General features: G+C 39.6%; 9 protein-coding genes and 1 long non-coding RNA gene across 27 annotated transcripts; 7 read left to right on the forward strand and 3 right to left on the reverse strand.

Moving 5' to 3' along the window:
• Positions 1–25,953: 25,953 nt before the first annotated feature.
• Positions 25,954–27,730, forward strand: LOC119725087 (slit homolog 2 protein-like). The gene is made up of 2 exons (XM_038196448.1): positions 25,954–27,081; positions 27,533–27,730. The coding sequence occupies exons 1-2, from the start codon at positions 25,954–25,956 to the stop codon at positions 27,728–27,730; spliced, it is 1,326 nt and encodes a 441-aa protein (XP_038052376.1).
• A 13,941-nt stretch (positions 27,731–41,671) lies between these two features.
• LOC119724477 (monocarboxylate transporter 12-B-like) lies at positions 41,672–49,141 on the forward strand. Its single transcript, XM_038195539.1, has 4 exons — positions 41,672–41,946; positions 45,635–45,778; positions 47,005–47,844; positions 48,226–49,141. The coding sequence occupies exons 1-4, from the start codon at positions 41,748–41,750 to the stop codon at positions 48,453–48,455; spliced, it is 1,413 nt and encodes a 470-aa protein (XP_038051467.1). The 5' UTR covers positions 41,672–41,747; the 3' UTR covers positions 48,456–49,141.
• Positions 49,142–50,257: 1,116 nt separating this feature from the next.
• On the reverse strand, positions 50,258–105,164 carry LOC119724478 (pumilio homolog 2-like). 9 transcript variants are annotated; one of them, XM_038195543.1, is made up of 23 exons: positions 105,044–105,161; positions 104,027–104,057; positions 101,333–101,616; positions 83,290–83,361; positions 78,853–78,976; positions 77,777–77,976; positions 77,217–77,368; positions 76,725–77,001; positions 76,211–76,351; positions 75,224–75,347; positions 74,690–74,776; positions 70,562–70,701; positions 69,933–70,077; positions 69,304–69,438; positions 67,420–67,647; positions 65,469–65,663; positions 64,389–64,484; positions 63,121–63,392; positions 62,475–62,684; positions 60,517–60,807; positions 59,459–59,553; positions 57,944–58,027; positions 50,258–57,704 (listed from the first exon to the last, which is right to left on the reverse strand). In XM_038195543.1, exons 3-23 carry the CDS (start codon positions 101,606–101,608, stop codon positions 57,458–57,460), a joined length of 3,591 nt encoding a protein of 1,196 aa, XP_038051471.1. In that variant the 5' UTR covers positions 101,609–101,616; positions 104,027–104,057; positions 105,044–105,161; the 3' UTR covers positions 50,258–57,457. The 9 variants fall into 9 exon arrangements, with proteins under 9 accessions (XP_038051471.1, XP_038051470.1, XP_038051472.1 ...); XM_038195542.1 differs by lacking the exon at positions 104,027–104,057 and having other exon boundaries at positions 105,044–105,164; XM_038195544.1 differs by lacking the exon at positions 104,027–104,057 and having other exon boundaries at positions 104,976–105,161.
• A 1,518-nt stretch (positions 105,165–106,682) lies between these two features.
• Positions 106,683–123,530, forward strand: LOC119724480 (epidermal retinol dehydrogenase 2-like). 2 transcript variants are annotated; one of them, XM_038195549.1, is made up of 7 exons: positions 106,683–106,976; positions 114,851–115,009; positions 115,765–115,970; positions 117,536–117,646; positions 119,075–119,319; positions 120,718–120,846; positions 122,278–123,530. In XM_038195549.1, the coding sequence occupies exons 1-7, from the start codon at positions 106,832–106,834 to the stop codon at positions 122,369–122,371; spliced, it is 1,089 nt and encodes a 362-aa protein (XP_038051477.1). In that variant the 5' UTR covers positions 106,683–106,831; the 3' UTR covers positions 122,372–123,530. The 2 variants fall into 2 exon arrangements, with proteins under 2 accessions (XP_038051477.1, XP_038051478.1); XM_038195550.1 differs by lacking the exon at positions 106,683–106,976 and adding an exon at positions 109,329–109,460.
• Positions 123,531–123,606: 76 nt separating this feature from the next.
• LOC119724481 (estradiol 17-beta-dehydrogenase 11-like) lies at positions 123,607–129,732 on the forward strand. The gene is made up of 4 exons (XM_038195551.1): positions 123,607–125,865; positions 126,719–126,966; positions 127,880–127,996; positions 128,228–129,732. The coding sequence occupies exons 1-4, from the start codon at positions 125,398–125,400 to the stop codon at positions 128,364–128,366; spliced, it is 972 nt and encodes a 323-aa protein (XP_038051479.1). The 5' UTR covers positions 123,607–125,397; the 3' UTR covers positions 128,367–129,732.
• Positions 129,733–130,547: 815 nt separating this feature from the next.
• LOC119724482 (epidermal retinol dehydrogenase 2-like) lies at positions 130,548–137,039 on the forward strand. Its single transcript, XM_038195553.1, has 4 exons — positions 130,548–131,055; positions 133,057–133,301; positions 134,055–134,171; positions 136,533–137,039. The coding sequence occupies exons 1-4, from the start codon at positions 130,585–130,587 to the stop codon at positions 136,633–136,635; spliced, it is 936 nt and encodes a 311-aa protein (XP_038051481.1). The 5' UTR covers positions 130,548–130,584; the 3' UTR covers positions 136,636–137,039.
• Positions 137,040–140,897: 3,858 nt separating this feature from the next.
• On the reverse strand, positions 140,898–154,588 carry LOC119724483 (YTH domain-containing family protein 3-like). The gene is made up of 5 exons (XM_038195554.1): positions 154,324–154,588; positions 154,061–154,085; positions 151,361–151,443; positions 146,212–147,999; positions 140,898–144,537 (listed from the first exon to the last, which is right to left on the reverse strand). Exons 1-5 carry the CDS (start codon positions 154,342–154,344, stop codon positions 144,499–144,501), a joined length of 1,956 nt encoding a protein of 651 aa, XP_038051482.1. The 5' UTR covers positions 154,345–154,588; the 3' UTR covers positions 140,898–144,498.
• A 12,561-nt stretch (positions 154,589–167,149) lies between these two features.
• On the forward strand, positions 167,150–248,345 carry LOC119724484 (protein scribble homolog). 9 transcript variants are annotated; one of them, XM_038195555.1, is made up of 39 exons: positions 167,151–167,526; positions 170,669–170,786; positions 184,001–184,079; positions 190,415–190,504; positions 196,992–197,187; positions 197,766–197,910; positions 199,382–199,454; positions 200,319–200,448; positions 200,944–201,126; positions 202,105–202,207; positions 202,526–202,656; positions 203,898–203,993; positions 204,448–204,738; positions 206,877–207,095; positions 207,520–207,621; positions 208,349–208,438; positions 208,991–209,068; positions 209,409–209,576; positions 211,737–211,832; positions 213,415–213,507; positions 214,244–214,324; positions 214,911–215,037; positions 220,533–220,714; positions 222,388–222,564; positions 222,795–222,911; positions 224,787–224,849; positions 225,408–225,656; positions 226,709–226,765; positions 227,482–227,496; positions 228,816–228,959; positions 230,464–230,628; positions 231,758–231,892; positions 234,551–234,817; positions 237,334–237,436; positions 238,608–238,788; positions 239,942–240,133; positions 243,634–243,728; positions 244,043–244,141; positions 245,063–248,345. In XM_038195555.1, the coding sequence occupies exons 1-39, from the start codon at positions 167,365–167,367 to the stop codon at positions 245,065–245,067; spliced, it is 5,097 nt and encodes a 1,698-aa protein (XP_038051483.1). In that variant the 5' UTR covers positions 167,151–167,364; the 3' UTR covers positions 245,068–248,345. The 9 variants fall into 9 exon arrangements, with proteins under 9 accessions (XP_038051486.1, XP_038051483.1, XP_038051485.1 ...); XM_038195558.1 differs by lacking the exon at positions 211,737–211,832 and having other exon boundaries at positions 167,150–167,526; XM_038195560.1 differs by lacking the exon at positions 239,942–240,133 and having other exon boundaries at positions 167,153–167,526.
• A 1,479-nt stretch (positions 248,346–249,824) lies between these two features.
• LOC119724486 (E3 ubiquitin-protein ligase UHRF1-like) lies at positions 249,825–262,249 on the reverse strand. Its single transcript, XM_038195564.1, has 9 exons — positions 262,042–262,249; positions 257,214–257,319; positions 256,581–256,748; positions 256,103–256,214; positions 254,198–254,374; positions 253,416–253,499; positions 252,174–252,281; positions 251,169–251,365; positions 249,825–250,593 (listed from the first exon to the last, which is right to left on the reverse strand). The coding sequence occupies exons 2-9, from the start codon at positions 257,304–257,306 to the stop codon at positions 250,498–250,500; spliced, it is 1,035 nt and encodes a 344-aa protein (XP_038051492.1). The 5' UTR covers positions 257,307–257,319; positions 262,042–262,249; the 3' UTR covers positions 249,825–250,497.
• LOC119724487 lies at positions 259,003–260,731 on the forward strand. The gene is made up of 2 exons (XR_005270646.1): positions 259,003–259,225; positions 259,709–260,731. It is a non-coding gene; the product is annotated as an uncharacterized LOC119724487 (long non-coding RNA).
• Positions 262,250–268,772: the final 6,523 nt, after the last annotated feature.

The following is a 268,772-nucleotide window of genomic DNA, read 5'->3' on the forward strand; positions in this document are numbered from 1 at the left end:
TCATCTCTAGAGGATAAAATAACAATTTGAAAGTGCTAGAAAACCTGAGGGTTTTTTGGGGGTGGGGATGTTTTGGGTTTTTTTTTTTACCAAAAAGGTAATTTTTTTTGGAAAAAAAGTTGTCAAGTGTTTTCTTTGTTTACTTTATTTATTTGTTTAAATTTTAATAGTGAATACATGTACTTTTATTAAATATTTAAAAGAAAAAGTCTTCAGGGAGGCGTATTTTAATAAATAGGGAGGGGGCATAGCCTACCCAGTACCCCGGGACTACCATACAGTCATGCACCCCTAAACTATAAGCATAGTCCATTCCCAGGCCACTTCACGGTTGAGTTTTATCACCCAACACGAAATTATTATCTCGTTATTCACCTACACAAGTCAAGCATCAGTTTGCGCTTAGGACATCTTTTGAAGCATTGGGGGCGCTGTTCAAAAAATGTATACATTTATGCATGTATGCACAGAGTAACATGTCAGGCCCAATTTTGACAGTTTATGTTTAAGAATAAAAATTAATAGTGCAATAAATCGTCTTCCTTTCTTGCGTAGAGGGAGGCAAGTGACCCCCTTAGCGCCCCTAACTCTGCTGATGTGATGCGGGTAGCCAACGATCCAGATCCCCTCGCCACGCCCATCCCACTGGCTTATAGATCAATGCAACAACCATAAGCATGCAAATATGACGTGAGCCACCCTGCAATAGATATCCCGTGCGTTTGTGCTGAGCTGCCGCTACAGATGGACAAACCCACCTCTCATCTCTGGACCGTGCAATAACCATCCATCCCTGTGTGATGCACGATAACCACTCATGTCTTCAACAAATCCAAACTGTAACCGCCACTCCCACGACACTCAGATGGAACCCGAATAGATGTTCCCATCCAATTACGCCAGATATATCGGACAGAATGTTCACTCAAATTCGCATAAAAACCGAGGCAAGCGATTTCACAGCCGGTTCACTTTAGCGACAGTTCAAAATCCTTCAGGGTATCTTAGTCGTTCATGCATAAGAATTAGGCAGAAAATTACGAAACTTGTGCATTAATTTCGTGAGCTTTGGATTTCAGTCCCTCTCGGGAATTCAATTCGGTGCATATACTTTTACAAAAAAAATATAATTTCGAGAAAGTTTCATAAAGAATTGTACAGCTATGAAAAGGATAATGTATGCGTAAACGAACTTAAAAATGCAAAGTGTCAAAGTGATAGAAGGAATAACTGTTTGACCTTTGCCGTTAAAATACTGCGTAAAAAGACAGATTTGTCTGTGCAGACAAATATGACCGGTTGGTTATGTATGATTACTTTGTGGAAATGTGACATAAATAAAACGGTAAAACTTTCTTTAAATGAAACTGATATTCTCATCGCCAATACGATTGAGGTTTGACAAAATGCAAATGCCAGATTTGACAAATGCCACATTAAGTTGACTCCTAATTTGTTGCATTATTATTAAAAATGATTTTATTTACTTCGACATTTCTGTCGCGGGTTGTGGAAAAGGTTATTGTAACACATTAATACAGTAATATAAACTATAATGTGCCTATCAATTGTTTCCCCCACCCCTCCCCCCCCCCTGGACTGCCCCACCCAAGACGTGGGGATTGTCACTTTTGAAGGGACAAAATCCCCATCTCTCGGGCAAAATGTAAGTGACAGTCGCCGACCATGCCCCGACATACATACGTGGGGCGCACTAGTGATTGCCTTTCCATGTAGTACGCCAATGGTAACAATGTAATTTGAGTGACCAAAATCCTCACCCTGGGGCATGAAAAACGTGACCAAATCCCGACATCGGACCTGGGGCAGCACGGGGGGGGGGGGGGGGGGGGGAGGGGGAAACATTTGATAGGCGCATAACTAAAATCGGGTGGTGCAATAAAAACAATATTGGGGTAGAATATAGTAAAAATGAATTAAAACATACTTGTAAAGAATAATTAGCACAAAAGAATTTAAAAAAAAATTAAACTTAAAAATTAAACAGCAAATAAAATAAAAATGTGTAAATCAAACGCTACAAAATAAAATTAGTTAAAATATAAACTATAAAGTAGTGAACAATGAGCATTGGCGTCGGTAGGATTTTTTCCAGGGGAGGGGGGGGGGAGGCGAAGCAAATTTTCCCCAAAATTCCTTAACTTTTTCATTATATATTATTCTCAATTTATCTTTTTTCCGAGTGTGAGCAGGGGAGCATTTGCCCTACCCCCCCCCCCATCAAATTAACAGCAATATTGCTTCTTACCTCTTTTTCCTTATTTTTTTTTCCTTTTTCATTTTTTTTTCGTTTTCGGGGGGGGGGGCATGTGCCCCCTTGCCCCCCCCCCCCACCCTCGCCACGCCCATGACAATGAGAACGGGTACACAAAAAAGTTTTAATACACAAGATAAAACAGTTTTTAAAACAGTTTTTGTGTCAAATTCTGTATCAAATTTGCTTATCATAGGTGTGAAATCGAAAACTAACAAAGAAATAGAATTATGACAACATGCTTTACAATGAAACGAAATCGAATTGCGATTTAAAGCGTATGCCTACCAGAATGTCATTGAAACCTCACTAAATGAACACTATAGTGGACCAGCCAAAGTGGAATATTACACTTTGGACGGCATTTTTTGGCAGGTCACCATGTCAGATCAATCGGTAAACAAAAACGGGGAAAAACGAGCTGGCTGTCCGTAAACTGGGCTTAAATTAGGCAAAGGGTCTCCTAACGTGGCAGGCTTGAATAAGTTCAAGGATATCCCCCCCCCCAAAAAAAAAAAATTGCTTGCCAAAATTATGTCAATGTCTAAATGCTTTCTTTCCATTAAATTTCTTTCAAATTCTTTTGGGAATTTCCTTGAACTTTTTCAAGTCTTCCACGTTAGGCAACCCTTCACTAATTAGGCCAATTAACAGACACCTCGCCTCGTTTCCCCCTGTTTTTTGATTGCTGGGCTCGTTGTTCACATGAGTTTCTATAAGGTTTTAATAGGGTAATTGTGCCAGTAAGCAACTTGGTGCATTTGAAGTTCATCAATACTGAGGTTTGGCAAGACAACTTGAAGATATCTGGAGACAAGGTAAATGCGCGCAACTTTTGGGTATAATAGTAGACGTTTGTATCGTTACTATGTCCTCATACACTGTTAAAAATGCCCGTAAGTAATACGGACTCCGTAAAGTGAAATATTCCGTATTTTCGTCGTAATAAAATGAATCTTTCCGTAAATGCAAATATTAACTATGCTAATTAGCGCGATTACAATCAACCACATCTGCCCAAACACCGTTATTAAAGTACATCTAAGTACATATTGTTATTTCACTCACAACAGTGTACACAATGTCCAAACTCATGTTAAGGGTCTGTTTATTTTACGGAATGAAGAAACTTTCCGGAAATTTTGTTGCAGGAAAGAAAATAGCGTTCCGTTTTCCTGCAGCAAAATTTCCGGAAAAGTTTTTTTCATTCCGTAAAATAAACAGACCCTTAACATGAGTTTGGACATGTGTACACTTTTGTGGGTGAAATAACAATATGCACTTAAATGTAAAATATTATGTGTAGGTGTTTGGGCCGATGTGGTTGATTGTAATCACGCTAATTAGCATACTTAATATTGGCATTTACGGAAAGTCCGTATAATTACGCCAAAAATACGGAATATTTCATTTTACGGAGTCCGTAAATTTACAGGCATTTTTAACAGTGTATAGTTATTCAGTCACTTATATGCTTTAGTATGTGTAAGTAGAATTACCAAAATAAAATGTAAAAAAAAATAAAAAATATATATATATATCATACAGCCAAATTGGGGGGGGGGGGGATATTACACGGCAGGTATTAACGATTTATAGGTACATGTATATTAAGGGTCAAAATTAACGATGGCATCCACCCACATCTTGTTTGTTATGGTTCAAAGAATTGATCTAGCATGGACGCCAGCTATTACCAAAAAATGCCCTGAAATTATTTCCTAGAGAACTTTTCCACATTTGGTTGGCCTACTATCTGATTGAATGAACGAGTTGCGAAACAGGACAGGAAAACCTATTAAAAATGGCACCCCCCCCCTAGAATTGTGACGTTCTAGCATGCAGTTAGTTTGAAATTGGCTGACACTGCGCAATGCGTTTGACATGTCACGACACTCATGGCGCTTCGAAGAAAGAGTGAAATGGTTCTCATTTTTTCGAGAGCCCGACATCAAGCTTGCGTCCGTGTTACCTTCTTCTGTCGTCTACATGAGTCAACATTAAAATCATGTTAGGTCATTTGTTTTAATATTACGAATTACGGATTTTTCAGCTCCCGAGATCGGGCTGGTAGCAAATTATTTTTCTCTCAAACAACATCCGGATTACATGGTTGCTGAGCGCCCTCTACGATACTTTTATGATACGTAGGCAGGTATTACCGGCACCATGAATTTCCAGGATTTGTCGAGCAGTTCGATAGCTCAGTTGGATAGAATTGTGATTTTGTACCGCGAGGGGCCCTCGCGGTATGGGTTGGAATCACCATTTTACCCGAATTTGTTTTGCTTTTCTAATCTGAGGCTTTGGAGGATTTTTTAAAAAGGGAAATAAAGTCCGAATTTCATTACGTTCCAATTCAATTCTTTTTTTTCTAATTATATATATTTTCTCACGTTTTTTAAGAAAAATAAAGTTCAAAACAAAATAGCGTACACCCCATGCGGCCGATGTCGTTTGGGGAAAAAAAAATTCGCGGGCGGGTAGCGGGGACAAAATTACAAACGTGTGGGGGCGCCCTATAAGCGCACCCATAGTGGTGCACCCTGTATTCGGACACGGTATTCGGACACGAAAGTGCTCGAACGAAATGTCCTCATTCGATTTTACTGCACGAAGCTACCTGGTTATATTTATTTAAAAAAATCTATTAAAGTAAAACTTACATCGAGCTTAAAAGAGACAATTTTGCACGACAAAACAAAGTTTCGTGCAAGAGCTGGAAACATGGGCGTCGCCAGGATTTTTCCTAGAGGAGGGCAAAACTTTTTTCCCCAAAAGTACTGTTTTATTTATCAGTTTATAGTCCAGACAAAATACTTCATTTTTTGAGTGAACCTCAAACAAATTGCAACAGAACTTTTTTCACCACAGTGCATTTCTATAAGGTCCCTAAAATGACATACTAAAAGTCCAAAAAAATCCAAGTGGTGGAAATATGCCTAATTTGCATAAATCCAAAATGGCCGAAAATTTTAGGACTTTCACATTGATTTGGTCATATTTCTTATACTCGATAGCTTTTTCAGGTACTTAAAACGACAATTGTAGTCCGTTTACATTGATTTCATAATTTTTCTAGTCCTACGTAACTTTCAAGATCCCCATGTTTCCCAAATTTGCCATATGCCGTATAATAATTTGCATAAATGCAATATATTAATTTGTATAAATTAAAGTTAAAATTATGGCTGTCATGTGTGGACATGTCACAATTGAATTTTTTTGATAATCCAAGTTCAGTTATTTATACATAAATATCACACCACAGTGCATTCCTATAAGGCCCCTAAAAAAAGTTCAAAAAATCCAAGTGGTGGAAATATGCCTCATTTGCATAAATTCAAAATGGCCACTTAAACCATGATTTTCATATTGATTTTGCCATAACTCTCGTCCTACATTGCTTTTTGGGGTACTTTAAACAACAATTTGTCCTTTTCATCATTATGTTAGTCATCATTTCATCATTGAAATGATTTCATCATTATGTTAGTCCTGGGTACCTTTGCCGTATAATAATCTTCCCATACAAACGGACAAACCGCCAGCACCACCATCACTACTTGAGGTCATCAGATGTGGGTGTAAGAAGCGTTCTTTCGTTTTGGACGGTTAGTCATGACGGTTCGTGACAGCTCGTCATGACAGTCGTCCGGGCAAATCACATTCCTCGCTAAAACGAAGGGGCGTGATCAATGGATCTTGGCCAATCAACTGGCTCCTCTGTACGGTAAACTTTGTTGTTCGGGAATAAAGACTTTAGATTACTATTCAAATAATTATGGAACACACACACACACACCTACCCGCTAGAGACTGCCACGTCGAATGCCATGGGCGTCGCCAGGATTTTTTTCTAGAGGGGGGTAATGCACATTTCGCCCCCCCCCCAAAAAAAACCCCCAAAAACCCCAAATACCTGTACTTTTGCCAGCATATTCTCAATTTATCTTTTTTCGAGGGTAGGCATGAGGGCATCTACGCATCACTTTTTTGATGATAAAAAGTAGTAATTAAATAGTAAAGTCTGTCAGGAGCAAATGTGGCCCATTGGGCCATGGGCAGCACCGGCATTTATCTCCGGTTTCAGAGAATATTTCTATTCCCCCTGGATGGGATGCTAGTCCATCGCAGGTTACTCCACAGCTAATGCCGGCACCCATTTATACTCCTGGTTGGAGAGAGGCAAGTGTGGATGAAGTCTGCCCTAGGACACAACATATGACCAGCAGCTGGATTCGAACCCCTGACCCTCTCTGATCGTGAGTCACAAACCCTAACCACACTACGGCGAAAAAAAGGAGTTTGATCACCGCTTGCTCAATTGGAAGTTGGTTGCTGCCTCGGCGAATAATATGGAAGACATAATCTAACTTTTGAAGCGCATTTCTGGTGCTGCACATGGCTACCCGAAAATAAAAACGTCAAACTTCAATTTGGAGATTGACGGATCCTCTAAAGTCCTTGGAGTTATTGTAACACATGCCTGTCATCTAAAAATACACAAATTTATGGCTGTTTTGTCTTTGCACAGACGTAATAAAATTATATTCTGAATTATCGAAAGAACGGTTTGTGGCTAGACTGTACGAATCTTAATTTTCTGCATAAGCAATAAAATATGCTTATTTTCTTAAAAAAAAAAATATTTTGTGGCTTTTTGGTTTTTGCAGGGCATAATAAAAGTTTGCTCTGTTATTTTTTGGTCCCATTTTAATAGTTTATAAAATTAGGCAGCTGCTGAACGGCAGAGGGAATTGCAACCGCCCCCTCTAAATCTGATACTGTAGAAGGAGGCTTGTTGGAAATGAGAGGCTGCAATTATTGTCCATTTGTCTTTTGTTCTTCCCCGTTTCTACTCATGAATATTAAGTTGTGAAGACAATTTTTTTAAAGCCAGCCATCCAGTCAAAGTAATAGAAGCAGAAAAAAAGCTGCCTAATATGGGAGACGTGATCCACTTTTTTTTGGTTCACATTATGACTACTCAAAAACATAAGCAGTGTCGGTAGACTTCAATTTGGAATTTGACAGAGCCTCTGAGTCCCTGGAATTTATGTAACATATGCTTATCATCTAAAAATACATGATTTTATTGTGGCTTTCTTGTTTTTGCAGGGCGTAATAAAAAAAGTTGGCTCTGAACCAACGAAAGAATGGTTCGCGGCTACATTGTACGTTCTGTTGAAACTAAACTGGTGAGGTACCATTGCAATCAGTTATGGCGAAAAAAAGAGAAGTGTATGAAATAAAATAGTTCTTGTTATTTCGCCGTGGGGTTGTGGTGCGTGTGCCCTTGGGCAAAGCACTTAATTTGCCACTCATTTTGCCCACCAAGGATTTTTTTTGTAGCGGGGGCAAAGCAAATTAATTGTCCCCCAAAATCCTTGTATTCTCTCTAGCATATTCTCAATTGATCATTTTGTTTTTGGGTGGGCGGGGGACATTTGCCCACCCCACCCCCAGTGACACCCCTGCAGACGCCCATTTTGTTAAATGTGTATTAAACCAATAGCAAATATGACTTAAACTAGGCAGGAGGCACATGTCGTGCAATGTTTAGAATTCTGAAAGAAAAGAATTGAGAAAAAAACCTCTTCCATGCAGGCACAGATGAAGTCGCACAGAAAAATGAAGGATTATGGGGTATATTGCAAAAGTGACATTTTAGTGTTTGAATCCACATGTACATAGTACTATATAAACACATGCACTGGGTTCAAAACTACATGTAGTGATGAAAGTTGCCAATTTATTCTCGCAATAAACAAATGAGATGCTGAAGATTATAGTCTGCCACATAAGTGTTCATTCTAAGATACAATGATGTACGTGTAGATGATAACAATCAGACTAACATTGCATGCAAGCCAATATGGATGATAGGCCGCCAATATGAATCTTTGTGATATTTCTGTATTCATAACTGAACTTGGATTATCAGGAAAAGTACAATTGTTTTCTCCCTTCACAGTAATCATATATGATAAGAAGTTAAGCTACGCTTTCATTTCATTTACTATTCCGTATTTTGTATTTTGAGTTGCATATTCGAAACTGATATTGTTTAGTGATTTAGCGAGAACCACTTAAATAATTTATTGCGACTTTAACTTTGATTGTGTTTTTATTTAATTGACTTGCTACTTGTTCCTTTTTAGTTGTTAAGAATTAGTATTTAACTTTGTCATTCTGTTCTTGGATGAAGATTACTCAATATGTATCTTGCGCCTCTTAAATCAGACTCAATAAAAGTGCAAAACCTGATGAATAGTTACCCCCGCAACCCATTTTTCATGGCCTAAGTCCCAACATGGGTCCTAATTGTGCTGTAACTTCAACTTTACTTTACTTTATTTGAATTTATGCAAATTATTATACGGCATTTGGCAAAGTTGCGAAACACAGGGATCTCGGAAGGTACCCAGGACTAGAATAATGATGAAATCAACGTAAAAGGACAAATTGTTGTTTAAAGTACCCCAAAAAGTAATGTAGGACGAGAGTTATGGCCAAATCAGTATGAAAATCCTATAATTAGTGGCCATTTTGAATTTATGCAAATTAGCCATATTTCCACCACTTCGATTTTTTTTTTTTACTTTTTTTCGGGACCATATAAAGATGCTCTGTGGTGTGATACATAACTGAACTGGAAGTTATTAGAACAAATTCAATTGTGGCATGTCCACACATGACAGCCTTAATTTTAATTTTATTTATATGCAAATTAATATACGGCATTTATGCAAATTATTATACGGCATTTGGCAAAGTTGGGAAACATAGGGATCTAGAAGGGTACCCAGGACTAGAATAATGATGAAATCAATGTAAAAGGACAAATTGTTGTTTAAAGTACCCCAAAAAGCAATGTAGGACGAGAGTTATGGCCAAATCAATATGAAAATCATATAATTAGTGGCTATTTTGAATTTATGCAAATTAAGCATATTTCCACCACTTGGATTTTATGTACTTTTTTTTTCGGGACCATATAGAGATGCTCTGTGGTGTGATATTTATGTATACATACATGTAACTTAACTAGAAGTTATTAGGGAAAATTCAATTGTGATGTCAACACATGACAGCCATAATTTTAACTTTAATTTATGCAAATTAATATACGGCATTTATGCAAATTATTATACCGCATTTGGCAAATTTGGGAAACATAGGGATCTTGAAATTTACCTAGGACTAGAATAATGATGAAATCAATGTAAAAGGACTAAAATTGTTGTTTAAAGTTCCTCAAGAAGCTAATAGTATGAGAAATATGACCAAATCATTGTGAAAGTCCTAAAATATGCGGCAATTTTGGATTTATGCAAATTAGGCATATTTCCACCACTTGGATTTCTTTGGACTTTTAGTATGTCATTTTAGGGACCTTTAAGAAATGCACTGTGGTAAAATAAATTCTGTTGCAATTTGTTTGAGGTCAAACCTTATATTGCCTGGACTATTATAGGGGGCAGGGACAATAGTGAAAAAAATACAGTATATAGAACAGGATTTTTGATCATGATGGGAGTTCACTCCAAAGTGGGTGAGCGTTGAATATCATCTCCAATTAACCATAGAAATGCCACCTGGTTGTTTGCACCGGGGCCGCCCGATAGTCCGAAGGTCCGGTAGTCCGAAGGTTCTTTAGTCCGAGGGTTCGATAGTCCGAATGCACAAAATTTCCATAAGAGGGGGTTCGTAAGTCCGAAAATGAAATAAGGTTCGTTAATCCAAACATTTGATGCAATAGTCCAAAGGTGCATTAATCCGAAGGTTCATTAGCCCAAAGGTTCGTTTGTCCGAAGGTTCGTTAGTCCGAATTTAGAATTTATGTTAATTAGTCCGAAGGTTTAATAGTCCGAAACGAAAATAAGGTTCAATAGTCCGAAGGTTCATTATTCCGAATTGAGAACAAGGTTCGATAGTCCGAAAAGTCTATAAGGTCCGATAGTCCGAATCGACAATAAGGTCCGATAGTCCGAATCGTCAATAAAGTCCGATAGTCCGAATCAATAGAAAGGTCTGATAGTCCGAAGTGTCAGACTGACGAACCGTATTGCCCATTCGGACTATCGAACCTTATCATCTATTCGGACTATCGAACCTTATTGTCGATTCGGACCAGTGTTGGAGCAAAGGCTTTGACCCTCAAGGCCAAGGCCAAGGCCAAGGCTTTGACCCTCAAGGCCAAGGCTAAGGCCAAGGCTTTGACCATCAAGCCTCGAGGCCAAGGCCAAGGCTTAACCCTCAAGGCCAAGGCCAAGGCCAAGGCCCTGTTTTATGAAATGACCACTGATATAGAACTAATTATAGTCACATGAGTGACACGTCATCACGCAAGGGCGGATCCAGAACACAATTTGGGGGGGGGGCAAAGAAATGTTGGTCCCCCCCAAAAAAAAGTGGGTAAAAAATTACGGCTTGTGCTTCGGGGCCCGCTTAAGGGCCTCGAAAAAAAATTTGGATTCGAGATATGCTCTGTGGTGCGATTTGAGGCAATTTCTGACCATTTTTACCGATGTTTTTTTGAGGAAAAGATGGTGGTGTACTCATTGCCTGCCTTTATTACGACGTCACATTAAAAAAAACGGTTTCGTTTTTTTTGGGGGGGGGGGCATGGCCCCTTTTGGCCCACTGGATCCGCCCTTATCATCACGAATTGCTCGTTACGAAGAACAACATTTCTTTAACTGCAATCAACATGCTCGCATAGGCCTACACCGTTTTATGACTGCACTGTATGTATTAAAGTATAAGTTCAGGTCTTCAATATGGTTTAACTAGACAAAATAATGATTTACTTCTGTATTGACACACAATTCTCCCAAGTGTATCAAAAGGGGGATCCAAGAATCTGATTTGGGAATTTTTTTATTTGCTGGCCCAACATGGTCAGAAATATCAGCATTACCTAAAACAGATACATGCAAATCTTTAGCACTTATCAGGGAGACATATACAACCAATCAGATCTATTCCATAGTTATATGCGACTTGAGCGTCTTTTTTAGACGGATTTTGGCGCTATATAAATGTTCTCTTATTATTATTATTTGCAATTAAAGTGATCATCTCATTAGCCCCACAAGTGTACGGAATATTTTTGCAGCAAATCTACTACAATGGTAACAAAATGTGATGCTACAAAAGTGAAAGTGTGCCCAACACACAAATCTATAGGGTGCTTCTCTCCTCCATGGTAATACGATTAAAATGGTAACAGCAAAATTTCGAACAGATTTATCTGGAAAATGCAAAAATCTATGGGCCTTGAAGAGCCTTGACTCAAAATTGCAAGGCCCTGAACCCTCAAGGCCAAGGCCAAGGCCAAGGCTTTTGCCCTCAAGCCTCGAGGCCAAGGCCAAGGCCCTAAAATCCAGCCTTAAGGCAGCCTTAAGGCCAAGGCCCAGCATCAAGGCACTACATCACTGATTCGGACTATCGAACCCTATCGTCAGGCGCGGTTCTAGAACCAATATTTTTTTTTGGGGGGGGGGGGGGCTAGCACGGTGGATCCAGAATTTTTTGCAGGGAGGCGTGCTGAAATGTAGACCGGTAATTTTTCCCTGACTTTTAGGCCTCCGAAAATCAATGGGGGGGGGGGGGGGGGGGGGCGCTCATGCCACATTTTCAATGGGGAGCGCCAATAAAATCCTAAAATCATTCACACTATATTAACTAATGTACCCTTGTCACGGCTATTTCTTCTTTAGGGGGAGACCGTTCGCATGTATATCACTATCCTTCTTTTTGCTAATGCAATTTTTTTTTTACGGAATTTATTTTGGGGGGCTAGACAAAAAAAATTGGGGGGGGGGAGGGCTACAGCCCCCCCCCCCCTAGCTCCCCTGTAGAACCGCGCCTGCCTATCGTCTATTCGGACTTTCGAACCTTATCATCTATTCGGACTATCGAACCTTCGGATTAATTTACCATATTCTATTTTCGGACTAATGGGCCCTTCGGACTATCGAACCTGCGGACTATCGAACCTTCGGCCTATTGAATCTGCGGACTAACAAACCTTCGGACTAATGACCCTTCGGACTATCGGGCTGTAACCGTTTGCGGTTTGCACGGTGCACCCACGTCAGCATTTGCATGGTATATCGTTTTGTAGCTTAAAAGTAGGGTAGACTATTTGCAGCTATCCAAAAAGTAACCGACCAAAATGTTTGTGAAAATACTTGACTCGGCAACTTTGGAATTCAAATCGAGAGCCAGAATATTTTGTATTTGTTTTGTTTTCTCTAAATATACAGCATTCACACAGTTAAATCTTCACCAGGTTAGTCATTAAGCATCCGTCTTTAGATTTGAGCACTTCTGTTGGTTCAAACGAAAAAATTCACATATTACAAATGGCCAACTGTACCTTTAAGAAGGTTAAGTTGATTACCAATTATACTGATTAACAAACCCTCCTAGTGTAACGGATAGCCGATAGCCGTCGTAGTCTAATGTGCCATGCATCGTTCAATAATATGTCTTGCATCTGTCAGTGTCATTATGCCAGAAAATAAAACAGAAAATAAGACAAATAGACAGTACCCTCTATTCCGTGATGGAAGTCTTGTACTAACCACGCCAATCAATTCATATCTGTTTACCGACATACGTGTACCCACATTGTTGTTTATGAGATTCTGGTGCAAAAACACACCCTAAAAAGGCCCGCGGGCTAGATAAGAGTCTGGTTTACCAGTCGGGCTGGCCAGTGAAAAGAAAGCTAAGGCCAAAAAAAAAGTCTCCGGTTTCTGGTATGGAGCTTGTCCAAAAAGTGGTGCGGCGACGCAGCTTTTTTTTTTTTTTTACCTGACTTTTTTGCTTCAAATGTCGACTGATGACTGCAAATGGTGCCCGACTAAACTTAGTGCAAATATATGGGAGTTCAGAGAGGCTACATTAAGCTTATTCTCGATCATAACCCCATCTAAAAACACGTTAAAATTGTGCAGCAGCAGAATTCCAGTTAAACCAGTGATTTTGGCGGTTTTGAGACATCATCTTTCATTGAAAAAAAAACTTTTTTATTTTGCCGACGCGCATGGCTACGGCGACGCGCGCGCATACCAGAAACCGAAGACTTTTTTTTTTTGGCCTTAAAGGGCGAACCCTGTGGGTTTTTTTTTAGGTTACAACCCGATAATCCGATGGTTCGATAGCCCGAAGGTTCTTTAGTCCGAAGGGTAATTAGTCCGAAGGTTCGATAGTCCGAAGGGCCCATTAGTACGAAAATAGAATAAGGCTAATTAATCCAAAGGTTTGATAGTCCGAATATACGGTAGGGTTCGATAGTTCGAATAGACAATAAGGTTCGATAGTCCGAATTGAGAATTAGGTTCGATAGTCCGAATGGGCAATACGGTTCGTCAGTCTGACACTTCGGACTATCGGACCTTTCTATTGATTCGGACTATCGGACCTTATTGACGATTCGGACTCTAGGACCTTATAGTCTTTTCGGACTATATCAAACCTTGTTGTCAATTAGGAATAATGAACCTTCGAAAAACTGAACCATATTTTCGTTTCGGACTATTGAACCTTCGGACTAGTTAACCTTATTCTAAATTCGGACTACGAACCTTCGGACAAATGAGCCTTCGGACTAATGATCCTTCGGATTAATAAACATTCGGACTATTGCATCAAATGTGCGGATTAACGAACCTTATTTCATTTTCGGACGAACAAACCCCTCTTTGGAAATTTATTTTGTGCATTCGGACTATCGAACCTTCGGACTAAAGAACCTTCGGACTATCGGATCTTCGGACTATCGGGCGGCCCCCGTTTTATATAAAGACAATTGGTTAATTTAGTATAATGACGTTTTTACCCCCCTTGTGTGCCAAGCCTTTCTGGTCACTTCAACCAGGTTTCGGAATAATAATGGCCTCAATAATGAAAGAAACGTAGGACACACGACATGCAATGACTTTTCCAGTTATGGACAACAAACTCAAATTTCACAGCGGAAATTGACATAGATCTGTGTGAGGGACACGCATGGTTGGATTTGATGGGCGACACTAATTTCTGTACATCTGTGGTGACGTTTACCGTCAGGTTTAGCATCCGATGATGTCATTTGGTTGTCTTTTGAGCAAGTGTGTTTTGAGTTCGTATTACACGAGCGGTTTGGTAAAGTATAAAAACTTCGTGCTATCATTGAGAGAATATTATTGTCTCTGACATCAAACAGAAAGCATCACCTTACTGTAGCGTTGTTTAATAAAAGGACAGAAAAGTACACCGAAGATAGGTAAGTACATGTATATCTACCACACCCTTTCAATTCCATAGTTGATGTATAGGCCTACGTGTACATGACATAGGCCTAGAACCGGGTAGTTCTTTTCTTGACAGTTGGATTTCTGGATGATAAGGTAGCGTTTCTAAAGTAATCTTGGATCCTTTTTGCTAAGTCGTGTTTAGAAACGATAGACAAATGATACCTTTGTCCCATGCAATAAAAGTTCGATGACTTTAGGTACGTAAATCAAAGCAATGTGTTCTATTGGAAGGGTGAGTTTCCGTTCAAATAAAATATTCGCGGAATTGTCGTTTTGACATTGTAGTCGGTTCGTACGTACTTGAAACTAAAAGACTGGGCTAAGTTTCAACATAATCGGTATATATGGAATTGATTTAGACGAGTTTGAGGATTTTTTCCAGATCAGGAGTATGAAAGATCTTATACATGTATATAGCATCGAATTGCTCGCATTGTATACGAAAGGTACAAATCATCCAAATTTTGTGTTGATTGTTTTACTAACCATATTTCGAAGGTTATAATAATGCCGTACACTATAGTCTTACAGAAGAAATGTTCAAAACCCAATTTGTGTGCATCTGATGCAGCAGAATTGCAGTGATATAGACGCATGGGAGTCGCGAGGGGGGGGGGGGAGGGGCCTAAATAATTTGCTAAATCGAGCTTAATGTTATCGTAAATCTCATAAAACACAACGATAGAAGAATTGTGCTTACAAAGTTAACTTGCACTTTAAATAGGGGCATGATTTGTTTTGTCCGTATAAAGTCACAGTGAAAGAAGTACCCTAATAGTTATTTTCTGATTTTGTTACGGTTTCCTTTTTGTTGTTGCAAAAAGGGGCATAAATCCGGGAGGGTATATATCCCCCTTTTTACCACTGGGGGATATCCATTTCATAATTCCCCCATTTTTAGTCATGAGAAACCAAAATACGGATTTTTAGGTATTTTCGAACTTCCCTACAACCAAAATGTATTCAATAGCACTGAGAATGGAGAAAAAAGTACAAACGCTGAAAATGCGACCTTTTTGATGTAAACGCGAGTATACTTAAAGATGTAAATCTGTATCATGAACAGCGCCCCCTGGTGTAACGTGTTGTCAACCTCCCCCTCCCCCTTCCGCTTTTTGAATTCCGAATTTTGAAATATTTCCACGGCAGGGCAATTGTTTGGATTTTGGTCATCCTCATCCCGCCCACTCGCCGTAACAGTTTTACGCCACTGCATCAAAATAATATGTGTATGGCGATGATTCTTTATTTTGGGATGACTCAAGACATTTGTCATATCTTGTCACTCATCACAGTTACTGAGTTTGTTGATTACTCACCATTTATGTCAACTCCAAACCAAATCCCTTTATGACCTGGCTTGCTTCGTTGTAGGGAAATGGTCCGTTTCAAGAGAGGAAGTGTGTAACTTGAATTGCTTCCGCAATCCGGTGTTACGCTAGATATTATGATTCACGCTATAAATATAGCAGCTTTCTTGGGGAACAGGTGTAATATTGTATTGACCAGAACAGCAATTAGATATCACCCGGCAATATCCCTGCTATTGCCTGAGATTCCAAACGCTAATTCCAAACACTTTTAGAAATTTGATTTCTTTTATGAGCTTCCATCTGAAATTATAAGGTAATGGCGTACAGCTGGCTCCACCGTAAAAAAAAATGAGGTTGCAGAAAACTATCTTTCATTTTAAAATGTGCCCTATAATTTTTGTGCAGTGTATTACTCAGCACTAGGTAGATCGTAGTGAAACCAAAGCTTCCATTGGGGTTGAGAACTTGAATCCGGGAGCCCTCGCCTTCAACTCAACAAGTTTTTGCAGTTAGGATCGATATTCGAATTTGGCTCTATCTCGCAACCCGTTCCTCTATGGCAACCTTTGAAAGAACAGTAATTTTTGTCATTTGCAGATCCACAGATATATCTTTTGGAGGACTTTGAATTACCCACTACACACGATGAAGATGTTACTGGTCACTCTTCTGGTAATCGGTTTGATTGCTAGTACTGTGATGACTAGTGAAGCAGCTAGTCTGCAAGGTAAATATAAGACGCAGATTTGAATAAGCGTAACATTAGGGAATACATCACATTCATCTATTCTGAAATAATGTAAAAGTTTTACTCTGATGAAACACTTATACCCGTCGGGTATACAACTTGTTTTAGAAATTAGGTTAGAAAATTATAATACAAGAAACATGTGGTAGACTGTGTGACGTAAGGAATTCTTTACAAAAAAATACTTTTGATGTTTTTACACCTGCAGCTTTGGAAAGATATGTAATTTAAGCGCAAACCATGTATCTAGTATGACATCCTATGCCTGAGATATACAGTGAGGGTATCTGCTGGTTATATCACGTTGGTTTTTGAAGCTTTGTTTATTTAGTGACTTTTAACCAGAACATTTTACAAAATATGTTGGCATGTACTAAAGGACGATATTTATGACACTATGATCGTTGTTAAAGTTGGTATATACGTATTGTGTCAAAATTTCGAATTTCTTTTCCGAACGAAATTTAAAGGAATAAACAAATAGATTTACTTGTATTTTTTTGCCGGCCTTTAAACAGTTTTAAAAGGTGTTTTTAAATGGCGCGCTCGAGTTCAGAAATTGCGCACACTATATTCAGAACGAATTAGGAGCGTTCCGCTCTTAATTCAAAAGTTGAAATTAAGTAATTGATTTACTTGCCGTTGGCTATTTTTTAAGTGCGATGTCTCATTGGAAAGCTCAAAGCTAATGTAATTCTAGAAAATTATCAATTCAAAATGAAAAACCATTTCCGAAGGTACCACACCCAATAAGGACGTATACACCATGTTCATATAGTTTGCACTGGAGTTTCAAAAACGGCATTTGGATTCGCTGTACGCTTATAGTAGGATGATAGGAAATCACCCAATTAATTAAGAAATTACTTCTTACGAATAAAGGTCAGTGGTAACTAGCCTATAAGTCACATATATATAAAAAAAAACCTCAATATATATTTTTGTTTGACTAAGGACTGACTGATGCACAACGTGATGCTGGTGAACAACGTGCAGTTCGTGAAGAACGTGCAGGTATAGTATTCTAGATACTCTTATTGATTGGTTTATTATTATGTCTTTTTTTCGCCGCCAGCAGCGGAATTGTAAAGAACATTTACAATGTTTAATCATTAAAAACAAAAACTTTACTTTACAAGAGCAGCGAAAGACTAAATTCTAATTTCTATTATAATGTATACAAGTTTCAAAATTTCACATTGCGATTGCGACTCATGGTACCGAACATTCGTTACATTAACATGTCAGCTATCTGTGGCTGATATAGAGTAGGGATGGGAGTTGGGGGTGCTAATCACGTGGCAAAACCATCTCAGAATATACTAAAAAAAAGCTTGTGGACTCGTTTTGAAAAAAAAACTTTTCGATGGATGGGAGAGTCGATTACAAGACAAGCATCCGAAATGTATGGGTAAAGAATACTTTTCAATGCAGTCGATGTGCCAAAGTATAATCATTTCCCATTTTTATCTATCACAGCTTTCAGATGTTGTCCCAATATGTACTGTTCAATCTGCCCTAAAGGCACCTGTTGTCCATAAAAAGCGTGCAATTGAGGTAAGTATAGCACCTTTAGGCCAAAAAAAAATATTCGGTCTCTGGTCAGACCAAAGTTCCGGAATTGACGCGGCCACGCGGCTTTTTTTTCTTTTTTTTGTGTGCCTTTTTTTTTTTCTTCAAGCTTGGATTGTACAGACAAGGTGGGTACTATTTTGCTTTTTTGGTGTCCTCAAGTACATTGGTGTCCTCCATAATTTGCCTTGGTGCTTTCGATCATTTGCCTTGGTGCAATTTCCTATTCCTTGGTGCTCTTTGGTAAAAAAAATTTGAGGAGGTGCGGAAATAGAGGGCGCTGTTGGAGCTATCGCGGAACATTTTGGAAAAAAAAAGATCGACGCGCATGATTAAAATCGACGCGCGCGCTGACCAGAGACCGACTTATTTATTTTTTTTGGCCTTAAGTCTATTCACATCGCTCTATCTCAAGTCTCAGACTTCCTACTAAAATCAATTGGCCTATACATGTCAATTTCCCCAGTGTCAAGCTAAACAACTCATAAACTGTTCCTTCGATTGAACTATTTTGCCGTAGATGTTCTTCGTCATAAATGCTCATCTGTTATTTTAGCTTCTATATTAATCTGTTACATGTACTACGTTTCATTTCATGTTATTTCATTAATCCGTGCTTTTTTTATACGGAATATTTAATTCGTTGTTACGGATTTTAAAATTCCGTTCCGTTCCATTCCATTCTTATTTTGGAATCCACTGGTCTGCCATGTGTCATGTATCATCATTTACCGACAATGAAACCTTAGGCAGACATTCCCATCGACTTCTGCACAAAGAGAAACAACTAAAAACCATCCCATATGCATAGCCCCATTTAAAATTCTCCCAAACTTTTCAATTATACTATTCTCGACCTAAGAAATAAGTTAAAGCATATTGCGACTGTAACGTTCGTTCTAGAAATGATAGTTAAAGCATGACGGGGACTCTTAAATGGCTCCCTTATGCCTGTGTCTCCCTGTTGAAATAATAAAGATGAGCTACAATTTAAAGCCGTATATCAGATGTCAAATTTTTATTATTAATTCATTCTTTTAAGGATTATTTTATCCGAAGTGACGAATTTGTAATATAAATACGAATTGTTATTCCGGTACGGATAGAAGCATGTACTTGCATTGATTAAAATGGTCTTTGTACCCACTGTAATAAATGATAATTGTATTTTGTCTCTTTATAGGTTTACAACTGAGAGCAGCTTCTTCGAGAAGTAGGCCCTACGACCTGCGTAGAGTGCAATCAACTAATCAATAAGTAGATAATAGACGATAATAATAATTATCATACACGAGCCAGTTAGCAGTAATAACCTATAAACCCCATCAACATTCAAACATCTCCCACATCTTGTTTAAAATTAACCCAATCAAACTCCATTTATGGCACATTTATGATGACATTTTTAGGATTTTCTCTCAGATTGGACCTAAATATTTACATGAAGCTGTGGTTTCAGATATATTATCAGTGAATTCATGTTCTCGCAATAATGATACCATTCATTATGCTCTGCCTTTTTGGGATTTGTGTGATAGGCACATTTTCAAGGAAATTCATAATAGTTGAAAATTGTATCTGTTTCCCCTTTTGTCAGATACATAAAATGATCCGTCAGTATCATGCAACATGGTTCACATTGTTCATTCGTTTGTGTTTATTCTTGTACGCAGTTGTGCAATTTATGTGTGCATGAATGCCAAGATATCATTGTTTCCCATAAAGACTAAGACAACAGTCAAATTGCATAAATCCACCTAATTATGAACACCTGTTGCTTTCAGTAGAGGAAATTTTGGAAAAGGATTCTTGCCGGATTAAAAGAGGGCGCTAACTATAATATAGAACGTACAAATTAGAGAACTGTTTATAACCATAATACTCCCATGCAACTATGTCCCTTGTCTAACGAACAAAATCCCGGAAAATTACCTACTTGAACTCAAGTCTTGATGACTACGCAAAAAACCGTCAACATGGAGTTTAACGGAGCCCTGAATGTCCTTGAATTTTATTATATATGCACATCTAAAAATAAATGTTTTATGTTTATATTGTCTTTTCATAGACATAATAAAATTCCGCTCTGAAATAACGACAGTTGTGTTTTCATTTGTATGCAGTGAGATACGAAAGGAAAACTTGTGAGGAACTATTTCAATCAGAAATGGACTTGAATATCAGTGTTGAATATTTGAGTTATTTAGTTAAACAAAATAGCTTTCCGAGGTGACCCATAATGGTCTATATTCGCGCCGCTCCCAAACTCATCTGGCATTTTAGCACATTTAGATTGTAACCTGAATTCCATAACAACATTAGGATAACATACCGTGAACTGGTGTACCTACTGAACTCAAAGATGGCTTTACATGTATTTCATAAACATGTTTAATTTTAAAAATATCAGTTTAGGAAATTTTCGGATGAAAGCTCGCATGATCAGATTCAGATCTAAATCTGAATCAGATCTGAGCTGAGATCAAATATCAGTGAGTTTATGTTGGCGCAAAAGCGATACCACAATGCTCTGCTTTTCTGTGGTTTGTTTGATATACAGTTGAGGAAAATTCGTTGTAATAGTTGGGAAAAAATATACGTGTCTTTTTTTCTTAGCTGTCAGTTCGCTCGTACCCACCGCCCTGCAAACAGGGCGCTGGGCAGGGCTGATGAGCTTCACAGAGTCTTGTGAAGGAAGTGACAGATGACCTATATAAAGCATCTGGCATGCAGCTGTTCAAAACCGCAGTTAGACAATGCGCGCAAATGCTATCCGAAAACTTCCCATAGAAATGCACACATTCCATGCCGGATGTGATTTCTTTTTCATTGCGGACTATATGGACGTCGCATAATGCATTCATTGACCCTACGTGACTCGAAACGGAGCCTGAACAGGTGCCGGGAATCGCAAATTTACAACAACGATAAGTGTCACAGATTTTCCTACATTATAACGCATTTCAACGAAAACAAAAGCATTTATGAATTGGAATAAAAGAAAAATGAATCAGTCTTAACGGCCGTTTCAGGGTCGTGGTCGTGATGAATTGCAGGTCACAGGTCACGCAAAATCTATCCAATCAGAGCGTGAATTCATCAACCCTTCCCAGCGTTCTGTTTGCTTGGCGGGGGTACGAGCGACATCTGTCAGTTACATGAAATGAACCGTCGTATCCTGTGACCAGGTTGCTTTGATGTGTCTTCGTTTTGTGTTTAGTCTTTGAACGAAGCTGTGCCTTTTCATGCATGGATGCCCAAATTTTGCTTAGAGACTAAGTCAATGCTGGTTACTGGCAAAGCTGACCTTCATGTCTGGAAGAAATCGCTCGAAAACTTTCCAAAATGCATGTATTATCACCCTTTTTTTCAAAATGTCCGTCAAAATGCTTGTGACCGCAGGGGCGCCAGTGGCGTCGCCAAGGGGGGGGGGGGGGGACGTGTTCCCCCCCTGGAAAACCGAGTGCCCCCCCCCCCCCCCCATCTGAGATTTGGGTTGGTAAAAAAAATTCTGCGAGTTGTTAAAATCATTACCTCAAAAATAGCAATTTCTGGAGATATCTTTAGATCGAATTTAGCATCAAATGTGGCACCATTTTGCATCTAGCCCATCCTCCGTATGCGAAAATTTTCCAAAGGGGAGGGGGGCACCCCCTCCCCTTAGACCCCTCCCCCAGGATGGCGATCCGTATCCACCTAAGTGCCCCCCCCCCCCCATCAAATGCTGGTGCCCCCCCCCCCCCCCCAGACTGAAAAGTCTGGTGACGCCACTGAGGGGCGATATACCTTGCGCATACGCACTATTATCATTTATGCCCTAATTGGATACTTGCCAAACCCCCAGGCTGATGGCCTATTATATCATCTAAGACTATTCCGAATTTCAGCTTAATCTATTATTGCAAACGCTAGTCTACCAAGTAGAAAATTTCGACGAGAATTGTCCGCATACACAACCGACGTGCATTGTTCAGCAAAGCGCCGTAGGCGCTACGGTTAACCGATTCTGGCCAAGCGATTGCAGATTGTAGTCTCGGAATCGACCAATAGAAGCCGACAAAAAAGGTTATATTTATCAATTAATAACTCGCGAAGGAGGCTTTTCTCCAAATTTATACTGCGTACCATAGTGAATAGGATCCTTATTAATATTTGTGAGTCTTGAAAAGATTGACAGATATTGCAAACGCTAGTCTGCCAACTTTCAATGATGCACGTAGCCAGGCCTATTTTTCCAATTTCAACAAAAGTAATGAACACATCACAACGACTTTTAGCACATACTTGGATCATTATGAGGAAAGTAAACCCTGAAAGTTGCATGAAGATACGGTCTTCCAAACGGGAGAAATTAAGTTTCAAAGATTTCGCCCGCCAACGTGAACATGTCTGTGTACATGTATTTCATTCAAAATGAAGTGTTACGCAACCTTTAGAAATCGCCCTTCGCAACCACATGACTGCTTAAATGTGACAAGTTAGGCCTTTGCAAAGGGACCATTTTTTATCGTGAGGGGGTACAATATTGCTTTTGATGGCCAGTTCAGTGACCATTTTATTTGCATGAGGACCACTAATGTTTTCCATCTTGAGAGTTTTTATGATGCAAGCGGGGCACTAATTGGGCTTTCGAGGGGCACTTTTCCATCTCGATAAATTATCGCAAGAGGAACACTATAATCTATATTGTTTTCTATGGCCAATTTTCCCATCTCGAGAGGGGCATAAGTTTATTATTGCGAGAGGGCGCTTGTGCTTTCGAGGGACAGTTTTCCATCTCGAGAAGGTTCACAATCTTGTTAATGCGCGAGGAGTATTTGTGTTTTTGAGGGGCACTTTTGCATTACAAGAGAGGAGACCATTTTTAAGCGCGATCATAATGCTTTCATGTGTGCCACTTTATTTTGTTGGCCTGGAAAAATGGGGGGGGGGGGAGAGCCTCCTATAAATGGTACAGCACTCATGGAGCGCCGTAGACTAGCTAGAAATCAAGTTGGTAAGTGGCCGGGTTTTGTTCTCCCGGCGGCAATTTTTTCCTTAGGTTAGTAAAGTCATTAACCTTTATACGCATGCGTAAAACATATCACGTGATTGAAAATGTGATATGGTTACTCACAGCAGCAAGCGCGGCATCTCTGTGGTCTGAAATACACTACTTTATATACTGCTGGACGTTGCTGGTTCGAATCTCGAACATTTTCCATTCTTATTATATTTTTTTTTCCAAAAAGGTCAATTTTCTTTCCGAACGTTTTTGAGATCCATTTTCTGAACGCTTTCTAAATCACAAGTCAATACTACCTCACTCACCCTTACAAGTTATTGTCCAATCGTTTATCGGAGAGCACTGTGCTTTTCATTACGGCAGGCAGAGCATACTGCCACAAACGTCGACGTTCCATCGCTTTATCTCAGCATCAAACGAGACAGCTTTCACACGGTGTCGCGTGGTGTCAACTGTATAGCTATTGGTGACTTCATCATGCGAACATTACAAATCATATATTTAAAAACCCTTTTATTTGTTAGACCGTCGTTACCAGGAAAAGAAAGGAAATGTGTGTGTTTCTATAGGGAAAAGATGCATCTTGGATTCTTGGCAACATATTCATGCAAATATCTTTAAAAAAGGCAGGGGATGGGAGTTGGTGTGGGGGAGGGGGTTGGGGAGAAGGGGGGGGGGTGGAGGGTGACTTAACTTCCAGCTACTGTGGAGCCACACGTACGTCAGCATTAAAGGGAATGTACAAAATTTGCTTTTGCTGCAATTTTCAGAAATAAATGGATTTGGAGGATTAGTATGTTTTAGCAAATATTGTTCAAATGACTTGTTTCACGTTTTGGGCTTGTAGATGTTGGAAAAACCAAGAAAACCATTCATGTTCTTGTAGTCTGGTTCCCAGACCCCACTTAAGATGAAACAGAGAATTTATAGACTTTGGGGAATTTTAAGGTCAGAAAATCAGTCTAGCAGGCTTGAACCCCTTCACAGGTGTGTAATCAATTGCAAAGAAAACACAGAATAACTAATTATGAAAAATTAGGAGCAGTTTTGAAAAAAAGCCAGTTTTCTCCAACGCTGGTCGGCCGACCAGCGTTGGAAAAATACCACTTTGCTTGAAAATGTCAGCACACCGGGAGCCACGATTTACAATCCAGCAAGGTATTTTGTGATAATTTGATCATTTCGTATTGTAATGTTTGCAAATGTTGTATCTTCCCTTTAAGGTCATGTATACAGAAACATAGGGTACCGATAGTGTGTGTATAATTTTTAAACTTTTATTTCCTCCATTTCCTGATTTAAGCTTTTATTATGCTTTTCATACTCACAATATTATGAACTTATAATAACAGTGTCATTTATTTCCACGTCCTTCAAGCCCTTTGGTATGATTGAATATCACTTTCTATTTCTATTTAAAGTTTGCAGAAAAGTTTTCAGTTTCAATTGGGCAGAGTTGACAAACTTAAAGCGATTGAAATGAGATAGAACACTGAACCATCAAGCACTACAATCACCAACGATCCCTCCACCGATAGCTAGTCTCTGTTTGCAACACCAACACAACAATATACGAAAATATCAAACTTATTAAGTGCAGGGTTACCCACTTAACCAAAAAACGTGCCTAATTCTTAGGTTTTGGATATCAGATTAAAACTGACATTTTTTCTTTCAAATACTGAAGAATAAACATTGTGAAAACAGCACATTGGGTTGTTGAGAAAGTGCCAATTATGTAGAAGTTATTTTCATCCTTTCCAATGGTGCTTCAAACAGTGAAACATGTTACTGTAAGCCCACTGTGCAGTTGTCTTTCATTTGTGCAATTTCTTCAACATTTTGAAATATTTATGATGCTGAAAAAGGTTCAAAATAGGACTAAAAAGGAAATATACCCGCTCATGTGGAAAATAAAAGGTATTTCCATCAAATTCATTTGTAATCTTGTCATATCATGTGCCGTGTTGTTTTTAGGATTAGGACACAATGCGCTACATGCATTTCATGCACAAATAGGTAAAAATGTAAATACCATTGGAATGGACCAAAAAAGAGTTGTGTTACATTATTATCATTTTCTCAGCAACCCAATGTGCTGTTTTCATGACTTTTTTCAGTGTTTGAAAGAAAAATCTCTTAGCTTTAATCTGATATCCAAAACGTAAAGATTCGCAGATCACGTTTTTGAAAAAAAGACAAGTGTTTCAGGGTTGCATTTTTTTGGGTCGCCCTGTATAAATATAGAGACTTGTACATTGTATTTTTAAAAAAGCTTTCGAAACAGCACCAGATGTCTCTTCATTCTTCTTTAAATAAACCATGCTTCCTCTATGAAACATATCAGTATGTTGCCTATTGTTTAGAATGTTTGAAAGCCGTAGTCTAAAATGAAACAGAAAAATCATGACACATGGGGAAATTACCTCCAAGTATTGCACGACGTGATGCGCAAATGGCAGAAACCAATACGACCGTCACACGGCCTGTATAAATACGGTAATGAAAGTGAAACGGCACAAAGATTTAGATAAGCCTGTAAATAAATTATTTATAAATGAAACATATAAAAGCTCGGAAAATCAGTTTCCCTGCGAGGACACAAACAGATAAGACATTGTTTTCAGGTTATCAAAAACCAGCCGTCCAGAAGGGTGTGTAACCTAGTGTCTGATATCTCTCTTTGAAATCATTGAGTTTGGAGATAAACTAATCACGAACTGATCATGGTTAGAAGGCATTTCATTTGGATAGCGGTCTTTCTTGTCTGTAGCCTGCCAGCTAAGGGAACGCCAGAGTGCACGAGTCAATGCCAAAACAGATCCAAAGTTGTAGAATGTGTAGGCCGCAATTTAACGCGGGTTCCATCTTCCAACAAGTGTCAACGTGTGTTCTCCCTGATCTTGGATAACAACTGGATAGATTTGAAGACGGGTGATTTTGCCAGCTTCTGTGGATTAGACGCCGTCCTTTCCCTCAATAGAAACAGGATCAAGATAATATCTCCATACGCCTTTCGAAACCTTTCTAAGCTAGAAAAGCTATACCTTAATGAGAATAAACTTACGAATCTATCTAGATATGCATTTGAAGGACTTACCAGCTTAAAAAGACTGAGTTTGAGCGAAAACAAACTAGCAGTGATTGAGCGTGGAATTTTTGAAAATCTCATTGGCGCTGAAATTTTTCTACTGAATGACAACGTCATACAAAACATAGAAGTTGGTTCATTTACAGCCTTAAGAAATCTCAAGCAACTGGAGCTAAGAAGCAACCGCATCGAGATACTGTTAAACCATACTTTCAGTGGTTTAAGTGGACTACAAGAACTTGACTTGAGCAACAATATTGTCCGTTTTATGGAGTTTAATGCGTTTAGAGATCTGACCAGCTTGAACAGGTTGAATTTATCCCGCAATAGAATCGTTTCCGTATCGGCCGTTTACGACCTCCGTCTGACAGTATTGGACCTGTCTTTCAATAAAGTCACCAACTTAAATAAGGACTTGAACAGGAGGCTGACGTCCCAGCACCAATTTGCAATCAATGTATCGAACAACTCGCTAATTTGTGATTGTGACATCGAACCGTTGTACGATTGGTACAGGAATCAGTCATCGCCAGAGGGTGGTATTGCTCAATGCGCTGCACCGCCATTCCTCCATGGCACACCTTTGACGGAGATCAGCATGCAGGACGTATGCTCGACAAATATGGACGCAACCTCCCAAACATTATGGACCACAGCTGCAGCAAACTCAAACGACGCCATGGCTCGTCCTGGTTTGGACGAGAAAACCGAGTCTAGCTGGACCTTGCCTGTCATGTGCGTCGTGCTCGGACTGCTTGGTTTGGTACTGACACTTGTCATTACCAGTATATCTTACCGAAAATGTAAACGCTTTGCCCCGACCGTCGTTCGTCAAATGGTACCCGTGGAAACAGCGGATGCAACGACTGACCCGTCACCCATCATAAGCCAGCAAACAACATCACATACAACTCCACCTGAAACGACACCCCCAATACCGCCTTCAAGACCGCCATTGCTTTCAGGAGTACCTGCACTACCTCCGAGATTGAATAGAAGTCTCCCTGAATTACCACCTGAAGGGCATCATTGGAGGTCGCCTAACGCCCCGTGTCTCAACCATCATCAGACCGCATCACGGCACCATTCATTCAGACAACGCCTATCATCCCATCTGTGTGCCCGAGATTACATCACAAGTGTGAAAGGAACCAATAATCCAATATCATCGCCTGTTGATATTCACATTATAACAACTCCGTGTTCACCTTCAGCTGCAGGTCCTTCTTCATCAGGACTACATCGTGTTCCCAGTCTGTCGAACCATACCGCGCGCCACAATTACTCCAACGAGAGAGTTGGGGTTATGGATCACCTTCATGGATGTCAATTGCGATCAGCTACCACCCTTTTCCCCAGCCCTGTGTCCTGTTCATGTACATACATCAGCATACATGGAACGGATAGCGTAACACAAACGCTCCGACCTCTAAGAAAGCCGCGTGACCAGGCCTCCCCGAAAGGGCCGACCCAATGCGACATCATGATGACCGAATTGGCTCCGGACACGCCCGAATATGGGTTGAAATTGGGCAGGAATGGAAAAGTTCAAATTGTATCTATAGAGGAGATCGTTCAGGACAGGGGATCGGACGATTCTTGGGGTGGGTCCACGGTCACTAGTCCTCGACCCCAATCAGCCTTGTATACTGCAGTGTAGTTCATGTGCAATGTGGCAAGCAACGTACGAAAACTCACGAAATATAATGCATGTGCCCATTTACAAAGTACGATTTCAACAAAATTTGGTCTTCCGCGCTCCCATGTAAACTCTTTCAAAGAAAAAGAAAACTTTTGTTAGATTTAACTCATCTTTCAAACGCGCTGCAAGCTCGCGTACACAAAGTAAAGTCAGCTGCTTGCATAATGATTGTACATGTTACATGAAAGTGTCCTCCTTTTTGGAGGTAGGCCTATGTCCCATTTATAGGCATCCAAGGTCCAATAATATATATATTTTTTATATCAGGAATTCATTTTGAAAGGATGTTCATTGTGTCTTATAAGTTGAGCACATCCGATTATGGAAGATACTTTTTTGGCTGGGAATCCGAGTACTTGGATGTCTTTTTCTCTGGAAATGCAAGTTTGTCCCTGAAGAGATAATAATGAGACAATAGTGTACTGCATCCAGTGCGGGATTTTATGGCTGAAATGTTTATCACACCTGTCTTAAAAAAAAATCAATGGTTGTTATAGAAGCTTAATGGGTTGCAAGTAAACTGGCATCCGGTTCAGCAGGGACGTATCCTATATACGACCGGGCGACCGGGGCGTCCGACCGGGGCGCCCTACCCTGGCTAGGTATGATAGCGAGAAAACTAAGGTTTTTACACATCTGAGAAGTAAAAGCATAGAATGAGGGATCATAGGCCTAAAGTGGAAGGCAAGGTAGAGGCCAAAAGAAGGAGGTGACAACCAATGTTTATCCTAGCCTGGACTAATGATCAGAAGGGATTGCGCGAGAAGGCCGCTGAGTTGGGAGGTTTCGCAAGCGAACGGATACGCTTACACTTACGTTTAGCTATCCGTATCCGTTTTTTACTTACGTGTAGCGAGCGAGATATTCGTGTCGTCTGCACGTATGACGTCATACGCCACTCACTATCCGCTAAACGTGCAGACGACACGCATATCTTGCTCGCTACACGTAAGTAAAAAACGGATACGGTTAGCTAAGTGTAAGTGTAAGCGTATCCGTTCGCTTGCGAAACCTCCCTATGACTGCACACGGAGAGTGCTACATGTATTGTTAAATGTGTAGATTATTTTTACGAATGTACTCTGCACTGTTGATTATTTTAGAATCTATTACTAGATTAGTTCACGAAATGTACAGTTTTTGTTGTGCATAAGCCAGTTCGGTATTCCAAAATTAATAGTCTGGTGCACAGCAAGATTCGACGATTTTTTTTTCGGCCCGCGGCAGATAAATGCACACAAGGCTATAGGGGACGTGGTAATCAAATCTGCAATTCTGTGCGCAATTTTTTCGTGCAATCGGAAAGAGATGAAACTTTCGTTCGCACAAAAGTTTTGACACACAAGACATCTAAAAACAGTTCGCTGTCCAAAGTTTTTTTTTTGCAAAATGTTATACTTCAGAATCCGATGATCTCTTCAATTTTGCTGGTACCCCGCTATGCTTTTGCACGCATGCGATGACATTTTTATCCCGAAAGAAAAATCGGCAAATCTTGATGTGCACATGCGCTGTTGGAATACCCAACTTAGATATACATACAGGGTGAGTAAAAAAAAACCCGAAACCCAAATGTTGGGAGCATTGTTTTAGGGAAGTTATGCATGTAGCATTTTGAAAATCCAGGATATAAAAGCCCAATTCATACGTTTTTTTAAGTACAAGAATCATTCAAATCACTCATGTACTTTTCAAGTTACAGAATTTTAAACACAACCACCGTTTTAAGGTTCTGTCCACGGATCACAAAAAAAGGTGTGCGTCTTTCACCAAAACGAAAACAATTCACACACATCCCTATAAGATTTGTTTTCGTTTTGCTGAAAGAACACTGAACTTTGTTGTGATCCGTGGACAGAATCTTAAAACGGTGGTTGTGTTTAAAATTCCGTAACTTCAAAAGTACATGAGTGATTTGAATGATTCTTGTACTAAAAGAAAGCTTATAAATTGAGCTTTTTATATCCTAGATTTTGAAAATACTACATGCAGAACTCCAATAAAACAATAGTCCCGACATTTGTTTTTTTTTTTTTTTTTTTCGCGCACCCTGTATATCGCAAATATACATCTCGCAAATATTGCATTTAGCCATTTTCAGATAGGCCTTTTGTGTACACAGTATACGAGGGCGCTATCTGTCTGGAGTGGGTGGTTTCTGTTGCAACTACCCAAATGTACCCAACACCCTCTTATTGTGCCCGCATTGCCCCCTTCCTCGCCCCAAAAGCTAGTTATCATCAGCAGTTCTACGTTCGCAAACAATAGGGTTGTGCACCTGGGGAGCAAGAAACAAAAAGGAAGGTCACCTTGGTCTCCAGAATAAAAATCTCGCACATTTTTGTTGGTAAAGGAATATGAAATACATGTACTTACTTGACAGGCTATAGGCAGTCCGCATAAAAATCGATTTGATTTAAGTGATGGCCTCATGAAGCTGGTTGTTGACATGTCAACATTCAGATTTTTTTCTTCGAACTTCCATCGTGTTGTTGTTTCGGGGAGGTAGTCACGGCCCTATACTCCATGCAACGCACGGCTGATGGCTTCAATGCGTGATGACGGTTGGTTCAATGTACATATACGTATTACTCGAACATGCGAATTATTTCAACCACTTTCCGTGCAAAAATGAGAACGTTTGTAACTATTTCTCTGTTAATCTGTAGTAAATAATAAAACCTACAAAAGAAAGAATAACCAGCAAAACACTACGAATATTTTTTTTTGCGTTCAAAGTGTTCACGTTTGGTCCCAGAATTGACGAGATAACAACAACTAATGCTTTAACGAGGCTAGGCCAGAATGTTCAACAGAAGTCCTTTATGTACTTTGAAACCGTCTTTTCAAGAACAAACAGATACGTTATCTCGTGTTCATGTTTAGAAATAGGTGTATCTCAAACAGAATCTGCAGATTTGTAAGTTATATGAATTTGAGAACTGCTTTTGAGGACATGCAGAGCTTCCGTGTTGGTCTATCAGTGGCAAAGAACAACAATTACAATTTATTATTGATACTTGTCAAATCCAAAGAAACGTTTTCTCTGGATCAGAAGAGTCGGCTAATTAACATTTCCTATATTTGGGGAATTATTTACCCCGAAGATGATCGTTAATATTAATTGGAAATATTCACACTTTTTTCACAATCTTTCACACTAAGATTGAGACAGAACGATCCAAAGAGTGAATCCCGTTTGGTGACGTATCTGGCAATCTGTCATGTGAACTAAAGGTTATTATAATTATCGGTGTGAAAGGTAATTCTGTCCCCATGGGTAAATCTGCCCCCGGACAGATTTACCGGGGGACAGATTTACAGGTAAATCTGTCCCCCTCTAGGTTATTCTGTTCCCCCGCCCAACGGAAAATATGTGTAACCCCCCCCCCCCCGCCCCAGTGTTGTAGTACTCGTACTCAGTATTCGTATATACTTTTTTTCAAAGGGAAAATACAACATTTGCTTTTGCCGCAATTTTCAGAAATGGATGGTTTGGGGGGTTAGTATTTTATAGCAGATATTATTTCACTTACTTTTGTGTTCGTAGATGCTGGAAAAAGCAAGAAAAAACAATCATGTTTCTGTAGTCTGGTTCCCTGACTACACTTAAGATGAAAGGGAGCAATTTAAAAGACGTCGGGGAATTGTAAGGTCAGAGAACCAGTCTAGCTGGCTTGCAGCCGTTCACGGACTTGTAACCGATTGCAAACAAAATGTTGACTGAATAAATTTGGTAATTGGGGGCAGTAGTTGAACAAAAAGTCAGGTGTTTCCAACACTGATCGGCCGACCAGCGTTGGAAATTGATACAGAAACACCACCTTTCTTGAAAATAACAGCATACCGGGCGCCATGATTTTACAGGATGCTTTAAACTGCCATTCACTAAAGGGCCTGTCACATTATATGCGCTCTCATAGGAGACCTTACGGCGACCAATTTTTTTCATAAATTGAACAATCGCAGCGAGGACGCAAGAAAATGACAACTTTCTGTCTCAAAGAAGCTCATACTGTGCTCTTCCCGCGCTTACGACGCGTTCAACTCGCTCTCTATGCGCCCCTGTCAAGCCCAATTACTTGGGCGAGTCGCTGCCGCTCCGCTGTCACTGCGCCCACACTACGCTCTGCTCGCTGTTGATACGTCCTAGTAGCTCGCGTCGCGCTCTCTATTCGACCAATATACGCTCATATGACGTCACTTGCGCTGTATTAATACCACGACAAAACGGTCAATACCCATTCCAGTTTCAAAAATATTATACAAGTTCATCGTGTTCAAGTTACTTTCTCATAGAGACTACATCGACTGCCTTGCGCCTATAAGCTGCCTCAATGCCACTTCAATGTCGCACGATTCACGCTCGCACAGCGCCCAAGTTGCGTCATTACGGCGCCCTGGCCAGAGCGCAGAGGTGTTGCGATTGTTTTGAGCATGTTCAAAGACCTTTGCGCTCATCGGAGACCATTAAGACTCTCTTGCGCCCATCTGGCGACCTATGTAGTTGTCGTTGCGATCTAGTTGTTGTTGCGCCCCAGCTAGTTTTTTTCAAGGACGCAGTGAGAGCGCATGTAAGATCGCAGACAGTGTGACAGGGCCTTAACAGTCCAGTAAGGTATTTCATAATAATTTGGTAGTTTTGATTTTGATTTCGCAAATGTTGTATAATCCCTTTAAAGAGTACTCGTACACGTACTAAATGTGATGTTTTTAATGTGATACCTCACGGTAATTTATGCAGATTTTCACCGTGCGTTTTAGATAATGAATTCCGGCAGTAAAACTGTATGGACATAAAGAAGCAACAAAATAAACGTTGACTATCTTTCAGCTTGAGCACGCATTTTGTTAATGTGATACCTCACGGTAGTTTATGCAGATTTTCACCGTGCGTTTAAGATAAAGAATTCCGGCAGTAAAACTTTATGGACATATAAAGAAGCAACCAAATAAACGTTGAATATCTTTCAGCTTGAGCACGCAATACAACAGGTACGTCGAAATATTTGCATCGAAAACATTGTTAGTTGGTACTTCGAAATTTTTAGCCAGTAAATCTCATCTCTAGTCTAAAACCAACTTAGTCAAAATATTGACTGGTTTTCCTAGTTGAAAATTGACAAGGAATTTAGTTAAACATGCAAAGTTTCATACTATGACTAGAAAAGGTAGTGGGATTGGACTCCAATTTTAGTTATTGGCATAACTATTGCTCAATACTGACTGGAAAAAATCTAGTCAGATTGACTGATTTTGAGTTGCACCCAGCTGACCCTGAATGGCTGGTCAAATTTAACTGGTTTCTAGTCAAATATGACTAATGTTTTTTTTTTTTTTTTTTTTTTTAGAGTAAACTGAAGCCTATCAATGTAGTAATGCTTTGGAAACTAAAGTATCTCCTTTATAATCTGTGATGATTTGGGTGTAAAATTTGGTATGATGTGCAATTAACGCGAGGAATATTTTGTGCCAAATATATGTCTATGCGTAATTTCTACTTTAACGATAAGGTGGGTCTATAAACAATTTTGTAGACTGAGAAATATGGCTTTGTGAGAAACATGGCGCAGACAAATCGTATCCATAGCAACAAAGTTGCCGCCCACCAGTTCCCCTATTGATTCACGCGTTCATAACCGCCTTATATTTTTGCTCGGATTATTTTCTCAAAAGTTTTCTAAGCAGTGGCTAAAAAGGAAAAGGCGGAAAGGCAGTTTTGGTTGCGTGGCAAAGCGATTACGCCATAATTAGCAAGTGTAGTTGTTTAGATATCACGTTATTGAGATACATCAAATCACGCATGATCTTAGTAGCATTAGCATTGTTGACACTTATTAGAGGGCGCTGTATGTGTTTCAATGCATATCAATAAAAAAAAATACCAAGCAGTGAACACAGAGTTATCCCAAGTTTTCTCTCTCATATTATTGTGGACGTCATAATGCACAATGACAGATTGAGATAGCCATTCAGAAAATATTATATGTATATCAGTAATAGAACTCACCCATTCTAGCAGACCCGTGAAATCCAATAGTTTCATTTACTGTCGTGGCTGTTAATAAAACAAGCTGATTTACCCGATCATAGATCGGGCAGGGCGTAGTGTTGGGGATGAACATGTGGGGAGTTAAATGTAAATGGGGGATATAGTTGGGGAGACATGCAGTTATGGAAAAGCATTTTCTGTGGTGTGATCTGAGGCAATTTCTGACCACTAAAACCAATTTGAGCAAAAGATCATCTTTTAAACATCATTTTCTAGCTTGGGGTAATTGAATCAGCTACACGGTATTCTGAGCAATAGAATCATTATAGTAGGCTACAATTTTTATTCGGGGAAGAAAAAGTGTGGGGGGGGGGGGGAGAGACCAAACAATGTCTTCGCTTTAAAATGTGAGGGGGGGGTCCCCTGTTCCCCACCGATTTACGCACATGATAATTATGTACCATGACAACTGTCTGTAATGTTCCCGTTGGTCTGTTAAATTGACATTTTGTGAGGCAGTTGCATGGCCGGGTAAACGTAGTGAAAAGGTTACCGTAGTACACAGGCGAAGGCTGATTGCACAGTTTTGACAATAAATCATAATGCAATCAAACGTGAAGTTGTCATTTGCAATGAAAATGTTGAGTGTTACCATAATTAAATTACAAATGGTCTGAATCATGGAGGAAGGTCATAATTAAGTTTCAGTATTGGACTCTTCGACAAACGTAAACTTGAACTTCTTACAATTTGCGAGACCGTCTGCGAGGAAAAAGTCGATTCAACTTTTATACAAGTTTTACTCGGCCTCCGAGAAATGTTCGCTCCTGAAAGGATCCGAGACCGCGGTCTCCGGCGTAGCTTTGACCAAGGCTATCAGCTTGTTCCCATATGAGCTTGTTCCCGCTACCGCACACCGCGCGCGCAGCAACACAATGTTGCACTGTACTATATACCGTTAGCCCCAACGACCCTTGCGTGTGCTTTGTGTGCATGTACGTACGCCCCACACTCAATCCCGCAATCAGCCGTACAGTAAATCGAGTCAGAAGACCAAAGGCTATCCAACCTCGTCCCCAGTGCTTGCTTTATTTCCAACCGCGTTTCCAATAGTAAACCCTGGATAGGAAACTTTCTTCCTGTATCCTGATTGGATACCGCAATTGGCTAGTAATGGATTTTTATCGTGTACTTGGTGCTATATATTCACAACGTGCAGTACGTGTTTTCGCGATCATTCGTCCACGCCTTCTCGAAAATACTAATTTCCTTTCCAATTTGCTCATATTAATATGAAATATGATACTGCATGTTGTCTTGATAAGATCGTAACAGTTTGATTTCAAAAATCGTGTTTTCCTAACTCACGCCGTGCTCGCGCTGCTACGAATTGACTCTGTTTTTACCCCAGACACCGCATACGAAAACAAACGCTAATGTGTAACGCATATCCAGGCACCAGACTGTTCCTCATTTGCATACGTGTGCAAAAATCTTGCACATGCAAATGATCCAATACCAGGGTGAGAGAGCAGGTAGTGGTGGGCGCGTACTGCTCAACACCCTGGGGACGAGGTTGGCCTTGACGCAACCGTGTATGCTGAATATGATAATTAGTACGCGCTATGGTAAATAGTCTTCTCTGATTGGATAACGGCTGACAAAAAAATAAATATTTATTAAATTGCATCATACGACCAAAGGTTTATAAACCAGACGGCCTGTGGTAACAATAATTATTGTAAAACACCCCCTTAAAATCTTAAATAATAGAAGAATAATATTTATAAAGTTACACATAGTTTGGGTCGAAAATGAAATGAAAAAGGATGAAAAATTAGACCTTCAAAAAACGGCAAACGGTACAAAACCGCACGCCGGCAAAAACGATGTCACCATGCACAGAGGCCACGTTGGGGCCGTCCACTGTAGGCACCGGCCCGGCTGGCGCCATGCAATGAGACACGCTGCGCTGTCACGTTCAGCAGCCAAAAAGCGCTCACACTGGTGAGTATATCTACCGCTGACTTTGGGGGGGGGGGGGTATTTCTCCTAAGCTGTCAAGGGGATATGGGAAAAAATATCTCTCCTTTCAGGCAGGGTAAGCCTTAAGGATTTTTTTTGTATAGCAAAACTGCTATGCAAATTTTGATTTGCATAGCACCAATTTTGCATAGCAGTTTTGCTATACAAAAAAAAATCCTTAAGGCTTACCAGCAAACTTATTCTGAAAGACTGATTTTAACTTGTATGAACAACTTATAAGTTATATGTCGTATGTACGACTAATATATTGACAGGGTACGACATATTTCAACAGGGAACGACTAATATCATCGACAGGGTACGACATATATGTCCACAGGGCAGTGTTGGAGCAAAGGCTTTGACCCTCAAGGCCAAGGCCAAGGCTTTGACCCCCAAGGCCAAGGCTTTGACCCTCAAGCCTCGAGGCCAAGGCCAAGGCTTAACCCTCAAGGCCAAGGCCAAGGCCAAGGCCCTGTTTTATGAAATGACCACTGATATAGAACTAATTACATGTATAGTCAAATGAGTGACACATCATCACGCAAGGGCGGATCCAGAACACAATTGGGGGGGGGGGGGCAAAGAAATTTTGGTCCCCCCCCAAAAAAGTAGGTCAAAAAATTACGGCTTGGGTTTCAGGGCCCACTTAAGGGCCCCGAAAAAATTTTTGGATTCGAGATGCTCTGTGGTGCGATTTGAGGCAATTTCTGACCATTTTAACCGATGTTTTTTGAGGAAAAGATGGTGGTGTACTCATTGCCTGCCTTTATTACGACGTCACATAAAAAAAATTGGTTTTTTCAGGTCTTCAATATGGTTTAGCTAAACAAAATAATGATTTACTTCTATATTGACACACACTTCTCCCAAGTGTAACAAAAGGGGGATCCAAGAATCTGATTTGGGTTTTTTTTATTTGCTGGCCCAACATGGTCAGAAATATCAGCATTATCTAAAACAGATACATGCAAATCTTTAGCACTTATCAGGGAGACATATACAACCAATCAGATCTATTCCATAGTTATATGCAATTAAAGTGATCATCTCATTAGCCCCATAAGTGTACGGAATATTTTTGCAGCAAATATACTACAATGGTAACAAAATGTGATGCTACAAAAGTGGAAGTGTGCCCAACACACAAATCTATAGGGTGCTTCCCTCCTCCATGGTAATACGATTAAAATGGTAACAGCAAAATTTCGAACAGATTTATCTGGAAAATGCAAAAATCTATGGGCCTTGAAGAGCCTTGACTCAAAATTGCAAGGCCCTGAACCCTCAAGGCCAAGGCCAAGGCCAAGGCTTTTGCCCTCAAGCCTCGAGGCCAAGGCCAAGGCCTTAAACTCCAGCCTTAAGGCAGCCTTAAGGCCAAGGCCCAGCATCAAGGCACTACATCACTGCCACAGGGTATGACATATCAAACATATGACATAATGTCGACAGGTGTACGACATATATATGTCGTGCATAAGTCGAGTCGACAGGGTACGATATATGTCGCATATGACAAAGTCGTGTATATAAGTACGACTTAATATCTCGTGTGTACAAAATATGAATTGTAACTCGTATGTTCGACTTGTTTGTCGATTATGTCGTACATACAACATATCTTGTGAGAACGACTTGTGCGATTTACATCTACGACTTACATGTCGTACGTATGTCGTAGGTACGACATACGATTCATACGTACGCGTTAAAATACATGTGTCGTACGTATGAGATGTATGTTGCACATGGTACGAATTCAGGGAGAGTTTTTTTCACCATGTACCTGACAGTTTCGTCTATTTCCATCCCAAAGTCAATAGCTCGTTTCTTGCAGTTAATTCATACGGGTGCTTATAGATACGAGTTAACCTGCATTCGATTAAATGGGTACGATTTGACCTGGGTCCGAGTTGACCTGTTCCCTACATTCGCTGTCAGAATAGCACGGGCAGGTAGCGGCGTGATAATGTACGCTGTTGCACCGACAAAACGTCGGCGGACTGTCTTGAACTGTCCAATTCGCAATACATTGGAAATAATATCATTTTGAACAATTGTTCACTCATATAGCGGCATATTTCATTTGTTTGTAATAAAACTGGAGAAATGGTTTAAAATGGGATTGAAATACCTGGACATACCATGGTTTGAGTGAACATACATGTGCGTGGTGTATACAGTAATTTGCGGGTCTGAATATGTATGTCGCGGGTCAAAGATTACGGGCTTTGATTGGAAATCGTGTAATATATGCGCATCAGAAATGTTCGGCCGATTTCGGTCGAAACTATAAAGAAACACATAAGAATTCGCCACGGTTGCGTCAAGGCTATCTGCCGCCTCGACTTACTGTACGGCTGTTTGCGGAAGTGTGTGTGGGGCGTACGTACATGCACACAAAGCACACGCAAGGGTCGTTGAGGCTAACGGTATAGTACAACTAGTGATTGTGTCGCGGCGCGCGCGGTGTGCGGTAGCGGGAACAAGCTCGTATGGGAACAAGTGATAGCCTTGGTCAAGGCTATCTCCGGCGACGCCAAAATGGCTAGAAAAATACGGAGAATTTCTTCCGCCAAATCAAGCACTTCATGTCGTCCTAATTATTCCGTACGGACCGGCGATCCGTTTTGTCGATTTTTTTGTGACTGTGTTCATGGTTCAAGATCGCGCCGGATATTTGAAGCAATGCATCGATCCTTCGTTGATCCCAAACAGGCCCCCGAAATTATAACGCGACACTGTATTGTACTGTGACGTGGCGGGCCGGGCAGCGAACTCACAACGCTCAGCCTTGGTGGAAGCAGCTAGTGGAAGTGTAGTGAATACACGTAATGACTATGTTTATAAGTGTTGCATAATAAACCAGTCAGGCGTGACCGGTGGCGGGGCAGCATTGTGCAGCCCTGCCGCACGGCAGTCCGTGTCGAGCAATACCAGAGTGAGCGTCAATTCGTTGTCTGTTTCCTCCAGGACCAGCGGTCCAGAAGTTTTGCGATGACATTTTGACCAGCGTTAGACTAGAGACGTTCGCACGTTGCTATTAGTGCGCAGGCGTAAGGTACGTCACAAATCAACCACTAGTCGACTAATGGTCCTTGCCCGAACTTGGCCCTAGACTCGCAGAAAAGCCAGCACAGGGGGCGGCCAGGAAGTCAACGTGAAAGCGCACACGACGGCGAATTCCTGCGCAAAACGCAGTCACGAAAAATGGACGAAACGGATCGCCGGTCCGTACCGGAAAATTAGGACCACCCGAAGTGTCCGACCCGGCGGAAGACACCCTCCGCATTTTTCCACGGACGTGGAGCGATTTTGGCGCCGCGGGAGCCCGCGGTCTCGGATCCTTTCAGGAGCAAACATCGTCTCGGAGGCGAGTAAACTTCTCTCTTATATATATAGACAAGCTGATTTACCCGATCATAGATCGGGTAGGGCGTAGTGTTGGGGATGAAAATGTGGGGAGTAAAATGTAAATGGGGGATATAGTTGGGAGACATGCAGTTATAGTAAAGCAATTTCTGTGGTGTGATCTGAGGCAATTTCTGACCACTAAAACCAATTTGAGCAGAAGATCATCTGTTAAAGTTTTTGAGTTTGGAGTAACTGAATCAGCTACATGTATTCTGAGCATAGAATCAGTCGCATTTGTGAGGCAGTCGCATTTGGAAAACGTAGTGAAAAGGTTACTGTAGTACACAGGCGAAGGCTGATTGTACAGTTTTGACAATAAATCATAATGCAATAAAACGTAAAGGTGTCATTTGAAATGAAAATGTTGAGTGTTACCATAAAATTACAAACGGTCTGAATCATGGCGGAAGGTCATAATTAAGTTTCAGTATTGGACTCTTCAACAAACGTAAAGTTGAACTTCTTACAATTTGTGAGACCGTCTGCGAGGAAAAAGTCGATTCAACTTTTATTCAAGTTGGTTCAACCATCTATAAGAGCAAGTTTTACTCGGCCTCCGAGAAATGTTTGCTCCTGAAAGAATCCGAGACCGCGGCTTCACGTCCGTGGAAAAATGTGGAGGGTGTCTTCCACCGGGTCGGACACTTTTTTGTCGATTTGTTTGTGACTGCGTTTAAGATCGCGGTATTTGAAGCAATGCATCGATCCTTCGTTGATCCCCAAACAGGCCCCTGAAATTATAACGCGACACTGAATTATACGTGGCGGGCAGCGAACTCACAACGGTCAGCCTTGGTGGATGCATGGAGCTGTAAACACATGATGGAAGCAACAGAACACTATGGGTGCATACCTGCAAATAAACTCCCATAGACACTAGTGCTAAATGCCCATACTTCTTTTTCAAAAAACAACTTCTTTTTAAAAATTCTTTTAAAAATACTCAAAACTCTCACAGGTATTCAAGCTGCACATAAAAATGATGATCAATGTGTCATCTTTCATTTTCTTTTCAATTTATGGTGGGTTGACCATTGACTTTTCGAGATATTTTCACGCAAAGAAGACGACCTTTATTTTCCCCAAAGCGGAAAAGTAGCCATCTTGAAAAACGATCCCTCCACAACATGGCAAAATAGCGCCACTTTCGAGCCCAATAGCATCCAAAATGCTCAGAAATGGAAGCCCCAAGTCCGGGCCAGAGGTTCATTACCATATCTCTTCAATTCCCCAATTTTACGGCGCTCAGAACTCTCTAATATAGAATATTTGGAGGTAATAACTTTTATTCATGAGCTTGGCGGATCGATTTACCGGTGTGCACCCCTATATCACGTCACATGCTTGCGCTGCAAACAGCGAGCACCGTAGACCCAACCTCGTTTCCAGGGTGTTATGTGTAGCAGGCTGCAGTACGCGTTGCCGTCGACGGTTTTACGCATAGCTCGGAAGTACTACGCAGTGTAGACTTTCGATTGGTCAGACCGCGCAAAGCATACTAATGTGTGGTCCTTCTGAGTATTCGTTGCACTCGGCGCAGGGGCGGCAAGCGAAGCATATGAAATAATAGGGACACTTGATGGCCACGCACCATGGAGAAAAATATTTTGCCAAGGTCACCCCCATGCTTCCGTTTGGTGAACTCTTTTGCAAAACTACGGAAGCTTGAATTGCCTTCCGCGATACTGCGTTACTGTGATAATTTATCGCAGAAATCCGGAATTCAAAGACAAATCGGTAACGAGGAAGGAATTATCTTTGAATTCTGGATTTCTGTGATAAATTATCACGGTAACGCGGTATCGAGGAATACGTATCTCTGAATTCAGGATTTATGTGATAAATTATCACGGTAACGCGGTATCGAGGAAGGATTTCTACGTCGAGGCCGCTGACCTCGCACAGTCTAGACACGCAGAAAAAGCCAGCACAGGGGGCGGCCAGGTAGTCAACGTGAAAGCGCACATGACGGCAAATTCCTGCGCAAAACGCAGTCACGAAAAATCGACGAAACGGATCGCCGGTCCGTACCGGAAAATCAGGACGACCCGAAGTGTCCGACCCGGCGGAAGACACCCTCCGCATTTTTCCACGGACGTGGAGCGATTTTGGCGCCGCGGGAGCCCGCGGTCTCGGATCCTTTCAGGAGCAAACATTGTCTCGGAGGCGAGTAAACTTCTCTCTTATATATATAGATTACATTATTTCCCACTTGTTGGCTTCTTATATACCTTGCATATCAAATGTACAGTTCGCCGCTTGCCATCTTGAGGAGCGAAGTGACATAATAGCAGAGATGGCGACATCTCCGAGTCACCGGGAAGGAGGTTGGGGCTGGGCGGTCGTACTAGCCTGCTTTGTGACGGAATTTATCGCTTTCGGCAACCTGAAGGCTCTGGCGATTCTGATCACTTCTATGAAGGAGGATTTCGGTACGGAGTTGTGGGTCGTCGGCTCCATAGTCTCGCTTCATTATGCAGTACAGTATATCATGTGTAAGGCAGCATGTTCTTTACCTTATGCGTTTATGTGGAGTCGGAGGGCAATGGTTTTGTATCGCTTGGCAGGAGTAAACCATTTGTGCAATCATTATTACTAAACTATCAAAGAAAGCCTCCGAGTGACCCGCAACGCGCACCTGTTTGATTTGTTTGTTTGTTGGGTTGTATTGGGGTTGTTGGGTTGTTTGTTTGTTTGTTTGTTTTTGTATCTTTTTTAAAATTTACTTCGGGGAAACACGCGTTTTCTTATTGTTGTATTGTTTGGTGTCTTTTGTATGACAAGTACGTTAGGACATAGACAGGCAAAACATGTCAAGACTTTTTGCTTCAAAATAAAAGGCTCCATCATGATAGGCGTAATGGGGATCATTAGGTATAGCTTTGCCTTAGGGCCCTGTCACACTTCTGCGTATCCTAATTCCTTATGAGTTGCGCATTGACATTTTTTTCATACGCAGTCGTAAGCACAATACGCACCTCATATGCATCTCTATCGTTTTGTGTAGGTTTTATGTACGCAGATATACGCATGGTACGGCCCAGTACGCAGGATAGTTTTGGGCATGCACAAAACTACGCTGCGTACCCTGTCATGTTACGCAGGTCATAAGTTATGATACGCAGCGCATCGGTCCCGCATCGGTCGAGTGCGTTACGAGTACGCTATGTGTTCGTGACGCACCCCGTCAGCATAAGGAGCCGCCTCTATTTGACGTATACATAGCGTACTTGCAGCGCAGATGCATCGCACGCTGAACGGCGAGCGGCGGAAATGCGGCGGGAATACGCTAAGAAGTGTGTCAAGCATACGGTCGGCATAAGTCGGGTGCGTCCGGAATACGCTCGGCATGCGCACTGAATACTGACCTATTCGCAGCCCGAAAAATAATGTTGTGCACTGCAACCGCAACTCATACGCATCTCATACGCAATGGATGCGCTGAATTCGTTACTTGTACGCGAGATGTGCGTCGCACATAAGTCAAAGTGATCAAACATTTCGACGTTAATTGAGCGTACGGCTGTGTATTGAAAAAAATTTGATAAGGAACTCATAAGGAATTAGGATACGCAAAGGTGTGACAGGGGCTTAACGGGAGCTATGACCCATACGATATAGGATTGACTATAATGTTCATGGACCACTGACACAGTAAGGTTTCATGCGGTCAGCAATTGTTCAAGAGTGTATAGAACAAGTAAATTGAACCGCTAACTTGACCATAATGACATTTTGATTCTACTAGGCCTACAGTAAAAATGTATTTATTATAATCACGTCGTGTGCCTGGCAGATGGACGTATTATTATATGGGCGCTTATACGCCCTATTACGCGCGAACGCTATAATCACCAACAACTTTTAAGCCAAAAGGGCTTATGCAGAAAACTCCCTCTTTTTCAATGAAATTTAATGAGGAATAGACTGGTCGAAAATGGAAAAGACAGAGATTGGTGATGGACAGTTCGGCAACTCTCTGGCACTGGAGGTCATACAGAAATTCCCTCTCTGCAACGAAATGGCATCGCTTTCTCAACTGCTCAAGAGAAAGCCGAGATATTGGCTCAAACCTTTGTAATCTCAACTCTGCAGATGATCCACCACCTGTTATCCAGGACCGTACTGCTGAACACCTCAGCCATGTCACTTTCAGGCCACGAGACATAAAAAGAAAGTTGAAAAAGCTGGATCAGAACAAAGCATCAGGCCCTGATGGTATCTCTGCCAAGGTTTTGAGGAACTGCGCTTTAAAACTTGCAGCTCCACTCGCCAAACTTTTCCGATTCAGCTTCAGCAGAGGCTATTTCCCCTCCCAGTGGAAAGTTGCATCAGTTGTTCCTGTGCACAAGAAAATAGTCGATCTTGCCCATTAAAACTATCGGCTGATCTCTCTACTATCTACCATCAGCAAGGTAAAGGAGAGCATCATAAATGATCAACTACAGAAACATCTTTTTCAAAACAACCTCATATCAGACAACCAATTTGCATTCAGAAGGCTCCACTCTGCCTCTGATCTCCTCACCTATATGTCTCATCGGTGGTGCACCATCTTAAATGAGAGAGGTGAAGCTCGAGTGGTCGCCCTGGACATCAGAATGTGCCTTTGACAGAGTATGGCATCAAGGTCTGTTTCAAAAACTAGATTCATTCTGAATCACTGGCCAACTGCTTACCTGGAGTTATTTATCTATTCAGACATCTTGAGGTAGTGGTTGCTGGACAGAAGTCAACCTGCTATGAGGTCAATGCTGATGTTCCCCAAGGCAGTATTCTTGGTCCTTCTCTGTTCCTGATCTACATCGAAGTTCTACGTGATGTGATCCGCTATTCAGAAATTCTTGCCTATGCTGATGACATCACAATATTCACATTAATAAAACACTCACCTTCTGAAGTAAGATCAAGCATGAGGCTAGCAGCTGCTGAACAACTTCAGGAAGACTTGGAACGAATTAGCAACTGAGGACAGACTTGGAAAATTGAATTTGAACCATCCAAGAGTCAGTGTCTCACTGTGTCCAACATGAAGGACATCCAAAATCATCCGCCTATAATGTTCCAAGGCCAAGTTGTCAGTAATGAACCGGAGATGAAACTTCTTGGGGTTACTTTCTCTCGCAAACTAGAATGGAAGACACATCTAAAGATTGTCACTCGCACTGCTGGTCAGCGTACTTCAATGTTGCGGAGACTGGGTCCAGTCTTCAGCAAGGCAGGTCTTGTTACCATCTACAAGACTTATATCAGAAGCAAGATGGAGTACGCACCTCTAGCCTGGATGGAGCTAGCACAGTCCACCTCTCGGCTCTTGATAAATCCAAAGAAGAGCATGCCGCCTAATATGATTACGCCAGCAAGAGCAACTGAGGCATAATCTTAGCAGCTTATCCCATAGAAGAAATGTTGCAGCAGTCTCCTGTTTATATAGGATGCAGTGCAGCAAGTGCCCAACCTTGCTGAAACCCATGGTCCCACCTGTAAGGCCACCTGCTGCTCGACAAACCAGTCAATCCATGCTACTCAACAAACATGCTCTTCAGTCCCCGGTCCCCCAGGGTATGACTGCAGCAAGAACTCTGCGAAGTTTTGATAGAGCTTTCCTTCCTGCAGCAGTGAAGATCTGGAACAGTCTACCGTCATCAGTTCTTTCAGACATACATTACCAGGGCTTGCAGTCCTTCAAAATAATGTAGAGTAAATAAGTACATTGAGTAAAGAATCAGTTTAGGGCAAATGTGACTGCAGTGTGATGCTAATAGACATGTCTCTCTTCACTGTCTAGTGAGTGAGGCATAGTCCAATAACTATTGTTTCTCTTCTTATTTCTTGTTTTTTTATTGTGGGATGGTCTGTTGAAACAAGCACTTTAGCTATCCCCATGGGATATTATGCTTGTTTTCAACTGGTGCTCCTTAATGTGAGCAGGTCATAAAAAAAAACAAATCCCAGTCAACGTTTAATCTGACACTCTTCTGGGACAGATCGACAACTTCTCTATAGATCATCATTCCGGGCCATTTGTATAATATAATATAGGCCTACCTGGAAACTTTGGCAAAGCTTAATTTTGATTTAGAAAAAAAATGTAATTTTTACCTTGAAAAGTATAGAAATAGGTTTTTGATGCCAGCTGTTTGTAAAATATAATTAATTAGATCAAATGTTCTTTCCTTTCAGCACCCCTTGCGGCTGCTCTGGCACGCAAACTTGGCATCCGCTCCTTGATTCTTGTTGGCGGTACACTCTATGGAGTTGGTCTGGTGGTGTCTGCTTTAACGCCCAGTGTCGCCATCTTTGCTATATCACTGGCCGTTGTTTCTGGTAAGACTGGCACAACGTTTGAAAAGAAATTTAGACGATATAAGTCAGGTACGGAGAATGGAAATCTTACAAGTTCTCCGCAGAGTACATGTATTTTATATGGATTACAACACCCCGCCCTCAGCGACAAAGTACTGAGCGACTTTCCTGGTAGGCCATGATACTTTCTCAAGGCACACGTGAACCAGCGTGGTTTGAGCCCCATTTTAGACTGGAATGAACTGGTAAATCTCTGGCTCAGCCCGAAACTTGAGACCGGGCGGACTTCATACCACACGTGCATGATAGGCAGCGCCCTCAATGTATCTGAAATCCTGGTTGCTATGTGCGCGTGCCCCAACGATGCCGCCTTTCCCGTAGTCTGATTGGCCTACTTTTTCATTACGCTGGCACGTCACGCCGTCGCGTCGAACGCGGAGCCCTACGGTTGCAGGCCAGTAAATCGGTCCGAAATCGGTTTGCATGCCCTCAAATTCTTCGCTATTTGAACATATTGTGGGCCGTGAACTTGAGGGTTTGTAAAAAAATATGGATGGAAGCCGTGCACAGGACTGTGAGCTTGTAGCTCTGTGCAATTTGGATGAAATTGGAGCCCTAAAAGCGCTCTATTTTTTAATGGAGTGTAGGCGTCGTTTTTCAAAATGGCGATGGGCTTCAGACCATTTCAAGGGGTGATCATCTTCTGATGGAAATTTCTCCTAAAAGTCATGTTAACCCCCCCCCAAAAAAATTGAAAATCATGAAATAAAAGATAATGAAATTAGCTTTAATGTGATGTGTGTCTGGAATACCTTGGAGGGTTGTGAGTATTTTTCCTGAATTGTTGAAGTGGGGACATTTATCATTGGGGTCTATGGTTGATTATTTACTGGTCTGTAACCTCTATACGTACGTGAGCGTAAAGATGTTAAAATTGTTAACTCACCTTTGCTCAGACTATCCCAGGTCGAGAAAAAAAAGTACATCTTGAACGCATGTAACGTGAATATAGGCCTATTCAACATTTAATGAAAGTGGCCCCGTGTCAGATAGTGCATCAAGGGATGAAGTTGCCTTGAGGCGTGCTGTGGTGGTCTGTCACCGAGAAAGTGTTTCAATCTCCTCAGCTTGTAATTCTACACAAGCACCGTCTTATCGTTTGGGAACAAACACCAATCCTTAACCGGATCGCAGACGGAACGATACCTTGTATTTAACAAGAATCTTTTGTTTCTTAACTCCAACAGGAACAGGGATAGCCTGTACATTGGATCTCATCCATGCCGAAGTAACTTTCTACTTTCAGGAGAAGTACGCCCTTGCAGTCTTCATTTCGAGTTCTGGTTCTCCAGTCGGTATGATGCTGTACGGACCAATAACCCAAGTTCTCATGGATACGTACGGTTGGCGAGGAGCAATGCTTCTCTTAGGTGGGTTTAGTTTCCATCTTGTTTTAGGAGGGATGTTGGTACGAAGGCCGACAGCTTCGTATCAAGAAGTCCCCGACCACGAGGAGCACCACACAATTGATGGTAAAAACTCTCCTGGTATATCTACAGATGAAGCCAAACCAACTAAGAGAGTTGTCTCCAACCCCTTGAATTCAGTTTTCTCGGCACTATGTCTCGAGGTATTCTTCAGTGCTGACTTCATGATTCTGGCCGCTAAAAGAATGCTGTATAGTATTGCATTCGGCGGATCGGTCATCTACATCGTGCCTAATGGTCTGGCGCTTGGTCTGACAACCAGCGAGGTGGCATTCCTGACTACCGCTTGGGGGGTTGGGGACCTGGCTGGAATGCTTCTCTCTGCTTGGACTTTCCACATCAAGGTGCTATCGGTTCAAAATGTTGAGGTCCTTGCAGTGATTGTTTCTGTCCTGGGATTACTTTTGCAGCCCTTCGTCGCCTCATTCGTTGGTCAAACTGTGCTCGTGTTGATAGTAGGAGTCGGTATGGGTTGTACAGTGCAAGGGATACTTGTCATGACGAGGTGGCTACCTTTTGGTGACGACAAATTTGTCATTGTGTTTGGCTGGCAGACATTTCTGAGTGGGGCAGCTGCTTCCATTGGAGATACTCTATCAGGTAAATCATTTCAATCATTTCAGTATAATCCATCGATGCAATGAATTCCCCTTTATGAGACTTTGATAAATGTTAAGCAACTCGTCACAGCGTTGAAATCAACGGTTCAATGGTTCCACGGGACTTATATGCTGTACATAGACAACTTATACCCGGTATACCCAAGGCCAGACGAATTACGTGACGTCTTGACTCTAAGTAAAGACCAAGTTGTTTCGTGCGACGTCATCTATGAAATCATCTGTAAAGTCAAATTGGAGTGCATTCATATCTTAGCAGTTACCACAAGTACGAGGACCCTCGAATTAATACAAGAATGATTGAAAGATTGGATGTGGTGTTAAGAAATGACATTTTCGGTTTTGTCTGATTCCTTGTTAGGTTGGCTTTCTGATGCGACTGGGAGTTTCCACGCAACATTCTTCCTATATAGTGCTACCATGGCAGCGATATTACTGTGTCTGCTTCAGGATGTCATTCGCATCATTTCTCCTCCCGAATCCTCCAAGCAACGTGGGCTTATGGTTCTAATGCCTTCACTCTTTAAGAGGGACTCAAGTATGATCTTCGAAAGAATGCCGATTCAGCCGAATACTAATTCAGCACAATGATTACACAGTTTCAATCATAACAGTTAAATTGTTGTCCAGTTAGCATTACAGAATTAAACTTTCGGGGTTACACTGGGATAATTCACATTAATTTGTATGTACGCATGCATTAATTTTAAGTTGTAACACCAACACAATATGTAATCTACTATTAAAAAGACTAAGCTACCAACTATTAAAACTTTTTCCATTTTAGGGTATTTTTTTTCTTACACGGATCTCAAATATTTCTTTGACCTTAAATTCATTCAGTAAGCGCTAAGTCCTGTTAAACCGGGACAGGCTTGATATTAATCAGAAAGTCGTCTATACTTTTGTAAAATGACCAGGCAGGAAAAAGGGGGTAAATAAATCATTTAGACTTTTGGTAACTCCCTCGACGACGAGAGCACTTACTTTTGTATCAGTCCGTAATTAATTCAGTTGGACAATAATTTAAAACAATGATCTGGGTAAGGTGAAGTTACCAAATGAAATGAGACAATATGAAACAACATATGTTCATGACGGGCTGTATAGCCATATTAACACTATTCAACTCAGGTGCAAATGTGTCGTTTTAGGAAAGAGTCCTGGAGTGCTTATACAAAGATAATACAATGTATATCCGAACAATGATGCTGGTATTATACCTCTTAGTAAGTTTGGCTCAATATCTTATTGAAATACATGTTTTAGCATTAATATCGGTGTTTCATGCATATATGAATTAATTTATAATCCGATAATTATTCGACAATCACCAGTGGCGGATCGGATCTAGCTTTCAGGGAACGGGAAGGGGGGGGGGGGATTGATATGAAAGGGGTGAGTGAAGGCGTGCGGTCCGGAAGCTTGCCTCCGGATAAATGTTGAATTCTACGATGCTTTCTTCTGCACTCTGAGGCAATTTCATAATGAATTTAGCAACTTCAGCATTCCATTTATTATAGTATCATAACATTAGTCAGCGGGGGCGGGGGGGGGGGGGGGTTGTGACCCAAAACCCCTCTCTTGATCCGCTACTAATCACCATGGTTGTTCTACAACATCGACAAAACGGTAACTACGAGCGTCGCCAGTATTTTTTTCCAGAGGGGGCAAAGCACATTTCCCCCCCGAAATCCATGTACTTTTCCAGCATATTCTCGATTTATCATTTTTCGAGGGGGCAGGGATATTCCCCACCAACCCATATGACTTCGCGCCTCTTTTTCCCCTTTTTTTGGCTTTTCCGGGCCCCCCGTGCAACGCCCACACTGAAAAATTGCCTGGGTTAATTTTACCCAAGAAAGGGTGAACACTGCAACTACCATAAATCGGGTTGTTCTTTACACAATTATTGTTTGGGTTCGAATTTCTGTAAAATCAAACCAAAACTTGTGGTCATTCAAGTGCAAATCTAATTTGGTTTTGTATGACTACAACTTTTGGTTGAATTAAACAGAAATTCTAACCCAAACAAGTGGTTATAGAACCAGCCAGATTTCTTATTCAATGCAATAAGTTCTATACAAATCACGGCAATTTACCGGCACATCGAATGTATAATTCTTTGGTTACCGTGACATGTGAAAGTGAACTGTTTATTATAATCATTCGATTCCAGAGTTACACTCCGAAACAAAAAGTTCAATTCATGGAACATCATCATCATAATTCGGCACAGACTTGCGTCCGTGGCCGCCTCGTCCTCAAGCAACGATTGAAGGAAATTCAACTGAATAACCAAAGGTGTTCGGATGTATTATCAGGGCAAATCCACAGTTACGCAACTCGGCCAGTACACTGTACAAAATATAGCCACATTGGTGAGCAAAATGTCACATTTGCAAAAGCTGGAAATTTTATTGAGTAAATAAGTCAAAACCTATGATGGATGGGAGTTTTTCTGCCTGTTAATAAACACTGAAGCGGTACTAGAAGTACAATTATTAATGCGCATAAACTAGGCAATTACACTTGTATCAGCTTTTTAATACAACTTTTCTAAACTCTTAAAAGACATCTCTGTTCACTGGACGCGTTGCACAGCATACGCATATCCATTATACACTACATTTCACTATAAACATCTCGAGATAACTTTCACGAGGTTTACAACGAATGACCATTCATTGTCCGTCCTTAGTGTTCTTACTTTGGCATCACGCCAAAAAAACCCAGTTTGCATTTGAATACAATATCAAAAATCACTACGGAAGGAAACAGAATAAAGGTTCAATACTCGCTAGAGTTTGTTGAACTCTGCTCTGCAATGTGAAACTAAAAATAAAACTGTAAAATTATATCAGCGAAAACACCTTGCCACAAAAGAAAAATATTACATTAATTACACAAATCTACAACGGCCATATTTTAATAATTTGTTTCTTCCCAAAAAGAAAAAAAAAGTTCAAAGAAATTTATCAAACAGGAAATAAATTATCTCATTTACGGCACATGTATACACAGAGAAATGGTTATTTAACAAATTTTGGCACGTTGGCCTATTTATATTACCTTGGGAAGGAGAAAGCATTTACAATTTATTTACCGTTATTCATATACTATGTTCATACTTTGATTACAAACGTCTATTTCTTTTATTTACTTGGTTCGAACGCGATAATACATCAATGTACACCGATGTTTTCTGTACCAAAAGTTTGTAGCTGTCTTCAAAAATGTGCAGGTCCAAAGAACGACATAGATTACATAATCTTACAAAGAAAATATTTCCACTAAATTTTACAAGACCGTAATATACTCTGTGCACAACATGCTTGGCACGATGAACTTGGTTAATCTATACAGACACAAACAGTGCGTTTTCCTTTTATGTTGAGACACTGGTCACTTATCTCGAAGCATTTTTCCCAATTTAATTTGCTACTCAGTTCCTGGGAGACCCGACACGTGACACACGGAGGATATTGCCAGAAATCGGAGATTTGTGTCAACTTGCACACACCAAGCACATGAACACTGACCCTCAACGAAAGGTACACCAGTCACATACTATACACAGTGAACAAAAACCCATTCAACTTGAAACTAGACAACCTTCCAAATATAAGGCGTTCCATTTAGTATAAGGACTGTGTTGACAAAAGAATTACAGGGCACGGATTCTTAAGCACAAGCATCTACAAATTAGGGTACATTGATAGAAAAAGAGATATCCAAATTGAAAGAAAAGAATTGTCTTTTACCAAAAATTCCGCCAAATGCGCTGATTTCATTTTTACACCATTTACAATGCTGAGGATTATAAATGCAAATCAACTATTGTTATTACAAAGAATAATTTGCTCAAGGCACTATTTTTAGGTTTTGTATGATTTAGTTGAACTTGAGGGAAAGACCGGACAGAAAGAATTCAATTATGGATAGAATCTGTTTTCTTTTTTACAGAAACATCGACCAAAATAATCAACTGCAAGACTGTTACAATGTTGGCGTATCGAAGGGTCAATGGGAGTACGCTTTTATGTTTTAACATGTCACAATGACCAAGTTTCGGGGGGGGGGGAGACTAAGAGAAAAGAATAAAACTACAAATTTACAACGTCGTTTTGGTACAGAAGGGTAGGAAGTCCCCCACCATTCAATGTCCACACTATAATTGTTGGTGCTTCTTTGTCTCTCAACTTTGAGTAATCCTCTTGTCTTCTTCACATGCAATATGTTGTTGTTTTATGTTTTTTTGGAATTTTTTTTTTTTATAAATAAAACACAGATTCTATATGGATGGGATAAAAAAAGAATGACGATGAAGTCGTGTGCTATCAAAAGCAGCTGAAGAATCAAACACAAAGTATGCATGACCAATCTCACGTGTCAACATTCAATTGGGATTAAATGGAGCTTATTAAAGATGTACTGTAAACAATTTTTTAACGTGATAACGTTTTCTCCTGACGTATTTTTTTATTACATTTTTTTTTTCAATTAAAATCTTGCATAGTCAAAGGCCACTTATTATATCTGTGTACCCCAGCAACAAACAAACTACCCCCACCCGAAAAAACCCTACTTTTGCACCAACAATTAAAGTTGTAATTTAATGGTGGAACGACCTCATTTCACTATCAACATCATGTCAAACTGTATTTCCGGCAGGAAGTCTTTTATACATTATTGTTTCATAGTTTACTCGGGAATTTACATCTTTTGTACATAATCTTTTTTTATACAGGTCAGTAGCAGAAAATGTTCAGGATTGTTCACTATTTGCAATTACAGTATCAATAATAAATCTACAATGTATACATGCTTACTGGAGGAAACATATTACAAACCAGCCAGTTCTTGAGGGTACCTTAGTATGCACAAATAAAATTAATCCTCGTTTTTATAAGATATTTATAACAAAATCTCCTGACAACCCAAAAATTATAAGCAACCAACGAAAAAGACAACAGAGAAATATATAGATATAAAGAAGCAATAAGACCGACAAAATATCAACAATTTTTGGGATTAAAAAAATTCCCCATTAATGTTTTGCAAGAAAATATTCAATATACACCAAGCCCTTTGAAATGTAGCCGACTTGTCAATGTGGAATTATAATACAATACATCTAAGCACTAATCCAAAAAACCATGATAAAAAATGGCCAAATTGATATTCACAATTTCTTAAGGGCAGCAAATCTGAAAGAAAAATAATTTCTTCTGTGTTGTATCAAAATCATTGCAGTGCCAAAAGGAGTGGCATCTCACATCTAATTTAGTTGGCAAAAACGACTTACTAGGCAAAAAACTGTACATATATTGTCTGGTATTGTCAATATTCAAAAAAATTGTTCAAAATCTATGGAACATTTTGTACATTTGCTGGTGCATATTCATTCACATCAGGTATTGTACTGTACACATTTTACTTGGAAAGTGACTATTATATCTAGTATTAAGTCACATGAAACATGTCTCACAGTCTCATGGCAATAAGTCTAAGTCCAAAAGAATCTACAATTTTTGCAAGCTTTTGTTGCTGTAATCTGGATGTAACAAAACCACCTATTACAAGCATAACTAGCTTAGAGTGATGCTTGTTGACACCACATTGTGAACAGGTTGAGGATGAATGTACGAGTAATGTACTCTTGACTTGCTAATGACCTGATTGAATGGAGTTTGTTGCATATACACATACATATCAAATTGGGCATTGGACATCACATTTTGGGTTTAAACATTTAAGCCAATGTCAACATTTCATGATTATTAGAAGATGGCTTCTAGGTAGCAAGCATCTTGTCAATTTCTTTTATCAGAATAAGACCCAGAAAATCAGTGCAATATTTGATACATGGGACACCAGACAGGCAGCTTGCTGCATGAATTACTACAATGTCCTTCCACACACACAACTATGTGAAATGTTCTAGACACAAATTAATTTGCCATACACTACTCAACTGAGTGGTCTACATTTACACACCAGCTTGAAATGATTATGATAACTGGGCCCAACAAGATAAGGGTAGATTAGGCATGATGCTTAAGGCCATAGGAAAACAGCCATGGACATTTGGCAAATCACCAAAAACGTCATACTTGTACATATTGTTGTCCTTAGGTCTCATGACTTATTTAATTTGGTACAGTAATTTACAGGGTCGAACCAATGCAAAAAATGGCCGACGTAATGTACAGAGGTACCCACAGAAAGTGTGGATAGCTATTTAAGTGGAAAACGATTTTCTTTACAAACAAATGTTTAGCACCAATGGAACCAGCTATGCCTTGCTGCTTGATGGACAGTGCAGTACAACATTATTTTTTTTACAAATCAAAAACTTGAGTCTGTTGGATAAAGCATTGCCCACTGACAACTTGTTATAGTAATGAATGCTTGAAGCAGTAGGTCTTAATGTCAAGTCCTTAGACCAAAGAGCTCATGTAGGAGAATATCCGATATACGGGATGTAAATGCTAACACCTGTTCAAACAGACAAATGCAAGGGAAAGTAAGGCATTTCCATTATGGACAGTTAGTCTATTCATGTGCATATTCACTCAAGGATTGCATGATCCACTTGGAGACACACTAGGAACACTCACTATAAGTTAACCCACAAGCAAACAGGCCTAGAACTCGGCCTCGCAGCATATGCGACACAGATGCACTACATTTTTCGTGTTCCACAAGCACAAGTGGGGTAACAAATTTATCATCAGGCAAACTTGACACCGACTAACATTGCAATGCGTATACAATGTGGCAACTTTTCAGCAGTCACCATCATTATGTGCGACTGGTTTGACTGGTTTTTCTTTGACAATTTGGGCATTCTTTGATCCGCATGTACTAATTGCCAAAACCTTAAAAAAGGATTGAACAAAACCAAATTGTCAACTTTTACATGTTTGGAATCAGCAAAAGGGTCAGAAATAAATTTACAAAAAAAAACCCCAACAATTCAAATGTACATTTAAAATACAATTAATAAACCTAAAATTCTATAGTTTAAACTAAAAAAAGAAGCTGTTCAAGAAGTATTCGGAAAACCTTCTGGGTTGGGTAGCATGGTGTTTTCTTTTCATATGTCTTGGATACTGATCAATGATACCGTTTCCACCAAGATGGCAGATGGCAGACTTAGATGGAGAGCACATATCCCACATGACAATTCTGTCCCTTAATTTCTACTCAGCAACTACAGCCCAAATAATCCATGTGTTCCAGACAACTCAACCTCAAAATACAGACAAGAACTTTCATCTTCTGTTGAGAAGATGACTTCACCTGTTTTTGTGGCTTCTGCATCCAGACTCTTTGGACCTGGGCTGCTCCTTTTCAAATTAAGTTGCCAACAAAGCTCCTATACAAGAGCAACCAATGCAATATCACATTTTACTTCAAGTAACCAATGAAATCACTCAAAAGTTTACCAAATAATCCACTGATACTGTATGTTTTCCTTATCAATTTTCATCTTTCATGCAACCAATATCACTAGGTAACATTGAGTTCACCTGTTCAGTTTTCATATACTTCTCACATAATTGGACCCTGCATCCCATATATTTGGAGTGCACATCCAAATATCCTAGGATATCTCAAGTGTGGCCGTCTGGCCGATATCCTGGATGAGGAGCTGAAAGGGTACAAAGGGAAGTATCCGACTTGGAAAACAAAAAGACAATAAAACCAACAAATAATCAGGGCGGTGGATTTTTCTTAATGTAGAAAATATGAAGACTCAAAGTTCAGTTGTTTGGATGTCACATTAATCGTGAAATTGTTTTGGTTTCAAGCTCTTGTTTAACTGTAAATTAAAATGTGATGGAAATTTGGGTAGAACAAAATTTGCAATACACTGTCCTTTATAATACCAAGGCACATACTGGAAGACTGAATTCACCTACAGACAACGTGCTTAGCTTCTATTTTGATAAGGAACAAACAGCGCAGCTAATTTGCCTTACTTACAAAACAAGACACTCGGGAGGAACAAAATCCAAATGCAAGCATGACAAATGTTCTCAAGAAGACTGTTTGTGTTTTTACCTGATTAAAAAATACTTATATTTTTACATTTTGTAGGTTTGTGAATTAAGCATTTTCTTTTTCAAAATTCATTTTGAGGACAGGGAATTTTCATGGGAATATAAAAAAAAATGGTTTGAAAAGAGACAGCAAAACTTACAAGTAAGCCAAAATTACAACTAGACTGTCTAGACACCTATTCTACTGTATGCCACTAAATGTATATTCAATTATATGCAATCTTACACCAATACATATACAACCATATATCCCTATTGTTCCAAAATGACTGAGATATGAATGATATCTAGAGCCATAGTAGGTAAGGGAGCACTTGATCAACACCAATGCTTGGCAAGTTGGCATTCTTTTTAGGGATCTAAAATCCTTGAATAATTGTAAACATGGTTTGTCATATTTTTTTTAATAACAAAATTGACTTTCTTGAAAAATGTACACTCTAAACATTTTCATCCAAATTCCTGCAGAAATGAAGTGCTCTGTTCCTACACCAACTATGGCTCTAAATGGTCACCACTATCTACAAAAACACTGCATATACTATACATATTCTATTATGTCTACATTTTCTACAAAGGGTGTTTCTTACAAAGCAAGCATAATAATAAATCTGAGCCTTTTTATGTTCAAACACTCCACAAAAACTACAGTAAATCCGGGAAAAAAAAACAAAGCCGGCACTTTTTGTCTGTTTAGTATTTTCTAAATACTTACATGCTATTGAGCATTACTGAAAAACTTGTAATGATTAAAAAATGAAATAAAAATTCAAGTTTGAAAAGCAAACATCATCACTCCTTACAAATGATAGAACCCAGATATTCAACAAATGTAGAAATCCTTCCACCTTTTTAAAATTAACTAACTGAAGACCACGACGACCTCGCCTCCGACACAAAAAAAGATGTAAAATGTTTCTTTACAGTAATAAAGAACATAAAAAAATTAAAAAGACATACAAAACATTTCAAACTAAAAGTTTTTGTAATGATTCATAGAACATTACATAATCAAGTTTTCCTTTTTCATAATAAGTGTTCAACTCTTCAAGTAAGCTCCCAATTTATGGTAATATTTTATCTTTCAGATTTTTTTTTGTTTTTTTTTTTACACCACCACATCTTTTGTCTGCCACTTACCTTAAAAATATGTATTCACTCACATATTCAATCATCAAAAGAATTTTGTATTCAATAAATCAAAGCAATATAAAGATGACGGAAAAAATTCACAAAGCCTAAATCCAAGCCATAAATGACCCCCTCATGAAACTAACAATAATTAAAGACATGCATTCGTAGTTTATGTCAAACAATATCCTTTCAACAACCACCAATAAACTGTCTCACATCAAACTCAGACAAGCTTAAAGCTTACACCATCCAGTTCAAAACCTTAAAAAACCTACAGTTAACTTACCAAAGACCAAAAGGCCATGATCAGAAGTGGAGCTCAACTGGCTTTGGAAGGCCATCAACAAACTCTTGAAGGCCATCAACTGAGTCTGGAAGGCCATGCACTCAAACAGAGAGGCTCCCATTAGGAGGCCCACCAATGGGTCCCAGGTCATTGCTGCTCTTCATGAAGAACTTCTCCAACTTGGCCAGGATGTGCTTGCCATAGGTAAACTTGCGCAGTGTGCCAACATGTGGCCGTATCTTGTGCATCAGGATCTTGCGCTGGTTGGGCTCAGCAACATCAATCATCTTCTGTACAACGTAGTTGGCATACTGGTCTTTCATCATGGTGTACAAGGAACTGTTGTTTCTAGATAGGAATTGGAATAAGTGTGAATCATCAACTAATTTACTGTCAGGCTCTGACTTGTCTCAAATCTTTCCACACATCCTCGCTAGCAATGTGATGCTTGAACAAACAAAAATTTGCTTTTTATTATTCATTATTTCCAAACAGGCTTTCTTCTGTTACAATTCCAAACACTGTTTTATGACTGGAAAGAAAACAGAGTAATTCTTCACATCTGAGATATCTGTCATGCGACTTACCCATCATTAAAAGAGCAGACCTCATCAATAAGTAGCGCCCTCTCTGGACGAGAACTGTGTGTCACACACTTCTCAACCACATTGCTAACAAAAACACAAACATCACAATTACTTCAATACTGCGAAACACATATGTGTCAGATTTCCAAAGAAAAGTGTAAAATATCATAGACACCATAATCAGGCATGCAACTGCGAAATCACAAAAAAAGAGGAAATTCAAATTTTTCCCAGACTTTGTACAGTGTTTTTCTATTTTCAATGGCACACATGGGAAGTAAAAAAAGAGGAAATCAGCTGATCCGAGGAAAAGTTGCATGCCTGCATAATAAGTCAAAGTAGACACTGTGTAGTACAAGACCATAATTGTATTTATAACACCCTCACCTACAGATTCTGGATCTTGATTGGCCGAGAGCGAGTCACATGGCATTTTCTATTTTTACTATTTTGCTGTGCATGGCCAAAAAGACTATACAACAGCTGAAAACGTACCATACACATAGCAAGCAGCATAGCAATCCGGTATGCATGTGTGCAAATGCATATGGGTGTGTACATTGTGCATATTGTCCCACGCGCCAGCGCTTTAGAGTTGGGTTCAAACCTTTCATGAAGGGGTAGTTTGGAAAAGTGCAAGTAAATCTTCAACTAATTTCATATTGAAATAAAAGTATGTTTTGATTGGATTTTGGTCAAAGTAATCACTTATACATGTACAGGGTGAGAAAAAAAAACGAAACCCACATGTCGGGACTATTGTTTAAGTGAACTTCTACATGTAGCACTTTCAAAATCTAGGACATGAAAGCCCAATTCATAAGCTTTCTTTTAGTACAAGAATCACTCAAATCACTAATGTACTTTTCAAGTTACAGAATTTTAAACACAATCACCGTTTTAAGGTTCTGTCCACAGATCACAAAAAACTTCAGTGTTCTTTCAGCAAAACGAAAACAAATCACATAGGGATGTGCGTGAATTGTTTTCGGTTTGCTGAAAGAACGCACACATTTTTTTTGGATCCGTGGACAGAACTTTAACACAGTGGTTGTGTTTAAAGCTCCGTAACTTGAAAAGTACATGTGTGATTTGAATGTACTAAAAGAAAGCTTATGAATTGGGCTTTCATATCCTAGATTTTCAAAGTGCTACATAAAGAACCTCACTAAAACAATAGTTCCCACATTTGGGTTTCGTTTTTCTGGACTCACCCTGTATCTTGAAATTAAGCAGAATCTGTGGGCGAGACATTATAAAACTAGCCTCCCTTGTTGATCCATGGAGTGTTCCATTTCCCTCGGCTAAACCGAATGCTCCATTGACCATCTTGGGAGGCTAGTTTTACAACACCATGAGTTAAACAGTTTGTACATCATTCTTTACTCCCCCCCCCCCACCCCCCCCCCCCCCAAAAAAAAGATGATCAAGCACAACTTGTTTTACAGTAGTCCATAAAGAGGCTGAGGTAATATGTGAAATGTTGTTTGTGAAAGTCTTTGATGAGTCTCCTACCTGGCAAATTTGTGCTGGCTGAGGGGTAGCACATTTCCTCTCAGCTCTGCCACAATCTTGCTCTTATCCTCAGGACGACCATGCTCCAACACGTGCTAATTCAAACAATCACAACCAAGTTATAAAGCACCTGCACACTTCTGATTCTTTGGATTGGGCAAAAAATGTCTCAGCTGAGAAACTACTTGAGTAAAGAGTGTGGGGAGCCCAGTTATAAATGCATTCAATTTTCTTCCAAATGTATGACTGATTCAATCATGCTTTACTGTCGGTGTGTATAATGCAAGATATCTATCTATGAGGAAGTCAGTCTAGCTGAGTGCACGGTACCCTGACAGTTTGTTGCTTCTCCCACATCCTAATGACATGCACTGAGATACAAGAAATATGATTATGGTAATATGTGGCTCCATCTTGGAAAATGAACCACATGATGACTTAGATTCAATTGGTTTTTTTTTCATATATTTAACCAGAAACATTGTTGCAATGATATAACCATGATAATTTAAAAGGATTGAGAAGACCTTAAAAGAAATGACGACATTTCATAGAATAACAACATTTTAATCTTGACTTGCAGACTAATCAAGCTAGAGATAAACGTAACGGCCATGGAGCATTGACTTATCTGGTCACTTATAAACAAATCAAGATCATAAAGTGACTTGTAATGTTTTACCCAACAGGCAAAAACAAATTCTTCCTCCATTTACCATTTTGTCAACATCAATATTTATGACATGTTAGCATTTATACCGACCCAATGTATCTGGAAACTTGGAAGAACTAGGTTAGTCCATTTTCTTAACACCTGATTTCATTCTAATCATTTTCTTTTTATGTTTTGGTCTGCTTAGGATATGATGGAAATGTGAAGCATTTAGGTTTTGCGTGGGACAGGTCACGTTTAAATTTCCAATAGTCCCAGAGGTAGGCAGGCTCTAAATATCCCTATGCTTTTGTGCAAACCCAGTCTCTATACATGTATTATTTTGTCAACACTGGGAACTTCTACTGCCCTAATGAAAATAGAACAGGTGTTTGTGGCTACCTACCTGTATGACATAATTGCCATATTGATCCTGTACAAGTTGTTCTGTGTGCTCATGTAGTTCATCCAGTAATGGCTTGGTCTGGTCTACCGTGCAGTGTTCTAGGATACGTTGGATGACACGACATCCATAGGGATGAGTAGACAGGGAGAAGACCTGAGCACGGAAGGCCTCTACGATGAACTGCAGACCCACAGGATCCACACACTCTATGCACTTCTGTACTACATGATTGCCATTCTGATCCTTGACACACTTCAAGACATGACCATCTAGCTCCTGAACGACCTCCAGCTGACGGGTCAAAGATCAAAGGTCTCAAAGGTCACAATGGTAACATTATAAAATGTCATCAGTCAAGCATATCAAATGTTGGATTAGGCCCCCCAAAAAAATATTCGGTCTCTGGTCAGACCAAAGTTCCAGAATTGACACGGCCACGTGGCTTCTTTTTTTTTTCTTCAATGCTTGGATTGTACAGACCAGGTGGGGTACTATTTTGCTTTTTTGGTGTTCTCATGTACATTGGTGTCCTCCATAATTTGCCTTGGTGCAATTTCCCATTCCTTGGTGCTCTTTTGTAAAAAAAATTGAGGAGGGGCGGAAATAGAGGGCGCTGTTGGAGCTACCGCGGAACATTTTGGGAAAAAAAAAAGATCGACGCGCATGATTAAAATCGACGCGCGCGCTGACCAGAGACCGACTAATTTTTTTTTTTTTGGCCTTACATCTACTACCACATGATTCCACAAACAATACATCATACGGTCTCAGTTATGAACAAACTTACAGTGGAACTCCGCTATGACGAACATTGCTGGATCCACATGAATTGTTTCGTAATAATGAACGTTCCATATAACGATTTTAAGCCACCGGTTCTCCGGCAGTGAAATTTTCAAGATGGCACCCTCCTTTAAAAAGCGCCCTCTTGCACACTACTTGAAGTGCGCCCTCTTTTGATTGGATTTGTTAAGTGTTTATTTCCCTTTTTTGCTGTTTGCACATCCAATAATGTTGATTACATTTTAATTTTATTTTGAGTAATAGTTTTAATAAGAAATTGCTGCAAAGTTGTTTATTTAAAAAAAGTTTTAAATTTTCTTTTTATATAGCTTTATTTCTAAAAAAAAAAATGTGGTTGTCAAGTTTTGTGTAATCATGAATGGAGAACTTAAACAAATGGACACAATACATGAACACATCAGAGACAAAGAGGAGTCAGGAAAAGGGAGAGGAATAGCTGGATAAAGGTGTTCCCTTTTTTTCCGTTCTATTTTAATCTTTAGTTTTCAAAATCAAAGCTACCGCTGACATCGATCCCATTAAAAACACCCAAATACGGCGATGCTGACAGTTTGCAGTTTTCACACATCAGCGGCGCCCTCTTTTGATTATTGTTATAGTGAAGTCGCATTTCTCAAGCCCTGCGTGGGAAGTCACGAAACTTGTCTGTGATTCACCTTTTCAACTTTAACCTACAGCAACAGGTGACTTTTCCCTTATATTCCTTGGGATAATAATAGCACCTGTCACTCTTCAACAAAAAGTCTGATGACAGCACGGGCTGCTTGACGTTCGGGAATTAAAGACGGCCCAAATAGCATTTGATTTATGCGGTAGATTAGGTGGTTTCTGTTCTAATCTGTTGACATTTTTCAACAACAATGCTCTGTACCTTTTCTACACAAAAACCAGGAGCCCAGGATGATGTTTGGTATAGCCTAATGTTTGGTATAGCGGTGTTCCCTATAGCAGCGTTCCACTGTAACAAATATTTGCTGTTGTTCCTGGACTGTTTGCATCAAGTGAGCCTACATCAGCTCCAAATGGTGCCTGCTAGAGACAATGACTAATTTATATCGCGGTATTATATATCTTTAATTATAATTATTACAGAGGCAATATATTCTACACACAGTTAAAATAGTAAGAAAGTTAGCCTACTAGATCAGTCTCACCTGAAGCTCTGGAGGAATGGACTCCAATGCCTTTTGAATGACACGACATCCATACATCTGTAGAGCCAATGGCAGGACATGGCCTCGGATACGCTGGGCCAATGCCTGCTTCTGCTCTGTGGTGCCAAACTCAAAGAACTTCTGGATGACATAGTTACCAAAGACATCAGTCATCAGGCTGTAGGCTGCTCCTAGTATCTCACTAAACACCTGTCAAGAGAAATGAGTCAAATGATGGGTTTGAGAATAAGAAACTAACATGCTTAAAGATTAGATCATTTGTGGATTTGTATCCCTCAGACACCACATTGCAGAGTTTAAGGAAATTCAATTTGAGAACATCAAAAGTGAGCGTAGCACTGCTGGTTTCTCTATCTTGTACTATCTTGCCCATATTTAAGGAACTGACTTAACAGCGTTTTTTTTTAAGGACAAAACCTTAGTATATTATAGCATTTTACACATAGCTGCACCATTCTTGATTGGGTGATTTCAAACAGAACAAAGTCTATCTTTGAACCGTCAACCATGACCATATAGCAGTGGATACCACTGCAACATTTTTGCTACTCAACTTTGAATCTCCAAATAAATTCTACCTAAATGTTTTAATTTGTCAAAGCCTCATAAATGATCAATTTCCCACCATTTGTCTCTCTGAGGAAGTAGCCCTCTCTAGTTTCTGCTGAATGAACCGGGATCCATGTTGATCCTGTGAGAACTCCACAATGTGACCAGACAGATCCCGCAACTGAAGGTTGGGGAAGCGATTGTTGCGGAAGTCTTCCAGCAGTCGACTACGTCCAGGAGCACTCTTCTCCATGTAGGCAGAGCTACGAAGGCTACGAGGGGGGAAGAGGGTGTTGGACCAACCGCTGGAGGTAGTGGCAGCTCCACTACGGAACTTCACCTCTGACCCTAATTTGGCAAACAGAGATCATGAGTTTCATAAACAAGATTGTAACTGAAGTAGAAAAAGAGTTCATTTTTTATCTTCTCCCTAAACTTTTAAGGAATATAACAAAACATCTTCAAGATGCACTGTCTGTGCTCTACAACAAATATCAAGTTTTTTCTTGAGAACTATAGACCCGGATATTTTTTTTCTCAAAAGGGCTTCTATTTTACATTGCTTTTGAACATAATCAACTCTGCCCTGCCAGTAGACTCGTTTCCAGTCCCCACATTATCAATTCTGAAAGGGGGCTGGAAACCAGTCTACCCCATGAGAACTAAATATTATCAGGCCGCAAATAAGAAAAGTAAATTCTTTCATAAGTACAAGATGTATTGTTAGAAAGGTAGCCAAATCCATTTTCTCGGAGTGAAACTCAACACGGACTGTACATCTGTCCAGGGTGTTGCTATTATCTAAATCGTTACAATCTGTGTAAATGCACAGGTAAGTGCCACAAATCAGGAAATAGTCAATGTGATTTTTCGGAGGTCGCAGGTTCAAACCCTGCTTTAGTCAATTTCTTTGTTCAACTTTTCTAAACATTGTTATAATTCACCTAGTCAGTTTCCCTTTATGGTTCATTTGAAAATTTGTAAAAGAAAGCCGTATTCTCTCTGAGTGATCCCCTTGCTATTTGCCAGGTCTGCATCGTGACCTTGGGCATGATCCCTGGCCACATGGCATATACGGGTCAATGCCTTCTGACTAGCACCCCTTGAACAAAAATACTGACGAATTAGGGAACCGCCTATATAGGGCTGGATAGCTCAGTTGGTCGAGCACCGGAATGGTAATCCCGAAGTCGCAGGTTTGATGTGAGATTACATTATTTGCTTCAACACAAATATATGGTAACTTTATTATTATCTTGACTATGTCGTCACAGTTCAAGCCACCGTGTCATTTGTTGATATATCTGTCAATCAGTACATAATTCAACTTATCAATATCCATACCAAAGGGTGCCGCTGGATTGACAGCTCTCCCAGCCCCCCAGTCTCTCTTCTGAAGTGTACGATCCCATGAGGAACTTGGTGCAGTCAACAGGTTATCTGAAACACAAACAGGACTACAGATTTAGATCCTAATCCTATTTTTTTTGGTGGTACCCAGAGGTGGGCTTGGTATAGACTTGCAAAAGGCAAGAGAACCCACATTTGTGCGGCAGGATGCGTAGCGACTCAGACTTAATTTGAACTCGGCTGAAAAGCCGAATTTGTTCCAGCCAGCCTCTCTGTGAGCTGTATCTTGCGATATCTGCAGATCGCAGAGTGCTTCAAATTGTTTGCCTTCCGGTCATGGAATTCAGTGTGGTCTTCAAACCAAACTTTAGGCTGAGTGTGTCGACATGGCTGCGCTTGATCGATCAACTCGATATGGTATGCACGCATAACGCATGCAGTACAGTACATTGTACCCAAGTACCGCAAGGGGGTTTGCTTTACTAGAAATACGGTGACATGTGGGTACCAGACTATTTGATTTCGTTCCTCAGAATAGATATCACCATTTATCAAAACTTTCGAAAGTAAATCAGATATGGTCAGATTATAAATTTATTTGTTTTTGGGGTGGTTTTTCCCAACTGAACAATAAGGTCTCGTTTGTTCAAGACCCCACAAGATCACAAGACTTTTGCGCCGCGACAGAGGCCGAGACCAAGTTTTTTAGTCGAGATCTAAGAAAATCGGTCTCGAGACCGGTCTCGATACCGAGACCTGCCTTGAGACCTACATCACTGTCTACCAATGGTTCACACATGCTAAAACCTTGCAATCAACTGATATGTAAGGCTGTTCACAATTTGCACTTGATCCGCTGTTAACTAGACTCGTACATGTAAGCGCTGCTTGACTTAAATTGAATATAAGGTCTTTCAAGATGACGATACAATATCAAGAATAATTCCAAGAATAGGAGATTCACATCATTTTAAGGCAAGTATGCAACAAGTAGAAAGAGAAACCAAATTCTTGTCTTCCTTACTGATTTCTGCCAATGCACAAAGCCATAACCAATATAATATGAGTTCCTACCAAGTCCAAGTCCACCTAATCCACTTTGTGATGGTGGTGGGGTGAGAGACCCTCCAGCAGATGGCATTCCTATAGGTCCCAGCTGGGGTGAGCTGCCATAGAACTGACTCATGGACAGGCCTTGGCGCTTGTAGTCACTACCCGTCAGAGAATCACGACGTGCTGTAGGAGAGTCCGGACCAGAAGAACCCAAGCCTACAAACAAACATAAAGAAAGCGTCAATGGAAAGCAAATGGGAGCTACACGTAGTTTTGACTTCAAGGACATTATCTCTGTCACTTTGCCAAAACTCAACTAATAATATTGCTTTTTAAAGGGAATATACAACATTTGCAAACATCGAAAAATAAAAGTACCAAGTTTTTGCGAAATACCTTAATAGGATGTTGGTAAATGACAGTCTAAAGCATCCTGTAAAATTATGGCACCTGGTATACTGTCATTTTCAAGAAAAGTGGTATTTTTGTATCAATTTCCAACGCTGATCGGCCGATCAGCGTTGGAAACAACTGGCTTTTTTTTTCAAATACTGGACCCAATTGACCATTGCACTTGTTTGCAATCGATTACAAACCTATGAACGGGTACGAGCCAGCTAGACTGGTTCCCTGACCTTACAATTCCCCAATGTATGTAAACTGCTGTTTCTTCTTATATAGAGTCAGGGAACCAGACTACAGGAAAATGATCGTTTTTCTTGGTTTTTATAGCATTTTCGAACCCAAAACCTCCAAAAAGTCAGTGTAACTATATTTGCTATATATTTCTAACCCCCCAATTCCATCCATTTCTGAAAATTACAGCAAAAGCAAATGATGTATATTCCCTTTAAAAGGAATGTATTCAGAAAGATGTTCCATTATTTCTATAGAATTCAGAGGTACGGATATCCACAAAATCAGATTTGACAGGAAATTCCTTTAAATGGCACCTTAACATGCCTTTCTGTGTGGGCACGTAGACCCGAGTGTCATGTCAGATTGTACAAACTAGCCTTCTCTTGTAGGCTCAAATAAAAACAATGCCTAAAGGCTACAGTTCAATAAAGATGGCAATTTTAAAGAGGATCTCGTCTTTTTATCACTTTACACAAGAATGTTGAGATTACAGTTATGGATGTAATTCTATGGTGAATTTCAATTGCATACTCTCTTCATATAAACGGAAATGTGAAGAAATGGAAACTTCTTAGAGTGCAAAAGAAGGATTTTGAGAAGTTAGGTTTTTTCTTCAAGTCTGCTGACAACTTCAAGGAGATAATATTCACACAGTCCACAGCAAACACACATAGAGGATCAACACTGAACAGAGCATCTAGTTTTCACACAGCATTCATTTGCTCAGTGAAGTGTCCAGAATGAACCCTTATTTTAAGACAGAAGCTACCACACGCCTCTCAAAGCCTGAAGATTATCTCAGGGATGCGATTGGTCTGTGACAAATAAACCTGAAAATTGTATGCATGAAGTGCAAACTCCGGCGAGCGCGAAGCGCGAAGCCATTACGGCATGGAGTTCGGCCAAATACAATACAATTACATACATGTACATCGCAAATTACTGAGTAAGTAAATTTCGGCATAATGAATTAATATTAATACATTCTAACCCCTCCTCCCCCCATTTTCTTAATGGATTCACATGATTCACGTGGGTTAACTTTTGAGGCCCAAAAAAACGGAGAAATCACATCCCTGTTATCTGAATACACCAAAGCCGCCACAAAATAGTATCAGGTATAAATCCCCCAACAAGTGATATTTAACCAGGTCTTCTTGGACAAATTATTTGATCATCTTAACAAACCTGAATCATTTCTACATTATTAAACAGGAAAAATGTAAACGCACTAACATTCAATAACTACTGTAGATCAACTTTTCAACGTTTACAGTTTTAACCTGACAATGAATGAATGGATAGAATTAAGTAGACCTTCAATGTCACTTACTGGTTCCAATAGGGCCAACAGATGAGCCGACAGCCCCAATGCTGCCATTACTAAAGACTGAGCTGGTTGGTGTGTATGTACCCAAGCTACCTGCGTTGTTCTGTGGGGCGTTGGAAGCCATGGCATTACTACCATACATAGACAATGCTGCTGGGCCTTGTTGTTGACCTTGCTGTTGGTTACCCATCAGACGAAAACCATTGGCAGGTAGGCCGTTCATTACAGAGGCTGACAAGAAATGAGTGCATGTGCTCATTTTCAGTAATTGGGCATGTAATGAACAATTTTATGTACGACGGATTAAAGCTTGGTTTTAATGTTAGCCAAATGTGGCAATAAAAAGTTTGAGTTCGGTAATTTGGTTGCAAATCCAAGTAGATCAGGTTACCTTAAACATACATTTTTTTTGCAGCCTTATTATTATATTACAATAACACATTTGAGTTTGTGATAAAATGACCACATGGATGTTAACATGAACAGTAATCAAAACAAAGAGTGTAAATAAACTCATCACCATCAACAATTTGGAATGCTTTGAATGTTCACAACACCTTTCTACATCTCCAATAATACTACTACATAAAGTATTCAAGTTTGTGGGTGCTGGGAAATTTTACAAGATCAATTTGTAAATCTTAACATTTCTTTATATCAATTTTAACACTGATATATTCTTTGTTATTGTTCTAGCTACAATGTGCATGCACATTATAGATGCATGCAAGCAACACTCTGATCTATATAAGCAGTTATTCACAATGTAGATGGATGACTTCAGGTTTTGAGAGCCGAGGGAAGAAGCTGCAGTTTTCCCAGGATCTTTTGCATCAGTATTGTTATCTGATATACCGTTATGTTATCTGCTCCCAAACCAATATTGGAGGGTAGGAAACTGCAAAAGCTTTTTCAAAACTGTCAACAGGTTGTTAAAGCTCAGCTTTCAACTCAATGCGTGTTAAAGAGAGACCATTTTTCACAGCAAAAGTTCTATGAGGAAATTATCGAAAAACACAAGACAAAGAGAAACACTCCTTTTTTTAGTATATGGCATGAAAGAAGCTGTTACTGGGCCTTGTGCATCAGCAATTTTTGTGAGACTTGATCATTACAGTGCACAGACACTACCTGGTGCTTACAAATGATTTGCAATGGCTAGGTTTCCAAAACTGGCTTATCAAGGGCAACTCAATGGACATTTAGTATTGTTTTTACCAACACACTGGCCTAGAGTAACAGCAAAGTGCAAGTGACCATTCTTGTTAGGCAACCACATCAACCTCAAAGAGTATTACAGCGAGTACACAGTATACAAATATTGAGTGGCTCAAAGTATCACAATGTAAAATCTGGACTTCTTCGCCTCGTAAAATGGAAACGTCCAGATTTTACCTTGCGATAATATTCCTCCCATTTCACAATTTAAAGCCACTCAATATTTGTTTTATATAACTGACATATAGATCCTTGTCATTTGATTTACAGTTAAAATGAACATCTATTTCAATGCAAAATTGGTGGGAAATGTATTTCTCTATTCCAAACCACCCCTTCACGAAATGTTTGGACCCAACTCTGTTGCTACTGGCTCTTGGGAACAATACGCAATACACGCACACTAGCATTTACTTGCACACAACAGTTGTGCCATGGAACAAGGATGATCCTAACTGTTGAATAGTAAATCCCATTCACCATGGGCAAATGGGACTTTTTGAGCCCCGGCATGAATGGGAGCAATAATGAATGTCACGCGATGTGAGTTTCACCAATCAAATGACGAGGATCTGAATGTCAGTTAGATATAATTTATAGCTAATAAACCTTCAGTATGGACATCCCTGAGGTTAGTGAAAGCACAATGGCTATGTGTGAGTGTCATACCTTGTTGTGGAGCACTGACAATGACAGGTGCTGGTGACACAAGGCGCATGGGTGCACCAACTGTTCCTGGTCTAGGGTTGATGATCAGGGCACCGGTTTGGTCATAATAGGCTGGTGCAAGCACTTGGTAACCAGCTGTAATCAACAGTCATTGCATGTATAAAGAAATGAGTAAACAATCTATCAAAACTGACAAGATTGCCTACAAATGTAGTTTCAAAATGTTCAAAATCACTCAATACAACAAGAAAATTCATCTGTTTCAATACCATCAAACATAATTATACTTCCTTTTTAAAATTTGTAACCGTGGAATGGTCTCCTTTGCGTAGTTTTCCCCACACTTTTTGACATCTACATGTACATGTACTCTTTACAAAATTATTCCATTTATTTCTTCTCTATTTTCTCATGAGACACCTCACCGTTGGCAAACGATCTATCCAACACAATCTAAAGGTCGTACAAATAGCAATATAACTGCTAGCATTTTGAACACTAATTTGACAACTAATATAACCAATTTTTTTTCAAATGAAAATCCTGTTCTGAAAGGAAGTTCATCCTCAACTGCAAGTATTGGACTGAAATCTAACACTGTCAGGGAATCTTGCCAAAATGACTGGTACCTTGCAGGGCCTGTGCTTGTGCCTGTGCCATGGCTGCAGCTTGGTTGTTAGTAGCCTGGTTACCAGCTTGGTCCCCTTGTGGCTGTTGTTGCTGCTGTTGTTGTTGCTGTTGTGGAGTCATTGGGCGGCCATTTTGTCCACGTACCTATAACAAATATGAAAGATTACAAGATAGGTATAATAGTAACACAACGGCTCATTGAATTATTCAATCATCTAGTTATCATGCTAGATGTGATCTCAACATATCCACCATTCCCAACACCTCTTTTTTTTCTGGGCAGGGACAGCACTTCTTGTCCTCATTGACAAATAAAGTAGGTATAAATAATTGAGTTATTGCTCAATCTGAAATATGCATATCTGTATTTGTACTATTTTTCATACCATATAACTCTACACTGCTGATGACTAATGGTCAAGTGTAATGTGCAATCAGCATTTAGGTGCAGCAAATGTTTAAGATGCTCAGATACATCAAATTGAAATGTTTTCATTTGGCTTTCTGAGTAAGTCACACACAGCCTTCTATAGCTCAGGTACATGGCCTGAAATATATCACACATGACCCATGCAGAGTACTACTCCATTAGCGCCTTTGAACCATGAAAGCATAACAGAAGGTTTACCTGTTGTTGTTGTTGTTGTTGTTGAGGCTGTTGTTGCTGCCCTTGTTGTTGTTGACCTTGTTGTTGTTGTATGATACCAACTGGATACACGCTCCATGGGGCCACACCATAGTACTGTGGCTGTACAACAGTTGCGCCACCTGAATGAATCAAAGCGGTAGAATTAGCAATGCCCAGCAATTGAGTGCAAGTCCAGCATGTCTAAGAGTCAAGGATTCAGCTATGAATACCCTCTACTGACCATGAGAATATATTATCCATTTTGAATGTCCTATAACAAACTGTGCCTATATCTTCACATCAGTGCCTAATTGAGTACGTCAAATTTACCAGTAATTTAAAACCAAAAATGAAGGGCATTCCATGCATTTGTAACGGGGCAGTAGAGGCATTTCCATGCACAGTTCCATTATATGAAATCTGCAGGACCTGCCCTTAGGCCAAAAAAAAAAAGTCTCTGGTTTCTGGTATGCGCGCGCGTCGCCGTAGCCATGCGCGTCGGCAAAATGAAAAATGTTTTTTTTCAATGAAAGATTATGTCTGAAAACCGCCAAACTCACTGGTCTGACTGGAATCCTGCTGCTGCACAATTTTAACGTGTTTTTAGATTGGGTTATGGTCGAGAATAAGCTTTATGTGGCCTCTCTGGACTCCCATATAATTTGCACTAAGTTTAGTCGGGCACCATTTGCAGTCATCAGCCGACATTTAAAGCAAAAAAATCGGGTAAAAAAAAAAAAAAGCCGCGTCGCCGCACCACTTTTTGGGCAAGCTCAGAAACCAGAAACCGGAGACTTTTTTTTTGGCCTTAATGTTTGTGACATCAAATTTCATGTGAAGCATGTGAGGCATTCTGGCAAAATGAGACAGAACTGGGCACATGCTGTAGTGGGGTAAAATGCAAAAAAAAACGCACAATAAAACACACAAAAACCCAAATGGGGCTATTTTTTTTTCTATTTTCCAATTTCTTGATATTTGTAATCTTTCATATGTCTACTACACATATTTTAAAGAAACAGTATAAAAATCCTGGAATAAAAGTGTTTTTTAATGAAAAAGAATTTGCATCTTTCATTTTCATGACAAGAAACTCAAAACTTTAAAGTCCTTTTCTCAGTGTTTTACTTTGTTGACATATCAATAACTGTAAACTTTAAACAGCCATAACTTGTCAACAGAATGTCCAACTGAAGTGCAACAAACAGTATTGTAGTGCAACAAACAGTATTGTAAGGAGAATGTTATTCTCTTTCCTAATACCCACAAACCCTCATTTCCACCTCTACCCAGCTCTGTCTCATTTTGCCAGAACGCCTAACAATTAGTAAAGCTGTGCATATTTTTTTTTGGGGGGGGGGATTAACTTTTCAAATAATCATGCACACCTTTGGTGGGTGAAATGTTTGAAGAATCCTTGGAATCAGACAAGTTTCTATAACAACCCATATCGTGCAGCAGTATTTCTGATGCCATGAACAGCTGAACTGTTCGTGTAACACAGAGACACAACCTCTAGATGCACAGCTAATGGCATGGGGCACAATCAGTAACTACAGCACAGAATGAGCACTATGCCTTTATGTGTGGATCCTGATGGTTCACTTTCATTGATGTTGGTTTGCTCATTACTTGAATACACTAAAGGGTCATTCCATGCCAACTCAACAAATGTTGCACACCATCACCTCTTGGATTTTTTTCTTTTTTGGTGTACTGAAAGATACTTAGGAGAAATGCAAATTCTGAAAATTTGGGGTCTCTACGACTTTTCGTTCTTGCACAACAGCATTTTGAAATTTGAGGTGGGCGGGGCCAAAAGTGCGTCGCGTCACGAAATTCAATGTTTAAAGGGCCATATATTTAAAACTATACCCCCCAGACATTTCAAACTTGGTAATCTGGGCTATTTTTTGCTGTAGATTTCAAATATTTTAACAGAAAGAAAGTAGCTTGTTTCATTTTTAAGTTCAAGGGGCCCCAAAATGGCCCAAAACTCATCTGGACCAATGTTCGGGGGGGTGTAAGTCAAAAATTGAAAATATTTTTTTCACCAATTTTTTTGCCTGTAATAGCCCCCAAGTGAAACTACTTTCATGTAAAATCTTACACTTATATTAACTTCATTGAATGAGATATAGCCCTTGCAAAAAGCAAATTTCTTAATTTTACGATAACTTGACCCCCCCAAAAACCAACGTCAGACATTCCGCCCCAAATTTTGCTTCACATATGTTTGAGGTTGGTCCTTAGTGAAGTCCTCTGAAAAGTTTCATGTTGGTGTCTAAATGTCTTCAGTGGATAGCTGGGCTTTATAATGAGTCTATATCTTACGATGCTGGTTCCGTAACATACAAGTACACGTACATTGTACCAAGAATAACAGCAGTCGGTACATAAAGAATAAGTTGGGTATGAAACTTAGCTTACATTTGTACATGTAGACTTTTGATCAGTTGATATAATTGTTTACAGTTTCACAGGTGAAATTATGCATTCCTTGTGATGTAGTTTTGATGAAGTTGAATGAGTTGCATGATGGTTGGCTCACTAAGTTTGTATTGCCTTCCACCGCTATGTAGAAGTTCTGGTGTTGGTATGCAACACAACACATCAACAAATGGAATGTTACGTTTATCCTCTCTTTGTGGCCAATAGAGAGTATTTGTTGATTCCGTCCTGTACATGAAGCAGACATACACATCCTCATGAAGTTGTGATACATCTTCTACAATAGCAATGTACCAAACATCATCATAGACCACACAAACATATTTTCCTGGGTTGAGGTCAGCTGCTACAATTGGTGCATGATGAGTTTCCTGCATGAACTAGGTTCCTTATCCATAATGAAAACTAAGATCAATCAGGTTAAAACCATAGACCCTTTACTCAAACTGAATCACTTCTCTTTGGTTCAGGTTAGTGCTATACTATGCTGTGCAAGTGAGAACTGGTTATATTAAATGTATACATGACATGCATGCTGTGTGATGAGCACATGGAAAGAATAAGACTCTCAAGTCATTTAACCTAATTTGCATATAATGCACACATAGGTCTACAAGCAACTGTTTATTGAGCAGGAAATGGGTAGTCTTGACCCAAGTCTATCAACAGTCTATCAACAGGGATTTTGTTGTGCTGGTTCCGTAAAATACAAGTACATGTACTTGTATGTTACGGAACCTGCAGCATCGTAAGATATAGACTCTTTATAAAGCCCAGCTATCCACTGAAGACATTTAGACACCAACATGAAACTTTTCAGAGGACTTCACTAAGGACCAACCTCAAACATATGTGAAGCAAAATTTGGTGCGGAATGTCTGACGTTGGTTTTTGGGGGGGTCAAGTTATCGTAAAAATAAGAAATTTGCTTTTTGCAAGGGCTATATCTCATTCAATGAAGTTAATATAAGTGTAAGATTTTACCTGAAAGTAGTTTCAATTGGGGGCTATTACAGGCAAAAAAATTGGTGAAAAAAATATTTTCAATTTTTGACTTACACCCCCCCAAACATTGGTCCAGATGGGTTTTGGGCCATTTGGGGGCCCCTCTAACTTAAAAATGAAACAAGCTACTTTCTTTCTGTTTAAATATTTGAAATCTACAGCAAAAAATAGCCCAGATTACCAAGTTTGAAATGTCTGGGGTGTATAGTTTTAAATATATGGCCCTTTAAACATTGAATTTCGTGACGCGACGCACTTTTGGCCCCGCCCACCTCAAATTTCAAAATGCTGTTGCGCAAGAACGAAAAGTCGTAGAGACCCCAAATTTTCAGAATTTGCATTTCTCCTAAGTATCTTTCAGTACACAAAAAAAGAAAAAAATCCAAGAGGTGATGGTGTGCAACATTTGTTGAGTTGGCATGGAATGACCCTAAACCTTGTTGATTGTGGTTGTTGAAAATCAAGGCCATTGATTGTGCACAAATGGGCACATCAGCAGATGCATGGCTGTTTCATGTTTGTCGTGATGTGAAAAAAGTAACCCTGGGTGACATTTCCTATGACTGATGACACAATCTTAAGTGACCTGTGAGAACTGTTCTGTTGGTGCTACTATACGGCCAAGATAGGCATGGAACAAATAATGTACAAGAGGACTAAATGAACACTAACCTGGGATGGCAACAGAGTATGGATCCTGGCCATTGGGAGCCCCAGCTATGATGTATGGATTGGGAGCAAAGGCAGTCTGTGCCAAACCTAACAAGAAAAGCAAATCAAGTATACAAGTTAAACTGCAAAGTAGCATGACCTTTCATGACAAAATTGAAGAACATACAAAATAATGCTAAATGATGCTATACAACATCAACACCATCACCCATACAACGGGTCTGCCATGAGACCTACATGCTTTCAGACTGACCACGGATCATGGATTTCTTTATTGCACTGTAATACTTCATCTATGTGAATTCATTTCATATCTCTTTTATGCAAACAAATTCTAAGGAACACTTGGAACATTCTCCTGGGAATATTAATTAAGCAGCAAAATTGGTTGAGATTAAGTAAACCAATAATCTCATTGGATACACAAAGGCAATTCAGAAAATGTATGTTATGAGCTGTTGCAAGAAAAGAATGATATCCTGCAACACAACTACATCTTTGCCAACAGGAGTACATTTTGAGTGTCATGTTTACCCAGTTGCTGTTGCTGTGCTGCTGCAGCAATGGCATACTGCTGCTGCTGTTGTGGTGTTAACTGCTGCACAGTGATTGCCTGCGGTGTTGCTTGCCGCTGCTGGAACATCTGCACTGAACCAGGCTGGGGAAGGACAAACAAAATTGAACAGGTTTTTTTTAAACTGAACTTAGGGGTTGCATTTTAACTGATGCAGAATTTCTAAATTTATGTAAATGTGTTCATGAAAGAAGTAGCAATCAGTAACCTCTTCCAAAATACTGAAGAGGAAGGTTGATGATACGTGTTGGTGTGATTGCAGGCATGCAACTTGTAACAAAAAAAGAGGAAACTCCAATCTTTGCAAGACCGTGTACAGTGTTTTTCAATTTTAATTGGCATAAGTGAAAAAGAAAGGAAATCAGCTGATCCAAGGAGAAGCTGCCTGCCTGTGATTGAGGTAGAAAAGCTGAGGAGTTCTAAGACTTCTTGGAACTGAATCAGCAAGGATAGGGAATGAAGAAGCAAAGACAAGCAGCAAAAACATTATCCAAAGTACTTCAACATACATTGTCATTTGTAATAAGAGCGCCTGTATTTGCTCAATGAGCCTTTGGAGTAGGGTTGTCTGATCTGACTTGCACCCAGAGCTGTAACGAGTTGGTTTACAAGGTCGTGTTGAGTCGCAGTTCGTGGTCGAGACGAGTTAAGTCGAGTCAAATTTATAAGTCAATTGGAGTCACTGATATTTGAAGGCCATCTCATAAATTACAGAATGGAAAAAGGAACACAAGGCACTAGTGTTAAGAGTCAAGTCGAATTAGTTACCTGTTGGGATTCGCGTCGCGTCTAGTCGCCAAAAATTGTGACTGGAGGCTGACTAAAGTTAAGTCATTGACTTGAGTCATTACAACTCTCCTTGCGCCCTATAAGACTGTTTGGGAAGGGAATGGGGGGGGGAGGGATGGGGGTTAGCATGAGGGTACATGTATGGTTGTCTTTCTTACCTGCCCTTGTGAGTAGTCTACATAGCTAGGACTATCCATACTAGGCACCATCTGCTGGGCTGTGTAGTCAAATTGTAGCTGGTCCCCCATGTTACTACCAGAGTCCATTTGTCCCGTGTCAATCTGAAGCTGTCCAGGTACCTTTTATAAGGTAGAGTAGAATCCTTAGCATTGCACTATATATGACCTACTCAAATGGATTCTCTTTTCTCTAAGACCAAATTGGTCTGGGACCAGCTTTACTAGACTTGCCGAGCCGTTCTTTTCCAGTTGAGAGTGACATTTCATACTAAAACCCAACTACTAACTGACATCTCATTGACTTACACTTAGGTTTCATTTTTTATTACATATGAGACGACATGTGTTTGGTAGGCCTGTGCATATGATGTGCAGTACACTGCAATGCATGACACCAATAATGTAAGAGCATCACATGGTGGGTCCATGGTGTATTTTGTTTTTCAATACAAATTATGTTTACAAGTTAACGACCATTACAGTAAAAGCCCACCTGTTGCTGCTGTTGCTGCTGCTGCTGTTGTTGTTGCTGCTGTTCAATGTACGCTACCTCCTGCTGAGTCAAGCCATGATGTGCAGTAGCCTGTTGATTACGAGTGTGCTGCTGATACATTGCCCGGTGCTGCTGTTGTTGTTGTTGCTGTTGTTGTTGTTGAGGTTGCTGCTGATGATGGGAGGAATCAGGAGGCATGTTGGGGTTCTGATGAGCATGCTGTAGGCGAGGATCTTCAGTCTCAGTTGGGGAGGCATTACGGCTACCTGGATTACGCCTGATCAAATACACAAACAATAGCAATCATGACATCCGACTTAGTTACAAAACTAAGGCACTCTATGTTTCATATTTGTCATCATATGAAGACCATGCAATATGTACAACTTGTGTTTATAGTCATTGTTACACTATCGTAGGCCAATATCCAAATGGTGGTGCCATGCTAACACCTGCAATGATTTAGACTGATTGATGATTATCTATACTTACATGTAGGAACCATCTTCTTCCTTGTGTGGAAGACCATTGTTCTCTACTCCATTCTTCTCTTCTCCTTCATCTTCAAATGGAGACGGTGTTTTACTCTTCTTGGTGCCATTCTTGCCAGTTGGGTCTGCATCACCAGCTGGGCCTGGTCCAGGCTGTCAAGCAAAGACACATTATCGGGCTTTAACACGAAGAACAGTTTTCAGGAAACAGCTTGTTCCAAATTCCAGATCATTTGCCATGCACCGTTGTTAGCATATTGATACAACAACACCCCTAGGCTAAAATCAGGGAGGTATTCATTTCACTGTTCAAATTATCAATACAGCTGGAATGCTGTTTTGAAAATAAACCCATCAAATACTAAAGACAAAAAAATATATAACATTTAGGAAGACCATGATAATACTAACAAAGAGGAAGCTTTCATTTTTGTAAACGACTAAAGGGCAACCAACAAATGAGAGAAATATATGGCTTTGATTTCATTTTAGCCTTGGCTCACTGAACAATCACTTGTAACTACCTTGTAATGAAAAGGCTAAAATCATCGAAAGACTTACAAATCCTGTTTTCATGCGGTGGTTGAGTTTGCCTTCCATATCCGCTTTGCCCTGTGGTGATGTTGCTAAGACATACTCTGCCATGCTCAATCCTAACCCACCGGTGTCTGATCGTGGGGACAACACAGTACTTTCCTGTCCCTGATAGGTAGCTGGAGATAGACGACGCTGTACCATGATTGGCTGTGATACTGCATGGTCTATGGACAAATAGCACATCCAGTCAAGTGCATGTCAACAGTTACCTTTACTTCTAGTCAAAATAGTTTTCTTAAGTAGTGCCTTCAATTCATTTCCTGCCCTGATATGCAATTGTAACGCTAGCTACTGGCACAACAGGGTGTGGAATTTGGTGCAAAACATCAGGTTGACAAAATGTCTTTTATTAAATACGCTGCTGTTTCGGAATGAAATGGTTCATTTGAAGGCATTGAATTGGAGCTTTATTGAATATGAAATATTCAGCCTATTCAAAAACAACAGCAAACTAGAGGTTCTCATTAATGAGTTTCATTACAAACCCTTGTATAGTAGCAATCAAGTTCAATGGGTGGCTGGGCTGGGCCTGGTCACATTCACAATTCCTACTAGTTTGTACCCTCTCTAATGATACATGTGACACAGCTGTTACCTTTGACACATTTTAACATACATTTCAAACAGAATTTAAAAAGAAAAGGATTTAACAAATTACTCCTATAAATTGTGTACATTTCTTTCAAAGTATTAGTTCACAAGACATAAATTCCAGCTGATAATTTGGGTTTTTTTTCAGGATGCATTTCTGCATTTCTACTGCCATGTCAGCATCATGGCTGCTCCCACTTAATTTATAAATGACAATTCTGATTGGGATTCCACAAGTCCCCCGGTCATTTACTCTCTCATAGTTACTCTGCATTCCAACATCATCTGATTCACAAACTAATGAGTCATTTGAATCCTTTATTGGATAAGGGGAGGATGCAAAATGAACAAGCAGCAACTCAAGGTTTACCCCAAGGTTTATGGGCTACCTCAGGGTTCAACCTTCAGTTACTGCTTCTTACCATTTGTCATTCTTCCCCAAGACATACCCTTGTCCATCTTACCGGATGTAGGCACTCCCCATGTTTGACTGCCAGGGCCAGGCCACTGGTTCAAGAACACATCCCCCTTGTTTTCATCATTGTCCCAGAACTTCTTAGTCGAAACGTCAAACTGTCAAAAGGATAAAAGAACTACACATCAAAACATGGAATAGTATTAAGTTTCAATTTGTGTGTGTCCTCTTTCCATATTATCACCAGGGGGTCATTCCATGTCAAATCATATCACACCTTCCAGAGTCTATCTCAAGGATTTCCTTTAAATTGACTAGAATTGTCAGGTCACATGAGAAAACTCTATTCTGTCCCAACCCCTTCAAATCTTTTAAGAGGCCATGTTTTGGACAAAAATTTAAAAAGTTAAGTTTGTGGCCTTCACGGGGTCAAAGGTCACATATTATTTTGCTTGACCTCATGCTAAAATGTCAAATTTCTCTTTCGCATTTGTGTAGGGATATGATACAGGACACATTTTAGTTCATGAAAAATAGCCCCAACTAACTTCCATACATCTTTCCCAAGGAACCTATATATATTATAGATATACCGTACCACACAAGAATTGTACACCCTTAAATAAATGTGGATCCATGACTGAAATGCACATGTGCAAATACATACTGCACACACATGTATCATGAATTTCCTGGTTTGTCCTCAGGTTACTGTCTCTAATAAATATGATCATTTTCTACTCATTATTTATGCTGTCCTTGCAAGTGCAATTGTGCTGGTACACGTACATGTAACAATCAATTATTGCGGTGTTCATTTATTACATGTTGTACATAGGAAACACTAAATATACATGTAAATTGCACTGAACCCTGTCATTCACTTCGTGTGGATTAAAATTTGTGCACAAAGGATGTGTCCGATTTTACACAAATTTTGGATGCTTTACAACGTATTAACTTACTTGGAAATTATTTAGAATATAGAAGGTATAAAAAAATATCTGTCATTACATGTACAAAAACAACGTTTATTATGCATGTACAGGTAGATTGCAGAATTCTAATTTTGCATACATTTTAGTATTTATTTTTTAAATTAGTTTAACTTAATGAAAATATTATTCTTATAATTTTGCATGTCTGAAACTTCTCTAATCCTTGATCACTACTTGTATCTCAGGTGGCATATCTAGTCATTTTGTGGGTGAAATGTGATGTTTTTGTTGGGTAATTAGTTGAATGAAAGACGATGGCATCCATGAATGTTCTTGTTGCTTTGATTTGTGGTCACAGACGTCAAAAGTCACATCATGTATCATGCTTGTAATTTTTCCTTTCTCTCTATCGTCTCCCTTTTTTTAGGTCGAGGTCAACATGTGCAAAGACAAGCTCTTTATCTCAGCGAACTCAGATGAATATTCAAGTATACTGTATCATGTCTGTGCCACCAAGCCCAATTTGAGTTCACAACACCTTTACCATTTACTCAAAATAGAAATATCTTTGGCTGTTTTTTTAACTCTTGTGAAACCGTACTACAAACGTACTGAAACAGATTATTAAAACCATTTTTAATATGTTTAATTCTCCTGTCCAACATGTCTCTTTCACTTCTGTGTCAAGTTGTTGGAAATCAAAAAAAAAATGGCAGCCATCTTGAAAATAAAATATAAAAAATATATAGCCCTCTTTCATTTTTTTTTCACAACAGTTGTTAGGTTTTTTTATTATTGTTTTTTACTTGGCCTAATACATGTGCAATTATGTTACATATCACACAATTGATGGCTGCATTGAAAATTAAATTTTCAACAACAAACATCAAACATCAAGGGATATCTCATTAAAGTCAAATTTATTTCACATTACCGGATTAAATAATACAAATTACAGCTAATTATGAATATGACTGCAAAAATAGGTAAACACTGCAAGGTAAAATGACCTAACCCTTGACCTGACAATCAATGCATCCAGCCCAAAAGGTCAGAGTCCTAACCACAAATATGTCTGGTCTAAGGTCATGCCTGCTGGAACAAGAACTAATGCATACCAATTGATGTACATGTATGTTGTTTGTCTCTCAGATATCCAGTATTCAATGAATTCCTGAATGTCCCATACACATCACTCACAGAGTATGTACTTGTACAATTGGTAATCACTGCGAGCTACACATATCCACAGGCATTTTAGTGTCACAAAGAAGGAATGAGGGTACATCTATGATTTAAAAAAAATCCGCAATCAACACAGTAAGTGACCATTAAACTATTATGTGGAAAATACCGGTAGATGTACAAAGTTTCCTTTTACTTTCACTGCTAATATGTAATATTTTTCCCAACAAAACTGAAAGTCCAGGTGAAAGTACATACGATCAGACTTAAAGTTTTGTAACAAAACTGATATCCATAAACCTCACGATGAACAATTGAATTTAATATCTGTAAGATGTATCCAACAACAGCTACGTGGTCATACAAATATTTTTTTGCAAACCTGAAAACAAACACACCTGGTCATAAATGGAAAAATACGTCTGGAAAAAAGGTGAAATAAAATGGCCTACCTTCATTGCATTCATGGAGTCTGATATATCTCCCCAGGTATCAAAACCCTTTTTCTCCAATGCATGTACATGTATGATCTATTAACAAAAGGATCCTATGCTAAAAATAAACAACGTGACTAATGCTGTACCATGCTGAATCACCACAGACCTACAACACTGACTGTGAGTGCCGTCAGGGAACAAGTGTGAATAACAAAGCCCTGGCTCACTATACAGACGCTACAGACATGAGGCACAGCAACCAGTACTGATTAGCTAGAAGAGACAACAGGAAAGCATGCGCAGGAACCTGGGAGCTGCGTGAATAAGCTAGGGGGTAATGTGGGCGGGTTACTAATGAAAGATGAAGGCATGGATCTACTGACGCACTCTGAATCATCCATACGAAGTGATGAACATTACTTGCATGTAATATTGGTTGCCATTTCCAAATCATTAATATTGGCAACAATAAAAATTACTGATTTAAATACATATGACTGAGATTTCTACAGGCTCCATAAAACACTACAATGAGGGTCATTAGCCTGAAACATCAACGTTTTTATGAGTATCTAAATATTGAAGAAGTGTCAGGAAAATTCATCATTAATGTCAGCAAACAATGACGCATCTTGAGTCATTCCTTTGTCACTGTCTTCTCACTCTCTTGATGTCTTCCTTACATTTCTGCTTGCCCAACAGGTCAGCCTATTGTCCCCTGACTGACGGGTCATTGACTGTCTCAACACTCTTTTAATTATGCATTTAGAAATTGTTTGAATTGTGACCATTTTAGGACTGTGCCAAATGTACTGAATATTCAAATATTCGATCATCTCCTAAATATCAGAATGGTATTATTTTGATTCAAATATTAGAAAAATACAAGCGGTCTCAAAGAAATGAGAAAATGTCAATGGTGATGTTTTTGGTTTGTTTGTCTATAAATTCCAAACTTGTTGAAAGACAATTTACATACATGATTGACAGCTTAAAGCTATAGTCCATCATTTGCAGCCATCCGAAAAAGTAACTGGCGTATTATTGTTGAAAAACATACTTGGTTGAAAGATAGTTAGTGGACTAAACTCCCTGTGAAATTATTCTTTCTGGCAAGCTATCATTTTGAAGTAATCAACGAAAGAAGGCCTTTCCAACGGTGCGTCTTAAGACGCACCGTAGGAAAATTTAAATTAGTAGTTCGTTTTGTTATTCGGTGCAGCGCGCGCAAGCATTGGCACGACGCACGGTTGCTATAATTCGTCGGATCAGTGCGCGACATCGCGTATAGCTGCAATTCAAAACAATTCAAAACATGATTCAGCAACTTTTGATTTGAAATTGAGATCCTAGAATGTTGTTTTTCTCGGAATATACAGCTGAAGCTGAGCTGAAACTTTATCAGGTTAGTTGCTCAGTATCCTTCATTAGATTTTGAACACTTTTGTTGCTTTAAACGAACAAAATGCACAAATTACAAATGATGGACTATATCTTTAAGTGAGGAATATTAGCTCAAATTTCTTTAAAAATCTGCCAAATATCAGCCATTCCACAACCTCGAAAATTATATCCATACCTACATGATGTTTTTTATATTATTTTAGTATGCTGTGTGTCAATTTTGTATTCACAAATCCTGATTGGCAGCCAGTCTAGGCTGGCCTATGTAAAACTTGATCAGTGAATTTTGAATATTCAAAGCCCAAGTTAGAATAAGTGAGTACTTAACATTTCAAAAATGCACAGTACCAAACTAAGTTAGCTAAAACACTTACTGAACATGTTCCTTTTCCCTCATGATTATTACAACCATTTCAGAATTATTACAAGATCTAAAAACACCCCATCTTTAAAATTGTTTTTTTGAACAGAAAAGAAAGAATTCTGGATAAGTTGAGTGCTGCTTACCTCTCTTCCATCGTTGCCTATCTGGAGAGCTTGGAACATATTGTTCACCTTACCAACATCACCTGATCGCACCTGTAACCAAGAACAATAAATGCTTCAATGTATACAAGCCTGCTAAAAAACAGAATTTTTTTAGCAATTGCATAATTTCTATGGACAAGGGGTACATGTACATACATGTATGTTCACAGCTTAATGAATCTTTTAAATAAAGGAAGGTGTAAACAAAAATATATCCACAATTTACGGGGGGAACCTTCAAAGCAACTACGTAAGTACCTACTTATAATGTAATGCAAAGCATTTTTTTTTAAATGGCCGATGTAATGCATCACACGTTGTTTTAGAAGCTCAGTGATTACGCTTGCAGTATTTTTTGGCATCAATATTATATGTCAAATGTTTTCCATTGAATCCCAACTACGACATTGTTTGGACTTGGTGAACTGTTTTTAAAAAGTCCCAATGGTCTCTCAGGATAGAAACAGTTTATGTGCATAACAGCTTTGTGACTGGATACGTGTACTTAGCTTTCATGCCAACAGAGAACACTTTTGCTGACCCTAATTTTACAGCCTGGTCAACACTTTTGGGCAAGTTTAAAATGCACTCATTTTATCCAGTCCATCTCAGAGAAAATGCTTGTCAACAACCTCTGGACATCATACATGTAATTTGTAAATGCAACTGTTGTACATATTTCTCTGTTTGCTAATTTACGTCAATGAGTGAGAGCATTACCAAACCAACTTGAATCTAGGCCTACTATTTTCCCTCCCAACACGAATAACAAGTTCTCCTTTGCAGTGTGGTAAAAGCACTGTATGCTGTACATGTACATGTACATGTATGTAGTATGGAGACAAAGTCCTAACAAAGCCAGAAGGATCTGGAAGTACCAGGAACCAGTATACCGCCCTGGGCCCCCACAAAGGCAATGAGGTTTATACTGAATGCACATGTTCAAAATTGTGACTGTGTAAAAAAAAGTTGAAGTGCATACATGTACATGTATCTTCCGTTTTCATGCATTTATTAGCACTTGCCAGCAACACACTGCAGTGTCATTTGCCAAAAGGCTGCCGCAAGTACAAATGTAAACCTGTCCTCATGTGTCGATGCACACTGTTACATGCGATAGCAGCGATGTGGACTGTGTTTCATGACTAATGTTTGGAATGTAGTGATGTGTATGATTTAACATTTCCTTCATCTTTAGTATTAATTTCAAACAAATTTTTACTTTTTTTATGAGGCCAGTTTTGATCACTTTCATGGAGTAATTGAAAAGGTGAAAAATAAACAGTTGGTATCATATCAGATGTGAATGCACCTTGACTATATCTGATGAGCATTAATGGTAGGATTTTTGTTTGAATGTTCCTATCCCATATCTAATGAGCATAAATGGTAGGAATTTTTTGAATGTTCCTATTCCATTTTGAAATGGTATGTTATCGGTGGGGGAACTATTTTTGGGGCCCTAATTCAAGACTCTCATGCAAACCAGACTATGAAGACTTATATGACACAGTGGCTCTTTGTTTACAGTTCATCAAATAAACCACAAAGTTCATTCCAGCAAAAACTCTGCCCAAACATTTGAAACAAACACTGACAAAATGTGTAATTTTTCACTGTCCAGGAGTTCTTTTACACACGTTTCAATACATATAAATGTCCTTCAAATGTTCAATAAATAAAATCAGCAATTCATCCTGCTCAACCTACATGCTCATGGTCCAATTTCTACTCGAGTCACAAAATGAGCTACATTGTACGTGCATACATAATAAGGTACTTTCTCAGAACTTACTCCACGCAGAGTCTCTGCACGTGTTATATAAAGGCACTCACTCACAGCCTGGCACAGTTCCAAATATAATGCCCAGATAACTGAATGGGAATTTCCCATGCACACAGGGAGCAGTACACTAGTCTGGCAGACACCCAGCAAGCCAGCCAGGCATTGTCTGGCTCCCTCAACACAAAGGAGTCTGTAGGCTTGTGTTATCTGCATGCAGTACCCTCATGACCTGAGTGCACAAGGCTATACAATCTGGTCTTTGTGCAGGTTTTCTATCCTACATGTGTACAGTCCTGATAAACATAATGTACATGTACGTGTACAGTATTTTCACATCGAGTTGGAATTGCATTCAATACATGTACATTGTACATCACTACATGTTGAACAAAGATTGTTGTAAAATAAAGACATTCAATATCATGGTTCGTTCTTCTTTATTTTGACATACAATTAAGCTACACTTCTGAGATTCATGTACTGGTACAATCGTGTGATTATTCTGAAATAAAGCTCCAGAAAAAAACCTCTAAAACCGAGATAGTGCATTCAATCACACATTTCTACAAACAAGTTCATTTTGAGACATAACCACTGACGCCAGTATCTACAAATTGCATTTTATTAAGATATTAAAATACATATTAAGATACATTTTCCACCACGTTTCTTCCTGGACCGAAAAACATAATAAAGATAGTAAATCAGACATTTAATTTCTAAATGGCAACCTAATTTCTATGAATGATAAATTTAGAGTACTAGACACGCAAATGAAAATCAGGTCACTGTAGTCAACTTAATATCATTTTAAAGTGGCTGAGGGTTACATTATGGACTCTTGTTTACTGATCAGACTAAACACGCTAAACAGACAAAAGAGGAAACACAACAGTATCATCTTACCAATAATATGCATTTTAAGTATAAAAAGCAGCAAAGGTAAAAGAATGAAATCTTGCCTGCATTGTGCACCTCAGCTCCTGTGATCATGAAACTACACCTGAATATCAGCTATACATAGATATAGAATTGAGTGTGGGATGTATGCACATCCATTGCTGACAGACAAAGCTACTCTGCAACCAGCAGCAGAAATCCAAGGTAGCAGCAGCAAGCAAAAGCCATTCAATTTAAGAGTGGCATAGCATAGTGACTAGCATAGTCCTCCAGCGGGTCACTCTATAACACTGGGCAGATGCTGTCTATCATTATGTATGCACGCTGCTTGCTCAACACGTCATGAGCTGGGCTGGCTGGCTAGCTGGGCTGGCTGGCTGGCCGGCCGACTGGCTGGTAGCTCCGCACTAGACCTAAGGCTAATGAGTCACTGCATTGTGACAAAGATGTATCAGATCACACCCAGGATACTTGGTCTAATGGTGGTAGAGGTGATGGCAACATACAGAAGGCAAGATGCTATCAACAAACCAATCTAGTACAATAGAAACCATCTCGATTTAATGCCTTAGGTAACTCTCTTTTCAAGGCAATGCATGGCCATATTCAATGAAACCTTTATCAATAGATCCAGTGCTTGTCTTATATCATTCATCTAGGGTTATCTATGGGTACGAATCCGTATGATTGGTAGCAGAGAACCCAATCACTGTCAATGAACTAAGATTTACAAATGAACATCATCATGAAAGAATTGGTATAATGTAACAAGTGTGCAGATGGCCTTTCAGTAAAATTACAATACATCTGAACTTCACCTCTAGGTGTGTACTCCATTGTACATCAAGGTTCTCTACCATCAATATTACATTGAACTAAATCTGGAAACTTTCCAGTTCTCCCAAAGTTGCCACATGGGTGTAGTCCCCGACAAGTGTTTTCTTTAAAACTGCACGCAGGCATTGTGACCAAAATGATGTTACACCTGCATGTATTAAGCACAAGTCTTATTTTGAAAATGAATATTTTTAATGTTAACTTTATTGACCAAGTGAAAGGAGAGATTTGCATTACTGATGTAAAGAACTGGAACTACTAAATTAAATTATACATGCCTCAGATGATGTTCACATTGAATTTTCCAGTTCCAAATTTGGCCTTGGAACGGTCACTAATATAATTTGTATTGTCTTAAGCTTGAAACAAAGATTGTTTTAATTTAGAAACCAACAAGAGAATATGAAATTTGATCTGGATCTGAGGTCACTCCAATGCAGCAGTCTTACACACAATGATAATACATTCCCAATCATAATTGCGCTTTCTTATTAGCGGACAGGACATCTATAGATGCCTTCAACAGTGTTAAATCAGTGAACTGATCATGCACTTTGGACCACGTAGCAATTTGCTGTATCTGTGCAGGTTGACAGTGATCCAAGAATCGTTGCAACTCATCTAGACGGAACGATGTCATCTATGGCACAATCAGGTAAAATTTACTTTGACCAATATCAATTCTGCTTCATCAGCCAAATGAGCACAAGTAGTCAGCATGGGAATCAATGTAATGGAATATGTAAGGATCTCTTGCAATGAGTTTTTGCTCTATCATTTATTGTGAATACAATACAGTCCAGCTGTTTTCCCTGTTTTTATTTCAAACATACCTTACGTTGTACTGTAAATTATCACTGTCAATTTTTAAAAACTAAAACAAGCTTAAAATGGGAATGCATAGTTAAACATACATGCACTGTCTAAGCTACTGCCTGCCCTAGTTGCATGTTGGTATGCCAAAAACATGCAAAACAAAAAGTGAATAAAATACATTCATGTTAAGCCGGGCTCTTTGGGGGCCAAGGACCAAATACTACAGAATACTACATGAGTTGTGCACACTTGTATGGAAAGAAATGCATACTACAAGTTACTACTCAGTAGTGTTTTGTAGCTTTAGGTGAGGTTAGGGTTAATGCTTTTGAATTAAATCTACATCCTTGATTCTTCGTAAAATACATGAAGAACTGGAAAGCCGATCACAGGATTGGAATACATGGTCCCCATGTTTAAATTTGGAATCCGTTTCCATGTAAAAACAACTCGTAAACTGATTGTCGATTTTTCCAGACGAAATTCAGTTGTCAACATCACACCCATACTTTCCAGTTAATAATTTGTAGCAATTTTTTTTTTACTAGTGGCCCAATACTACAACTTTTATTTGATGCTTGGCGCACTATTTGCAAATGTAACTCACATGTACGTGTACGTAAATAACAGCACTTCGGCTACTTCCAGCAATATTTATAACTTATTCATAAATACCTCAGACAGTTTAGCTATTCCTATTGGTCGAGAGCCCGTCACGTGGCCGGTCTTAAACGGATGATAAAGACATGGCTAGCTGGTCTTAAACACTTTTCCAGTGTCACAATAAAATGTGGACTCTTAAAAATCCAGTGCCTCTTATCGTTTCATTGGTTGAACGTTCACAATCCTCACGTAGGCATGCGCAACACTACAAGCGAGTCAGAATTTTATAGTTCTAAATTCAAAACGCAACGCCCCAGGTGCGTTCTGCGTGACATCACGCAGAACATGTTACGCGCGCGTCAATCTCCATAAAAGGGTTGTTTACATCTTAATCGCCAGCTGAACACTCCATTATTTTGCTAGAGGGATGTTTCAAAAAGCATGAAGTGAACTTGTTGAACAAAATCGGGATTTTTTGAACGAATTATTTGATATTTTTTACGGATAAGGTATTTATGAATGGGAATAAATATGTGCTCAGTCGGTATTTATCACTCTGTTTAATACCGCTTAGAGTCTGGGTGCTGATAATTACCCTCGCCTTCGGCTCGGGTAATTATCAGCACCCAGACTCTAAGTGGTCTTAAACGAGTGATAAAAACCTCCGAAGCACACATTGATTCCCTTAGTTACCCTCCTTTTATCCATCCTTTTCCCCTTTCCCACTTTTTTGTGGGTTGTCCTTTTGTGTACGTTTTTCTTTTTGGAGGGGGAGGAAGAGATGGGCAACAGCTCCAACCCGATGCCAATGCTCCACTGTGTGTGTCATGGTCTGGCTGTCCTGGTGTGTGAACTGGGCAACAGTTCGGCAGTTAATAATGCAACAACTTCCTAAACAACTGTACAAGTCCAGCAGTCATGTTGCATTGTTGGTACTGTACATTGGAAACTTACTCTGACTGAAATGAACTGACTTGTTTTACTCCAATGACGAGACTCGCCAGGCCACTACTACTGACCCATAATGCACTTGACCGTACGTGCTCCACATTCTTCATGCTCTTATGTTTTACTTCCCGTTGACTTTTTGCAATGATACAAGTTGAAACAATTCTTTTTAATGCAAGATTAGCCCCAATTTACTCAAGCCAGTCAGAAACATGAAGTTTAAAACATTTGTTTTTTCACTATTCGCGTGGAGAATGGACATATTATTTTTACTGTAACATGACATGAATCAAGTGGTGTCAGACTAATGTTCATGCTGACTGCCACCTCCTTCCCATTCCTAGCTTACGTTGCTGCAGTAAACTAAACATGGTTATTTGGCATGGAATTAGGTCACGACGAAAGTACGAGCTGGGTGCATGATTTGACTTTTTGAACATTTTTCCAGTACATTTGGAATTAGGCCAACAAAATAATAATTCTGCTTCAGATTAACATGACATTTGAAAATGGGGTCGGTAGGTAGGGAAATTAATTTTTTTGGCAATTGTCTGCGTGTATTCAAGGGTAAGAGGTACATGTAGTAAGTGATGGTTTTCAGGTTTTATTCCTCATTTTTCCCATGAAAAATAAGGGTAGGGGCAGACAACATGTAGGGCAACCTTATATAAAACCTACTTATTTTCAGTTTTAAAGATGGACTCTAGAATTTTGAACTTGGCAGCTTGATTTAAAAACTTGGAGGCATCGTTCTAAGCTTGGCAGCAGTCTTGCAAAGCTTGACAGCCCGCCAGCTTGTTATACAGGTCGGAGAACACTGTTTAAAAATGGTCACAATAACACCCCCCCCCCCCACCAAGTCTATATCAATTCTATATACGTCGATTTCAAAGTCTGGATTCTGTAGATTGACAGAAAATTCTTGTTTCTGATGCAATACAAACATATACATGCGGGAAACATGTACACATACGTGTAAGCCCATTGGAAATGGATAAACAGCGCACTACTTAAAGGCCATGTTCAGACACCGTGTTAGCTAAAACTACCGAGCGTCCAGACATCGTTTTAAGTATAGCAAGTTCAACTTGAAGCAGTTTATCTCAATTTCTGAGGTCACGTAGAACATCCGCCTTGGCAAAAACCGCGCGCTAAAAAGAGCCTTCACTCTTCCATTTTTACAGTTCGCTACACGTGGTCTGAGCCCCTCACCGTGTGAAGCGTGTTGCCATGCCGTGTTTGACGTCGCAGCCTCGGCCGGTCATGTAGCGTGGCACGCCCGGTAAACATGACGACAGTCACTGGTCCACCGCTGCAATTTCCCCATTTTTTGGAAGTATCGTACATCGGCCTTACATATACACCATTTGTGTTTACATTTTGGGGGCAGACATCGTGACATTTTGTTCAGACATCGTTTTAGCAAGAAAGTTACACTGAATTGAGTTCAACCGGTGTTTTCAGGGAATTTAAAACGGTGTCTGAACGACCCCAAAGGTAGCTTGGCTTATTGAAAATCTTTTAGGGACTACCATAGAATACACTTTCAAAAACTTCATGCCAAGATCTAAGTGTAGGTTTAATTTAACCTAGAAACAAATATTTCCAGTCTCATGTCCACGGCCAAACAAATGTACCAGTACTCAACCCTAGCCAATAGGACTGGTTGTGACATGTTGCCCATATATGGTCTCCCAATTGCCTTACTGACTAGAGATCCCAAGGCCCGGTCAAGTCACCTTACTAGTACTAAAAATAGCAGAGTAATCTGATCATTAGGGGCTGTGTAGCACTGCAGTCAATAGGGTGACATACATGTACACAACTCCACCATCAGCTCCAATAACTTTTTGTTTGTTTGGGTGTCACAAGACCATGTGTCTATGTTCTTATTACTAGTGTAGGCCTATTTCTGGCAAACTGCTAAAAAAAGACAAGTGTTTGGGGGCTTATTTTTTCCCTTTTTGTGTCTTGGACTGTACAATATCACCTCTTATATCAACTCCAAATATTAATACATGGACTTAATGAATCATGTTGGCAGAAACACAAGGCAATTGGATTTAGGTATCAAACACAAGTTTGCTTATAGCATGGAGAAATAATATAAAGTGTTTTTACTCATCCATGCTTACAGTGTCACCCAAAACTGAATGAAGCATAGACTGCTTCTCAGCTAAAGACTTATCTATTGGTCATATTATCATAAGGATAAATTCACTGTGTGACCAGCCTGAGAAACCATCTACATGTACACATGTATGTATGCATGAGACAAGAGGAGGGGGTGCTATCAAATTGTGTACAGCAGGTATGGAACGTCTGTGTTGAGCGAACAAGAATGTTTGCGTTTTTGCTGTACTGCAGGATTTTGATGGATTCAGGATACTTCCATATTGAGCAGTTTGGGGACTTTGATGGATTCAGGATCTCAACAGTTTAACTCCTTGGCTATATGTTTGATGTGTACGAGGTATATGTACACTGGTGGATTCTGATGGACTCAGTGGTGGATTCTGATGGACTCAGGACACCAACATATTTTTTTGCATCAAAAAATTGGTGTAATTTGGTGGATTCAGGATACTTTCTAGTAAAAGTGCTCATGGTTAATGGTGTTGTTTTCTAAAAGAGATTGACCCATATGGTTTAACCAATCACTTCCAAGTCATTACAGGTAGATGAGATGGGTGATAAGCAGAATACCGTCTGCATCAGGAGGTTTTCATTCCAAAGCAAAGTTCATCAACGTACATGTACATGTACGCATTACGTTTGAACACTAGATTAATTTAAAATCACTGTTTTTCATTTCTCAAAACCAGAGTTCAGGGTTCAAGCAGGTAACATGTACACATGTACGTATCGGTTGGCCTAATGACAGCACATTGTACATGCATCAACAGTTGGAAGAAAACATTCTTCATAGAAAGAAAGAGGAAGGAGCCAGTGCCCCCCCCCCCCATGGTACCACGTTTAGATTGATACTAGCAATCAGGTAACTGGCTGCTTGACAAGCCATCCTACTGTCAGCAATTCAGCAGAAGCTATCAGCTTTCATATGTCCTGTGCTTATTGCTAAAACAAGAGAGGAATTACTTGGCTACAGCTTGATATTACACACATGTCTATGGTAGCGGCTGCACCATAACTACACAAGTAAAAACATGATTTTCCGGTATTAGCGGCACTAATTTGTTTTTGCCTATGCCACAGACACATGTGGTCACCTCCAGACTAGTTTTATTGTGATCTTTGACCTTGAAAACATGGGTTTACAATTATTTCCCAACCTACCTAACGGGTACCTGGATTTTTTTCAGGCAGTTACCGTAAACACACCATTTTGTTTTTTTGGCATAACAAATACATTTTGAAAAACAAGATGTTAAATTACATTGTAAATAAAACCTTGAAATGTTTTATTCAGGATTTAAGTTTATGACAGAAATCTACTCTGCTGCAGTATAAGAAACAAACGATTGTCTCTTGCTGCACAAATTCTTCTATATTTTCATACAAGCTGATTGTGTGGGGAGTTAAATGTAAATGGGGGATTTAGTTCAGAAGACATGCAGTTATAGAAAAGCAATGTCTGTGGTGCAATCTGAGGCAATTTCTGACCGCTAAAACAAATTTTTTGAGCAAAAGATAATCTTTTAAACATCATTTTCGAGTTTGGAGTCATTGAATCAGCTAAAGCAAGGCCAAACAGCCAACAACCACCTGTGGATATTATTTATGCACTCTTCGTTATTCTAACCCAGCATAGTTCAAAGATTGCGATATTTGAAGCAATACATCAATCCTTCATTGATCCCAAAACATGCCCTCAAAATTATAACGCGACACTGAATTATACGTGGCGGGCAGCGAACTCACAACACTCGGCCATGCATGGTGGAAGCAACAGCACTGTACATGTCACACGCGAGCACCGTAGACCCAACCTCGTTTCCAGGGTGTCGAGCAGGCTGCAGTACGCAGTACAGTTTTACGCATAGCCCGGAAGTACGCAGTGTAGGCTTTAGATTGGTCAGACCGCGCAAGGTATACTACTGTGTGGTCCTTTAAGTATTCATGGCACTCGGCGCAGGGGCGGCAAGCAAAGCATAGGAAACAATAGGGACACTTGGTGGCCACGCACCATGGAGAAAAAATATTTTGTCAAGGTCACCCCAGACTACTGTTTGGTGAACAATGTTGTAGAACGGGCAAGTAGAACATGAAAACGGAGCCCCCACATTGAAGCCGCTGACCACGCACAGTCTAGACTCGAAGAAAAGCCAGCACAGGGGGCGGCCAGGCAGTCAACGTGAAAGCGCACACGACGGCAAATTCTTGTGCAAAACGCAGTCACGAAAAATCGACGAAACGGATCACCGGTCCGTACGGGAAAATTAGGACGACCCGAAGTGTCCGACCCAGCGAAAGACACCCTCCACATTTTTCCACGGACGCGGAGCGATTTTGGCGCCGCGGGAGAGGTCTCGGATCCTTTCAGGAGCAAACATTTCTCGGAGGCCGAGTAAAACTTGCTCTTATATAATTATAAAGATGTAAAATTTCAGTGAAAATATAAATTGCAGGCTTTAATGACTACATGTACATACATGTATGGCAAATCTATCAAGGAAAGACTTTCAGAGAGGCAATTTTACATCATCAATGCTTCATGATCAAGACAGAATCTGTGATAACATACACACATCTCAAATTACAGATTGATTATAAGCGAGAGCGACATCTTGATAAAGCAGATCTGACAACCTATGACTAAGCCTTGCTGACAGCCATAAATGGAGGGGGGGGTTGAGGGGGAGGAGCTGAGACAGGGACACAGACAACGAATCAATGATTGATGGACTGGGTTTTATCATGAAGCAAGAAAGCTTCATCAGGATCATCAACATGAGTCTTTGTCCTTGCTGGAACCAGACACAGGTTGTCGCTGTCTGTCCAGTCAAACACTCCACTTATTAACAATGTTCCCTTTGCATTTCTGAACTTGTCAGCTCGGTCAAAGGATATGAGACAAAATCAGACTGATGAGTAAAAAGAAGAAACGAAAATTGAAAAAAAAAATTGAAATATGTAAATGTCTGATTTAGGTTAACACTTTTGTTCCTGGATTTGCCTTCTCCATGGACAGGAGGCCAAGCTAGTAGTCTGGACAAAGAATTACTGTAAATGTCAATCAGGCTAAAAAGCAGACTTTGTATAGATATAACTCCCTACTGCCTTTCACTAAGTACTGGACCAAGTCCGTCAAAATCCATCAATCACACTGCTTCCAATGCGTGCTTTGCTTTAGGCCTCCAGGCCCAAGTCCATCATACTCCATCAATATTTAGTCAAACCAGGCCTGCAAGACCAAGTCCCCCAAAATCCACCAAAATTGCGGGATGGATTCAATGGACAGAGTTTGGGAGGTTAGGGTTAATTCAATTGTGTTTTCTAATATGTCTTTCTCATTTATTTTAAAATACGACACAATGTCCTTTTAAACCGTTTTTGGTTGTTCTACATTTATGTACAATATACACGTAGCAAGTGTACCTGTACCGGTACATGTACATGTATGTTGCAACCTGTGTACATACAGTCGGCTCCCGTTATAGCGAAAACCACGGGACCGGCCAAAATCTTCGTTGTATCCGAATTTCGTAATATCCGATCAATGTTTCCCGTCCATTGTTCACCTTGAATTGGCCCTATTGTGCACGCTTGTGAACGTATGTAATGTAACCAATGACTTTTTCTGTTTGAAAGCCATGAAGAACATGCTCTCTGTGATGTGATTTGTCAAATAAAAAATAATGTTTAAAATGTTTCATTGTGTCAAGTGAAAAAAAAATGTTTAATGTACGAAACGAAAATAAAATAAACATTACGAAGCGAAGATCTGACGTTTCATTGCTTGATCATCGATGAGGAAGAAGTCAACGGCGGATGACCTGGATCACTTCGATGTTCAAAGTAAGTAATCTCTCCAGCACAAATTGTGTAATGGAGAGACATTTAAATTGTATTGTCCTTTCGTCTTGCAGATTTCAATGTGACAATGTGATAAGCGTTTTCAAGCACATGGCCGAGAAACCTTTGTCATTTACGTTCCAGATTTTCCGGTCCGTCCGTGATCTGAGTAGATTTTACAAATTGGTAGAGCGCCCTCATGAGTCAGTGTCCTAATGAGTGATGATCTCATAATCTTACATTGGATTGGATATTAACGTCAGACGATTTCAACGTCACGCAAGCGGACGAGCTCATTGGCGTGCACCAGTTCATTTATTCATAGCTTTGCATATGTATGCATAATGTCCAGCGTTGATGGTGATCAGTTTCTTATCGTCCCAGCTTTTTTAAAAGTTACAAAATAGCTTAATGTATTTTGTGCTGGTGCTCAAATGAATACGTTTTGTAATAAGACAATTTTGGCAAAGTTTTGATTATAATTTAAATAAATAATTTAAGAAATTTTTTTTTTTGGGAGGGGGGAGTAATTTACGGGAGGTCGTGAATAATTTTGAATGAAATTACGTTTTGGAGAATTTTGGGATAGTCTAGGATTGTTTATTTTGTTTTGGATTTGTAATGGGGTGCTTTGTAATTTTTGTTTAACCTTACATTTTTTTTTAAATCAAATCAAATCTGTGCCGAGGAGGGAGAGGGTAAATTATGTTTTATTTAATTTACAATTTTTTAATAAGGGGTTCTATTTGGGGGAGGGGGATTATTTTTATTTGCTCCGGGTAATAGGGTGGGGTTCATTATTTTTATTTGAGTCGGGATTCAAATCTCTTTTTTGAAAATGTGGTGGCTCTGAAAAGAGCCGTTTGGTTTGATTTATCTGGAAGGTGATGTTACACCTTGAAGAAGTCCGTTATCTTCCGCTGTGACATCTTGTCTTGCTGCCTACTGGAGAGGTACTGCAGGATTGCAGCGGCGTGATCGTAGACATCGTCGTCCATGTCGGGCTGGCTGCAGAGATGGTCCCGAACCTGGTGCATTAGGCTCAGGCAGTCGGTGACATTTCTTGGCCGTTGTTCCTCCGTTGGCGGATGAATGTCACAATGGCGATGTGCAAGTGGTGCGGGTGACTGGCACTCGTCATCGGAACACTTTGATGATGGGCCTTTGTTGTTAACCGGCAGAATTAGGTACAAATAGGGAAAGCCCATTCACAAAGGTTGAAGTACGTTTTTGATTAATGGCACAATGGCGATGTGCAAGTGGCTTGGGTGACTGGCACGCGTCTTTGCAACACTGCGATGACAGGCCTAACCGCAGCGCGAGATTAACTTGACTGTGCGCCGGCAAACCGATTAGCACCTCCATCTGAATACATCTACGTCGGCAACATGAAACTACTCACGCAAGACGGACACCTGCTGATTACTAATACATTGTACTGCTTTCAAATACCTTCGGTCGAACGAAAAAAAGCCGTGCGCCAGGATTCACCTTTCGTTATAAATGGGTCGCTGACAATGCAATTTCGTACTGTCCGTTTTCGTCTTAAGCGAAATTTTCCCCATAGACATGTGCACAATTTTGCCGGGACCGAAGGTATTTGTTTGTAATAACCGGAATTTCGTTCTAGCCGTTTTCGCTATAACGGGAGCCGACTGTACATTTGTACATGTACGTTGATATATAAATGTATTGCATCTCCAAATAGCAGAACAGATGTCAAGGATGTTATCAGATAGTGACACAACAGCCCACGATCTATTTACACCTGAAAGTGTGGTCAAGTTCAGCATTACAACAAAGAGTTTCATCAGGTCATCAGCCTGACATGCAAATATGGTTTCACATCATAACAAGACCAACACAGTATTTGAGGATGTAAGTGCATCATGCTAAACCACTGTAAAATGTCACAACATAATAACAAGTCAATAGACTCTGGCAGGTAACTATTAATTATTCATGAATAGCATAGCTCTTTTTAAAAAAATTAATTAATATATTTGAAGTGCACTTTTTGTCTATCTACAAAAGCCATGTTATTTCTCGAGGGAGCTGTTTTTATGTCACTTTAGGCTAACACTCTAAAGTTTTAAGGATTTTCATTGATATACGAACCCAATATGTATCTTAGTAAACTTCCATTTTTTGCATAAAGTAAGCTTATTGGCTTGCAGAGTCAGGTACTAAATCAACAAAGAAACACCAACAAACTGCAGGATGCCCATCGCACAGACTAGAGAGATGGGTCAGTGTCATAAAACAAAACATGATTTAGCTGATTTGCTTTTTAATTGTGACTTATTGGCACCTGGACACTTGTCAAAGGGTGCTAACCATCAGCAAAGGGGAAATGCAATATCTAAAATCGGACATTAACCCTAACTCCTGGGGCTCTTTTACTAAGAAGTATCCTGAATCCGCCAAAATCCACCAGTTTTGTCATGCAAAAAATGCTGGTATCCTGAGTCCATCAGAATCCCCCAGTGTAGATACTGGAGGTATCCTGAATCCGCCAAAGTCCACCAGCAAAAGCCTTGATGGATTCTGGCGGATTCAGGATACCATGGTGGCATAAAAAATACAGCATGTTTTTCCATAGATTCTTCAAAATCCATCACCTCAATTTCTGGTGGATTTTGACGGATTCAGGATACCATGCTCGCATGAAAATTGTGATGTGTTGTTGCATAGGATCCATCAAACTACACCAATGCATGGCGATCCCAGCATTGCATTGCTTGGATGGGTTATTTACATAATCCATTGCTTATATGCTGAGGCCTATATAGCCCCAGTCACATGTAGCTCCCATCCACCCAGTACATGTGTGTACTGCATGTTTGTACAGTATGTGACAGACTTGGCGGGGCTAGTGCCAGCAGTATTTACTGGACCACAAACATTGCAAAAGAGTTTAACTGTTGAGATCCTGAATCCATCAAAGTCTCCCAACAGCTCAAAATAGAGGTATCCTGAATCCATCAAAATCCGCCAGTTTCGCTAGGCTTCCAATTCTGAATCCATCAAAATCCCCCAGTTTGTTCAATATGGAGACCTGTATCCTGAATCCGCCGAAATCCCCCAAAACAGGGGGATGGATTTTGATGGATTCAGGTACGTTAGGGTTAAACAACACATGTGGGGAAAAAGCAAAATGGCTCCATGTACATGTAGCTGTAAAGAGGCCCAGCTTAACCCTAACCGCCCTGAATCCTCCAAAATCCTTTTTGCAAATTGGAGGAATTTGCAGGATTGAGGTTACATGGCAAAAGTGCGTTGCTGATTTCGGAGTACGCACGTGTCAAGGTCTTGGGCCAGACCTTGTGTTGTTTATGCTCAGCCGTGCATAAATTTAGTCCTTGATTATACTTGACATCCTCCGCACTGCTCCAGGATGTCACTGCCTCTGCCTCAGCCTATTGACAGACATAGCCGGAGGATTTTGCAGGATTCAGGCAGTGGTCATCCCTCCATGGACCATATTCAAGAAATAACGGAGGAATTTGCAGGATTGAGGCTATATGCTATTTTTCCATGAGGCCAATTGGAGGATTTTGCAGGATTGAGGCTACATCCTAGCAAAAAGGCCTAGGGAGTTAGGGTTAAATAATGAACTATTCATGCTTGTATGCAAACATTTTGTGAAAAATATAAGATTCATAAAGACTTTTCACATCCCTGTTTAAAGAGTGGAAGGTGCTGACCGGGTTTGAATAAACCACACATCTTCTGATTTCCCTGAGTCCAAGAAGCAAGAGGGAGTGGACACAGATGGACAAAATACACAAAGGTCATACATGAGTTACTACATGTACTTTGTTTGGGTATTATTGAACTTTTGCAAGAACTCCTTAACATCAGGAAATGGTCAATGCCTTTCCGAAACAGAATGTTATTATGAAAAATGTAAAATTCCACTGGGAACTGATTCACTGCGAGTTCCACTTTCAATATATACGTTAATCTTAACACAATCTTCAGCTTGAATACTGTAACCATACATGTACATGTACGTGCTGCTTTTGTTTTTTAGGAACACCCGAAACTGGAACTACTGAGTGACAAGTTTGTATCAGCTGATATTTGAAAGATTTTTGTACACACCATGAATTGTGCTTGTACAAGGTTGGGAATTTTACATGTATTTCTGTAGTTTAACTTGGGTTTGTCATTTATTAAACTGTCAAATACTTACAGGTTATAAACCATGTACACAAATTAGTATTGAGTGAATAGCTGTAATTCTTTTTAATACCAAAAAACAACACATGGTACACTTATTGATGGAATAAAAACAATTGTCCTATCGCCGTTTCGGAGATAGCCTTGCGACTTCTATGAATTTTGTACGTTAAGTATTGTTTGTCTCAGATTTTGCGCGTTCCGCGTCCATTTGTATATCATGTAATTGGACAATATTTCACAAGCTGCGTTGACGCAATTCTACCGCGATAAGTTAATTGAGATCCATGACCAACCAAAGTCTTTTTCATCATCTTGTGCAGCAATCTTTTTCATTGTTTTTACGACTACGTTCCTGAACATTTACACAGTATACACATACACAGAAAAAAAAATCACGTTTTGTGAATTAACTTCCAGAAAACTTCATTTTAGATCTTTTCAAACAACTTTCTATTTTGTTTCAGGACTTTGAACATCTTCATTGTTACCATAGTGCTCAGCCTGGTGCTTTCCACTGGATCACTGAGATCCTTCTATTATCATTGTGGGTAATGCCTTTATACCAACAGGAATCAGTCTGATTCTACTGATACAAAAGTAGCCTTGGTCAAGGGGTTCGTCGATAGTGTCCGTAATGGTACCAGGTCCTTAACATAAACACGAGCCATGCGCTATGCGAAGAACGACCTCACGTGACAAGCAAATTAGTTGGAGAATGAGGAATGTCTTTGACAACAGATCATGTTGGCTTGTCTGTTTCTTCATTTTGTCGCTGGATTTCCAGCAACGACCTCGCATGCGAATACAGTTTATTATCATTCAGTACTTGGTCATGGGCAGGGCTGGTATACGGAGTGTTCAATCACCAACTACTCAATTTGACCTTATAACGTCATCAAATGCAACGTTATGTTCAATATCTTATCTATATTTGTCGTCAAAATTGGCTGTCTCTCCACTCATTGACTGCTACTGAAGTAGCATGCCTGACCAAAGAGACGCCTCCATCCACCAATGAGAAAACTACTTTTAGTTTCAGAGGTCAGCTTGGCTTATTAGCATAATGAGCACCACCCCAAACCTTACACAATCCGCTGTCCTGATGCGTTCATCCTTCACCAACTGATTTGCATATTGTAGCCACGTGAGGATGCCATTTGCGCTTTGTAGAGTGCATAGTGCACGGCTAGTGTTCATCTAAGCTAGTTTTTAGATACCATTACGGACACTATCGACCAACACCTTGAGCAAGGCTAATGCAAAAGGGAGTACTGAATGAAAAGAGTTACATTCTCCAACAATCATTTTGTGAAAAGTAAAACTTTATCAGTAAACTTTTATCAGCATTTTTCGTATCCAAAGGTTGTTGAATAGCATTTTTCTTGAGAGCAATGGGCAATATGAATGTACAGAGGAACGCCGCTATAACAAACATCATGGGATCCAAAGAAAGTGTTCGTAATAACGATCGTTCGATATAGCGATTTTGAACCGCCGGTACTCTCTTTTGACCAATAGTGAAGTCACTGAACTGGCATTTCTCACATCCCGCGGCCCAACGAGGAGTTGTCACAAACGTTTAGCAACGGATGGTTTTCCCTTTTATTCCTTTGGGAAATAATAGCCATCAATCGCTCTTCAACATTCAAACACGATGTAACCATGGGTGGTTTGATGTTCGGGAATTAAAAGTGGCCCAACAGTGTTTAATACGTATACACCCGGTAGGTTTTTTTGTTCATCTGTTGACTTTTGTTAACAATGATGTTCGGTACATTTTGTACATTAAAACCGGGAGCCCAGGATGATGTTCGGGTATAGCCGAATGTTCGGTATAGCGGTGTTCGGTATCGCGGCGTTCCACTGTATACCCTGTACAAAACTTGACTAGGCATGGCAATTTAGGGTGGTAATAGGGCTGAAGGGAGTTTATAAATTGAAGAGAATTGCTTATTTGCTAATGATTACCTGATCAATCACGCTATCATCACCCACTGCCCAGCGTTGTTTGTTACCTGGTTGTCCTCCATCAGCCCCCATATCATTACCAGGACGTTGGTAGAAATACCCCACAGCTGCATCATCTCGGGCTCGCTGGGGTGCTACCGGACCTCCTTGCTGCTGGGCTCGATGGACACCTGAACTTTGCTGGGCAATGCGCGAGTCATCCCATGCATTGTCACTCATTTCTGCACTGGAGCTCATGGGGTCGACTCCGTTCGTTTCTGGACGAGGATCACGCATTCCATGAACTGCAATTATTAGACCAAAAAGTCTCAAAAGTCAAAAATATGGCCAAACAAACCACAAAGGGAAAATGGCTAGGTGCATTATAATACTGTTTTCAAAGTAAAACAAACAAAAAATTGACTGGAGCGGGATTTGACCAACAAACTGAGCTATCCAGCCCTATGTTGGCAGTTCCCCAATTTGTCAATGTCTTTGTTCAAGGGACACTAGTCAGAAGCAATTGATCAGTGCCATGTGGCCAGGGACCAAACCCAAAGTCACGATGCTAGCAAAATAAGCAAACCTGGGAAAAAGTAAATGGGGTTATTTAATTATTCTCATTGGATAGCTACATGTACATGTACAACAATGGTGATTTAAATTCCATGTTTGCTATTTTCCTCCCATGTCACAACCAGTCCATGGGTGAGTTCCAATCAAGGAACGTTAAGTTTAACGTTAGCTAGCCTGGAAGCATGCCAACCCAAAGTGGAACGAAAATGCCATCGACAATCTGTTGTTAAAATGGCAGCACCCAGTGCTACAAGTGTCGCAGTGCTACAAGTGAGGGGATGGATGCTTTTCAAATCTTCAAAAATTCATTGTCTAGAAGTGAAAATTCACTTATGAATTATTAGGGAGTTTTTGTGGGAAGAAAATGGCAAATTTTAGCTCTGAGACCCAACTGTGTGTGAGTCAGTAATCTTGTATAACATAACAACTACCTAAGTTCAATTGCTTTCATCATGGCATTGCAAAAACACCACTGCGAATCTATATCACATTTATAACTGTCCTTCCAACAAGAGCGCTTTGGTAGCTTGATTGGTTTAACGCTTGACTACCATACCAAAGGTCCCAGGATCAAATCCGGTCGGTGCAATTTCTGTTCTTTCGATAGTTTTCTTTACTTCTCTGTTTTCTAATCAAATTGTACTTTTATTGAAGTAGGCCTAGATTTTCTGAGTAATCCGTGGCTTTGGAGGATTTTTTTTAAAGGGAAATAGAGTGCGAGAACCAATCGGTTGATAGTCTGGTTCCAAGAGCCAATGATCCTGACGTTGACTATTGTCAGGTCAGGGAACCAGACAGTCAACTACCGCAAACGATAACCATTACTCAAGCCAGAATATTACAGCTAGCCCCATTCTATGGCCAAGCACTGGAGTCAACTCCGTGCTCAAGGCCACACCCACATGAGCTCAAAAAGTTGGGGAATTTGAGGTTTTTCATGGGAATCAGTCGGCCTGAAACTCAACATTATTTTTAACAAGGTTGGATTTTGGAAATGTTTCTCAGCCCCAGATTCATGTCTTTTCAACATGTTCAACATTTGTGCAATAACTGACCTTCATTGAGACATGGACATGATAGAGCTCCATTTTCCAAATTCAAAACCATCTCAGTCTACCCACAGAGCTAGGATAGTCATCGGTCTTACGCGCAATTCAACCTTGGCATGGAAAAAAATGTTTCAACCTGATGACGCCACTTTACATCTCAACAAAGGTCAGCCAAAAAAAAATTCTGTACTGGGCCACCACTTTTTTCAATTAATTTTCAAGTGCCAAAAAGTTCTATGGTTATTCCCTCCACTTTCCCTCCTCTACCTCTCACCCTCTTCTTTCACTTACTTCATCGAGATTCGAACCTCGGACTCTTGTTTGAAACACAAGACTTTTACCACTGGTACTAGGCCGTACACGATCACTGTTGCAATATTCAATCTTTGGACGTATTTAAAGTATCCATTGAAATAAGACTAATGAATAATAAATACACTAAATATTCATGAGAGATTAAATATTCATAATGACATATTGAACTATCACTGGCCGGCTCATGCGTTGTCGATGTCATGTGTAACATACCGCTAGACTTCCAGACACTTCAATCACTATGGCCGGTGCCTCCAACCATAGTAGAGCAAGGATAGAACAGATGCTCCAACTTAGTTCTGCACGACGTGTGCATCCAAAAGGTGCTCTAAAATATCTTTTTTTTCCCAGAGCTTCCTTGATTCGTCTTGGGTGAAATCACAAGGCGAGATGAAAATGTATGTATGTGGCGGCAGGTAAGTGGTGGCCCAGTCATGCCAGTACGGAATTGTTTCCCACTGCAAATTCTAATACTGACATGACAGATTAAACCAAACATGCCAAATCAATTGACACAAAATGAGGCGAGTTTAACCCTGCTATGCCCAGTGCAGTTGGCAAAGAGAATTATCAGACATGTCAGACCTTTCAAAACATTTTAAATTTGCCTGACTAAAAAAAAAAGGGTTTTGAAAGGTGAAATAGTGCTGGAACTTTGGGACTTTTCGAAAGGTTTCGAAAGGTGAAGCAACTCTGTGGGCAAATTCAGTAAGATGCATTTCAATACCTTTCGAAAGGCATTGAGGGAAAATTCGGCTAACCGATCACCACTTACCTGCCGCCAAACATCCAAATTTTCACCTCACCTTGTGATTTCAACCAAGAGGAATCCAGGAAACAGTGGACATGCGAAAAAAATTTAGTAAAAATGTGTTTTTAGAGCACATTTTGCATGCACATGTAGTGCAGCTCTGAGTTGAAGCAGCCGGTCAAAACTGATTGAAGTGTCTGGAACAGCGGTACGTTATACGCATGACATCGATAACCATGATGTCGCATGAGCCGGCCAATGATAGTGCAATACGTCACTATGAATATTTATTTTCTCATGAATATTTAGTTTATTTCAATGGATACTTCAAATACGTCCAAAGATTGATCACTGCAACAGCGATCGTGCGCGGCCTAGCGGTTAAGAGTCTCGTGTATCAAGCAAGCGTCCGAGGTTCGAATCTCGATGAAGTGAGTGACTGATTGATAAATAGAAATTAAGGAAAGGAGAGGGTGAGAGTAGAGGAGGGAAAGTGGAGGGAATAACCATAAAAGATGTAACTTTTGGCGCTAGAAAATTGATTGAAAAAAGTGGTGATTGGGTAGCCGAATTTTTCCGGAATTGAAAGGTGTGATAGTGCAGTAACAATAAATTCTGGAGGATTTTAAAAGGTCCAGCATTTTTTTTCCTCCAATTTTGCCAGCACCCAGATTTTGAGGTGTTTTGAATGGTCTAAGTTCAGGAGTTAAGGTAGGCCTAGTACCTTTAGGAGTTGACTGACAATTTAAAAATAAGAAGTACACTTTGCGTTATGTTTAAAATTTTCAGATTGTTTTTAACAACGGGGGTGGGTGTACAATCATGGAGGAATACAACTATGGAAAAACAACAATGGACTATACACGACGCATGCAAACCACACGTAATCAGCGACAGGAACACGGCGCGAATGACCCACCAGTTGCGACCCCAAGTAAATCACTAAGAATTCCATTGATTTCGCTCAGCATACTTGTTTCGGAGCATCAGCTATTAGAGCTCAATTTCTGTCGAGTTGGAGACAAATAGTGGAATTCTTACCGGGATGACGACTGATTAAAAAGACCCCATTAGTGACTCATCCCGCTCGTCGCGTACGACATCTTGAATCGCAAAGCATCATGGGATTCTTCAATGTGCAGCATGTATGACGTCACCGAAACTGGAATGCGTACTTTTTATTCGATGATATCGCGAGGCTTTTCTCATTCCATGGAGCTAGGAACACCCTCCATGCTCATTCCAAAAACAAAACAAAAAAAAAAAAAAGAAAGAAAGAAAGAAAGGAAGAAAGGAAGAAAGAAGCGGTCTAATAAATGAACAAGAAACAAAAAAACCAACACAAAACAGATATCGGAGACAAAATCACTGGCTACCGATAATACAAAAAAACCTTCGTTTCGCGTTGTACAGGTTTTTTAGCAGTGGAGCCTGATGAATAGAGAGGAGCGGGAGAGTTGTTAGGAGCGACGCTTATTACAAACCTTCCATTTTGGCATTTCATCGTATTTCAGCAAGACAACAAATAAATAATCAGGTTTTTTTTTTAAATTACCCGCAAATGCAGCCGTGTGGTTGCGAAGGCCAAAGCGTCCCAGTTGTTAAACAAAGCGTCACCGACACCATACCACGACTTTTGGAAATAAGGCGATGGTTCGCCTTTTCCAATGACAATGGACTGAGACCGGTCTGTAAGGTACGTCTTGAACCAGTTCAGCGCTTTGTCACAAATACCAAATCTCTCACTCAGGCGTTGTATCAAGATATCGTGGCTGATGGTATCTAATGCCGCCGCGTAATCCAAGAGCACCAAGATGGCCTCCTGTCCCCCGTCTAGAGCCATAAGAAGATCATTATACACTCTAAGCAACGCTGTTTCAGTTTCACAGCTGTGATGAGCCCCGTAAGTTGACTGTGTAGTTGCATGCAACATGTTATGAGATAGATGATCCTGGATTTGCAGGGCCACCACCCGTTCAATTGTCTTTCCTAAGAACTTCAGATTAGCTATTGGTCTATAGCTTTGAAGCTTTTATCATCAAGTTTGGGATTTTTCAATAGCGGACAAATATGCGAGTGTTTCAAGGAAAGTAACCCTTTTCCAATGACATGTTAATTATGCGAGTCATTATTGGAGCAAGTTCATGGGCACAAAGCTTTACCAGGGAGGTCGGAACAGGATCAAGACTGCAAGTTGTTGATTTTGATTTAGCAATCAGTCTCATGACGTTACCTTTAGAAATCAAAAACACTTGAAGATGAGTTATTGAATAATAATAATAATAATAATTTAGTAATAAATTTGGTGAAAGGATAAAAAAATTACAAGATATCTTTAGAGGGGCCTATCAGTGAGAAGTGAGAAGTCCCCCCCCCCCCGATATATTTTTATTTCGGGCGGGAACGATAATGGTGAAGCCCCCGCGCCCACCCATCCCACCTCATCCCCACCCCCAACCCCACAACAAACTTAATTAAAGTCCACATAAATTTTATGAAAAACAAAGCCCACCTTAATCTTCAGATTTAATTCCCACCGCGTGATAGCGCTAAGGTGTTGCTCTTTACATTTTATTACGTAAATGGAATATCGTTGAATGGCTGCTATTCGAGCATTATCTTTCAGTTGGAGTATTACATAATATAAACCAACAGTATCACGCTGGATAATCTCATATCAATATTGTATGGCTGCGTTCCGCTCGCCGCCATGTCGTACCAGGCTTTGTGCTCTTATTCCTCCATGGTGAAACATATTTTGTTTTCAATATAAGTTAGCTGGAACAATAGTTTAGTTACTTGTCTGTGATAAACTCCTGCCTGTACTATATGAGACCTATCTTCAGTATGTTCTCTACAATTGTAGCCGAGTTGATTGATTCAGCATTGTCATGGTCGTTTCTTCTTCCCCTGTTACTGCTTCTGATCCTCATCCGTTATGTACGCGCTACGTCCAGATTGATCAGCAAATCAGGTCAGATTGATATTTTCGATTGATTGACAACAGTTTCATCCAATTATGATTTGTATCGTTTTATCCAATTATAATTTTATTGTTGCGGGGACATGCACGCCCTTACTGCGAGGATCAATGTAATAGCGGTGGCGATTTCTTGTCAACACGTGGCATGGATGAGGGGTAAGCAGCATGCATGAGGTGGGAGGGGCGGAGTGCGGTGTGGTGCGGAGTAGCCAGGATTTTTCCAGTGAGGTCGGGGGGGGGCGCACCAGCATTTTAGCGGGGGGGGGGGGGGGGGGGGGGCACTTATAGGCGGATCCACAACGAATTCTCCCAAATTCTCAGAGGCCGACTGGCCAGCCAGTTGCTACCAACCTAGTACAATGATCCCGATACAGCAATAGCAACAAGTGGGTGGTGTTGGGTTTTTTCCCAGCGTGTATTACGTATTTTAACGTTCAATGTTAACTAGGACTATAACCTCCACTCCACCCCCCTTTCTTTTTGTTGAAATGTAATGTATATCAGCTCCATGGTGTAATCAATAGTAAATCGACGATAATTCACAACAGGTTACACATTCCTACTGCTCGAAAGTTACTTTTTTTCATTGTCTATTTTCTAGATTTAAGTAAAGTTACTAAAACTGCTTCAAGAAAAAGGGATTTTATTAGTGTTAGTATATGCGTGGTGGTACCCAGAAGGGTGCACACCGGTAAATAGGCCTAAATCCATCTGCCGAGCTCATGAATAAAAGTTATACCCTCAAAATATTCTATGTTAGAGTTCTGAGCGCCGTAAAGTTAAGGGAATTGAAGAGATATGGTAATGAACCTCTGGCCTGGACTTGGGGCTTCCAATTCTGAACATGCTTTTGGGCTCGAAAGTTGCGCTATTTTGCCATGTTGTGGAGGGATCGTTTTTCAAGATGGCTACTTTTCCGCCTTGGGGAAAATAGGGGTCGTCTTCTTTGGGTGAGAATATCTCGATAAGTCAATGGTCAACCCACAAAAAAATGAAAAGAAAACGAAAAATGACATGTTGATCATCATTTTTCTGTGCAGCTTGAATACCTGTGAGAGTTTTGAGTATTTTAAAAAGAATTTTGAAGTATGGGCACATTTAGCACTAGTGTCTATGGGAATTTACTTGCAGGGTTGCACCCAGAAAATGTCGTTACAGCGCCCTCATCCTATAATTATGTGGCGCTATTCGTGCCGACAGGCAGATTGTTTCCCGCCAGGTTCCCCCCCCCCCCCCCCCCCCCCCAGGGTGCAGTGCACTACTTCAAGTGAGAATTTCTATGCGAGCTCGTTAGCATAAAACGACCCCCTCCCCCACAATTTCTTTGAAAACGGAGACCGTTTGGCTCAAAAACGGTGGAATTGTGTAAATATAGCCAAGGATCAACTCCCTGGTTTTGGGGCTTTCCATCTGAGGGCAGGCTTGATAAAATTAACGGTTGACAAATGGGTCCTATTTGCCCGAGCTGAGAAAGTCGGAGGACCATGTAAAATGGCTACATGCTGGCTTGGGAACTATCACTTTTCGGGGGGTGATTTTGTTTTAGTGTGAATATTTAAAAATGTAATTGGCTAATCTACCCAAACTTAAAAAGACATGAACAGATGAAGGACACGACAATAATTACATTTTTGTTTGAGGAACCCCAGTGATGTCGGCTTGCATGTTATTTGGCCCTGAACTTAGTTGACTGTTTTCATGGAAAATTTCTCTTTTTGTGTTGCCAAAACTCCTTTAAGTGGCAATTTTTATCCAGTTCACCAGGCATTAAGGACTTCTGCCGAGTTGTATAAAAAGGACGACTAAAAAATGTTGTGTCTTTCGGGACATTTAACGATTTTTAATAAATATGCACGTTTTTTTGCAAATTTTTCCTCACCGTGTCTGCTAAAAAGGTACCGTCTATATTTTAAAATAAATCATTAATGGTGCTCTGTCCATGAAAGTTCCACTGTCTGGTTCCCCTTCAACAGCTGCAAACACAAAATGAAGTCGAAGGGCGATATTTCCACCGCGAAATCGTAAAAAGTGTTATCAAAATAAGGACAGCGCGTAAGAAAAAATAAATCGGCACACCGTGTAAAGCGAGTGGCGCCCCCAATCGCCAATCAGTAGACTTGTCACAGTGCTTTTTGTTCTCCTTTTGGGGAAGGGCAGGGTTTTAAGAAATCATCATGCAGGGGTATAGTCTTCAATCAACTTGAACGTTACAGGGAAAATATCAGACTTTATTCAGGGGATGTTTTGGTAAAACATTAACTATAAAAAAGTTGAGATCTTTATAAAAACCACTTCCCGCATACCGCGATAAGGGAGTCCACCTCCGTTCGCACACTCCGAGCAAGTCTATTTTCACAGGCATCTTCCACAAAATAAACCACACCAACGTCGGCTATTCCTTCCTCCATGGTTTATATCAATTTGAAAAGGAAGAGTTATAGCCTACAACCTAAAAAGACAGGAAAATTCAGGAAGGTTAGTAGGCAGTCTGTATTCCGAACGAGAAACGTGATAAGTACCGCGATAATACGGCGTTCCATCCTACATGTATACATGATCCTAGCGTTATGTTTATGCATAACACTAGGAAAATAGCAAAACTGGCAATTTTTTTCAGATACGAAAAGGTTTATAATATATTCAATATGGAAGTATTATAGTATTATACTAATACAGTATGAAGTACAGACCTTTAATGCACCAAATGATGAAAAGTTGAATAGTAAAATACTGACAACTCATGTTTTTCCAGATAATTTTTGGAGGTCTGTTTTTGTTAACTCGCACTGAATTGAAGCACACTCAAAATGACTGTCGAGTGTAAACACATGACATGTCACAGGTCAATGGCTAGCCCCATTATGTGGCCTATTTACTGGACTGCCTCCGTAAACATAGGCCACACGTCCACCTGTACAAAAATCGTGTCGACTTTGCCAAATTTTGATTTTCACATTTAGGCTTAGTTTGTAGGGTTTTTTTGCTTTAGAAGCATACTCACCCTCTTTATAGGCTAATCAGAAAGTGCTGCCTTTTTCAGATGTATATTTTTCATGAAATTTCCAGATTCATTTTTACACGTTTGTGTATCAAAATTTCAACATGAAATTTCACAAAAATTAGACATCTGAAAAAGGCAGCACTTTCTGACTAGCCTATAAAGTGGGTGAGTATGCTTCTAAAGCAAAAAAATCCTACAAACTAAGCCTAAATGTGAAAATCAAAATTTGGCAAAGTCGACACGTTTTTTGTACATGTGGACGTGTGGCCTATGTTTACGGAGGCAGTCCAGTAAATAGGCCACATAATGGGGCTAGTCAATGGCATGCAAGGAATTTTGCATTAATGCACCTATCAAATGTCCCCCCCCCCCCCCTTCGCGCAGCCCCAGGTCCGATGTCGGGATTTGGTCACATTTTTTATGCCCCAGGGTGGGGATTTTGGTTACTCAAATTACATTGAACATTGGCGTGCTACTAGCTGGAGTTACCCAGCCCTAAGTTTTATCATTGGGTTGTCATGTAGGGCTGGAGCTAATTTTTTACGTAACCGAGCAGCGTATTACCTACTCCTAGAACTATGAGGCTCCACGTACGTATTACCTACATGACAACCCAATGATAAAATTCAGGGCTGGGTAACTCCAGCTACATTTACTAGTGCGCCCCACGTATGTCGGGGCATGGTCGGGGATTGCCACTTAAATTTTGCCCGAGGGGTGGGGATTTTGTCACTTCAAAAGTGACAATCCCCACGTCTTGGGTGGGGTAGCCCGAGGGAGGGGGGGGGGGGGGGGGGGGGGGGGGGGGGGGGGGAGGGAGGGGGGGGGGGGGGGGGTAAACAACTGATAGGCGCATAAATTCAAAATTATTGCTATTCAATATGTGACCTGCCATAGCACAATGAGGAATAACCCCCACCTTTGACTTTTCACGTTGTGTATCCTCGAGTCACCATAATTGACGCAGATAACGCTTGCAACGTGTGCACGTTCTCCATTGAATGCGAGTGCGTCAAAACATATCCTCGTCATTTTAGGGGGTCTGACGATACATCATGTTTAAGCGCAAATCATTGGCTTTCCAATGATACCAAATTTATTTCTGTGGCTTTATTTATTTGAAAGATAGTTCGAGTAACTAGGACTCTACGAATAGCCTTTTTTACATTTGGACATGGTCGGGCGATAGTAGAGTCCTAGGTACAAAGCCGTATTGCATTAATTACGTCAGGTTGTAACATTCTTTCCAAAAGGGCCTCCCACTTTCTTTTTTTCAAAAAGGCAGGACGGTAAACATTTTTTTTTATTTCACCTTTAAGCCTACAGTACAGAACGTTAGCAACCGCCCTTTTGTTTGTTCGTTTTTCCTCCAAAATGGCCGTCCAACCGGCTATTTTTCAAGTTGGCTGCCAGGGTTTTTTTTAATTTAAATGGCCGCCATTGGACTCCATTGACAATAACAGCTTTTTTATGGGTTAGATGCAACAGGTAAAGAGGCCTAAATGATGTCACTGTTGAAATATAATGTATCATTTTTTTGGTAAAAAAAAAAGAAGAAAGAGTCCAAGTGGCGCCCATTTAAAAAAAAATGGTGGCCCTCTTGAAAAATAGCCTGGTCGGTCATTTGAAAAACAAAGAAGAAAAAAAGGCCGCCTCCTTCCTTTTATTAAAAAAGGCAGTACACTCTCCATCATCATCAGACGTCGTAGTACTGCCCCTTGACGCAACAACCTTCCATCAAGCACTGCCGATGCAAGACCACCCTTTCGTACTGCATGACCAAGCCAAGAAGCTTTCTGTTCTCAGATTGTGTCGGCAGTGAGACACCATCTGTCGCCAATCAGTGTTTTGAGACTCTCATTTGAGACAAAGTCTGACCAGCGGATTCCAAGTGGCCGCCGCCAGACGTGGTATCTTCCAAAGCTGTCTATGCGCTGGACATCTGTAGCTTGGAGTGTAAGCGTGTTGGCACAGTATAAAACATGAGATATAATCAATGCCTCTCTGAGCTTCATTTTCGTCTCCACAGAAACACGTGAGGATTGGAGACCTGTACATTTTGCATTTCCTCAAGGTGGCTTTTCCCATGCCAATACGCATTCGTACTTCGAGGCTGTCATCGAGATTGGCATTGATGGTAACACCCAGGTGCTTGAATGTGTTAACGCGGGGGATAGGTGCGTCTCTGTAGGAGATGTTGTCATTGCTTCCATCCACGCTCGCTATAACCATATGTTCTGTCTTCCCTGGATGAATGGCAAGTCCATTCTCATTGGAGATTTCATCCAGTATTTGCAGGAACTCTTCGGCATCTGCGCAACTCAGTGAGAACTAGATCGTCGGCATACCTCAGCTCCTTTATTTCTATGCCATTGACGTCAGATGCACGAATATGAGCTGCATGCTGGTACCATTCCCGCATGAGTGACTCTGTGTACAAGCTAAACAGTGTAGGGTAGAGGGGACATCCCTGCCTTACACCAGCTGGTGTTGTAAATTCATCAGTCAATCCCCCTTTCCAGGGAAGATGCCCTCCAGCATTTATGTAGAGGTCATGGATGAGGCGTAACACATCTTCTTCGACATCGAAAAGGTGTAATTTTTCAAAGAGAAGTTCATGGTTGAAACTGTCGAAACCCTTCCTGTAATCTGGTAGTCTGGTTCCCTGACTCCACTAAATATAAAATAGATCAATTTACAGATGCCGGAAAATTGTAAGGTAAGGGTACCAGTCTAGTTGGCTTGCACCTGTTCATGAAGATGTAACCAATAGCAAACAAAATTTGGAGTGAATTAATGGTAAATTTGGAGCAGTAGTTGAAAAATAGTTAGGTTTTTCCAACGGTGGTCAGCCGACCACCGCTGGAAATTTTTACAAAAATACCATTTTCTTGAAAATGACTTGACACCAGGTGCCATAATTTAACACTATGCTTTAGACTGTCATTTACCAACATCCTAGTAAGGTATTTCGTAAAAACTTGGTAGTTTTATTTTTCGATGTTTGCAAATGTTGTATATTCCCTTTAAAGGGAAAATACAACATTTGCAAACATCAAAAAATAAAACTACCAAATTATTTTTAAATACCTTGCTGGACTGTTATTGAATGACAGTGTAAAGCATCCTGTAAGATCATGGCACCTGGTATACTGTCATTTTCAACAAAAAAAGTGAAATTTTCGTATCAATTTCCAACAATGGTCGGCCGACCAGCGTTGGAAAAAACTGGCTTATTTGATTTCAAATACTGGCCCGTATTGACCATATTTAGTTACTCTTCATTTGTTTGCAATCGATTACACACCTATGATAGGGTACAAGCCAGCTAGAGTGGTTCCCAGACCTTACGATTCCCCAACATCTATAAATTGCTCTGTTTCATTTTTAATGGAGTCAGGGAACCAGACTACAGAAAAATGATTGTTTTTCTTGGTTTTTATAGCATCTACGAACCCAAAATTGCCAAAAAAATCAGTGTAACAATTTTTGCTTTATATTGCCAACCCCCCAAATCTATCCATTTAGGAAAATTACAGCAAAAGCAAATGATGTATATTCCCTTTAACAGTGGTTTTTCAACATTTTCTTCAAAAGTGTGTGAGACGTTACCTAGGTTTTGTTGAAATAAATTACAATTAGTTAACCAAAAGCACTAATATCAGTAATCTGTGGTTGAAGATTACTGCTCAATCTCAAATAATACTGATGCCCGAGATACATACAGTCGAGAAAACATGTATGCATTCGATTTTCTGATTCTTGTTTTCCCCCACTAATATAAGATGTAGTTATTTCGCCCATATAAATGTGGTTATTTTCTGCCCATTTCCTTTTGTAGGATAATCATGTACGTATAGGGTACATATGATTTATCAACTCATTTGTTGAACTTTTTGAAAAATTTTAGGGGGCAAATACTCTTTGAGAAACCAGTTAAAGCTTGAGCTTCTTTCTGGACTGGACGAGCCAGAGTGTCATGTAGTTATTGGCCAATCAGAATCAAGATAACTCCGTCGTGATTCAGTGGTACTTGATGAGTACCAAAAGAGACCTCCAGAAAATGTCTTCATTCTTATAAGCTTTAAAACTGATGGTAACAGTTTGATATTTCTTGTAGCCTATGCATTAAGAATTCCGAACCTATGCAATACAAATAAACAATGTGACTGATTCCGTGCCCATTAGTTTTTGCATTTGTTGTGTGGTTTGTGTGTCAATAACCCCGGGTTAACCCGCCTATGCAAACATACTTTCTGTGCCAAGTTATACTTTCAGTGCCAAGTTATACTTTCAGTCAAAATTAGTCTTGTGACTGTTTCCAACAGTTAAGAATTGCCAGCATACATAAAGCAGGATTGACTGGCCATGATGTAACTCAATAAAGCTTTGCTTTGCCCACAAGTTGCCTGCTTTGTCTGTTCATGGTCTGTTGACTGAGTTTGACTAGTCACAGTGCTTGCTTGACATATGATCTGACTGCTACTAGCCTGTGTTATAAGTATAGCAGGGGAAGTGGAAGGAAATTTTGAATGCCTAAGAATGGTTAAGAATGAAAATCCTTGTTTAAAAGGGATTGCAAAACTCCAACACGCCTTTTAAATGTTGAGCCAACAATTTAGTTTACAAAGGCTTCCACCTGCCCTATTAGAGAGTCCCATGTACATGTATGCTGTAGGGAGAGGCATAATTATGAAATTGCAACGCTGCTGTAGGACTACTGTTCATATTTGTTCTGTTCATTGTGTTTAGACTTGGTACTAAAAAAAACTGCCATATTTTTTTCTCTCATTATTAGGACGATAATAATAGCTATCATTTAATTTTTTGGTTGTAATATATTGAATTATTGCTGTTGTTTCAGGTAGCAAGATGTCGCTTCCAAGGGCTATCTTTGAGCAGTTACGGAGCCTAGTCCTCATATTGTGGTACTGCCTAGAAGCCACAATAATGGCTTGCATTCCTCGCTCCATGCGTAAGCGCAAGAGTGTAGCTGGCGAGATCATACTGGTCACAGGTGCAGGTAAATGATAGTGATGGTCATGCAAGGTAATAGCTGTCATGAATGTATTCAGTATTGTTGTGTAGGTATTATAGGGGTAGGACTTTCAGCAATGACCGCTTGGGGAGATTTCTGCATATAATGGCCAAAAATTATTTTCTAAAGGGAAAAGGCAATGATTTTGCTGTTTGATTTCACAGCAACCATTTTGGACCCCCCCCCCCCCATGTACATATTGAAGATGATAAGCATAATGATAGCCGAAAATCAAAAATAAAATACTTATGTTGCTCATCTGACAGAAACCTTCCACCATACTTTTAACAACTCGGATTTTATATTTTATTTTAAGAATATGCATGCACAGACCCAGTTTTGCATGGTTCTGGTCAACTTTATGTATGTATCTTGTGGACTCCCTTGAGACTGAAATTTTCCTACTACAAAAGCATGGCGGTAATCATTTGAAATATAGCAATATTAATATCATGCTTGGACATTTATGTACACAAATTACAAATTTGAAAGAGAAAAAGTGGTTCCTTACATGATAATCGAGTAAATTACAAAGTCAAAAACCTTAAGAACCGGTATCATCCAAACTGCCAGAAACTCCAAACATAGACCCACCTGTATCCTTCTTTAAAGTCTGGATTTATTATCAATTAACATTATAAAGGTTAAGCATTCCCTGTGTTCACAAATGTGCAATTGATACAGCACCACCTTGAAATCAATAGATACCCGTTTCTATTTTTCTATCCTTTAATGCATAGGCAGTGGCATTGGGCGTTTGATGGCCCAGGCATTTGGCCAACTTGGAGCTACCATTGTTCTGTGGGATATCAACCAGGCAGGCAATGAAGAAACTGCAGACCAGATACGTGAGAATGGAGGAAGAGCCTATGAATATACCGTAGACATAAGCAACAGTGAGAAGGTCTATGAGGCAGCACTGAGTGTTAAGCGAGATGTCGGTGATGTGAGTATCATTTTAAGAACTTAAGTACTTCATTTCATTGATGTAACTAATTGAAAAGTAAATTGATTTATCGTGCAAGCAACCTCCCTCCACATAATAATGTGTCATCCAGATAGCAAAGATTAAAAGTTACCAATATATTGTCGGCCATCTGTAAGACTCATCTATAGGAAATGTACTCTTTACATCCATACATGTACGTGTCATTAAACTTTTGATGGCCAGTAATAATAATAAGTTGTTGTGAAAGTTTTATGGAAAGGAAGAGGTTCTAGAAATAAACTTTGACAAAGATAAAATCGTATGAGGGTGAGTCAAAAAAAGGAAGCCATTTTCTGAGGCGTACATGTAATTGCGGTGGCACTAGGCTCGAGCACATCGCGCTCAGGTAGTACGCATGCATTCTGGGCTCCTTCAACCAATAGTGTTCGACTAAAATGCGTGCGCCCCTCGTCTTTAATAATAACACATGCGGCATGCGCGCAAGTGTGGCACCACCTAAAAAATGGCTTATAACCTTGTTCATCGGATTACACTCTTAGTTTGAAAATATTTATGGCATATGTCCTTATTTTATATTTCTCCAATTAAGACTATTTCAGACAAGTCCATTCTTTTTTTGCCTTGAGGTTCTGCTTTTGAAATATATGAGTATTATATCGCATGCATGTTTCCTTTACAAAATGTGAAGTAAGTTTTTAATTTGATCTTCCACTTTGACTGGGGTATATGATGATTTCACCAAGATATGCATTTATGACCAGATGTATTCTTTGAAGTAATATCATAAGGCCTCCTTTACACAGGGCTGCGACCTTTGTACCACGTATGAGCAACCAAAAAATGGCCAGGACGCTCAATGGTCGCCTAAACCCAGAAAATCCTGTTTCTATGTAACTGCTCCAGCGATCCTTGTGCCTCCCTTGAACCACCAAAACTGCAATTTTCGGGTATTTTCATGTCGAGCTACGAGCGACCTGTGCGTCCACTGAGCCACTTGCCTGCCTCCCCTGTGCTTCCCCTGTGCAACCTACGACAACCAACGCCGAATGGAGGCACAGCGGTCGCCACAGACATCGTTCAATGCACGCTCTTGGTCGGCCAAAGGAGGCACAAGGGAGGCAGAAGCATATCGCCCAAATTGACGGTAACATTTGCAACAGAACGGATCTGTTACGTGGCGACCATTGGCCGTCCATTGTGCATCCGTTCTGCAACCACGGCAATGCTTGTGCCTCCCTTCTGCCTCATTTGAGCCACCTTGGAGCAACCAACCTCCTCGGTGACCTTTGTGGGACTGTTTTGAACATGTTCAAAGATTTACGGCGTCCATGGCGATGTCTGAACATCCTGTGTACCACCTTTGAACGACCTAGGCAACCATTCGGCCTCCTTTGAGCCTCCAACGGCGACCTGGCCAGTTTTATGGTCGCACAAGGGAGGCCCAAAGGTCACAACCCTGTGTAAAGGGGGTCTTAGTTGTGGAAGCTTTTGGGGTAGATGTGTCATAGAAATGCTGCTGCACCTTAAGCCTTCACTGTTTCTTGTATACATGTCCATAATAGGTGACAATCTTAATCAACAATGCTGGTATCGTCACTGGTAAATCCTTTCTGGAATGTCCTGATCACATGATCAAGAAAACAATGGACGTCAATATTAATGCCCACTTTTGGGTAAGTACATTCAGATTATGTTGACTTTGGTGTAAGTCTTCAAACAAACTTGAAGTTTTGAACTAGATTTGTCAGTCCAGACAACAGCAGAATGACATCCAATATTGAACACTCTAATAAGTTGCATGGGTCTATGGCACGCTATTTGGCATATACGTTTCAAATATTGTCATGCTGTATGAACATGTACTACAGGGTGAGTCAAAAAAGGCGGAGCCCAAACCCCATAAAATTCATTTCATATTTAAAAATATATGTAGCACCAAACATAATAATGACTGGAAAACCAATTTCATAAGGTACTTTTAGATGAAAAAAATTATGGAAATTGCTTAATTCGTTCAAAGAATATCACCATTTAAACACAATGACCCTAAAACCTGTCATCAACAACTGTCACCAACATCATCATGTCGCTCGCAGGCGGGATCCCCTGCGGCGTTTCCAATCCTCTCTATCCTTTATACAAGCAGCCAACTCTGTTGTGGTCTCAGTCCCGGCATCTCTCCTCAGAACCCCGACATAGCTCGTCCTCTGTCTTCCCCTCCGCTTCACCCCATGAGTCGGTTCCCACAGCACCAGACGGCTTGCTGGTAGCTCAGGGTGTCTGCAGCAGTGCCCTGCCATGCCCATCTGCCTGTATGCGATCTTCTGTGAGATCCTAGGTAGCATGCCGTAAAGGGTGTTATTAGACACGTGGTTTCTCCAGTCGATGTTGAGCACCCTCCCCAACATTCTGGTGTAACAACCGTCGAGGGACTTCTGAAGGGTCGTTGTTAAGGTCCAGCACTCACATCCATATAGCATGATGGACTCCACCGTGGCCTGGAAGAAACTGATCTTGACATCCCTTGACATGTTAGAGCTCCATATGGTTTTCATCCCATGTAGTACAAAATATCTTTATTAACAATCCTGGTTAGGCAAACAATATGATTTATTGAATCTACTTTTTAAAGGACAGGCCTTCAAATGGATTATGTTGAATATTGTTGACGTTTAAACTGAGATTTTATCGCTGGTGATGTTAAAAGACAATTGAGACGACGATTCTTGAAATCACATTTTTTTTGGACGAGACAGGTTTTAGGGTCATTGTGTTTAAATGGTGATATTTTCTGAATGGATTGACCAATTTCAGTCATTTTTTCATCAGAAAGGAGAGTTTGGATTCTTTCCATTCAAATTAAGACTTTTGTTAATAACTTCTTAGAAGAAAGAAATGCATTTTCAGGAAAGCACAGCTTTTGCTGTTATATTCATAATAATTTGGTAGTATTGTTTGTTTGTTTGCTTGCAAGTGTTATATAAAATGTAACTACTTGTACTCAATAATCCAAGTTACTCATGCTGTTACATTCTTTGCCCATTGATGTGCAAATATAGACCCACTTTTAGGTTTCTCTTGACTTTTCTCACAACCTACAGACACTCAAAGCGTTCCTGCCGTCCATGATTGCTAAGAACAAAGGTCACATTGTGAATGTGGCCAGCCTCGCTGGTCTGTTTGGAATGAATAGACTTGTAGACTACTCTGCCAGCAAGTTTGCTGCAGTTGGTCTGCATGATGCACTGTACTTTGAGTTGATGTACAGTGGTAAGGCTGGAGTGAAGACTACCGTTGTGTGTCCATTCTTCATTGATACTGGCATGTTTAGTGGAGTGGTACTCAAGTGAGTAGTAACGGAATCATCAAACATCACTCATGACATCAAGGCACTTGGCCTAGTTTTTACAAATGGTGCTACTAAGCTCAGATTGCTCATTGTAAATTATGGTGTAAAATTACTCCTAACTGGCTTAGGATATGCCTCTTAAAGCCAAATACTCACATCCAAGGTCAACATTTTAAGCCAATTTTTTAAAACTTTTTTTCTACTTTTCTAATATCCATGTGTTTCACCATCTTAACCCCTCAACATGTAGGGATCCCCCTCCTGGATATTTTTTTGGGTGATTGGGAACGACCCGATCACCTTTTTGAAATGGTCAGAATTAATCTTCTCTCTTCCTTTCCGTCCGTCTTTCTTTTTTTCCGGACAATAATTCTCCACAACTTTTCTTCAAAACGGTTAAGGTATTAATTTCATCAACAATGATCCCAAGGTGTGCATATTACTCTAAAGTCATGATGACATCATCAGGTATCAAATTACAAGCGATTTTAGTTCAAAAAAATTACCATCTAATATTCACTTATAACTCTTTAACAAACAAAAATGATTATGTTCATACTTTGAAATCTGATAGACCATACCTTGCAAGGCCTTGATAAACAATGTTTGTCATCTACCTAAAGTCGCTTGACCTTTCCTTCCGGAGTTGCCAGAAGGTCACAATAAGGTGAATTCAAAATGCAAACAGAAGCCTGAAATCCAAACAAACCAACATTTCTTCCAAACTGTTCACGGGATGATGATCAAACTTGCCAAGAACTTGAACCCTGGTCCGGAGATATGAAATATTATGCGGCGTCAGCATGACATCATCAGGTATCCAATTACAAGGGAGGTCAGAATTTGGATAATTACCTTGATTTATAACTTCAAATGAATGGAGTACCATACTCATTGTTTGTGATCAGTGAACAAATTTTGCCCGATAACTTAAGCTGCATAATCGGCTTACATGTAGGTGTCACTGTTGCATAACAAATTTGGGGGGGAAAAAAAAACAGATATCGCACTTCTGAAATCAGAAGGAGGTGTAATTCTTCAGCTGTAAGATGGCTGAAAAGGGGCTCATTTAGGGTTTAATTGGCTACACCCTAAACAAGATAATAATAAAACTAAACTTTTTCAATCCAATAGTTTTCATAATTTTGTCAGTAAGTAATTTGATTAAATTGTTTTTTTTCATTGTTGGTGCTACGGTTTACTCTCAATTTACTGTTTTGTAAACATTAAAATGCTCATTATTTACGAAAAGCTTTTATGCAGTGAGCTGTGCCAAACTCTATGCATCAGATTCACATTCAGATAACACATTTATTTCATTGTGATAAGTTCCTAAACACACCACACTGAACTGTGCAGGTATTCTGATATCGTCTATGGTATTTGTTGTTACAGAGATCCATTGATGACACTGCCTCTCCTCAAGCCATCTTATGTTGTCAAGAACATTGTGGATTCTGTGCTTCTTGAAGAGCGGATGTGTGTGCTACCTCGACATGTGTTCCTAGGAGTCCTCCTGAAATAGTAAGTAAAAGTTCACTCTCAAAGCGTAACAAACTATTGATACTAAAACAGGGTAAGTCAAAAAGAAAGTGACCAAGTTACAGAAAAAATTCAAAAAATGTGACTCGCTCCATTTGATAAAAATTAACTGGAATAGAGTACATGTACATGTTTTTGAGGAGTATTGGAAAATTTTAAGTGATTTGAATACTCTATTCACACATTATTTCTATTTTCATAGAAATACCACAAATTCAGCTGTCCACCACTGATCTAGGGCTGTGCATCGGACCCGAGTACCCGACCGTTAATGTCAGGAACCAGTTCCAGATTATGGAATCTGGTACCTGTAACCAACTTTAAAAATGACTTAGACAACTTCTCAGACAGTGAAAAAGAAAGGTTCTGAATCATTTGTGGGGGATTTTAAAATGAAAGCAGGCTACATGGGAAAACCATTCATATTTTATGTTTGTGACGCTCGCGAAAGTTGCAGTTTTCACCGTAAAGCTATAAGCTCACTGTTCGCAATTGTATCTTGCTGAATCGATGCACAGATGTGCAGACCTTTAGGAACAATCTGATCAGCAACGTCCAAGATTTTAATGATGGGGTTGGGTTTCTTTAATGGGTACCCGGGTACCCGTGTTTTTTTTTTATCGAGTACCCGGTGCCCGTACTACCTGTTAATGCACACCCCTACACTGATCATTTACCGATATGCATTAATGAAAACTCCTTCAAGACAAGGAACAAAGGAAAACATCTGACAGCAAAAATCATGTTTCAGTTTTGACTCAAATAAAGTCTCATTTGAATTTGAAAGCCTGCATGTAATCCTGGTTCTCACTCAGCTCAATAGCTTCAAAGCATTTAGCATTCCATGGATATGGGTTCTTTTAGTAAAACATGCATAACTTCTGATAGCAAGGATCAATTTAAGTAATCCATTTTTTGTTCAGATGAGTGGAAGAACGTGCTTGTTTAATATATGTGCTTCATTGGTGTGTCAAATTTAATTGCATTTTAACTTAAGGGGGGAAATCATTAATCCAGTCACATTCTTTTTGACTCGCCCTGCACAATAGCCTGTAATTCGACATCTCTTTGCTAAATATAATAAAAGGTCCATATGACCAATTGCAGTTGCCCAGAAACTGATTTGCTTGTGCGTTCATGGACTGGACTGATACAAAACACTGTGGAGTCTCTTCCATATGGCTTGTGGTCATGCTGAGAGACATAGTCATCATTAGCAATTGAAAAAGCTGGGCAAGACAATTTGGAGTGATGTACCTTCCCCTACTCCGACCATTCCTTTTTTTTCTTATTATAACTGAAATGAGAATAATTTGAGATTCAGGATTTCACATTGAAAAAAATCCCAAAAACTTGTTTGTGATGACTCATTGGCAATTTTGTGATGTTATTTGTGTGTGTGTGTGTTTATAGCTGGATACCGGAGAAAGCCACACTGCACATTTTCCATCGTTTGGGATTTGATGAATGCATGTCTACATTTGTCGGCAGAGGCAAAAAGGACTGAATTATCCACTTTAGAATTTGATTTCAATTTTTTACCCAATTTTTTTAGTTAGTCACTGTCCGAACATAATTCGTTTGAATTCATCATTCACATTATGCCCTATTTACAAGTTGCCAATATTGCAGACGTTATGTCAACATTTTGATCTTCGTAGCAATGATCTTCAAAGGTACTTTATCTGATTATTTTTTATAAAGATTATTGTGGCATGTATTATGGTATATATCTGACAGCAGCTTGTCTTCTCAAGATAAGTAATGAAGATGCATTTGTTTTACTGATACATGTAGTAAAAAAGTGCCTTTCCGACTTTTAATTTACATGTAGTTCCAACATGAGTTTTTTGATGAGCCTTTTTCTCATGATTTATGTTTTTCATCTGTACACATCTGCCTGGGGGAAGTACATACAGTGTTGTGGTACTCGTACCTTAACTTATTAGCATGTACTTATTAGATTGTACTCGTACTCGTACTCACAAGAAAAACAAATGACCTATACTCATTCTCATTGCAAAGTACTCATACTTGTACTCGTACTTATACTCATGAAACATTCTTCCACTGGAAGTTTATTTTTGTAAGAGGTATGCAGGAAAACATCCATTTTCTACTGTTTGGTGGGCTTTTGCATATCTTTAATGTAAAGTCTGACAGCAAAAAGGGAACATGCATACCCATAAAAATAGCAGCATACCCATTCTCCTACTCGTGTAGTAAACTACTCATACTGGTGGCAAGGTAATACTCATACTCTTACTCATAGTCATGCAAATGTTCTCAATTACAACACTGGTACAAACTGAGTGTGGAGATAGTTTCATGGTTTTGAATGTACTGTTTATATTCAAGATATTTCATTTATACCTTGTTAGAGTATACATGAGCCTTTAGGCTCATAATTACCTAGTCATTATAATTGAGACCAAATTACATTTTGTAATCCTTCTCATAATTTATATATTTTGATAAATATTGCATTAACAAATTGTAATTCTATTTTAACATACATGTATAATGCAATTTTCAAATAAAAAATTGCTAAAAAATCCCTAATTTTGTTTCCCGAAATAATATCAGTTTCAGGAAGAAATTCCTATCTGGATTGATTGCTTGAGGCTTTTAGTCTCTGCATGTGTTGACTTCAACACATCAGCCGGCCCTGACATTATCTTTGACTTCATTTCAGCCACTTTCTCAAAACTATGCCATCCACCACTGAATTAGGTCAACAACAATTAAGGTATAGATTGGGATGCATACATTCTCCCTATGGCCACCGTCCAATTATATTCAGGGTTAAGTTTTATTGACGGCCATTCTTCTTTTTGTTAGGTGGTGTTAAAGTATCTTTCAGAAGTCAGTAGATACAGGAGTTTGATAGGAAGAAAAATATCTTTGTTGAACACCTTGGAGATTTAAACAAAGAAAAAGGAAATGTAGATATTCATGAAGTTTATTAACGTGTACATGTATCAACAATGCCATCACCCCCATCAAAACATCTTGCGTGTGTTCACCACTGAGTGCCAAGATTGCACGCACGTGATACATATACAGGATGTATCACACATGGTACAATAGAGATTTGTCTTGACAAAATACCATGGCTTCTGTTTGGATAATAGAAATGTACAAAATAATATTAACCTTGACAGTTTTCGCGTAATAATCGCGTGAAGGAATTCGGGGATACGAAATGTTCGTTTTATCCAATCAAGCCGCTAGATTGCTATGCTTGACACGAGATACACGTAACCAGGCTTTAAACACATTTGTTGCACTTTGTTTTGGGACCTGATTTCCGAAAGTGAACTTGGTGTGGTTGTAGACAAGAAGGGTTTGTAAATAGGCCTGACAAAATCACAATGTGTGTGCCGTCAGTTTTCTCTTTGAATATAGAGTTTTGTGGCCACGGCAATATAGGGTTTATAGCACTTCAGGGCTATAGGGGTACACACTCTGAACAGGACATCCAACTTGTATTGCTGAGAAAGATGAACCCGAAAGTGGCTCTTTGTAGTGATGGAGGAGTTATAAGTGATCATTTTTTCAAGATGGCGATTGGCTTCATCAGGACTTTACTGTTACGGGTGACCATCTCTGGAGGGATAAGTCAACCCAAAGTCATCAGTTAACCTCAAGGATTTGAACGGAAAGTGACAAGAGGGTATGTTATGGAGTGGCATTATGTGGCCACCGTATCCACACTCTAAGAAATTATTACGGGCTATGAATAAACGTCTTTCAGTGAATGCTACACTTGAGTCCTGCCGTCTTTAGAACAGGGTATGTACACTTAGTAGCCTAGTGAATAGGCCTAGTTTCCCGATTTGTTTTTAAGTGAGAGTCATCTGTTGGTGTCTGTGGTAATTAAATGTAGTTATTGCGGTGCCAGTCTGATGTCGGCAGATGTAAGTCATACTCCGATGACATTATTCACTGCTATTTACTGAATTTCAACTGAGTTTGAATGCGTCATTTCATTATGAAAACTTATAAGCTTGTGAAAATTCCAGCACGAAAAAGCTCCCTGCCCCCCTTTTAGAATATTTTTTAAAGTAAAAAACACCCATCACACTCGTAGGCCTACATCGTTTACTACGGGCCTGCTTATGCAAAAATAAAGACTTGTTTTCCAATAAAGCTTTCACATTATGTGCTACAAGTTATTGCTATTTATGTGAAAAATATAATCAAATTACTGCAATTCGCATTTTTGGTTTTGTCTGGTATAAGTTGAACAGTGCAGCGTAACTTTGTGCATTATTGTAGCAATATGCGTGTGTGGACTTTGATACATGATGCGGACATCTTTACAAATGCATGTTTGTGTTTTTTAACAGGTCAACTTTGGAATTGTCATATGAAAGACAAGTTGCCCTTAAGCAAACATGACACACGTCTGTTTTCGACGTGTGTTTTTTTGTCTGTCTCGATGATCATTTGGAAAAATTGAGATGAAAGGTCAAAATAAAAGTTCATGTACTGGGTTAGCTCACCGCACCTGAGAAAGCAGTTTGCAAAATGTTGGCCGAGGGGGTGTTGGTCTTTTTTCTTGCGATCTGGTATTTCCTCGAATCTTTTGTCAAGACTTGCGTTGATCTTTTCGCGCCATTATCCATCCGAAGACCAAAAGATGTGACATGCGAGATCGCTTTGGTGACGGGTGGTGGGGCGGGGTTGGGGCGTCTCATGGCAATAGAGTTAGCCAAGCTAGGAGCTACCGTGGTGATCTGGGACGTCAACCAGCACGGCAATGAGGAGACTGCGCGTATAATACGTGAGCTAGACGCTGGAGACGTACTCGCATACACTGTAGACGTCAGTAAGGCAGAGCAAGTGTATGCAGCAGCTGATCGAGTTCGACAGGAGGTTGGTGATGTCACCATGCTGGTCAATAATGCTGGCGTAGCACACTACAAACCGGTACTGGAATGTTCCGATCGCCTTATCCAGAAAATGGTAGACGTCAATGCCATCTCGCACTTTTGGGTAAGAAGGCGGCGGTTCTGTCTTGGAGAAAGTCAGCCCTCCCTACCAACCGAGCACCCTCCATTAGTCCAGTCGTTTATTACATGTAGTTGGGACGGACAAGGTAGTTGGGGCTTAACCAAGTATATAGCCGGCACTATAAATTAAACATTTCCAGTATCTAGCGGGAGGGGGAGGGCTGCTGCTGACTAATGTTTTGATGCTAGTAAAAATGGCAAAAAAAATATTGAATGCTAAAAGTTCCTAACTTTATTCTTAAATTGCCTCGGAATAAAGGGAAAGGCATCGTAGATTTCAAGATTTCCCGGGAGCATACCCCAGGACCCCTATAGCAGGGCGTGTCTTTGACATGCCTTCACTCAACCACCCTTTCATATCACCCCCCGTTTCCTGAAAGCTACAATCCCGGCCAAAATGGTTGGGACACTTGGAAATAACCTTAGCCTCCAACGGTCACCAACCCCCCTGCTCCCCGGTCAATGTTGTTCTCTTCAGGGGATGGAGCACACACCGCGCGATGAGAGACAACATTGACCGGGGACTGGGGGGCTGGGGGCCCAGCGAGATTTGGCCAGGATTGTAGATCCGTCCCTGCTTTCAATATTTCAACGTATCCCTTTTTTAAAGTATCATTTCTATTTTAGATTGAAACAACCCTCCTTAATCATTTTGTACTCTTGTAACCACGTGCGCCTCCAATGGAATGCGATGATTCAAAACTATATACATGTACATGTAATCGTATTGGCCTAAAGTATGAACAAAAGATTTGTTTATATTGATAAGTTTTCGATTTCTATTAATATCATTTTTTACATTCTGATGTTTATGGCTCAAATCCCTTATCCTGCAGCTTCTCAAGACCTTCCTACCAGCTATGAAGGAAGCCAACCACGGTCATATCGTGACCATCGCAGGTACTGCAGCCTATTTCCCTATTCGTCATATGGGCGCCTATACATCCAGTGTCTGTGCTGCAGTAGGCATACACGATGCTATACAGGTGGACCTGACATTTGAAAATAAGACCGGTATCAAGATGACATTGGTCTGCCCGTCCTTGATCGCCACAAATATGATACTAGGCCGCATCAATTATGGGTAAGATATTATGTATTGTTCTTGGTGTTTGTAGACTTGCCAGTGATTATATTTGACATTACCAATATGCAGCAGCTAGGTATGATAGATTACCCGTACTATACCAAGCCTGATATTACTGGTACAAATACCAAATTATTCAGACTGGTATGTCGGATAAAAACAAATGTTCTGTCGGAAAAAAACGGAATTTTTGTGCCGACTTATCGCCAGAGCCTTTGGTGACCGTTTCATTTATTAATGGAACGAAGTAATGCACATGGAATAAGAAGTTAATAGGCCTAAGCACATTAGTTTATAAATACAACGACACAAACTAATTTAAAGGGAAGATACAACATTTGTAAACATCAAAAAACAAAATGATTAAATGATCACAAGATAACTTACTGTATTGTTAGGGAATGACAGTCTTAAGTATCCTGTAAAATCGTGGCTCCTGGTGTGCTGACATTTTCAAGAAAACTTGTATTTTCAACGCTGGTCGGCCGACCAGCGTTGGAGAAAAATGGCTTTCTTTTCAAAAACCGCTCCGAATTTTTCACATTTATTTATTCCGCATATTCTTTGCAATTGATTACACAGCTGTGAAGGGGTACAAGCCAGCTAGACTGATTCTCTGCCCTTACAATTCCCCAAATTCTATAAATTGCTCCGTTTCATCTTTAGTGGGGTTAGGGAACCAGACTACAAGAACGTGGTTGGTTTTCTTAGATTTCCCAGCATCTCCGAACCCAAAACGTGAAGCGAGTCAGTTTAACAATACATGTATTTGCTATAACATAATAATCCTCCAAATCCATTTATTTCTGAAAATTGCAGCAAAAGCAAATGTTGTACATTTCCCTTAACTTATACTCCATATCTGATTCCATTGGGTTTTAATTCGAACATTTTATTTGCTTCTTATCAGGACGGCGAGCATCACGTCACCAGAAGAAGCAGCCCGAATCATTATTGAGGGCGTGATACTCAACAAGCGTATGGTCTGTGTTCCCAAGAGAGTCCTCATTTACACCGTCATGAAAAGGTGAGTTCAGAAAATTTGTCGAAGCATATTATAGTTGTAATAGTTCTTTTCATCTGTAAAAGGACTCGAGGATGGGAAACAATGCGCCTGGTTTTTAATGGCTCTGCATGGATTATTGTCTAAGACTTGATGCGTGCCAGCTTCCCTGATGTAATGCGTTGGACTCCTAATTCTGTCACTGTTTATTAAATATTTAAACTAAGCCTATATGTATGTTCTTTCTCCATCTAGCTTGATCCCGGTGAAGTTCCTGGTGAGAATGCTGCGGTTCCGTAAGATTGAAGATCCACTGATTAACAAGCATGGCGTCCGTTATGACGTCACGGATGACGAGGAGAGTGACAAGAACGACGACTTTGAAAATTTGTAGGATTACCATCCAGACGGCTGTTGTATTGACATGTTAATTCTTTGGAGTAAGCTCGGCATGTACAGTCACCTAGTACCTGCGCAGTTTTTGAATACTACACATATTAGCTCGTTCCTCACAACGTTCAACTTCAGGACTAAGTTTAGCCTAATTTAAAAAAAAAATCCAAAGGTTTCATGGAGTTCTTGTTAATTAGTGAGCATTTAGACTGATGGGTACTAGTAGCATGCTTAGGCTTTAAATGTGTGTTTGGCACATCATTTACATTTCTGTTGTGATGATTCTTAAACGCTGAATATAGCGTCCCGTGTAGTTAGATGTTGTCGTCTGCAAAATCCACTGCATCCGCCCCCTGCTTTTGGAATCCCTGGTGGTCGGTAGATTTCAGAGGAAATTCCAGACTTTGAACTTCAGACTCGCCGCGTTTTCGCTGTTCTCTTTAGGGTATAGATTTTCAGTGTTACATAAAAAATTAGAAATGAGATAGCAAACCTAGAAAATGTCTCACATTAATCTATTTCAAATTGATTGGAATCTATATCTGTGTCCGAGCCCATAACAGTTATTCGTCACGCCTATGCACGCGATGAGCACGGGACAAGTTCGAAGTCGATGCTCATGTATAGGGTGTCTATATGAGACACTAAAACCTAATCCAATATTCCAATATAACGAGCACTGCGTGCCGTGGGGGTATCTATCGGTCTGAGTTTCATTCGTTCGAAGCGGAGACCTTTCCTGTCTATAAGCGTCTGAAATGATGTACATGCAAATTTAATGCATGATGCAATTTCCGTAAGAAACAACGAAGAACAAAGAGCAATACTTCAGGACACACTTTGCATTTATTTCACGCCATAGTGATATGATATTGCTCCCCAAAAAAAGAGTTAGATGTGTGCATGGCTTTTTCCATTTACAAATTTCTTTTGTCTTTCTTTTACATGAATAAGCTCATTTTACAGAAAAGCGCAAATGTTGAATTGTTTCATAGCCTCTAGGTTCTATGTCAATATTGGGAATTGCCCTTCACCAACGTATAAGTAAAAATCAATCATATGAATAGATGCTATGTCTGTGGCTCATGCGCTGTAGAATTCATAACTCATGAGATTGCATAGCCTACTGGTGGTCGCCATGTTCCATATCTGCCGTTGGGAGTGTATTTCAGACAGAAGTCATCCATATAAGCTTTTGTGTAGCGCCTTATCTCGAAGCGCTGGTTCTGCTATAATGTTTAATAGTCTTATAAAATGGTCGGATCATCTCCGATGCTATCAGTTCTGTTGGTTCGTTAAAATACAATGCTATACTCAGCAGAGTTACATTAACTTGTACTTAAACTGGTTCGTTTATAATAAAGATATCAATAAACTTAAAGCTTGTACTAGTAACAATAATGTCAGTATTTGTCCAGTCTTCCGGGGCGCGGGGGCGGATCCTGGTATTTTTGCAGGGGGAGGGAAATTTAATGTCTGTGAAAAACTAAGAAAAAAATTGACAGAAATGTTTTTTTTTTTGTACCCCCCCCCCCGGATCCTCGCCTGGGGCGTAACAAGGTCATTTTTATTGGGGGGAGGGGGGGGGGGGGTAAAACTTCTTGAAAAGGGCACTTGCACATCCGTGCTGAAAGGTAGGCGCTGGGGGCGCTGTTCAAAACGCGACGATTATGCACACTAACGGACAATATATGGCGCTTTTTCAGGGCGACACATGCGCGAAATTAAAAAAAAAAGGCACTCGTAATGGCCGCTGCCACACAAAAAGGGCATTTGTTCGGAAAAAGGGCACTCGTTCATAAAAGGGGCACTCGCTACAAATATTGGGGGATGGGGGGGGGGGGGGTAAACGCTGGTGACAAAAGGTACTTGCATGGAAAAGGGCAGTCTTACACAATATTGGAGGGGGGGATAAATACCCCCTTAAACCCCCTCCCTCCCCCGATCGCTATACCTATGGTTTTATACTTAAAACATCTCGCACTATACTCTGTTGCAAAAGCTAACTCGGACGAAACAGCTTGGCTTTGAATATCATTTTTAAAATCAGGAAATACAAATAAAAATAGCTCAAATTAGAAACCATCGAAAACCCAGATAAAGTTCGGAAGGGGCACAAAGGTTGCCTAGTCCATGGTGATTGCTTTGCATATACAAAGCTAATAATTCCGCACTTTGCCTTTCTGACGAGGTCACTCTCTGCACCCTTATACTCCATCATGGCCGCCAAGTCGGGTATTGTCTTCCTTTTATACGTAATTTGGTATTTCACTGAATCTTTCTTCAAAACATGTGTCAATGTTTTTGTGCCTTCGTCCCTGCGCCGACAGAAAGATGTCAGGGGTGAGATTGTCTTGGTAACGGGTGGCGGGGCCGGGCTAGGCCGCCATCTTGCCATAGGATTTGCCAAACGGAAAGCTACTGTAGTGATCTGGGACGTCAACCAGCACGGCAATGAGGAGACTGCGCGTATAATACGTGAGCTAGACGCTGGAGACGTACACGCATACACTGTAGACGTCAGTAAGGCAGAGCAAGTGTATGCAGCAGCTGATCGAGTTCGACAGGAGGTTGGTGATGTCACCGTGCTGGTCAATAATGCTGGCGTAGCACACTACAAACCGGTCCTGGAGTGCTCTGAAGAAATCATCCAAAAAACTATCAATGTCAATGCTGTCTCGCATATCTGGGTAAGAAGTTTCGATATAATTCTACCTCAGACCGACTGACGGACCGAAAGCTCACCACTCGATCCGAGGACAAATAGATCAACAGTATATAGGGCGAGTCAAAAACACGAAACCCAAATGTCGGGACTATTGTTTTATTGAAGATCTGCATGTAGCACCTTCAAAATCTAGAATATGAAAGCCCAATTCATATGCTTTCTTTTAGTACAAGAATCATTCAAATCACTTACGTACTTTTTAAGTTACAAAATTTTAAGCACAACCACCGTTTTAAAGTTCTGTCCACGGATCACACAAAATGTGTGCGTTCTTTCAGCAAACCGAAAACAATTCACACACATCCCTGTGTTGGTTCCGACATTTGGTTGTTGTTTTTTTTTACTCACCCTGTATTTCTGATATTTGAGGAGTCGTTCCAATCGATTTGCAAACGAATCAGTCGACTAGCAATTTTGTTTATTAAGTTTTCTGTTTAAATTGAGAAGCTGTTACGCCCCAACTTTACCATCGATCCCAACTTTAGATGGGACCGGCGCCCTAATGGGAGTCTGCCAAATGAAAGGGCTCACTGGCATGAATTTTGCTTGAGAACATTTTGTGTAATTTTAAATTCCTCTTAAAAAGCATGAAAACTATTTGACATCCCACTTTTAATTTATTTTTTTTCATTCCATGCTTTTCCTGACAAATGAGGGCGCTGTTGCTGTGATTTCATTTCAGGAAGACACCGTTCTGGGTTTTCTGTTCAAATTGTGAACCTAAACGTTGCTCATTGAAAACGTATGTGGGAACATTTTGCTCATTAGCCTATAAATGTCATGTCCTCAAACAACTGAAACAACAAAATAATTGCGACAGCAAAATATCCAAAATAGTGGCAAATGTTGGTGCTGAAATAGCTGAAACATTCGTGTTTCTGCGTAAAGTGATATCATATTTTACTCATGAATATGCAAATTTGCATTCGCATAAAAACCCCAAAAAGGCACAACCTTGAAATGCCCTTGAGAATGGCAAAATAAAAATTAAAAATCAGGTTAAATGGCACACCAATTTGGCAAGGACGGCGTGACGGTTGGGACGGCCCAACTAAATAGGGCGCCTCATTTACGGATCATGCCGTCCACATCGACAAAGTGCCACAGATACGAAGTAGTTTTTAGTTATTTTATTTTATATATACACGTTTTTGCTGTGCAAACTATATGCTGAGTCGGTCGAGGGCAACAAACTTGGGCCGGCCAAATTGGAACGCTTCAGTTGGGTCGGTCTCCGATGGTATAGTTGGGACGTATTTCAAAACTGTAAGGATTCCTTGAAAGGTGCTGTATCACGGCATGGTAGGCAGGGGTGGATCCAGGGGCGTGGGGCGCATTCCCCCCCCCCCCCCCTCCCGCATCCTTCAAGAAAAAAAGCAAGCTAGATATAGGCCTATATAGAGAGCGGAGACTCAAAAAGAAAAAAATGGAGGGATCGAGAGACAAAATTAATAGGGCACTTCACGTCACCGTAGCCTGCTGGGGTTATAGTTGCACACAAGACAACAATTATTATTGGGGTCTGTCATACTTTTACTAAATTAAAAAGCGACGGGACCAAGAACTGCGACGAGACAGGGCGCACACGGCGAGACGAAAACAGCAGCGACGGCTGTATCGGTCATTTTCGTTTTCATGAAGTAACTCTCATCTTTATTTCAGCAGTTTCAAGGCTTTTACTGATATTTCTGCAATCCTGCAAGATTACCGATTAATTACATTCTTGTTTATCCAAATAGTATTTCCGTAACAATGTTGTCCCTTTGTGAATACGAAACTTTCGCGCCAGTGTCCGATGTTCACGCACGCTTGAGTGTTACTTCGTGAAACCAAAATTTGTCATTAAGCGGCTTTCACGAAGTAGGCCTATATCAGTTTGGTGTTACTTCGTGGTGTCGGTGGCAATTTGTGCCGAATTTAAACCCTGGATATATACACCACTAATTTATTTATCATCCTACAGCTCCACAAAGCCTTTCTTCCCGCCATGAAAGACAAGAACAGCGGTCACATCGTGACTATTGGTAGCATCATAGCCTTCGTCCCGTACAGGTCCATGGGTGCATACACCGCTAGCAAGTGTACAGTGCATGGCATCCATGAATCCTTACAACTAGACCTCGCCTTCGAGAACTCCGCTATTAAGATGACGCTAGCGTGTCCCTCTGGACTGGCCACGGGCATGATAGTGGGACGTATCAATACTGGGTAAGCTCTAACAAATCCAATTGTCCAACAATGGCTCTTGACATTTGGTATTCTGGTTATCTTTCTGTCTCATCCGCATTTCCTTTTGCACTCACCCCTTCCAACTACCATATCTGTTATTAAACGTAATTTTCATGTGTCGCGTGAAAAAGCACCAAGATCAAAATTTGCGCCAATCTCAAGTGCCATACATTATGCATCGCATTTGATGGTGACCCCTGACTTTTTGTGACGATAGGCGTGGGATAAATCCACGCTGCAACTAAAAAGGAAACGCGACCTCAAGCATTTATTCGTGATGTCATCAGCATTGATGTACTTTAAAGGTCTCCATATACCTGACAAGCTGTTCTATTATTGGGATTACTTGGGTGGCTAAACCATCCTCCGTCTGACCAATGACAATTTTGTTCAGCTTGATGTATAGGTTGGAAATGATCCCAATACTGTACACTTCGGAGAAAATCCAACTGTTCCCTAAGATTCCTGAAAAAAAATCTATATCTATATTCAATGCTTTTTAATTTTCGCTGTGACTTAAACGGCGGCATCCGCCAGCCCCCTTTAAAAATCCAGGATCCGCAATTCACTCGGGTATGGGGGGGGGGTGTTAAAACCGTTGGTGTAGGCCTACTGTCGTACTACTACGTGATTGTACGGAAAAGATGTTAACAAATTAACCCTTTTGGGGGATGGGGAGTCTTAATTATGTTTGAATCTCAAATATTTGGTGGATTGTTTCTATGGTAACAGGGATGCGGAACTCAGTCAACCGCAAAATGCAGCCGAGGAAATCATAGAGGGCGTCCTTCTAGATAAGTTAGTTGTGTGCGTGCCTGGTGGGGCTTACCTTTACACACTTATCAAGAAGTAAGTGAGTTGCTTTGTGTATATATACATGTAACGTATTTCTCACAAAATCATAGGGTGCGTTCGTTTAGCTCATCCGGGTGGACACGGGTCAGCCCCGTGCCGTTCGATTAGCTCTGACGTCATTCTCGGGGCTCACCCGGGTCAGCCACCACAGACCCTGCTCGTGCAGCAGAGTCACTGCTGGAAGTACGTCACGCATGCGTTGTTCATTCCCTAGAAGTGAACAAATATGGCGGCTGGACAGCGGAAATCTCAAGTGGACTATAATTTCAGCCCAACTTTTTTGAGTTTTGTAGTTGACTAAAAAGCAGTAAATCTCAAGACCCAATCCGAAACGGGCGTTTTGTCTGTGGCTACGGCCACTGCTATAGGGCGTCACGTGAGGATCGTGATGACCCGCGGTTGAGCGTTCGATTTCGCTCGTACACCCGCCCTGCAAACAGGACGCTGGGATACTCTGATGAATTCACGCTCTGATTGGTTGGATTTTGCGCGACCTGTGCGTCATCAAGGTCATGACTCTGCAAGGTTGAACTACGGCCGTTAAGACTGATTCGTTACTCTTTTATTCCAGTTTAGAGATTTTTTTCTCGTTGAAAAGCGTAATAATGTAGGAAATTCTGTAAAACACATCTTAATTTACAATTCCCGTCACTCGCTCAGGCTCCGTTTCGAATCACGAACGGTCGGATTGCATTATGCGACGCTCACAATTTTGTCCACATGGTCCGCAATGAAACAGAAATCACATTCGGTATGGAATGTGCGCAATTCTATGGGAAGTTTTCGGATAGCATTTGCGCACATTGTCTAACTGCGGTCTTGAACAGCTGCTAGCCAGATGCTTTATACATAGGTCATAGGCCACTTCCTTCAAAAGATTCTGTGAAGCTCATCAGAGTATCCCAGCGTCCTGTTTGCAGGGCGGGGGGTACGAACGAAGCGTTCGATAAGCCCAGCTGTCGTGGCTGGCCCGTCTGCCTTTACCCTGTCGACCCGGGTGAGCTAAACGAACGCACCCATAAAGATAATGGACAGAAAGTACAGTATAAACGTGCACTCAACTTCTTCGAAAACGTTCGCTTTTTGTACAATATAATTTATCCAGCAAAGGAATTTGCGGGCATACCAAAATTTGTATAGTCTTGATCCAGTCACACATGTTTTTCATTGGAAACGTTGCATAACACAATGTGCTCTATCTCGTTGTTGTGGGGCCTTCGTACAATGAACAGCACTTACTTTTATGCGGCTCCGGCTCTATGTTGACAGCTTTTGCTCATAATTTGATTGCCAGGCTTTAGTCACTGCTGGGCAAGTCAAATGGCTATATACCCCAGCCTTTGACAAAGACTTGAGTAAACAATCTTACAAGCACTATATTTTGTAAATCATTAACAACCATTTTGCGCACGAAAACCAGTGTCGGCAAATTGGCTAAAAGAAACAATGTCGGCATATATCGACCAGTACTCGTACCCAACCTCATTCCCATAGTGTCGAGAAGTTAGTCTGGTTCCCAAACCAAAAGATTCTGACTATTCCTGATGAATCTTAGGTCAGGTAGCCTCCGGTAATACATTGTATTACAATTTACGTTACGTGACTAAAACGGTAGGAATTCCTCCTTTTTCCGAAAATGTCCGAAGTTTGCCGAGTTCATTTCGTCGACAATCGGATAGCGCCCGAGTTTTTCCGAGTATAACTTACCAATTGCTTATCAAAAACTTTTAGAGTTGATAACTAATATTCATTGCTTTCATTAAAAAAAACTTGAAATTCAACGACGATTTTGTGCATCAAGTATACTCGGATCGTATGGGCGAACTTTTTGCTGCGTCATGTACTTTTTTGAATTTGACGACCGTTACCGAGATTTTCCAAAACTAGGTCTTCGTTCGGCTCCGCCTGCTAACAGTGCTATTTTGGGTGCCCAATTTTGAAGATTCCAGATCAACATAAGTCAATGTTATCTTACAGAAATATCATACTGTATTATCATAACTGTATGATATTATGAAGCAAGTGATTTATTTACAAATTTGATCAGAACATTAAAAGCTTTAAGTGATTAAGCGAATTCGGAAACGAAGCCGAGCTTTGAAAAAAGGCCGTCAATGTCGTCATGTTTATTTTTAGCCACGGAGGCTGCCTGACCTCCAATTTAGACCTGAGCGTCGGGAATAATTGTCAGGTCTAGGGAACCAGACTATCGAGAAGTGCGCTCCTATACCACTATTATTGAGTATATATAAAGTGATAAGGGCGCGAAATTGAAACCTGCCGGAAGTCCAATGTCAATGTCTAATACAAAATCTTCTTGTTAAATAAAGTGTTCTTCCTCTTTGTTTTCACTAGTTTGATTCCCGTTAAACTGATGGTGATGCTACTCCGGTCAATCCACTTGGAAGACACATTCGTCAAGGAGGACAAAACATTTGAAGACGAGGAGGAGAAATAGACGACTGTTGCATGTCCTAAAAATCCTCTGCAACATATACAGTCTCCAAGATTTACTCATTTAGACACTGTGAAATTGCTCTATAAAGCAATGAAAACTATCAGCTATTTGAATCGTGTGAATATTTCTTACAAGAGAACGCTGATTTATATGTTCTTGAATATGCATAGAGTTGTTTTTTTTCCTGATAGTTACTCGTTTATATAAGATATTCTTGACGTTCTCCAATACATTCTTGCTCCATGTAAGACCATCCATTAAGCATTAGCGATCGGTAAAGTGGCTTTTTGAGTCTTTAATTCCAGTCAAAACCTAAACGAAAAAAGGCCCTGTCGAAGTTTAATTCAATTGAATATTGACATTCACAAATAAGGGTGAGTCAAAAATGCGGAACCCAAACCCCCAAAAATACATTTCATATTTAAAAAAAATATGTAGCACCAAACATACTAATGACTGGAAAGCAAATTTCATAGGCTACTTTTAGATGATAAAAATTACTGAAATTGCTCAATCCGTTCAAAGAATTATATCATCATTTAAACGCAATGACCCTAAAACCTGTTTCGTCCAAAAAAAAACCAGTTTATTGTGTATTCTGACTGTTTGGAACAACAAAGAAAACGACACAGAATAATTGTTTCAACAACTGTCAACAACTGTAATGCACAGTTTATTTTAAACAACCCTGGTTAGGCAAACAGTATGATTTATAAAATCCATTTTTTTTTAAAGACGGGCCTTCAAAAGGACTTTGTTGAATATGTTTAACTTTTAAACTGAGGTTTTATCGCTGGTGATATTTGAAGTCAATTGTGACGACGATTCTTGAAATCGCACTTTTGGACAAAAGCGGTTTTGGCATCATTGTGTTTAAATGGTGTTATTCCTTGAACAGATTGAGCAATTTCAGTATTTTTTCATCTAAAAGTAGCTTATGAAATTGGCTTTCCAGTCATTGATATGTTTGGTGCTACATATTTTTTTAAAGTATTAATTTTGGGGATTTGGGTTCCGCTTTTTTTTTTTACTCGCACTGTATAATCACGAATCCATGAGTATTCTATTAATAGTACACAACATGTAAGTGATTTTACTGGCTTTACAGCATTTTCGTGTCTAAAGATTGAATCTCCATAAGCCTCTGTACTAATGACATCACACTTTATTTACGTGTGTGCTTTCCTATGGTGCTCAGTGGACCGTGGACCCCCACTGGCTCCATATAAAGTGCACATGTAAACAAAGTGTGACGTCATTAGTACAGAGGCTTATTCCATGTTATATTCATATCTAATGTTGGCTGACCAATCACAATGGAGGCCGTGCTAGCCAAAATGGCATCCACGGCTGCCAGATAATTTTCCGTATTTTTTGTTTACATTTACATTTGGTTTTCTAGAGAAAAGGATGAGAACAAGTTTGTGCTAGGGTAAAATTGGGAAGGAAAACGACAATACCGACTCTCAATAGCCCCTCCTACGTGTACAGTGCAGAGCTTTGTTACCGTATCTCAAATAATGGCTGATCTCGGGGGCAAAATCAAAGCAAATGGGAAAAGTGTGCAGTTGGTCCGAAACGAAAGTGTGACCTACGTAATGTCTGCTAACCTATGCATGTGGACTATTCCTATCGGTATATCCCTATTTTTCGTATAATTTTTCTAATTTTGTGTCGCCATACTCACTTAGGTATAAGGCCCATTGTCAAATTTCAACCCCAACCAGGAGTGTTAATCGCTTTTCAAAAGTGGGGGAACATACCTTGATCAAAACTGATGCGAGCGTGAAACGCGAAGCCCTTGAGGCGTGGGGTTCGGGGCCCGCTTTAATAAGGGCCCCGAAAAAAAATGGATTCTTGATGCTCTGTGGTGCGATCTGAGGCAATTTCTGACCACTTTAACAAATATGACTTGTTTTGATTTTTGGACTTAAAAGATTTGGTTTTTGGACCAAAAAGGTATTGATGAATGGGAATAAATATGTGTTCCGTCGGTATTAAACACTCTGTTTAAAACCGGTGCGAGTCTGGATGGGTAATAATTACCCGAGGCGAACCCATCCAGACTCACACCGGTTTTAAACAGAGTGTTATAATACCTCCGAAACACACATTTAATTCCCTTATTAAAAACTGTCCCGCGTCTGTTGTCATAACTTTTAACTCATGCCTGTGAAAATCTTTCAGTTACCTTACTATGCTGTAAAATAATCATAAGAGAGCGATTCGATAGTCATTGTATTCTCAGTGTACTCGTGCACGCACGTGCTCGGCTATAAAAAACCCTTTCGCGACTGGGCTTGGATTTGACGATTTGGACCTGGACTCAGTCGACTACATCACAGATTTTTTTTTTTAGCAATACATGTACAACGTACTCTTGAATTTGACGATAATCAGCCCCAGTTTAAAATGAAATTCAAATTTCGAGTTTTCAAATAAAACCAAAATGGAAAACTTATTAGGTGCACTATTTGTAATTTAATAGGTTAACAAAGCAATTGACTTGAGCAAGGTTTTTACCTGGTACTTCCGGATTGCCGTTCCAGTACTCTACTAACTGCATCCAGCCTCATGTTGGCGGTTTCTCATTTTGTCAGCGTCGTTAAAGGGGTTCCAGTCAGAAGCCACCGAACCCATGCATGTATGCGATGCACAGCCAGGGATGACGCCCCAAGTCATGATTCTAGTAACATTAGCATTCCTGCATACCTGGGATATAGCAAATGGGCATCACTCAGAGAGAGCCGTTATCTGCATCCAGCCGTATGTTGGCGGTTTCTCATTTTGTACATTTTGTACAACTTGATTCACGTTTGCTGTTTCCCAGGTTTGCAGCATTATATTATACACTCGATCAAAAAAAAAAAGTTCCCCCTCAATACTTTTTTGTCTTAAACTTATTAACTACTGGGCACATCTTGCTCAAACTACGACTGATCAGTACAGAATTCCTTAGCAATCCAGCCAAAACAGTGATAATGTGTACAAAATTATGCAATTTATGACAAATGGTACCGAACAAAGTTGCACTTTTGTATGCATGCTGTTTTCGGAAGCATGTGTCATAAATTGTATTAATTCGTACACAGTACTTATCAGTGTTTTGGGCCAAATAGAGAGTATGGCTGGATGAAGGAATTTCTGGGCTGATTAGTTGTTATTTGAGCGAGAGGTGCTCAGTAGTTTTGAGCTGGACAAAATGTATTGGAAGGGGGCCTTTTTTTGGTTGAGTGTAGCTAGCATCGTGACTTTCGGCGTGATCCCTGGCTACATGGCAAATACGGGTTTATGTCTTCTGATTAAGGCCCCTTGAACAAAGACATTGACAAACGAAGAACCCGCCATAAAACTGGACAGCTCAGTTGGTAGCGCACTGGAACGGCAATCCGAAGGTCGCAGGTTCAAACCCCCTCCATTCAAGTTTATTCTTTCTTCACCTTAAATTAAAACTTTCAGATTAATTTCGGCCAACAATAATTCAGGGTAATTTTAGATTAGACTGTTTTCCGCCCCCTTTCAGAGGCTAGAATCAGCCTACCCACTAGGTGGATTTGTTTGTACGCAAAAGCAACCAAATGCCTTTAGTCATAGGATTATAGACGATCACCTCCCCTCCCTCCCCCCCCCCCCCCCAAAAAAAGAGGAAATTATTGTTTTCCTGTTAGAATAAAACACAAATTGAAAATTAGAAAAATGTTGAAGAGCACAGACAGAATATCTAAAACACGTCTGTACGCTCTCATCTGGAAACACATTCTCACAAATTTGTCAGGATTTGTATATGTACATGTGGTGATGAGAGTCACAAACAATGCATGTAAAGAAAATCAATAGGGACCATTAGGAATGCTGCGGGTACGGGATAGTGATGGATACATACAATGTACATGTATGCGACTCGGGAAAAATAACTGGTTCCCTGTATACCACAATTTTGTAATTTTCATATAAACCTTTTTTTTTTTAAATGCACATTGCCTCAAGTGTGCCGGGTAAATTAGCCACGCAAAATAGTGATTTAACAAGCTACTTTTCTCGAACCACATACATGTATGTATTATATACCCGCACTATTTCTTATGGTCCAAATGATCCCTTATGATCTGTGGCAGTAGCGGGCTAAGTTTGGACATCATTCAACGCTTTGCAGTAGGGGCTTTGACCACCCCCGCCCCCACTTGTCCCGCTACTCCATAAATCAAGGAGTGCATTTCAAAAGCAAGCCGATTTGATACACGAAGTAAGCAAGTAACAGACCATTTTCCACTCAGATTGCTCATGTTATTAATTCATCCACTAATCAACTAAAAGAAAGCTTCCAGACTTTAGTATAGTCGGCTTGATATCACAGAATTGTATTCATTTTAATTTTGCTGAGCTATAAGCTTAGAGCTTGATTATTCATAATGTAACTCACTCTGATTGGTTACCTTACACCCGCTCAATGTAATCTGATCATTCTAATGACCTTTGACCTCCAAAACAATCAGGCGGGAAGTCTCCTTCTAATGATTTGTTTTATAACATCAGGTATTCTACTCAGACAAAAAAAATATTCAATAAAACGGGTACAATGTGTTAATTCTTCTTACATGTGTATTATATTAAGAGAAAAGAAAACGGTGCTTTAATTACCTACATGTATTCTAAATAGTAATTACAGGAAACAAAGGAACTCCTTCGGGAAGCGTATACCTAATAACAATTCACAGAACATGTAGTATCCTGCATTGGTCACAGCTTGTTTTTCTTTGTGGTTTCACTGTTCAGTATCTTAGGAAGTCAAGATGTGCTTCACTCTGAGAATGGTCATGCCAAATAATACAATCTGAATTGAATATTTCAAGAGACATGTTTCTGCCATCAAACCTGCTTAAAGTTTGCCAAGAAAAAAACAAATGTCCTCCAACAAAAAGATACACCAGATCATGATTATGGACACTCTGCTTATCAATGAGTTTAGGAAAGTACAGCATTGTTTGCAGCCACTACCAAGATTACACATCTTTGCTTTGATGACTTTTGTTTAAAAAAAAAACAGGACAGACACAATAAAATCACATCAAAGCAGAATGAACTTGCAATGAAGTCAACAACTGACAAAGTGCACAATAATTAATACTTGTAAACGACTATTGCCTTGATTCAAATAGGTGTAAACTGAGCACAGTTACAATGTACACCGACTTGAAGACAATAGCCGTCTACAATCCAGCTCTCCATACATTCACATCTAGATCCATGTCTTCTTCAACTACGGTCTATCTGGGACCTCTCTGATATGTTTTTCAAAACCGATTTCTTCCCACATACCATTGTTAGTTTTGACAAGACAAAACTTCTTGACAAGTAAACCTACATTATATTTATGTGCCTTTTAAACCCTTCACAGTAACCTTCAAGCAAGCAATAGAATGATTAGACCTTCTAGCATGATGTAACGAAACACCACACACGACCCATTTAATAGTAGCTAGTATTGCCTTGCAATCTTTAACATGGACCATGGCATGGACCATGGCATGGACCATGGCATGGACTATGTTGAGCGTAAGCCATTTCTGAGGGACCTATACTTTTTTTTCTCAATAATAGACAGTCCATAACATAGGGTACCAAAATATAGAAATAAACACAACACGACAGACCCCAAATGTCAACAGCAAGGGGACAAACTGCCACAAAGTATGATCAAGAATCCCCTCTGATCCATGAAATGCATGCAACTTGCGATAGTGTTTCCATTTTACACCGTCAATTATACCACCATACATTTTGTATACATGAATTTTAATTTCAATTTTTCTAGTCAATAAGGAGCAAACATGTACAATCAATAGTACACAAACAAAGTTGGTACATCAACCAAATAACAATCTGTAAACACAGCTTCAATTGTCCACTGAGCATGCAGTCAAAGGATCTCCTTACTTTTTGAAACTGTTCAAGTTTAGATGTCGGCATGATCCTATGTTTTTGTGTACACATTGAAAATAGGCAATCCAGCTTAATTAGATTGATACAACACCGAAGCACATATTATTATAGATACAAAGTAAAGACTTTTATCACTTTGACTGACACTCACTGTCAAACAACAAATCTTTAGTAACATCAAATTCTTTATGTGCAACTATCACAAACAGTGCTAGTATGGTGGCATATTTCCATGTGGGCCATGTCAGGTTGCTATGACTACTGATTGCACTTCATGAAGAGAGCTGGGTTGGAACTGTAAACATCACGCTGAATTCAAAATTAAAAAGTCATCATTAAAAATATGTTATCGATTAAAAACTGACAGTCTGGGAAACAAGCTTGAATTGGAAGGGAGGTAATAAATATATTAATGTCAACAAAAGATCTATTGGCCAAATTAATAACTAAAAAAAAAAGAAGATAGGCAGTGGTCCCATTAGTGTTTCCAAAACTGCACATGATGGGCTTAGATTGTCAAAAATAATAGAAGACGATCAGCATTCCTTCATCGCCACTCACTGTGTACAAGTTGATTGACTTTGCAATTATCCTCTTGAAGAAAACTTGATGAATTGTTCTTTCCAGTTTTGTCTGAAGTGAATCGTGCTTGATGTTTGACAGGCGAGATTTCATACAATGGCATTACCTAAACGAAACTCTTCCAAAAGTGATGGACACCAGTTTTCAGCAAAAGCTAGCTTTCCAAGGACCAAGGCAAATGAACGAGGTAGCTCATGATCTGGAAGTGAAGACTCATGGAGTTAGCAAAAATCCTTCCACCGTGGTGTTTTGAAAACACAAACTTGTCAGTTCTTTCACCATCGCTGCTACAGGTTTGGCTCTGCATATTCAGATGTACAAATCTTGTGGGTGCAAAGAGCACCGTACTTTGTGCAAGTGACAGCTCCAGCTGTCTAATTAAAAAACGCAAGTCTGAACATTTTTTACATCATTTTTCTCTTCGTCTGCTCTTCAGAGAATGAACGAGTCTTGAATATTTACTGGTGTTTACAACCGCAAGTGCAAGGAAGTCTGCATGTTTACATGTTGTCGTTCTCATCTGCGCATACAACTTCCTTTCATGTGCCTACTGAATTTGTCAATTGGCGTCCACTCAGGTTCGGCCAGTTTTTCCTTCAACAGCACAATCTCAACTTGTGTGATCCGTCCACTCCAAACCACAACTGAAAACAATCTGATGGTGGATAATTCTAGCAAGGCTCTTTCTCCAGCTTTTGAAGTCCGGAAAAATCCTGATTTATTCAAGTCTGATGTTTTGGGTTTATTTCTCCCAAGTGATGAAAACCTCACTAAGAGTTTCTTGAAGAAGCAAAAGCAAAGTAGTATTAAGCACAATTAAAGGTACTTTAGTAAATTACTCATTAAGTTTTTTTCAACATCCATCGAAGATATCCGTAAAGAGTAAATAATGTAAAACATGTCACCGCTATCCAGCAATAATTACGCAACACAGGGCTATACGACGACCACTCTTACATGTACATTCATCACTACTTCAGTTAAGTATGGTTCAAATTGTGTTCTTGTGTTTTCCTCGTAGTTCTGCAGTTTTTCATTTGTTGTTTTCCTTTAAATAATACTTGAACGGTGATGTCAGTTTTTCGAGAATGTTTGGGAGTTTCTTTTTCAATACGATACGACAAAAATACTAACAGTTTTTTAATTATCTTAACATCACAAGATGAAAACTACTTCTTGATCAACCCAAATGCTGCATTCTGCGGGCTGATTGATGACTTCACAATCTGAAGTTTCCTTGGGTCCTTTGGGCACGATCCTCAGTAAATACAAGTTTCAAAGGATTGTTTGGAGACTCAGAAGATTTGAGCACTCGAGGACACCACACTCCCCAGATCATGGTTAGTTCCTGTGCTGGTTCCTACGGTCTCGACCAGAAGGCTAAAAATAAGGGGGAAAAAGATTTAGCAAAAGTAGTGTTAAATGCTAAATGTCCAACATTGCCATTATAAATGTACATTACATTTCAATGTATGTTCACCAAGTAGTAATTGGAACATCCTGTAAAACCACATGGTGGTGAGCTTTTGCAGTGACAGATTTGAACATGTGATTGCCTGATAGAAGTCAGCAGGGGCATTTGTTCTTCTCAGGGTAATTAGTTTTACAAGCAAAGAAAAATGTTGACTGCAGCAGGAAAAATGTCTCAAAGCAAACCGTGAGTTTTGAAATGATTTAATTCTGGATGGCCTTCATTTACTACCAGCATTCAATTATTTGTCTGATATGATATAGGGTCCGTCGATTTATATATCCATATTACTCGATTACATTGTGATTTCAATATCGTCGATATCATTTTAAATCACATCGAAAAAACAAAAATCATTTGGAGAAAATGATACCGGAAAAAAAATCACCCGGCATGTCTCTGCTGACGCGTATGGAGCATGGTTGGACCAACGAAAAACAAACTTTGTGTCAAAAGAAGACAACGCAAGGATTGTTTGTTTTTTCTGTCTTAAAATACAAACACTAAAAAATAGTTCCCTTGAAGTGACAGGTACATGTAGATTTAAACTCATAATTTCAGTTAGTCACAACATCAATATCCATGTACACGTGTTTATCACAATGTCTACTTATCCGTGTTTCCGAAGGCATAGACATTCTGTCTGGCAATTCTTTCTTTTTTTCAGGATCTTCACACTTTTGTATGGCTCAAGAGTGTAGTTTAAGTTCAGCAATTATTTGAATGAAAATAATATGCAAGCATTTCAAAACTATTTTTGAAAAGGAAGAGGTGTTACAAAAGGAAAATATCGTTTTTGACGTGAGAAAGTTGTTAAGAGGCATATTCAGTAAGACAAATGGACATAAAGAATTTTTTTTACATGCGTTTTAAACTCTATTTTTTTTTTTTTACATACATGCATCAGCCCGATACACGTTTTTTACCCTGCCGGCAAGAAATATACTTGCAACGTGTGTTGTAAACTTTGATATATCAATTATCAGAAATTCTTATATCAATGGACCCTAATATGATATGTAGGTCATATCCATGAGGCATTCCACACACCTCTTTGGTGTTAGATAAACACAGTATGGGCAAGACTTTTTCTACCTCATTGACTCACTCAGATCTGATCATTTTGGACTTGCACAAACATCTCCACAAAATGTCTTGAGTAGTGGCAAACACTGTTTAACCCTAACTCCTGGGGCTCTTTTACTAAAAAGTATCCTGAATCCGCCGAAATCCCCCAAAACAGGGGGGTGGATTCAGGTACGTTAGGGTTAAATACTATAGTTTATGATATACATCAAATGTGCCTGCATGAAAACGAATGTATTGATACATTTTGTAAATGAGCACTTTTTTTTGTTCCAGAAAATTTCCCTACCAAGCTTCGAGTAACTAGTCCCATACAACTTGGCATGTTGTATTTGTTAGCACATGATAAATAAAAAACATGAAAGAAAGAAAAACAATCTTTGAATAGCTGTTGCTGTTTAATCTATTTTTTTAGCTGTTGCTGTTTAATCTATTTTTTAGTGTTATTTGACAAAGACAGAATGTAGCTATTGAAATCAGTTAAGACTGCAATTTACCTTACGAGCAGTATCTTCCTCTTGGCGCTTCTCGTAATGCCCAAAGTCATCAAAAATGGATGTAGTATGGCGGTATGCATGGATGATCTTGACCACCTGACGTCCCTTGTCCAGTGATACTTCCTGGGTATCACGAGAGTTTGTCACAGGCTTGTTGTCGTTGTTCTCCAGGCGAATGTGACGCAGCTGACTGTTAGGTACATCCTTGACATACACCCAGCGCACATCAAAGCGCCCCTTCCACTTATCTTGCATCCAGACACCCGTATTGACGTTGTAGTCCACCACCGACATCATCTCCGCCACGCCGCAGAAGTGTCCACTGCCGTTGACGCTGTACAGCAGGTAGATGGGTCCCTTGTTGGCGCGTTCACGGAATGCACTGTCTAGGCGTTTGTTACCATGCTCAGTGCTGCACCAGATGCCGTACTTGATGGAGCGATGAATGTCATCCTCTGAGTAACTCTTGATGATGAACATACGGGAGCTCTTGATGTCCAGAGTGAATGAGCTGGGATTATAGGTGTTTGCCGAGCGCAGTTTATCCAACACAGGGCTGGGTTGGCTACCCTGTTGGGCTGTAGCTCCACTGCCAGCTTGGCTTACTGCAATGGAACTCAGTCCAGAGGTCCCAATGGCGCTGCTGCTGTTGCCTCCACCACCGCTAGAACGAGAAGCATAGCTGTTAGAAGTTCCTTGATTGTTACCGGAACTCCAGCGCTGAATCGGCTGGTGTTGGTTGGCTTGGTTGCCACCGTGATTCCTCTGCTGTTGGGACTGCTGCTGTGCACGGTTCTGCTGCTGTTGTTGCTGTTGTTGCTGCTGCTGCTGCTGCTGTCCAGGATGTCCACTTTGATCTCCTTGAACATGTTCCTGGTGCTTAGTGGCCTGACCGCCCTGTCCTTGTCCCTGGGAGGGAGCTTGAGAATGGGCTGGCTGTTGGATCTGGGGCTGCACAGTAGATGTAGTTGAAGTGGATGATGGCTTAGCTCCTTGTTTATCATTACCGTTCCAGGTTCCAATGGTCATGGTTTGTTTCATGGGCGGGAGCTGAGTTGGCACAGGAGCATGGGATCCTGACTTGGTTTTCATTTTGGGCTGAGGCTTTGCTGGTTTGCTAGCAATAGCTGCCCAAGACTGAGGTTTAGGAGCAGCCACTGGAGCTGAGACAGGTGGTGGAGGAGCCTGTTGAGCCATAGATGTAGTGACTTGCTGACCACGTACCATGTCTTGGTCTGACCGGATACCGTGAGTGTTCTGTGTCATTACTCCAATACCAGTCTGCTTATCACCGGCCGCTCCAATATTCAATCCAGACATGCCCTGTTCAACTGCCTTCATACCATGAGCCTTTCCATCATGTCCATCCAGTCCATTAATGCCTTGATAGCCACGCTGGCCCCCTGGTGCCACCGGTTGCTGAGAGGCATTAGGGTAGCGGGCATAATCATAGTAAGAAGTTCCTTGTGCAGCTTGCTGGCTACGAGAAGTCACCTGCTGCTGTCCCTGTGGTCCTGGTGCAGAGTTGTTACCCCAGGACCCAGTCATGAAGTCAGCATTTCCTGGAAAGAAGTTCAACCCTTGATTCAAGTATGGCGGAGTAGTACCAGGCTGATTGTAGTAGTTCTCTGCGGCATAACTGTTGTCATAGCCATAGTTGAAGTTGTTGAAGTCCCCTCCTGTGGACCAGGTAGTCTCGCTGCCAGGCATGGAGTATTGGAAGGAATATGACGGGTAGTAACTCGGCATATAGTCCTGTGTAGGTGCCATATTGGGAGCCGTGTACCCCTGAGATGATTGGAATCCACAGAAGAGGTGAACATGGAAGAAAAAAACACACAATTATTAATGTAATTGTCACCAAACAAAACAATTGACATGAAATGCAAAAATGTATAGCCACTTGCTATGCATAAGTTGGGTTATTTGATGTACATGTCAATGTTTGAAGGAAAATAGATTTACTCTTCAAAGATTTACTTAACCAAATATGACTAAAAGCTATTGGAATCATCATACCAGTGACATGGATTTAACTAAAATACTGCATTATCCTCCAATATTATTGTTGATCAATCAATGTTGTTGGACTTTCCTCAATTAAATGAATGTTTTTAGAAGTTGAAAAATATCTCAAATGCAAGTCTGGAATACATGTCAGTATGTAATCAAGTAGCTTCTTGAAGTATGTCTACTTTGTCCAGATGTTCTCCAATCAAGCCTGTTCGGTATGACGATATTTCACGATATTTCGATTAAATTTTCATATCGGAAATCGTATCGATCTCATAAAAAAAAATCGGCACATCGTGAAATTCGATATGTCGAAAAATATCGCGATATTCTTTTGAGGTACCGCTTTTGTAACCAAAGTCAATCCCTTAAGGCTTGAAACTGTCGCTAAAGCGCTCCCATGAAAAACCGCTAACCACAAATTCACTGTTACGGCATTGTACTGCGAGGTCTTCCCTATTCAGGGGCGGAACCACCTGACTATTTTGCGTCTTCCACGCACGCTGCACGTGGCAGTACAAACACCCAGTTTCACCCCACATACCAAGTGCCAAAATCGTAATCACGTGCGTGGAGTTAACCGAAGGGAAACAAAGTCTCTGACATTTTGCAAAGAAAATACGGTGCCTGTTTTGTTCTGACGGAAATGTGAAGTTGTACAGACAAAACACCACAAATACATGTACTTGAATTGTAGATTACGATGTTGAGAAGTGATGTTTCGTTTCGGCACGCGGCCAGAGGAGACCACGCCGTGCCCGCAAATTTTCTCTTTCCAGCCCAAATGACATCCGCATACGCATGTTAAGCGCCCTCTACGATACTTTTATGACACGGGGACACTATATTCATTAGTTTTCCAACTTTGAAGCGAGCAGTGTGACAGCTCAGTCGATAGTACATTGGATTTAGAACCGCGAGGTCGCGGGTTCGAATCACGGTAGTGCATGTTATATTTTTTATTTTCTAACCTAAGGCTTGGGAGGATTTTTTTAACCTAAGGCTTGGGAGGATTTTTTTAAAAAGGGAATTAAAGCCCGAATTTCATATATTTATATTTGTGATTTTCTTCTCATGTTTTTAGAAAAGTATAGTCCAAAACGCCATAGAGTATTTGCGGATATCGTTAGGGAGAGAAAAAATCGCTGCTGGGCTGGGCCGACTCCGCGTAGGCGAACTAGATCAAATTTTCCTGCACGTATTTTCCTGACTCGTTCCTTCTCTTCCGTGGTTGTGCCTGGGCACTTACAATGTACACTTGCTTAGTGCCAAAACTGTCCCAAACTTATGAAATCTGTTCATATTTTTAGCAACAAAAAACATCGAAAACCAACTGTTCAGTCGTGCCTTTTATTTCGTTCACAGAGCAGAAAATGCGTCACAAGAAATTGGACTGATCCATTAATTTTTGTAAAGGGGTGCTTCACCCTCATTTTGGAGTTAACATCGTTTTTCGAAATAAATCTTTAGAAAAAAAATTTTTTGTTAGTTTGTAACGATGAAGAACTTTTTCTGAACCAGGAAATATTTCGGACTCCATTAAAAAAAATATTTGTAATTCTGAAAAAGTGGAAATACTGGTAAATTGTTTTCAAGGAAGCACACCCTTGACTGCAAATGGTGTGGGCTGTACACGGTCTGCACGTGGGGATCAGTGCGGCGTGCATTGCGTGCTAGTGCTTCGTTCTTTCCTCGATATGGATTTCTATTTGCACATTTTTATCCAACATTTCAAGGTAATTTTGTTTTCGATATTTGAATGTGGAATTTGTTTTCTACCTAAATTGGCAAAGTAAATGAGACTCTAGTCAAATAAAATTGACGATTTTGTTCAGGACATATTGGGTTTTTTTCGCGGCAGTGGATCGTGACTTCGGTCGTGTGTTTTTTTTGTTTTTGTTTTTTTTGTTATTCCATTGTTCCACGAATGGAAAAATGACGTCATCACGATAATATCGCGATATCCGATATTTTTTTCACGATTTGCCGATTTAAAAATAAATGGATATCGAACAGGCTTATCTCCAATGTACACATATTTGCTGTGTACATGTGTAACCAAGTAAGTACCTCCAATAATAATAATAATAATAATAATACTATAAAAACAATATAAAAAAATAACAACAATTATCAAAAACCAGACTTAACAACTCTTCTTTTTTTTGCAAAGTTACCGGAAACACAACACTTAATATGATTATTTAGGCCAAGAAAGAAAACAGGTCTGCTTCCAATTACAATGTACATGCCTTTCAAAAATAGGGTCGGTGGGTTGGAAAATGTATTTATTTTACCCAATTTTTTGTGCGAATTACATGCGAATTTTGGCCTGAACTATTTTCATTTCCGCTATGAATTGGAGGATTTTGCAGGATTGAGGCTACATCCTAGTAAAAAGGCCTAGGGAGTTAGGGTTTAAGTTTTTTTCAAGGGTCATATTTTTGTTCAACTTGCCGACAAAAACTTAACGGTCTGGCCCTAAAATAGGGTAGGTCGGGTAACCTGAAGCAGAATTTGGGGCCTTATTTTTGGCCTTCAAATACAACCATTTAATGTTTTTGTCAAATTGCCACCAAGTCTTACATGTAAGTGGAAATAACACGTTGAATAATAAACTCAATGTTATTCAAGTCCATTTTCCAATGTACATGTACTGTATCGAATGGCAAGTAGTGATAGTATAAGGCTAACCAGTTACTTGTACCCATTTTTTTCGTGATGGTTTCTTTTTTTTCATCCAGTACAGGACAAGCACGTACATGTCTGTGCCAGCCGACATGTTTCAATTGATCTACATCTACGGTGTATGTGCTCATTATAACACAATGTTAGATTGTACTAATGAGCGCAGTAACCTTTTCTAATAACCTTCCATTCAGAATATTTTAAAGATTTCTTCTTTTTATAATTTTCTGCAGTTGAGTAAAGCTGTTTTTGCATGAAACTATTGTTACTTCATGTGGATGAAAAACTTATAATGTAAATGTAATGGATACAAGGGGAGAAGTGTCCAACGAGAAGAGGGCCAGCAATGCAGGCCACACAGAAAATATGATGGTACTTTGTTGTTAGTGCTTTGTTAAACAGCTTTCAAGTATTTTGATTTTGGATGATTTAGGGTCTACCTACACACCTGATTGGCTTGATTCGTCTGCATGTATCGTTCAAAGTCTTCATCAGAGACACCGTCTTTAGGGTTCACTGGACCATTTTGAACTGCAAAATAATTGTCATAATATGAAGACATTATTTTCTGATTCCACCACTACTGATTCCAAATGCACAATAAAAACACACACGCCTGAAACCCACTATTTCAAGTATCTGTGCTTGTTTAAAGAATTGGAAAAAATGTAGTATCCAGGCGCCACTTCAGCAGTTGTACACAAAATCTATGGAGATTCAAGAAAATCTTCAACAAATCAAAGTATTTTTTAACAGAATTGGAAATGTTTCTCAGTCCCAGAATCATGTCTTTTCAACATTTTTGCATGACTGACCTTCATTGAGATGATATATGATGGAAAAAAATAGTGGCATCAGGATTTAACATTCTTTCCACAAAGAATGGCCAAAGATTTATTTTGTTATGGCCAACAATCATCTTTTTAGAGTACATTTACAACTAAACAGCAAAATTGTAACACTGTGTAGCCTCTGTAGCCTCTGTACATGGAAATAGAATTGAAATACTGAATTGCCTCCATATCCTGAACACAACTGCGTCCGGCTGAAAAATATGTAGAGAATTTGATGACTAAACAGTATTTATGGTGAAAGAAGCAGGAAAGATTTCCTGGCATACCCCCAAAATAAAACTGACTAGGAACTAGAACAAGTAACAACCCTGAATTCTACATTTATTTCAGAATTGTATAAACATTAAAGGCCAATGAAAGAAAAAAACTGTGTAGAAATGTTTTTATGGTGGTTGTATCAGATCAAGTAGACCAAAAATACTTCTGATCCACGCAACCCTCTCTCAGTTCACAATTAAGCGAGGTTTGCGGAACCTGTAAAAAAAAATCTGAATAAAATGCAATATTCTTCCCCCTCTTTGGAAATCGAATGGTTTCATGTTTAGCATGAAACAATTTGATCTCCAAAGATGGGGAAGAACATTGCATTTTAGGAGTAATTGCAGAATACCCCGCTTCAACGATCACCCCCTAAAATTCAATGGCTACGCAGTCAAAGGAGCTTGAAAAAAGTCTTTAAGTCTAAAGTAATTCCCGGATACAGAGTGGGATGGAATCGGGGAGAGGCGAAAGAGGGCGCTTTTTCCCTTTAAAGAGTGGGAAGTGCATGCGTTTGTGGGTGAGCAGTAAAGCGTGAGCAGTAAAGCCGGCTAGAGTTGGGATTATTAGATAGATGAGAGGCGGGTATTATGGGAAAGAATGTCACATCCGGACACCACTTTTTTCAATATATATTATCTCAATGAAGGTTAGTCATTGCAAAAATGTTGAAAAGACATGAATTTGGGACTGAGAAACATTTCGGAGCAATTGCAGAATACCCCGCCACTCGGAAATACACCCCTAAAATCTCTGGCTATGCGGTTGGAATCACTGGAAAAGAAAAAATTCAAGTCCATTGCCAGCTACGCGGATACTGAGTGGGGGTCCATTATTTGAGAACGATGCTACACAAAATGAATGGGAGTTGCTGAAAAATTCTAAGTCCAAACCAACCACCCTGTTGCCGGCTACGCGGATACGGAGCGGGAGTCCCCTTGAATATGCTTGAGAACGAAGCAACACAAAAGAAATGGGAGTTGCTGAAAAAATTCCAAGTCCAAACCAACTACCCTGTTGGCGGCTACGCGGATATGGAGAGGGATAGACCCGTGAACGTGGCTTGTAAACTACGCCACGCTGTTGTCTATTTTCGAACCTGGCGAACGTGTCCCTCTGACTCCCTGCGTTACACACACTGGACGTTATTTTGCCCATGTAATAAGTACTCACATATGAAGCTGTCTTGAATTATATTTGTACGTCAAAACTTGCATTTGACGAAAATTGAGGAAAATTCTGGCCCCGGTTCATGTCGCACGTGCGCCCGCGTGTGTGTGCACACACGTAGGCCTACTGTACACGAGATGAGCCGAGCAGCCAATCGTCTGCGGGTTTTTTTTTTCGGGGTTGCGACATGAAACAGCCGTCAATCTGTCCAAGCGACTCAGACGCGTCCGGGGTTATTTGTCAGGGTCAGGTTAAAATCTAATTTCTACACGTTCGTATGGGTCTTTACTGATGGGCAAATTTCGTCGAAATTACACAGCCGAAACAATCGGACGGGCAAATTTAGATTTCTAGGTGAGTACTCAACACCCATACGGAATTATGTATGTCGGATCGATTTCGCCAGGTTCGAAATGAAACAAGAACGTGGCGTTGTATACAACGTCCACGTTCACGGGTCTAGGAGAGGGAGTGCAGTGGAGCATGACGCATAGTGCATACAAGTAGCGCTGAGAAGGTTTATTGAGGGCAATCAACCGTGACTCCGTAGCCGGCTACGAGGTGGATAGATTGAGTGGCGGGGTATTCTGCAATTGTGCCAACATTTCCAACTTTATTAGAAAATACTTGTACACAACCACAGAAGTGGCGTCAGAATACTTCTTTCCGCATTCTGCAATTGTGCCCCCCGTTCCCCAAAACTGAACTATAGTCCGTTACAGTACTAACTTCATTCATGCATTTTCATGCTGCAAACAAGTCTATCAAGTATCATCAAGTCAACAAAATGTCATGAATGTTGTTACAATTTCCTACTGAATTTAGGCCTAGGCCTAGGGCCTAGGCTACATAAATTTATTTCTTACCTTGAGCCCTTTGCGATTTCGGCTTCTGTAAACACCGAAGATGATCCATGAAAAAAAAAGCGGGGAAAGAAAAGGAAGGGAAAGAGACACGTTAAAAATTCAATAATTGTTTAAACTGCACAAGTCCGAAGATGGCGGAAGTGGTTGTGTGGCGCGGTGAACATGCACAGTACCGTACATGTACATGCAGTGCCGCATATTTCAAGGTTGAGTTGACAACGACCAACGCATTAGAAAAGACAGTGAAGAAACGCGACACTAACCTGGTCGACTCCAGCAGACATTGCCCGATTTAGTCCCGAATGTATTCAAGTCAAACTTTACAAAGGCCAATTGATGGCAGTTCAGATGTCCCAGCACGGGATAGGATTCAGTCTGTCGCTTGAAGTGCCGTACAAAGTCGGCAAAATGTCCACAAAATTTGGATTGGTCGCAAGTAGAATGTGGTGAAATTCGCTTTCCTCGCGGACAATGGCGGTGCTGCACATGCGCCAAGATCAGCCTCGGTACCGCGCTCAACACGCTCCCACGTGACATGCACACGTCAGCAACTTTGGAATGTATAATTAACTGGTACTCGGTTATGTTTCATTTTCGCGCTATGGACAAAATGTACGGCACCAGTGAAAATTTCCCCAGCAATCAATTACCTCACCACTTTGCGCGTATATTTTTATCCAAATCACGACAATTCTTATTTTAAAAAGTTTTTCCAAGAATTCTGTTTTGGGTTTCGAAGTGAGTACAGAGAAAACGAGTCAAGTTATTATATTAAAGGGAATGTACAACATTGGCTTTTGCTGCAATTTTCAGAAATAAGTGCATTTGGAGGATTTTTGTTATTGGTTGAGTTCAATTTGGTGATTGATCTATTTGTGGGGTGTTGCCACCCCCCCCCCTTTTTTTTTCTTTTTCTTCCTCCAGGGCGCGGACACGCCAACTTTAACTTTGGTTCATTGGAGCATTGTGGTTGTAGTCAACTCCCTAACTTATTGACATCTTATCTTCATTGCCCTCGGACTTCACTAGTCAACGTTGTATGTTGGTCCATGTTTTTCGTTATTAAGTTTGATTGTTGTTTGATGTATTATGCCTATTAAATTTCCCTGTAGTGTTTGCTGTAACCCCGTGAAAAACAACCAAAATAGTATTTATTGTGATTGTTGTACTCTTTGGACTCACCTGAAATGTACTAGTCTCGATCTTATTGATCACTTTAATTTAGCCCAGGATGATGGAAACCTTATTTAACCAACTTACTAATGCAAATAAACACTGTTTTATTACCGGTGACTTTAATTTAAATTTACTTAGTTCAGACAATAGTAGAAAACCGCAAGAATTTCTGGATATAATTTACTTTTCTTCTTACTTACCATTTATCCACAAACCCACTAGGGTAACAACCACATCTGCCACACTCATTGACAACATCTTTTCAAACATCTTACCCCAACCAAAATCTGGAATTATTATCACTGATCTGTCTGATCATTTTCCAATATTTACATCTTTTCCATTTAAACTAAAACGCTTTAACCCCCAGGATATAACGACTCGTGATTATTCAAGTGGTATTGCCGACCACTTTAACAATTACTTCACAAATATCGGGAAAAACCTTTATAGTGTAATTAATTCTAGTGGCCTGAACTTTACTGATTACTTATCAAATCCAAACTCTAACTCTATTTTTTTTTATCTCCTGTTACAGAAGAAGAAATAGTTGATATTGTAAGTAATTTGCCCAACAAAACAAGTGCCGGCTTTGATCTAATTAGCAGTACATTGATTAAACAAGTGATTCTGGCAATCTCCTGTCCTCTGACCTTCATTATCAACTTTTCTATTTCAACTGGTGTTGTGCCTGAGAAAATGAAGATTGCCAGAATCACTCCCATTTTTAAAAGTGGCAATCCCACAATGGCAAGTAATTATCGACCAATTTCAGTTCTTTCTTCATTTTCTAAGATTATAGAACGTGTTGTTTATAAACGTACCATAGAATTCTTTGACAAACACTGTATAATTTCGGATAATCAATATGGATTTCGAGCACAACATTCCACTACACATGCTATTATTAAATTAATTGACAAAATAACAACTGGTTTAGTCGCATCCTTTGCTACTATTGGTATCTTCCTGGACCTGTCCAAAGCCTTCGACACAGTTGATCATGACATCCTTTTATCTAAACTGGAACATTATGGAATCAGAGGAGTTGCCTTGGACTGGTTCAGGAGTTATCTTTCTAACTGTCAGCAATTTGTATCTATCAGTGGAACCCAGTCTACTTATTGTGAAATATCTTGTGGAGTCCCACAGGGTTCTATTTTGGGTCCCCTTTTATTCTCTATATACATTAATGATTTTGATAAATCCTCAGATGTATTTTCTTTTATTCCTTTTGCTGATGACAGTAATTTATTCTATAGCCACAATGATGTAAATGTACTTTTTGATACGACTAATTATGAGTTGAAAAAAGTATCTGCCTGGATCAAAGCAAACAAGTTGTCTCTTAATATTAAAAAAAAACTAACTATATGTTATTCAGTAATAGGAAGTACTGTCAGCCGTTTCCAATCCGTATTGATGATACTAATATTATAAAAACTGATTGTTTAAAGTTCCTAGGTTTGTATATTGATGACACTCTTTCTTGGAACAAACATATTAATCACATTTCTACTGTTATTTCTAGAAACATAGGTATTATATCCAAGCTAAAATGTACTTTTCCCCAGGATATCTTAATAATGTTGTATAATACCCTTATTGTACCTTATATTACATATGGAATACTTGCATGGGGCAATAGTGGTACTGGTCAAATTAATAGAATCCTCAAATTACAGAAAAAAGTATTACGTATCATTAACAACGTTGACTTTCATGAGCATAGTAATCCACTTTTTTATAATTGCAATACTCTAAAAGTTCATGACATTTACTCTCTTCAGCTGGGCTCCTTCATGCATCAACTTAACACTAACAATTTACCCAATTCGATTTGTTCTACGTTTTCAAAAAATTATGATACGTACCTTTATTTTACAAGACAGTTCAATGAATTTCATCGGTCTCACGCACGTACTGCAATCTCTAGGGCAACTGTAAAGCATGAGGGTCCCAAGCTGTGGAGCTCGGTTGATCTTTCCCTAAAAAATATCTCCAGTCTCTCGCTCTTTAAGCACAAATACAAAAATAAATTATTGGAAAAATATTTAAGTACTTAATTGTTTCTTTTTTTTCACGGGGTTGTAGCTGCATGTTATTCCCATATTCATGTCGGGTGTTATGTCCTTATGTGTTGTCTGAGTGTGTAACTTTTTTTGTATGATTGTAACTGGGGATCTCTACTCGACAAGCATTGCTTTTTAGGGATCCCCATCCACATATTTTGTATACATTTAACTCTGATCGTCTTTTTTTTATGTGGAAAATAAAGTGAATTGAATTGAATTGAATATATGTTTTAGCAAATATTGTTAAACTGACTTGTTTCACGTTTTTGGCTTGTACGTAGATGCTGGGAAAAACCAAGAAAACCAATTATATTCTTGTAGTCTGGTTCCCTGACCCCACTTAAGATGAAATGGAGCAATTTATAGACTTTGGGGAATTGTGCGGTCAGAGTGTCAATTTAGCTGGCTTGTACCCATTCACAGGTGAGTAATCAATTGCAAAGAAGATGTGGAATAACTAAATATTAAGAAATTTGGAGTAGTTTTTGAAAATAGCCAGTTTTCTCCAGCGCTGGTCGGCCGACCAGCGTTGGAAAAATACAATTTTTCTTGAAAATGTCAGCACACCAGGAGCCACAATTTTACAGGATGCACTGTCATTCCCTAACAATCCAGTAAGGTATTTCGTGAAAAGTGGATCATTTCGTTTTTTGATGTTTGCAAATGTTGTATCTTCCCTTTAAAGTTCAACATATTTTCCGAAGCAAAGTACAAACTGTTTTTCTTAAAATCCACTACAAGCCTATAGGCATTCTTGGGCACAAAAGTTATCGCCAAAATGACTACTTTAGCTAATTATGACTAATTGCCTACCTCTAAGACTATAACCTGTTAGTCCGATTGACTAATACTTAGTCAAAAATCAGGGTGCAATGACTATAAGTCACACTTTCAATCTGCCAGCCTATCTTCTCAAAGAAGCAGCTGAAGAACTTGCGCCTATTTTGTGCCAACTGTTAAATGCCAGTCTTCACCAACTTGAAGGAAAAATCCCACATGCATGGATGATCGGTGGATGTGACTCCAAACTCCAATCTTCAAAAGAGACCTGAAAACTATACCGTCTGATCACTCACATCCAGTGGCGTATGCAGGATTTTTTCAAGGGGGGTGTTTCAAAATTGGATGTCGTCATTTATGACGCTAGAAATGAAGATGGTAAATTGTGTTGGCGCCAGAAATAAAAAATAGTATCAGTGGGCTAAACTTTACGCTAAAATAAAAGTCAGGAGTTTGTGTTGGCGCCAGAAATAAAAGAGGGTATATTTGGATGGGTTAAACTCGAAGGGCCGGGAACCCACGACCATCAGTTATCCTTTTGAGCTAAAGCATAGTAAATCGGGAAAAAAAATGTTCTGTGTCTTTAGAGTATGATGAACATATGAGTAAAGGGGTCAATGTGGGCAGTCCCCTCCCTCAACGGCATTTAAACCAAAAAAAAGAGAAGAAATTCAAGAAAAAAAGTGACACGGGCTGCGGAAGTGCTAGGATCTGTTCTTGTTATTGGCTAAAATCACTCAGCTTCGTCCCCTGGATCTCATGATTCTCATCCGTTGGGAATCTTTGTGTAAACCGCCCCACCCCTAAGGCCAAACTTCAGATACAGGATACATATGCGCTCTGGTCACAGGAGCGGATTCAGACTGCCATTTGCCGGGGGCCTAGAATTATTGTAATGAAGGGTCCAGGACCTGCGAAGCCCTTACGGCGTGGGGTCCGGGGCCCGCTTAAGGGCCCCGGGAAAAAAAATGGATTTTAGATGCTCTGTGGTGCAATCTGAGGCGATTCCTGGCCACTTCCACCGTTTAGAAAACGTTTTAAACATCGAAAATTCCATTTAAATTTGTTATTTTTTTTTTTTTTTTTTAAAGTTTGTTACGTACTCAAAGTTGAGAACCATGTTCCATCTCCGTATTTTTTCACAATTTTCTATTTTGGAAAGGGATTTATGCCACTTGTAGAGCCATTCGCTGCTGAAGGTACAAAATGGTGGGGGCACCGCTAGGGTGAAATTATAGCATAGAGGGAATTTGAATCCCGGGACATACCGTTATTTCGTTTTACCGTTTTGGATTTCCTAAAAAACAAAAACAGTAAACGAATCATCGACTGTTTTGTCGTTTTACAGTGTTATAAAACGACAAGCGGTATTAAGATAAATACGGTTTCTCCGTTTTATAAGTTTAGTAAAATTCATTATAGCATAACGATCAATGATTTTTGTTTTACAGATTACACAAATACAGACTGTTTTTTTTTCATTCCAGTGTCATGGTTAACAGTCCGTGGTGCATTTTGTGGCGGTGGGCAAGGGGGTAGAGGGGGACCATGTTTTACACGAAGAAGTGTTACCTCGGCATAATTAATGCGTGATGTGATTCCTGGCGCGGACCCTGACCCCTTTCTCATGCGATTCAGTCAAGTTGGTGGGGCTTAAAGAGTTCCAAGCAAAATGGCGCTGTAAAACTTCAAGGGAGGACATTACTTTTCACAATGGAAACAGGATGGTAATAAGACGTTTGATGAAGTTGCAGACATTTTGAAGGAAACTGGGGTTCAAGTCGACGCGGCTCTTCAATAGCCAATTCGCAAATTTTGTCGTGAGAACGAAATGTAAGGAGCGGGGCCCAGGCAATGACTCGATCCCAAGGACGCATTAATTAACATTCCGGTGCGTTGCTTAATTGCCGAACCTAAAATCAAAAAATGGTCGGCAAGACTATTGACCGTTTTGTCATTGTCATGATTTTGTAAAACAACACTCTAAAAATAAAGCAACTAACCGTTTAACGCTTTTTACAATTAAAAACAACAACAAAAAGTATTTTTGTGTGTGACTTAATACCGTTTGACCGTTTTACAAAACTGTAAAACGAGAAAACGGTCAATGGTTCGTTTACTGTTTTTGTTTTTGAGGAAATCCAAAACAGTAAAACGAAATAACGGTATGTCCCGGGATTAATTTGGCCGGAGGACCAATGCGAGCGCGGAGCGCGAAGCACTTACGGCGTGGGGTCCGGGGCCCGCTTAAGGGCCCCGGGAAATTTTGGATCGTAGATGCTCTGTGGTGCAATCTGAGGCGTTTCCTGGCCACTTTCCCCTGGTTTTTTTAGCAGAAGTTTTTTAAATTATGAGGGGATATTTTGTTTCATTTGTTTCAAATACATATAGGCCTATATACTCTTGCTCTTACAAAGTGTCTTCTGTATTCAAAGCTTAAAGTTGAGAACATGCACATAATTTGTAATTGTTCCGCGCTCGGTCACATAACTCTCTTTTCCCTCCATATTTTTACATGGCAAAGGGGGGTGTTTAACAGCCAAAACACCCCCCCTGCGTACGCGCCTGCTCACATCCATCGGCAAAACAGCTGAGCATAAGTTATCATCAGCCAGATCATTCAACATCTCGATACCCACAACCTGTTAACTAGAATGTCAATTTATCAATTGCGACTCACAGATCCGTTTGAACAGGCTAGTAGACGACCTGGCCAGAGGTCTTCAAAACAAGCAGCCACATTGGCGGATCCAGCGGGGGCCGCAGGGGGCGCAGGGGGCGCATGCCCCCCGGCAAATATTTTAACATGTATACTATCGGTGAAAAACGAACGGTGATGCGACGGGCCACACGTTTTGAGTTTGAGGAGGAACAATCCGTCGGTTGCACCACGAACCGACGTATCGCATTTTTTTGTGTTTCGAGAAAAACGGATTTTTGTAGGCTCATTTCATATACTCCCTGTGTAAGAATTCAAGCTGTTTCGTTTATGCTAGTAAATTATAGATTAAACTTTATTGTATGCAATCCGTATGCATCTGAGTTGCTAAGTTTTTGAGAAATTCAGCTCCAAAGTTATTCGTCACTTCGTGAAACAGATTTTTATCATGTTTATCGTATGTCATACAACGCGCTTAATAGTGGCCGTTTGCTAGATACGGAGACACGTCGGTTCGTGAAACGCTAAATTCCAATTTTTCATGTCGACGCTCCTTTGTGACGTCATAGCATTATGGGAATTAGCGTGTAAAGCGGCGTATCGGGATACGTCACTTCTTGGTGCAGCATTTTTCTTTCTTTTTTTGAGATACGCCGCACAGTCTAATTAGCGTTCTTAGTTAATTAGATCTCCGATCGGAATAACAGTTTCTGAGAATGAGCACTTTGATGAAATAATAACGTTAATGACAAAACTTAATTTGGCAAAAAATCGAGATACGCCGGTTCGTGGTGCGACTGAAAAGGCGTGGCAATTTTCACGCACCTCCTAAGACTTTATGCACGGGTTACGATGGCCGCACGATAGGCGCATAAAACCAAGGTAAAACAAACTGTAGTGGAGTCTCATTTCGCGTTATTTTTTAGCGCGTCGTACGTCCATGAGACTGCACGCGGACAACTGCCGCGTACAATGCGTATGAAGGTCAAACCGTTTTCACGCTCCGGGCTCGGTGACTAAACAAAATCAAACAATGGCCACTTCAGATTCTGTTAAAATATTATTTTCTTATACGTTTCATGCCGCTGTAATGAAATATTTAAATTCATGTCAGTTATGACCGAGCGCGGAACAATTACAAATTATGTGCATGTTCTCAACTTTAAGGTTTGAATACAGAAGAAACTTTATAAGAGCAAGAGAATAAAGGCCTATATGTATTTGAAACAAATGAAACAAAATATTCCCTCATAATTTTAAAAAACTTCTGCTAAAAAAAATCAGGGAAAAGTGGCGCCTCAGATTGCACCACAGAGCATCTAGAGTCCAAAGCGGGCCCCGGACCCCTCGCCGTAAGGGCTTCGCGCTCCGCGCTCGCATTAGTCCTCCGGCCAAATTTCCTCTACGCAATAATTTCACCCTAGCGGTGCCCCCCACCTTTTTTGTACCTTCAGCAGCGAATGGCTGAGGGTCGGACTACCAGTGGCCTAAAATCCCTTTCCAAACTAACATTTGTGAAAAAATACGGAGATGGAACATGGTTCTCAACTTTGAGTACATAACAAACTTTATAGGCACAAAAAAAATAACAAATTTAAATTGAATTTTCGATGTTTAAACGTTTTCTAAACGGTGGAAAGTGGCCAGGAACCGCCTCAGATTGCACCACAGAGCATCTAAAATTCATGTTTTTTTCCGGGGCCCTTACGCGCGCCCCGGAACCCCACGCCGTACTGCTCCGCGCTTGCAGGTCCTGCACCCTTCATTACAATTCTAGCCCCCCCCCCCCGGCAAATGGCAGTCTGGATCCGCCCCCTGAGCCAGATAGATGCAATCCTTTTACATTTTCTCGAAGGCCTTTTGAACGAGTACCTCATGAACGTCTCCTCCTGAAGCTTCATCACTATGGGTCAGAGGTCAGCTACTGTCTTGGATCAGAGATTTCCTATCAGGACGTACCCAGCAAGTAATGGGCCCCTGTTGTTTTTGGTCTCATCAACGATCTTCGTGTCTTTTTCATAATTTACATTTACATCTGGGTTTCCTTTTTTATACACCCTGTATTTCGCTGCGATTTAGACGATCCTATTCTAAGGACTGACAAACATTCAAAGAATGATTGATTATTTAGGCATTATAAGGTAAATTACAGACCAGTAAACGACCATATATTATGAGTCCTCAGTGATAATTATACGCCCACTACTAAAAATTATGACAAATACTCGCAACTCTCCAAGGTGTTTGAGATACACATCAATTTGATGCTTGTTTTATCATCTTTCATTTCCTGTTCGATTTTTTTGGGTTTAAACAATGACTTTTTGGAGAAAATTCAATCCAAAGATGATCTCCCCTAAAGGTAGTCCTGAAGCTCATCACTCTTCTTCCTATACGCTCCATTGCAAAAAAAACAAACCCAATAATATTGAGGCCTAATTTCATCTGAATTTCACAGAAATACTAGCTCGGAGTCCTCTTAATTTTTGTACAGTTTGATCCACCTTTTTTTCTTTTTTCTTTTTTACAAACCTTCAAGTTCGTGGCCCACAACATGCTATACCTGGAGAACTTGAGGGCATGCAAATCGTTATTTGGCCGCGCTGACATTCGCAATTTCGGGCCTATGGCCTGCATCAGGGAAATGTCGGTATCTTTCATGTTGCGGAACAGGTGTTTTAACATACTTTGGCCAACAACATCAATTTCTCCCGTTTTGAAGACTGTATAAATTATCTTTATGCCACATTCGGAGTGTTCCTTATAATGATCCAACTTTTTATGTGCTAAAATCGCTTCGATATGTTCAGTATTTTTTTGTTTTTATTAAATTGGAGAAATAGGCTTGGGTACGTCCATTTTTAAAGCTGTAACAAATGGTGTTCGCAATATCTGTCAAATCTTTTCAAGCCTCACGAATATTAATAAGGTTTCTTTATCCTATGTGTGCAGTAAAAATGTGTATACGACCCCCTCTTTCCGATGACTTATATATAAGCCATTTGCGAGTGACCTATACATTTTGGGTTTAAATTGAAAAAAAAAACATCTGGTACACTGACTTGCTCAGAATGCTTGGCACATTTTAACTTTGAATTTTCAAGACCAAAGACACTGTTGCTAATCACATGATTTGGGGCAAGCTCTTGCATAGTTACGTAAGAGACGCTCAGCACCAATACATTGTTCATAATGGGTGAGAATGGCACAAAATTAATACACCTTGCCGGAGCCGGAGCTGGGGTTGCTACCGTGCTATCTTGCCCCGAACCACGTGATATTATTAAACCGTCTCTTTGGTCTGGAGAATGCAAATTTAAAACGTGCAAAGCATTGGATTAAGTCAGCGTTCCAGATTTTATTCAAGTTTAACTTGCAAATGTCATTACTAAATGTCCACCTTTTTTGCGGGTTTCCATTCGTCGATACCGAGACCCACGCGATACACGTAGAGTCGTATTAATGAATATGCTAATAACACGCCAATCAGACTATGTCAGGGGACCATGTGTTGATTTCGTCTATGTAAGATATTTCAGCAGATTCGCTGATTAATTACGCAAGACAACCGCCTCTTCTTTAGATTTTGACCAACCAGCGGGCGCTTTCTATATCGGGTTTTCGGTCATTCACCCGTTGTCGCGCCATATATATAAAGAAAAAAAACCTGGTCGACACAGCAACATAGGCTATGGTCACGCGGTATGTATTTAGTATGTCACGCGATAACGTGACCATTTAAGTCAGCTTTACCAGTGACCGGTATTCAGAACGTTTCTGCATCAATAACGGCGATTTTTATCACTGACATGAAGTTTAGGAATTTTTCTATTTAAAAAAAACAGAACGTTCAAAAAGCGATGTGGGGTTTTTTTTGGGGGGGGGGGGTGCAATCGGTTCACTGCTCCGTCTGTGGCGTCCACGTACGTAGTCGGATTAACTTTGTCTATCAACGCACGACGAAAAGCCTTTGCAACCATAAGGTTGTGTTATGGTTCTGACTTAACGAGACCAAAAGTTTGGTGTCGGTTGATCAGTGACGGATTCAAAACGGCTGTGATGAGGTAAACAGACGATGTTTTTGTCCTCTTTACAAATAGGCCTAAGGAATCACGTTTTTATTATGTACAATCCCATGGCAATCAAAGAAACTTGGTGGCTCGTGGCCCTATCAAGAATATGGAAGGAAGGATAAACTAGTGGTGAAAATGTGTCAGATTTTTCTTGTGTTTGGTTAAAATGACGTTTGAGTGCATGTCGTCTGCTCTAAATATAAACGCACACTAAAATCCCCCTGCATTCTTACTATTGTACAATAATTGTATCCAAATGGAAGGATTTGGCGTTCGTAATCACCATTGATGGTCAGAAAAAAGAATTCCTTCGGCTGTACGCGCCATATGTTTGACAACACGTGCAGCATACAGCGCTAACAGTTGCCGGTTTGGCGTTTTCTCGCTTTTAGTGTCACTTTATTTTGAGCACGCTATTCACTGAGGTATAGCCTGGACGCTTGGCACTACAGTAGAGGGCAATCCGCGTAGAGGGCGACCTATGACAGGGTCGAGGACATCAACAGGTGGACAGGACTGAGTCTGGCGTCGGCTTCAAGGCTGGCATTGGAGAGATGCTGTGCATGAAGACCACAGCAGCGCAATTCGCGCCAACTGTCCGACGGACACTGATGTCACTTTCACAGCACTTATGTAAACTGTCACCGAAGATATTTTGCAGTATAAGATTTTAGACTTGGAGTAACTCTCGATCGTAGCCTCACCTTCTCTCATCATACAAAGCGGGTTGCTTCTAAGACACGGTCACGTGTTAATCTCCTTCACAAGCTAGCTGGTAGGCTGGGGAGCCAGTCTAACCACAGTCAGGCTGCTCTACTCTCGCGCTAGCTTTCTCAACAGCGGAGTACTACTAGTGCTGCTCCAAACTGGAGCCACAACTCTCAAAGTCAGTTGACTTGGCACAGTCTTAAACAATGAATGTTTCGTCTAATGTCTGGTTCCATGAACCCACGCCAACAGACAACCTTCTCCGGTCCTTTCTGGTATTGCTCCTCCATTCGCCGTGATTTCATGTCTGCAAAACTTGCCCAGAAAGGCCGCCTTAATCAAGACAGCCCATTGTGCCCTCCATCTGATCGTCTCTGATATTATGATCCGCAAATACTAGAACGCAAGAAATTATAGAAGCTCAGCTGCCTCCGCATCATCACCACTCATCCTCTTTCCCCATTGACCTTGAATCGATGGAAGAAAGTTTGGTCAACATCCTCAACAAGATTCCTTGACTTCATTCAAACTTCATCCTTGAGACCCACAGGCTGGGATCTTCCTTGTGAGGCATGGTTCCAACTCAATCGACTTATTAGAACTGGTCGGGGCCGTAGCGCCTCATTCCTCCACCATTACCAGCACACTTTCCCCAAAAATGGTCCGGCCACCTTTCTATGCAAAGCCTCACTGGCCCATGGTTTTGTGCGTAAACCTTATCAGTCAGAAAATCACACTCAATTGACATCATAAAGAATAAGTTAACCGGACCATTTTTTTCCAAGAGTGTGATTCTAATGCTTCCTGTAGTGGGCTTTTAAAAAGAACTTTTGCAATTGGGAAAGACACTTTGGAAACATCCAATCTGTTTGGATATTATGCTTCATGAATTTCTGAATGAACGAGCACATTTTTCAACAGTATTTTATCACTATTATTTTTCGGTGTGGTGGTGGTGGTGGTGGGGGGGGGGGGGGGGGGCTATTCAGACGATATATCCGAATAGCACAATAAGACCGACAGTGGGCGCAATAAATTCGCGAGTGATTAGGGTTTCAAAAAATTATTCGCGAGTCATTTGCATAGAAAGTGACCCTGCAATTTTTTGTAAAAAACGAAACCATCTGGTTTAAAAATCACGGTGGAATCGTGCGAATATAGCAGAGGATCATCTCCCTAGCTTTTGTGCAATTATCTAATAGCAGATTTGATAAAATTAGGGTCCAAAAATGGGTCCCTTTTGCACGAGCAAATTCCTTCCTCCATGAGCAAATGTAGGGATGCCATTGGTGATGTTGGCAGCTGCAGGCTCAAGCCTCACAGAATTGGAACCACCAGCTCAAACGGAGCAGACCACTGTGAAACCATCAACCACATCATTCATGACTGCCCCGACTTCAGACCACCAAAAGGCGATGAGGACATCATCTAATGGCTTGAAGTAAATTACCCATGATGTTCACCTTGGTGGTCACAGAGTCGGCGGTACGATCCAAAAGAACAAGAAGATTGGCAATTCCTTCTACCGCCCTCTTGGGGTCATAATTTTGTCAGCAGATTGGTAACCGAAGCACTACGAGTATCTTACGAATCAGCACACATAATTTTTTGTTTATGGGTCGGGCGCTTGTCCTGATCCTTCACTGGTCTGATGACGTCATACGGGCGGACATCTTGTTTGAGAATGTAGGGTATCGTCTAACACATTCCAGTCTGAGAACTCATCGCCGTGGTTTCTGTTAATTTTCTTCAAATTCAGCCTTTGTACGAGCCCATGCTTTCCTAAACTTCGGATCTATACTCCTTCATTTGTAGACGCGGAATTATACCGCCATGTTCCGCTGTATTCCGTTGTTTCGAGCCTGTAACAGGCATGTGGATTATGTAGACCGCCGTCACGGGAATTTATCGGCGGTACCGGACGATATTTACCGCTATTCTCGCACTCTTGAAGAGTTGTTACTGGATGCAAACCAGATTAGGGACCTACCTAGGGTGAGAATCTTTTGAATTATTTGATATAGAGTCTTACAGATTATGTCTATCCATACCCATTTAAATAGCTTGGTTATATTAATAGATCACTGGCTAATTTAAAAAAAAAAGTGTTTAAACCTGCCAAAATAAGTTAGTCTGTCATTTAAACCATGGACATGATGGATGGATGAATAAGAACTTTCCTCCATTTTTAACTAGTGCTACTGCAGTGCTACCTAGGCCTACTTTTCCATTTGTGGGCACTTAACTAGACCCTTGAACGTGGTGTCATTGGCTTTATGTGTAACTGTGTTACCAGTACTGTTATTAAAGGGAATGTACATCATTGGCTTTTGCTGTAATTTTCAGAAATGAACTATTTGAGAGGTTAGTATAATAGATCAAATATTATTACACTGACATTTTTTAAGTTTGGTGTTCGAAAAGGTTGGAAAAACCAAGAAAAACAAAAATGTTCAAGTAGTCTGGTTCCCTGACTCCACAAAAGATAAAATGGATCAATTTATAGATGATGGAAAATTGTAAGGCAAGGGAACCAGTCTAGCTGGCCTGCACCCGTTCATCATGAACATGTAACCAATAGCAAACAAAATTTGGACTGAAAAAATGGTAAATTTGGAGCAGTAGTTGAAAAATAGTTAGGTTTTTCCAACGCTGGTCGGCCGACCACCGTTGGAAATGTTTACAAAAATACAATTTTCTTGAAAATGACTTCACACCAAGTGCCATAATTTTACAAGATGCTTGAGACTGTCATTTACCAACATCCTAGTAAGGTATTTCGTAAAAACTTGGTAGTTTTATTTTTCGATGTTTGCAAATGTTGTATATTCCCTTTAAATAAAAACATTCAAGTTTCAATGTGTTAATGTTCTACATAACGTGTACGTCATTTGTCCTATGATATTAAGTACTTAGATGTCAAGAATACAGTGAATATTCCAATCTGCGTAACAATCGGCATTCCATATAAATTTGACTTTTTGGAGAGAGAATTTACAACTTTTGATCATATCATATGGGTTTCTGGTTCCCCGACTCCTGTACGTGCAAAATGATAGGAGCCTGTCGAGTACTACAAGCACTACTATTAGACCTGTGAAAGTGGCGTTGTAAACAACACCATGCTCGGTCCTCGTGTTTACACTCGAAATTGTCACGCGGCACGACATTTCACAAGTATTATTACTTGCATACAAAGCTTGCTGTAAAATCACGCGAGTGTAGGGTCTTGCATTGTCAAGAAATTTGAGGGGAAATAACGACCTCGACATGACAAACGTTAGACCCGTGAACGTGGCGTTGTATACAACGCCACGTTCTTGTTTCATTTCGAACCTGGCGAAATCGATCCGACAGACATAATTCCGTATGGGTGTTGAGTACTCACCTAGAAATCTAAATTTGCCCGTCCGATTGTTTCGGCTGTGTAATTTCGACGAAATTTGCCCATCAGTACAGACCCATACGAACGTGTAGAAATTAGATTTTAACCTGACCGGACCCACCCTGACAAATAACCCCGGACGCGTCTGAGTCGCTTGGACAGATTGACGGCTGTTTCATGTCGCAACCCCGAAAAAAAAACCCCGCAGACGATTGGCTGCTCGGCTCATCTCGTGTACAGTACGTGTGTGCACACACACGCGGGCGCACGTGCGACCGCGTGCGGTGCGGTGAGAGAGGAAAGGACTTGAAACTTGTCTAAAACGATGTCTGTTTTAGCTGCGACAGTAAACAGCCGTCAATCATACGAAAATAAAACGCAATGCGCGTGCGTCAGTTGGGAGAAAATGGCAGCTAGCAGTAGCGGACGGACTTCATGAACCGGGGCCAGAATTTTCCTCAATTTTCGTCAAATGCAAGTTTTGACGTACAAATAGAATTCAAGACAGCTTCATATGTGAGTACTTATTACATAGGCAAAATAACGTCCAGTGTGTGTAACGGAGGGAGTCAGAGGGACACGTTCGCCAGGTTCGAAATGACATAAGAACGTGGCGTAGTTTACAAGCCACGTTCACGGGTCTAGACAAACGTATGAGCCGAACTTTTGATTTTCTGAGGTACGCACGGTACGCTGGTACTACGAGTCATGCACACGCAAAATGGTAGGAGCCGTCCGGGTCAGGGTACTCGTACAATCTTGCGTGGCTATGTATAAAGCCACGTTCACGGGTCTAGTCAAGTACCTGTTGTCTCTGCAGAACGCTGAACGATCGACGACTGTTTCAAGTCGCAGCCAAATAGACAATCTCTTAGACAACTTTCCAGTCCTCTCACCGTGCCATGCTACGAGACTCAAAGAGGAAAATGAGTCTCACATAATTAATTAATCTCATACTAGCACGGCGCGGTGAGAGGACTGGAAACGTGTCTAAAACGACTATTTGGCTGCGACATGAAACAGCTGCCGATCGATCAGGCGAAACAAGAACTGTCTAATCGCATGCTCACATGCGTTCTGTAGCGTTCTGCAGAGCTAACAGGAACTCGGCGGGCTCCTATAATTTATCGGCGGGCTCCTACTATGTCGGGGTACCAGAGACCCGTGTGATAAGATCAAAAGTTGTAAATTCTCTCTCCAAAAAGTCGAATTTATTTGGAATGCCGATTGTTACGCCAATTGGAATATTCACTGTATTCTTGACGTCTGAGTATTTAATATCATAGGACAAATGACATACATGTAGAAAGTTGGACCACGTAGAAGGTTTTTATTGCACAGTTACGCATGACGTTGTTATTGACGGGTCTAGTGCTAGGCCTGCCCAGTCATACATGTACTATGAATAAGTGTCAACACATACAATCATTAGGTTGTGTCAGGGATATGATTTTGTGGCAAGGGTGGTACTCATGCTATCAAGTGAACCAAGTTCTTTGGGAAAATTTGCTCAATAAATGGGAAAATTCAGAGGCTTGTTTGTACATGTTTGACTGGACTGTGAAGTGTTCTCAAGATCATGGATTATAATTTAAGTTCTCAGGATTTTGACACAAACTTAAACTTCTCATGTTTTTCAAGTCTAGGTATTCATGCAGTGTCATTTGACAATGTTTGATAATTTTGTGTTGCTTTAAATTTAGTAAAGGTTGTGACATAGTAATCCTTATATTTTGTTTCCAAATCTTTCAGCAATTTTTCCGGCTACAAAACCTGCGTAAGCTGGGACTGAGTGACAATGAACTTGAGAGACTACCTGCAGAAGTAGGGAACTTTATGAATCTGACTGAACTTGATATCAGTCGCAATGGTAAGTCATTTGATTGCTACAGTTGTGTCATGCTATTGAACTACATTAGAGAATGTGTAATGTAATAATGGTTCTTAAGGCCAAAAAAAAAAAGTCTCCGGTTTCTGGTATGGAGCTTGCCCAAAAAGTGATGCGGCGACGCGGCTTTTTTTTTTTTTTTACCTGACTTTTTTGCTTCAAATGTGTGCTGATGACTGCAAATGGTGTCCGACTAAACTTAGTGCAAATATATGGGAGTCCAGAGAGGCCACATCAAACTTATTCTCGACCATAACCCAATCTAAAAACACGATAAAATTGTGCAGCAGCAGTATTCCAGTCAAACCAGTGAGTTTGGCGGTTTTGGGACATCATCTTTCATTAAAAAAAAACGTTTTCATTTTGCCGACGCGCATGGCTACGGCGACGCGCGCGCATACCAGAAACCGGAGACTTTTTTTTTTTTGCCTAAAGTGCATTTTTAGTTTTACAGATGAATGTAAAACCATGTCTCTATGTTGTTTAGCATGTTTGCGTGCATGACTTTGTGTGGTTGAGCAGAAAGCTTGTACAACAAAGTTTTATGCAGCTAGCTGTGTAGAATACGCAATGCAAGGAAATGGAGCTTTTGACCCATTGTCTGCATTGTCAATTACATACACATACCAAGTACATGTAGAAGTTGTTCAGGGCCAGGCAGTGACCATGAAAAATGAAAGGAAGTTTTGTCATTTATTGATTAGCATTAGCTGACCTTGTAAGTGTCTGTGTGTGTGACTTTTGCTTCCAGATTTCTCACACCTACATTTGACTGTACATATACATGTACATGTACATACATGTACATAGTATGTACATGGGCATAATGGTAATAAGATGTGTTTGTGGAAATACCAGTGAACAATTGCATTTTATAATCAATGCTTTGTGCCAGTGTCATGCTTGATCACATCATGAATTTGAAGCCAGTGTGAAAACTGTTATATAAATATTTTTGCTTGATAATAATCTAAAATGGCTTAATAACATCACTGGAAGTGCCTAAATAAACTGAATTTGTCCTAAGCACCCTTTTCCTTGCAGTGCAGACACACTACACGTTACAAACATGTACATGTACGTATCACACAGAAAAGATGCCAGTTATTTTCTCAAATAAAAAAGATATCATTTTTTGTCTTGTCTTGTCTTGTCCTAGTTACTTTCAACTTAGCAAGGTATAGGAAAAAAACTGAACAAAATACTAGCTCATCTTTTACCCTTTATATGCAACATCCATACACTTATCTAATTGGCCCATTAGTGTGGAATTGTTCTTTTCTCATTATTTCGGTATTTCTTTTTTTTTCTTCAGTTAAACGGAAATACAAATGTATTCATTTGGCTTTAAATAAATTAAACACCAAAAGAAGTGTCTTAAGTACAATTCCGATAGTTCAAATCATCCTGTATCAAACTACTGTAAATATTTTCCAAAGAGAATACAAGCATGGGGGTGTCATTTATGCGCTAATTTAGTAATCTGGGGTAAGTATGTTTGTGTTGTGTGATATTTCTCAGGGCCTGTTGTCTTCTGTCAATTTGTCATCCTAGCTTGACACACCTTACTTGCTGTTAATGCAGGCTTTCCTGTTATGTCGCCTGATTGAGGGGGAAGATTTCTTTAGACACTCTACAAGAACATGTACATGTACATGTACATGGTGGTGTTCATCTGTGCTATTGCCTTGTCATCAATGTACCTGTATTTATGTTGCTTCAAAATGTTGTGGAGGCTGTGAGATAGTGGTACATGTACACCAAAATGTGATTAAGATGGTCTGCTCAGATATTGAATTTAAGAAAGTCAAGGGCATTAAGACAAACTGAATGTAAACACTAACAGGAGAAATATAGAAATTGTGCAGAAAGAACTGCATAATTCTGGACACAAATTCTTCACAATTTTGAGAGATTGTGCCGCATATCTAGAGTAAGGCTCATGGTATTACAGCAGGATAGTCAGTTAATCACAATGAATTCCAAAGCAGTAATTATTGAAAGCCAAAGTCAATGTCCATGATTACAATGCACACGAAGGAACAAAACTTAAGTGAATTGGTGTAATTTTCCTCAAAATGATCACGCTCTAGTTTTTGAAACATCAATCTTTCAGACTTCCTGAAATTTCACCTGATGATAGTGTACAGAGCTAAACCAAATACACACATAAAACGTGTTCCAGTTGTAGCGCAACCTTACAAAGCCAACAGTTATACTTGGCTCACGTATGATTCTTACAAATTTACCTCCAAAATTCAACTTTCAGCTTGGCATGATATGGACAACAGATATATTTTAACCAGCAGTGGCAAGGATGACAATGCAGCAATATGAGATATTATCAGCTTCAGATCTTGTCCCTTTAGAATGAGAAGGTACTGGTAGTTTGGAAACACAAAGAATTCACTCAGATACAAGATGCAGTATTGAACCCAATATATTTTGTGTACAGATTTGTACTTGTATGGTGTGATCGTGCTGAGTAAAGTTAAAAGTTTTGTAGGCGGTGTCCAAATACTGAAATGGTCCATGCTTAGTTGCACAGATCCTGAGCAGTAAAGGAACTTTGGATTACAAGACTTTTGAATGCTTTTCTTTGAATGATGCAGAATCATGCATACAGTATGTGTTTTACATGATAGCTTATCAGGAGTTTAACATTCCACAGGTACATTGTACTTTTGATTACTTTGTATGCTGTGGTACTTCAATGTAGATCAAATCAGTGCTGTCCAAGATAATTCCACTACTGTACATTGTACATTGTATTTGATCATTCACCGAACATTCGAATAGCATTTTGCTGGTTAAAAAAACAACACACGACTGTAATGCAATTTTATCATAAAGTTACAGCACTTTATTATCAGGTGCCACTTTTTTGATGACGGTTACTTTTTTGTGGACGGCGATTCATTGTTCCCATGGCAGGTGAAAAGCCCTTGACAGTTACAGTGTACAAAATACTGCAAAACACTGAAGCGGCCCATATCGATCGCTGCACCCAAAATATAACGTGCGCGCTCTGCGTGCAACTTTTGACCGGCGCGGCACATAGTCGCAGCTGACAATATATTCTGTCAAACGTAGTTTCGCGTATTCAAATACTAATTTATTTGAAAATGGATGGCCCTAGATCCAATGCGTGCAGCACATAAATGTAATTTCCGTGTTGAGATACAAACACTCTGGTTTTGGATTTATAAACAAATGCATAAACTCATACATACCCTGAAATATAGTTTTGTTTAAATGAGTTGGACTTTTGTTTGAATTACAATTCATAAACACCTGATCCATTTAACCCTTTCCTATTGGTGGAGAGTGTTTAATTAAACCGGCCAGAAGGTGGCCCCTGAATCAGGACAATACATTTCTGCTTTTATCTTCTATTCTATTTTTTAAAGAAAGATCATAATTAATTCTTTAAAGTTTGTAGGTTTAAAGTTCAGGAAAAATGAGTATTTGATGTTCCTTAACATGTACCCAAAAATATTGGTAAAAGCAGACCCCTAATTGTGACATTGCCAAAACGACTCAAATCTCATAAACCTAAAACTGCACAGTAGGTCAAAAAAAAAAAATAGTATGTTTTCGGTAACAATGCTGAAAAATTGGGATGTTAGGAAAAACTTATGTTTTTGAAATTTTGTTTTGATCCAATATGAAATCTATACTTTTGAACTCGCACCAGTACTTAAAACTTTCATGCACTATCTATTTATCATTTCTGCTAAGTACTTAGAATATTGTTTTAATTGTAAAAACTTTATAAGTTTTATTGTCATTTATTAAAATATAATACATGTACATGTATGTCAGAAAAGCTATTCGTTAACACTTAAAAAGAAATAATAAAAGGAGAAAGACGATTAGCTTTTTATATTCAAGCAAGTCAAACAACTGGGATTCTGGGATGGTGAGCTGAGGTAGGTATTTGCATGTATGCACAAAATCAAAGGTCAACTCTTGAATTGCACTGGCCCCAGCAGCATTATAATCCGACAGACCTGTCCGGACAAATCTTGCCAAATTTTGAAAAGCAAATTTACTGTAACTGTACTCCATTTCATTCAAATAATTTGACATCAGTTCACATTCATGAAATTAGCAAAGTAAAAGTTGCATAAGATCATGGAGCAGGATGGTAATGGAGTTGGAAGCTCGTATTAAAAAAAAATGTTGCAACTTTTCAGTACCGGCAAATCCGGCAACTCAGGAAACTGGGTTTCAAAACTACAGCAATACTATGATGGCCGCAGATGTCTTTGAAAAAACAAATCATACGACAGCAACAACATAAGCAACATTTCACATTTACCAATCAACAAAACATGGGCCTAAAATTACTCAAACAATCGAGACAATCTCCCCGTGACTCGGCAAGTCTGTTGTGTCCAGAATCTGGGCCGCTGTCCAAGTTTATAGCTCCGTGATTATAACGATAATGGTCTAGAAATTTCCGTGATGCAAATTTTTTTTTTACCAACATAAGATCATACATGTACATGTACAGTGTGAACAATCTGAAGGTTATCAAAGATTTGGGATAAACAGAATTGTAAAGTAGCCAACAAGAAACAAAAGTCTTATCGAAAGGCGTCCATGTATGTCCGCACTTAAGACCAAATGTTCAATGTATGTGTGCATGTACAACGTATGTATACACACCATGAATAATACATGTCGGTACGCTTACTGAAACGAAACAATGATACATGTATCTGAAATTCTGATTTGAAAGTTGTTTTGCATTCTAAAAGTATCTTGTCGTGAAAATAATATCAAAGATTTTTCCCTAGCAACTTCTAGTCAAAATTTTGAGACGGTCGGGACCAGGGAAATTTGTTTTTGCTCTCCATGCCAATAACATTTGTCCATCGGCATGTCTTTTTGATGAACTGTCAGGTTTTCAGCCTTACATGCACAGTGGAATTTAGATGGAGACATATACATGTACATACGTACATACATTAAATTAATTTTCTTCTGTTCAGCCTCTCATTTTGGAATATTAGCCAATGATTCTATACCAACTATGGGCGGTCCTTTTCTGTGTAAAATATACAATCACCATCACCCTGAAATTTGGAGGAATTCGGTACCTTTAATACAGTACCGTACTGGGTAATATATACCGGTATGTATACTTGTACGTGTAGAGTTATGCTAGCCACTAAACCATGAGAGATGTAATAGGCCTACATGTAGCTTACTGTCGACATTCACAGGTCACTGAACACAGCTGCCCACCACTTATAGGTCACTGAACTTGAACAATTAACAGCAGTTTTCAACAAACCAAAAATTACACAATGAACTTGTTTGTACAAAACTGTGTGCCAGCTGCTTTATATTGCAAGACCATTTCAAGTACATGCAGACCTACATGAACTTGTCACTATTTTTGTAATAGCGTCAAGATAATGTGTACTTGTACATGTAGTTTAACAGCTGTGTAAGGTTATATTAAGCCTATTCTGTTCCCAATCTAAAACTTTATTTCAGTTGTGTACAGTACACAAATGATATTAGCTGCCCTATCCACTGAGAATAAATGTTTCAATGTTTGATCCCCCTAAAAAAACCTGGTTAACAAGTTTTCCGAAAATGGAACATAAAAATAGAAATAGCACCTTGTTTCCACAGCATCTGCCTTCCAGTTTATTTGATGTACATGTACATGTATGAATTGTAACGTAGTGTACAAGTAATGTAGAATTAAAGATGTCTGTAAACCAAGATCTGCCAATGTCAGGTTTTACGATTATCAAGAAATTGACCACCCAGTACATGTATTAATGTATAAATAATATTCAATTTTATTTCATTTTGTAAATATGGATGCAAATAAGACACCTTATACAAAGTGCATGTATGTATAAGTTCTTGCCAGGCACTAAGGCGTATATTGGGCCGACCCTTTAATCACTGTGCATGTACATGTAGCTCCGGAATGCACCCTGCCTATTACTGACTGGACTGCCCAAGCACTCTGGTTTGATGGATTCAGCAGGGAATAAACACAATGTGATACAATGTAACACAATGTAATACAGGTCCTAATGGGTTTTAAACTGATATTTACTAACTACATGTACATTGTACATGTAGGGAATTTCCTGTTCAAAGTGATGATTTGAAACTCAACTATAAAATAAGAAACTGTACGTTGTTCTGTGAATCATGTAAATGTACACCAATGCATGGAGTGATATGACGAAAAGGTACATTTTTTCCCTTTAACAGGCATGCAACTTTTCCTCGGATCAGCTGATTTCCTCTTTTTTTACTTCCCATGTGTGCCATTGAAAATAGAAAAACACTGTACAAAGTCTGGGAAAAATGTGAATTTCCTTTTTTTTTGTGATTTCCCAGTTGCATGCCTGCTTTAACTATTCCAAGTATTGCCTGTGTGAAACTGTCACTTTTGTTATTGGATATTTGATCAGGAGGTACATGTATGATGTACAATCCAACTTTCGGTTTCATAACCATTTAGGTGTTTGGGTCAATGCGTGTACCAATATTCTGAGTTTGACTGGTCCTGTCATTAGGGCTTGCAAGGATAAACTAAATGCAAATGCAAAGTGAATACGACATCAGGAAACTGTCACTGCGATTTGTTGGAGTTGAAACGTATTCAACTTGTGCGAATTCACAGTCACAAATATTTGCTGTGATCTCACACATTGACCTTACATGTATGTATTAAGGCAGAGTTCGAGGGCAAATGGTTTTGTATCGCTGGGATAGACATGAGTAAACCTTTCGTGAATTCATAAATTAAAATAACCAAGAACACCCTTTGAGGTGCATGCAACTCATAAGGCTATTCACATTCGCGTTTGCTTTCACACGGAGTACATTTTGTACATGTACACATATGTACATGTATGTACCAGCCTTAAAGAGGTTGTGGAATGCTCGAAGACATTTCCGTCATTTTTCGGGTATATGTAGCCTAAGGTGTGATGAAATAAAAACGACTATTGTGTCTGTCATGAAATGAGTACAAAAGGTACTTTTGCGAGCTTTTGAGGACTCCCGATGCAGCGTAGTATAAACGAGTCCTGTTTATTATGTCGCGATTTACTATGTTTTGTTTGCTGCCCCCAACCACGACTTTTACACAAATTGCACGTTCGGGTCGAAACAGGACCTGAAAAACAGCTCTCAAAAGTACCTTTTGTACTCATTTCATGACAGACACGATAGTCGTTTTTATTTCATCACACCTTAGGCTACATATACCCGAAAAATGACGGAAATGTCTTCGAGCATTCCACAACCTCTTTAAGTAGGAATGTAAACAAGCTCCAGAAATGAGGACATGTTGTGTCCATATCAAGATGTAGCATGTGTAGTAGTCTCATCATTGCCACCATTGAAGAAATAGGTCAAAGGGGTGTTAATGTGGTAGGACTGCAGCTGTCTACTTTGAAGACCTCATTGAGGTTAAGTGTCATCAACATCAACACACTGATATTAGCTAAGGCCAAACAAAAATAATACTTCTGCTTCCAGTTACGCGACCGACCCTATTTTTAGGCTGCGACCCTAAATTTTTTATCGGCAATTCCAAAAAAGAAAAGAAAAAAGATTGAATAAATAAAAATAAAAGCTTGTTGTCTTTTCTGTCTTCACAAAATACCTCTCAATAACCCATTTGCGTCAAAAAATGCTTGTATTTATTTGTTTTCTTACATACATTCGCTATTTTTTTCAAAAGAAACCAAATTCGCTTTGCGATCTGTCATCATACCTCGCAATTCGATGTCAGGGTGATGATAATCACGTGCGTAAACCTTGCTCAATGCAGTGACGACTGGTTCCCGCCGCGCCACGCAGGGGCCAATTTAGAAGACATGATGAAAGTGCGGTAACCAGTCTGTCATGGCTATGCGATAGCGCTAGCATGGCTATGCATTAAGTACGTGCACTGTCAGTGTCAACTTGTCGGATTCGACATCGTAAAAATGCCAAGAAAACACCGATGGAGAAAGAACATTTTTGCAAGTTAATTCACAGAATTGATCTATCTTGTCTGTGTATGTATTTTCCATGTTCAAGAGTTCATTTTGAGATCGCACTACTCGTATTTGGAGTGATACATGCAGCGTATTTCCCGAAATTTTCGACCGTAAAACGAGGTCTGTCGGCCGCGGGCCACACATGCAGAGTGCATCACACGCACTTCGGAGTTTTGGCCAGCTTCCCGTCTTGACTAGCGTTGTGCATATGATGCGAACGGCCTGAATTTTCCATTATTTTAAAAGAATTATTGAACGTAAATATATTGACAATAATTACATGTAAGGTAGGTTTTATTCACTTTTCGTGGCCATTTTGTGTATAGCTTTTGTAGTGCAATGGAAATAGTTCAGGCTAAAACTTCGCATATAATTGAATACCCCATTCAATCTACATAAAAAATATTGGCCCCCCCCCAAAAAAAAATTCAGACCGACGGACCCTATTTTTGAAAGGCATGTAATCGGAAGCAGAACTATTTTTTTTCTTCGGCCTTACCATGACGGGACTGACTTGTAAGAGCAACCAATCAGACTCAAAGGAACTAACACGTGTCACAAGCAGTCATGGCAAGTACACATGTACAGATATACATGTAGTGTGTTTATACATGTACATTGTACAGTATGTAGCAAGTACAATGTAGCAAACAATGAGATCTCTGAAGCTAGGAGTAGGAGTAAAACAATCAGTCTAAATACAGTCTACAGTCAGTTGCATTCACTGTCCTTCCAAACTTCTAAATGGAGTTGTATTGGCTGTGATGATCATCTTGACTAGTCAGGTATTTTCTAGTTATCTGACTGCTGCTGGGTTATGTTGTACATGTACAGTACATATGATGCACTTCTACACAGTACATCACTGCTGTACATGTACATGTACTTCATAGCATGAAGGGTGTACATGTTCACCAGTTGCTTAAAATGCAAATTAGGCCACTACAGTTGATCCCCCATGAAGCGAGGACTCACTGGTGAAGCGGGCCACTTGTGGGTGCCTGGCGGCGAAGCCGTCTCCCCATGTAACGGGTGAGGTGAAGCCTCATGTACTTTAAAGGCTCACTTTTGTTTGGAGGTTACCAGAATTCAAAAATAGGGTAGATAGGTAGAGAATTTTTGGATTTTTTTGGCAATTTTTTTTGTGTACGATCATATGGAGGCGTCTGCGTGTAGTCAAGGGTAAAAGGTAGTAATTGATGGTTTTGGGTGTTTTTCTCATTTTTCCCATAAAAAAATTAGGGTAGGGGCTGTCAGAATAGGGTAGGTAGGGTAACAAGAAGCAGAACTATTTTTGGGGGCCTTATTTCAAAGGTGTGGGTCACAGGAAATCCACATGTCTCGCAAAGAAAACTGTAAACAAAAATAGGGCTGTCCCAATCATACCGAATACATGTACTCGAATAGTCCATCATCAAATAGCTTTTCGCCATTTGGATTTAAATGAAAAAAAAAACTACGCCCATTATATACACGATGACTGTGATGTTATTTTATCTTAAAGTTGCGGCAATTTATTGTGAAGTGCCACTTTTCCTGTCGATGGTAATTGTTTTTCATTGTTAACATACATGTACTTTTAGCAGGTTAAAACCTTTTATAAAATACTGCGAAACACTCCAGCACCACATATCGATCGCTGCAAGTAAATTGTAACTGGTGCACTCGTTGTGCAACTTTTTATCAGCGCAGCACGCAGTTGCAGCTGGCAGTTTTGAATACCGAATAATCGGTCAAAGGCAGTTTCGAGTGATCGAATACTAAATTATTCGGAAATGGACAGCCCTTAACAAACTAGACAAACCCTGTTGATTTACAAGTGATGCTGCAGCAAGTGCATACTCCCAGCAGTGAATATCAATCAAGTTACACACATGTACATGTACATTGTAATGTACATACACTACCCGTATTACTTAGCCGAAGCTTCCAACATGAGACAGGTGCTGCATAGAATTAATGTACATGTAGTAGTGGTTATTCAGTGTGGAAAATTAGATTTCACACCAGTGAGACTTGAGAGCACATTGTGCTTGAAGCAGCCTCTTTAAAATGAAATGTGTGACAGGAATCAAGACCAGCACAGCAATGGCTTGATTTTTGAGGACCACAATTTTGCACTCTAAAAGTCTTCAGTGTGATTATTATAACACACACACAAATTCAAAATTTCAACGTACAGTTGTGTGCAGTTTTATATTCTACATGTACCTGTTCTGTTTAATACTGATCTTTCAAACTTTGCCCATACATGTATGTACGTGTGTACATGTTGGCCCTATAATGTTTCATGGGAAGCAAATACCCAATGCCTTGGAAGGTGTGACATCGTTACAGATTATCTCGTTCAGGTATGATAAGAGTGCATGAGGGTTTAAGTCTGGATTGTAAAAGGATCGTTACATGCATTCCAATGGGTATTACTTGGTATTGTAGGAAAATGGAAGGTCTGCATTTGTGAGGAATTTGATTTTCAACACGGAAGGGAATATGACTTTCAACACGGAAGGGAATATGACAAGTAGGCCTATAGCTTTGAGGATATATTACAGTGATTGCATTAAGAAAGTTACTTTTAAACATACGGTATTCATAACTGGCTTACAACTTCATGCATACAATGTACATGTACCGTACATGTATGTATACATCAATTCATGTGTTATCCTGAAAAGGCGATGGTCCTGATAGGTACATCTATACACATACATTAATTTAATGCTAACATGCCACCTGACTTGTGTACACCAGCAAATACCAGTGTAAGCTCAGCAAGAGTCCCAGTGACGGATATTTCCAATGAGCTGTGGTTGATGACATCATAGAATGCCCCCTTAGCAAACCAGTCCCTACAGGAAATGGTTGCTCTAGTGATTAGGATCAGGACTATTATTAGCTACCGGTAGTCTGGGATATGAAGTAGACCTTCTGATGACAATACTCACACTGCCATGCATCCAAGGAACAAAACATACATGTACCCAATAGTGGTAACTATAAACTGCTGAATTAAAGACTACATTGTACTATACCTTGCAAAGACACTCTTAAGCCAATTTATGTAATATGTTGCAAGTTATGTAAATGCTGTGTATTTATACCGGTAGGTACGGTAATTTGGGAGTCAAGTTACCCCCAAATTCTCCTGTGTGAGTACCTGGCTGCACACCACAGAGACAAGGGATGCTTGTTCCTCTTCCAAATTTGATTTCATGTGCATGCATGACGTTTGTACACGTACAGTACAAATGTACACCATGATGCATCAATATTTTGTTCTGATGTTAACTTATGATTCATTCATCACCTTCATCTAAAGTTTGTTCACTGGTAAGCCACACCTGCACATGTATACAAACATGTGCATTAGTTGGTTAGCCATACAGGCAGGTGTGGTTTTACATTATGCATGACCATATTTCCACACCGCCCTTTTTTGTCCCCCTCTCTCCTTGACACTTTTGCAGCATACAGATCTACAGTGTACAGTACATGTACATGTACCGGTATGCAGTGTTTACAAAATATTGAAATTCTTTACATTTATTTACACTTTGTGTTGACAAAATATGTTCATTTCATTGTTGTTTCATGTGGGCATAATAAATTGTTTCCTGAAAAGTGTATTACGGTACATAGTTAGCCACAATTGTAAGGTGTTACAAATACCATATTGGTCACTACATAACATGTAGCATGGCCTTAGACAGTAGTCTACATGTACATGTAGTTGGTTGTATTCCACTCTGATTCAACCTGTTGTGCATATATTGAAATGCAAAACCTTATTGTACTGCCATAAGGCAGAAATGACCTTCAAGTGTGAAGTGTCCTTCAATATTAGGGCTCTTTGACATTGTAAAGGTCAGTGACATAAAAGTTATTTTTATTGGCAAAACCATGTAAAAGAAATCCCTTTTGTGTGTTTTTGAGAGGAATCAGTGGAAAGTCAATTGTTTGGTCAGTAAATTCTGCTCATTGTCAGAGGGAAACTATGGCATTCTAAGCGTGCCATTCATGTGAGTGTGTTCATATGAAAGATACATTTACATGAAATATATTGCATTTTTATCTGCATTGAGTGTTTTTGTCATTTTTGAATAACCAATTACAGAAAGTTAACGAAATTGCAAATATGAACCTTTTTTTTCAACAAAAATTATACTGGCAAATTTATTCACATACAAACAGAGGTTTTGATTGTTTTGTGTATTTTGTAATGTCAAAATGCTGCACAGAAACCAGGGTTTTTATTTTTGATCAATGCCACGCATCTTGCATTCTACAATGTAACCCTGCACTTGTGATATTATTGCTTCACCCTTTTTTGAGTCGTTGAGTAACACTTACATTACACTGTCCCTGCTAGCATTTGCCTAACCGCATCCTGAGAAATACAACACGAGCCTGACCTTTACAAAATTACATTCCGTCACAGAGTTTCCAGGGAAATTCAACCTGAAACATTATTAATATTATAAAACCAGGGAACGTTTGAGCCTTTGGGGGAGCATTTGTTAAGACATGTAGGACGCCATCCGTACCTTGCTACAGGATCGTGTACACATGCCACTCCTGTTTCTTCACTAGTTTTTTTCCTTTCCCTGCAGAGTTTCCTGTGTAAGTGAGTTATTCAATGTCCTTGGGCAAAGTGTGGAAGATAATCAGCGCAGTCACTTGCAATTTGTCAGCCTAAATCCTAGATTGTGTTGTTTGTGATAGGATCTACATGTACATTACATGTACTGTACATGTACATGTACTGGAAGTGACATGTATGCATGTACATGTACATGCAGAACATGTCGTTTTCATGTATTCACTATGTATACAGTTGTCAATGTCATGGATGAATGCAAATGTTGGATTGGGTTAGACAAGGTTTTTGCTTTATGCATTACACGTACATACATATATACCGTACGTGTACCGGTACATTTGCGTGCATGTACATTTGTATAACCTTAGGGACAAGGTTGAAAACCTGTTTTTATCTCTTGTAATCAAATGAATGTACATGTACATAATGACAGTTTTGCTTACCAACAAGTAGACATTTCAAACTGCTTGGTATCACAGTAAACATATTTTCTTAAAAATTTGATAAAGAGCTTTGACCCTTGAAATAATGAATCCATGTATGTTGTATTATTCTTGCAGATATAATAGAAATTCCAGACAATATCAAGTACTGCAAGGCGTTGACCGTTATTGACTTCAGTGGCAATCCACTGTCCAGGTAAGTACATGTATGCAATTTTAACATAGGTGACCATAGTCTTGAATTATGGGTTCAATAAAATGGATGAATTACATGTACTGTACATGTAGTTCCTCTAGCTTGACTGCTGGGAGACACAGATTGGATAAATCATTTTTGGCCGTTATGCTTTCAAGTAATCTTTCTACAAGTATGCATTGCTACAGTATGTATGTTTGGGGTTTCCAAATTTCAATATTGGGTTTTTACCCTTCACAGGCATAAATTCACATGCACTGTACATACTCAATTCTGTCCGAGTGCACTGAGGAAAAAATCAGGAGCTAATACTGTGGTAGGCCAGGACTTGAACCCTTGACCTCCTGCTCACTAGCACAGATGTCTTAACCACTCAATTATGGAGCTTGCCGGGGTCAAATTCAATGTAGCAGTTGGTACCGCAATCAATCACTATTTTCAAATTTCCTTTCAAAATGGCCATCATAAAGACTGGAACCCATTGTTGTTAGCTCTTTAGTCAGGAATGTTTCACCATGCTAAATGTATTCAGTAAGTCTGATAAAAGTGCAGTGCTTCTCAAAATAAAACGTGTGGCACATCCATAGAACTCTCCAGGTCTGCTCAATAGTGATGAATATTACAGTGTCACATATTCTGCATTTAACATCTGTCATTGTTTGAAGGTATTGGACACACAAGAACCTTCAGGTTTGCTGTTGTATCTGATGTATTCATGAACAGTTTTGGAAATTCATGATTTCAAAAAAATGAAGTACATATGTGTATGATGGAATAGACCTTCCTCAGGGAACGCCATCTTGAAAATCATTGCTAGGCAAATAATGAAAACAAACAACAACTGAATTTCCGTGTAGTACTCACTAGTAGTTAATGCCACAGCACCGCCATCAACGTCACACTTTCTATTCTCACTTTTCCATCTGTGGCATTCTCGGAGCTGAAATTGCATTTATTTGGCAGGAACTACTTACATTATAAAGCTATCCGCAAATTGTCATTCGCACAGGACCCGCACTGGAGCCCAATACAAACATGAACAATTTGTCTTACATGTATATGGAGGAATTTCTCAACGGTCGTGCACTGTACCCTGACTCATTTACACGTGTGCAAAATGATACGGGCCTTTTAGACAACTGTCTTTTAGTAGAGCAGACGGGTGTCTCGAAAGTCTGTATCATTTTGCACATTTAAACAAGTGAAGGTACAGTGCATGACCATTGAGAAATGTCTGCATGAAAGGAACCTTTTTCATGTTCGTATTGGGCTCCAGTTCCTCTTATTTCTGGGAAACGACAGGTTCTGTGCAAAAGACAATTCAGGGATAGCCTTATAATGTAAACTTGACTACATGTTGTTCCTACCAAATAAATGCAATTTCAGCTCAGAAAAAGCCATGGATGGAAAAGTGGAAATCGAAAGTCTGACGTAGACGGCGGTGCTGTGGCATTTACTGCTACACGGAAACTTCAGTTCCGCCCCTGTTTTAGGCTAATATTCTTAGATCCTTCTTCAAAATGCAATGAGACATGACCTACATTGATGTTTCGGGGGAATTTGACCTATCCATCCATTTATAAGATTGTCAATCTGCTGTAACTTTTGCGAGAGTCACTTGTTCACCGCACACATAAAGTTGTACCATTTACGCTGCCATGTTTGTTTGGGTTATTTTTTTTTGAGTTTCTTTGATTTTCAAGATGGCGTACCCTGAAAAGGGGCTATAGAGGAATACCGTGCAAATCAGCATTGAAACCAAGGGCCTCAAGCAAAAGCAGCTGACACTTACCGTACAGATGTTTATCTGGTCTTACTGTGCTGTACATGTGAAATGAACATCTACATGTTCATGGACGTTGGTGTACATGTACATACTATGTGCATAAATGTAGCAAATGGCTTTATTTCACAAGTATTTGATGTTATTCTCAATTACAAAGGTACAGCGCAATCTACTGGTATACACATTGTACATACATACTATGTACATGTACATGTACATGAAAGAAACATGTTCAGTCACTTCTCAGCCTACTCTGCACCGTCAACACACTCTACTACAATGTATAAAATTGATAATGGATTGAATTTTTGGTAATTGATACATTTATGCAAAGTATATATTTCATAAGCTGAGAGCATTACACTGCAGAAACATGTACATGTACTGTACTTCAGTGGAACAGTTCAAATATTTACAGTTTGGAGACTAATATTTACTGTAATAGTCTTCAGTTTATTTCCTGTCCATCTACAATGCATGAGACTATTGAGTTTTACCACCCATTCCAAATCAATCCAATTACTGCTCAAATCTGTGAAGACTACACTCCTACTTACAACCTTTATCACTCCACTCTAATCCTACCAGTAAGAAATGCAGCAATTAAAGCAAAGATCTGCCGCGGTAGGGAGTGTGATTTGCATTATAATTGCATGCATGGCTTACCCATCATGTACATGTACATTGTACTTGTACCAGTACATCATACCAGTACTTGTACTCACTCAACACTGTACAGTCGACTCTCGTTAATACAAACTCTGGTTACAACAAATATAAAGCCTTGGTCCGGACTGTGCATTTATGTGCACAATGAATGGGACTGATATTCCTCTTAATACAAAATTCTGATAAAACAAACAATTTGGCTAGGTCTGAACGAGTTTGTTATAACGAGACTCAACTGTACATATATATGTGTACATGTACATGCACATGTATGTGCCGGTTGACATACTTTAAAAAGAATCTGTAATAGGCATATTCCTCAAAAGATAAACCAAGACACAACTCCACATGCTATTTTTCAATACTGCTAAAAGCATGACTTTGGTCATTTAAAACACCAACTTGCACCTTCAACTTAATAAAAAATGATCGATGGGGATAATTGGCTGGATTGTGTACATTTTGTGTCCACACATTTTGTCAGCTACCAGTGCAAATCAAAGAGAGTCGGACTCGTTGGAATTTGGAAATAAAATGTTTGTTCCCAGATGACTTGAAACCAAAACTTCTCTCCACAACAAAGACCATTTAGTATAGTTTTCAACAGATGTACCGGGTAATTTAAAGACCCGCAAAAACACCCTTTAAATAAAATGAGCCTTAAAGGAAAGGGTATGGAATTGATGAAAATGATTAAGAAGATTTACCTCTCTTCATTTTTGTAGTTGTCTGGCTGCATCAAGAACATATAATGCATGTAATGTGTCTAACATGTTATCTTGAACATCATAGTTGATGGAATTTTGATACGTTCAAGAATATTGACGGAAAGTGCATGATTTTCGACATGTTTGAGAACGCTGTCGCGTGTAGCGCTAAAAAATTGCATGCGCGATGTTGGATCTATAGGCTGTTAGTTGTGAAGATGCACAAAATTACATTTAAATTTAAGCTTCGCCGCATTTCGATTTTTATCGAATTTATATCTCGAATTTTCTCGGATTTTCAAAGTTCAGTTGACAAAACGCGATTGAATGGAAAATATCCCGGAGTGTTGCACTTCCATGATGAGGCTCATGGACGCCACATGAAAAAGAGGGCGCACTAACTGGGCTGATGTCAAAGGTCAAACAGCACAAGAAGCAGCTGCACGTTGCTGAACGTCTCATAGTAAAAAATGGATGGACTTCCGGAAGTCATCGTCGTTGAAATATGTCAGACCGGGGTTTACAGAAATATATGTGAAGAAAATATGATACATGTACATGTACATGTAGTTAAGAAATTCATAAAAACAAATACATGTACATTGTACATGTAGCTCATGTTTTTTAGAACATGCCATAATATGGTTCAGTAAACACATGTACGGGGGTGTACATGTATATTGTACGTTCCGTTAGTGTGGACAGACCCACATGTTACATGTTACATGTAGGCCCATTAATTAGTGCATACGATACTAATGATGCATACAGTACCATGTACATGTATGTACAGGTACATGTACATGTACATGTGCATGTACTCATGTACTAAACATTTGTCTCCCCCAGATTTAACGTAATCAATTCTCAATTAAGCCCAATGAATAATTACATATAATACCATGGCCTGTGCTGATACAGTATTGATTACTACGTACAGTTGTACAGTGTACTATCGTATACACGTAGGGGAACATCCGGCTATCAATATAGATTTTCAGCACATTAGTGAGGCACCGGTAAGATAGTGGAGTTTTGATTTGTACTGAATGGATAGAGCTATTGAGAACCTGAGTAGAATTTAAATTCATTATTGAATTTGATTTAATCAAAGTTAAATTATATTTTACAATTTGTAATTTTTAAAAATAAATTTCTGTGAACACATACCAGTACATGAACCGGTACATGTATGTTAACCTGAATCCTTTTGGACGTTTAAAATGAACAAGATTGTAATTTGGATGAATCGTGTATGATGTCTGACATTTACAGATGGAAGTGTCATGCTACATTGGCATCCAAGCTACATGTACATGTAACACCTCATGTCATGGCCACAGTATTTCACTGTCAATAATATCAGTGCTTGTCTGATTCAATAAAGCATTGTCACGTCATACAGTCAGAATAGAAGGATATTGAAAAAAAAAAAAGTCATTTGTTATGCTGTGCAGAACGACAGACATGTACACGTTATGCACTGTACATGTACCTGTTCGTGTACTGTACAGTGTGTTGCTGTACATGTGTGTATGCAAACATGTTTATGTACATTATACAGTAGTAATGTCAGTATATTCAGTAATTTTGAATTCCTTGAGGCCATTGTAAAGAATTGACCCAAATCAAGTGCATTGCAGTTTCTCTTTCATGCAAAGTGATATTGCATGTGTGTACATCAGATACTGTACATGTACATGATGTGTATTTTTATACAAATTCTACATACATATTTGTCTATTTGAACAAGCTTCAAATTAAATCAAAGGCAATAAACCAATGCTCGTTGGCAATGATGTCATCTATTGCGATACTAAGAGAATAATGGTAAATGACAGTCATAAATCATACATCAGATTTCTAGCTAATAGACCGTTATCATGCTAATAGACCGTTATCATGCTGCCACCATTTCAGTCATGTTCCCTGTATCCAATAACAGAGCTGAATGATAATTTTTGTGTATGCAAAAAGGAACCAGACTATTTTTCCTTTCAGCCTCGCTTTGGTTACGTTGATTTGAATGGCAAAAATTATGATGGCCGCATCATGATAATGATCTATTGTGATTCATTGTGTCCATAGTTGACAACGCTTTTCTAACATTGAACAGACAATGAGTCCCAGTATAATGTGTGTAACACTAGAATTGCCCATTTAGAATGACAGTAGAAATGCAGTTTTGGCTATTAAATTATAGTCAAATTGACAAAATTGATATACCGGTAGTTATTTTTATACGTGTAATGGTACCATTAAGGAGACACGTTATCGTAATTTCTTCGCACGATGGGAGACATTGGTCATTAGTTTTCATGTCTCCCTAATGTCACAGCCCCCCTTTAGAGGCAAAATTGTATTGTCGCAATTAGATTATATTTTTTGCTCGTGGTCTAATTAGTGAACATACCGAAATTCGTGGAAAAAGGAAAAGGGAATATTGGGTTAGGGCACATTTCAGTTTGAAAATTTTTGTGCACAAGTCTATGGGGATGTCTCCCAAATGTCCAATCCAGGGTAATATATATTGATATTATTATTATTATTATTATTGGTGTCATGAATTTATTTGCTCGACAAAGACTGTTTTTAAGTGAATTTAAAATGTTAGTTTTTCCATGGAAAACCAAATCATTTTACCAGCTGTACCGGGACCTTTGAGGTCTTATGACATTGCCATTGTAAAAAAAAATGTAGGATATGTTATACATGTACATGTAGCTTTGAGCAAATTTGGCCGAGAACCATTAGTGGTTTATTCATGATGTAAGTTACGCCTATGGATTGATAGCAACGTGCGAACGCTTCTAGTCAAATGATGGTCAAAACGTCCTCACAAAACTCCTTTGTCCTGGCAACCCCCCCCCCCCCACCTCATGTGCATTATGATGCACGCTGCTTTTGGTATTAAACCAGTGATGCAATTGTGCCCCAGGCTGTGGTTTCAAATAGTTGACCAGTGTGGTCCAACCATCCTGCGTTCAAGTGCTCATAGTTGCTCATAGTTGGAACCCTGATTTTGTTTTTAAAATGGTTGGTAATTGTTAGGCTTATTTTTCACTATGCATGCCTGTCTGAAAAACAACTCAGGACTGTTATTGCTAACTGTTTTTCTAACTTATCATGTATGTATTCATAACCATTTCATTTTTCTATATTCTCCCCTGTAGATTACCAACCGGTTTCACACAACTACACCATCTTGCCCACCTAACACTGAATGATGTAACCCTAGAAAACCTACCTACAGACATAGGAAAGTAAGTATCAGCAGGCAGGTTGCACCATTTCGATTGGAGGGGTGATTAGAACAGTAAGGAAAAAGAGATGTTACATGTACATGTACATGGACACACCAGAATTGAAGCATGATCAATGTAATTACTTGTCACCAAGAAAAACATTATTTCACATAAATTCGTCTTTCCAATAGGCCTGTTTGACAAACTTACGCTGTAGGAGGGTAAAATACGTGTACGTCGGTACTCAGAATACCGTAGTTAAGAAATCAGTGTTCTGGAGAAGATGTTATTGCTTGCCACGAGACTGTGGATTCCGGTTGTCAGCCCGTCAGGTCCACACAGGATGTCCCTGTAGAAGCGTAGTCGGAAACGATCATTTAGGCAGCGACTGACAAGGATTTGTCATACTACATGAGCGAGTTATTTGTGTCTTACAGAAATACTTTGGGAATGAAAAGAGTACATGTATACGTATATATGTACTTGAACTGAGAATAGTGCAGAATCTGGACTCCGTCCATTGATAGGAATATGGACACATTCACTCACATGGACATGAACCCTACATGATGCATGCACGTGAACATACGTACACTGCACATTGTACATGTTGCCTAGGTGTACATGTACAGTAAAAGTGCAATAACTTCACCAAGACTTCAATGGCTTTGTAGTGCTAAATTTTTCAAAAAACACACAGCAGTCACTGCTGTGTGTTTTTTGAAAAATTTAGTTTTCAATTATTGGAATTTGGATTTGATCGAAAATTCAAATATTTGAATATTGACATTAAGTTTTGAATGGACTGCAAGCATCGATATATATTTTTGTAGCTGACTAGCTGATAATTGAGATATTTTAAAGATGAAAATAACGAGTAATATTTTTCACAAAAGTAAAGTGGCTGTCCACAAAAATGTGGTCTTTGACAAACTTTTTGACATATAACATTACATCATGGACATTTTTTGTCATCTTCTCGAGACATTTGAGTATTCTATTTGGTACGTTGCTATGCAGATCGATTTTCAGTGGCTGATCAAATATTCAGATGTGTACATGTATTCGGTATATTCAGCGCAGCCCTAGGGCTTTGAAGCCTCAGGCAAGGTCTGTGATTTCTATCAGTGATATTGGGGGAACCGTAATCTCCAAAAAACAAAATAGAGAAAAAAAGGCATCCCCTGGCATGGCTGAGGTAGATTAGCAACGGGAAGCAGGGGTGGCAATATGAGTCACAGGTGCAATGTGATCATGTACCTGGCTATGTCAATTCATGCCCTTTAAAGGGAAAATACAACATTTGCAAACATCGAAAAATAAAACTTTTTAATAAAGTTTTTACAAAATACCTTACAGGATGTTGGTAAATGACAGTCTAAAGTATCCTGTAAAATTATGGCACCTGGTGTGAAGTCATTTTGAAGAAAATTGTATTTTTGTATACATTTCCAACGGTGGTCGGCCGACCACCATAGGAAAAACCTAACTATTTTTCAAGTACTGCTTCAAATTTACCATTTTCTTCAGTCCAAATTTTGTTTGCTATTGGTTTCATGTTCATGAATGGGTGCAGGCCAGCTAGACTGGTTCCCTTACTGTACAATTTTCCGGCATCTTTAAACTGATCCATTTCATCTTCAGTGGAGTCAGGGAACCAGACTACTTGAACTTTTTTTGTTTTTCTTGGTTTTTCCAGCATTTTCGAAAACAAAACTTCAAACATGTCAGTGTAACAATAATTTGATCTATTATACTAACCCCTCAAATAGTTCATTTTTGAAAATTAACGCAAAAGCCAATGATGTACATTCCCTTTAATACATTGATGGGCATTTTTAGGGCTAAACAGCTTCAGGGATTTTGAATTTGTACATAATGTACAAAATGTACATGTACATGTACCTTCAGGTACAATAACATGTGTACGGTATTTGAATGTTAGCAAGCCAACATCTTTGAGAAGTTCCCTGGTGCTGATGCTCCCCCAAAAAGGTATGAAATAGCCATGGAAAGTCATGCTAATGTACATGTATGCTGTGTGACAAATACATATACATTGTATGTTTTAGTGTTATGAATATGAGCTTAGTCTCAGTGTCAAGACCATGGGTGGTGATTTTTTTTGGGGGGGGGGGGGGAGGACATATTTCCCCCCCCCCTTCCCAATAATGGCTGGAGATGGCATGGTGCTGTTTCCCCAATACTGTATATTGCCAGGCACTTACTGCTATGCGAATGCATATAGATTTTTAACCAAATGTACATAAATGTGGATTATTTATTGTAAGTACATGTAACAAGAAATCTTGACATACTGTACATGTAAGGCCAGCAGAACATGTACATTAATGAGTTTTTTTTTTTTTTTTTTTTTTACAGCCAAACGATAATATGCATGTAGTTTACATGTATGCCTTTTTTAAAAACCTGCTGAAAAAAGTGCAAGTTTGGGCATTAAGGTTAGGGTCAGTCGGTTTACTTGAAACAGAGGTAATTTGTTTTAACCTTGTTTCAATGGGGCTTAACATTGGTACCCCGGTACATGTATGTCCAATGATGTAGAAATATGATACACATACATCAGGGGTGTGAAATCTCAGCTTTAAAGCTGATTTTAGCTTTTTTTGTTTTGAAATTCAGCTTTTTTCCGTCACTTGCTGTGTACAAAGGTATAAGTATAGGAGATTTCCGAAGTCCAGCTTTTTTACACCTTTTCCAGGCGTTTACAGCTCTTTTGATCAGTGGTCACTGACACCCCTGATACATGTAAAGTGCCCAGTGCGAGCGCAGGTGTTGCCAGCATAGTTCACATTACATGTGTACCACACATTGACATTTGGGGCCATAAAATCTGTCAGCAGAATTTAATGACCACTGTGCTTTGTCTCATATGGTACAAGTACATGTACACATGTACATGTAACAATCACAAAATGTCAGGCAGTTTAAACATTTTCCTATAGGCTGCCAAATGATGCAAAAACAAATCAGGAATTAATGAAAGTTGAAAGAATATGAAAATACAATTTTCACTCTCCAAGTTATAAATTTCAAATTGCCAACTTAAAACCTCAATTTTGTTGGAAAAATGTAAAATGAAATGTACATGTAAATGTACATGATCATGTAAAGTATTTGGAACTGTTCAACTAACACTCTCCTTATAATACCGGTACAATGAACTTATGTCATTTTGAATGACTGAGTCCTGAAACACACAATCAGTAAAACTACATGTATACATGTACACACGACATACCTACATGTACAGTACAATGTACATGTGCATGTACATGTACAGGTATTAATCCGTCATCAATGACTTCCAACTTGATGCTTATTGCACATACATCACAATTCATGAAGTGTAAGTACTGGTACTATGATCGTAAAATGATTGTTGTTAAAGCACATGACTTAATACTGTATGTTGATGTTAGAAGTGCACATGAGTTCATGTTCAACATACTGAATAATTGACGTACAACATCAGGTACCGGTAGGTATTTTGTTCATGTTTGCATATTTTCAGTTTAGCATGCAAGTTGAATATTATTACACACTACATCCTGTCAACTGCCTAGCTACATTACCATACCTGTACACCCACATCATATTTCAATTCACCCATATATCATGCCCAAATGTCAGCATTAGTGTGTAGGCACAGGGCTGTCTGCCATCCACGTTTGCTAGTTCAGGCATGGAGGAATATCACGGTTTGCACATGAAAGGTCAGGGAAGTTTTGCGCATTGTAATTTGTATTGCATGATTCAAAACAGAATACATCAAATATAAAGGAACAAGCACAGAATGAGGATGTCACTAGCAGTCGTATGTTATTTGATTAGCATACATGTATGGAGATGTGAATAGCATGGTATTGATACTCTTACTATAGTACACATACAATTTATTTTTGATGTAAATGTAGGTACAATGTACATGTACATGTACAGTGTATGTACATTAAATGCCTTTCTAATAAAAGCAATGTAATGTTTGTGCTCATGTACTGCATGTTTTATGTGTACATAATGTACCTGCATACCGGTACGTGCATGTACATGGGGCATTGTCTGCAAAGCTTGAGTCAGTTCAGTGCAACATACATGTACTTCATAGGCCTACTAGTGGGAGACTGAATAAATATATTTATCCAAATAAACAACTCAACCATTTCGAGAGTACAGAATACCATAAATCACAACATGTATTGCCAACAGATTCTAGCTTTGTGCCTGTAAATCATGTACTCCACCACTCTCAACCACAGGAACATTCATACATGAACACATACGTATTGTTTATGTGTATCTTTTCATCTGTTTGTGTCATGTGGGTTTGATAGATTTCAAATCCTAAGCATGTTGTTGATGTATAATGCCACTGTGTAAAGTTGAGAAAGTGAAAGTGCAGGTGTGCAGAATATCATATCTAATCATGGTTTCAGCAGATATCCTTGCCACTAGAAAGTATTGTCTAAATTAATGGTGCATTGGGAGGGCGGAGGTGTCTTAGTAAATTCCATCACAGAAACTGACGGAAGGGGGCTGAAATGTATCTACATGTATGTACAGCATAATATGGGGTGTTTGGCTTAAGGTAGCTTCATATAATTTGTTCTTGCAAAATTGAAATGTTTGAATAGTGAAAACCTTCCACACAGGTATTGGTGTGTCTTGATTCAGTTCAAATTTCATCCACGTATTGGATGCATACTAATGTGTTTACCCTTGCCTGGGTAAAAATACTCCATGTTTGATCTCAGGAAATGAAAGGAGAATGCTGTGTACTTGGAAATGTCAACCACAATGAAACTAACACACAGGGCCGACATGACAGCTCATAATGGATGTGTTTGAGTGGCTCACACGGATCGACTTGGGTAAAGGCAGACAGGTTAGCCATGAGAGCCAGGCTAATCGAACGCTCAAACACAGGCCATCAGGATCCTCACGTGATGTCTGTAGCTGCAGTTATTATAGCTACTGACAAATCGTCCGTTTCGGAGTGCAAGTCATACTTTGAGATGTACTGTTTTCCGTCAATTGCAAAAAGTAACAACGTCAGGCTAGAATTCTCCTCTAAAGTTGCAATGAGATCAATAAATAATTGATCTATAGTCGTTTGCGAGTTAGCCACGCCCCTTAGTTAACCCAATGGAGTTTTTTACACTAAGTTTTCTTTGTCTCAGATTGTGCGCGTTCCGCGTCCATTTGTCTATCATGTAATTGGACAATATGTCACAAGCTGCGTTGACGCGATCCTAACGCGATTCTACTGTAATAGGTCAGCTATGTTTAAACTTCAAATAAATTGATTTTTAGGGTCCACTTGATCTTTTCTGCCGTCCGGCCGCCTTATTTAAATCTGTTTCTTGGAATGAATAACGCATGCGTGTGACGTATTTCCACCACTGACTCTGCTCCATGAGCAGGGTCTGTGGTGGCTGACCCGGTGGAATGACATCATCTGGAGTTTATGGAATGGCACAGGCATAACCCGAGTCGATCTGATCCGGGTGAGCTAATCGAACGCGCACAATTTCTCTGTGAGTGTGTGTGTTGACAGGACAGCCTTGTTGTCTAGCATGTGTTAGTTAGATCATTCAGCCTGATTCCAATCACGATGCATTTGAAGCCAGAGCTAGAATTGAATACATGTGGTTGGCTAGAAAGAACAGTCACACCACATGCTTCATGTCCCCTGTGATGGTCAGTCCAATGCACCTACAGTCTGAGCTTAGATTGGAAACAGGGCATTTATCATATATTCACTGCAATATCTTAGTGTAGAAACCCAAAAGCCAAGTCAAAAAAGGTGACATGCATGAGACCTGATTTGCACGAAGGATCAGCCTGGAGGCCTACAGATAAACAGTGTTGTGTTGAACTCTGGCAAAGAATAACTTGATTATCTATTAAAAAAACACCAAAACAAAAAGAAAATAATGTTGTGTTCATTGTATAAATGTATGTACAAGTGGGCTGTTGCTTATACAACCAACACCATATTTTGAACAATTATCACAACATTGGAAATTCTGGAATAGCACAAGTGCACAAACATATGGACTCCGTGTGCAAGTACCGGTAGCTCTCAATAGTTACAAAATGGAGAATTGGGGGGAGACCACTGGGAAGGACATTCAAACACATTGCTGCGGACACATGACACACATTCAGAATCAAATAAGTTGTGCATATATGTGCATTATGAGCCTGAACCAGTTAATACACACGATGTGTCCCTCTCACTGGGGCTCTCAAAAGATGTCACAAAGTGCTATCTACTGTGTCTGCACGAGGTCCATAGCCTTCTGAATACCTACATGTTATAACAGCTTCCCATATGTCATGTGCATATTCTCCATTAATTATTTTTCTTCCCCCAAATAAAAATTGATACATTGAGGGTCGATGGATGAATACCGAGAAATCAAAACTTATTTCTGAGTTTGTTGATCATAACTGATTGATCTATATGATTTGGTTGCAGCCTGTCCAATCTGCTAACCCTAGAGCTACGTGAGAACCTTCTGAAGATACTACCAGAATCCTTGTCCTTCCTGGTGCGTTTAGAGCTACTTGACCTGGGCAGTAATGAACTGGAGGAACTACCTGAGACCTTAGGAGCGTTGCCTAACCTGATGGAACTATGGCTGGACTGTAATGCACTCGCTACTCTGCCACCGGTAACATTCTAAACATCACATGTTTAAACAAGTGACGTGAATTACATAAATTCTGAAACAAAAGTATAATAAGATAAGGGCCTTTTTATACTAGCTCTCTGAATAAGTATCCTGAATCAGGTAATGGTGTTGAGAGTGGAAAGAGGGCTTGGAACATGGGTATGCTCTGAGTCTAGCCACACCATCGCCTTTCATGCATTTCATCATTATTTCTTGTCATGTGCATATGTTATACAGCTTACACACTTGTTAACTTGAGTATTATGCCCACTTATTGTAAATTTCAAGCAGATCATTTGGATGTGAAAAAACTGAGATGGCACTGGATTGCACAATACGTTGTTAGAAAAAACATTTGGAATATTCATTCTTTAAATTCCCTGCATTATTTTGTTAATTAAAATGGGGATAAGAGGGATTGAATATTAATGGTGCCTGTTCTCAATCACATCTCCATTCCCCATAGTACATGTTTGTCTAGACTCAAATGCACATAATAATGTCAGTGTCTTCTTGTCCCTCCTAAACCATGAATAATTTTCCTTTTGTATGTGATCTTCCGGTTTGCAAATATGTAGGAAATTGGCAACTTGACCAGGTTGACTGTTCTGGACATCTCAGAGAACAGCTTGGAATGTCTCCCTGATGAGATTAGTGGATTACAGAGCCTAACAGATCTCACTCTCTCACAAAACTGCCTGGAGAAACTGCCAGATGGAATAGGTAAAGAAACTTGACTAGTAGCGTACAGGAAGTAGCAAGGTTGGTGGATTGACAGATTGAGTCGTGTAGATAAAGAAAAAATGGCATGAACATGCAACAGATGCAAAGGTTTCAATTTCTTAGAAGGCTTCCAGATTTTTCAACAATGTTAAGGCCTTACGACTGTCTCCTTATCTGTTCAGTTTTTGAGAAGAAATAGGGTTTAATCATAAAATAACCCTAGCCATTTGTATTCAATTTATGTTCAATTCATTGAGATGTTAATGACCTTTTAGGGCACCTTACTGATTAACTGGTATGAAATAGAGTAACGGTACCATTAGAAATGGTATGTGTTTGGGATACGTATGCATGTCTATCACCATTTTGGGGGTTATGTCACCAAACTCATATATGAACATGGACATCCTAACATTTTCATTTGAAATTTGCACATTGCCCATAGTGCGCCTGATGAAGTAACCATGCACAATGGGGATTTGACAAGCACCTGTTTTTGCTGAGTCTGCATACACGTACCATTTCTAACGGTCCCTCATTTGGGTTAACCAAGTGAGAATCCATTAAGATCATACACCAGATCTCAATTACTGTACATGTCATTTCCTTGGGATATCAGGCAGGCTCAGAGGCCTGCGTGTTACCCTGAATAGCCTGGGTGTGGGATATGAAGAACATGACACACAACCTTGTTTCCATGGGTACGATCTTGCTGCGCCATGTTGGTTCCCATCATGCCTTGCACCATCTTAACCCCTGGAATTGTGTAATTTAAATGTGCCACCATTTGGAACATTTAAATTAGGACTGCAGTTGACGTATTTAACGCATGGCCCAATGCTTACAGTTTTAAAAATGATGTGACGTTCAGGAACGCGTTTTTGAAATACGTGCGCAGCATGCACTGAATAGCCGGTCAGCGTCGTTTGCGTATTCCTCATGGCCAGGGGTCCAGTGAAGGAACGTGCACGTGCCCATGGAGTCCAGGCTGCATGACATAACCTGGGTTATGTTATACCATATATATCATACGACTGATGGGTTACTATATATGGTGTACATGTACAAGCACATGTGCCAACAGGACTCTATTTTGTTGTTTTACAGTTTTGTACTAGTTTCGCAGGTGTACAACAAACACGTTTCCTTTGTTGACATCTCTCTCAGGATTCTGTACCGGTTACATTTTATGAGGACTTTGCCATAGTAATCAATGTTTTACTTACCACTGACAAACAAACATACATACTCAACATGTCTGGTAACTCTAAATACTGTAAGTTGCATGAACATATGCCATTGATCACTGTGCTCAACAACCTGTAAATGGCAACATTTCATTGCGTATCCAGTGTGCTATAAAATGCCATTTTAGATTGTAATGACACAAAATTCAAAGGCTCTTTACACATTTCAATAATAATTTAGTAAATCAAAGTAACTTGTTTTCCTTTCTCTCGTATTTTTGTAGGTAAACTGAAAATGCTGAGTATCCTCAAGTTAGACCAGAACCGAGTTATAGCACTCCCTGCTTCCATTGGAGGGTTAGTATAAGATTGCCTCATGCAATGCACTCATGAACTCAGGCTGCTAGTACAGTCTGAATACATACATGTAGTACTTACAATTTATACCGGTATTTATGAGGTCAGCTGTGTAAAGTGTGTGATGTGTGATACAGATTATTCAATTCGGGCGTTTCACAATGCAGTGCGCCACCAAGAGTTTGGCACAGAGAGTTATTTTACCCAGTGCATCGACAAATTCGCAGCGCGGGCTATTTGAAATTGTTAGGTTGTCCGGTCAGTAGTTTCATAAGCGTATGATTCGAGTGTCTGTTTGCCCTTTTCTTTTTATCAATATGGTGTTATTTTGTAAGGCGGCAGAACGCTATGCCCCAATCCTTAACAAATTAGCTCAAGTTATCTACTGATACTCGTTCAAATGGGCCGTATTTTGTCGACTGTAAACTTGAAAAATGGTCTGTCCGTGGCAAACTCTTGGTGGAGCACTGCATTGTGAAAGACCCCAATTGTACATGCGTCCGGTTCAGTTCAACTTGCCCACAGTCTTTAGCGTTCTCTTACTGTATTCTGTTCATATTCTGGATCAGCTTGTATTGGCAGCTGTGACTGACCTGAATACCTGTAGCTTCTTGTTATAGTTCATAGTCATATTCTCTTACAATGGTATCCCATAATATAACTAGAGACTTTTGAGAGAGCTGTATTCTGATTCAAAAATTAAACTGACAAGTTTGTCACAATTAAAATGTTGGACTGTCTTCAATTAAATGTTTTGTTCAGTTTTTCCTTATCTACATAGAGTACAAGCAAAAAGGTTTTATAAAATTATAACAAACTTTAGGCACATTTTTCTCATTTCTACTTTTATTGTCATTTTTCCAGATGTGAGAATATGACAGAGCTCATCCTTACAGAGAACATTATTCAAGAACTTCCCCCAACGATTGGTAACATGTCCAAACTGAACAACCTGAACGTAGATCGCAACAGACTCCTGCATCTAATACCCGAGGTGAGAATACTAAAGGGAATCGAAAGTGGACGAACTATTCAATTCAATTTTTCAAATCAATTCTGGTTTATTTGATAAAAAAAACACCAAATAAAAAAGGCAAAGACTTAAATAATTTGGTTTACAAAAATTACATTAAAAATTACAAATTTATACAAAGCATAAACATAAGCATTCCAGAATTCTTATTAAGTTCAAATTTAAGATTAATCAATTAATTAAAATTTAAGTAAGAAGAAGACATTGTTTAAAAAGGGGATGCATGTATTTGAACAGAACAGTGTATAGAATGGTTGTATTGTCTTCTTGTCAGTATTGAGGGATGTGAATTCTAATTTGTTAGGCAAGCTAGCATGGCTGGGGTTGATTTCACCAGACCCCTCAATAATCAGTAATCAGCACTAAGGGGAATTAACATCTATATTAGATTCTCTGACCTGACTAGCTTGCTCAGGTAATATGTCCTCCATCATTTGCTGTACCTGTGTGTTACAGATTGGCAAGTGTGTACGTCTTGGTGTTATCTCTCTGCGAGATAATCGTCTGACCAGGTTACCCCCAGAGATCGGCATGTTGACTGAGCTACATGTGCTGGATGTGTCTGGTAATAGATTAGACTGGCTTCCCATTCAACTAGCCAACTGTAACCTGAAAGCTCTATGGCTGTCAGAGAACCAGGTAGGTTTGAAGTAATAACAAGGGTTTACTGACTGTGAGGCATTGCAATCCATTTCATATCGGGACTTTTTGGGGGGGGTAACTTGCATGTAAATCATAGACTGTTTGGAGAAACTTGATTATGCGCATATTGCTATATAGACTGTTTAGAGAAACTTGATTATGCCCATATTGATGAGCTAATTATACTGGTTTTAATTGCCAATGTTGCAACACATCATGGCGGTAAACAAAGCTCACTACTGGGTGGGATGTATGCTACCTGTATGGTACTCATGCCAAGCTGGTTGGTTAGTTGTACTATGCAACTGCAAAGTATGCAGTTGTTATCAAAACATTCTCCAACATAAGTCAGCTTCTAAACCCCCAGCCACACAGGTTGAATGTGAAACAAATACTACAGGGTTCTTTCACTACCTAGTCTAATCCGGGTACTCAAAAGTCAGCATCACTATTGTAGTAGGCACAGATTGTGAGTCCGTACAATTATGACAACCGTTCAATGGCACAGGTAGTGAACATTATGCCGTTTGATAAAGAATTCACGGCTATTTAATGTGATAATAAGCCCTACTGTCACAACATGGCGCAGTGGTGGTCGATCATGGAGAAACTGGATAGTCACGTAGTACTTTGACGTCATACAATCAGAACCTATAAGATATATATTTGGAATGAAGTGCAACACTAATTGTATCTTGTTGGCAGATTTTGATTTTAATTTAGTGACATATGTTAGTATTATACAATTACAACATAGTTTGAGGGGAAGAAGTGCGAAATAACTGGTCCTGAGGTGTTGGCTGATAAGGGAGGGGTTGATTTCTAAACTGAAATATTGCAAGGGTGACAAGTACACATGCTTGGTATGGATACAATCTTGAGATTTCTGAGGAGAATTGTGAGTAAGTCTCCAGTCATGAGTGTTGTTGAGAGTACACAATTCTAATCATTACTTGTGTTATTTTCTGACTGCAGTCTCAGCCATTACTCAACTTCCAGACAGACGAGGTTGGACCTCAGCAACTCAAAGTATTGACTTGCTTCCTGTTACCACAACGAGGACCCTCAGAGAGCATGGGTAAGACGCCAATCTGCAGTATGTAGGACACATTACAGTGGGCTGCATATGTTACAAGTTTCTGTTTTTACAGTAGCATTTCGGTTTTTTTTTTTAACTATAATGGGCTGTTTGAAAGTTTGGATAACAGTGCAATCTCAAAGCCAAACATTAGAAGTCCATCAGTCAAAGCTTTGGCTTGTAAAATTAGTGATATGATTGGGCTGTCTTGATTGGATTACATGATAAATCTAATGGCTTTGAATGGTCCAATTAAGAGTGTTTTTATTACGACTACATTGCGCACTGGTGAGTGAATGTTTTGCTCTATTTTGGCAGAGAACCTTCTGGCTGGCAGTGTGGCTACTACTGAAGATGACAACAGAGTTAGCTGGACTGAGAAACCAGACAAGGAGAAAGCCATTAAATTCCATGATGAAGGAGTGGACTTTGAGGAACATGAGAGACCGGTAAACCGTGGCTCATACTTCACCCAAATACTAACGTCACAATTAGTTGGGACTTGCAAATGCAAATGCCATTACTATTTGGTTGCAAATGCACCTAAGTTGACCACATTTTACCTAAAGATAATTCTCTCGAGCAAAGTTTCATGATTTGAAATTCGTTTAGTTTTCATGTTTGTGTGAAGTTTGCATAAGACAATGGATTCCTTGCACGAACAATAGATGACACTTTGTGACTGCTAGTGGTAGCTCTGTGTGTGGCACACTGCATAGGCACTCTAGTTTGCATGCATGTACACAAATAATTTGACTCTGAAATATGCACATGAAAACTTATAGAGATTTCACAGATGAACTGTATTCGCGAGGAAGCCTTTTTTGATCGTGTTCCCTGAATTTTAGTTCACATACGCGATTTTGTCGCACGATAATGTCGCGTGTTTTTATATATATGCACAAATCAATGAGCGCATTTACATTTACGCGACAAAGTCGTGCGACTTATCGCACTAATTTCAAAAATTGTGCAACATGGCGCGTATTTGTTCATTCACACACTTGCGTGAACAGCATTGCCGTGTGACATAGTCATTGCAACAGAATCACCTGTGGGTAAATAGGCCTTGTAAGCGGTTGAATGGGATGGTGCCAGACTGTTTACATGTATGCGTTCCAAGCCTTACTTTCATTTTTTTTAAATGTGGCTTAAAACACAAGTGAATGAGTAATCACAAATTGAAATCATTCATCAGAGCAGACTGGTATTAATTTGTAATTCACTTTTTTTCATTAGTTTCATTTCTATTCGCAAGTTCCAAAAATGACGATTTTACCTCGTTTTCAATCTAATATGGCCGACTCGTGGATAAAGCCTATGGAAGTCAAGAGGTTTAACTACTGGCTGTTGCTCAGTCCAAGCAGGGCTTTGGTCAAAAGTTGTAACAACTTGTCATCCAGTTAGGCAACCATGAACATTTGCCTTTTATCCCAAGTTATAATTGATTAAACTTGCCACTGATCACTGTCCCAAGTGTCCTCTACATGTATACCAGTCTTGACAGATAAAAACACATTTTTTCAAAACCTGTTCAAAATTCATTCTATTTAAAAGTTGTTGTGACTGCTGGAAAAACCACATACCTGTAGTGATTACTGTGTGAGGTCAAAGTAGACTTTATTATTTGTTTTTATTTGAATGGTTGGTTTGTAGCTGCACATTCAAGAAATATGATTTTTTCTTGCAGTCCAACTTTGTTCGTCATGACACGCCCCACCCCAGGGAACTTAAAGCAAGACACCCTAAGTTTGCACACCAAGGTCATCATAAAAGTAAACACAACGTAAGTTATAACACAGCTGTCATTGTTTAGCTGCTTGCAATTGTTGGTGACTTTTTGTTATTATGATTATAGTGTGATTGATCAAGATTCCTGGTAGGGATAGATATTTAAGTTTCATACAAATTAGTTGTAAACAAATTGTCTTTATTGCAAGGGGCAATTTTAAAAGCAGATTAAACTCTTTGATTTTCGTTTTTGGAGAAGTACATGATCAAACTGTCAATGGTGAAAATGGATGTCGATGACAACCAAATACAACCAAATACAGCAGAGAATTACAGGAAATAAAAAAAAAGTTAAAACTCTGCATGTTGCAGAAATATCTTATTCTAAATACATACAAAAAAATCATTAGAATACATTGACCAATATTTGTTGGAGCTGAGAAACCTAAACAATTCCTTAAGTTATTGAGTTTAGTTTCAAGGTGTCCTATTTGTGTATCTCATGTTAGCGTTCCACAGATGAGGATGAAAGTCAAGTAGGCACTGATGATGAATCTGAGAAGCGGTTATCTGGTCACTTCAAACCCCCAACTGAAACAGATGCATTACTTGCTGGAGCTAGTGGTACAGTCATTGTACCTACCATGGTCACTACACAGCTAGCCTCACCAGTAGCCAATGTACAGGAGGATGATATGGAAGATCCATTACTGAAAGCTTCAAACACTGCCCCAGTCCAAGCTCAACGGACTGTACAACTTCAGTCACCAAATGATCGACGGTCTGGAGAAATATCAGAGGTCAGTTTTGCTCAGTAGGTGTTTGTGTTAATAGTAATATGGTTTTGAGAAGAAACTTTTCCCATTGAACAGTGATTGTGTGATTTCTGATTGTGTGTGTGATGATGTGGCAGGCAGATTTGGAGTTGAGTTCATCACAGGTCAAGTCACAAGTAAATCATGAATATTTCATGAATATATTCCATGTTTTCAGGAATCAGCCTGAAATGCCATGTTGACTGGCCATTCCAAGTGCATGCATGCAACCCACAATATCGTAAATAATGTGAGCATTAAAAGCTTTGACAACACATAAAAATTACCTACAGAAGGAAGGAGAAATCAAGTTTGGAGACTTAACAACAACCGGCATTTTGTATCTTGTTCCAAATGGTGTTTGCTTGGCATGCTTTTTCTTAAATATTTCATCGCCAAATATCGAAAACCATGTGTGCATTGATCAGCCATGTCAGTTGATGACATGGGCAGGGTGGCCCAGTAGTGCAGCTGGTTTCCGTCCATTCTGCCTAGGATATTTTTATTGACGAGAACCAGTGCATTATGCTGCACGAATACTCAGTATATACGATCGCGCATGGATTGAGCAATGAGCATCTAGCAAGGTGTTGTGGAAAGTACGCTTATTCCTTTCTCTACATTTGGTCTGACATGGGGATTGGGAGTTTAAAAGAGAATCACAAGCTTGTCTTTATTAATCGCAAGGCGAGAACATTGGTTTTTGGCTATTTGGTCATCAAAAGTGGCATTTTTTTCAGCGGTAAGTTTATACATTTTTTTCAAGTTATTTGAGCCAAGTTATTTAAGAGAAATTGCCTAAGTGGTGGTAGAAAGCTTCAATAGTGTATGATCCTTTAGTATACAAGAAGTGTGTGTGTACTTGTGTGTGTGCCTCCTTCCCACACAGGTTGACTTTCACCAACGTAAATTAACATGAAAGTGACTGTACATGTATGTGCGTAATAGTGATACCTCTGATCTGTAGTTGCATACTGTAATTCCTGCCCTGAATTACATGTCAAACATTGATATGTGAAATCAACCTATCTTCAATCTTACCCCCTCGTCTCCTTTTGGAATACGTCAACTTTTTCAAGACCTTACCCAGTTATCATCCCTGCTTACCCAGACTGAAATCAATATGTCATTTGACCTACATGTATCACTTCTTATTTATTCAGACTTGAGTCTATTAAGCTCAACTCCTTAATACTAACTCTACTGCTTACTCAAGTTGTCCTGAGTTCATTCTTAACTTTCTTGTACTTGTTCTTAAACCTTGCTACTTATCTTGGCCATCGGTATTCATCAGTGCGTTGTGCTATATCTCTTCAATTGTTCTGAAGTTGTTAACTCAGCCAACATTAAAGAAATGATTGGTGTTTGTGTCTTGCATGGGTATTGCATGCTGGGATAACAGTATTCCTCTTCATGTCATATGGATAGAGCACCTGTTCTTGTAAACGATCGTGACAGAGTTCATATCCCAGCACAGGATGTTTCATGTTAACTGACTGACTTACATGTACCAGACACCAATGGTTTCTTTAATGCTGACTCAGTAGAAAACATAGAGAAATTACTAGAGACGATCACCGTTTGCCTTTGTTTAATGGCACTGGACGCTGTATAAACATATGCACAGTAACACTGTTCATTATCTTACCGTAGATGAAATTTGCTTTCTTACCCGGTATTGCATAATACTGAGCAGTCTTTAATTGAAGAAATAAGAAAATGGAATGAGTTATATAAATATATACAATTACATGACGAAAATGTGACAAGTGTGTGTCATATACTTTCATAAACTGCACCCTAAAAAACCAAACATTTGGTGATTTAAACATTGAGATTCAACATTATTGGATCTTGTTGAATGGTGAAAAGTGGATCAGATTTCACTTCTCTCTTAATAGCATTTGTCTACACATTTGGTGCAACCATCTAGAACAATAACGGCTATGTCACAACAAATTATTTGATACAAGTATCACTGCAAATGAGGCAAACCCAGTTTACCCCAAATCATCTTTGCGTTTAAGCAATCTGACCATAAGCAGCATTATGTAGATTGATTCAGGTCCTCCTACATGTAAGCCCACTGAAGTATCAACCAATGGCCTCCCCCCATTCTGCAGAATGATTCCGAGAGGCACGTCGGATTCTCTAGTGATGTCGAAGACCAACCTGAACAAACGGATCTGAAATTGCATCGGCGAGACACTCCGCACTACTTGAAGAACAAACGGGTAAACTTGAATGAGGAACCAGATCAGATGACCACGCAACTATTGAATCAAGTCTTGGCTCGTACTGCAGCTGAACAGGCTAAGAGAGATGAACCTAATTATGAACGGGTGAGGGACTCGTACAAGTCTTGACTTTCTGGAGAAAGCAATCCATTTTGCTTAGCTTGGGCATTGCAACAAATTCATGTTGCCATCACAAATCAGCTTATTAGATTGAATTCAAACAGACAATAACATTAATAGACAGAAATATGGACTGAACCATCACAAGTTCCTATTGCTATTTATATGTTGGAGGTGCTCTATCCATATGATTTTTTTTGGTTTTTGTTTTGTTTTTGTTCTTGTTTCTGCTTTTGTTTTTGTATTTACAAGTTTTGTTTCATTTTCCATATCCTTGACTTGTGACTTCTGGATACATATTTGTTTCAAATTGACCATCAGGAGCACAGTTACATGTACAGTCCATAAGATTCCAGCCTGTATTAATCTAAGACACATACATATTTTGCTTTTGAAATGCAACTGACAGCGCTGTCCCACAAGTCCATCCCTTCGCAAATCCCACAGTCTGTTTGCAAGCCTAGGCAACTTACGCTCTCGGATTTGTAGTACTGAGTCAATACAGGAACAGGTACCATGCTGTCTGGTGTGTTGTAATGACTGATATACTGATCAAAGCTCCTTTGCACCCTTCAGCATATCTGTCTGAAAAACAAAGAATCAAAATTCCTTTTCCTTTTTTATTTATTTGTTTTTGCTGTGAATATCCTTGTTTGGTATTGATTTGGACTTGAATATTAAACTTTATAGCTGGAAATTATCACGTTTAAAATTTAATGGCTTATGTCTAAATACTGTATTTTTCTGTTGACCAGCTTATTCACCTGTACATCACTCTGATTCACAACTCTTTCTTTCTTGATCATTATTCACTTCTGCAGAAACATGGTTTGCCTGTTCCTTCATTATGCTAGTGCACTTAACACAAACAGTTTAGACAAAAAGTGATTGAATTCTAACTAAAACTTCTATCCTGTCTTAGCAACTTGTGGCTATCAAATTACTATTATAGGTTTTGTTTTTTCTATATCCTTTGCATGTGCTCTTGAATCCCAGACAGATAAGACCGTAGGAGCGTTACATACACTATTTTGAACATGCAAGACCATACATCCATACATATGTACATATGCAGAAAAATGACTACTATTTAAACCAAGTGTTTCCTCCAGTTTATTATGTGTCAGTCTTCGACAGAGATAAGGAATGCCATCTTGAATATAATTGTTAAACTAGAGTTAAACTTCAGTGAAGGTTTTAGGTGTTTGATTGTGAATGATTATACTCTTTTGATTTAGCTGGAGATATCCTTTTCAAGAGAAGGTGGTGGTCTTGGGATTAGCATAGCTGGAGGTCGGGGGTCAACTCCATATAAGGGCAATGACCAGGTGAGCTTAAAGTTACCATGTAGTGGTAGGAAGCAGCTTCATGGATGCGGTTATTGGCAAAGGAATATATATCATGAATGTATAGACTAATCCCATAAACATTATTCTTATAATGCATGCATTCCTAAAATTGGTGGGCACATGCAGTTTGGCAGTTTTAAACACCCTTTCAGTCTTGGAATTTAAAAACCTAAACAAACAAATGAACAAACAACAGTACTGGTAGTGGAGTATCTTGATTCCATGCCATTATCTGGACAAGATTTAAACCTTGGGTTCAATATCTCTCACCTGCAGCAAATGAACATTCTATCCAACTTCTGCCCTGCATACTTTTAAGCAATTCACTTTTTAATTAATCAACTGTTCATGATACATTACATATGAGTAGTCATCATTTTTTCTTTTGGAGAACCCCCCTCCACAAAAAGGTGCTTAGCATTCCCACAAAACCAGCCTCTTATGGAACCAATCATCCATTCTATCTTGCTATCATTCTTGTTGATAATTACATTTCATTGTGACATGCTAATTCCTGTTGTTTTCCTACAGGGTATCTTTATATCCAAAGTAGTGGAGGGAGCTGTGGCCCACACTCAGGGTCTACTGGTTGGAGACAAAGTTCTCTCGGTAAGAAGCAATTTCAGTTTACCATTCAACGTATTTCAGTTTTTGTGAATGCACCCTTTAAATCCTAAGTGTAGTAAAAAGGAAATTTGTTAATCATTGTGTGTTGTGCTCTATAGAAATGTCAGTTTTAAGATTGACTTCTGTATATGTACCCTAATCAACAATACATTTCTGGAGCGCTTGTGTGTATGGTGGCCCACGGTAGAATGATTATCACAAGGTTTTTTTTTTTTTTTTTTTTTAATTTTAACAGTTATCTACTTTTGTCATTTCATTAACCAACAATGCACTTGTCTCTTCGTTTGTTGAAAAAAAATAAACCTTTTTGTAAACATTTTAGGTCAATGGAGTGAATTTAGTAGATGCTGATCATCTTGAAGCTGTTGAAGCCTTGCGGAATAGCACCGACCACATTCATATTGTCATTCTGAGAGAGACCGACATCAATCCTGATACAACAACAGCAAATCAAGAGACTGAGGAATCCACAGCAGAGGTCAATCTACCGGTGAGTGTTAATATGAATGTGTCACACAGGCTGATGGTGACTAGGACGTGATGTTGTTGGGACTGCAATCAAGGGTGACTAGTTGGGGAAAGAGGCTAATTAATACTTTGGTGTGGGAAGACGTTTATTTGTTAAATTATTTTGTAACATTAATGCATTTACGTTGCATGTGTAGATATAGGCCATAATGTTACGTTGTTGTTTTATTGCATGTTTTAATGTGGAAGAAGCATTTTGAGTAACTAATACAAGGGTTATTTTAATAACAATTTTCAACTCAAGCATGTTATTTGTTGGTATCAGTATCTTGGTCTTGTTCCCAGAAGGCATGGTGTAGTAAATACTAAAGGCCCGTCATGCCCTGATTGACTGTCCATTTTAATCAAGGTGTTCATGTCTTGCCATTATTCACTTACACACATGTACCGGTACATGTATGTTGAGTTCCAACCAAAAATTGCACGGATTAAAAGCCAAACTTGAGTGTTAAATTTACTGACGGTGTAGCATTATTGATAAATATACATTTTACAGCATCGCATCACATTGCCTGCATGTACAATGGCTTTTTCAGATGTTAAACTCTGGGAAAACATGACCATGAAGAGATGGTAAAGTTTCTATATATTTTTGACATAAAGTGTTGTTGAGTCAAAGTAGTCCATACACTTTGCCCGTTGACTTTGGCAGAAATGAACATCAACATATATTTACCAAACAATCTTTCCTGAACCTATTTTTGTGGAATACTATAAGAAATGTGTAACTGTTTTTATGGCTTATGGTTGAGCATATGTTCACTCACTCATTTCTACACTCACTGCATAATCACAAAGCACAGTCACAGTGACTCGTAATGCACCAGACTCCCCACACATAGACTCTTGATATGCACTGGCTAGCACCTGCACATACACTCATTTAGGTACATGTACTGCATCTCACTTAACTTCAAAGTTAATGGTTTCTTTATTCCTGTCATAGAGTGAATGTATATCAAATCATTAGGTTATAGGGCCTACTGATTGTGTTGCTACATTCCACTATATTAAATACAGCATACTTCATACTTGAATTAGTAAACAAAGGTTATGATCTATTTGCGGTCGTGCCTGTGTACTGTGACAGGAATTGATAGTAACATGGAGTGGAAGCTTAGAAGAAAACAAACGTGCAAATCTCTTTCATCACTTAAATAATTATTGTCGGTATACCAAAAATAACACAGTAGACATACTACGTTGACTTGGTCATGCATACATTTTGAAGTATCAATAGTCTAGATGACTTTGTTGATGTTTACAATGTACGTCATGAATCCAACAATGTAGGTACTGTGATATGTGGATGTGGTGTTGAATGGTTCCATCCTTATCTAATGTGACCATGGCATATTCAGTGGTGGTTGGCTGGTTGGATGTGGGGCGTCACATTTTTGGACATGATAAGGAAGCATTACATAATGAATGCGCCATTGAGGGAAAAACCACATGTGTTTCAAACCATAGAAATCGAACATAGTTTTCTATATTGTGCCAATAAGTCAAAAGATTAACATTCATATTTTGAGGGGCATGTACAAGGCATGTCATGTAAAGTACATGTTCAGGCATTTATAGTGCTTTACTGGTGACTGTTGTGGTGTTTCTTCCTCTGCAATCACCCGGCATGTATGTAGTAGTAAACAGTAATCACATTTACAGTGCACAATGTTATTTCATGACATTTCATTGTGTCGTGTTTGTGTTGAAGAAATTACTCATCTTTAATAGGAAGAACTTGCACAAAATATTAGAAATAAGTAAATAAGCAATTTCAGTGATTGATTTGTAAACATGTATATCTCCCCCATACCTGCTTATGACTAACTGTTGACTTTGTGTTGATTGGCTGTTCAGCATATTTTGTTTATTATTTTGTTCTTAAGTTGTTCAAACAGTATGAAATTAATTTGAATTTTTGTTTACATGTCGCTATACTGTCTAAGTCAGTATCTTTCAAGGTGCTTAAAAATCCCCAATCCTGCTATTTTTTTGTTGAAATGATTTCTGTTAGAAGGTTTACTAAAAAAAAAGCTATAATTTCATGACTAACATTCATTCCGCCATGGCTTCCCTCCCCCGTTCCCCTTTGCCCCTTTCCAACTTTGATGACATACAGCCGGCTGCAATCCCTGATGATAGTGAACAGAACAAGGTGCAAGACAGGCCGGGTGTCAAGTTTGCACCTGAGCCTAAAGTCCGACTGGTGCAAGAGGTTAGTCTGGTGCCCAGCTTTCTGTTCTTCTCTGGCCATAGCTGTAGTGTATGTTGTGACAAAACATTCAGAGGTAGATGGCTTCTATGGCGTAGTTTTCATGTTTGTAAAAGTGAACCTCATGTAATCATCAGACGCAATGGATAATGGGAGCAAGCTTGTCATATCTGTGTCAGCTTATAGAATATGACTCTTGGGTATTCAGATTACAAGATTAGGTTGATTAGTCACCAAGTAGAAGACAAGAATAATGACCAGATGAAAATAATCCACGCTGGTTTCAAACCAGAATGTACCTTATTTACATTCATTCAGCTTTGCAGTGGAAGTTTTATGACATATTTATTAAAGTATAAAAGAATTTGGTGTGAAAAAAGTAAAAGTGGCACATAACAAAGCCACTTGAATCATGTCAATTTATTGAATAAAAGGTAGTTAGTATCAAAGCGTATAGTGACCCAAATGAAATCATCTGACATTTATGCATCAGGTCATCTTAAAATATACCCATTAAAACCATGAGTACAATGCTGCTGCTATTCTCTACCAAGCATCCTGATTCCTGTAATGTTATCACTTCTTAGATCCATAGGTTCTTTAAGCCAGCCATGATTCCAAACTGTGCATTTTGCTTTCTTTTGGTGTGTTGCTTCTTTATTTTTAGCTTGTGTTGTTCCATATTTGAGTTCAGACTTAGAGAAATGCTACGTTTCATGCAATGTATTATTCACTAACTGCATACTTGTTAATGCTTCATTTGTAACCTGGATCCAATTTTCGGTTTCAAATTTATGAAATTTTGCAGAGTAATCTTCAGAAGCAGTTGTATTATTCTTGATGATTCAGAAATTTTGCTGGACGATTTTAATATTTTAAAAATGCTCATGAAAAATAGAATGAAGGCAAATCAATCTGTTGAAAATTTAAAGAAAAAAAATTTGTCTTTAGATTGAATCTGGACTGCTTTTTAGCTTTGGAAACATTGGGAAGGTAATATTGCAAATGCCAAGGTGAAATACATGAGGATTTCAGAGAAGCATTTGGCGGTTTCTGTGTGATAGTGATTGATTGGATCCAATATCTGCTGTATTAATATTCATCTGTCATTTAGTTCAGAGAATTCTTAGTGGAGACATTCATTTCAATATTAACCCCTATGCCATTCATGAATTCTCATCCTCCATTCTTGTAATTCAAGTTTATTCCATTCTTGTAACTACAATTATGAAGTCTAAATTTTCAGAATTTGCATGCAAAAAAAATACAGCAGCAAGTTACACAGGTGACTGAAACCAAGTCCACTTTCATTGGTTGGAATATTTGGCACTCTGTGAATGTTCCAATGGAGAACACACACATGATCAAAGGAGACAAATGTTGGGAGTTGGAGGCTGTTTCTTGCTGTGGAAGCACTCGTTACATGTGAGAGTGGCTTGTCCTATTTGGAACATGATGCCAAGGCTCCTGGGGAGTGTTCCCAATGTTCCTTTAAGTTGTCTGGCTTGCTTCCAAGCCAGCAGACCCAGGTTGAAGTGATATGTTAAACAGTGTCAGTCAACACATCATGTGTCTATCTCTGCAGAAAATCTCTGTCAAGTTGTGTAAGGATTCCAATGGTCTAGGGTTCAGCATCGCTGGAGGCAAAGGCTCTACTCCCTTCAAGGGCTCAGATAATGTAAGTTGCAATTTATCATTGATAACAAATACATTTACAATGTATAACTAACAACAAATGGCTTCATTTGCCTCCGCACAATGTGTCACATACTATTAATACCGTTAAGTCATGCCAGGATCCTTTTTAACAACATGTGGGTATAAATACATGTAAGGCAACTTAATCTAGTGGCATTCAAAAACCAATGTTAAATGCTTTTCTCATAAGTGGGGACAATCAATTCTGATAAGGTTTCTTACTATAAGGCAGGTGCACCACAGCTGTGTGTTGACGTTTGAATCTACATTCTGAAAAACAAAATTGAGAAAACCCACTGGACTGCAACATACGTGTACCAAGCTTGCTTGACTTCCATTACATTGGTTCTCATTTGAAATCTCTTCAGATATGACATCTATCTAGGTTAAGTTAGTTTCCCATTCATTATTAGACATAGGCATTTGCCTGTGGTCTCCTCAAATTATACACAGTTGGGATCACTGGCTCCGCTCCCACCACAGCCCGTCTTTCCAGTGCTGCTGCTGTCGGTTCGGTGGTGTCACACCCTGACCATTCTCGGATGTTGTCCACCCAGCACATCTTTGGCCGGCCCACCCTTTTTCTTTTTTTTTAAGAATTCCATCTCCCCAAAATTCTTACAATTTTGACTGCATGTTGTCTTTAGATAGAAAAGAAAAGGTCATACATGTATAACAGTTGATTAGACTCACACTCATGTTGTTGTGTTTGCCAGGCCATCTTCATCTCCAGGATAACAGAAGGAGGTGCTGCAGACCGCATCGGTGTACTGCAAGTAGGAGATAAGGTCCTGGAGGTAAGACAATGGCACCATCATCCAATAATATCACTCCTTTAAGTCATGTGATCTGCATGAGAACTGTTTACTCCATGATGGTAGGACTATTAAAATAGAAAACACTCAGAACCCATCTAGTGGGCATGGTAATTCTTGTGATTATCATCAGCCTGCCATATCTCAACATTCAACAGCAAAACTTGAAAAAGAAATGTCATTGTTATTTAGCACTTTGTCTAAATTTTCTTGAAGCTTAAAGCATAACTTGAGGAATAACTTCAGTGGGTGTTGAGTGATATTTCTTCTACAGAGTGCAACATAAAACAATGGCTTCAGTCTTAATACCTCGTTCTTATATGAAAACTTTTGTCGTAGGCCAAAAAAAATAGTCTCCGGTTTCTGGTATGGAGCTTGCCCCAAAAGTGGTGCGGTGACGCAGGTTTTTTCCCCCTACTTTTTTTTCCTTCAAATGTTGGCTGATGTTGCAGATGATGTTGCAGATGATGCTTCGATCCCCTTATATGCTGTGATACATAATTTTCCTATACAGCATTTGAATGTTTGTTTTTTTAAAGAAGACTTTGATGTTTTTATTTCTGTCTAGATTAATGGTTTAGATATGGAGCATGCCAGACATGACCAAGCAGTGGCGCTACTCACAAGCACCAAAGTCATCTCAATGATTGTATTCCGAGAGTCTATGGAGGTTGAGCATCATGAGCCTATAGTCAGTAAGTCAATGCAGTCATCATATCACCATAGCTAGTGTCTCTATGTCTCTAATGATTGTATTCCGAGAGTCTATGGAGGTTGAGCATCATGAGCCTATAGTCAGTAAGTCAATGCAGTCATGTCACCATAGCTAGTGTCTCTATGTCTCTAATGATTGTATTCCGAGAGTCTATGGAGGTTGAGCATCATGAGCCTATAGTCAGTAAGTCAATGCAGTCATCATATCACCATAGCTAGTGTCTCTATGTCTCTAATGATTGTATTCTGAGAGTGTATGGAGGTTGAGCATCATGAGCCTATAGTCAGTAAGTCAATGCAGTCATCATATCACCATAGCTAGTGTCTCTATGTCTCTAATGATTGTATTCCGAGAGTCTATGGAGGTTGAGCATCATGAGCCTATAGTCAGTAAGTCAATGCAGTCATCATATCACCATAGCTAGTGTCTCTATGTCTCTAATGATTGTATTCCGAGAGTCTATGGAGGTTGAGCATCATGAGCCTATAGTCAGTAAGTTAATGCAGTCATCATATCACCATAGCTAGTGTCTCTATGTCTCTAATGATTGTATTCCGAGAGTCTATGGAGGTTGAGCATCATGAGCCTATAGTCAGTAAGTTAATGCAGTCATCATATCACCATAGCTAGTGTCTCTATGTCTCTAATGATTGTATTCCGAGAGTCTACGGAGGTTGAGCATCATGAGCCTATAGTCAGTAAGTTAATGCAGTCATCATATCACCATAGCTAGTGTCTCTATGTCTCTAATGATTGTATTCCGAGAGTCTATGGAGGTTGAGCATCATGAGCCTATAGTCAGTAAGTCAATGCAGTCATCATATCACCATAGCTAGTGTCTCTATGTCTCTAATGATTGTATTCCGAGAGTCTATGGAGGTTGAGCATCATGAGTCTATAGTCAGTAAGTCAATGCAGTCATCATATCACCATAGCTAGTGTCTCTATGTCTCTAATGATTGTATTCCGAGAGTCTATGGAGGTTGAGCATCATGAGTCTATAGTCAGTAAGTCAATGCAGTCATCATATCACCATAGCTAGTGTCTCTATGTCTCTAATGATTGTATTCTAAAAGTGTATGGAGGTTGAGCATCATGAGCCTATAGTCAGTAAGTCAATGCAGTCATCATATCACCATAGCTAGTGTCTCTATGTCTCTAATGATTGTATTCTGAGAGTGTATGGAGGTTGAGCATCATGAGCCTATAGTCAGTAAGTTAATGCAGTCATCATATCACCATAGCTAGTGTCTCTATGTCTCTAATGATTGTATTCTGAGAGTGTATGGAGGTTGAGCATCATGAGCCTATAGTCAGTAAGTCAATGCAGTCATCATATCACCATAGCTAGTGTCTCTATGTCTCTAATGATTGTATTCTGAGAGTGTATGGAGGTTGAGCATCATGAGCCTATAGTCAGTAAGTTAATGCAGTCATCATATCACCATAGCTAGTGTCTCTATGTCTCTAATGATTGTATTCTGAGAGTGTATGGAGGTTGAGCATCATGAGCCTATAGTCAGTAAGTTAATGCAGTCATCATATCACCATAGCTAGTGTCTCTATGTCTCTAATGATTGTATTCTGAGAGTGTATGGAGGTTGAGCATCATGAGCCGAATGTCGGACACTTCGCCCCATTTCCACGTCGCCCCATGTCACTTCGCCCCTAACCACTTCGCCCCAACCCCACTTCGCCCCATTCCTACATCGCCCCATCTCCGCTTCGCCCCATTCCCACTTCGCCCCATTCCCACTTCGCCCCATCCCCACTTCGCCCCATCCCCACTTCGCCCCAGCCGTTACATGTAAAAAAAAAATCTCATCTATTTTTTTGGCTTAAAAAAACAATTTCAACAGATTCACTAATTGCTAACCAACGGAAAGAATTAGCCCATCACTAAAATGAACAAATCATAACCAACCTCTCAAGCTAGGCTCTGCACTACCGAGAAAAAAGCTTGAAGTAAAAGATCCAACTTTGTTCCCAACCCGGCTATATACCAACCCGTCTCCCACTTATCTGAGAACGACAATACCTTTGACATCCTAATTTCACTCTTGGAGGAACCAATCTCATCTAAATGAAGTTGTAAGCCACGTCACATATCAGACAAATTTTGACGGAACATTTTCCTCAAGGCAGTGAGTTCCTTTTAACTCACTGACCCATCTACGGATTCTTTTGAATCCAGCGGCTATGATGATTTTATTCACAAGCCAATAGGAGAGGCGTCTCTGAATGGGATAGAGCCATCATTTCTCTCATCTGTGTCTCGAGCACCTCATCAGAGAGTTTGTATTTTTCCTAAGTTTCTAGAATTGGGAGCATTTATTATCTGGGGTCTTTGGCAGTTTATTTGGTCTGCACCCCTAGCCTTCACCTTTTTCATACTACATGGGGCGAAGTGGGGATGGGGCGAAGTGGGGATGGGGCGAAGCGGGGATGGGGCGAAGCGGGGATGGGGCGAAGTGGGGATGGGGCGAAGCGGAGATGGGGCGATGTGGGGATGGGGCGAAGTGTAGATGGGGCGAAGTGGTTAGGGGCGAAGTGACATGGGGCGACGTGGAAATGGGGCGAAGCGTCCGACACCCCATGAGCCTATAGTCAGTAAGTCAATGCAGTCATCATATGACCATAGCTAGTGTCTCTATGTCTCTAATGATTGTATTCCGAGAGTCTATGGAGGTTGAGCATCATGAGCCTATAGTCAGTAAGTCAATGCAGTCATCATATCACCATAGCTAGTGTCTCTATGTCTCTAATGATTGTATTCTGAGAGTCTATGGAGGTTGAGCATCATGAGCCTATAGTCAGTAAGTCAATGCAGTCATCATATCACCATAGCTAGTGTCTCTATGTCTCTAAAGATTGTATTCTGAGAGTGTATGGAGGTTGAGCATCATGAGTCTATAGTCAGTAAGTCAATGCAGTCATCATATCACCATAGCTAGTGTCTCTATGTCTCTAATGATTGTATTCTGAGAGTCTATGGAGGTTGAGCATCATGAGCCTATAGTCAGTAAGTCAATGCAGTCATCATATCAGCATAGCTAGTGTCTCTATGTCTCTAATGATTGTATTCTGAGAGTGTATGGAGGTTGAGCATCATGAGCCTATAGTCAGTAAGTCAATGCAGTCATCATGTCACCATAGCTAGTGCCTCTATTCGTCTAGGACTTTACTGTAGTCTTGAAGAGATTTTAATGCATCATATTTGGTTCTGAACAGTTTGTTTCATTTTACCAAAAAATCCCTTCCATTTGAATTTTCTTTCATACTGTGAAAAACCCTGTATACATTTTTAAAATTTTATGTAATATGTTAAAAACACTTGAAACTTAAATTTCTTGCAGTAACAGCATCAGTTTTGGTCACAATTTCTTTCTTTTCAGACAAAGGATACTGCCCAAAAGTTTTCACATTTTTATATTTTTACTGCCAAAATTTTTCACATTTTTTACATTTCCTTCTATTTTTAGTAATCATTTATGTATGATAGAGTAACACATCAACCATCATGCATGTAAAACACAAGCCATATTTGGGTTCTTATATTTTATCCTATATATCTATATATATAAGAGAGAGTTTAACTCGGCCTCCGAGACGATGTTTGCTCATGAAAGGATCCGAGAACGCGAGCTCCCGCGGCGCCAAAATCGCTCCACGTCCGTGGAAAAATGCGGAGGGTGTCTTCCGCCGGGTCGGACACTTCGGGTCGTCCTGATTTTCCCGTACGGACCGGCGATCCGTTTCGTCGATTTTTCGTGACTGCTTTTTGCGCAGGAATTTGCCGTCATGTGCGCTTTCACGTTGACTGCCTGTCCGCCCCCTGTGCTGGCTTTTTCTGCGTGTCTAGACTGTGCGAGGTCAGCGGCTTTGACGTAGGGGTTGCGTTTACGTGTTCTACTTGGCTGTTTAGCAAAAGTGTTCACCAAACGTTAGTATGGGGTGACCTTGGTAAAATATTTTTTGTCCATGGTGCGTGGCCACCAAGTGTCCCTATTCTTTCATATGCTTCGCTTGCCGCCCCTGTGCCGAGTGCAACGAATACTCAGAAGGACTACACATTAGTATGCCTAGCGCGGTCTGACCCAATCGAAAGTCTACACTGCGTGGTACTTCCCGGCTATGCGTAAAACCGTCACTGGCAACGCGTACTGCAGCCTGCTCCACACCCTGGAAACGAGGTTGAGTCTACGGTGCTCGCTATTTGAAGCACAAGCATGTGACGTCGCGTGATAGAGTGCTGTTGCTTCCATAATGTGTTTACAGCTCCATGCTTCCACTAGCTCTATGCTTCCACCAAGGCTGAGCGTTGTGAGTTCGCTGCACGTCACAGTCAGTGTCGCGTTATAATTTCGGGGGCCTGTTTGGGATCAACGAAGGGTCGATGCATTGCTTCAAATATTGCGATCTTGAACGCAGTCACAAAAAAATCGACAAAACGGATCGCCGGTCCGTACGGAAAAATTAGGACGACCTGAAGTGCTTGATTTGGCGGAAGAAATTCTCCGTATTTTTCTATGGACGTGGAGCCATTTTGGCGTCGCGGGAGACCGCGGTCTCGGAACCTTTCAGGAGCGAACATTTCTCGGAGGCCGAATAAAACTTGCTCTTATAAAGATGGTTGACCAACTTGAATAAAAGTTGAATCGACTTTTTCCTCGCAGCAGTCTCGCAAATTGTAAGAAGTTCAAGTTTACGTTTGTTGAAGAGTCCAATACTGAAACTTAATTATGACCTTCCTCCATCATTCACACCGTTTGTAATTTTATGGTAACTAACACTCAACATTTCCATTGCAAATGACAACTTCACGTTTGATTACATTACGATATATTGTCAAAACTGTACACTCAGCCTTCGCCTGTGTACTACGGTAACCTTTTCACTACGTTCTCCCGGCAATGCTACTGCCTCACAAAATGCCAATTCAACAGACCAACGGGAACATTTACAGACAGTTATCAGGGTACATAATTATCATGTGCGTAAATCGGTGGGGAAGACAAGAGGGGGACCCCCCCCCCCCCACATTTTAAAGCGGGGACATTGTTTGGTCCCCCCCCCCCACACTTTTTCTTCCCCGAATAAAAATTGTAGCCTACTATAATGATTCCATTGCTCAGAATACCGTGTAGCTGATTCAATTACCCCAAGCTCGAAAATGATGTTTAAAAGATGATCTTTTGCTGCCTCAGATCACACCACAAAAATTGTTTTTCTATAACTGCATGTCTCCTCAATGATCCCCCATTTACATTCATGACATTTAACTGCCCACATTTTCATCCCCAACACTACGCCCTACCCGATCTATGATCGGGTAAATCAGCTTGTTTATCATAATACACCCAAATAATACTGCTAAGTGTAGTCACTAAACAATCCTGAAAGCTTTAATTTCAACATTCCTCAAACTGTATGCTATTCAAATGCAAGTAACCCTTACTGTTTGGTATCCTATAGAACATGAGCCTCCTGAGTACTACGATCAGCATGCTGATGGCTACACCAATCATGTAGAACCAGTAGTAGAGGATATCCGATTGGTGCGGACAGGTGGCCCACTGGGGCTTAGTATCGTCGGTGGTATCGATCACTCCAGTCATCCATTCGGTGGTAGTCAACCTGGTGTTTATATCTCTAAGGTAATTAATTGGAGGATTGCTACTGCGGTGATATATGGGGTTAGTGTAGAGGGGGAGATATCACTCTGTCGTAACATATATATTTGCTGTACTCTGGATATTACTGTACCACAAAGTGACGTATTGTGTGCACAAAGTCTATGGGCTCCTTGCGCGAACATGCAAAATAAAAAGTAAAGTAAAGTCTGTCACGAGCCGATGTGGTCCATCGCGCCAACGTTTATCTCCAGTTTCAGGAGCATGAAACGACTGAGAATATTTCTATTCCACCTGGATGGGATGCCGGTCCATCACAGGTTACTATCCAGCTAATGCTGGTACCCATTTATACTCCTGGGTGGAGAGAGGCAAGTGGGGTGAAGTGGCTTGCCCAAGGACACAACATATGGCCAGCAGCTGGATTTGAACCCCTGACCCTCTGATCATGAGTCACAAACCCTAACCACTAGGCCACACTACCCCACATGTGTGAACATGAGAAGTTTTTTTTTTACCACGTTCGAGCGTCGAGAGCCCTGTGGACAGGACACTCCTTGTGCGCGTACTGTCTAGTATGCATGACTCATTTTATTCTGAATGTACACAAAGCCATAGCATCTTGGCATGAGTGTCGGGCATCGTCGGTGCTGCCTTCAAATGTCACTCTAAGCGGTCTCCTCCCTAACTGTCCCTTTCTTACCATTGAGGGGGTACTTGTGCACGGAGCAGATAGATGATACCTCGCTTCGTTTGTAAAACTATTGTATTGATCACTTCATGCTGCAACTTAGGATATGATGTGCAGCAAGCTATGCTGGAGTATCATTGGTGGGATCAACCTCTTTAGTCATTTGTTGAGTAGTAGCCACCCAATAGGTAAATTACAAAGATAATTGGATTTAGGATTACTGTTGAAATAGTTGATGATATTTCTACTGATAATAGACAGGGGTAATTCCAACGTTATGAAAGGAAATGTAATGTCCCTGATAGAGCCAATTTAAGCATGATATTTAATTGACGATTCAGAGTAATGATCCACAACGCCTAGTCTGTAATCTCCTTGACCATTACAAGATGATGGCTGTATTAGTTTCAAAAAGACATTTTAGGTTGATTCAAAAGCTCTTAAACAGCCTGTCTCTGATATTACATAATGCTGGAATTGTCAAAGGAAAGACTGTGACAATCTAGGGGTCAGCATGGATCATTCTTGTCATCTGACTGGCAGTGGGCCTCCACCATTGATAGGAACTCTGTGTACAAACAGTACATGGTGCTTTGTGATCACTATGGAGAGCTCTAGTGGGAGTAATTCATTGCGTATGCGTTCTAGTGCGTGCATGTAAAATACGCACAACAAATTTGATTCTCAGCATGTACAAACCCCAAATGTCTTCACATGAGCATCAGGCGCTGTCGGCATGTCACTCCCAGTGGTCTGTCCTATCTCTCCCTTGATAACGATTGATGGGGTGCTTGCCCATGCAGTCAATCCTGGATCGGAGACTTATAACTGGTAAAGGTTACACAATTCAAGTCTTGTACAAAGGATGCCATTTACGCTAGATGTACCCATCTCTATATGGGTACAGCATGCCGCACTACTCATTGACCATTATATACACTAAGCCCTCATAGTTATCTGGAAAAACCGAAAAATGATTTCTTCTGCACTCACTATTTTATTTTAGATCGTTCCGAATGGATCAGCAGCTAGGACGAATCTGTGTGTTGGAGATCGCATTATTAGAGTGAATGGTATTGAGATGAAGCATGCTACACATCAAGAGGCTGTGACTGCGTTATTGTCTAATGCTCATGAGATCCTACTCAGGGTTAGTCATGATCCACCACCAAAGGGACTACAGGTAAGAACTGTCTACATATTGCTTGTTGGGTGGGAATCTGCATTTAAGAGGTAAACGTTTAGCACGTTAAGTTTAGATAATTAAACATTGAGCAAACATCAAAGGTTGTGGCCTGGCCCAGTACTGCAGTCTTTCTTCACATAACACGACTCTCCAATTACCTAGGAAATAACTGACCTACATATTGACTTGATTGTTTAAGAATGGTTCTTATCTCCCGTTGTTGATAGGAAATCATGATCATCAAGGCCCCAGGAGAGAAATTAGGCATCAGCATCCGAGGGGGTAACAAGGGTCACCCAGGGAACCCACTGGACAAGAATGATGAGGGTATATTCATATCAAAGGTGGGTAGCAATGGGTTACTGGGTATCAACATTGGAGGGAGTAACAAGGGTCACCCAGGGAACCCACTGGACAAGAATGATGAGGGTATATTCATATCAAAGGTGGGTAGCAATGGGTTACTGGGTATCAACATTGGAGGGGGGAACAAGGGTCACCCAGGGAACCCACTGGACAAGAATGATGAGGGTATATTCATATCAAAGGTGGGTTGCAATGGGTTACTGGGTATCAACATTGGAGGGGGGAACAAGGGTCACCCAGGGAACCCACCGGACAAGAGTGATGAGGGTATATTCATATCAAAGGTGGGTTGCAATGGGTTACTGGGTATCAGTGTTGGATGGGGTAACAAGGGTCACCCAGGGAACCCACTGGACAAGAATGATGAGGGTATATTCATATCAAAGGTGGGTAGCAATGGGTTACTGGGTATCAACATTGGAGGGGGTAACAAGGGTCACCCAGGGAACCCACCGGACAAGAGTGATGAGGGTATATTCATATCAAAAGTGGGTTGCAATGGGTCACTGGGTATCAGTGTTGGATGGGGTAACAAGGGTCACCCAGGGAACCCACTGGACAAGAATGATGAAGGTATATTCATATGAAAGGTGTGTAGCAATGGGTTACTGGGTATCAGTGTTGGATGGGGTAACAAGGGTCACCCAGGGAACCCACCGGACAAGAGTGATGAGAGTATATTCATATCAAAGGTGGGTTGCAATGGGTCACTGGGTATCAGTGTTGGATGGGGTAACAAGGGTCACCCAGGGAACCCACTGGACAAGAATGATGAAGGTATATTCATATCAAAGGTGGGTAGCAATGGGTTACTGGGTATCAACATTGGAGGGGGTAACAAGGGTCACCCAGGGAACCCACTGGACAAGAATGATGAGGGTATATTCATATCAAAGGTGGGTAGCAATGGGTTACTGGGTATCAACATTGGAGGGGGTAACAAGGGTCACCCAGGGAACCCACTGGACAAGAATGATGAGAGTATATTCATATCAAAGGTGGGTAGCAATGGGTTACTGGGTATCAACATTGGAGGGGGTAACAAGGGTCACCCAGGGAACCCACCGGACAAGAATGATGAGGGTATATTCATATCAAAGGTGGGTAGCAATGGGTTACTGGGTATCACTGTTGGATGGGGTAACAAGGGTCACCCAGGGAACCCACTGGACAAGAATGATGAGGGTATATTCATATCAAAGGTGGGTTGCAATGGGTTACTGGGTATCAACATTGGAGGGGGTAACAAGGGTCACCCAGGGAACCAAATGGACAAGAATGATGAGGGTATATTCATATCAAAAGTGGGTAGCAATGGGTTACTGGGTATTGACATTGGAGGGGGTAACAAGGGTCACCCAGGGAACCCACTGGACAAAACTGATGAGGGTATATTCATATCAAAGGTGGGTTGCAATGGGTTACTGGGTATCAGTGTTGAATTGGGTAACAAGGGTCACCCAGGGAACCCACTGGACAAGAATGATGAGGGTATATTCATATCAAAGGTGGGTAGCAATGGGTTACTGGGTATCGACGTTGGAGGGGGTAACAAGGGTCACCCAGGGAACCCACTGGACAAGAATGATGAGGGTATATTCATATCAAAGGTGGGTAGCAATGGGTTACTGGGTATCGACATTGGAGGGGGTAACAAGGGTCACCCAGGGAACCCACTGGACAAGAATGATGAGGGTATATTCATATCAAAGGTGGGTAGCAATGGGTTACTGGGTATCGACATTGGAGGGGGTAACAAGGGTCACCCAGGGAACCCACTGGATGATAAGGTTTATTTATAGCAATGGTTAGAAACATCTGATGATTGATCTGATTGCCTTTTTGTTCTGAAGGTTAATGAAATTGGAGCAGCTTCTCGTGATGGAAGGTTACACATTGGGATGAGAATATTGGAGGTAAGATTGGGTTGAAAACAGTCAAAACAATCAAGATTTTGTAAGTTTCCAGACGTTGAGTTCAGTTAGTGTTTTTTGCAATCTGAATATGAGAGACGAGACAGTATGTGGCTTTGGTCACACGCATTGCAGTATTGACGTGCCTCTTACATCTGCAATGTATCCATGTATAAAGTTATCAATGGTTGTTAGATCTTGTTGAATACGGTAGGCTTCACCCATAAAAGTGTGAGGTAGATACGAGTCTGGCAGGATATGGGTAATGGAAGCAGGAATGAGATCTTCAAGATTTTTCAGGATTTTAGTATTTTAAAAAAATCCCTACCGAAGTTTGGAATTCCTGAAATGTTACCATAAAAGTGTCATTAAATATAAAGGTTTATGGAGAACAAAATAAATGGATACTTTATGGGGAACCTTTAGGTAAATACAAACATACATGTATATATCATAGACCCTGTTTTGCGGTGGTCCCCAAACTCTGCCAATTATTTTGTGGAAGGAAATACAATGTCAGGATTTATTGGATCTACTCAATCTTGTGCATACTTTGTATAGGTGAATGGTCAAAGCATGCTAGGTGCCAGACATGGGGATGCAGTGCGTGCATTGAGGAGTGCTGGTGATCGTATTCAGTTGTTTGTATGTGATGGCTATGACCACAGTGAAGTCGCATTCTGGCAAGCACGGCCTGGTGTGGTTGGTAACCCACTACAAAACTATGACAGTAACAAGAGAACCAGCCAAGAGAGTATATCCTCCATTGACAGGGAAATGACAACTGAGGAACTCAATAGGCTGAATGAGGTAGGTTCAAACTTTGAACTTTGACCTTGGTGTTGCATACAGACTCATGTCATTCATGAGGAGTGGTTTGACTGTGATGCACCATTAATGTTAGCTAATGTTTTAGATCAAGGTGATGGATTACCCTCAATATAATTCTTGAAGATAAATGTGAGGCATTCTGGTAAAATGAGACAGCACTGGGCGAAGGGTGAAATCAGGGTTTGAGGATATTAGAAAGAGACTCAAATTCCCCTTGCAATAGTGTTTGTTGCCCTTCAATCAGACGTTCCGTTGACAAGTTATTGCTGTCTAGAGTTCAAAGTTATCAACATGTCAACAAATTGAATACTGAGAAAAAGGCCTTTAAAGTTTTGAAGTTTGTAGAATGTTGGGAGTTGTGAGCTGCAGTCTAATTCCATGACAAGTTGCACAAATTTCAGTTTGCAGTGCATGAATATTACTTTATTACAACATTTAACAGCTGTAAAGAAGAAGTGATTTTGATATTAAAGTATGAGGTTGTGTTACCATGCTGAAGGTCATTCATTATTAATCAGCACATAATTACATGTACCGGTACGTTCTAATTGATAATCTAACAATGCATCTTGGCATTTCACTAATGGCATGGATTTTGGACCACACCCTTCTTGCCAACCACATCTACATCTCTCCATCTTGTATAATCTTTTCCTATATTCTGTTGCTAAACCTGTCTTTTCTGTCTTCAACTTAACTGCATTTATTCTGAATTTCTCTTATTTCCTTTATTTGTTCCCTTGTCTTGTCTTCAATTTGGCACACATTTCCTTGTGAACATCTTTGTCCACAAATTGTGACTTTCAATTGTTTCTCTGTTTCTGTGTGTTATCTACCTCATTCCTGTTCTCACCTTGTCTCTTGCTTACATCTTTGCTGTCTTGTATTTGTTTCCTTCTCATCATGTCTTGTTTTGTCATTGTTTTCCGTCTACCTCTTGTTCTGTCCTTGACAATCATTGATTCGTCTGTCACTGTGTTTGTCACCCTGTTTGTCACCATCCAACTGCATGCTGTCCATCTTGATCACAGGAGAGTCAATACCAACAAGAATCGGAGCAATGGGAGAAGGAAGAACTTGTCAAACTGGTAAGATCTCTCTCTTACAATCACCGTTTCATTTCTGCAAATCCTTATTTTGTTGTTCAGTGTTGAAATTGGGGTGTATTTATAAAGAAATTTAGTGGGTTTTTTAACTTTATTTTTTTTGGTTTAATATACCTGATGTGTGGTGCTAATTCTTAGGTTGATGAAATGTTCTGGCATGATTTTTTACTGAAATAATGTATTAAGATATGTTAATGTATGTTTTAGTTTAGTATTTTCCCCCATTTTTACTGATATTTTATTAGCTTTTATTTATCCTTTGGTGGTGGTTCCTAGTCACTGCAAAGACATTTTTTGACAAACTATCATAACTTTTGGAAAATGGGTGCTTTCTACAACATTCTTTGCATTTGTTTTCCTAAACTTCTTGAGCCTCCCTTTTTTAATCAAACAGAACTGTAGAACTGTTTTTCTTTGATCCTCACAACCTTCCTTGCCTACCACGTGAAGCACTTATCCAAACCAGCCTGAAATCAGGGACGCTGGAGGGAAGATACCCACACAGTCTCATTTTGTTCAGATTGTAGCAGCTCCTTTTTGCTGTGAATTGACTCCTTTGTGCAACAAATTGTGTAGTTAACAATGTGTATAGCATCATTTCTTTCTGGTAGTGGCTTTTTGAGTTGTACTTATTTTCCTTTTATTCCTAAACTATTATTTCTGTTGTTACTTTCATTTCATTTCACTCATCCATGAAGGATTTGGCAATGAAGGTAACCTACTTTTCATTCAGCAAACTGTCATTTCCCCTCACTAATCTCTAGCTGCTGTGCTAGTAATATACACACACATTAACACTAACATTCTTTAACACTTATGCTTAGGCCTTTGGTCAGTCTTATTCATTTTTATCAGATTGAGTCCTGACTCCCAACTTCGCATAAATGTTTAGAGTGAAGCAATTTCATTAGGGTTACAGTGAATGTCAGTATACAAATAACGAATGTTTGTGAGTGCGATGGTAAGAATAATTTCATGAGGTGACAGATTGAATGTTCTATTCCACGAGGCGAAGCCGAGTGGAATAGAACATTCAATCTGTCACCGAATGAAATTATTCTTTCCATCGCACGAACGTAAAACATTCGTTATTTGTTTTATACAACACCTGAATAAATTCTCGTCATTTGATTGGTAAATTATAAACTACAATTTATTTTTGATTTTAAAGATGTTGAACTACCCCTACACGAAAATGTTTGAACCCAACGATGTAGCCCTGGCTCTTTGGAACAATGCGCGCTGCGCTGAACGCGCACACCAGCATGCATTTTGCACGCAAATACCGCGTCATGGAACAAGCGCAAAGTGAAACGGTATAACGCATGGGTATAACGCATGGTCGCACCGTGCATTATACCGAATAATAATATGTCACGTGATCCACAATTCACCAATCAGATGACGGGGATTTATTCAGGTGTTGTATAAAATGGAATAACAATTGACCATTCTTGATGTTGACTTGGCTTTTATTTTGTGTTTAGTATGAACCAACTCGGAAGGTTAACGTGAGATATAAACGAAACAAGCTGGTTCCCAGTAGCTCCATACATGTACATGTATATTCTAGCCTTTGAAGGGGACCGGTCATTTAGGTTGAGAAGTTTAGAAGCAAGTGGACTTATCTCACTGATGTGCTATGTTCTTATCACCCATGGACACTGAAGGATAACTGTGTACCATAGAGGGCCTTGCAGTAACCCAAACGTTTTGCATTTTACTGGAGTGAAGAACTTCTGCATAGAAAGCTATATCCAATCCTATATGAAGAATTGGAAGGCAAATAGATGATATGTGGGCATAATTAATAATAGGAAACTATAAGAATGATTAACGGACAGATGACAGTAGTGTCCTAGAAATCTTTCATGGTCAGGTCACATTCAATCAGGAAAACTCTACCAGAAATAGATTTGGCATAAAACTTCTAAAATGACACCTAATACTACCCAATGTGAAAAGCTTTCTAAAATGCTCATCATTTGTATTGCATAATTTGCAGAAATCTCATATTTTTAACATCTTGTAGGAGGCGATGAGATTACAGAGGGAGGAAGCAACCAGGCAACTCATGTCAGAAGAAAGCAGTACCAATGATAACCCAATGCAGAGAGCCACCATGAGAACACTGGAGGATATTGAACCTCCACCCCCTGTGGCAGTGGAAGAGCTGGTAGGGCAATTCACTATCAAAGTGTTACGCAATAGCGAGCGAGGTCACTGCACTTAATGCCACACACTTGACAACTGATGCAGCCAGTGGTGCAGCATGTGTATTCAAAGCAAAGTAAAATCATTCAGAAAATTGGTCAATAAATGCTACTTGACGATGGTCAACTGCAGACTGTAATCATTACAAAGCAACGTCATACGTGTGGATTCTTTCCAATTTCCTATGGAAACAACCCAAAGCTGCTCAAAAGAAAACACAAGTCCGCAGTGAGTGGCCACCATGCTTGCATTGGCGTAATCCCGTTGCTGTGCCAACAACCAGTTTCGGCAGATCTTACGTAATCACTTTGACAGGGAATGGCAAAATCACAATCATTTAGGGCCATTCTCTTCAGTGAAATTGTTCCTTTTCTGTTAAGGAAGATTTTTGCAGTATAGTCAAGTAAAGTGTAGCTTTCTTTTTATCAAGAAAATAAGATTACATTAGGCCAGTTGATTTCTTTTTTTAGAATAGAACTTTCATAGAATCACAGTTTTCTTTTTCTTAACAAAAGAAGATAAAAACTTTTTTGTGGTAATGTGTGCATGGTTGCATGTTTGTTTCTGTACCAGAGCCTGTTACTGTGTACAAGGTTAGCCGTCATGCATGTGCAGTTTGTTGTATTGTTATGTATGCTGTTTCAGAAGTATAATTTCCAATGCATCACATTCATGTGACTCGGCACTGCATCATGATTTACTTTACAATACGATCAGGATTGCCTATTTACCTCATTTTGGGAATCACAACTCTCTCAAAATTATTGTCAAAAGGGTGTATACAGCCAGTGCATAGTCCAGTGTGCTGTAATATATGTCAGTTTTAACAAGTCTGTTTTGCTGTAGTGTCATGTAATGTAGCCTCGGGTGAAGTCATTTGTTAAAATCTATTCTCATTCAGCCATGATTCTGTTTAGAATTGTCTGCAGATTTCCAGGCAAAAAAAAGGAAAATTTGAATAAAATCCATTTGTGACTTTTAGCAGTGAATCACAGTTATGAAATTATCTGAAATCACTGTTTTCACAGATGAATTTGCCCTGATCTATCACATACTATATGCTTCATAGAATTCAGTACTCCTATAAAGAATTATTGAAGAGTTTGTCTTCAGAATTGTTTGAGGCACTGCTTGAAATCTTTTTTTCCCAGAACTGCATCATAGTTGATATCTTTCTCACTGTAATAGATTAATGTATTGCTTCATATTCCATGCAGATCCATTCCCTCTCCACCAGCCAGTCCGTACATTACATGTACAAGTCATGGAAATTCAGTTATCAAAATTTGTGAGACGATATCTTAAAACCAGGGAGATTATTAGTGCAATTTTGTCAGCTTCTCCTTGCTATGGGTAGGCGGGAAAAGTTATTACATATGTAATTCTTTTTTCAAAACAGTTGTAAACTCAATCCAACATCTACATGTATCTTGAGATTTGCGATTGTGTTTCTGTCTTATATTCAGGTGCAGCCGAATCTGACGCCCCAAACTGAATCCCTTCCTTCACCCCCAGTCATTGCTAATAACTACAACAATCCTGAAGCTGAGGAAGATCTACCCCCTCCCCCTCCATTGACTAGTCCTCCTCCATTCAGCCCACCTCCACTCAGCCCTCCTGCCGAGGATAAGGTAGGTATCGTGGTCAATTTACTAGAAAATACTCCTCCTCGTTGACAGTAGTAGTGAAATAACTTGCTAAAGAAGCACACACAATAGCACCATAGCACTGCATGGTCTTGCGTGCTTGGGGAATATTCAGGGACTTCCATTTCAAAAATCAACAAAATCCTAGGTGGTTAGAACTTCTTCCGGGACACATAATGGCCTTTCACACTGCAATCTGCAATCTCCTTGTACGACCCGGGAGATTTCGGGAAGCCCTATCTCACTAACAAGAATCCAACATGGCTTCTACACGGTTCCCATGCTGTACATGGGTAAAATCCAACCAGTAGAAAGTCCAAAATGTACAGCTGAGCTGTATACAAACTGATGTAAGTATGAACGGTATACCCTGCCTTCCCATGTTCGATGTGACCCGGGTAAGCTGACAGCAATTCATGAAAGGTGAAATTGTGTTAAAGGAAATAATCTGATTTTGAGCTTGAGAAAAGGTTACACTCGAGGACAGCTATCTCTTGTTTACCACTTTGCGCAGTTCATTAAAAGAAAAAAAAAATTTTTTTTTGATGGGGGGGGGGGGGGTCTGTTATAACACTTTGATTTGACAAAATGTTGGAGTGTTTGTATTCAACGAAGTCAGACTTGAGTTAACATAGACAGATGGGCTTTCAGATGCATCAGAGTACATCTCTACAAGTGTAGAAACCTAACCTAAACAAATATTGTCTTAACATTATGTTTTTTAAACATGCCTAACTAACTCCTTGCATGCCATAACTTATAACCAAAAAAACCCACTGCATGTTGACTGATTGGAGGCAAGACCACGCAATTTATTGAGGTTACACAGAATCTTTGTGTACAAAAAAAATTAAATTGAAATAAAAAATTGTAAAATTAATTTGGCATTTAGAATTTTAGTTAATGTAGAGTTCAAAATAATTTGTGTACAAAAGACAAATTAGAGAAAAGAATTTTTTGAATTGCATGGTCTGCAGAAAACGAATGCACATTCCTCGCTTGCCTAACTCTAGTTTCCCTCAGCTACACTCCCTTCTATTGTTTCTCCTGTCCAAAACAACTGCACGCTCTCTCTCTTTTCTTTGCTTATCTACACCACCTCTTGCCGGCACAGCCTAAGAAATCGGGTCCCCCTGTGGCCCCCCGGCCTGCAGCTAAGGAGCAGGTTGGTAGGACCAAGCTAGTCTCTACCTCCAGCACTACCACAAGCCGTTCCTCTAGTACATCTAGCCCACCTACATCACCCCAGGTAACAATATGCCAAGAACAAAGCCTTTCCCTTCGTCCCTTCGGCTCCTGTTTTAGCCCTATATATTTTATTTTCTTGCTAAACCCATTCCTTAAACTGTGTTTTTCTTTTTGGCTGTTGCATTGCCCAATTGCTGCATCATAAGCAGGGTCTCAAATAACATGTTGAACCATTGTGCTACAATTCTGAAGTTAAACAAATATTATTTGCAGTAATTAGTGATAATTAGAGAGCTATGGCGTAGTACTTGAAAATACTCCCCCTCCTCAAACTTTTAATTACAATATTCTTGACCTAAGGAATGGTCCTAGGCATTTTACAGTCAAATGTCTCCCTAATGATCAATGTCTCCCGAATGTGAAATAATTGACTATAAAGTGTCCCCTTAGGTGCCACTTGATGTTGTTAATGAACGCCAAGCTGATATGCCAGCCATGGTCATGGCTCAATCAGATCAATACAGATGACTTCATAACCTATGTGTACAAATGTGTAACATGCATGGTGAATGGCGGTCATGTGCCCATGATCTGTAAGATGTTTGTTGGTGATGTACTTGAGCCATTGCTCAGGTCATCTTCACAGTATCTGCATAATCATGACCGTAAGATTAGTGAGTTAATGCTCTACTACTTGAATGTGGTCATGTTATAAGATTATTTGTGGTATTGAGTGTTTAAACATACCACTTATTTGTAAGTGGCTCAACAGTCGGCTTCTGTAGTATGTCCTTATAAATTGTACTGACTATATGGCAATGGTGACCGAGGGTTGCACAAATGGCAAGGTGTGTGTACAGGTACATGTACTGGTACCTGTCATCACATCATCATATTCTTTTATACAGCCAATTGTAACTAGCAAACAAAAACATTGCAAGCAGTTCACTTCAGTTTTGCTAACAGTCTGTAAAGATTGTTGTTTTGGATTTAGCTGTTAGGAAATCATTTCAAACTATAATTTTGAATCTTTCAAGAATTCTGCCTGTTGTGTTCAATAAATATATGCTTCACATTTTTGGTAAAAATTAGAGGTCACAAACAATAGATTTACATGTAGTTTTATTGTTAAACATGAAAATGATCATCAACTGTCAAATAAGTAATGAAACATCAATACGCAAACTTATTTCTTTATGGTTTGTTATGGTTCAAATGTTCAGTCAACGACACAATTGCGGAAATGTTGTGCTTCCCACCACTGCATGTGATATCATTCCACCACTCAGCCTGACATTGCATGTCTTGTTGACACACTTCATACTCCACACACAATATCATCCAACTTCTTTTTCTTTAATGAACTCATAAATCATGGTTAGATTTAGCCATTTTTAAATTTGCTCTAATATCAAATGTATGCTATGTGTATTGTAGCCAAATGGCAGAACACAGAAAAGTTAGTTAAATCCACATGTACACATGTAATTTTATTCTTAAAATGTGTACAGTGTTCATTCAGTAAAGAAGTTTCATTAATGGTTTAAATGCTATAAAAGTGTGCTTTTTACATCTATTAAACTGTAGAATATTGTTGATATTGCATTGGGCCGAACTGATGCAAATGATTACTGATAAATGTTTAATATCAGTGTTGCGTGCCACCAGATTCTTCATAATGAGTGCTTTAGGCCAAAAAAAAAAAAGTCTCCGGTTTCTGGTATGGAGCTTGCCCAAAAAGTGGTGCGGCGACGCGGCTTTTTGTTTTTTTACCTGATCTTTTTGCTTCATATGTGTGCTGATGACTGCAAATGGTGCCCGACTAAACTTAGTGCAAATACATGGGAGTCCAGAGAGGCCACATAAAGCTTATTCTCGACCATAACCCAATCTAAAAACACGTTAAAATTGTGCAGCAGCAGGATTCCAGTCAAACCAGTGAGTTTGGCGGTTTTGAAACATCATCTTTCATTGAAAAAAAAACGTTTTCATTTTGCCGACGCGCATGGCTACGCGCGCGCATACCAGAAACCGGAGACTTTTTTTTTTTTGGCCTTAGGGTAAATTTTTTATTTGAAAAGAGGGTAATAAGGCCTTCACTTTTTGAACCATCACTCAAAACTTCAACAACTTTTACAAACGAGGAAGCTATGTGCTGAAGACCTCCATGTTGAAGTGCAATGTGGCACTGATCCTCTGACCTGCTACTATATTGCATTCCTATCAATCTGCAAACTCGGACAACTTTAGTAAGCTCACACATCTGCAATAGTAAGGAGGATGTGCATTCAAATTAACTTAGGGAGGTAACACACTGAGTATACAGTGTTTAAAACGTCGGTGAAGGGCAAAACCTAATGTGATTTATATCACCCCGACGCAAAATTCCATCTTATAATAACTTAGTACTGTTCACATGTACATGTACTGGATTGTATCAGCTTTTAGAGTATCTACTGATTTTGTACCTGGTATATTTTGGCAGTCTCTTTGTCTATTTTAATTCAGGGTGTATTGCTTTGTTTCCCTCATAAAACAATGATATGTATTGGGATACATGTGACTTCATGAAGATTAAGAAAATGTTCTTAATCTTTGCTTTCTCATTTGCGGAGTGTTCATTACATGACTTTCTCTATTCGTTTTTTTCCTGCAATGCTTTATTAACCCCCTGATTTCCATTTCCATACTTGATGCATACCCATCAAACCGGATACAGCCAGTCAAAAAGGTGCCCCCTCCTGTCGCCCCCAAACCTCCCAAATGGGATGACAGAGACCCATCACCGCCCCCCACCCTGCCCCCGACAGAGGAAGAACGAGAAGAGATGGAGAAGTTAAGACTTGCAAAGCAAGCCAGGAAGGAAGCATTGAGAGTAGCGCGTCTGTCTGCTGGTAGTATGTCCAGTCGCTCCTCAGGCACGGCCAGCCCTGTCTTATCTCCTGAGATTATATCACCAGTCTTATCTCCACTCAATGCAACCAAGGTGCACATTGCTGGATCACTTGTACCGTTGTTGGTGATTGGAAGATGCTGTTCATTACTTGATGTTTTTATCCCTTGATGTTGGGTGTTGTCTTCTTAAGTTGCATGCTTCTTGCTTTCAGTGGTATTGACTTTTCTCCAACGCAGACCATATCGTTTCTGCTGAGCAACAATCATGCATGGTCTGCAGGTGTTTGTCAGAGTAATTCCTATGATATCCAATGCAGCTGGTGCTTCTTGTCAATATTTTGTTGGTCAACCTTTATAGGTATCAGCAGTTCACATATTTTGCTAAGATTTTTGATTGTTGTGAACTTGATTATGTTGGTTCTCTATTAATTTTTGGTTCAAGGATATATTTCAAGAGTTGCTATATTGGTGTTTTTGTTGTTTTGGTTGATTTTTGTCTGATTTTGTTGTTGATGTTGCTGTGCAGAAACTTGTTTGTTACTATTAAATATTTTCTCTTTGTTTTGAACGTTGATTTTATGGTTGTGAATTTTCAGTGCATGTCAATGTGTTGATACTGTTGAAGGCTTGTTCAGAATAATTCATGATTATTTTCAACATTGTTTGTGTAAAGAGCCTTTGAATTGGTGTGTGTTTTGTTTTTTCCCCCAAAGGTTGTTAAACTTTTGATCTTGGTACAACAATGTTGTAAGATCCAGGCAATTCCGGTGCCAGTATGAATACTTGAAGACTTCAGGCTACTGTGGTGTGCCTGGCCAATTGAGTCCATGGAAGCCAACACAAATATTGATCTAAGTCTAGTATATCACATTGAAAAGTGGGATAGCTAGTACGCTAAAGCTGCTGTGCAGCTAAATTTTTCAATAGCATTAAACAGATTCAAATTTTTGAATAAAACAGCATGAAGTCCACAAGCTTTTTTTATATGGAGCGCACACAGTTACACTGGTTCCATGGCCCAAAACAGTAGTCATTTACAGGCTTTGCCCTCATATTGTACATGTACCTGATTTGGTTTATGAAAAAGATGTTTGGGTTGACTTCAAGTTATAGTTTAATTGAAGATCAAAAGTTTTTCAACCAATCCATTGGTGAATATTGTTCATGTACATGTATACTATCGGTGACCAGAGATTGTTGAGTTTGAATGTGAGTGACTTTTGCTTTTTATTTCTGGGGAAACTGTGTCACATCATGTTGCGTTAGTTGGATTCCTTTTTGCATTGCGACATATTATTGTGTTTTGTAATAATTGGCTTGACGTTCTCTCTGTACTCCATGTAAAGTAACTTTGACATCAGGAAACAGTATACAAATATAACATGGTTTGAGGGTGGACAGTTGATATTCGCTCCCCGAGGTATTGGAGGTTGACAAACTAGTTCCCGAAGCGAAGTTTGTCAACTTCCAATACCGAGGGGAGCTAATATCGGCTGTCCACCCGAAATAAACCATGTTATATTTGTTTTACTACCTGTATACCTCATACATATTCAGTGCCACATTTTTTTTTTTTCCGTTGCAGTATGCACCTCAAATTTTTTTTGGAAAAACTTCAGTTCACCAAAAGAATCGTATTGCTCAACTTCACTAGTTCTGTTCGTTTACAATACAGTGCAGCTGTAAATACAGTAGTTTGTGAACAACATTCTTTTGTACAGGAGGCATCTTTATTGTCCATAAATATTCTCTAGTTCAGCATCATTGAGCTCGGGAAAATAACGCGCCGTGCAACCATCTCTTCGTGTGTAGCTCTTTTGGGCGATGTTTGCGGGTGCGTACTACACCCATGCGACAGTTCCACGATTGCTTTATAAAGCGCATGCGTAGTAGACTGTCGCTCGGGTAACCCGTGCGACAGTCTATTACGCATGCATATTTACCCTGTGCGCGAATCCTCGCGCGCGCGCTTGGTAAACACCAAAAATAACATCTGGCACGTGATGGTGAATTGACCAGTGAGAGTTCGGCTCTCGATCATGAATATGTATGAGGTATAGTAATTGTTTCTAAAGTTCTTCGGAGTTGAAATGAGTTCAACTTTTTGAAGTTGCAATATGTATATTTACCCTTGGCACGCAGTGTTACTGGGCATCACATTCAAGTGAAGTAGGAACTGAGATTAATATTATAAATGAAGGTTGAAGGTAATACACATTTTGCAGATCCTAAAGGCTGGTGTGGCCAACCTATTTACAGTGGATGGATTGCTCATGTCGTCAGTTATTGTAAGCTGCCTGGAACATCCATCACTGCACATTAATGATGGACTAACTTTCAGTCAGTTCACCCTATGATGAGTGAATGCAACACTACACTCATTGTACAGTCTTTATTAGAAGACATGGATCATCCTATAGCTTACATGTAACATCAGGATTTGTGATTGACCATTCCCACTTCAGTATTAATTCAGACAAGTACTCAAATGACTACCCCATGGCATGAATTTCTTTCATTTTTTGAATGCAATGGTTTGGTGTTTGATATTGTTTTGGTATGAGGCAATAATGACTGTACCGTATGTATTGATTTGATTGCATATAGCCCATGGTGAAGGCCTCCGGACCTGAGCGGCTTGCATTCAAAGACAAATGGAAGCACTTTGAGCAACAGGCTGATGAACAAGCTCACTCAACACCCAAGTCATGTAAGTCAGGATTACTCATGGTGTATGTCACAGTGTCTGTCACATGGTCTGTCAGCAGTCCTGAAGCCATAACTTGTTACCTGTCCCTACAATACAGTCACCTGTCCCTATAATACAGCCACCTGTCCCTACAATACAGCCACCTGTCCCTACAATACAGCCACCTGTCCCTACAATACAGTCACCTGTCCCTATAATACAGTCACCTGTCCCTACAATACAGTCACCTGTCCCTACAATACAGCCACCTGTCCCTATAATACAGCCACCTGTCCCTACAATACAGCCACCTGTCCCTACAATACAGTCACCTGTCCCTATAATACAGTCACCTGTCCCTACAATACAGTCACCTGTCCCTACAATACAGCCACCTGTCCCTACAATACAGTCACCTGTCCCTACAATACAGCCACCTGTCCCTATAATACAGTCACCTGTCCCTATAATACAGTCACCTGTCCCTACAATACAGTCACCTGTCCCTATAATACAGTCACCTGTCCCTATAATACAGTCACCTGTCCCTACAATACAGTCACCTGTCCCTACAATACAGCCACCTGTCCCTATAATACAGCCACCTGTCCCTACAATACAGCCACCTGTCCCTACAATACAGTCACCTGTCCCTATAATACAGCCACCTGTCCCTACAATACAGTCACCTGTCCCTACAATACAGTCACCTGTACCTATGATTTAACAATCTTTTCATGACTTGTACTTCAGATGATGTTGTGGCAATTGAATATAATTTGTAGACACGATTCTTTTGTATCATTTACCGTAAGAAACAATTTCCAACATCCCACCAAACCTGCCTGTCTGAAGACAAGATAACCAAAGAGTTTGACCGTGAGTTGTAGTCCCTCAACCATTTACACATGCTTCAATTCAGTGCCATGTGGAACATTTGCACTGATAATACAGGGAAGTAAAAATGTTCACCATTTAGGAATTAGCAGCACCAATATCTGGCTTTTACTTCACAGTGGTTTTCATATTTTCAATTTCAAGAAACATGAAGTGAGTTGAAGCTGTCAACTTCCTCATAAACCCCTTTTCAGTGATGAGGTCAATACTGCGTACAAATTTAATAAACTCTTTCTTGTCTAGCTTTAGTGTGCAATGAATATGATTGAATGATTATATTATTTGATGATCACAGCTACCAAGAAAGTGACCCTGGTCAGTGATCAGGATTTGCAGAAGATCAAAGAAGATGAAGACAGGCGAATGCACTCCATGAGTGACGACGAACGCATGAACTATTCAAGAAATATCACCATAGAAACCACACCCAATAAACAAACCACTTCAGAGGATATATTCAACATCACAGGTTCAAGGTATGCATAGCGTTGTCTGTTCATCTGTTTGTGTGTGTGCTTGTTTGTTTGTTTGTTTACTTGTGTGCACTATATTTGAGTTGTGGGTAAGGAATACTAACACATAGTTGATGCTTGCCTGCTACTTGGCTGTCCAATGGGACAAAGTAAAGGGTTTGCCTAACTTGAGCTGCTTTGGGGGTTAAAGTCAAAATGTGATTGTGATAAAAGCCGTCACTTCTTATAAAATGGGCAAGATTCTGTGTTAGTTGTCATAATGTAATACATAAGAAGAGATTGCAGTTATGGCTTGCCGACAGGCACGACTTTGTTAATCATTATCAGTAGAATTTCTGCTGAGATCATGTTGGCATCCAAGCATCAGGCTTTGCTTACATTTAATAGTTCTGAAATATCTGCTAGAAGTCAGCCAATTTCATACCTTGCCATGGAAACCACACTAGCAGACTTATTTGATGTCTGATACAAGCACTAGTTGGTTGGATGGGTGGATTGCAGTCTGCGATCATGCTTTCACATCCAAGTTTCTTCTGCTCAATGCACTGTAAGCATAGTGAACTCAGCATCATTGCCACACAATTTTATGACACTGTCATTTTCGTCCTTGAAATGTTTTCATGTTGTATTGTTGAGCCAACAATAGATAGGCATTGGGACTCACAAATGGTAGTCTGGTACCTATCAGTACTGTAGTCCAGTCCATAAGTCCTCACAAGTCAATCACAAGTCAGGCACAAGCTATTCAGTCCTAAGTCAAATTACAATCTACTCGTATGAACTCTGACAAATACTTGTGACTTGACTTGTGATGGATTTGTGACAGACACTGCAACACTGGTGCCTATCATGCAGTTGCTGTCATCATGATAATGAATGCATCATTCACTAGGAGCTAGACCAAAATGGCAGAAATGCAGAGACAAAAATCATGTACATATACGTACTATACCTTTTAAACAAATGAGCGGGTTTTTTCAGTGGAATTTTTGGTTGTTGGGAAAATGCCAAATCCCTTGTGCCTGTTGAAGTTTGTGATGTTAGGTCAAAGGTCATGCACTTGTCTGTTGTTGGATGTCGTGATGAGTGTGATACCTGATCCCTATCAGGGGATTTAACAAACTGACATGCCAAACAAATGCTGTTCTCCTTCCAGCATTAGTCCTATAACTGGTCTACCCACTGAAATTAGAACGGCAAAAGCCGAGCGAAGATACTATGAGAAATTAAAGGCAGAGGGCCAGATAAGCCCTGAAGTCAACCAAGAAGACGGGCTTGAAAAGGGGCTCTCCCCGGCGGAGATGCGAGCTAAAGAGGCAGAGAAGAGGGCAGCATGGCGTGCAGCCAGGTAGCGTCTAACCCTGCCACTCAACCCCCCACCCCCACCCCCATTACTACAACATTCATGTAGTCAATCCCTTAGCCTATTTTTCAATTCATAACTGAATTCCCACTTGACAGCAATGAGATCTGCAGCTCTGAGATTTTGTTGAAATTAATTTTGGATTAAGTTAAATTCTTGCATTATTACCTTTTTAAAGGGAATATACAACATTTGCAAACATCAAAAAACAAAAGTACCAAATTATTATGAAATACCTTACTGGACTGTAAGCAAATGACAGTCTAAAGCATCCTGTAAAATCGTGGCACCTGGTGTGGTGTATTTTCAAGAAAAGTTGTATTTTGTATCAATTTTCAACGCTGGTCGGCCGACCAGCGTTGGGAAAAAAAAATGGCTTTTTTCAAATACTGCCCCCAATTTACCATAGTCCGCATTTTGTTTGCAATCGATTACACACCTAAGAATGGGTACCTGCCAGCTAGACTGGTTCCCTGACCTTACAATTCCCCAATTTCTATAAATTGCTGTTTGGTCTTAAGTGGGGTCAGAACCAGACTACAGGGACATGCTTGGTTTTTTTGGGTTTTTTTCTCCAGTATCTATGGACACAAAACTTGAAACAAGTCAGTGTAACAATATTTGCTATCATATACTAAACCCCCAAATCCATCCATTTGTGAAAATTACAGCAAAAGCAAATGTTGTATTTTCCCTTTAATAGAGATATCATTGAGAGCTTTACATTTCTTTCATGAAGATTATGATTTTGAAAAAAAAGTGTTGATTTTGAAAAAAAAGTGTTGATTTCGAAAAAAAAACATCATTTCTAAACCAACGGTATCAAAACCTATTGAATGATTCCCATTTGAGAGATAGTTTTCCTTTTTGGTTGAAAATGTAGTATAAATTACTGAGACCCTGCATGGTTTATAATTTTGTAATTGAAGAAACACTTTTCCTCTGTTTTACCTTGAAGACATTATGCCACAATTTTACACTAGTTCTTTGCACATTCAGTAGTTCCTTGCTCATTAAACGTGCTCACAAGATTCATGTGGGTGAAAATTTGCTCATCCATGTTATGTATCTGCTTAGCATTGATAACTTGATCAAGTAGACTTGGGAATAGGGAACTTGCAGAAGCTTTCATTTACTTCACTCAGCAAATCTGCTAAGAAAATCTTCTTATTACTTCATTCTTTATTGCCATGCTTGCAGTAGCCTCTTGACAAGGCCATTGTGACTTTGGATAGTAGAACTAAGCAGCAAAACCACAAGGTGAATTGAGCAGAGACTACACAGTACAGGCCAAGTAGTATAGTCACTAGGGCCTTTTGTCCTTGGTTTGCTAGAGTGCTGTTGATATCATAAAGCTTGATGTCATGAACAAGTACTACTACAGGGTGTCCTGAAAATAATGGTGCATGTAAACTCCGCCATTTTTGCCAATTCACAACCGGAATTTACTGCAAATGTTTACACGATCTTCAAGGTTACAGATTTAGCTTGAGAATACCGTTTGTTTAGTTAAGATTGCTTTTGTAAATCCAGAGATATGTTTGAATAACTGCAAAGCCAAAAAACCACATTCTGTGCCACTTTTAGGAAGAGAGTGCTTCAAAGATCAGACAATGCCAGTATGGCTCTTTTGATAAGATTATCTTAATGGATGTAAGACAAACATTCCATTCACACGACCATATAGAGGTTTGTTCTTATGTTGAAACAATTTAATAGCACAGACAGGTTCACTTCTTTAAAATTCAATGAAACGTTCAATTAAATATAAATAAATATTGCACACTCTGCTTAAAAATGTTAAAATCACTGACAGTAAAGTGATTTGGTTTTAGACTAGGACTACTGATTTTAACTGCTTCACAGAAAGTGGCACAAAATGGGTTTCTTGGCTTTGCCGTTATTCAACCATATCTTTGGATTTACAAAAGCAATCTCAATGAAACAAGCGGTATTCTCAAGCTAAATCTTTTACCTTGAAGATGGTGTAAACATGCACCATTTTTCAGGAAGCCCTGTATAAGTTCTACCGTTTGAATGCGTTGCCTACTGGACGTTTCTACCTGTGGGCTGACACCAACACTTAGCATGTTCCCAAGGGAGTGCCTGCTTACCGACGTGTCATCCGTGTCGCACTTAAGCCAGTTCTTACCTGTGCCATGCCTGGAGTTATGCTGCGTTATGCTTTCAAACCCTAAGCTAATTTGCATATATACATGTCGCAGCTGACATAATTTCTCCACCCAAAAGGATCATGAAACTATAAAGAATAACATGAGAAATTCCTACTAGTGGAAAGGCACTTGGTCTGTGTAGTCTCGGTTCAATAGATGCCTTGGCTTTGCCGTTTACTCAGATCTTTGCGGTAGGGCAATGTGGACTTGAGTCATGATGGTCTTGTCAGAAGGCTATGTCTGCAGTAGGTGGGCTTTGCTTTATTGCTGCCAGGGCTTCAACTGCTTTTTTGTTGTTGCACAAAACAAGAAATGACAGCTGCGCTTCTCAATATTGGTTGGAATACTTAATCAGGAAATTTCCCCTCTACATTACAAAAAAAAAAAAAATCCAACCCCCCCCAAAAAAACGTAGTACTTTTAATAGACCTAAGATATAATGACGTCACTCTCTGTTTACATGTGCACTTTTCTATGAGAGCCAGGTGGGACACGTTCTCATAGGAAAGCGCACATGTAAAAACAGTGTGGCGTCATTATATTTTTTAGGTCTATTAAAGTCAGAATTGATGTTACATGTAACTATTTGGTTGCTGAAAAATGGTTTCTTTGCCTTGTTACTTTCTGGTTTTTTCCCCCTAAAGGGGCTTAATTGAGAACCCCATCTGGTGAAATTCTTAAATCATTACAAAAGTTACCATGAAAATGTACAAAGTTGTAATGACTAATCCTACATGGATCTGGCCTTTGGGTTTATTTATGGATTAAATAAGCTAAACAGTCATAATGGCTCTAACTGAAAAGGCAGACCTCAAGAAGGCTATATGTTTACTGAAGGGTTTGTCTTTACTTATTAGCTTAATTCACCAGATGGGGTTTGAAATGAGTTTGGGTATCTGGACCAAGTTCGGGCAAGGACTATTATTCGACTAGTGGTTGATTTGTGCGAACGTCTCTTGTCAAACGCTGGTCAAAATGTCATTGCAAAACTTCTGGATCCTGGCTCCCTGCTGTACGTTATGACAGCGCGCGGCTATTGGTTACCAGCGATGCAACCAGACCCCAGTAGGCTGGTTCCAAATAGTCGACTAGCGTAGTCAACCATCATCTACTAGACAGAGTTCGGGCTAACTTTAGTCGAACTATGGTTAACCAATGGTCAACAAAAGTTCTTGCGCGAACTTGCCCCAGGCTGTGCTTTTGGGGGGGGGGGGGGGGTTGGGAGTTGGGAAAGCAGGTTTTGTGTTAACTTTGAGATAACCGTGGTCATGAGAATGATCAAACCCTTGTGGTCCCTGTGACTGTGTACAGGATGAAGTCATTGGATGATGATGCACTCAGGGCACAGATGGTGCTAACACAACACAAAGATGCCGAGGATGGCCTACGTATCAATGCGCTCAGCAGTGAGTAGAAACCTGTAGCAATCAATATCTCATATCTATACAACAATAACACTTTTGTGGCAAAACATTGTCCGGGAATATGCACAGCCATACTGGAGTATGGTATTTACCACAGTTCTTTGAAGATTCTTATTGAACCATTTGTGTGGATATGAAGCAACTCTAGTTATCCCACAGTTGGGTTACATGTTACATTTTCATAAAGTGTTTGAATGTGACTATGGGCTGAACAGGGCGCTTTTGGACTGCTTTAGAGAACTCTTTGGATGGGACACACTTTCAGTGACATGAATGAATTGTTGACTTGTTTCTAGATGGAAGCAACCAACCTTCTGAGAATGGTGAGAATCCAGCAGTCAAGGTGTCGCCACTAGAAGCTGACCTGCAGTTTATTGATGATGAAAACGGTGGAGGTAGGCATGGGTGTTGTCAGACTTTGATCTGATATCACACCTTTTGAAATAAAAAAAAAAAATTGTGCAACTTTGCACAAAAAAGTGACACAAAAATATCTTTCAGAACTTGCATCCAATTTTCAGACCTTTTTTTCATTGACAATCTCATTCCTGGAAAATAAGGTCAATATAGTTATTATTATATATGCATTGTGCTGATTCATAACAATCTTGCTGAGTTGAATAGGCATGCAACGTTTCCTCGGATCCGCTGATTTCCTCGTTTTTTACTTCTCATGAATGTCATTACAAATTTAAAATACTACAAAGTCTTGGGTGATTTGGAATTTCCTCGTTTTTTCCTAAATTCCCAGTTGCATGCCTGGTTGAAGTCCATGAGCACACATATATCATTAGAATACACAGTCTGTGCTGTGGTTTGCATACATTGGAATTGGTTTAGCGCATGACTGAGGGCTACACATGAACACTAGTTGTCAGACTAATAGTTTGGATGAGGTACCTTTACCACACTAGTAGCCTACTATGTACCCGCACACATACTTGTTCCGTAGTTGTGGGGACTACACACGAGTTGTCCCATGGTACTATGGGGACCGAACATGGTACTGTGGGGACAGCAGAAAGTCCCCATACCTTGGTCCTAATTTGCCTAACAATAAAAACCTTCCCCATAACGCGGTGACAGCCACCCCAGCAGTTCCTATACATGGAAAAACTATTACGAATGATGAAATAGTCCAATGTCTCTGTCGATATTTACTAATAAACCTGATGATATGGAGAAAAGGGTTGTTTTATAGTGAAACTCTTCAGAGATTTTTGTATTTGTCTTTTCCCTGAGTGGGATATTGATAACTCACATTGAATAGTTTTCTTTTTCATTAAGGTAAGGATTATTGGATTGTTATTCCACAGATTGAGTCTCAATAGCCCCCTGATACAAATTGCATGCTTGGAGCCACTGCTCACCCCTCATGTGGAAAGTGGAATGTTCCATTCATCCGACCAATTAGAAGTCTCTCCTCCGTTTCTACCAAGGCAACGAGTTTCAGATTTGAACCGTAATGCCGCTCATTTTTTAAGCTGTTATATTTTTAACAAAGCCTTATCACATGTGGGGATAGGGAAAAGGGTTTGTAGATGGTTTAGGGTTGTAACTTGTATCAAATAAGTTGGTCAGAAATTGACGGACAAAATCTGAACATTACCTGTATCATAGTTATGCTCTCTTTTGATTATTAAACATTTATTTATTATTGCTATAAAGGAATTTTCTCCAGAGAATGTAGAGAGTGTAAATTTTGGAAAACAACAGTGTTTATAAGAACACAGTTTTCATGGATGGGACTATTTTTCTCTTAGTCTTTTAAGCAGAATTAAGAAAGAACTCAGCTTTACAGGATTTGAAGAAATAGGACATAGCAGTATTTTGAACTTGTGTAGCATCGTATCAGATTCCCTCTGTATCTTCAATGGTGATACAGTGTTTTACCATACTTTTTTATTGTACTTGATGTACAGAATTTTAACGTTTTTAATGAAGGAATGTACAGAAATCGGGAAAAGTGAACAATTTCCATTTGTTAGTCATCTCGAGTTGAAAGACATTTTGCTGGAAAAGTGGTTGGGTTATTTTTTTTTAGTTTTTCCTTAAAAAAATCAGTACAAAATCTTTCATGTTTCCTTCAAACTTGCCAAATTTGCAGATCTTTGTAATGAGTTCTTCCCAGGCTAAGGTTTTACTAGGTTTTGAGTTCATTTTTATAGAGAATTTGTTTTAAATTACTATTATTAAAAACATGCTTTTAATGTTTAAATTGGGGGTATATGGATGTTATGTAATGTTACATTGTGTTTTTATGGCATATTTTATTCTTGTGTAGGCGTTGTCTGAACACAGCACTGAGGTGCAGATCAGGAGACCCTTTTGCCATTAGCTGTTTCTTGACTTGTTTTTAAAAAGTGAGGAATGCAGCCAATTAGAAATCATGTCAGATATGGTATTGCATGAAAAGCAAAGCAGATGTACCAAGATTGAAGTATAACGTTTTTATGTACTTATTCTAAAGGGGTTTTTAATGGGAGGACAACAGATTTTGGAATTATTTGAAATTTTCTCCCAAAGAAAAGGCACCTAAGTTGTAAATAATACAAAAACGTATACCCTTCCTTGCAGTCTCCTTTCTCTTTTTGGTGTTAAGTTGCCTATCCAATAATAAATATGAACAATTATATCCATCATCCTAAAACCAGACCATAGTCTCCAGAAAGCTTTTTGAAAATCTATTTGAAATTATTGCATATAAGCAATGTGGATTGCATCTCTCTGATTGTCCTTAACTTTCAAGCTTTCTTTGCATGAAAGTGTATTTTGCAATAGTGTGAAGTGCCACAACAAAGTCTATTAGTTGTACAAACATTTATCAAACCTACAATTATACACACAACTCCTGGTTTGGGCCATTGTTTCTTTCAAAATGTTTACGTCCTTGCAGTTGCCCTCCCCAAATATCTGGTGAAGATTGTGTTTGTTTTGCATTATCTGTGATGTATCATGTTGATATTTTAAGATAATTACCCCTGCATTTGCTTGAATCAAAGGTTTCAATTTCCTGGCACTATACGACTTAATTAGGTACAATTGAAGTGTTTTGAAGGGAGTTTTGTACAAGTCTACTCATGCCTGTTCCCTAAATAATAGGTTTGTAAAAGCCGTCAATGTATCTCTATTTAAATATATGGTGCCTTTTCTACAATGCCGTCATGTTAAATATTGTTAATATTGTTGTACTTTGGGTCATAACTTCTGAAAGACAAAATTTCGCTCCCAGAATTTATCTGTGTATTGATACTCATTGAGCATCTTTGTAAATTCCTGACAATATTTTGTACATTACAAAAGCAGTGTGCATTTAACAATAACTGTAGCCAAAATGGGGGAGGGAGGGGTGTGTATTAACACCTAGACATCCTTTAAACTTTTGTTACTGTTGTATGTAACTTTTTATAATTTGCTATTAAGTTTGCTTGCTTATTTTAATACAATATTTCTGTAGGGCAATATAATATTACATGTATTTTCTGTTGTATTATACACCATTGCATTCAGTGTCATTTATTCAGACTTGTATATTGAAATCATGTAATTGTTTACAATTTTAGTTGGTTTACCGGTCACTTTTGGTTAGGAGCCATTTAACAAGCCATTTAACAAGCCATTTTAATCCAGTTTCAAGCCGGTTCATACTTGCAAAAGAGAATAGCATTGCGAAACATTTCCAACAATGTTTAGTGGAATGGAAAGTATAAGTTGCTGATGCCATCAAATTCACAACTGTTTTGTACAAAAGATGAACCGGTTGTTTTTGCTCTACAAGAAAGATGAAATAAGTACGTTTTAATTGCAATTTTCAAACTGGTTCACACTGTCAAGCAGTCCCAAGTCTAGTTGGAACTAGTGAAATCTGCCTTCATCAGCTCTTTCGGCTTATAAAAGTTGACTGGTTGGTTTAAAGTTGTTGACATTATTTTTTTACAATTTACAAAAGCTATCATTGTGTCTATATACCTTTTCCTTTGTTGTTTCAGGTTTTCATTTAAGTGGTCATTTCTAAATGGTTATCAGTTATTTTAAGCCCAAGTTGCCCCAGTCACCACAACAACAAAAAAGCCATTGTTTTTAATGCGCATTTGTTCTTGCAGGCAATGTAACATTTACTGACAAGCTTTTTTTTTAAGACATATATTTCATCCTGAGGCATACGTTGACTTCCTACATGTGTGTATCTAGCTTGTACAGTCATTATTTCAGAGTTGCATCGCACTTGAAAAAGAAATCCGCAATTTAAGGAGCAAAAAGTGTTTTCAAACTTTTTGCAAAATAGTTCTGTAATAAGCAAGGGAGCCATTTGAACATCTAAGTGCGCATGTCAAGCATCAGAAATATACTGTATGTAATACTTCCTACATAAGACTGGTTGTAAATGCTTACTGTTGGGAAACACAGACTTTTGCACTTCTATTGTATCTTATTCAACAATCCTAGGGTGAAACTTGTAATATGACTCAGTAACTTTATATTCTGCTTCAACACTGTATATATGAACCATGTAATTATCAACATACTGTATTCTGTTAGGCCAGGAGGACTCTTTGTCATTTCTGATATTGGTTAAATAAATAGTATTGGAGAATAATAGATGAAGACTCCAGCATTCATTACTGAACTGGTTGATTTTTTAAATCTTTTGAAACAGTAATATTTAACACCTTTCAAATAATTTAAATATAAATTCATTTTGAAAACAGTTTTGACCAGGTATCAGTGGCAGAATAGTACGCTAATGTACAAATGTGATTTCAGGTTTTGCATGCAAAGTGATTCAGAGAAGTTTCTTGATACACCGTGTGAAGTGACTAAATCTTGAACAAAGAATCCTGGCTTCAGTCAGTATTTCAATCAGGAGAACGGTAGTTGTAATTGTTCAAGACGTAGACAATAGCTCAAGACAAGAGACTGGGACACAGCCTCGGACTCGAGGGTTTTATACCCAAAGTTCTCTTTGCTAGAACTGTATAGCCAGACTGACTAGTATCCGGCAGCACACATTGTCGTTCAGGATGCCATAGACCCCAAGACATTCTGACCAATCACAGCCGTGACTATTGTTCGAATTGCATTTACAAAAGTCTGATGTGTACATGCACATATGATACGCATTGTAGGAACATAGAGAATGGCAATGGAAAGGCACATGGTGTTGCCCACGTGCAAATAATGGACCTACGGTTTTCCCATAGTATTTACATCATTTCATGCTTCATCCATCTACAAGGATCCTTTTCCCAACTATTGGTGCAATTCCCAGAGATGTAATGACTCGTGTCAATGACTCGACTCAAGTCACAATTTTTGGTGACGCAACTCAACTCGAGTCCCAACAGGTAACTGACTTGACTCGACTAGAGTCGAAGGCTAATAACACTAGAGTCCCAAACTGCAAAAGTATATTTGCGGTGAATATTTACGGTGACTTGCGGTACAAAGTTATTAATGTTCACGAACTTCCCGTTACTGTCAAGTTGTGGCCGCTTATCACGTACAAATATACGCCTTGTCATGGACTCTCGAGTCCCTCCTTGTCGTTATATAGTGCACAAACAACTTCATGGAACCAGACTTCAAATACATTTCCCAACTCTTGGTTTCATCATTGGCATTGGGCGATTTCTTAAGCCCTTGATGGAACCCAAGCTAAACTTATGTCCTGCTTTCAAAAAATAATTAGATATTTCTATATAATCAGAAACAGTTTCATATGTTGCAATTTGGTTCCGATGTTAACGGCGTAAAATTTATTCCAGACCTGAAGCCAAACCAGAGATAAAACTGAAGTTTCACTTAACTGTTACGTAGATTTTTGTTAAAAACATCCAGCAGAAACTGTCTGCATGTATTGGGTACCATGCAGCATAGTCTTTTCATTTTCATAATGAAGTGGTGCCTTGTTCCTTCTTCCATTCTTTAATTTGATGGTCTTTGATCTGATGGTGTTCAAATATCAGCGACTCTAATTGACTCGACCACACACCGACTCGACTCGAGGAACAAAGTTCTTCCTCCTTTTGCAAATTATAATTTTAAATTTAAGCCATCACTGGACAGAACCCAAAATACTAACTAGCAACAAGCAAAATTTTATTTACGAAGTTTTCATTTTATTTAAATTTCAGATTAAAAACACACATACATGAGTTTAAATGTGCTCTGAAGACCCACCTATTCCAAGCAGCATTTAATTAATCATCCAGTTTGATTTCACTCTCTTGTGTACTGTTTCATATTCATGTATTTGCATTTGTGCGTACTTTTGTTCCCTGCTGTTTTTGCTGTTCATGTTTATTTGTTTGTTTCTCTGCGCCTTGAGCATCTAATCAAGATGGATTTGGCGCATTATAAATGCTCTTTATTATTATTATACAATGTTTTGCCCAAACATACAAACTACCTAAATTCAAATAATTCTAATTATACAATATCTAAAAACTGAACTAAACATTTAATTTCTACTTAACTACAACAAATTAACGACTTGAGAATATTTTCAACTTGAGAACGAACCATCTGCATAAAATGAAGCACCAGTAAGAAACGAGTTTTAGCAATTTAATTAACGTTTAACATCAAAATTGGCAAAAATGTTATTAATTCTCAAATCCAATAAAAATTGCTTCATAAAAATTGAGTATTTGAAAGTACAAAAAATAGAGTTGGCAGCAAAGTATTAAAAAAAAAATACAATTTAATTTTCTGTAAAAACATCATTTTCCTTGGTAGCCATCATTTCTGCTCAGTTTTCTTCTGAGTAAGTTGATGTCTCAGGATAGGAGGCAGGACTGCTAGCAGGCGACAACTCAGACATGTCGCTGTCTACGTTGCCTTTATCCTAAACAAAAAGGAAAACAAATTAAAGGAATTGACTTTGATATACTTGTCTTCATTACTCGTGATTCATTAGTAAATTTCAAACCTCGCAAGGGAGAACGTTCTCTTATGCCCAAGTGACAACTAGGTCTAAAATGTGAATTGCTGGGGCAGATATTGGTGGATATTTTCAGTATTTGCTTTGCATTCCGAGTATGGATGTCAAACTAGGTAATTCATGCACACAACCAATGGACAAGTCGACATTGGTATTTGTATTACATACATGTAATCAGAATTTTTTAGTCATCTTTTCACATATTGTTACATGGTTGAACTTTTACACAGACACTAGAAAAGCTTTTGATGACCAATCAGAAGAGGGCTCACCAACACTGACCAACAGCTCACAACCAATCACATTTGTTCTTCGATGCTTGCTTTTCTAAGAGACATGAGACAAGCATGTGTGCTTTCTATGAGTGCCAGGTGGGGGCAACAGCCACTAACCCAGGGGTAAGATTGCGGGAAAATGAAAAATCCACAAATTGATCGGCAGAGGGTTTGAGGTTCCCCGTGGGCCACATTTAACCTTACCAGCTCACTGCCAGCATCACTAGTCTCCCGTTCTGATTGGCTGCTGTAGGCACTGTCAGACTTCTTGCTTGGGCTGTTGGGTTCAACCACTTCCCAAGGAGGTGAGGCTTGATCCTCACAGCGACGAAGTGCAAACTTGTAGACTCCATAGCCAGACAGACCAGTAGTAAACCAGTATTTCTCAACCATATACAGACCTACATGAATGCAATGTTATATTCAAGATAATTTCCATTGTACCATTATGCAATGATGAGATTCCAGCTATAATTGTCACCATCCTGAGCCGAATACACACTGGACAATCTGGTAGGGATAAGGCAGGGGTCGGCCTGGGTCTAACCCTGCGCCTCAAGGCTTGACTGTCAGGTTCCAGTCACTCCAGAGCTGGGACAGGATTCGTATTTTTCAAGATGGGCTTTTGACATTCATGGGTCAAAAAGGGTAAAGTCAACATTACAGTTTTTCGAAGTCATCTGGCATTGCCAAACGTTGGTACTCATCTGAAGAGTTCTTGATTACAGAGTGCATGCATGGTTTGCAATACAAGTATCGACAAAGCCATATCCAATGTTTGCATAACTTAGCAGCTACCCCAGCAAAACGAGTGTGAATGTGCGCTGGATTTAAATTGCTGGAACGAACTCAGACTCATTGCAATCCTGGGCCAAGAAAACCTGGCTTTTAGGGCTCTGTGTGCTAAGGCCTTTTACTCATGCTATGCAGATATACATGTACTCATTTCCCTGATGCCGAATGGTACAGTTACCTTCTCCCAACACAGGGTATGCAACTGGCACGAAACATGGACTGGCCACTGGGATGATGTAAAACACTGTGCATGCTTTGTTATTAAGTTCAGGGTGGCACAGAGATATGCACATGAACTCCAATTAAAACTCTCCCTACTTGTATCTGTGTGCAGCTTTCATTTTCCAACAAAAAAGTGAACATTTCCACAGCTCATTTCCTACTTTTCTGCTTTTCTTAAAGCTCTATACTTACCATCAAATCTATAGCCATCTTCTGGTGCATATGGACTGTCCAACTTGTAGCCACGGATGACACGCACCGGACGTTTGAATTCAACATTCCTGGTCAGTGCAAGGTTACCTGGTGACGAATGATCATTAGACATGATCAATGCAAGTGTTTATCTATGCTACATGATGAATGCCTTGCAGGACTATCACGTATACGAAACAGTCATTTGCATTTGTGAAATGAATCCTTCTAGTCTAGTGCTGTCAAATTGTATTCAGTACTGTGAGGTATGTTAAATTGTTTATTTGTTCAAGTACAAATGTTGAAATTGACATTGTCATGAAATTATACACAATGACAAAGTATCTTTGAAGTGATTTTAATGCATTATTTGGGGTTTTTTTTCAAATAGAACTTTTAAAAGATGTTCCAGAATTCAGGTGTGGTAAATAAGAGCAGTTAACATGTTTGAATTCTGGGGCAGTTTCATGTAGTTTGTGAAGTCAAGAGTACATGTAGGATAGGAGATCCAATTTGGAACATACACTGCCATGTCAAGCAAGCAGCCTATTTGAGCTATGGCAACACTATTGGAGGGCGCTATTTGGTTTGACCCAAATAAAACAGCGCCCTCCTAGTGCGTCTGCTATATTTCAAATAGGCCAATTCCGGCACACAATAAGCCATTTGCGAGTGACCTATACCCTGTTTGGGATTTAGATTTGAAAAACATCTGGTACACTGACTTGCTCAGAATGCTTGGCACATCTTAACTTTGAATTCTCCAGACCAAAGACACTGTTGCTAATCACATGATTCGGGGCAAGCTCTTGCATAGTTACGTAAGAGACGCTCAGCACCAATACATTGTTCAAAATGGGTGAGAATGGCACAAAGACACCAGACCATGCCGGAGCTGGGGGTTGCTAGCATAAGGCTTGCCCCGAATCACGTGATATAGTAACAGTCTCTTTGGTCGGGAGAATGCAAAGTTCAAACGTGCAAAGCATTGGATTAAGTCAGCGTTCCAGATTTTATTCAAATTTAATTTGTTAATGGCTTATTGGCTGTGGAGCATCTTCATGAACAATAGAAGACACTTTGTACCCTCTGGTGAGAGTAGTGTGTGCTGCACACCCTGTGTGAGTGCACCGGGTCATGTGCTTATAACGTAATGTATGCAAAACTAATTATATTCCGAATGTGCACAAACCTGCACAGTCTTTGCATGAGCACCACATGTACGCAGGCAACATGTCTTACCTCTAGACAGTGTCTGGTCCTTAGACTGTGGTGCAGTACGTAGATTCTTAGGGTTAGCCTTAGTTCCCTTCAAGTCACGTCCTCCTAGAAAAAACAACAAAAATAGAGAAGTAAGTATCTCCAAGTATTTTTTTTTTGACCAAAAAATAGCTGATTCCCAAATAAAAGCTAACCCCCTAGTAGTTCCCCAGGACTACCCTGCTAAATCCAACAGAGTCTTGACGGTTACTCATAGAGTTTCCTGCTCAATCCAACACAGTCCCACACAAGTTGTTGGGTACCTGGAACTATAAAATGACTGCCATGCTCAATCCAACAGAATCCAACAGGGCCTTATTTTTCTGTTTGCTGCTGGATCCAACAGAGTCCAACTTGGTGTTATTTACCAGTACCCAACAGAATCCGACTCTAAATGTTTTCAGTTGCCTGCTGAATCCAACAGATTTCAAAAGGAATATGTACAATGGGTTTACTACTCAATCCGAAAGGACCCAGTGTTTCTCAATTATCTTGATCTAAGGGTCTTCAACTAATTTAACATACCGACTGGATAGTACCATGCATAAAGAAGTAATGCTGCATTTCAGTCACGTTTTAGGCCTTCAATGGCCACTGCTTGGTATGTACAAAGCATACAAAGTACATTTGTTTGATGCGGTTTGAATGGATGCGTTTACATGATTTTAGGCCTCTCAAGATGGCCCCCTAGTGACTTCAGCCCATAATCCGGATGCTCTATCCAGCCAGTATATATCAATCAGTAAGATCTACAGTCCACACACCTTCCCCTGTATATGTGAAGCTCTCTCCCAGGTCTAAGTCATCCTCGTATCCACCTGACAATGCCAATGAGTAGCATCCTTCCTCCTCGTTGCCATGGATACCAGCTACCGTAGGGCGATGGATACCATCTCGGGAACAGTCAATTCGCATCATCCATTCCCTACCAACCTCAACACCTGATAAATAAAACAATCAAAGTTCACTTCATTTTGTTGCCACATATTTTTATATGGGCAACTATGTGCAATTAACACACAAAGGGCTTATATGCAGGTTTGAATTCACAAGCTTGACAAACCATTTTCTCTCAATCATCATTTAAATTTGTCATACAAATATGCATTCAATGTGACTCCATAAGGGGTAAAGGAACTAATAAGCTTCTGTGTGCATTAATGCCACAAATGTTTTTGTGTGGAAAACGCTCGTTGGTCTAGAATGACCAGAGTTCACACTAAGGGGTGTGATCGGACAAAAATGAAAAATCCACGAACTTCGGTTGACATGTATACATGTACATGTACAGTATGTATTATTGTACATGTACTTGTATAGATGTACATGTATACATATACATATGTCCATATATAGGGCATGTACATTTTATGTACTGTAATTTCTGTAATGTTTGCAAATTTTGTCACTTTAGTAAAGAAAACAAATGGGGGAAAATTAGAAAAAAATGTCTGGTCATTAAATAATATAATCCATATGTGATTTATTCAATAATGTCTTTTTCTGTGTGTGATGTTATTACTTCTGCATGTTTGCAGAGAGAAAGAAACGATTCACAAAAAAAAAAATATGAACGGTGCTTAAAAAGTTTATAGTAATCTTACTTTAAACTCCAGTCCCAGGCTTCCAAAACATTTTTGAAATTTTGTGTTGGTGGTGGCTATTTTTTCAAAGCACTACTGCAGCTCAAACTTATTTCCATCCACAGTGACACTTATTACCAATTCTTCCAACCATACTCTTAAATTCCTTGACAAAATCGTGGCAATATTGACACCAATGTGTTTGCAAATTGCTAGCTCACGATCGTCACTGCACAATACATGCACAATACACACACATCCACACGCAATACACAAACACGAGGTGCAATCCCATTGAAAATTATTTTTAGTCTGGTCCTCAAGTACTCCACTGCGCACACTGCATTGATGTCTATCAGGTTCTTGACTGCACTGCTTATTAGACTTGTGTCACCAGTCCATCCATTATCGTAAATTAGGGCCTATTTCTCCAGAAGTTTTTGGGCGATATTACGGAAACAGAAAACGTTGGAAATCCGGAATCCGCATAAAATTCCGGAATCCGCATAAAATTCCGCGGACGTTAGACTAAAAATCCGGAAATCCGGAAAAATCACACCCCTGACACACTGCATTGCATATAAATGAGCTCATATACACTGTGATGTATATATATTACCTCTGCGTTGCGTGCGCTTGTAGGGCCGTCCCGCATGTCTCCCTAATGAGAACTGCAACTGATCAGTCCCATGACTGGCCCGAAAGCTTGCACTTATCAAAGGTTATACACCCCAGTGATTCCTTTATTTCTTGCATAGTTATTGGCACGATATAAAAGAAACAATTGTTGACTGCTGTGATGTGGGATATGCTGTATATTACCCCTTCGGGGCACATTGCACCCTCAGTGATATCCCACATCACAGCAGTCAACAATTAGCCAGTCGGTATTAGTCTAGGTCAAATGTCATTCAGGATAAAATTGTTGCTTATTAACAGGCATGTGTCATGCGCCTTTGATGCGTGTTCGATTATCCAGAATGACCCGTGACCCATATCATTGTGTGCATACACAGTTGAAATACCGAACTGGCTTATTGTTACATAGCCATGTTCAAAAGATCGACCCAAGATGGTAATCCTGACCTTCAATAGCACCGAATGTATTCTCTCTTCTGATTGGCTTAGTGGGTGTGTAGTCAGCATCAGGATCAACCTTAGACAATTCAGCATCAACGTCATCAGCACTTGGAGGTTTCTGTAATAGAACCACAAGCTTATGTGACACTTGTCTACAAAACTTTAAAAAATAAGACGACATTTCTTTGAAATGATGGCGATTTAAAGCAGGAAATTCTTAATCTGAAGTGTGAATCACCATTCCAAGCACTCTGGTAAAATTGAACTGATCCACATCTCTAAAATGAGTGATGCATTTTCTACAATGTGCTGCTACAGAATTGACAGATTCAGCCAGCAACCTATAGTCAAGTATTGAGCATATCATAACCCCTAGTAGACAAGTTCGTTTCTTATTTGTCTCTTTGAGAGAAACCAAGCAATGTAAGCTTGCCTAGTTGTCTCGAGTCAATTGCCAATTCTAAGTTCCCATCATCAGACTTACCAGGCCAGTCAACCGTCTTGATTTCCTGACTCCGTATGTAAATGAGCTTCCTCCTTCCTGGCCCAGACCATACACCTGCTGCTTGGGCACAGGGCTCTCTGACTGCTGCTTACGTTTGCGTGTGAGTTGCCTGGGTCGCTTTTTAATATTCTTTGGCTCAAGCTGAAACTGTTAATACACGTTTGAAAAAAAGAGAATTGCTTTCTGAACGGAACAATATGGGTGGGATGAAATGCAGAAAGTTAGAAAGGAAACTATTTTATAAAAATCTGATTTAGGATTTGTCCATTCAAATAACAGGACATTTTCAAAAAGTTATGGTTATTGAAGACAACTTTAAATTTCCAGGAAAACTGAATTTTGCTTAAAATTAAAGAAGATATTTAGAGGTTGGGGATGGGGGGGATAAGGAGAATTTTGTTTTTTAATCCTCTTGAATAAAATGATGCATACAATTTATTCCAAAACCTTACTGTATGCTCATATGAAGAAATCATGTGCTATATACAGCTTTAGTATAAGCTTTTGTTTACTTTTGTTATAAAATGAATTATAAAATTTTAACAAGATAAAAATATACCCAAACTAATGGGCATGGAATCTTATTATATATCAATTACTGCATTCTTTTACCGGTTTATAAAGTCCTAATTCTTTCAAGACTCGCTTGTTTTCTTCAATGTTCTTGAGACGTCGGACCTCATACGGTGACAATTCAGCAGGCATGGTTGCTATCAAGCTAATTAAATATAGAATGCAAAGAAAGTATAACAATTGTGTAACAAAACAATTGTTGACTGCTGTGATGTGGGATATGACATATTGATCACCCTTGGGGTGCATAGCACCCGAGGCGAACGCCATGTTTATGGGTCTAGTACCAGCCTAGTCTTAGGCTTCAAATTGAAATCAGTTTGCATCACTCTCAAGTGCAAAATGTTGAAGAAAAGTCTCCTTTAAAAATTGAATTGAGACATCAAACTTTGGCTGATAAAATACTGAGGAGCTTGTCTTTGCCTTATTACAAACAGTCAACATTTTGCATCTACTTCAAAACAAGAGCTTTTGTTTGATTTCATTTTCTATGAATACTGATAGGTAGAATCATCAAATAGTTGTAGAATTTACTTTATCTTAAAGAGCTTTCAAAATACAATTAAACAAATGGTTTCCTAACTTCATAGGGCAAACAGTTCTGACATTATTGCAATTTTAAATTTGCTTTTTTTTGCCTTAAAATGATGCTCGATTTGGCTGAAATAAATGTGACCTCGTCAGTTGATTATGTGTACAAACGTATGGGAAATGTACACATAAATAACGGCATCGCTGTTTTGGGGAATCCACAACTTTTTTTGGCAATGTGATTTAAATTAATAACAAACCAAACTTTTTAAGGTCAACTACACCCTGCAATTCTCTTTTATTGATGTTTGGAGCTAAGCGAAAGTATCCCTGTATCTGATACTCCATGTCAAACCTTTCCAAAAAAGGCGGTCACAAAAAATTAGGTCATTTTGGGCATGAAAATAGCGCCACCAATGTCCGTGGCGGTGGTTCAACATAGCTATGAGTTTGCGAATTGTTTATCTCTCAAAACTAAATCGTTGAATCTGATGTGCGGTGCGCACGCGCAGTTGAAATAAGGAAAAGGCTTACTGATGGCTCAAGGTTGAGTCAAATTGGCCAGATTTATTTTGCATGTTTTTCTGCACTCAAGCTTAGTCTCAAGGTCTTGTGGGCAACTGTGTACTTAAAGCTACAGTCCATCACTTGCAGCAATCCGAAAAGTAACTGGCGTAATTATTGTTGAAAAACATACTTGGTTGAAAGATAGTAAGGGGACTAAACTCCCTGTGAAATTATTCTTTCTGGCAAGCTGTCATTTTGAAGTAATCAACGAAAGAAGGCCTTTCCAACGGTGCTTCTTAAGACGCACCGTAGGAAATTTAAATTAGTAGTTGGTTTTGTTATTCGGTGAAGCGCGCGCAAGCATTGGCACGACGCACATGCACGTGCGGTTGCTACAATTTGTCAGATCAGTGCGCGACATCGCGTAGCTGCAATCGGCTCAGTGAGAATGTGTCTCAGACCATGCTCAGACGCTGAATTCAGGCCCAATTCAAAACATGATTCAGCAACTTTTGATTTGAAATTGAGATCCTAGAATGCTGTTTTTCTCGGAATATACAGCTGAAGCTGAGCTGAAACTTCATCAGGTTAGTTGTTCAGTACCTTTCTTTAGATTTTGAGCACTTTTGTTGCTTCAAACGAACAAAATGCACAAATTACAAATGATGGACTATATCTTTTTAAGTTACACAGGCCCTGTCATGCCTGTCCTATAATAAATGGGAACAAAAATCCACTTAATTCAGCAACTAAACATTTAAAATCAACAGCTGTGTCGTGGACCGACGCATAAGGTTTATCGCAAATACAAACCGCAAAGGATCATGGGGCTGCAATCGGAGCAAGAGCGCCATCACACGGCGGTGGGAAAACGTACACACGGCATGCACGGTGCGGTGTGTACGATATTTCTTGGCTGTCCATTTTTCAGACGTTTTGTGTTCGATGGACATGATGGGAGGTGATTATTGTGCTGTTCTGGTTTGCAATAACTGTTGTTATCCACAACAAAGGTATGATCTTTGTTATACATAAATTAAAGGAAAAAAAATGTTCTCACGACAAATAGTAGTATAGCGTGCAGTTCTGACCCGACGCAATCGCGATGTGCCGACGACCGGCACGCGAGCGGGGAAACACGGGACACTCTGCACTGTCATGACTGTGTCGGCAAATGCATTTAGAGTTTCTGTGCCCCTCAAAAGCTCCCTTTGATGACTCTTTTCTTATCGGAAAAATATGTGGCTTTTATAATGGTTTAATTGTTACTTCTGTCAGCGAACGATGTGTGACTTTCACAGACAATTTCATGATTTTTTATTTATAATATTCTGTTCACGAAAATGTAAAAAAAAGCAGTACTGTAGTAGGCCTAGCTAGCTAGCCTACTCCATTGTTTTACTCATAAAAATAATTGTGAAGTTTTATGTGGTTTATTTTTTCTCCGTCATCAAACAATAAATATCTCTATCTTACATTTCCCCTTCTCTTGATAGATGTCATCAAAGAGCATGTAAACACACTCGGATTCCACTCATGCAGGGATAAGAAACACTTCCCTCTCTGGACCTAACTGACCCAACAGCAGGATTTCAAAGTAAAATCATCGACTACAGTCTGAAGCAACCACTTTAAATACGGCCAGCCATATCCTGATGAACTTCACCCATCTTTACTTTTGAGAGGATACGACCTTCCTGAGACACTGAAAAGAGCACCGGTAAAGAGGCGAGCATTGGATCTCACAACACCACTGCCGGCCATCTGAGAAAATCAAAACTTTGCTGTACCTTTTCTTAAGTTTTTATTTATTTTGTTCATTCTTACTCAAGGTTTGTATGCAAAATAAACCAAATTATAAATGGCATTAACCTACATGTACATGAACGGTCTTCACTTATGATAATGATAATAGAAATTATATCAATTGTAAAAGGTTTTGCAGGTTCATAAAAATAAGAGACATGTTTAATTAAAAATAATGTAAATAAAATTTGGAACAAAGTTGCACACAATAAGGATGTAGAAAATGCAAATTGAAATGATCAAGTCATGTTTTATAAAAGTACATGAACATTGTTTAAAAATGCAATTATGACCTGTGTCTCTTGACGAGAGTTGAATTAAAAGTAAAAAAAAAACCTGGAAAATTGAAAATAAAACTGGCAAATGCAAGCCTACTCGAGTGTCATAACAAGAGTTGTATGAACAGTTGTCAAAATATCAAGGAATATGGCCTACGTCCCTCAAATAAAAAAAGCCGAGTCTCAAAACAACAGTTGGAATAAATAGGTGAAAGTAATTGGCAAATATGAGCTGTGTTTCTTAATTAAAAGCTGGCAATATTTGAGCAGATTCTCGTAAAAAGAGTTGGATAAAGTTTAAAAACTTGGCAAATATGACCTGTGTTTCTTATATAACCGGTAGCCCCAATATTGGCACAAATTTACTCGGACGAATACAAGAAAACCTGTTTAACATAAAAAAACAAACCAATTTATAAAATACACAACAGTTATTCACATGCATGTACACATGTAACTAGGTAGGCATGTTGGCTTAAAAATTTTGGCGATCGTGTATCTACGGGCCCGTGACCTGTAAGGGAACAAAATCCACTTTTAAATTATTTGACCTACCAAACAAGTTTGCGATATTAAGAACATACAGGTATAGGTATGTCATAGATAAAGAGCACGTTTTTAATTTTTTAAGGGAATTTTTTTCTGGGGGGGGGGGGGGGAGGGGAAATGAAGATGATAACGACAAAAGGCAACACGGAAATAAAGATGTACCGTGAATGGCAAGGCGCACTGAATCGCACTGCACCACTGTAAACCGCGTAGGAAAATCATCATTTCAACTCCGAGAAACTGTTCAAAAATTACACAAAAAGGTCATTATATTGAGAGAAGTCTGCTCTAGGTTGACAAGGTCATTTTGAGTAGTAAAAAACACTCTTGACTCTAATTTTATCGAAACCAAACGGGCCCTACACTACACGATCGCTGAAAGTTTTCGTGTGTGATCGCAGCCATCATTTTGTGTTGGTTGCGCGATGCGCGCTTCAACATCCGGGACTGCAAAATAGTTATGCTCCGTTTTGCATCCCATGATGCTTTGCAACAGGGCGCCCTCTGTTGGTAGCAATCTATTTGCGATAAACCTTATACATGTAGGTTAGGGTTTTTATTTTTTAATTTTTGTTTCTCTTTTTAGGGAAATTTGGGGGAAAATGACGATGAAGATGACAAAATGCAACACGCAAACAAAGATGGTGATCACATGGCATGAATTTGCAAAAGCTTGTTGATTCGCATAACATCACTTGTAAAATGTGTAAGCAAATCATATTTTCCACCGAAAGATAGGCCTACTGTTCAAAATTCCCAAAAAATTGTGTCATTTTCTAATGACACAAGTTTTTCATTTTATTGAAACTAAGAGAAATCCGCTTTAGCCTGGAATTTGAAAACAGTGAACATGGTGGAAGAGTCATTTTTTCAATGATAAAAAACACCCTCGACTCTAATTTTATCGAAACTAAAGAAGGGCCCTAGGCTACAAATACACAATCACCACGGATGTAACATGGCATGATTGATGAAAACATAGGCGTCAGTATTACGTAACACTAAACACCTAAACAGAGTTACAATACATGTCATGCACGTACTACTAAGTACTATTGAATGACACGGACACTGTGCATGGCTTATTCCTTTCCTCCATAATTATGAATGTGTGCGTGACATGTTTGCATTTCACTTCAGAAATCTCTGTTGCACTAAGACCAACAAAACGTACACTTCTGCTTCTTCATCATTACCTTAAGAAAGCCAAAAGAGAAAGCTTTCGATGAAACACACAATCACAGGACCACCACGGCACCAGCCACGACGAGTTGCACGTAGACCTAAATCACAACTTCATGAAGTGTTTACGGTAAACTAACCACGTGTGTTTTAAAGGGACGCTGTGGAATTTACGCGGGAAAACATTCGCGGGTATCCTGCGCAGCTGTCTGCAATGTGGGAAACGAGGAGTGGAGACCGGCGGATCAGATCGGAGCAAGGACCCGACGACCGTTTTATGTAACATTGGAAATTCAGGCCACACTGTCCGAGTTGAGAAGGCGATAAAGTTTCTTCACGGCTGCAATAATGCGAAGAGAATAAAAGTTTAACTTAACTTGAGTGACCGATGTGACCTAACTGAATGAGTATTTGAATCACGAGTTGTTTTTCTTTGGATGGGCCAACTATTTCCCAAAACCCGCACTAAAGCTGGATTCCTCAGTATTGTTAAAATTGGTGCATGTTTGTCAAAGCGGAATAATATATGTTTTCCCGGCTATTTTAAAACATTTTTCATTCAAATTCACCAACTTTAACATTCAATTTCGTCCGAGAAAAATTTCGCACACTTTTAGTCATTTAGGCCATATACCATTCAACAGAGGTGGCAGCAAGTCATTTTTTGCAAGTCCAAGTCAAGTCACAAGTCATTAGGTCCAGTCACAAGTCAAGTCACAAGTCATTTGGTCTAAACACAAGTCAAGTCACAAGTATCTTTGTCCAAGAACACGTCAAGTTGCACATTATTTTGTCCAGCTGTAATAAGCTAAAAGAACCTGGCGTCAACTTACGAGTTATTTTGAACATGCCTCCTTAAATCCCCTTTTTCAATGTGTTGCAATTACTATTCAGGTAGTTTATCACATATCTGTCGGATAGTAGCCCTTTGTATACTTTAATAAATTTACTTAACATTGTAGAAATAAATGTTGAGATGACATGAAAAAAAAACTTCACTCACTCGATTACATGTAGTATACTAACACTTTATTGTTCAATTTTCATGTATACTAAACGCCGACCAATGTGTTAGGCTATCCGGTATTTTACATGCAATTGACAAAGGCCTGCTTGAAAAGAATTTCATGAAAGGTTCCTTTCAAAGTTTGTTCAACCATTACATTAAGCAAGAGACTTGGTCATTGAAAACTGTAGTTTGTTGTGACAGTCTTATTGAAAACTTTTGAAACTAGTGGGAACTATTCATTTTACTGGATTCAGTCACTGAGGTCTATTTTCTGAAATGAAACTTTCTCGCTGCAACTATAAACTGCATTTATAAACACCTTGAGTGGCCTTTTTAGGCCTTGTGTTGGGCGAATTCAATTGAAAAAAATCTATTTTTTCATGTACCAACTGTTACACTTCAAATAAACAAGATTTGATAGCATAGTATCACTCAACTTTGCTCTGTGTGGCCTCATAATTATTCCTCCATGACTGAATACACGTTCGATGGAGGAGCTAGTAGCAGGAACAGACAGCACCCTCAAAGCAAGAGGAAAGAGTCTGGGGCATGGGCGTCGCGAGGGGGGGGGGGGGGGGGGGGGGGGGGGGGGCAAGGGGGGGGCACTTGCCCCCCCCTCAAAGCAAGAGGAAAGAGTCTGGGGCATGGGCGTCGCGAGGGGGGGGGCAAGGGGGGGCACTTGCCCCCCCCCCCCCCCCCCTGGAAAAGCAAAAAAAAAAAAAAAAAAAAAAAAAAAAAAAAAGGAAGAAAAAAAAGAAAAGAAAAGAAAAGAAAAGAGACTCGAAGACAAAGTGGTGTAAATTTAATAAGTTGGGGGGGGGGGCAAAATGTCCCTGCCCCCCTCTAAAACTGATAAATCGAGAATGTGTTGAGAAATACAAGCATTTTTTGGCAAATTTTTTTTTTTGCCCCCCTCTAAAAAAAATCCTGGCGACGCCCATGGTCTGGGGAGGCTGTTCTTATTTACCAACCAGAAGTGCAGGCAGGCATTACGCAACGTAACAACTCAGCTCACTGATATGATCTACAGCTGCAGCTGGGCGAAGTAGAAACCGCGCAAAGTCCGTTTTTTAATGCACGTAAGGCGTAAACCGAATAGCTAATTAAAAGTATAATAGCTTAATTAAAGTGTATTGGGTCGCTCGAGTAGCGTCTGACTTGGGTTGGTAACAAGTCATTTTTTGCCATCCCAAGTCAAGTCACAAGTCATTGTTTGCAAGTCCAAGTCAAGTCACAAGTCAAAGCTGGTATTTACAAGTCAAGTCACAAGTCACAAAAATAGCGACTCGAGTCCGACTCGAGTCCAAGTCACATGACTCGAGTCAGCAACTCTGCCATTCAAAGCGGTCACCATCTTTAGTCATTGTCATTACAGATCATGATTCGTCCAAGCGGTTGCCGAATGGCAGCATTCAGGAAAACCTACATGGGAATCGAACATTTACCGTAACGCGTACAGGATTTCCAAACACAAAGGGCATTACTTGTCACATTCTTGTGAATGGTCCGGCCCGTATAGTCGGCTACAACTTCATTCACATTCTGAGCTCAAACTGACTTTGATTTGATATCAGAATCCTTCCTGAAGTTGATACAACCGCCACTAAAAGCTCAGCACGTGAGACAAGACTATAGGGCCTAGTCTCCATCTGCCGAAGCCATCGCTCCAATTGGTCTTATCTTTTTGATATCTTTATTGTCATATAGTTCGAATGCCTTAAATCGATGTCAATGACGTCCTAATTATGGAGTCATCAAATGAATAAGCAACGTTTCAGGCCCAATTTCATTGTTTGTTGTCTGCGTAGGCCTACAGGCCTATAGGTCCTTGGATAAATTCGATGGGAGATATTTGGAGCGAGGTTTTATCGCCAAACTTTGCTCGGTTGTAGTTCATCCTCAAACGTTTCTAATCGAAAATGAAATTCAACAACACAAATCTTACTTAACGATTACATATGATGCTTATTTTGGTACAATAATGGATGTTCCTGTAAAAAAAAGGAAGTCTTCTTTTTACGGGAAACATCATTTTTAGTGAGTTGTGACGGTTAGGCCTACAAGGCCAGTTATTGTGGTAAAAAATGTACGAAAAATAAATATGGCGATCGACCATTTTGGTTTGTGTTTTCTTGTCTATGGCCTGTAACTGCATGCAACCACAAATTTGAAAATTTATCATGTCAAACACGGCCACATGCCATGATGATCAGTTTCATATCGAGTAAAAAAGTTAAGTAATGCGCACACGAACACGGAAATACATCTTGCTTTTACTTTCAGCAAGAACGCCTTCCTGAAAACGATCACCAAAAACTAAGAAAAGATCACCCAGTTATGTGATCAGTATACATGTATTTCCTTTTGCAAATTCACCACGATTATCAAACATCACCCGTTAATTTTAAGCTTAGGATTAGTGGAATTTCATGATAACGATAATAATTGTGAATGATCCAATTTTTTCTTAAATCGTTTTTTTTTCACAGTGCTTGTCAAAGAAGAATTGCCCATGGCTGCAAATCATAAGACACGTACACATGATCTCAAAACTTATCTGCTTCAGGGAATATCAAAAGTGAAAACAAAGGAAACATGAAGCAAGATCAAAATCGAAACACATTCTCTTAGCTCGTTTTTCAGGGCGGTAAAGTTTCTTTTCATTAATGTTCTTCGATATAATATGACCTTTCAATCATATCCAGGCTGAATTTGTCTTTGATATCAGAAATCTGTTGGATAAAAGAGTGCACACATTAGCAGATGACAGAATCCATGGAGGACGACTTCCAGCAAGATCTTGACAAAAGTCTTCTAACTGCAAAAATCGTTCCACCAATCGGTCTTATCTTAAATATCGTCTTCCTTTTTGTCATAGTTCGAGTGAAATCGATGCGAACAATCATTAATGTCTACCTAACCAACCTCGCAGTGGCCGACTCCATTTTTCTTATTATAAGACTGGCTTTCTCATCAATACCTCTGGATAACGAAAGGGATATTGCGATTTTAATTATATTTACATCGTTGAACGCCACAGGGCGTTACGCTTCTTTCTGTTTTGTGACGGCCATAGCAGTAGAAAGATTTGCAGGTGTGCATCACCCAATAACATTCCGATCGTCTGCTAGTAAAACAAGGGCTGCCAAGATATCTGCAGGACTTTGGGTTCTATCATTGTTTTGGGGAGTGATTACATCCCTTCTCGTGAACCACTTTGCATCATCAGCGTATAATCCAGTTAACTACTTAATATATTACATATTATACAACACCTGAATAAATCCCCGTCATCTGATTGGTGAATTGTAGATCACGTGACATATTATTATTCGGTATAATGCACGGTGCGACCATGCGTTATACCCATGCGTTATACCGTTTCACTTTGCGCTTGTTCCATGACGCGGTATTTGCGTGCAAAATGCATGCTGGTGTGCGCGTTCAGCGTAGCGCGTATTGTTCCAAAGAGCCAGCGCTACAGCGTTGGGTTCAAACATTTTCGTGAAGGGGTAGTTCAACATCTTTAAAATCAAAATAAATTGTAGTTTATATTTTACCAATCAAATGACGAGAATTTATTCTGGTGTTGTATAAAACAAATAACGAATGTTTTACGTTCGTGCGATGGAAAGAATAATTTCATTCGGTGACAGATTGAATGTTCTATTCCACTCGGCTTCGCCTCGTGGAATAGAACATTAAATCTGTCACCTCATGAAATTATTCTTACCATCGCACTCACAAACATTCGTTATTTGTATACTGTCACTGATATTCTATGTATCAACTTTTGCAGTCACCGTGTCTATGTACACATACATTCTGATAAAGCTACACCATCAAACGACTGCCTCAGAGCAACATCAAAAGCCATTCGGCAAGGTTGCTCGTATGCTGGTGATTAACACTGCTGTGTTTTGCCTTCTAAATTTAGTTCGAATCACCTGGACAATTCTTTTGATTATAAAAAATGTTCAAGAAAGCAAAGTAAAATCTGCAGTCAAACTAACTTTATGTGCAGCCATCTTAGATCTGATCAACAGTTCCATCAATACCCTTGTCTACAGCACCACCAACTCAAACTATCGAGCTGCTGTAGTTGAAGCATTCTCTTTCCTAAAGCTTGCTCGCTGCTGCAGCAAGAGAAAAACACATAAAAGGCCAAAGGTGGTGGTGTTTGAAAAGAGAAAATTAACAGCAACCAGGCCAAAAGATGAGCGAGAACTGTCTGCAATTGGGCCAAAGGATGCTGCTCAAGAAGTTGTACAGGAGCAGATAGAACTGTCTGCAATTGGGCCAAAGGATGCGGCTCAAGATCTTGCACAGGAGTGGATAGAACTGTCTGCAATTAGGCCAAAGGATGCGGCTCAAGATCTTGCACAGGAGTGGATAGAACTGTCTGCAATTAGGCCAAAGGATGCGTCTCAAGATCTTGTACAGGAGCGGATAGAACTGTCTGCAATTGGGCCAAAGGATGCGTCTCAAGATCTTGTACAGGAACAGATAGAACTGTCTGCAATTGGGCCAAAGGATGCGACTCAAGATCTTGTACAGGAGCAGATAGAACTGTCTGCAATTGGGCCAAAGGATGCGTCTCAAGATCTTGTACAGGAGCGGATAGAACTGTCTGCAATTGGGCCAAAGGATGCGTCTCAAGATCTTGTACAGGAACAGATAGAACTGTCTGCTATTGGGCCAAAGGATGCTACTCAAGATCTTGTACAGGAGCAGATAGAACTGTCTGCAATTGGGCCAAAGGATGCTACTCAAGATCTTGTACAGGAGCAGATAGAACTGTCTGCTATTGGGCCAAAGGATGCTACTCAAGATCTTGTACAGGAGCAGATAGAACTGTCTGCTATTGGGCCAAAGGATGCTACTCAAGATCTTGTACAGGAGCAGATAGAACTGTCTGCAATTGGGCCAAAGGATGCTACTCAAGATCTTGTACAGGAGCAGATAGAACTGTCTGCAATTGGGCCAGCGTCAAAGGATGAAGCTCAAGAACTTGTACAGGAGCAGATAGAGCTGTCCTCAACTGGGCTAAGGGAAGGTGGCAATGTACTACTAGCAGAGTAGATTTGGCCAAGAGAAGGAGAATCAACACAATACCACCTGGTGTGAGGTAAACTAAACATGTTACTGTTTTCCTCTGAAATCGAATGCTGCCTTATCATTCAATAGTCAAAAGGAGTCATTTGATTGCATTTATTGACATTCTGTTGACATCCAGTTCATTGAAATCTAAAAGGTTGTCAGGTTGAATCAATTTCATCAAAGCTATGAATATTTTCATCCCTTCAAAATGTTGTTAAACCATTTTACCATGACTTTTCCTTGAATGTTATGTTTTCTGAGATTTTCAGCAAATTAAGAAATTCTTAATCAAATGCCCCCCAGATACTTTGTCGAGGGAACCGTGAACATACATGTATCCTGGCTGCATTATCTCATCCTGTCTGATCATTGTCCCCATAGGGGGAATTCGGACATTCAATCCCATGAGAAATCTCGAACATCTACCATTTATTTGTATCTTTCAATTTTTTTAAAAATAATTGTGAAGTTTCACAATTTAATACTTTTCATACAAAACTGTTGTGGAAATACATGGCAGTTGGAGATATTCACAGTATTCACACATTTTAACCCTCATCAATTCCGCCGCAATGGTTTCATGACATCAACTTCTCTTTATAGTCAGATTTTTCGTGAAATGTGTTTCCACCTTCA

The sequence above is a fragment of the Patiria miniata genome, unplaced genomic scaffold, assembly GCF_015706575.1.
Source record: "Patiria miniata isolate m_02_andy unplaced genomic scaffold, ASM1570657v1 HiC_scaffold_18, whole genome shotgun sequence".
NCBI classification, from domain to species: domain Eukaryota; kingdom Metazoa; phylum Echinodermata; class Asteroidea; order Valvatida; family Asterinidae; genus Patiria; species Patiria miniata.

Bases quoted from the DNA above. Each gene is read 5' to 3' on its own strand.
- LOC119724478 (XM_038195540.1), bottom strand. From the start codon at position 104,973: ATGCTGAGCGAAATCAATGGAATTCTTAGTGATTTACTTGGGGTCGCA. The intron at 83,362-101,332 runs GTAATCATTAGC...TCTTGGTTACAG, and splicing joins ATGATAGCGTGATTGATCAG to GTGCGATCAGGTGATGTTGG. The intron at 78,977-83,289 runs GTAAGCAGCACT...TCCTTTTGACAG, and splicing joins TAGGCAACGATGGAAGAGAG to TTTGACGTTTCGACTAAGAA.
- LOC119724481 (XM_038195551.1), top strand. From the start codon at position 125,398: ATGTTGGCCGAGGGGGTGTTGGTCTTTTTTCTTGCGATCTGGTATTTC. The intron at 125,866-126,718 runs GTAAGAAGGCGG...CTTATCCTGCAG, and splicing joins ATGCCATCTCGCACTTTTGG to CTTCTCAAGACCTTCCTACC. The intron at 127,997-128,227 runs GTGAGTTCAGAA...TTCTCCATCTAG, and splicing joins ATTTACACCGTCATGAAAAG to CTTGATCCCGGTGAAGTTCC.
- LOC119724482 (XM_038195553.1), top strand. From the start codon at position 130,585: ATGGCCGCCAAGTCGGGTATTGTCTTCCTTTTATACGTAATTTGGTAT. The intron at 131,056-133,056 runs GTAAGAAGTTTC...ATCATCCTACAG, and splicing joins ATGCTGTCTCGCATATCTGG to CTCCACAAAGCCTTTCTTCC. The intron at 133,302-134,054 runs GTAAGCTCTAAC...CTATGGTAACAG, and splicing joins GTGGGACGTATCAATACTGG to GGATGCGGAACTCAGTCAAC.
- LOC119724484 (XM_038195555.1), top strand. From the start codon at position 167,365: ATGTTCCGCTGTATTCCGTTGTTTCGAGCCTGTAACAGGCATGTGGAT. The intron at 204,739-206,876 runs GTCAGTTTTGCT...CCCATTCTGCAG, and splicing joins GGTCTGGAGAAATATCAGAG to AATGATTCCGAGAGGCACGT. The intron at 228,960-230,463 runs GTAGGGCAATTC...TCTTATATTCAG, and splicing joins CTGTGGCAGTGGAAGAGCTG to GTGCAGCCGAATCTGACGCC.
- LOC119724480 (XM_038195549.1), top strand. From the start codon at position 106,832: ATGAGACCTATCTTCAGTATGTTCTCTACAATTGTAGCCGAGTTGATT. The intron at 106,977-114,850 runs GTCAGATTGATA...CTGTTGTTTCAG, and splicing joins CAGATTGATCAGCAAATCAG to GTAGCAAGATGTCGCTTCCA. The intron at 120,847-122,277 runs GTAAGTAAAAGT...GTGTGTTTATAG, and splicing joins CTAGGAGTCCTCCTGAAATA to CTGGATACCGGAGAAAGCCA.
- LOC119724483 (XM_038195554.1), bottom strand. From the start codon at position 154,344: ATGTCTGCTGGAGTCGACCAG. The intron at 151,444-154,060 runs GTAAGAAATAAA...ATTATTTTGCAG, and splicing joins GAAATCGCAAAGGGCTCAAG to TTCAAAATGGTCCAGTGAAC. The intron at 148,000-151,360 runs GTGTGTAGGTAG...CAATCATCTCAG, and splicing joins AGACGAATCAAGCCAATCAG to GGGTACACGGCTCCCAATAT.
- LOC119724477 (XM_038195539.1), top strand. From the start codon at position 41,748: ATGGCGACATCTCCGAGTCACCGGGAAGGAGGTTGGGGCTGGGCGGTC. The intron at 45,779-47,004 runs GTAAGACTGGCA...TAACTCCAACAG, and splicing joins ATCACTGGCCGTTGTTTCTG to GAACAGGGATAGCCTGTACA. The intron at 47,845-48,225 runs GTAAATCATTTC...ATTCCTTGTTAG, and splicing joins CATTGGAGATACTCTATCAG to GTTGGCTTTCTGATGCGACT.
- LOC119724486 (XM_038195564.1), bottom strand. From the start codon at position 257,306: ATGCCTGCTGAATTGTCACCGTATGAGGTCCGACGTCTCAAGAACATT. The intron at 256,215-256,580 runs GTAAGTCTGATG...GTTCTATTACAG, and splicing joins CAAGACGGTTGACTGGCCTG to AAACCTCCAAGTGCTGATGA. The intron at 251,366-252,173 runs GTAAGTATAGAG...GCATTCATGTAG, and splicing joins AGATGGCTATAGATTTGATG to GTCTGTATATGGTTGAGAAA.
- LOC119725087 (XM_038196448.1), top strand. From the start codon at position 25,954: ATGGTTAGAAGGCATTTCATTTGGATAGCGGTCTTTCTTGTCTGTAGC. The intron at 27,082-27,532 runs GTACTGACACTT...GTTCACCTTCAG, and splicing joins TGCTCGGACTGCTTGGTTTG to CTGCAGGTCCTTCTTCATCA.